This window comes from Trachypithecus francoisi, unplaced genomic scaffold, assembly GCF_009764315.1.
Source record: "Trachypithecus francoisi isolate TF-2019V2 unplaced genomic scaffold, Tfra_2.0 Lachesis_group1, whole genome shotgun sequence".
Taxonomy (NCBI): domain Eukaryota; kingdom Metazoa; phylum Chordata; class Mammalia; order Primates; family Cercopithecidae; genus Trachypithecus; species Trachypithecus francoisi.
The window spans coordinates 149,920,203-150,163,995 of record NW_022681454.1 but is presented as its reverse complement, the minus strand read 5'-3'; the positions used below and the strand labels follow the sequence as shown (position 1 = coordinate 150,163,995).

The window sequence follows — 243,793 nt, the reverse complement described above, 5'->3', positions numbered from 1 at the left end:
GTTAAGTGGTGACTATCTGAGGCCAGTGGCGCTGGGGTAAAAAAATTTACCAAGACAGTTGTAGGTAAAGAAAGGCAGAATCATTAGAGAAAGTATGAAAATACGTTGCAAGGGAGCAATGGGCAGAATCAGCAGAAAAGTAGCTGACTGTAAGGAAACAGAGGCTTGCTGGCGATTTTATAGACTAGTGCTTATGCTGTGTACGGAAGAGGGCTTTGTGCAGTACTGATGTTACAGTCCCAGGTTTTCCTTAGCCCCTGCCTCTGAAGCGACAATGCAAAAGCCTGCCCTGGGACAGTAACAAATTGACCCAAACAGGTCTTACCTTGGGAAAAATGAGTGCTAAATGTATATAAAAAAGCATGGGTCACTTAAGCTGCATCTGTATCCTAAGTGTCACTGAGAGCTGCCGTGACAGTTCTCTGAGATTCCTGCTGTGCACTGCAGTCTTGATCAACCAAACCTGGGAATGACCACCACCAAGGAAAGGAGACACATTCTACTGCCTCTGGTTCCTTTGCCTTTTCAGTACAAATATCTCAAATTTCAGATAACCTTCTGATGCCCCTTCCTTGACATTCTGAAAAGTATGACTTATAGTAGCAGCTTATTTATTTAGAGTTGGAGTCTCGCTCTTTTGCCCAGCCTGGAGTGAAGTGGCATGATCTTGGCTCACTGCAACCTCCGACCCCCAGGTTCAAGCGATTCTCCTGCCTCAGCCTCCTGAGTAGCTGGGATTATAGGCGCCTGCTACCACGCTCAGCTGATTTTTGTATTTTTGGTAGAGATGGGGTTTTACCATGTTGGCCAGGTTGGTCTCGATCTCCTGACCTCAGGCGACCCACCCGCCTTGGCCTCCCAAAGTGCTAGGATTACAGGTGTGAGCCACCATGCCTGGCAGAAGGAGCTTGTAAAGGAAATAGGAAAACAAAGTCAAGTCACTTGGAAGAGACTGAGGAAAAAGTCTACAATGTAGGAAAACAAGTTGGAGAATGCAAAACCAAGAGAGGAGAAAATTTTAAGAGAAAAACTTTAGACAAATTAAATGAGTTCCACTCTGCAACTTGGCCAGGGAGGTTTTGTTGTTGTTTGTTTTGTTTTTTTGAGACAGGGTTTCACTCTGTCACCCAGGCTGGAGCACAGTGGCACAATCATGGTTCACTGCAATCTAGAACTCCAGGGCTCAAGGGATTCTCGTGCCTTGCCCTCCCAAGTAGTTGGGCCTACAGAAGTGCATAACTATGCCTGGTTAATTTTTTTTTTTTTAATTTTCCATAGAGATAGTGTCTCCCTATGTTGCCTAGGCTGGTCTAGAAGTCCTGGATTCAAGCAATCCTCCTGCCTTAGCCTCCCAAAGTATTGGGATTACAGGTGTGAACCATGCCTAGCCATCAGGAAGTTTTTATAGACAGAAAAGGGAAGTGAGTTACAGAAATAGCTTGACTGATTACAGCTCCTTGTTTGAATTATTTGGCTATTGTCGGCAGCCTGCGGGCTGAAGCTCAGCTACTTGTGATTGGCTGAGAATTGGGGGTTTGTTATACTCCATGCCTGGTTTTCAGTTTGTTTGTGTACCAAGTTAGGTTGCAGTTCCTTACAATTCCTTAGGTAGGAACTCAAAGTATGGAGACAGCCTCAAGCCAATGGCCTCCTGCTTATTTAACAATTTTAAGGAAGAGATAGTCAACATTATCAACCTGTCAGTCACAACATAGCTTCTGAGTTAGAAATGGCAATGCAATCATGTCATTTGTGTAGGGTATCATTCTCAATGGGATGACATCAAAACGGATTCCTGGGAGACAAAAAGATCTTAGATGGTTTGTGCTCCAGTGGTTTGTGGCTCTCGGTGCATAAACATGTACAGTATTATCTTTGGCATTAAAATTTCATGGGACTGGGGATGGCATTGTGAACAGGGACAAAACATCTAACAAGGTTCTTTATGGGGATGGTAATGAGAAAAAAGGTTGAGAAAGACTGGTGTCTAGTGAGTATATAATTTATCATCTGAACTGAGACACTTCTGAGAATGGAAGGGAATGCTGTTCCTATTTACGCTAGGACACAGACATAAAGAGGATTGTCCCCATCAGCTATGCGATAACTTGAAACTTCCATTATACTTTATTAACCCTTCTCCGTGGCTCTTTAATTTTCCCTGTTTTATAGTTATTGTTCTAATCTTTCCATCTGGAATGTAAACTGCTTAAGAACAGGCACAGTAACATACTCTTTATAATTGTGCCTCATCACTAATTTCTTCTGGAGAAATTCTGTGGTCTCGCCATATCAGACTATTTGTTATTCCCTGAACAACTCATGCTCTGGTGCCCTCTTGTAGCACAAGCCTGGGGGGGGTCTGAGTTCCAGGGTGTGACTCCAGGTGCCTGTGAGCGTCTACACTGACTCAGCAAGTATCCCTATGGCCAAGACAGTGTAACATTAAGTAGCAAATAAAAAACACTGTGACTGGTGGAGACACCACAGAAGAAAGGAAAATGTTTTTTTCATACTTCTTGAACAAGAGGCCTTGCATTTTCATTTTGCACCAGGCTCTATAAATTATGTAGCTAGCTCTATATGTATTCACTTATTTGTCTCATCCCAGTAAAATAAAAGTCCGTGAGAAGAGGAGCTTTTTTGTTTACTGCTATTCCCTAGTGAGACTAGCATAGTACCTGAACATTCTACACTCAGTAAATACATGCTAATGAATAAAGCAGTTTATGGTATTGCAAGTATCTGGTCTGTTTCTCCAAGCAGGCTGTAAGCTCTGCGAGGGTACAGGCTTCAGTATTCATCCTGGTATCCCACCCACCTAGCCAAAAGGCTGGTGGACCAAAGGTGCTTAGACATTTGTTTGATCAGTGACTTTAACAGTGAAAAACAGAAGGGTGAGAACATCAGATGTCCACTTGCCCTTCCAGTCTCCTTAGGCAAAACTGAACTCGTTCTCTCCTCTGGAAAGGGATGCATCTGGCTTCATGTGAAATGTGCTCCTGGAGGACAATCTCAGATATGCTGAACTAAAACATGGGGCAAGTGGCTTATGGAGGGACCCACACTCTCTGATTCTGAAAACCTCCAAGGAGCCCATGATGGTGGCCTGCTTGGGTAAAAGAAAAAACGAATGAAGCATGGAAGTAGAATTCAATAATATTAATATTTACAGTTCATTGTCAGCAGTGTCACTTTTTATCTTTTTTTAAAAGAGACAGTCTGTTACTATGTTGCCCAGGCTGGTCTTAAACTTCTGGGCTCAAGTGATTCTCCCACCTCAGCCTCCCAAGTAGCTGCAACTCCAGGCTCTGCCGCCATACCTAGCTCCATGTTAGGTATTTCTAATTTCTGTTGTTTCATCTCTCCTTCCAAGACTGACTTATGTAACCTCTTTCAGAGTTTCCATCTATGCTGGATTTTTTTTAACCCTCAAGAAAACAAAACAAATTTTTTTTTTTTTTGAGGCGGAGTCTCGCTCTGTCGCCCGGACTGGAGTGCAGTGGCCGGATCTCAGCTCACTGCAAGCTCCGCCTCCCGGGTTTACGCCATTCTCCTGCCTCAGCCTCCCGAGTAGCTGGGACTACAGGCGCCCGCCACCTCGCCCGGCTAGTTTTTGTATTTTTAGTAGAGACGGGGTTTCACCGTGTTAGCCAGGATGGTCTCGATCTCCTGACCTTGTGATCCGCCCGTCTCGGCCTCCCAAAGTGATGGGATTACAGGCTTGAGCCACCGCGCCCGGCCACAAAACAAATTTTTATTGTGTTCCGTCATTGTTCACAATCACGCCTGTAATCCCAGCACTTTGGGAAGCCAAGGCGGGGGATTGCTTGAGCTCAGGAGTTCAGACCATCCTGGGCAAAGTGGTGACCGCATCTCTACAAAAATGTTAAAAATCAGCCAGGCGTGTTGGTGAGTGCCTGTCGTCCCAGCTACTTGGGAGGCTGAGGTGGAAGGACTGCTTGAGCCAGGGAGGTCGAGGCTGCAGGAAGCCATGATCACACCACTACACTCTAGCCTGGGCAACAGAGCCAGACACTGTCTCAAAAAAAAAAAAAAGTAGTCAGGCTTTTCTATATCTATAACTTTCTTAATGTACATGTTCTACATATGCATCAGGATTTTCCAAATTCCTACTTAAGATACATCCTAAATACTAATGGATTATTAATGTCATAGCCAGCAAAAATTTTCTTCAGTTTTTCCTCACTAGTATAAATAGTCTGGTTGCAGTATTGCTATCTTCTACAGATTCCAGGACGTTCTTCAGTTTCCCTTCAGGTAGAGAATATATTAAATAAATATTCACTTTGCAAATGGAGAAATATTAAATAAATAAATATTCACTCTGCAAATGGAGAAAACAAGCTTTATTATAATGATTTGAGATTTTGTGCATGGTAAAGAGATACACATGAATCTTGTTTCTCCTATGTTTCAAGACAGAATTAATTGAAAGTTTCATTGTAGACTAAAGCATCCAAAATACTGTGGTACGTATGTAGCTATGAACATACAAACACTTTGATGCACAGCGTTCATTCTTTTCTTTAAATAGGCAGTCAACATTTGGATTCATAAAAGAACAAATGACGAGAATATATCAGTATCAATGTTAGAGAGTGCAAGACTTAGTGTTCTATACACAAAACATATGAAACAGACCTATAAAGATGGAATGTACAAAATCTAAAAAGAAAACAAAGCAAAAAAAAAAAACCCTTCATATTCATACATAGGCTTGAAAGTCTATAGAACTGAGAATGATATAAAGAATTCTATTACAAGAATACACTCCATTGATGACAGAACATTCCCATGTCATAAAGCAAAAGCATTGAGTTTAAGGCTGTGTTGCTTTCAAAAGTTAATGGAAGTGCTGTACATTCATTGGAACAACATAGCCAATTTATTAATCTATTCTAGAATATTAATAGCTTTCATACATTCTCCACGAACAGACCACACAATCACTGCCACACAATTCATCTTTAGAAAGTTTTTAAGATAGCATCATGATTTGTAGCTTACTGTCATTGAGAACAAAACAAATAATTCTTTATTTATACCAAACAAATCTTTGATGGGCACTTAGTTTCCTTTATGGCAATACTAGATTTCTAGTTATCAAAAATATTAAAGTAATTATAAAGTTTAAAACCCTGCAACATTTACAGAAACCAACAGTATTACCACTTTTGCTTTTAAGCTAAATTAGATAATGTTTGCATGAAATAGCTTTAATTTTATCCTACCTGGAGATGTCTTGTTTTTAAATTATTAAATTATCAAACTAAAAATACTCCTCCCTTTTCGGAAGCTAGTGAATAGAGAGGATACTATAGAGTTTACAAAAAGATTTTTCCCATTTGAAGTAATCTGCAGATTACCTAATGTTTATTTACTACTTCCTCGAATTAACTAAGTAGGTATTACCAAAGCATTTCTGTTAACCCTTCAGTGCTAAGGATTCATAGATACTTGCAGTGTCCTGCTATTCCAGTTAACTCCGTGTTAGGACATACCCTGTATATTTAGTAGTGGAAGCAAGTGTGTTCTAGCTGCATGGATCTGGAGTATTTATTTGCCTCAAATCTAGTCACAGTAAATTAAAATAAGGAAACTTAGGGACTTGTTTAGTTCTGGAGACTAAAGTTTGATCAAAATACTAAGTACCATTAAAAAAAATGGCAAACAGTCATAAAGGACTTGTAGTCATGTATTTCTGGATGGTCAAGTGACTCTCTGGCTCCCCATGTCCAGCAAGGGGGGGTGGGGGGTCTGTACTGGGAGGAAATACATCGTCACTGACCTTGAAATCCCAACTGGCAATATTTTGCCTTACGTGCCCAGGGGAAATTTGAATGAGTAATTTTTCAGTGCTACTTATCATGAATGTATGACAGGTTCTATACACTTGACAAAGAGAAATCAAACAATAATGGTAGCCCAGAAAAAAGCCACTTATTTTAATATCCTTCTCAGTTTACCAGAAACCACTTTCCATAGAATGTGACAAAATTTCACTTACATTTTGTCTACTTGTATCATATCAGCAGCACTTTCCCCCAAAAATATGCTTACCAAGAAATACAGTAAATGCACATATGTATCCAAGTGTGAAATGTTATCTATACTTTAATATATATAATCACATATTTTTTGGAAAAAATATAGTGTTTCCTGGAGTGCCCATAGCATGTGTTTTAGCAACACATAGTGGAGCAGGTCTGATTCAAATTATTCTTTCATTCCAGTTTGTGCCAATATTGACATATAAAAAAAATTAGCTTTGTATTCAGTCTACTATTAAGATATCCAGCCTGATAGGATATGATACGATGGCTAGTTAGATTGTAAGTTAATTTCTAAGTTCACAAATATAATTTAAATGTCGTGTAAAAAACCTGTTTAAATCAACTAGTTTTAAGATCAACAGCCTGGGACAGAAAGAATCTAAATAGAAAGCCATTTTTTACTTGTGAAAATAAACTAAAATTAATGTAACCAATTTAAAAAGTTTATTTTAAACAATCTAGACAAGAGTCTAGCCTGTCTTTTGTGAAGAATGTTAGTACACGGCAAAATGAAATTCCCACCCCAGAATGTCAGCTCTGAGGGGGCAGAGATTTTTACCTGTTTTGTCCATCACGGTATTTCCAGCGCCTAAAAGAGTACTTGGTACCTTGTAGGTACTCAGTAAATATGAATGTTTAAATTCAAAGATGTATCTCACTGATGTTAGGAAACAGTGTCTTCATTTAACATTCTAAAAAATTATTGAATTTTATAGCTTTATCACAGACAGGCTCAAATATTTTTTAAAACTCTACCTAACAACAAAAAAAAATTAAACCTAAATGTAAATCTTCCTGGAAAAACCTTTTTTCAGAGGCTGATTTGGGCATAATAAATTTAATAGGCAATTTGAAGTAGCTAGATTTCCCTTCTAAATTTTAAGAAGTCCTATATAGAGAATGACTGAATTATAAATTAATAAGCAATAAACATCACATTCATATAATTATACATAGGGGAAATGTTTTCTTATAGTACAGTTCTAAGGTGCTTTCAGTGAAGAAGACCCCAAGTCACCATCAAAAATGTCAAACATGACATCCTATTTGGTAGAACTGAGTAGAAAATTAAACAGTGGAAATAGACCACAGCTTGTTTTACAGTACCAATGACAGATGCACGATTGACTAAATTTTGTTCTTAACATTTCTCAAAATGCATTTATATTTAAATTAAATGTAACTCAAGTTCAACTTTTCTTTTGACCTGTTGGGTTTTTTTTTTTCTTTTTTCTTTTTTTTTGAAAGCACAGAAGGCCATTTTCTGACTAAAAGTCAGCCACCACCATCATTCCTGGAAAAATGGCAAAAATTAAATCTGCTTTAGAGCTTGCTCCACTAGGACGGCTTTAAACTGCTTAGTAAAGGAATGTGCTGAAGAATGGCTGGACGAAGCTTCTGTCTTTCAGAGTGCTGCCTATTTCAATACACCAAAGATTCAGCTATATATGTGTGTGTGTATATATATATATATAATACATTCTATCTTACCCTAATCATGTATACATAGTCCCTTGACACCTCTACTATTCATTAAACAATGATAAATAACCATAACATGCCCTTATCTGTAATGCTTTCAAGATAACACAACTTTGGTAACACTTGCTTTCTAAGGGGAAACCATTTATCAATCACATGCCTTTGGTTGACACCATCAGTCCTCCAAAGGGCTACTTATGGCTCTCTGTCCTAGGATACTGGTGTCCTACTACATGTGCTGACATTTGCAGGAGGTAAAGCTTTCGCTTTCATGAAGTGGAAGAGGAGAGACACATGTGAAAACATGGTACATAAAACATGACTAACTTTTTTTGATTACATTCCAGTGCAATGATCTGGAGTTAACAGGGCAGTTTGTTTCCCAAAAGGTAGCATTACTTTTGTAATATGCTTTTCAAAGCATTAGAAATTTCAGGTTTCCCTGAAGCTGTACTTTGTTTTCTGATACAAGGTGAGCCAAAAAGAGGTGGTGAAAAGAACACACAAAAAAGGATCTTTGTCTAACCCAGAAAGGTTGAGAAATTTGCACTGATTCTTAAGTACTGAACTCCAGAGGCCTGCTAATCAGAGCTGGGATCATTTTGCAAGACAGCCTTTCTTTTTCTAAAGTAATTTGTATGTAGTTGCTGATAACCAAAAAAATGTCACAAGAGTAATACCTACTGTAAAAGTGAGGTTAGAAGATTCCCTGGGTCTTGTGACCTAGGTTAAATGAAGTATATAACTACAACAGATTTTGTTTTTGTTTTGCTTTTGGAAGTTCTGTGCAAAAGCTACCATTCACAGGATTAACAAATACCTTTACATATGCTAGTTTTTTTTTTTAAGTGTCTGTTTGATTTGCAAAATTAGTTTAGCTACATAAATCCTGTCCCTTAAGCCATAGTTCACAGATGTAAAACTGCAGTTTATAGATTCAGTAGAAGAGTTTTTTTTTAACCCTAAAGGTGAAATACAGAAATTGGATAAGCAGTTTTTAAGGAAATTGTTACATTCAGAAATAACCTTGGAAAGTTCACCAATGATTCCTCCTGGCATAAAAATCCTAGTCATAATCTGGTCCCACACTGAGAAATCCATTCCAGTTTATAGTGCAAGACCTTGGAAGCGGGTATCCAGCTGCCCACCATTACTGTAAGTATCGATAGACTTTGAAACAGTGATTTCCAGAGTCTGCAACCACAACATGACCATCTGAAGTTAGGGCCAGGCCTTGGGGGCCATAGAGTGGGTCAGCAGATGTGTTAATGTAGGACAAAAATGATCCACTCCCATCAAAAACCTGTAAACAAATAGGAAGTCAGAATGTTATAGAAGTTATAGTAATATGCTGAACATGAGTTAGAAAACTCTTGATGCTAGTGTTTTTCCGTTTCTTATTTCTTTTTTTCTTCTTTTTTTTTTGACAGGGTCTCACTCTGTCATCCAGGCTGGTGTGCAGTGGTGTGAAGACAGCTTACTATAACCTCTAATTCGTGGGTTCAAGTGATTCTCCTGATTCAGCCTCCCAAAGTGCTAAGATCAGCCTCCCAAAGTGCTAAGTGCTCCCATTATGCCCAGTATATATGCTTTTATATTTAAAACATTAGCATAAGCCAGGTGCAGTGGCTTACACCTGTAATGCCAGCACTTTGGTAGATGAAGTTGGGAGGATCCCTTGAGGCCAGGAGTTTAAGAACAGCCTGAGCAAACTAGCGAGACCCTGTTTAAAACAGAAAAAAAAAGAAAACAAAACAAAAAAAGGACTTAAGTAATCATCTAGCCATCTATGGATATGTCTTTGTTTATGTCACTATCGTCTCTATAATCCTGCTCTCCACTTACCTTGCTTTCTCTCCTCTCCCCATCTATTTCCAGTTGGTGGAGTAGAATATGCCATTGGCTGCTAGCTTTCACTCGTATTCCTATAGTGGTCACAACAAATATTGGGTGGGAAGGGCCCTAGATGGTGCTTAAAAAATGAATGAACCTTATTGTTCATGTTAAATCTTCACTTATTCCCACTTCCAGTCTCACATCTCCTCCCCCACCTCCCAATTATAAGGGGAAAAAAATCAGCAACTAGATGATGGAAGAATGTTCCTGAGTTATAACAACAATGAGACAGTAGAAATTATTTTTTCCTTTTTAGAAAAGAGTGGGTTATAAGAAGTCAATGGTTCAACATGTGAAGTCATCCCCTGGTATCCCAGGAGATTGATACCAAAATCTTCAGATTCTCAAGTCCTTTATATAAAATAGTATTTGCACCTAACCTATGCACATCTCCCCATATATTTTAAATAATCTCTAGATTATTTCTAATACTTAGAGCAATGTAAATGCTATATAATGTAAATAATATGATGTATTTTTACAATTCGTATTATTTTTAATCACTGTATTTAACAAATTATTTTTCCTGAAATTTTTGATCTGTATTTGGTTGAATTCACAAATGCGGGATTTGTGGGTACAGGGGGATGATCATACATTTGGATGTGAAATCACTTTCTTTTGGTCTGTCAGTTTCTGCTTTGTTATTTTTGTTAAAGTTTTATTTTGAAATAATTACAGATTCATAGGAAGTGGCAAAGATAGTAGAGAAAGGTCCTGGGTACTCTTCACTCAGTTTCCCCCAATGGTCACATCTTCTGTAATTATAGTACCACACAAAACCCAATACATTGACTTTGCGTTGTGTGTGTACAGTTTTACATCATTTTATCATGTGTGTAGATTTACCACTGCAACCAATATACAGAATTATCCCATCAACATAAAGATCTCCCTCTTGCTACATCTTTATGGTCATACTCACTCCCCTTTCCTCACATCTCTAATCCTTGCCAACCACTAATCTGTTTTCCTTCTCTATAATTGTGTTATTTTTTTGAGAATGTTACACAAATAGAATCATATAGTATGTAACCTTCTGAAAATGGCTTTTCTTCACTCAGCATCATGCCCTTGTGGTGCATCCGAGTTGTTGAGTGTATCATTAGTCTGTTCCGTTTTAATGCCAAGTCATATTCCATAGTATAGATACACCAGTTTGTTTAGTCATTAACCTATTGAAAGACATCTGGGTTATTTTCAGTTTTGGGCTATTACAAATAAACCTTCTGTGAATAACAATATGCAGGTTTTTGTGTGGATGTAAGTTTTCATTTCTCTGGGACAAACAACCAGGAGTATAATTTATGGGTTGTATGGTAAGTATATGTTTAGTTTTTAAAGAAACTGCCAAACAATTTTCCAGGCTGACTGTAGTTTTGCATTTCTACCAGCAATGCATGAGAGATCTAGTCTCTCTACATGCTCTCCAGTGTTTGGCATTATTAATATTTTTAATTTTAGCTATCCTTATAAGTGTGCAGTAATATCTCACCATGGTCTTAATTTGTACTTCCCTAATGTCTAGTGATATTGCACATCTTTTTATGTAAACATCCTCTTCAGTAAAATTTCTCTTAATGCCTTTTGCTCATTTTTCTTTTCTTCCTTTTTTTGTTTTTTTGGGTTTCTTTGAGACGAAATTTCATTCTTGTCAGCCAGGCTGGAGTGCAATGGCATGATCATGGCTCACTGCAACCTCTGCCTTCTGGGTTCAAGTGATTCTCCTGCCTCAGCCTCCCAAGTAGCTGGGATTACAGGCACACACCACCACACCCAGTTAATTTTTGTATTTTTAGTAGAGATGCAGTTTTGCCATGTTGGCCAGGAAATGGTCTCAAACTCCTGACCTCAGGTGATCCACCTGCCTTGGCATCCCAAATTGCCGGGATTACAGGTGTGAGCCACAGCACCCGGCCACCTTTTGCTCATTATTCTAATTGGATTGTTTGATTATTTTACTAATGAGTCTTGAGAATCTTTACATGCTAGGTATAATTCCTTTGTCAGAAATTCAGTTGGTAAAGGTTTTCTCTCAGTCTGTTGCCTATCTTTTTATCCTCTTAAAGGGATCTTTCACAGAGCAAAAGCTTTTATTTTTTATGAAATCCAATTTGTTAATTGTTTTTCTTTTATGGATTATAGTTTGGGTATTATGTCTAAAAACTCTTCACGGAGCCCTAGGTCCCAAAGATTTTCTCTTAAATTGTTCTAAAAGTTTATTCTCCTCAAACATTATCTTCTAAAAATGTTATAGTTTTATCCTTTTTTTTTTTTTTTTTTTTTGAGACAAGAGTCTTGCTCTGTCACCCAAACTGGAGTGCAGTGGCCAGATCTCAGCTCACTGCAAGCTCCGCCTTTCGGGTTCGCGCCATTCTCCTGCCTCAGCCTCCCGAGTAGCTGGGACTACAGGCGCCCGCCACCGCACCCAGCTAGTTTTTTTTTTGTATTTTTAGTAGAGACGGGGTCTCACCAGGTTAGCCAGGATGGTCTCGATCTCCTGACCTTGTGATCCGCCCGTCTCGGCCTCCCAAAGTGCTGGGATTACAGGCTTGAGCCACCGCGCCTGGCCAGTTTTATCTTTTACAGTTAAATCTACAGTCCAATTTGAGTCAACTTTTTGTACAAATTAACGTTCATTTTTTTTTCCTCTGTGGTGGTCTTAGTTGTTCCAGTCCCATTTGTTGAAAAGGCCATCATTCCTCATTGAATTGCTTTTGTATCTTTGTCAACATATAATAGGCTGTCCAGCTGTGGGAGTGATTTCTAGATTCTCTATTCTGTCCCACTGATGTATGTGTCTATGCCTCCACCATATTACACAGGCTTGATTATGGTAACTATATAGTAAGTCGTATAGCTTACCCTATGGGTTAGTAAGGGGAGAGTGGTTCCTCTCAATTTATTCTTCTTTTTCAAAATTGTTTTAGCTATTTCCTTTCCCTTGCCATATAAATTTTAAAATAAGATTTATATTTGCAAAAAATCCTGCTGAGATTTTGTGTTAAACCTGTATATTAATTGAAGACAACTGACATCATTGTTGAGTCTTACAATCTATGAACACAGTTGTTTCTCCATTTACTTAGATCTTCTTTGATTTCTTTTGCCAGCATTTTATAGTTTTCAGCATACAAATATTGAATATGTTTTGTTATTATACCTAAGTATATATTTTTTCAGTGATTCTAAATGGTATTGTATTTTTAATTTTGGTTTTCACTGTTTGTTGCTAGTTTATAAAAGCATAATTGATGTTTTTGGTTTTTCTTAAGAGACAGGGTCTTGCTCTGTCACCCAGGCTGTAGTGCAGTAGCACAATCATAGCTCACTGCAGTCTCCAACTCCCAGACTTAAGGAATCCTTCTGCCTCAGCCTCCTGAGTAGCTGAGCCTATAGACATATGCCACTATGTCTGGCTAATCTTTGTATTATTTTTGTAGAGATAGGGGCTTCCTGTGTTGCCCAGGCTAGTCTCAAACTCCTGGCCTCAAGCAATCCTCCCACCTTGGCCTGCCAAAGTGCTGGCGTTACATGCATGAGCCACCATGCCCGACCATAATTGATTTTTGTATGTTGATCTTGTATTCTGCAATCTTGCTGAACTCACCTATTGTAGGAACTTTTTTTGTAGATTATTTGGGATTTTCTATGTAAACATCATGTTATCTGCAAACAGTGAGAGTGCTTAATTTATTCCATTGTAATTTGTAAGCTTTTTATTTCCTTTCTACCTTTGTGCTGGCTAGAACTTCTAGTATTATATCGAACAAGAATGGTGAGACATCCTTGCAGACATCCTTGCTCTACAGGGAATGCATGCAGTCTTTTACTATGAAGTATGGTGTTAGCTATAGGTTTTCATGGATGTTGTTTATCAAGTTGAGAGTCTTTCTTCTTAGTTTTTCTGAGAGTTTTATCATGAATGGGTATTAAATTTTGTTAAATGATTTTTCAGTGTCAATTGATATGATCATTTAGTTTTTCTTCTTTAGAATTTTAATATGGTGGATTATTACATTGACTGATTTTCTTTATTTTTATTTTTTAAAGGGCAGCCTCCCAAGCCAGAGTAGGTCAGAGACTCCCTGATTTTCTAGTACTAAACCAGTCTTGCATTCCTGGGATAAACTCCACTTGGTCATGGAGCGATTTTTACATATTGCTGAATTATATTTGTTAATATATCTTTATGAATTTTTACACACAGGAGAAATATTGGTCTGTAGCTTTCCTTTTTGTACTGACTTTGGTAACAGGGCTTCAAAAGCTGATTGGAAAATGAGTTGGGAAGTATTCTCTTATCTTCTATTTTCTGGAAGAAATTATATACAATTGTTACTAAATTCTTTAAACATCTGGTAGAATTCCATGGTGAAATCATCTCAGTCTAGAGATTTCTTTTTGGTGTTTTAAAATTATGAATTAACTTTTCTTAATAGGTTATAGGGTTATACAAATTATTTCATACTGAAGTTGTGGAGTTGGTATTTTTTGAGAAGTTGTCTATTTCATCTAAGTTGTCAAACTTATGTATGCAGAGTTGTTCACAGAATGCCCTTATTATCCTTTTGATGTCTACAGGACATGTATTAATATTAGTATTTTGTGTCTTTTATTTCCTTTGTCAGTCTTGCTAGAGTTTTGCTGGTTTATTTTTTCAAAGAGCCAGTTCGCTATTTCATGGATTTTCCCTATTGCTTTTCTTTTTTGAATTTCTTTTTTTTTTTTTTTTAATTTTTTGAGACAGAGTCTCCTTCTGTTGCCCAGGCTGGAGTGCAATGACGCAATCTTGGCTCACTGAAGCCTCTGCCTCCTGGGTTCAAGTGATTCTCCTGCTTCGGCCTCCTGAGTAGCTGGGGTTGCAGGCGCCTACCACCACACTCGACAAATTTTTCGTATTTTTAGTACAGTCAGGATTCCACCATGTTGGCCAGGCTTGTCGCAAACTCCTGACCTCAAGTGATCTGCCTGCCTCGGCCTCACAAAGTGCTGGGATTAAAGGCGTGAGCCACAGCGCCCGGTCTTTCATTTCGGCCTTGCTTCCTTCTGCTTGTTTGGGGTTTGCTCTTTTCTTTCTAGCTTCTTGAAGTGGCAGCTTAGATCACTGATTTAAAATGTTTCCTCTTTTCTAATAGAAGTATTTAGCATATTAATTTCCCTCTCAGCATTGTTTTTGCTAAATTCCACAAATTTTGGTATGTTCTATTTGCATTTTCATTCAGTTCAATATATTTTACAATTTTCCTTGAGACTTCCTCTTTGACTCGTGTGTCATTCAGCACAACAGTGTTTTTAAATTCATAAAACAAAACACATGGATTGTAAAACATCATATTAAAATATAGCTATTGAAATATTACTAAATTATGATAGAGCAATATGGGTGTGCTTCTAAAAATTAGCACATTAAATAATAAGAAATAGTAATGGGTCTAATAATTACTGTAATTTTGAAGTAGTGATGAGAATAAGTGACAATTCAAGATTTTTGCAACCGATATGATATGAAAATTTCTGTGATTTTTCTTGGTGACAAAGTGATAGGCATTACTAAAATTACTATGATTGTTGCTTATATTCATGATTAAGGGAAATGATAATTTTCAGCCAGAGGTTCATAAAAATAATAATGTAATATTTTTGTTCAATGGCCCCCTTGAATTCTATCTTCAGACCCTTTGCAGGGTCTGTGGGGTCCAGGTTAAAACCCCGATTTAGAGGGTTTCACTCTGGTAACATTTTTTCTACTCCATCTTGCTGAGTTTGGTCCTTCTGGTGAGAGTATCTATGGTCCTATGTCCTAACCAAAGGAAAAGAGAAGACATTCCAGTTTGGGGGACAGCAAATTCTTCACTTTTAACAAATGCCAAACACTCTAACCATATACATTAGCATGTTGATCTACCTGGATCCTGCTGTTTCCCCAGTCGGCCACAATGATGTTTCCATTTGAATCCACTGCTACACCTGTTGGAGCATTAAACTGCCCATTTCCTTCTCCATTTGAGCCAAACTTCAACATGAATTCTCCTTCCTGATTAAACACCTGTATGAAATATTTTTAAATTATTTTGTTTTACATAGAAATACTTGAATCAACATTATGGATTAAAAAATATCTGTTTGAGCAGGTTATTTATAACAAGACCTATGATTTAAGACATTCTAAAAAAAGGAAATAAAATCTACAAGATAGACTGCATATCATTGTGTTTCCCCAAATTACTGTATAAATCTGATCTATCGTTTGTTAAATGATCACTTTTTTTTGGCTTATATCTGGTTACTAAATCCTTATGTGAAAGATACCTTTATTGTAAATTATCAAATACTATACAAGTTAGTATGATTGGCCAGGCGCGGTAGCTCACGCCTGTAATCCCAGCACTTTGGGAGGCCGAGGCGGGCGGATCACAAGGTCAGGAGATCGAGACCATGGTGAAACCCCGTCTCTACTAAAAATACAAAAAATTAGCCGGGCGCGGTGGCGGGCGCCTGTAGTCCCAGCTACTCAGGAGGCTGAGGCAGGAGAATGGCGTGAACCCGGGAGGTGGAGCTTGCAGTGAGCCGAGATCGCGCCGATGCACTCCAGCCTGGGAGACAGAGAGAGACTCCGCCTCAAAAAAAAAAAAAAAAAAAGTATGAGTAAGAAGCGCTATAATTTTCAATAATATTATTCTTCCCACCTTTAAAGAAATTGCTAAATTTCAAGAATGGGCATTGTATTTATATTTCTAACAGGATGGATGACCATTAAAAGTTGGATCAGAGAGTAGGAGTTTTTTGTTATGCCAGATGCTCAGAATTTATTATCATTTTACGACATCAACATAACTAGAAAGAGTAGGCTGGACTTCATACTTAGAATGGGAGAAATTCATTGCATGTGTGTGTGCACATGTGTGGTAGCAGCAGGTGAGAAATAAGAAAAGGGCTTTTTTATTTATCCTCAGAAGATATTTTAGTTCGAGAGTTTATATGATCCTAAGGGTTTGATGAATAGAAAAGTAGTTTCTATTACTCTATTTTCTATTACTCTTTTATCTCTCAGTAGAGAAAAGGGAAGCTGTTAGAAGAAGGGAGCTCAACAGAACTCTTAAGCAAATTCTCTAAGATCTGATAGGGCCAAGCAGTGGAGTGCTATGGTTAATTACATATTCTTACTAATAAAGTGCTACTAAATATGTATCAATACAGATCACTGATTTTGAAAAAAATGTTAATGTTTAACGATAACACTATAGTAAGCATAATTGTATCTTGATGATTCAGATGATACCTAATGGTTTTGAAATGTCTCCAGGACATTATTTTTTTTTTTTTTTTGAGACGGAGTCTTGCTCTGTCGCCCGGGCTGGAGTGCAGTGGCCGGATCTCAGCTCACTGCAAGCTCCGCCTCCCGGGTTTACGCCATTCTCCTGCCTCAGCCTCCCGAGTAGCTGGGACTACAGGCGCCCGCCACCTCGCCCGGCTAGTTTTTTGTATTTTTAGTAGAGATGGGGTTTCACCGTGTTAGCCAGGATGGTCTCGATCTCCTGACCTCGTGATCCGCCCGTCTCAGCCTCCCAAAGTGCTGGGATTACAGGCTTGAGCCACCGCGCCCGGCTTCCAGGACATTATTTTTAACTTCCATTGTCATGATGCCTAGATGCATAGAAATATTCATTAACAAGTCAGAAAGTATTATGTACAAGGCACTTGGAGAGTAAGGTTTCCTCAAATGTAGAACTGAAAGAGTTCACTATATTTGAGTGTAGATCTTCATTTGGGGATGATCTCAAGACTTTTTAGAGTCACCTGTTGTCATCTCTGATTACAAAAGATCAAAATGACCATTACTTTTAGGCAAGTACCTTGGGAAAGTAGGACACTTCCATCTCTACAGGCAAAACTCACATTACGATAAAAAAGAAAGAGTCATGGCTACTTCCTGAATTAATTACATACTTGCCAAGAAAGCAAGCAACCTCTGTGGTTCTTCAGAAAGGACCAAGGCAAGAACAACCAGCTTTTACTAAGATGCCATGTTTAAATTTTTTTTCTGACTCTTTTTGTGTCCTTTTACATAACACATTCTAGTTTTAAAGACCAATGGGAACATGTTTATGGTGGACACAATTTATTATTCTCTATTTTTTCACTTATTAAGTCCTACAAATAATCTTTTTATCTTTCTTTTCTTTTCTTTTCTTTTTTTTTTGAGATGGAGTCTCATTCTGTCACTCAGGCTGGAATGCAGTGGCGCAATCTTGGCTCACCACAACCTCCACTTCCTGGGTCAAGCAATTCTCCTGCCTCAACCTCCTGAGTAGCTGGGATTACAGGCGCCTGCCACCACGCCCGGCTAATTTTTGTATTTTTAGTAGAGACAAGGTTTCACCCTGTTGGCCAGACTGGTCTCGAACTCCTGACCTCAGGTGAGCTGTCCGCCTTGGCGTCCCAAAGGGCTGGGATTACAGGCGTGAGCTACTGTGCCCGGCCTTATTTATCTTTCTGAGTCAATATGTTTTCCTGGACATAATCCAAATGACTCAAGTGGTTTTGCTTCATTTTGGGATAAGAAGGATGCCAAATCTAGTCTTACTTGTTTTGTGATGAAAAGAAAATATATTCTGCAGATACCTAAGGCACTAACTAGACCCCTTGTTAGCACTGACCTATAGGTATGTTTTTTATACTTATCAACAGAGAAGTGGCCTGAATTCAGAACTGTTTCTAACTGCCCAGCATTACATGGGAAAGAAAAACTCAAGTATTCCATAAAACTTATTTGGCAATAGCTGTCAAAAAGAAGAGAAACAGCAACAACGAAAGGTTATGGTTTTTTAAACAAGAAGAAAATTGAGTTTAATAGCTAAAATAATCTATTTCTACCATACTGAAAACTTGAAGAGTTTTCAGAATCTTAAGAATTATGAATGTTTTGTATTTTCTATTTTTCCCAATTAAAATGCCATTTAATTACTTAAAAATTATTCACATGAAAAATTAAGAGGCAGAAGTATGAGCTTAAATAGTTTTTTTTTTACAGCTTTGCTTTTTACAATAAATATTTAAAGCAATTTTTTTTTAAATCACCTTGATGATAGCCCTTTCCTGATTTCAAAATTCTGCTCATGTCAAATACCAACTCCGCTTGGAAGTCTCCCCTGATAATCTTAATTAAGGAAATCTTCTCTTTTCTTTTGGAAAGTTAGGAAACTTTATATGTGCCTATTTTATGAAACTATTTAGTGCTACCTGCCTTGCATCTCAGTTACTTATATATGTTTTAATTCTTTCTACAGTGTCAGCCAGGACTGGTGAATAGGAGCCGTCCCACATACCAATGCCAGTTGATTCTTAAGAGGTTACCTGGAGCACTGGACAGGAAAGGCTCTGAGATCACAGTTCCGCTTAGTAGGAAAGACCAACTTGATTAATTATGACTGTCTTTCAGTTGGGAGTGGGCAAAACCTATGCAAGCATTTGCTGGCCTTTGTACTGTTAGGATCTCACATGGGTTTTCTTCTTGCTGAATGCCCTGTAGTTATATGAATGATTCCTCTACAAAGTAAGTGAGAGTAGGAAGTATGAGAACAACCTGTGTTATCTTTTGACAGTTGTGCTCATTCTCCAGGATCGTTATAACCCCCCGGGGAGGCAGTCCCCAGCCCAGTTCCTGCTGCCCCTTTGGCTAGTAGAGATACTTCTGTCCTTCTTTGGCTATCAACTTTTTCCACTATCCTATTCCTTTTACCAAGACACTTCCTATGGACAGTAGTGTCGACAGGGAATGCAGATTATCTGCATTTGAGTATAGCGGGGACGTATGCCACTATGTGAGCATCTCTGGAGAGAATATGGCAGGGAGCAGTTTCAGAAAAAAGCAATAGTGGGCACCTTGTTCCCTTATTCTGACCCCATTTCTGTAGCCCACTGTGCGCTACTGTCTGCACAGGGACTTGGCACCTATCGAAAAGGTCCAAGCCCTCTCCATTTACTCAGGTTAAAGGCTTTCCAGGATGCGGAAAGGACATCACAGACAGTACCTTCGGATGTTAAAAATCCTACCCCTTATCTAGCTATCCCAATCATTAGCATTGATAAGTCATTATTTATTTTGGTTGCTCAATCATTGTCTCTAAGTGCAAACTTTACTCACTGGCATCCTCTGCTGTTTCCTTATTATTTTTCCTTTAAAATGACTCACCTTTTGAAATTTAAATGAATGTATTTAAAAGAAAAACTTTATTATGTCTATAAGTACAAAACAGCATCACTTGATGTAAATAAAAGGTAGCACTAAAATAAATGCATAACTTAAAATAAAAATATCTACAGTGCACTGCCTATGGTCACTGATCATACCTTCAGTGGAACAAGCATCACACCTTGAGAAGCTTGATCTAGGATATTACTAAATATTTTCTCATCATTTCAGCAAGTGAGTAATTTGTTTTGAACCATTTTATTATTTCCTGATTTTCTCATAATAAAGTTCAAATCTCTCTCCCCTGGTACCTAGTAAGAAAGATATACTATGGGTCACTGTTTTCTAAAGAACACCAAACGTGTGAAAGCATTCTAAGAAGTATAAAATATATGAATGTATGCTAGGGTTATCCCCCTCCCCATGCCATCTGTTGCTGTAACAGAGCCAAATACCTAATTTTTTTAAACAAAAAGATGCAGAAAATTGAAAAAGTGATTTTAATTTATTGACTAGCCACAAAGTATTAAGCTTCAGAAAGTTCTGCCTCTAAGTTCGATGAATTGCTTTTTAAAATTTAATTTTCAAGTCCTCTTCATTTGCACCAGTTTCAAATTAAGCAACTTATTGCCACCACATTTTGTTCAATTTCCCAACTTTCCAAGGTCTGTAAGTCCAAATTAAAACCGGCATCTTTGAGCAGAAGCAAGGTCTACTCTTTGGTTAACTCCCTTTGGTGCCATATGTAAGTACTGTATTATTTTCTCGCAGATCAATTTCTCCATAAAAGCAGTTAAAAGTTAACAACAACTCATGTGCTTATAGTACCTTGACAGAATGATTATGGAAATCTGTAATAATAATCTCATTATTGCTATTTACAGCTGCAAAATGGGGACCTGCAACAAAGATGGAAAAAAATACGTGATGACTACAACAAAAGTGATTACATATAGCAGTTACTGTAACAATCACACAATATATTAACTTAGTTATTTAAGAAAGTACAAAGAATCACAGACTCAGTCTTTGAAAGATCATTCAGCCAGACCTCCAGCTCCAGATAACATGGATCCTATATTATTCTCTGCTTGTGCCAGTCTATTCTGACTCCTTCCCAATCAGGCTGGGAGTTCTAGCAGCGCTAATGAAGTGGGAGGAGCAGTAAGCATCAGAATTCATTCTCCGTGCCACCATCTGAAAGTCAATCTGCCAGCTTCCTTGAGTATCTGTTAGTCATTTTAGAGCCCTCAGCTCCCACTGAGGAAAGACGTGACAACTCAGCATTGGAAAAGGGACTCCAATATGTAATTTTTTTTTTTTTTTTTTTTTTTTTGAGGCGGAGTCTCGCTCTGTCGCTGGACTGGAGTGCAGTGGCCGGATCTCAGCTCACTGCAAGCTCCATCTCCCAGGTTTACGCATTCTCCTGCCTCAGCTCCCGAGTAGCTGGGACTACAGGCGCCGCCACCTCGCCCGGCTAGTTTTTGTATTTTTAGTAGAGGCGGGGTTTCACCGTGTTAGCCAGGATGGTCTTGATCTCCTGACCTCGTGATCCGCCCGTCTCGGCCTCCAAAGTGCTGGGATTACAGGCTTGAGCCACCGCGCCCGGCCTCCAATATGTAATTTTAAAAAACTTGACCAGCTGGGCATGGTGGCACACGCCTATAGTCCTAGTTACTTGGAGGTCTGAGGCAGGAGGATCACTTGAACCCGGGAGGTTTAGGCTGCAGTAAGCTGAGATCATGCCACTGCACTCCAGCCTGGGTGACAGAGCGAGACCCTGTCTCAAAAACAAAATGAAACGAAACAAAAGAACAGAAAACCCACACTATAATTCTGGGTGACATTCAGAACCTTGGCAGGACTGGAGACAAAGCACAAACAAATATTATGCAAATTAATACTAAGTGCCAAAAGCATCCTTTCAAAAAGAAAATTAATAAGCTATTTTCAGCCTCTTCTTGCAGATGCAAAAACCTAAATAAGCTTGTGACTGCAAAGTGCTACACCAAAGAGATGTAAAACAGACTGCCCTCCTTAAACCTAGCAAATATTCTAGACTCCTGTTCTCTTACAATAACCTAGAAAGGTGAAAAAAAATTCTCATTCAGTGGCTTTTTAAGCAAAGCTACAGCTAGGCTGAAACGTAGCTATTCCCTTGTTTTTCAAATACTTTTATTTTAAAATTTATACCTTATTTAATATGAATATTTCAAAGCTAGACTTCTGAGTTGTGAACTGCCACCAATAAAAACCACACATGGACTACAGCTCAACTTACTGCCTGGTGGGTGGTGGTGACTGAGAAGCAACGAACCATGCTTTTACTTAGATTTTATCCCCAGCATCTTTCCCAAAGCCAGCAAACACATTAGGTATGCGGTGTCTTCAACATGCTCCAACATCATGCAAATGTGAGCAGAAGAAACATAAAAAACGGGGTTTACATATTACCATCGAGTGTACCTGCAAACTGCCTGTCCCCATTTCCTCGGCTACCAAACCTGGTGACTATTTTCCCGTTTGGCTGGAAGATAAACACGCAGCACGCTTTGTTGTCCACAACAATAATGTGCCCATTGCGGTCCACAGAAACTCCTTTCGGTCCCATCAGCTTTCCTGATCCAATTTTTGTCTGTTAGAAACAAGTACAGAAATAGAAGTAGAGTATAGAGTCAAAGTTTAAACCACTCCAGAACATGAAGATAAACACTGTTTTGGTCAACATTTACCTGAAGGTTCAAGCAGGTACACAGCTACTCATACATTACAATGAACTTCTGTCTTGGAAAACTGGCTTTGTCACATCCATTATCTGCTACTGATATCTATAGAAATCCTTGTTCTTTTATTTATTTCTTTTTTTGAGACGAAGTCTCATTCTGTTGCCCAAGCTGGAGCGCAGTGGCACAATCTTGGCTCACTGCAACCTCCACCTCCCGGGTTCAAGCAATTCTCCTGCCTCAGTCTCCTGAGCAGCCAGGACTACAGGGGCACACCACCATGCTCGGCTATTTATTTTTTTGTATTTTTAGTAGAGACAGGGTTTCACTTTGTTGGCCAGGCTGGTCTTGAACTCCTGACCTCGTGATCCACCCACCTCGTCCTTCCAAAGTGCTAGGATTACAGGCATGAGCCCCCATGCCCAGCCCTTAAAATCCTTATTCTTGAAAGAGATCACCACCAAAAATAGTCTAGGATTCCCTAAACTGGGGTCACAGTTCCCTGCTGAAGAGGCAGTGTGGTCTGGTGAAAGATCACTGGATTATGACTCGGAAGACTGATCTACTTCCATTGCTTGATTTAAACACACCTGGAATAGCACAGATGGATTTCATTTCCTCAAACTTCAGATTCCTTATACATTAAAAAATGTCCAAAAAATGACAACTCAACAATCCCCAATGGCATTTTTGGAAGATGTATTAAGTAGAATAAGGTAGGTAAAGGGTTTATTGTAGAGTGTAGCACAGCAAGCAGTCACTGTAGGGAAGCCGTGACTGTCATTGTTATAGATCATAATTAATATCAAAATTGCTCAAGGACTTCATGTCTAAAACACCAAAAGCAATGGCAACAAAAGCCAAAATTGACAAATTGGATGTAATTAAACTTAAGAGCTTCTGCACAGCAAAAGAAACTACCATCAGAGTGAACCGGCAACCTACAGAATGGGAGAAAATTTTTGCAATCTACTCATCTGACAAAGGGCTAACATCCAGAACCTACAAAGAACTTAAACAAATTTACAAGAAAAAAACAACCCCATCAAAAAGTGGGCAAAGGATATGAATAGACATTTCTCAAAAGAAGACATGCATACAGCCAGCAGACACATGAAAAAATGCTCATCATCACTGGCCATCAGAGAACTGCAAATCAAAACCACAGTGAGATACCATCTCACACCAGTTAGAATGGCAATCATTAAAAAGTCAGGAAACAACAGGTGCTGGAGAGGATGTGGAGAAATAGGAACACTTTTACACTGTTGGTGGGATTGTAAACTAGTTCAACCATTATGGAAAACAGTATGGTGATTCTTCAAGGATGTAAAACTATATGACCCAGCCATCCCATTACTGGGTATATACCCAAAGGATTATAAATCATGCTGCTATAAAGACACATGCATACGTATGTTCATTGCGGCACTATTCACAATAGCAAAGACTTGGAATCAACCCAAATGTCCATCAGTGACAGACTGGATTAAGAAAACATGGCACATATACACCATGGAATACTATGCAGCCATAAAAAAGGGTGAGTTTGTGTCCTTTGTAGGGACATGGATGCAGCTGGAAACCATCATTCTCAGCAAACTATCACAAGAACAGAAAACCAAACACCACATGTTCTTACTCATAGGTGGGAATTGAACAATGAGATCACTTGGACTCGGGAAGGGGAACATCACACATCGGGGCCTATCATGGGGTGGGGGAGGGATTGCATTGGGAGTTATACCTGATGTAAATGATGAGTTGATGGGTGCTGACGAGTTGATGGGTGCAGCACACCAACATGGCACAAGTATACAAACCTGCATGTTGTGCACATGTACCCTAGAACTTAAAGTATAATAATAAATAAACAAATAAAAATTGCCAGGCATCTCGCATTGAACTTTATGAGAATTAAGTTCTCTTTGGGCGGGAGTCACATGTGTTTTATTCACCTTTGTGTACTCAGAGGCAACACACTTCTTGGTGCATACTAAATATTCAATGAATATTTGTTGAATACATTAATTTTAAAAGTCTAGCATTATTATAGGGCAATCATGATGATTAAATGGCTCCACTTTTTATCATATTTTAAAATAGGGGAAAAGCATTTGATTTCTATCAATCATATACCGTATTTTAAATTTTATTCCTGTTCCTGAGTAGACTGTGGTGTGTATTTAAATGTCTATTTGCCATGAGATACAGGTCTTGTACCTTTACTTTTCTTTCGATGACTTGAATTTCTAGACTACATATAAAGAAGTGCTTCACTCATTCACTTATTTATTTCCTAATTCTACAAACACTGCCCAAGCACCCACTATTGCCTGACACTGTATTCTAGGCATATGGCAAACAAACACAAATAAGACGTAGCTCCTGCCCTTAAGTATGTCTCAGTCATATTGCAGGGACAAACATGTCTACTATATCTCTTTAAAGAGTCTGGTATTGAGTCTTCATTTTAATATACTTGGGAGAATTCAAATAGGCCATCTAAGAAGGCATGTGAAGTGATAAGTTGATGAGGTCACAGTAGACAAGGAAGGAGAAGGAGAACCTCAGGTGAGGGAACAGCAGGAGGGAATATATGTTAAGTCAGGGAAACTGTAAGAACCACAGTTCTGCCTGGCACCCAGGCTTGACATGTTAGAGGGAAGCTGATCTATGTGTTTTTATGAAAGAACTCTCCGCTGGGCACAGTTGCTCACACATGTAATCCCAGCACTTTGGGAGGCCGCAGTGAGAGGATCACTTGAGGTCAGGAGTTTGAGACCAGTCTGGCCAAGATGGTGAAACCCCATCTCTACTAAAAACACAAAAATTAGCTGGGTGTGGTGGCAGGTGCCTGTAATCCCAGCTACTCAGGAGGCTGAGGCAGGAGAATCACTTGAATCCGGGAGATGAAGGTTGTAGTTAGCTGAGGTTGCGCCACTGCACTCCAGCCTGGGTCTCAAAAACAATAACAACAACAAAAACTCTCAGACATCTTATTAAACAAATTAAGGTAGGGAATGATGAGTGTAGTCTGAATCCACATGTGTTATATGTGTGCATGTATATACATAGACTTCTGGAAGGAAAAGTGAGAAATCAGCGTCTATATCTTAGAAAACCCCAAAAGTTATATTCTTATAGGTTATGCTTTAGCCTTCTTATTTTATCTCTCTATATTAGTGCTGTCTGATAGAAATATAATGTGAACTACATATGTATTTTTAAATTTTCTAGTATTAGGATGGGACTTTTCCATGATGGGGACTTTAGACTTTATATGCTCCTTTTATTCTTCTAAGTTTATAAATGACAGAGATTCAGATTTCATCTCTTTAGAGCAAAGGAACACAGTCACTTAGGAAAGAAACAGTGGTCTTCTTGGCAAGAGAAACTGCTGTGTAAATTTGATTCTGATTCTCCAATCTAGCCCAAAGATCAAAGAGGCTATAACATAATGGTGGGTAAAGAAATAGCATTTGTTCTTTCATGTCTAACTGGAGGGTAAGTCAGCAGAGATCAAAAGGGAGAGAAGGCACTTCCATGATTAAAACAAGAATATTATTACTACTTAACATTATGAACACTTGCAGTTGCTTAGATGACTCAACCAAATAATATCAAATGGATAATTATCTAGAATAAAAAGAGAAAATAAAGGAGTGACAACTAGGGTAGATCTAAAAGAATAACTTAAACATTGAACCAAAATTTCTTTCCACTTCCCTTCATCACTGCTCGTTTAGTTGCACTGGATTCAACCAAGTGAAAGGTAAGAATCCCTGCATTTCCCTGATTGTGTCAACCCTGTCTTAAACAGAATAGTAAACAAACAACAAACACACAAACTATATAAAAATATATATAAAAAATATATAAAATATATATAATATATATAAAATATATATATTATACATATATATATTTTTTGTTTTTGAGACAGAGTTTCACTCTTGTTGCCCAGGCTGGAATGCAATGGTGCGATCTCGGCTGATTGCAACCTCTGCCTCCCGGGTTCAAGCGATTCTCCTGCCTCAGTCTCCCAAGTAGCTGGGATTACAGGCACCCGTCACCATGTTGGCCAGACTGGTTGGTCTTGAACTCCTGATCTCAGGTGATCTGCCCACCTCAGTCTCCCAAAGTGCTGAGATTACAAGTGTGAGTCACTGAGCCTGGCCCAGCAAAAATATTTTAATCCTGCCTTTGGAATGGTTTAATCAGGGTATTTAACTCAACAAATAGGTCCTTAAATTGAACAGGAAAGAGATGAGATATTTTACAGTAAGGTGGCCAGAGGTGTCTCTATTTGTTTGGATAGAAAAGGTTTCTAGATGGGCTGGATGATAGGAGGCAGTGGGGAAGATAGAATAAATTTAGAGGAAGCAGAGAAAAATAAAATTAGGGCTAATAAATTGGTGAATAAAAGAAAGAAAAGGAGATAAGATGTTACATCTCTGGAACTACTAGGAATAAATACAAAGAGTCTATACTGGTGTTAAACGTATGTCTTTCTCAGCACCTGTTTAATTTTACTGAGTCCCACAACAGAAGAAAATAAGTATTTCTGCCTATACCTGTGGATATTCCACTTGGATGAACTCCTGTGAGGGTCTTAAAGTGTTTTCATGTGCTATCCTTTTACCCTTTGGGTTTTGATCAACACCTATCATAGAAAAGGGTATTGCTGAAACTATACCACCTCCACTCCTCCAATCCTCTAGGGGGCATGAGTGTTCTTTAGAGTTTATTCCCATTATTACCCTTAATACTCCAACTCTAAGAACCCAGTTTTTCTAAGAGTGTCTATTACAGATAGACTATTGAACCACTGAACAAAAAATGCTTAGAGAGCCCTTCTTCCTTAGACATAAAACTCCTGTCTCTGTATGTGAACCTATTTTAGTATTAGCTTCTGAATTTACAAAGACAGATCACAGTTTTGCTAGAGTATAAAACAAACAAATGGGTTGCCTCCAAACTATATAAACAGTTTCAAGATATTCAAAATATAAATATTCACATTAAACTTGTCATATTTGGGTATGTCTTACCACATATACAATTATTAAAATGCAAAAAAAAAGGGGGGGGAAGAAGTTAGAGTTACAGAAAGTCAGGAGAGTTTTATGTATATGTGGTCACCATACAGAGCCATTAAATTTCTAGTGGAACCAAAAATTCAAGGGTGATTGAAGAATTACATGCAATATTGCGGAATAAAAAAATGACACCTTTTCAGTCTCCAAAATTGACAAGATGCTGCCTCACACAAAATAGAGGCTCAAATCTGAGAGTTTCACAATTATGTAAGTAACTCATTTAATAAAAACAATGAGGGGACTACAGCAATCTGAAGACTTTAAAAAGGAAAATAGAAATTCTTCCAATAAGAAACCAGTGAGTACACTTTGAGTAATCTTTAGAATTCCAGAATGGATTATGAAAAGCAGCATCTCCAAACTCCTAGACAAGAAAATGATGACCACCAGGTGCCTGTGTGAGGACATGAAGCCCAAACCATAGCTGACCAAACAAGACTTCATTTTTTTGGACAGGGTTACTAGCGGCATGGAAAAGAACATTCATTTCTTATATCTTTATTTTGTATGTGGCACATAAAATCTCATTTAGTCTTTGCTTAAATCCTATGATATAGATCTTTTTTCTTTTGAGACAGGGTCTTACTCTGTCACCCAGGCTGCAGTGCTCTAGTGTAGTCATGGGCGACTGCAGCCTCTAACTTCTGGGCTCAAGCAATCCTCCCACCTCAGCCTCCCAAATGGCTGGGACTACAGGCCTGCGCAACCACACCTGGCTAATATTTTTTTATTTTTTGTAGAGGCAGGGTCTTGCTATGTTTCCCAGACTGGTCTTGAACTCCTGAGCTCAAGCGATCCTTTTGCTTCAATTCCAAAGTGTTGGGATTGCAGGCATGAGCCACCATGCCCAGGTAAGACAGATCTTTTTTAAATCAAAATTTTAAATTCGAGGCTATTGAAGCTCAAGAAAGTTACGATTTGCCGATGGTCAAACAGTAATAAGCTGGGATGGCAATGGGTTGATCTGAGTTAAAACTCATGTTGTCAACAGAAATAGAAGCCTCCAGTAGGCTGGACAGGGAAATATATAAGGCACAGTGCAATTGGCCCTTACAAAGATCTTTGACAAGATGTCTCATAATTTTCTTATGAACAAATGTAGAAAATGGGCAGGCTGATACAATTCTTTGATGACACCTCATAAGAGAGATTTCTGTTATCACCAGAGGGCTCTCTACTCTTTGGTGATTTGGTGAAGACACTGAGTCAAATCTTTATTTGCAAAAAGCTGATGCTGGGAATGATAGCAAATATATCAAACAATGGGATCCCTCAAAGTGTAGCTCCACTTGCCATTTTCTCTGGAAATTCAGCCTTCATTTTCTTTTCTTTCCAGATCCCATATTATACACTTTAATAATATGTTTTCAGATTGTATCAGTGTGTATGACTCATTAGAGACTGACACAAATTGTTTTCTGTCATTTCTTGTGTATGAGTCTTTTTTCCAAAATGAGCCTGTACATTTTTAAAAGGTGGAAACTATTTTTTACAATTCTGTTTCTCCCATATCATCTGTTACAGGCCTGGGAAAGTAAAAAGTACTTCCTAAGTGACAACATGTAGACTAATTTGAGAAATATAAACTGCCTCTTAATAACCCTTTTCAGGCGGGGCGCGGTGGCTCAAGCCTGTAATCCCAGCACTTTGGGAGGCCGAGACGGGCGGATCACGAGGTCAGGAGATCGAGACCATCCTGGCTAACACGGTGGAACCCCGTCTCTACTAAAAAATACAAAAAACTAGCCGGGCGAGGTGGCAGGCGCCTGTAGTCCCAGCTACTCGGAGGCTGAGGCAGGAGAATGGCATAAACCCGGGAGGCGGAGCTTGCAGTGAGCTGAGAACCGGCCACTGCACTCCAGCCCAGGCAACAGAGTGAGACTCCGTCTCAAAAAAAAAAAAAAAAAAAAAATAACGCTTTTCAAAAGCTTGTTGTTTTTCATTGAATTGAGGTAACAGGATCAGTTTCCCTCTAAATCTATGGTTTTAAAGAAAAAAGTGACTGAGCAACCTAATTGCTTTAAAAAACAAAGCCACATTTAGGATATATATGAATAGACTTACGAAATTATCACTGTTACTCTCACTTCACAAACTTAGATGTGCAGATGTCTTTGTGTATAAAGAATTGTTGAATGTTGCATGGCATCTTAAAAAAGAAATACACAATTTCATCTTGTATTTCCTATTCCTCCTCTCCATTGTTTAGTGAACAATTAGTAGTTAATCTTACCTTAAATTTCCCATCGGAGGAGAAGATGCTGACCCATTTATTATCATAATCGGCAATGATTATGTCCCCACTGGGATGTACAGCCACTCCTGTGGGCCGCTGCAGCTGCCCCGGAGAGCGTCCCCGTATGCCAAAACGACTTTTGAACTGGCCGTCATTGGAAAATATCTGTGAAATAAATTACATTCATTGGAATGTGAACTAGCACAGGCATCACTGAGGAAGACATAGGCAAAAACATCTGCCATACATACAGAGATCAGAACATGCAAACTCTATTTGAAGAAAAGTCTACATGCACATAAGCTTTTTTCCTTACACCATATATCTTAAGTCTGAAGTAGGAAAATATGTAACTATATCTATTTTTATCAATATAAGTAGTTAAAGGTATATAATTAGGGGCTATACCTGCACACATTGGTTGTTACTGTCTGCAATTAATATCTTTCCACTTGTAGATGCAGCTACCCCCTGAAGATTTGTAAACTCTCCTTTATTTCTTCCTTTGGTACCTAAAATAAATGATAAAACTGTAAAAATTAAGCACTAAAGGGTTAGATTTCTCCGTTTCAGCAAGAGAATAATTCAGATTTCCATAGGTACCTGAGAATGCATTGTTTTTAAATACACTTTAAAAAAAGGGCACCCTCCCTGCTCAATGACCAAATCCATATGCTATTAAACCTCTCTCCCTGACCAATAGTCTCGGCAAAATCACTTTTTAAAGCAAATGTCAATCTTCTCTTATTAATTTGTAGCTGCATATTTTTAAAAGGTGGAAACTTTTTTATAATTCTGTTTCTCCCATATCATCTGTTACAGGCCTGAGAAAGTAAAAAGTACTTCCTAAGCGACAACATGTAGACTAACTTGAGAAATATAAACTGCCTCTTAATAACTCTTTTCAAAAGCTTGTTGTTTTTCATTGAATTGAGCTAACAGGACCAGTTTCCCTCTAAATCTATGGTTTAAAAAAAAAAAGTGACTGAGCAACCTAATTGCTTTAAAAAAGCCACATTTAGGATATAAACATGTTTAAAATATTCTTAGATCCCACAAAGACATCATAATAAAAACTAATATGGCCTGCCTTTATCTGACATGGCTTTCCCACTTTACCCTATGCCATTGCTATCTGCCAGGTCTGTGCTGCCTTGGGCATGGCATTCTCAGAATGAACATTCTCAGCCCTGCTCACTCTGCCCCTGTCTTCTATCTTTGTGGACTTGGTTTGCATTTGGGGTGTGTGGGGCATTTGGGATGGTTCAGACTCAGTTTGGGTCCTGCCATTCTGGGTTTTAGTGGGAGAAGGGAACCTGGCAAAGGGGCCCTGCCCTGAGGATATGCAACAGGAGAGGGGCCTTATTTTACAGTTTTGCCAAAATTCCACCCTCTCACTCAGCAGCTCTTGGAAGAAACGTGGACACTTGACTTTCAGTACATTTAACAAACCGAAGGCCACAGATGTTATAAAAACAGTAGGCTGATTTTCATATTACAGATTTACTTAGAGATTATTTTCAAAGATTCAATATATCACAGGCTGGATATTCTTCCTGAAATTATAAAAACATATTCTCACAGGGTGCTTTGTAGATTAAATAAGAAAGGCAAAAGGAAATTCATTAATCCAAGAAAATATTTCCACCCATACTAGATACTTTTTTTGATTTGTTTTCTTTTGTTTGTTTGAGACAGGGTCTTGCAACATTGTCCAGGCTGGTCTCAAACTCCTGGGCCTAAGCGATTCTCTGGTGTTAGCTTCTCGAGTAGTTGGAACTATAGGTACATACCACGATAACCACCACACCTGGCCATACTAGACTCTCTTTTAAAAGAATAGATGAGGCAGAGAGAAAAACAGCAAATCATCTACAGGTTGACAGACATCTGGTTTTGTTACAAAGGAAGTTTTTATAATTTATTTCAATAAGATGATGTAAATATTAATGAATGGAAACAATGAATTTTGCTCAAAAATGACCATGAAGAAAGCTAAATGTTTCTTAGTTAGAGAGAGAGAACCATTCTTCACATTTATAATTTCATTTACATTCAAAAGAGCAATTTGGGCTGGGCGCAGTGGCTCATGCCTATAATCCCAGCACTTTGGGAGGCTGAGGTGGATGAATCACCTGAGGTCAGGAGTTTGAGACCAGCCTGGCCAACATGGTGAAACCCCATCTCTACTAAAAATACAAAAATTAACTGGGCATGGTAGTGTGTGCCTGTAATCCTAGCTACTCTGTAGGCTGAGGCAGGAGAATCGCTTAAACATGGGAGGTAGAGGTTGCAGTGAGCCGAGATTATACCACTGCATTCTAGCCTAGATGACAGAGCAAGACTCTGTCTCAAAAAAAAAAAAAAAAAAAAGAAAAGAGCCATTTGCTATTTTGTTTTTCGACATCAATGCAGTGCCTTAGGAAAGGGTAGACAAGGATGCACTGGTGATGGCTAATGTCAAACACCTGCTTAAACACTGTTTGGGACTAGATTTGTCTGAAACAGATTTTTGGGTTTAGGAATTGAAATTGGTGATGGATTAAACTTAGAATAAAATCAACAACAAAACTGCTGGGCAGAATCATCATAGACGAGCTGGTTCTCACCATACTCATGTGGTGGTCAGTTCATTGAATCATGGACCCTATCAAGTTTACTCACTAACTCTGCATCTCATCTACTAGCACCAGCGTGAAAGAAAAATTTGAGATCCAGATACTGTCATATTTTAATCCAAATGTATCCGAAGAAAGGATCTTTGATACTTGATCCACATAGAATCCCAATCCCAATAACATGCATGAATATGGAATCAATGAACATTTAACACATGATACTTTATTTAACTGTCTGTATCCTTCACTACACTGCTTGAGGGCAGGAGCAACATCCGTCCTGTTCACCACCTCACTCTATAACACAGCACAGTGCCTAGCACTTAGTCAATATTAGTCACATCTTTTTCCACTTGAAATGCAAGAAGAGTTCCCAAGGATGAGATTCTCAAGGATGGGGTGATGGTCCTATAATGAGCTAAGATGCCAACTTTGCATGACCTCCCTCCTCATATATTTTAGGGAGGAAAGGTGGTAGTTTGCAGAGGTGGGGCAGGGGAGAGGGGCATAAAATAATATATTTTCAGCTTAGCATCTGGGGACGCTCTCAGATCTCGGTGCTCAGTCCAGCTTCCGTCAAAATGTCTACTGTTCATGAAATCCTGTGCAAGCTCAGCTTGAAGGGTGAACACTCTACACCCCTAAGTGCATATGGGTCAGTCAAAGCCTACACCAACTTTGACACTGAACAGGATGCTTTGAACACTGAAATGGCCATTAAGAGCAAAGGTATGGATGAGATCACCACTGTCAACATTTTGACTAACCACAGCAATGCACAGAGACAGGATATTGCCTTCACCTACCAGAGAAGGACCAAAAAGGAACTTGCATCAGCACTGAAGTCAGCCTTATCTGGCCACCTAGATAGTGGCTTTGGGCCTATTAAAGACACCTGCTCAGTATGACGCTTCTGAGCTAAAAGCTTCCATGAAGGGGCTGGGAACCAACGAGGACCCCCTCATTGAGATCATCTGCTCGAAAACCAACCAGGAGCTGCAGGAAATTAACAGAGTCTAAAGGAAATGCACAAGACTGATCTAGAGAAGGACATTATTTCGGACACATCTGGTGACTTCTGCAAGTCACCAGACGCATTGCCCTAGCAAAGGGTAGAAGAGCAGAGGACGGCTCTGTCATTGATTATGAACTGATTGACCAAAATGCCTGGGATCTCTATGACACGGGGGTGAAGAGGAAAGGAACTGATGTTCCCACGTGGATCACCATCATGACTGAGCAGAGCATGTCCCACCTCCAGAAAGTATTTAATAGGCACAAGAGCTACAGCCCTTATGACATGTTGGAGAGCATCAAGAAAGAGGTTAATGGAGACCTGGAAAATGCTTTCCTGAAGCTGGTCCAGTGTATTCAGAACAAACCCCTGTATTTTGCTGACTGGCTGTACCACTCCATGGAGGGCAAGGGGACTTGAGATAAAGGTACTGATCAGAATCATGGTCTCCCACAATGAGGTGGACATGTTGAAAATTAGGTCTGAATTCAAGAGAAAGTACAATAAGTCCCTGTACTATTACATCCAGCAAGACACTAAGGGTGCTGTACCTGTGTGTTGGAGATGGCTGAAGCTCGACACAGCATGAGCATCCAGAAATGATGCTCCCCATACTTCCAGCTAACAGGTCCAGAAAACCAGCTTGTGACTAACAGTCCCTGTGGCTGTTTTTGTGAGGATAATATTAGCATTGCCCCCAACCTCATTTTAGTTGCCTAAGCAGTGCCTGGCTTTCCTGTCTAGTCTCTCCTGTAAGCCAAAGAAATGAACATTCCCAGGAGTTGGAAGTGAACTCTGTGATGTGAAACACTTTGCCTCCTGTGAACTGTGTTATAAACAGATTAATAAACTGAATCTGTACTTTAGAAACAAGTTAAAAATATAGGGCCGGGTGCGGTGGCTCAAGCCTGTAATCCCAGCACTTTGGGAGGCCGAGACGGGCGGATCACGAGGTCAGGAGTTCGAGACTATCCCGGCTAACATGTGAAACCCCATCTCTACTAAAAAATACAAAAAACTAGCCGGGCGAGGTGGCAGGCGCCTGTAGTCCCAGCTACTCGGGAGGCTGAGGCAGGAGAATGGCGTAAACCCGGGAGGCAGAGCTTGCAGTGAGCTGAGATCTGGCCACTGCAGTCCAGCCAGGCGACAGAGCGAGACTCCGTCTCAAAAAAAAAAAAAAAATATATATATATATATTCCTGTAAAGTCTCTGGATTCATGCTAAGCAATTTTATACATCCATTTTAAATTACACTGTTCTAGAGTAAAGTGAGTGTTTCATTTAACTTCTCATCAACTCATTAAGGTATGGTATATAATGAGTTAAACAATTTGAGACTATTTACCTGTAATTCTTTCACTCCCTCCCACATCATCTGACTTCCCCTTTGTTCAATGACTCTTTTTAGTATAATAGCTGATAAAACCAGCTCATGGCTTCTAGTCAGCAAACTCTTTAACAGTCAAGGAAATATAATCCCTGTGTTTTAAATCATCATCAACAGATGCTCTAAACTATTTCTCTAAACTCATTCAGGATTGTTTCCTAATACAGTATTAGAGTAATGTAATAACTCACAGTGGGCATACAATTAAGTTTTCAAGTATGAGAAGCATCAAATATCTCAACTTTGGAAAACCACAGTAGTTAGAGGGCATTTTCAATGAAGAGGAATCATTGTGCAATTTAAAAGGCAGGGACTTCACTTCTCTAAGCTTCCATTTCTTCAACAGCAAGGATAATTGTATGTTGTCTTAGTAATGTGGCTCTTGGCAGGGCAAGGGCTGGGAGCCTCGGAGGACAGGGGAGCGCTGATTTGTAGCATTTCCCATTTCTACAGTGTAAATGCTTTCATCAAGGCCAATTGCAAGCTACCAACATGAAGTCACTGAATAAGCCAGTATGGCTTGGCTCCAGCATAACAAATACGATACTGTAGAGTTATTGGGAATGGAAAGTATATTATATCTACTAAGAATTGTAAGTAGCACAATGCCTGGTTCAGAAAATGCCTCTTCCTTTCTCCTGCTTCCATTCCCCATCTATTCCTTCCTGAATGACAACATTTATCTTTGACATTTCACTGAAACTCATGATTTGAAGTAACTTCTCTATACTTTTTGCTTCCAAATTGATGTCTCTAGCTCTGACTTCTTTGCTGAGCTCCAAACCTGTACTACAAACTGCCTACCATACACTTCAACCTGGAAGATCAAAACTGAAACATATATGCTCTTCATCTTAGCTTCCTTTTCTTGGTTAATAATGATAATCACAATAGTAGTCAATATTTATTGAGTCCTTACCATGTGCCTGCACTGTTTTAAGCCTTTACTTGCATTATTTTAATCCTCACCATATATGGTATACATTAATATCATTCCCATTTTACAGATAAACTAAGGCACAGAGAGTTCCCCTAAGTCATATGGCTAATAATAGCAGGCTGGGATTCAAGCTGGACAATTAAACTTTGAGATGGAGTCTTGTTCTGTCACCCAGGCTGGAGTGCAATGGCATGATCTCAGCTCACTGCAACCTCTACCTCTTGGGTTCGAGCGATTCTACAATCTCCTGAGTAGCTGGGATTACAGGCACCTGCCACCACACCCGGCTAATTTTTGTGTTTTTAGTAGAGACAGGGTTTCACCATGTTGGTCAGGCTGGTCTCGAACTCCTGACCTCGTGACCCGCCCGCCTCAGCCTCCCAAAGTGCTGGGATTACAGGTGTGAGCAATTAAACTTTTGGTCTCTACTATAGTTTGAATGGGTCCCCCCGAAAAAGTTCCGGTTATTAGAACCTGAATTCCCAATGTGGTAGTGTTGGGAGGTCAGGTTTTTAAGGGGTTATTGGGTTGTGAGGGCAGATCCCTCATGAATAGATCAATAGCATTTGGAGGGGTGAGTTCTCACACGAATGAATTGTTTTAAAAGGGAGCTGAGCTTGCTCTTGTGGTTTCTTTTGCATTTGCTCACTTCTCCTTCCGTTTTTCCACCATATTATGATGTAGTACAAAAGCCCTAGCCAGAAGCTGTCACCATGCCTCTGGACTTCACAGCCTCCAGAACCACGAGCCAAATAAACTTCTTTCCCTTATAAATTAACCAGTCTCAGGTATTCTGTTACAGCAACAGAAAATGGACTGAGACAAGCTCTTTATCTACCATGTTTCTAACTAATTATGTTAACTATTAGTTCCAGACTACAACTATGAATACGCTAACTAGTACTACCTACTTTGCCTCTCTAAAATGTATTGGACACTATTTAGTGCCAGGCATTGTTACAAGCTTTTTTTGCTGTAAATTAATTTAATCCTCAAAACAAAGGAAACTTTGTAACTTTATAAAGGAAACTGAGGCACTGAGAGGCTAAGCAACTTATCAAAAATTGCACAGATAGAAAACTACCAGTGTTGGGGCAGTCTAGCTTCAAAGTTCACAGCCTTAACTATCTACTCTACTGCATCACTTCCCTACAGCACTCAAGTCTAACAGCTAGGAGTTTAAATTGTTCACCAAATTTCTCTCTCTCCTTCCAAAGCATTTTATAAACATACTGTTTTCTCTCTACTCCATCACATCACTCTTAATTCTGGCACTTATAATAGCTCATGTGGACTACTGCAAAAACTTCTTAATCATCTCCCTGCTTCCTGGGAAACATTTCCAATAGATCTCCTATAATGCCTCCAGGTTCTCTGGAAAGTAATTATCTTAGTAAGTCACTACACTACATTACACCATTCAAAGCCTTCTCACCACCTATATAATAACTATGGTTTCCAAACCTTAGCATGCATAGGTATCACTGGAGCTTGCAGAATGCAGATCTTTGGTCCATCTCATGAGATTCTAATTCTGTAAGTGCAGTTTAGAATTCAGAAATTTTAAATTTCCAGGCACCTCAAGGCATTCTCGTGCATGTGGTTTATGGACCACACTTTGAGGAACACAGGTTCAGAGAACAAATTCCCAGCTCCTTATCAAGGAAACAAGCTCATCTCTGCTTGTATCTCATTTCATTTGATGCTCCAAGATAATGGAATCATTTACAGTTCCTCAAACTACTCAGTTTCTCACTTTCATGTCTTTGTACCTGCTTTCCCTTCCTCTATAACACTCTTTTCCTCCTTCCATCTGATAAACTCTTTCTCTTTCAAACCCAGCTTAAATTTAAATGTTATCTCAAGGGGCCAGGCATGGTGGCTTATGCCTGTAATCTCAGCATTTTAGGAGGCCAAGGAGGGCAGATCACTTGAGGCCAGGAGTTCAAGACCAGCCTGGCCAACATGGTGAAACCTCATCTCTACTGAAAATACAAAAATCAGCCAGGTGTGGTGGTACACACCTGTAGCCCCAGCTACTTGGGAGGCTGAGGCAGGAGAGTTACTTGAACCCAGGAGGTGGAGATTGCAGCAAGCTGAGATCATGCCACTGCACTTCAGCCTGGGCAGCAGAGCAAGATTCTGTCTCAAAAAAAAAAAAAAAAAAGAAAGAAAGAAAGAAAAAAGTTATCTCTAGGAACCTTCCTTAACTTCCTTCCACATGCCAGCCTACTCCCCCACCATCCTGACTTCTGTGCCTTGATTTATACTGAAGTCGCTACATCTTTTACAAGTCTGTCCCCTTCTAAACTGCAGCCTCCTCTAGATCCGAGTAAGTATCTCATCATCTTTTATAAGGACGACCTAGTATAGAAGGTGCTCAGACAGCAGTCACATCCAGCTAAGGGGCTGGATAATGAATGGGCAAATATGAAAATCTGAGTTGAAATTACCCCAAAAAATATAAAGGTATTGCCCAGAAAATGATGAATGTCATGAATCTATAAAATTAATACATGTATTTAGGGTTGTTGTATAAACACCAATACATGTTTTATGAAAACGATGTATCTTTAAGCATAAAATCAGTGCTACAAAAAGCTTAGTATGTGTATTACCGGCTGAAAAGCAGAATCACAGTTGCCATCTCACATGTGTATGTGATTGGCTTTGAATGATTTCTGGATTACATGTGGCAGGCTTCAACACATGCACAAAATGATTATTCAATTCATAAATGTTCTATTATCACATACCTAACAGCACAAAGACACAATTGTAGAAGAAAGTTGAACTCTTTTTTTTTTTTTTGAGACGGAGTCTCGCTCTGTCACCCAGGCTGGAGTACACTGGCAAGATCTCAGCTCAGTGCCATCTCCACCTCCTGGGTTCCAGCAATTCTTCTGCTTCAGCCTCCCAGGTAGCTGGGATTACAGGCGCATGCCACCATGCCTGGCTGATTTTTATATATATATATTTTTAGTAGAGATGGGGCTTCACCATGTTGGCCAAGCTGGTCTCAAACTGCTGACCTCAGGTGGTCCGCCCGCCACAGCCTCCCAAAGTGCTAGGATTACAGGCATGAGCCACCACATCCAGCCAAAAGTTGAACTGTTTTAATTATAACATAAACTCTACTGATTTGTAGTCAAAGGTACGAATGTTGAAAAGCCAAGTTCTTAGGCCAGTGCTGTTTGATATTGCCTAGCATCGTCCCATGCGTGTGAATATGTACGAATGATTACCCCTGCAGCTGAATGCATTGTCACCTGATCTGTGTGTTCCTGGGCCTCCAAACCGGAGCCTGACAGTGGTGAGAGGGAAGTTAAATCATAAAGTAGTTCACAACTTTTCCTATTCAAATCAGCAAAGTACTTATGCAAAGCATTCTTTTGGGTACTTTTCGGGAATTATATGTGATTAAAGACAACATCCTTGACCTCAAGGAATTTACCATCTTGGGTAATAAGACCCAAGCATAAGTAATAATAATCAAAGTGGATTCTGATAGAGAAGGTGGTTTTTGAGGCAAGGATAAAATTGGGAAAAGAATTCATGGACAAAGGTGTGTGAGAGCACAGAGGGCATTCAAGCAGCCTGCACTGCTGATTTGTCCAACCTCATTACTTTTCATTCCTTTGAACTTTTTCACGCTATATGGGATGTGTCTTCGAAATAACAATCATGTCCTCTCCTCTTCACCTTCCTGTACCTCTTCACACTGGTCCCTTTGCCTGGGACACCAATTCTGCCTGCCAACCTGGGTAAGTCCTACCCATCATTAAAGTCCTGTTAAATTCCTTCCCATTTCTACAGCTTACCATCACCTATCTCATGCTGTTAGTTGCTCATACATCTACCATCCCAAACTGTCAGCTGAAGAGGGTGACACCTAGAATATGCCTAGAATAATGCCTGGCAGGCACTAGGTGCCCTAGAAATGTTTTTTGAGGTATATTATTGCATAGTGAATGTTGTCTTTTGACTAGATACTGGATTTGAATGTAAAGTTAAAGAGGAATGCAAGAAAAAATCAACAACAACAATGTAGGAATGAATTTAACCAAGGAGGTAAAAGATCTGTACACAGAAAACTATAAGACATTGATGAAAAAAATTGAAGACAACATAAATAAATAAAAAGATGGCTCATATTCATAGATTGGAAGAATATTAACAAAATGCCCATACCCCCAAGTGATCTAAAATGCAACTGCTATCAAAATATCAATGACACTTTTCACAGAAATAGAAAAAGCAATCCTAAAATTCATATGGAACCACAAAAACTCCCAAATAGCCAAAGCAATGTTGAGCCAAAATAATGAAGCTGGAGGCATCATACCATCTTATTTCAAAATCGACTTCAAAGCTATAGTAATCAAAACAGCATGGTACTGGCATAAAAACATAGACCATTGGTACAGAATAGACAGCTCAGAAATAAATCCACACATTTACAGTTGATTTTCAACAAAGATGCCAAGAGCACACAATGAGGAAAGATCAGTCTCTTCAATAAATGGTACTACGAAAACTGGATAGCTACATGCAGAAGAATGAAATCAGACTTTCATCTCACACCACATACAAAAATCAACTCAAACTGGATTAGAGACTTAAACATAACACCTGAAACTGTAAAACCACTAGCAGAAAACATAGGGAAAAACTCCATGACACTGTTCTGGGCAATGATTTTTTGAATATGAATGCAAAAGCACAGGCAACAAAAGCAAAACTGGACACATGGAATTACATCAAACTAAAGAGCTGTACAGCAAAAGATCACCAGAGTGAAGAGACAACATACAGAATGGGAGAATATTACATCTTGATAAGAGGTTAATATCCGAAATACACAAGGAATTCAAACAACTCAATAGAATGAAAAAAAAATAGCCTGATTTTAAAATAGGCAAAGGTTGGCTGGGTGTGGTGGTGCATGCCTATAGTTCCAGCTACTCCAGAGGTTGAGATGGGAGAACTGCTTGAGTCCATTGAGCCCAGAGTTTGAATTCAGCCTGGGCAACAAGGTGAGACCCCATGTCTATTTTTTTTTTTTTTTTTTTTTTGAGATAGAGTCTTGCTCTGTCACTTAGGCTGGAATGCAGTGGCGTGATCTTGGCTCACTGCAACCTCTGCCTCCTGGGTTCAAGCGATTTGCCTACCTCAGCCTCCCGAGTAGCTGGGACTACAGGCGTTTGCCACCACACCTGGCTAATTTTTGTATTTTCAGTAGAGATGAGGTTTCATCATGTTGGCTAGGCTGGCCTCGAACCCCTGCCCTCAGGTGATCCACTCACCTCGACCTCCCAAGGTGCTGGGATTATAGGCATCAGCCACTGAGGCCGGCCTCCATGTCTATTTTTAAAATACAAATAAAATAAAATAAAATAAAATAAAATAAACAACAACAGGCAAAGAACCTGAATAGATATTTATCAAAAGAAGACATACAAATGGCCAACCAGTATATAAAAAATGTAATCTCAGCACTTTGGGAGGCCAAGGTGGGTGGATCACAAGGTCAAGAGATTGAGACCATCCTGGCCAACATGGTGAAACCCTGTCTCTACTAAAACTACAAAAATTAGCTGGGCGTGGTGGTGCATGCCTGTAGTCCCAGCTACTTGGGAAGCTGAGGCAGGAGAATCACTTGAACCTGGGAGGCGGCGCTTACAGCGAGCTGAGATCATGCCACTGCACTCCAGCCTAGCAACAGAGTGAGAATCCATCTCAAAAAAAAAAAAAAAAAGTTGAACATCATTAATCATCAGGAATATGCAAATTAAAACCAAAATGAGATAATACCTCATACCTGTTAGAATGGCTATTACCAAAAACACAAAAGAAAAAATTAGTCAGGTATGGTGGCACATGCCTGTGGTCCCAGCTACTTGGGGGGCTTTATTGGGAGGATCTGGAGGTTGAGGTTGCAGTGAGCCATGATCTCGCCATTGTACTCCAGCTTGGGCAAACAGAATGAGACTCTGTCTCAAAAAACAGATAAAACATATCAAGTGTTGGCAGAGATGTGGAGACAGTGGACTCTGGCACAGGTTGGTGGGAATATAAATTAGTACAGCCATTATGGAAAACAGTATGGAAGTTCTTAAAAAAATTAAAAATACAACTATCATATGAACCAGCAATCCCAGTACTGGGTATATATCTGTTAGAAACAAATGTTTGGTGCCGCAAAGAAATAGCACTCGAACATAAATTTAATTTTCTCAGCAAGGCAATTTTTACTTCTATGGAAGAGTGTGACTTGCTAACGGAGTAATGGCGAGAGCACACCTGGACGAGGGAGGGGAAGGGGTTCTTATTCCTGACGCAGGTAGCCCCTACTGTTGTGTCATTCCCCTATTGGCTGGGGTTGGACCACACAGTCTAAGCTAATTCCGATTGGCTATTTTAAAGAGAGTAGGGGTATGAGCCAGAGTGGTGGGGTGAGTATTTTGGTGGGAAGGACGGTTAGGAACAGGTAACTAAAGGTGACTTAGATCAGAGCAGGTGACAGAGGTGACTCAGGTCAAAGCAGGTGATCGGGATGAGTCAGGACGGAGAAGGTGACCAGGGGAACAGATGTGAACTACCAATTAAAACTGACGGAAAAGGTTGTTTCTGAAACTACGAGGAAGATAAACTTTAAAATGGAGGACAAAGAACTGAACATACTGACATACTGATTCTTTGAAGAGAAATCTAGAACTCACTGTATCTAAAACATCTAAAGAAAATGAAGTCAGGATGTCAAAGAGATATCTGTACCCCCATGTTTCACTGCAGCACTGTTCACAATAGCCAAGATATGGAATCAACTTAAGTGTCCATCAACAAATGAATAAAGAAAATGTGGTATATATATATATATAATGGAATACTATTCAGCTTCAAAAAGAGGAAATCCTGTCATTTGTCACAACATGGGTGAACCTGGAGGACATTATGCCAGGCACAGAAAGACAAACAGTACATGATCTCACTTATATGAGGAATCTAAAATTGTTGAATTCATAGCAACAGACAGTAAAATGGTAGATACCAGAGGCTGGGAAGAGTGGGGGTAAAAGGATTGGAGAGATGTTGATCAAAAGACAGAAAAATTTAGTTTAAAAAGAGGCATAAGTTCAAGAGAACTATTGTAAATCATGGTGACTGTAGTTAATATATTATGGCCAGGATGGTGGCTCACGCCGGTAATCCCAGAACTTTGGCAGGCCGAGATGGGCAGATTGTTTGAGCCCAGGAGTTTGAGACCAGCCTGGGTAACATGCTGAGACCCAATCCCTACAAAAAAACAAAAACAAATATTAGCTGGGCTTGGTGACATGCAACTGTGGTCCCTGCTACTTGGGAGGCTGAGGTGGGAGGATCACCTGAGCCCAGGAGGTAGAGGCTACAATGAGCCATGATCATGCTACTGTAGTCCAGTCTGGCCAACAGAGCAAGGCCCTGTTTCAATAACAAGAAAAAAGAAATTATATACACTTGAAAGCTGCTGAAAGAGTGGATTGTAAGTGTTCTCACTACAAAAAAAATGATAAATATGTGAAGTAATGCATATGTTAGCCTGATTTAGCCATTCAATAAGGTATACATATATCAAAACATCATGTTGTACACCATGAATACATACACGTTTGGAGATTAGGTCTTTGAAGGGGTGATTAAATTAAAATGAGGCTGTTAAAGTGGGGCCCTAATCCAATATGATTGGTGTTCTTATAGGTAGAGGAAGAGACAGTAGGGGCCAAGCCACAAAGGGATGACTATGTGAGGACAAAGAGGCAAGAAGGTGGCCATCTGCAAGGACAGAGGCCTCAGAGGAAACCCACCCTCCCAGCACCAGGATTTTAGACTTCTAACTCAAACAGTTCCAGTTTTTCAGAACCGTGAGAAAATAAATGTGTGTCATTTAAGCCACCCAGACTGTGGAATTTTGTTATGGCAGCTTTAGCAAACTAAGACAGCATCTTTACTTCATTGATAAAGTCAGACATCGTGCTGCATGCCAGGCACTGTTCTAAGTTCTTTACGAATGTTTAACATTTAAACTCCTTTCCAGCAGTGCCAATACATCACTATGGCTGCATTCCTCAATGGGTAGGAGGGGAGAAGATACACCCCCTTGTCCCTGGGGTGGGAGCTGGGGGCTCAAAACCAATATAGTTTGAGCACAGGAAACCCCTGAAAGACATGTCTCTTTCCTCAAGTGGGTATCAGAGATGACGATGATGATGATGACGATGAATAACAAGAGTAAAATCTTAGCTACCATTAATTGAGCTCTTACTGTACACAGGCAACATGCCAGGCGTATTACAAGAATTCTCTCATTTCACCCCCAACAGCAACCTTAAGATTTATATAATATTTCATTCCCTTTGCTTTACAGAGGAGAAAACACTGTTCAAAAAGGGTAAGTCAGTTGCCCAGCTGGTGAGAAGAATCAAGATTCCGACCCAGATCTGCCCAATTCCAGTTCTGAGTCTTTCACTGCACATGGCCTAGGGGAGTAGACTGGGGTCACTTGGTGGGAGGTGTGGTGGGTGGAGGTTTAAATGAGAAAATGAATTTCCTTGTAATGCAAGAGATCAGTGGGGAGCCAGCAAGTTTTTTGAAACGAAAAGGTAGTAGGGATAATCTAAAAGCCTTATCGATTATACATGCAAAAACGATAGCTCTCATTCATTTAGCTCCTCCTACATGTCAAGCATTCAGCTTGGAACTTAGAATAGTTCTGATAAGCAAATATTTTTGCATTTTCATTTCATGGACATAGAAGTTGAAGTTCAGGGAAGCTGAAAGATTTGCCCAAGGCTCAAGTAAGCAGTTGAACCGGAGTGGCAGACCTGGGCACCTCCCAGTCCTGCATCCACCCAAGCTCGTCCACTCTGCTCTAGTAGAGAATCAACAACCCCTGCACCCATATCGCACATCTGGCTGTGAATGTATGAGCGCTTCCATGCTCTGAACAGACAAGTTACATATCATATCATGGTCTTTACCAAGATTCAGCCTAAAGCATTAACATTGAGCAGCTCTGCCCAAGAATGTTCCACAGAGCCTTCATCTCCCAAGATGTTTCCCATGGAAAAAGTTCTATGGTTGGAAGTTTGGATGTGCTGCCTGTTATCTACCCTTCTCCTGCCTAAGAGACTTACAATGCACATCAGCAGATTCTAAAGGTTTTAAGAAGTTCAGAAATTTAAAAAAGTCAACTTCCTTCATTTAGCCTCAGGTTTCCCCAATTTATTTGAACCACAGAATTGTTTTTCTACATGTGCCAGCTAACATACAGTGCAGCACCCTTTCAGAGATACTGCATTATTAGATGGAAGAGGGAGGAAGAGAAGGCTGCTGGAGTTACTTTTTGAAGCTAACTAAAATGCAGACTTTTCTCCTCTTAAGAATTATCAAGCCCTTTGTTGTTTACATTTAGTTGCTTTCTACTGAGAACACAGACAGTTTAAAAAGACAGAGACCACAAATCAGAGGAGGGAAGGGCTATTTGCAATTCCAACTCTCTTGGCTCATCCTGCACCTTCTTGCTTCCACCCCAACCTCGCCCCAACCCCATTCTTTCTCCAAGTTTCCACCCCTCCTCCTCTCCTTCGGGCTGCTCTCCAGCTGCACACAGCTAGAGGTGGTTGCAACTTGCAATGCACACATCCCCTCCCTCCTGCAATGCAGAAGCAGTGACAGGGAGGCATCAGATGCTCTGCCCAGCGTACAGCCTCAGCTCTGGCACAAGAAGACACTCCCAGGGAAGAGGGGCGTTGGTGGTGGGAGTGGGGGTGGGGGAAGGATTGACAACTTTTCCTTTAAGATTTTCAGATTACGGGTGCTATGACTTTTCTATTTCTCTTTTTGCTTATTTTCGGCTTGTAATTTCCTACAATGAATATGCAGCCCTTGTGTTTTAAAGAGGAGGAAGAACAGAAAGGAGGGAGTAGGGAGGAGACTAGAGGCGGAAGAGAAGGAAATATCATCTCTGGAGGAGACTGCATAAGCTCGACTAACAAAGGTATCAAATATTACAGCAGTACATCTCCCAACACCTGCAGGTAGAGTTCCTGGCTGCAGTGTTGCTATTTGCAATGACACGTGCCCAGTTACCCCTTAACCAGTGCCAGCTCAGGCATCAGGCACAGAAGCCCTCTCCTTACCCACTCGAAAGATCAAATCGTCTTCGATGGGATTCTCTTTTCGTTTTCCAGTGCTGTACATGCTTGCGGGTCTTTTCACAGCTTTCTGCTTGACGTGGCCGCTCCCTGGGGACTTCACGCGCCTCTTCACGCCTTCGGTGGTAGGAGACACATCAGCGGATCGGATCACTTTCAGCTTAAACGGGCTGCCTCGGATGTGCTGGTCATAGAGTCTCAGAGACAGGGTAAAGTCCCCTTCCTTCTGGACAGTGTACAAAAACTCATAGGTGCCGTTCTTGTTGTCCAGGATCTCCCCGTCTGCCACGCTCCCGTCCGGGGTGCTCAGTTCGGCGGTGAGGTAGGCGTTGCCGGTTTTGCACAGCTCACCGTCTTTGTCCTTGGTGGTGATGGTGACGGACATGGGCTGCCCGATGATGGTCTGCCGCAGTCCTTCGCCCGTGGCCACCGTCTCTGAGGCGACGGCGTTGGTGGTTAAGATCGTCCCGAGGTTGTGGATGGATTTCTTCAGCCCCTCGGTTTCCACGATGAAATCCAGCTGGTCGTTCTCCCGCGGATGCAAGGGGAAGTCCTGGTCGGCCAGCTCGTTCAGCTTCTCGCTCATCTGCTTCTTCACCAGCAGGACCTCGGTCTCCGTGCCATGGTTGAGGGCCTGCGCTGTGAAGTTGCTGCAGCTCTTAATGCTCTCCTGCCCCTGGAGCAGAGTATCCAGCTGCGACTGGAGGACCTGCGGGAAAACCGGAGGCCTGGTGAGCTGTCCCACAGGGCGGGGCCCAGCCCGGGGCAGTGCCCTCCCCCAGAGAGGAGGAGGCTCTACACCTGCCCACGCAGGTGGCTCTGAGCAAGTGGTGTTTGTCAACCCAGGGAACCCAGTGCTAATGCAACGTCCTAAATTGTATTCCCAGTACCTTCTCGAGGTTTCCCTTCCGCCTTGCCCTCTCTTCCACACATGTATTTCTTGGCTCATGTGTTTTGGAGAGGGGAAAACAGAAAACCAAGAGCATAGCAAACTAATTGCTATGCCTGACATCTGAAATATTCATTATTCGGTATCTTTCCCCAGTGTCCAAAGCTGCCCCATCACCATCTAAAGGAACAGGAAGTAAACAAATGAAAACTCTCCACACCTGAACACCAGAGGTTTTTCATCCCTGTTTTGTGAACAGATATGCAGAGTTAAACAAAGGCTGCAGTCAGGGTTCAATTTGAAGCTGACTAACAGGTTGGTGTGGGTGAGAGAGCAATTAAGAAACTATTTCACGTTATAATTGAGGAATGAAAACAATCCAGTTTAACTCTAAATCCTGAAAGCATTATATTATATTCAACCGTGCCTCTTGTCAAATTATAAACTAGTACTTAAAGTCACAGAGTCATCGAATTTTGCTGAAAATAGGGGAAAAAAATAGCTGGATATTACATTCAGTGAAAACTATAGTTTACTATACAATGATGACACTTAAGGACCCCTTGTTGCTATTAGGAAACAATAAGGTAGTGCCCTTGGATATCATGTCTCTTCTAGGACATCTGTAATGATTCTGGTCTTACTTTGTGTTTGAGGCCATAGTTGACCTCCAGTTCCATAAGCAGCACACTCTTGCGCACATTTAAAGTCTTCTGGAGCTCATCAAAGGTGGAATGAATGTCATCCACAATGCTGGCCTTCTGGTTGGTTAACTGATGAATGATTTCCGAGATGAACTGAAGAGCAGAATCTATTTCTGGGAGCCTGGTGGACAGTCGTTAAAGGTCGTTATTTAACCTCAACCCAGAAATATTCCAAAATCTATCTAAACACTACATTTTGTTTTTTAAAAATGTCTATGCCTTTCATCATCTTTAAAAAACAATAACCAGAGAACAGAATAAGATATGACATAATTACTGCCTTAGAGAGAAGAGACAATCAAAATTGTCAATTTCAATCTACCATCAATTGTCCAATTTTGATAATTAATTAAGGGTATAATGACTTGAAGTTCTCTGAAAAGCCATTCTGGCCAGGTTAATTCTTTGTTGCAGGGGCCGTCTGGTGCATTGTAGGATGTTTAACAGCATCCTGTCCTCTACCAGATGCCAATAGCTCTCCCTGCCCTGCCTCCCATTCCCCAACCCCCTGCCAAAACACACAGTTGTGACACAAAAAATGTCTCCAGGCATTGCTGAATGGCCGAGAGCCACTATTCTAGATAGTTGTGTCTTTTCCCCTAGCCACATAAAACACTATCCATACTCAGTTTCTTGAGAACTTCTCGTAAGTTTCCAAGTTCTTTGAATTACTATAGAACAACCACACTTTTCTCACTGCAGCTATCAGTAGAGAGATTTATTTTGTCTGCTTTCCTGCTGGCTTCTCATTTCCTCTCTTTGGTCTTTCTCATGCACCACTCAGCTACTCTGTTCCTTCATTTCTGTGCCAAAGAAGGAACTTGGAAACAGGAAAACAAGGAAAATTAGCAATCATTGCTCAAGACCATTTTGCAGAGCTCAGATAGAAATGAGCCAATCACAGCCAACAAAATGGCCTGTATGTGTGTCAGGAACAGCAGATAAGGAAAGCTCCTCAGAGAGCCTGGTTTCAGGGATGAATTCCAGAACTCTTCTGAGAGCACTTTCTTTGAGTGTACTTTAATTCATGTAATCATACTTAGGTACTAAAAGAAAAATGCCACTCATGACGTAAGGAGGTTGGAGTTCTACCAACAGGCAGAAGACAACCTTCCACACTCATTAGTTTATGACAACAAATCCATGATAAAATAACTTTTTTACCCACAAAGCCTGATATCTCAAGGGAAATATGAACCTCCTGCTATACCTAGACAAGAGGCCATGAGGCCAGGCCTCAAGTACAGGCAGCCAGTTGGGGGTTTGGGGAAGGGTCCCCCACCTTTTGTTGACAGCATCCAGCTGGACCTGGAGCGAGGCCTTGTGCTGTTCCACCACATCCTTGAGCGGAACTGTGGGGTGCTCTGCATGCTCCCCCTCCGTGCACTCCCGACACATGGCAGTCTCACAGGACTGGCAGTAAAATTCCATCACCTGTGGATGACACAAGAAAAGTTCCTGGTTCTGGGCCACGGGCTGAGGGCTTACTCTACACTAAGCACTTGCCTTGCAGTCTCTCATAATTAAACGAGAGCCACCCCAGAATGTCAGCATTATTAAGTCCAGCTTCACAGGAGAAAAGGAAGGATACATTTTTACGTGACAGGTCTCAGAAGTGGAGCTGACTTCTAAGCTCCTTCTGTAACCATAAAACCAGCTTTTGGGTATCCACTCTAAGGCAGAACAGTATAGGGCTGTGGTGCTCAAACATTTTGATCTCAGGACCCCATTATAATCTTTAAAAATTATTGAGGCCTCTAAAAGAGCTTTTGTGTATGTGGGTTATATTTATAGATATTTCTTATATTAAAAATTGAAACTAGGCTGGGTGCAGTGGCTTATGCCTATAATCCCAGCACTTTGGGAGGCCAAGGCTGGAGGATTACTTGAGGCCAGGAGTTTGAGACCAGCCTGGGAAACATAGCGAGACTCTGTCTCTACAAAAAATTTAAAAATTAGTATTTAATCAAATTTTTAAAAATTAGAACTGATAAAAATTTTAAAGTATTTAATTTATTAAAAGCAGTAATAAGCCCATTAAATGTTAATGTGAATAATGTAATTTATGAAAATAAATATATTGTGAAAAACAAAAACATGTTGTGGGAAGAATGGCATTGTTTTCCATTTTTGTAAATATCTGCAGCGTCTGGCTTAACAGAAGATAGCTGGAGATTTGTATCCACTTCTGCATTGAGTTCGTTGTGATAGCATGTATCACATAGCATGTGGAAAATTCCACTGTACAGTCTTGAGAGAATGAGAGTGAAAAAAGCAAATAATGTCTTCATATGATTATGAATATAGCATTGACCTTGAAGACTGCTTGAAAATGTCTTGGGACCCACAAGAGTTCCTGGACTACACTTTGAGAACTGCTACTATTTGGCTAAGAGACTTATCCAAATAAGAATTCAGGTTTGATCTGTTTGCCTCTTGGCTTCACCACTTATTTAGCTGAATGACCTTGAACAAATTTTCAGCCTCACTGTGTTCAATTTCTGCCTCTGTCAAATGGAGACAGTAATAGTAACTACTTCACAGGGTTACTATGAAGAATAAGTAGGTTAGTATGCACGAAGAATTCAGATGGCACCTGGCTTTGGTACATAATAAGTTCTTAATATGTTGTAGCTGCTGTGGGGATGATGATGATGATGATGACTTACCCTGACAATAATGAACTGTCAGTAACAATATAACATAAAGCCAGAAAGTTAGCTTCCTTGTAGAGGTATTACCCTGTTTTCTCAACTGGAAATAATGTCTTCCAGTTTTCAATTCCCAAAGCACTTTCAGGAGAAACTTTTTCTTGACGTATAACACAACATAGAAAACAGCATAAATCTTAATGCAGCTTGATGGATTTTCACAAAGTGAAGGCAGTCACCAAATTCCTTTTATTTATACTCAATTTATGAAATATAAGCTTTTAAATTCCTAAGCCCAGGAACTCTCCCCTCCAGAGCCTAGATAATACCATACATTTAGTAGGTATTCAACAACACTGCTGAATGAGTGAATGAGAGGAGGCTCTTAGCTATGATTCGGGTGGCATTTGTAAGACCAACCAAGGGATACCTCCTTCCTCATTAAGACTCACTATGTTCCATAGTGCTTTCTGGAGAAGATTCTCCTAGGAATAAAGCACTCGGCTTGCTCACACTACATGTGTTCTGGAAAAAATCTTTTCTGGTGAACCAAATTCAGATAAAAGTCCTTCAAACCATGTCCAAGATAATTTTAAATTTCATATTTATCATAGTTTCAAGTAGGTACATAGTAAGTAAGAGGTTTAGAAAGACACTTTTGTTTTGTCACATAAAGATGTAATTTCATGTACTTTGCTCCTCTGCAGGCCTTTTAGGAATACGCTTGAAACATCAATTGGAAGTTTATTTTATGCATTCTCTGCTCAAAGTTTCTTTTATGCATTTCTCAGCTGGGTGCTGTGGCTCACACCTGTAATCCCAGCACTTTGGAAGGCCAGGGTGGGAGGATCACTTGAGGCCAGGAGTTCGAGACCAGCCAGGGCACCACAGCAAAGCTCTGTCTCTACAAAAAAAATTTAAAAAATTAACTGGACGTGGTGGCATATGCCTGTAGTCCCAGCTACTTGGGAGGCTGAGGTGGGAGGATTGTTTGAGCTTGGGAGTTCGAAGTTGCAGTGAGCTATGATTGTGCCACTGTACTCCAGCCTGGGTATCGGAGGGAGACCCTATTTCAAAAAGGAAAAAAGTATTCACACTTCTCATTAAAACATGTTTCAATAAACAAACTCAAATGAAAATTCAAATATCCCACAGAAAGACTATAATACTGGTCATTTGCACCTTATTTTGGTCCAAGTCTGATACAATCCAGTGGAAAGCACAGCTTATAGAAGCTGTTCAATAATTATTTGCTGAGGGACCATATGAGCTAAGGGGTACTTGCAAGGGATTTCCCCAGCGAGGGAAGACTATACTTTGGGTTGCATTTGGATATTTTACCATATTGCTTGCCTTCATGTGTTCAGGAAATAGAATGATCTACAACTATATGCAGTATCCGCAAACGCTTGGTAACAATATATAAGCCCCATATCATAAATATTTTACTTGTTATTAAAAAAAACCTCTTAATCCAAGAGGTTTCCTGTTTTTCTGGCAGAGGACTTCTGTTCCTTCCTGGCAGAAGGCAGGATAGTTGAGCATTCCCCACCAAATTCTGAGATTTCCTTTGGAAAAATTTCATCCCCTGGCATTTGTGAAACATAATTCCGATGAAGGCTGAGCTTTTTTATTACTTCATGGCTTCAGCCAAAGGTGGTTTACTTTTACCAGACATTTCATCTCTAGATTATATACAACTAGATTAGCATTTACTAATATTTCATCTTCATGGTCAGTGCTCAGGAGGTCTCTTTAAAGTAGGTTGTCACTGCCAATCATATGTACCAGAGGACAGACCAAAAATCGAATGTGAAAAGACTTTTTCCCTCAGGTTATTTAGGGTGTTGGGGCGAATATAAGTATATGAACTGAGGGAATAGGCCACATTAACAGTGCTTAGTCAATCCAGTGGCACTCTTCCCAAACTAATCTAGTCTGGGACTGAGTTCCCACATCTTCACTGGAAGAAGGGAGCATGGCCTCATGTCTGGAATGGGTCTGGACCAAAGGCAAATTTTACTTAGGAATCAGTGTGCACATTGCATTTAGAAGTTGCAAATACTATACCATATTTTTTGCATTTTGTGGTCTGAGTTGAAGTTCCCCAGCAGTGTAAGAAGCGAGATGACAAAGAATACTCATTGGAAGAGAGAAAAGGATGTAAAATAATATAGAGTCACTAAAAATGTAAAAATCCTCAAGACCAGAGTTCATCATGTAAGACAAAAGATCAGCATCCATTACTATTATTATCCTTCTTTTTAATTCATATTTTTAAATGATTGCAGGGAAGTGATGTTACTGAAAACAGCAGCATAAGAAAATCTATGTCACCATCCTGGCGAACACGGTGAAACCCCGTCTCTACTAAAAATACAAAAACTAGCCGGGCGACGTGGCGGGCGCCTGTAGTCCCAGCTACTCGGGAGGCTGAGGCAGGAGAATGGCGTAAACCCGGGAGGCGGAGCTTGCAGTGAGCTGAGATCCGGCCACTGCACTCCAGCCTGGGCGACAGAGCGAGACTCCGCCTCAAAAAAAAAAAAAAAAAAAAGAAAATCTATGTCATGTCACTGGTTGGTAGCTAATCTACTGGAACAGACTTCATTAGCCACATATGACAAAAAATACAAACTTTACAAAATTAGTTCCATTGGATAATAAAAATGGGGAATGAAAAAATATAAAATAATTAGTTTAGAAAAGTCACCAAATAACAACAGCAAAAATCTGTAATAATCATCAGCAAAAAACCCTAGAGAGAGGGAAGACTCTGATTTCCAGAGTCGCCACAATATACTACTTTAAATGTTCAGTTTCCATTGGAAAAAAGTGAAGCACACAAAAAAGGGCAAAGTTCACAAAGAGGAATAAAAGAAATTAATAGGCACTCTCCCTAAAGAAGCCCAGATTGGACTTACTTGACTTTAACTCTTTCATATATGCTCACAGAGCTAATGGAAACCATATATAAAGAACTATAAGAACAATGTCCCACTAAATGGAGGATATTAATAGATAGGAATTACTTTTTTAAAAGCCAAATAGAAATATTGTAGGGTTAAAAAATATAACTGCAATGAAAAATTCACTAGAAAAGTTCCACAGAAAATTCAAGCAGGAAGAAGAAGGTTAACTTGAAGATAGGGCTATTGAGATTATACAGTCTGTGAAGCAAAAAAAAAAGAGGGGGGAAGAAACAGTAACAAAACCTAAGAGACCCGTGGGACACCATCAAGTGTACCAAATATACCTAATGAGAGTCCCAGAGGAGAGGAAGAGAGAAAGGGAAAGAAACAATATTTGCAAAAGTAATGGCTGGAAATTTCCCAAATTTGATAAAAGACACAAATCTACACATCCAAAAAAAACTTAATAAAATCCAAACCGGAAAACTCAAAGAGATCCAAACCAAGAAACAGTATAACCAAAACATAAAAAGACAAAAACAAAGAGAGAATTTTGAAAGCAGCAAGACAGAGGTGACTCATCTTGTACAAGAAATATTCCATAAGCAGTTTTTTTTTCTTTTTTCTGAGATGAGTCTCACTCTGTCACCCAGGCTGGAGTGCGGTGGCTCAATCTCGGTTCACTGCAACCTCTGGCTCCTGAGTTCAAGCCATTCTCCTGTCTCAGCCTCCTGAGTAGCTGGGATCACAGGTGCGCACAACCATCCCCAGCTAATTTTTGTGTTTTTAGTAGAGACAAGATTTCACCATGTTGGCCAGGCTGGTCTCAAACTCCTGACCTCAGGTGATCTGCCTGCCTCAGCCTCCCAAAGTGCTGGGATTACAGGCGTGAGCTACCACGCCCAGCTGCAGATTTTTTAATAGCAGATTTCTCATTAGAAACTATAGAGGCCAGAAATCAATGGGGCAACATATTCAAACTGCTGAAAAAAAATAAGCCTGACAACCAATACTTTTTTATCTGGTGAAACTATCCTTTAAACATGAAGGAAAAATTAATACATTACCAGAAATACAAAAACTGAGTGTCTGTTGCTAGTATACCTTCCCTACAAGTCATGCCAAAGGGATTCCTGCAAGCTGACCTGATTTGATACACTACAAAGTAACTTGGGTCCACATGAAAAAATAAGGAAAGCAGGTAAAGGTAACTACATAGATAAATATAAAGGTCAGTATTAATGCATTTTTGGTTTCTAACTCCTACATGACATAAAATAAAACTGCATGAAACCACATAATCTATAATTACAAATCTATGTAGATGAGCATATAACATATAAATATAAGCTAAAAGAAGCAAGGATTTTACATACTATTGAAATTATGTTGGTATTAATTTGAATTAAATCATTATAAGCTAAAATGTTAACTATAACCCTCAGGGCAAACAATACAGAAAAATAAAAATATGTATAGTAAAATAAATGGGAAGGGAATCAAAATGGTATACCAGAAAATATCTATTAAACATAAAAGAAGGCAGTAATGGAGGAATAGAGGAACAAAAAGATATGCCATACAGAAAAAAAAATAGTAAATGACAAAAGGAAAGAAAGCCTTTCTTTTCAGTAATTAAGTTAACTAATTTAAATGGATTAAACTCTCCAATCGAAAGGTTGATACTGGCAGACTGGATTGAAAACATAATCCAACTATAGGCTCTCTATAAGAGACTAATTTTAGACCCAGAGACTCAAATAGGTTGAAAGTGACAGGATGGGCCAGATGTGGTGGCTCATGTCTGTAATCCCAGTACTTTGGGAGACAGAGGCAGGAGGATTGCTTGAGTCCAGGAGTTCAAGACCAGCTTGAGCAACATAGTGAGAGACCCTGTCTATTAAAAAAACCCACAAAAATTAGCTGAGCATAGCGGCATGTGCCTGTAGTCCTGGCTACTCAGGAGGCTGAGGCAGGAATATCAATTGAACCCAAGAGTATGAGTACAGTGCAGTACATGATCATGCCACTGTACTCCAGCCTGGGAAACAGAGCAAGTCCATCTCTTAAAAAAAAAAAGAGAGAGGCCGGGCGCGGTGGCTCAAGCCTGTAATCCCAGCACTTTGGGAGGCCGAGACGGGCGGATCACGAGGTCAGGAGATCGAGACCATCCTGGCTAACACGGTGAAACCCCGTCTCTACTAAAAAATACAAAAAAAAAACTAGCCGGGCGAGGTGGCGGGCGCCTGTAGTCCCAGCTACTCGGGAGGCTGAGGCAGGAGAATGGCGTAAACCTGGGAGGTGGAGCTTGCAGTGAGCTGAGATCTGGCCACTGCACTCCAGCCTGGGCCACAGAGCGAAACTCCGTCTCAAAAAAAAAAAAAAAAAAGAGAGAGAGAAAGGAAAAGAAAAAAAGAAAGTGAAAGAATGAAAATAATATTTCATGCAAACTGTAACCAAAAAGGAGCTAGAGTGGCTATTCTAATATCAGACAAAATAGACTTAAGACAAAAGTTGGACAGTATATAATTGACAGAAAGGATATTATAAAATTGATAAAACTTTAGTTAGACTGACCAGAGAGAGAGAGCGAGGTGGTGGGGGGCGGGGAGGGGGAGTGCAGCAGGGGTGGTGTGGGAGAAGAGAGAGAGAAGACTCAAATTACAAAAATCAGGAAGGAAAGTGGTGGGGAAACTACTACTGACATCACAGAAATAAAAAGGATTATAACAGAATACTGTGGATAGTTTTATGCCAACACATTGAATAACTTAGACGAAATGCACAAATTCCTAAAAACACACAAACTACCAAAACTGACATGAAGAAATACAAAGTCTGAATAGACCTATAATATGTAAGGAGATTGAATCAATAATCAGGACACTTCCAACACAGAAAAGCCCAAGACCAGACGGTTTCACTGGTGAATTCAACCAAATATTTTAAGAAGAACTAACACCAATCTTTCTTAAACTCTTTAAAAAGAATAGAAGAAGTTGAGGGGTAATACTTCCTAACTCATTCTCTTAGGCCAGTATTTCCCTGATACCAAAGCCAAAGATACCACAGGAAAATTACAGACCAATAACTCCTATAAATATGGATGAAAAAATTCTTAATAAAATGCTAGCAAACTGAATCCAGCTGTATATTAAAAGATTATACATCATGAGCAGGTGGGATTTATCCCAGGAATGCAAGGGTGGATCACCTAGACAAATTACTATATGTAATACATCACATTAATAGAATGAGAGAAAAAAACTCATTATTGTCTCAATTAATGTGGGAAAAGCATTTAACAAAATCCAACATCGTTTCATGCCAAACTAGAAATAGAAGGGAACTTCCTCCTCCTAATAAAGAGCATCTACAAAAAACCCACAGCTAACATCATACTTAATCAAGAACAAGAGGATATTCACTCTCATCACTTCTAGTCAACAATGTACTGAAGGTGCTGACCAGGGCATTTAGGCAAGAAAAAGAAATAAAATGCACCAAAATTGGAAAGGAAGAATTAAGAATTGCTCTGTACAGAGATGACATGATCTTATATACAGAAAATCCTAAAGAATACACACACACACACACACACACACACATTCACACAATTAGAGCTAATAAATGAATTCGGCAAAGTTGCAGGATACAAGATTAACAAACAATAATCAGTTGTATTTCTAAACACTAACAATGAATAATCCAAAAGTGAAATTAAGAAAACAAATCCAAGCTAGGCATGGTGGCTCATGCCTGTATTCCCAGGACTTTGGGAGGCTGAGGCAGAAGGATTGCTTGCCCCAAGACCAGGCTGGCCAATATAGTGAGATCTGTCCCTATTTAAAAAAAAAAAAAAAAATCCATTTACAATATTATCAAAAAGAGTATTACATAGTTGGAAATAAATTTTTTTTTTTTTTTTTGAGACGGAGTCTTGCTCTGTCGCCGGGGCTGGAGTGCAGTGGCCGGATCTCAGCTCACTGCAAGCTCCGCCTCCCGGGTTCACGCCATTCTCCTGCCTCAGCCTCCCGAGTAGCTGGGACTACAGACGCCCGCCACCTCGCCCGGCTATTTTTTTTTTTTTTGTATTTTTTAGTAGAGACGGGGTTTCACCGTGTTCACCAGGATGGTCTTGATCTCCTGACCTCGTGATCCGCCCGTCTCGGCCTCCCAAAGTGCTGGGATTACAGGCTTGAGCCACCACGCCCGGCCAGTTGGAAATAAATTTAACCAAGGAAATGCAAGACTTGAATACTGAAAACTACTAAATAGCCAAAACAATCTTGAAAAAGAACAAAATTGGAGGACTCATAGTTACCAATTTTAAAACTGACTATAATGCTACAGTAATCAAAACAATGTAGTACTGGCATAAGAATAGGCATATAGATCAATGGAATAAAATGGAAAGTACAGAAAGAAGCCCATACATCTACGGTCAATTGATTCTTGACAAGGGTGTCAACACAACTCAACGGGAAAAATAGCATTTTCAACATATTATGCTGAGGTAACTGGAAATTCACATGTACAAGAATGAAATTAAACCCTTCCTTCAAACCGTATACAAAAATGAACTCAAGATACATAAAAGACCTAACTGTAAGCTAAAACTATAAAAATCTTAGAAGGAAACAGGGGTGAATCTTCATAACCTTGAATCAGCAATGGATTCTTAGCTATGACACCAAAAGCACAAGCAACAAAAGAAAAAATAGAGAAATTAGCCTTTGTTAAATTAAAAGTATTTCTGAATCAAAGGACACTAATAAGAAAGTGAAAAGAAATCCCACAAAATGAGAGAAAATATTTGCTAGTCATATCTGATAAGGGTATAATAATCCAGAACATATTAAAAATTCTATAACTCAATAACAAAAAGATAAACAACCCAATTCAAAACTGGGCAAAGGACTTGAATAGACTTTCTCCAAAGAAGATATACAAATGGTCAATTAGCACATGAAAATATGATTAGTATTGTTAATCATTTAGCAAATGTAAATCAAAACCACAAGATACCATTGCATACTCACTAGAATCAAAAAATCAAAAATAATAAGGGTTGGTAAAGATGCTGAGAAATTAGGACACTTATGCTTTGCTAGTGGAAATGTAAATTGGTGCAGCCACTGTGAAAATAGTTGGTGGTTTCTGGCCAGGCATGGTGGCTCATGCCTATCATCCCAGCACTTTGGGAGGCCAAGTTCGGAAGATCACTTGAGACCAGGAATTCGAGACCAGCCTGGCCAACATGGTAGAAACCCCGTTTCTACTAAAAATATGGGCATGGTGATGGGCACCTGTAATCCCAGCTACTCAGAAGGCTGAGGCAGGAGAATCACTTGAACCCAGGAGGCAGAGGTTGGAGTAAACCGAGATCATGTCACTGCACTCCAGCCTGGATGACAGAGTGAGACTCTGTCTCAAAAAAAACAAAACAAACAAACAAACAAAAAAAACAGGCCGGGCGCAATGGCTTACGTCTGTAATCCCAACACTTCAGGAGGCCAAAGTGGGCAGATCACCTGAGGTCAGGAGTTTGAGACCTGCCTGGCCAACATGGTGAAATCCCATCTCTACAGAAAAAAAAAAATACAAGGCCAGGCGTGGTGGCTCATGCCTGTAATCCCAGCACTTTGGGAGGCAGAGGTGGGCAGATAACAAGGTCAGGAGATCAAGACCATCCTGGCTAACATGGTGAAATCCCATCTCTACTAAAAATACAAAAATTAGCCAGGTGTGGTGGCGGGCACCTGTAATCCCAGCTACTCAGGAAGCAGAGGCAGCAGAATGGCATGAACCCAGGAGGCGGAAGTTGCAGTGAGCCGAGATTGTGCCACTGCACTCCAGCCTAGGGGGACAGAGTGAGACTCTGTTTCAAAAAAAAAAAAAAAATACAAAAACTAGCTGGGCATGGTGGCATGCACCCATAATCCCAGCTACTCAGGAGGCTGAGGCAGGAGAATTGCTTGAACCCAGGAGGAGAGGCTGCAGTGAGTTGAGATCACACCACTGCACTCCAGCCTGGGTGGCAGAGCAAGTCTCTGTCTCAAAAAAAAAAAAAAAAAAAGAAATCAAGACCATCCTGGACAAGACGACGAAACCCTGTCTCTACTGAAAATATAAAAAATTCGCAGGGTGTGGTGGCATGCACCTGTAGTTCCAGCTACGCGGGAGACTGAGGCAAGGGAACTGTTTGAACCTGGGAGGTGGAGGTTGAAGTGAGCCGAGATTCCGCCACTGCACTCCAGCCTGGAAAAAGAGCAAGACTCTGTCTTAAAAAAAAAAACAGTTGGTGGTTCCTTAAAAAATTAAACATAGAATTACCATATGGTCCAGCAATTCCGCTTTTAGGTACATACCCAGGACAATTGAAAGCATATGTTTGCACAAAAACATGTACATGAATGTTCACAGCAGCATTATTCATAATAGCCAAAAAGTGGAAACAACTCAAATGTCTATCAACTGATGAATGGATTAGTAACTTATGGTATATCTATATAATGGAATATTATTTAGCCATTAAAAAGAGTACTAAAATACTATAACATGGATGAACTTGAAAACATGCTAATTGATAGAAGCCAGACTCTAAAACTCACATATTGTATGATTCCATTTATATCAAATGTCCATAAGAGGCAAACCCAGAGACAGAATACAGGCTGATGGTTGCTAGGGATTAGTGGGAGGAGGCAGTAGCAGGTGACTGCTTAATGGGCATGGATTTTCTTTTTGGGGTGATGAATATGTTCTGTAATTAAGACAGTGCTGATATTTGCACAACTTTGTGACTATACTAAAAACCACATTAGTTGTACTTTTTTAAATGGTTGAGATCTGGTGCAGTGGCTCACTCCTATAATCCCAGCACTTTGGGAGGTCCAAGCAGGAGAATCCTTTGAGCCTAGGAGTTCGAGACCAGCCTGGGCAACATAGCAAAACCCTATCTCCTTAAAAAAAAAAAAAAAAAAAAAAGTTAGCTAGGTTCGTGGCATGCATCTATAGTCCCAGTTACTCGGGAGGCTGAAGTGGGAGGATCACTTGACTGGGCAATTGAGGCTGCCATGAGCCACGATCATGCCACTGCACTCCAGTCTGGGTGACAGAATAAGACTTTGTCTCTAAAAAAAATTTAAAAAAATAAAAATCATTAAAAACAAAACAAAACAAAAACAAAAGAAAAGGCCAGGCTTGGTGCCTCACACCTGTAATCCCAGCACTCTGGGAAGCTGAGGCAGGCAGACTGCTTGAGCCCAGGAATTTGAGACCAGTCTGGGTGACAGAGTGAGATTCTGTCTCAAAACAAACAAACAAACAAACAAACAAAATGGATGAAATATTAAATTTTATGTGATGTGAATTTTATTTTTTATCTTGTATTTATGTATTTATTCACTTTTGTAGAGACAGGGTCTCACTTTGTTACCCAGGCATGTCTCAAACTCCTGGCCTCAAGTGATCCTCCTGCCTTGGCCTCCCAAAGTGAGCCACCAAGCCCAGCCTGAATTTTACTTCAGAAACGAACAAACAAAAATTGATCACAGCTTTGAAGAGATAGCAGCAGACCTGGGTTATTATTTCTAGTTCAATATCTTAAGTGTGTCTTGGGAAGCCAAGGCCCTGAAATGATTTTGAAGTATCAACAGCTAGTCATTCTCAAAGGCTTGTGCTTGGATTCTGACAGCTTTGGTTCAAGCTGAGAGCTAATTGTGTGGGGCCTGTAATTCTGCTGAGCTCATCCATTTCATCCACCTCCAGTGAGATGATGCTGGTGCGGCCTGGGGTGGGTGGGCAGGCCAAAAGCCAGGATGAGCTTGTCGTTGATGGATAGTTACCGCTTCTGTTCACCAGAAGAGATTGGAGGGATCCTATGCATTCCTAACATGCAAAAAGGAGGGTCAGGGCCTTGCAGCCAACCCTGAGGCTTCTTAAGGGCACTGACAGTTGATCCTGATATGGAAGCGGAAACTTGTTAGTGGAAGTGGAAACTTGTTAGCGGCAGGGCAGTCTTAACAAGGACCTCTCCTTTGCACCTTTGACACCATTGATAGTCAGGTGCCTAAGCACCTGTTAGACCTGTTAAACCAATAACAGGGTTTAATGATCATTTGTGTTCCAGGGACCATGAGGCATGAGCTCAAGTGTCTGCTTTAAGTGCAAAGAACCTGTTAGATCACTGGCCATTATTCTTCTTTTTCTTTTGTATTTGAACAATGCCACCATGGCAGTTTAATTAGAAGACAGATAGTGTCACAGCACTTGAAGTTGATGACAGGCTTTCATTCACCCTTGCTAATCAGCATCAGACTGTGGGGATGGTAGCACCCTGCTTTATTGTTAATGACTTGATTTTATTAACCTTCAGATGCTTGGATTGTTTTTAAAGATCTACTCACAGCAACTAACTGCAGCAATTTATCTGGAACATTGCATGCATTTGGCTTGAATAATGAAGACTTCTGTTTCAAAACAGCAGCAATGAACTTCTACAATCTATAATCAAACAATAGAATTATTTAAGGCACATGCTGCTAATTTTCCAAGCATTCTTGCCCCCTAATGTTGCACATTTAGATTATTTCCAATTTTTGATCTTTATCCTCCGCTCTAGCTATTTCCTTAGAAATATTTCCACTGATGGAATTACTGGATTAAAAAATGAGAGGTTGTGTAAAATACTCATTATATTTTGTCAAATTGACATAAACTTTCTGAAGAGCAATTTACCCTTCCACCCACAGCATATGAAAACGTCTCACCATACATACCCTCAAGAGCACTGGTTACTACCTTTTAAAAAATGTGTAGTTAATTTGAGAAGAATTGATTATTTGTGAAGCTTGACATTTTTCCATATATGATTTTTAGGCATTTATATATCCTCTGTGGATTTTCTGAGTTCTTTGCTCATTTTCTTTTATGATGCTCATATTTTTCTTAATTTGTAAGTGTTTTTACATATTAAGAATTTGCAGGCCGGGCGGGTGGCTCACGCCTGTAATCCCAGCACTTTGGGAGGCCAAGGCAGGCGGATCACGAGGTCAGGAGATTGAGACCATCCTGGCTAACACGGTGAAACCCCGTCTCTACTAAAAATACAAAAACTTAGCCAAGCATTGTGGCGGGCATCTGTAGTCCCAGCTACTCGGGAGGCTGAGGCAGGAGAATGACGTGAACCCAAGAGGTGGAGCTTGCAGTGAGCCAAGATCATGCCACTGCACTCCAGCCTAGGCAACAGAGAGAGACTCTGTCTCAAAAAAAAAAAAGAAAAAAAAAGAATTTTCTGGCGGGCTGGACATAGTGGCTCATGCCTGTAATCCTAGCACTTTTGGGAGGTCCCTTGAGGTGGAAGGATCCCTTGAGGCCAGGAGTTTGCAACCAGCCTGGGCAACATAAGACCTTGTCTCAACAAAAACTTAAAGAATTAGACAGGCATGGTAGCATGCGCCTGTAGTCCCAGCTAGTCTGGAGGCTGAGGCAGTGGTATCACTTGAGCCCTGGAGTTGGAGGTCACAGTGAACCATGATAGATAGTGCCACTGCACTCTAGCCTTGGTGACAAAGTGAGACTCAGCCAAAAAAAAAAGGAATTTGCCGGGGTATTTTATTTAATAATTTTACAGCTAGTGTCATAAATTAAGCTACTAATGATTTTCTTTTTGTTCTATCTTCATTAAGTTTTGGTATCAGGGTTATAAGCATATCACAAATTATCACAAATGAAATGGGAGACCTTTCTAGCTTTTCCTAAAATACAGAAATATATATACTATGTATTTAATAAACAGACTATACTATGTATAGATATTTCTGTTCTTTTCTTTCTTTGTGTATGTTCCATATGTTTATTTTATTACTCTTTTCCTAACTTGAGTTGAATTCTTTTTTGGGGGGTTGTGGGGGTAGAGGCAGGGTCTTGCTTTGTCACCCAAGCAGGAGTACTTTGGCACGATCACAGCTCATTGCTGCCTCGACCTTCTGGGCTCAAGCAATCCTCCTGCCCACCCCCCAACCTTTTTTTTTTTTTTTTTTTTTTTGAGACAGAGTCTCACTCTGTTGCCCATGCTGGAGTGCAGTGGCATGATCTTGGCTCACTGCAATCTCTGCCTCCCAGGTTGAAACAATTCTCCTGCCTCAGCCTCCCGAGTAGCTGTGACTACAGGCATGTGCCACCACACCCAGCTAATTTTTGTATTTTTAGTAGAGACGGGGTTTTAACATGTTGGCCAGGCTGGTCTTAAACTCCTGACCTCAGGTGATCCACCCATCTTGGCCTCCCAAAGTGCTGAGATTACACGTATGAGCCACCGTGCTCGGCCTCATGTTTTGATTTTTTTGGTAGAGATGAGGACTCACTATGTTGCCCAGGCTGGAATTCTTTTTAAAAGGAAAATACTTAAACCTATAAAATTTCCTGGGTAGAGATTTGACCCTGCACATTTGATAGAAAAAGTTTCCACTTCCAATATTTTGTAAATAGTCCAGTTTTCTATTATTTTCTCTGATTAAATAATTACTAACTTTTAAAGGAGATTTGTTTTTTCCCCATAAACATGTGTTACTAACATAATTCTAGTGCATTGTAGGGCAGGAACTTGATTTACACAATGGGAAAATATAGTGATATTTTCTTTGTGACCTAGTATAAGATTAATTTTAGTTGCTGAAGTTCTCACGATCTTAATAGCTTAGCTTAACAGACTTTAGCACATGCCTTTTTATTTGTGGGAGGCAGATTCTTGAGTCAAAGAGTACTCTTTTCTCTGAAATTCACACTCTCTTCTCTGGGCCCATTGATGCTATTCTAGTTCCACCTCTTATCTCTCATCTGGACAATTCAGTAAACTCATAATTGGTTTCCCAGCCTTTAGTGTCTTCCACCCCATTCCTCCAAAATGTCAATAAAGTACCTATCTCCTGTTCGGAAGGCTTTGATGCTTTTGCAATTTAAGAAATTGACATCAAGGCCGGGCGCGGTGGCTCAAGCCTGTAATCCCAGCACTTTGGGAGGCCGAGACGGGCGGATCACGAGGTCAGAAGATCGAGACCATCCTGGCTGACATGGTGAAACCCCGTCTCTACTAAAAATACAAAAAACTAGCCGGGCGAGGTGGCGGGCGCCTGTAGTCCCAGCTACTTGGGAGGCTGAGGCAGGAGAATGGCGTGAACCCAGGAGGCGGAGCTTGCAGTGAGCTGAGATCCAGCCACTGCACTCCAGCCCGGCGACAGAGCGAGACTCCGTCTCAAAAAAAAAAAAAAAAAAAGAAATTGACATCAAACATGTTCTTAATGACATTCACAGCTCATCCCAATCTCTCCCCATCTTTCTTTTCAGGCCCACCTGTGCCTCATCCTCACCTCCCCTGTCTCCATGTTCTAGTTGCTTCCTTGAGCTACAAGCTGTTGCCTGAATTTCATGACATTCTCACTTTACTTATGGAGGTAACATTTATTTATTTTTTCTTAATTTTTGTTTTTGAGACAGGTTGGCAATCATGGCTCACTGCAGCCTCAACATCTGGGCCCACAGGATCCTCCTACCTCAGCCTCTAAGTAGCTGGGACTACAGGTGCACCCCCCTCATGCCCAGCTGATTTTTGTATTTTTGGTAGAGGTGGGGTTTTGCCATGTTGCCCAGCCTGGTCTCAAACTCCTGGGCTCAAGCAATTGGCTTGCCTCAGCCTCCCAAAGTGCTGGAATTACAGGCATGAGCCACCATGTCTGGCCCTTAGAAACATCAGGAGACCTACTATAGGCACTGGCGTAAATTTGGGATGTGAAGGGGCTGTCATGTAGAATGAGAAATAATGACAGTCAGAAATATTAGCTCGGCCGGGCACAGTGGCACACACCTATAATTTCAGCACTTTGGGAAGCCAAGGCAGGTGAATCACTTGAGCCCAGGAATTTGAGACCAGCCTATGCAACATAGTGAAACCCTGTCTCTACAGAAACTACAAAAATTAGCTGGGTGTGGTGGCATGCAGCTGTAGTCCCAGATACTGGGGCAGAGGACGGGACTGAGGTGGGAGCATCGCTTAAGCCAGGAAGATGAGGCTTCAGTGAGCCATGAACGTGTTGCTGCAGCCTGGATGACAGATGGAGACCCCGTCTCAGAAACAAAAACTGAAAAACCCATAAAAAACAAAACAACCTAATGTTTCGAAGACTTTACTCCTCTATCAAGTCACGTCTCCCGAAAGTCTCATTTTAAGGCGCACTCTTACACCTGATAGAAATACCTTCCCAGAACTAGTACTTACAGTGCAAGCTCCAGGCAAAGACAGCCTCAGCATTCACTAAGTACCAGTGTGAGAAGCGGTCATGAGGAAAATACTCAAACTGCTTTCAAAGGCAGCATTTAAAAGTTCTTTTTACAAAATTTACACGATCAATTTCCCTTGGTGTACAATGCATGGAAAACTGATAGTTATTAATAGCCTGGTGTGCTTTCAATTAAATCGTTACAGGTATCCTTCTCTTGTTTTGGCTACCAGAAAGCTGAGGATGCTGTTTCCTCCAGGGCTAGCTTTTACGATATGCCCAGCAAGCTTTGTGACTTAAACTGTTCCAGCCTCAGTTTCTTCATCTATAAAGTGAAAGTAACTAACAACTACGTTGCAGAGGGGGGTTTAAGGAGCCAAATACGGTGTCTGGCAAATTTGTTTAACAAATATGTATTGACTTCTATGTATAAGACACTGCGCTCAGTGCTAGGGGTCTAATGACAGGTCCTTGCCCTCCCCGAGCTCACATTCTAGAGGGAAAGCCAGGACTAATAAGTACACAAATACACAGTTGATGGCAGGCAGACTACAGTGAGCACCAGGGAGGAAAGAAAGAAGGGACATGATGGAGGGCAACCAGCTATAAGAGGCGACATGTGTTAGATGGTACAGGTGGAAAAGACTGCTGTGTGCAGGAGAAATTTGCAGTGAGACTTCAAGGAAGAGAATGAGCTTGCCACATAAAGACGGAACAAAGAGCAACCCAGGCAGAAGGAACAGAACAGCCAGGCCCTGAGGAGGGAAACCATTTGGCAGGTTCTAGGAGGCTGATGAGGCTCCAGCACAGCGTGCAGAGAGAATGCTGGGAGATGAGGTAAATAAACAGTAGTGTGGCTAATAAGAATTGCTTTGCTCTAACGACTGCTTGCTTGTCTTAGTGGTTTTATTATACCTGGGCCTTCTGTTTTAAGCAGTTTCAAATACTTTTGAAGTGACCAATATACAAATGAGCTGAATATAAAGTCATTAATTAAAAAATTTTAAAGTTGATATTTATCAAGATGTTACTATATGATTTACATGACTTGAAAATTTAATTCTTCCAATATTCTATATTGTAAATACTATTATTACTTTTTTTTAACTGATAAGGAAATGAGACACAGAGAGTTTAATAAACTTGCCAAAGCTGGCACAGGGAATAAGTTTAAGGGCAGGATTTGAATTAGGCAGCCTGACTCCAAAGCCAATGTCCTTAGACACTACACAATTCTGCCTCTTCAGGTTACATAGCTATTGTGAATCAGTTACTTGAAGGTACACACAGGTCCTCCTGAGCTTCTAACTGTTATTGTACTCACTAGTAGCAGGAAATATGTTTGGAATTCATAATCTATAATCTACTACCAGGGATTCACATAGCTTCAAATTCTATCTATTAATAAGGAATAAGGTCTCATGTAGCATGAGAAAATATCCCTCCCAAGAAAAATAAAGAACTCTAATTAACATTTTAATAATCATTCGCAACTTGCAGAACTTATCCATTGTTAAATCTGTATCCATAATTTATTACACAGATGTTTATGTAGGTCAAAGTATGCCCAGCTTGCAAATAGCTACTGGTTTGCTCTCCTGGGGATACCAACAATATGTGTGAAGGAGACACAGTGGAGATTGATTTTGTTATTTAAATAGTTCTGGTCAAAGAAAGGGAGCAGGTAAAGTTGTCTGAGGGCTGGTAAAATCTTTTTTAATTACTCGTTTTTCCAGATGGAGTTCTGTTTCAATGTGTAATCTCTGATGTGCCCAAAGCCTCCCCAAGGCCACAGTAGTCATGCTCCCGGGCAGTATCTGCCATCTGACCACTTACATTCCCATCGTGGTTTGGGCAAGAGAGAGGCTTTCCCGCAGCCACAGCAGTGACTGTCTCCAGGATGGAAGACTCCTCAGCGTTGCTGCCTGGAGTTCGCTGCAGCACGTCCATCAGGTTCGTGATGAAGAAATTGTTCTGGAGCGCAGCCACCCCTTTCTCGGGCAGGATGGAGGTCTGGCGGCACACTGGGCAGGAGAGGGTTAAACTGTGGGCGGGAATGTAGTTCTGCAGGCACCTGTTGCAGAAGTAGAGGTGGAGGGACACTTAGCACAGTGCAAAACCACCACTTCTCACAGATACATGTTCTCAGTGACTACACAAGGTATTTGGCAGAAACTCCCATCCCAGTCTCCTTTACTAGAAAAATAATATTTCAGAAACCAACAGGTAAGCTGTACTCACACTAATCAGGCAAATGATTATGCTCAAGGAAAAAAAAAAAATGTCATTGGCCTTTGTAGTGTTTTCCAGAGCCTTGGCACATAAAGTGTGGTCCAGGGATGAGCATCCTCAGCCTCCCTGGGGGATGCATTTGGTAAAAATGCAGAATCTTAGACCCCATCGGACACTGGCTGAGTCAGCTCCCCATGTGATTTGCATACATGTTAAAGTTTGAGAAGCACTGGCTCACAATATCTAGCAGTGGGCTCACAAATGTATGGACTTTGAAAATGGAAGAAACACATCAAATATTTTTGTTAGCAATGAAATTCTTCTTACATACAAAATCATAATGAGATATGAAAAACACATCAAAGTGGAAAGATTTCCTTGAAGCAAGGATGGGACACCCAGAGTCAGAGCCACACCATCTCTTCTCCTTGTCTCTACTCAACAGGTATCAACTTAACTCATTTAGTTAAAGAAGTGTGTCACTAATAATGACTCATTGAATTCAAAGTACTTCCAATGCTGCTCATTGAATTCAAAGTACTTCCAAAGAGCCTATGAGGTCATTACTGTTACGATTCCTTGAGACACATGATGAAACAGACAGAGACAGGCCGGGGTACTTGTCCAAGATACTTAGCTGGCCGGGGGCAGAGTACGAATTCAAACACAGGCAGTTTGGCACCATAATCTTAAGCTTTCAATAATCAGACTGTACAATTTTTCCAGTACCTAGCCAAACAATTCAAAACACACCAACCTAGCCCCATTCCCCTTATTTTGCAGATGAATAGACCTGACATCAAAGACATTCATTGATCTTCTCTATGTCACAGAGTTAGCTAGCCCTGAACCAATACCAGACATGAACAGCTTTTGCTAAGGTCATTAATGACGCCTGAATCCAGCAGATGTTTTTCAATTTCATCTTACTAGATTTCTGGGAAGTATCATTAAGCTTGACTATTGCTCTGCTCACCTTCCTTTTTATTGAAAAATTTCTCTTCCCTTGACTTTATGACGCCACACTCACAAGGTTCTCCTGTCTGCTCTATCTTTTCTGAGTCAGTACAGTTTTGAGTTAATCAAGTTTCCATTCATCATGAGACCTCTTCTCTTTCTGGAATATTATATTCACATCACATGTGTGGCTACAAGCATGAGGCTCCCACAATTATATTTCTTCCCACAGACATCTCCTTTGAGCCCCATTAGCTGACTTCTTGACATCTTTTCTTAGATGTCTTGCAGGTCCTAAAACTCAACATGAACAAAACCAAACCCAAGATCTGCTCCCAGACTGTATCCTCTCCCATTCTTGATGAATAGCACCTCCATCCATTTATTTAAACAAACCAGAAACTAGGAGTCATTCTTAAAACAGTAACTCCCTTACTGTTCTTCATTTTCCATATCCAACCCACCACCAAAGCATGTCAATGCCTACATATCTTTCTAACTTCTCCAGTTCTCTTCATCCCCTGCTATATTACCATCCTTGTACCCTCTAACACTTCTCCACATTGCAACCAGAGTGACCTTCTCAAAATTCAAAGTTAGTCATTTAAATCTCCCTCCCACACCATCTGAGATGAAAGCCCTGCCATGGTTTCCACTTCCACTGCTCTTACAACAAAGACAAAAATACGTACATGGTAACACAGATTACACATCTCATATGGCCTACAACCTGCATATTTTCTGTGTCTTCCCCTCATTTGCTGCATACCAGCCACAGTGGGCTTATTTAAGTTCTTCCCCAGTGTTGAATAACCCTCTCACTGTAGCACCTCTCACTCACGCAACCTCCCACTATAGCACCTTTGCACATACCTCAAATGCTATTCACTCCCCTTTGCTTAATTTTTACTCATCATTGGGGTTTCTGCATGATCATCACTTCTGCAAGGAAGCCTTCCCTGATTAGGGCAAATTCCTCTATTACTCTTTTTTTTTTTTGAGACGGAGTCTCGCTCTGTCGCCCAGGCTGGAGTGCAGTGGCCGGATCTCAGCTCACTGCAAGCTCTGCCTGCTGGGTTCACGCCATTCTCCTGCCTCAGCCTCCTGAGTAGCTGGGACTACAGGCACCCGCCACCTTGCCCGGCTAGTTTTTTTGTATTTTTTTTTAGTAGAGACAGGGTTTCACCAGGTTAGCCAGGATGGTCTCGATCTCCTGACCTCATGATCCACCCGTCTCGGCCTCCCAAAGTGCTGGGATTACAGGCTTAAGCCACTGTGCCTGGCCAAATTCCTCTATTATATTGTTTCCTGTGTACTTCTCGTGTACAGCACCTGTCACTGGTTTAATTTCACATTAGTCTGAGCAATTAGGGGGTTAATGACTGGCTCCTCCACTAGGCTGTGAGTTCCAAAGGGCCAGCAGCTGTGTCTGGCTTTGCTCTCCTTCAAGCCCGTTGATGCTGTTTTGGAAGATGTGGGATAAAAGAGTGACTGTAAGGTGCTCACTGAGTAGCCAGTGTGAATGTCCAGCAGAGGCTGAACATGGGGGTCCTAAAGCTCAATCTCCCGACAGTGAGACAAGCTGTAAAGTTTTGTCTCAGCATAAACAAAAATTTCCCCACCGGGCGCAGTGACTCATTCCTGTAATCCTTGCACTTTGGGAGGCCGACGTGGGCAGATCATGAGGTCAAGAGATCGAGACCATCCTGGCCAACATAGTTAAACCCTGTATCTACTAAAAATACAAAAATTAGCTGGGCATGGTTGCGCATGCCTGTAGTCCCAGCTACTCGAAGGCTGAGGCAGGAGAATCACTTGAACCCAGGAGGTGGAAGTTGCGGTGAGCTGAGATCGTGCCACTGCACTCCGGCCTGGTGACAGAGCAAGACTCTGTCTCAAAAATTTTAAGGAAAGGCCGGGAGCGGTGGCTCAAGCCTGTAATCCCAGCACTTTGGGAGGCCGAGACGGGCGGATCACAAGGTCAGGAGATCGAGACCATCCTGGCTAACACGGTGAAACCCCGTCTCTACTAAAAAATACAAAAAACTAGCCGGGCGAGGTAGTGGGCGCCTGTAGTCCCAGCTACTCGGGAGGCTGAGGCAGGAGAATGGCGTGAATCCGGGAGACGGAGCTTGCAGTGAGCTGAGATCCGGCCACTGCACTCCAGCCCGGGCAACACAGCAAGACTCCGTCTCAAAAAAAAAAAAAAAAAAAAAAAAAAAAAAAAATTTTAAGGAAAGTCGCCAGCACTTTCAACACCTTCAAACAGAAATCTTCTCGGCTGGACGCAGTGGCTCACACCTATAAGCCCAACACTTTGTGAGGCCGAGGCAGTTGGATTGCTTGAGCTCAAGAGTTTGAGACCAGCCTGGGCAACATGGAGAAGCCCTGTCTCTATAGTCAGGCATGGTGGTGTGCACCTGTGGTCCCAACTACTCAAGAAGGTGAGGTGGGAAGATCTCTGGAGCCTGGGAAATTGAGGCTGCAGTGAACTGTGATTCTGCACTGCACTCTAGACTGGCTGACAGAGTGAGATCCTGTCTCAAAATAAATAAATAAATAATTACTAAATAAAATAAAAAATAAAAGAAGAGGAAATCATCTCAACATGCATGAGGCTGGAACAATTTTAACACAGAGCATTCTGTAAGGACTTGCTGTAGCAGGATCTCACAAATCTCCACCACTAGCTATTGGATGGAGAGTGGGAGTAGGTTGGGCTAGAACCCTGAAGAAGATAGCAGGGGCAGACCTAGGGCAGCCAAAGTGTTGCTTCTCACCTGTCAGGGTGAGGAAGTAGGACCCAAACAATAGATAGGCTGGACACTGAATCCTGGGATATGGGGCAATTCTGCCAAGCTCAGACTGAGTGGCTCTGAACGCACTTCTATAGACAGTGTCTGCCAAGCTATGCTGACTGCCGTACGTCAGGAAACCATCTTATCATGTGTGCCCAGGGACACATGAACGATTACCTGGTATTCATGTTTTAGGTGTACCCATTAAGGGGATGGAGGAATCACGCTCTAATTATTTTGGAATATGAATTACTAAGCACTTAAGCCAAAGTATAACATGAATAAAATAAAAAGTGCTCTATATACCACCACTAAAACAAACGAAAACCCATATACACAAGCACACGCACACACACAAAACCCCACACAACCCCAAACAAACAAAAAGCCACAACTGCTAGTAACAAATCTACCTTCTCCTTCCATCCATCACCACCATGAAGGATATGGTTATTCTTTTGCAATTGAACCTTGCAAAGTAAATCAACTCAAAAAATGGTCAGTCAGATAATAAAGACATGTTAAATCAGATATTTGTGTAACCAGCATAGATTTGAAGCCATTTGAAATACTGATTTCCAGTTCTATCATAGGAAGTAAAGTATTTTCAGTATGTATATTAAATAATGATAAAAATGTATTTAACAAAATGCTATAAAACATAATTACCATATTTATTTTTAAGAAAGTTATATAACTTCACTAGGGAAATATTTATAAGTAAGATAAACTAATTACTAACAAACTTATACTTACATGGTAAGTTAAACATGGGGTAAAAGTATATTTTGATAACTGATTAATGCCCCTCTCCAAAAACAAATACTCTATCAAGAAGATAAATAAGGAAGTCTGTTTTCACATATAGCAAATTACATAGTCAGGTAATTTATTTAATATATATATATTTTTTCTTTATCTAAAACATCATAGCGTTCAAATGTGACATTAGTATGTGTCTGAAGAATCTTTGGAAAATAAGCTATACCCTTTGAAGTAACCACTCATATATGCAGATGTTCTATCTGATTTGTTATATGGGAGGAAACAATAGATTTTTTTAATTGACTCTCAAAGACCCTCTATAGGGATCTGCTGTGGACAAAAACTGTTTCACAAAGAACAAAGGGAAGTTTTAAAAGATTTTTCAACTTAACATTCTTATTTAATGCTCCATCTCTTGTGTAAATGAATCAGTAGTTACTAGATTGCTTTCTCTCACTTATAATAGTTTGAAATAAAGTAAATTATTTGCAACTCATGATTCTGTTTTTCAATGTCTGGCAAAGGCACAAGAGATTAGTTTTCTCTCAAAGGTAACTGTAGAATTCTGGGAAAGAATCTTGCAGTAGGTTGTAGGAGGTCAGCCTGTGAAACTCCCTTCTCTAAGCACAAAGGAGGCTTACCTCTCGCAGAAAGTGTGCAGACAGGGGAGAACCTTGGGATTCTTGTACCGTTCCAGGCATATACTGCAAATCAGAAACTGCTTGTCAATCTGGCGCACCACAGGACTTGGGATGTTGGTGCCTTCACTGGCCATCCTAGACCACTGACATGGGGGGCCGGCTGTCTTTGACCCTGCACGCTGCTGCTGTCAGACAGAAAATCAAAACAGAAAAATATATAATGATCTGTAGGTACAAGTCAATTACTGGCTCTTTCACTGTAAGCACTGTGTTATTAATTAAGGTAGAAGTCAACGTCAGTGACCTCAAAATGACCAATAAGCCAACCCTTATTGCTATACGAGTACAGTGGGCTCCCTGTTGTTTGTTTTGTAAATCAATAAAATCCTCACATGTTCGCCACGCAAACAAAACAAATTAAAAGATGGCGTGTTGTACAAAGAGGTATGCTCACTGGGTTTCAAAGCAGTGGTGACTAAGGGGATAAGTACTTTATATAGCTATGTCTGCTTATGCCTTTAGCCATGACTATATTTAAACATATATTTACATTTTATATTCTTATTAAAATTGAATATGTTTTTCCAACTATTGTAGTTGAAGAGGTTGGACTATGTCACTTTGATATAAGGATTATTTTGATCTGAAAGCTATATAGAAAGAACAGACAGAAGAGGACCTCTCTGCCCTTCCCCATCTGCCTAAAAGCAGGGCATAAACTTCTCTTTTGTAAAGGAAATTTCCATTTGTAAAGGTGCCTCTCTCTCCGGAGCCAGGAAAAGAAGTCTCTTAAACACTGAAGACTGCATGGAGATGATCTTGCAAAATGATCTTACTAAACAAACCTTATCTACCATACCTTCCGACAATTTACTGCCCCAGGAGTCCAAACCCCTCTTTCTTTTGTCTAGGCAGTTCTCCACAATATATTGTCCTTTGTCCAAATGGTATGTAAAACCCAAAGAGGAGGTTGTGAAGCCCTTGACAATGTAAAATTAAAAATAGTATCAAAAAAGTATATGCCTTTTTCTCCTGTTAATCTGTCTTTCGTCACTTTAATTTATAGACCCTAGGTACCTACTCTAGGAGGGCAGAATAAAAGTTTTTCCTCCCCTACATGCTATTCATATGCATGGGGGTGATAATTGGAATTTTAATTAAAACTTTGTATATGGTTCAGAGTGTTTTCTTTAGGACTAAAGGTTTATAGATTTGAAACTAAAATATATTTGCTATGGGGCAGGGACAAGGCTAGAGGTGTTCCCTATAATTTAAAAGAAATATCTGTTGGTATTCATGTCTGGGCATTTGAAAGACCTGGTGAAGTTAATTAATTCAGAGAAGGTTTCAAAATGTTAGGGATCATGCCAGGAAAGGAGAATCAGAAGAGGGCAACAGAGAAAGAGAAGACAGCAGAGAGTTTGAGAGCACAAGAGAGGAAAAAGTTACAACACAAAACACAGCTTCTTTTACCACCTTAAAGAATTTCTGGCTTCTACACCAAAGGCATAAACGAAGGCTGAGCTAAAATTTACCTCTTCATCTTCTAAATATTTGGTAAGGCGTCCAGAGCCCTCTAATTTCCTATGGAAATACTCTTTAACAAAAAGAAAATAAAAGAGAGAGAAAGTGAAACTGCCTTTGCAAAAACTATAACTGAGAAAATTACGGCAGTGAAAGAGATCAGACCTAACTGACTCCATCTTGCTTCTAACCTTTAAACTGTCCTTGTTCATTCCTGGGCATAGGTTAAACTAACTTTGGGAAGGAATTGAGTTTATAGTTTGACTCTGAAACAAAATTGATAATAGCCCTTTTCCAAAAAGACCCTTTCTTGCCTGAGGACCAGTCTGCCTTTGTAGGACTAACAAATTAGCTACAAGATTAGAAATTAAGGGCCGGGCGCGGTGGCTCAAGCCTGTAATTCCAGCACTTTGGGAGGCCGAGACGGGCGGATTACGAGGTCAGGAGATCGAGATCATCCTGGCTAACACGGTGAAACCCCGTCTCTACTAAAAATATAAAAAACTAGCCGGGCGAGGTGGCGGGCGCCTGTAGTCCCAGCTACTCGGGAGGCTGAGGCAGGAGAATGGCGTGAACCCGGGAGGCGGAGCTTGCAGTGAGCCGAGATTGCGCCACTGCACTCCAGTCTGGGCGACAGAGCGAGACTCCGCCTCAAAAAAAAAAAAAAAAAAGAAATTAAGGTTTAGGGATCGTGCAGCCTCTGGCTGCAAGAGTCTGAACCTCCCAAAATTGCTCTTCGGGATAACAACACTATTGTAAAACCAAAGATCAGTGCTTGAGATGTTTTGCAGAGCCTGCACTCAGTGGATCAACTGACACCACCCATACCGGTAATCTGGCTCAACCAGCTCTGTGATCCCACCCAGGAACAGAAGACAGCAAGAAGACCCCACTTTGACTCCTCTATGATTCCGTCTCCAACCTGACCAATCAGCACTCCCCACTTTCCCAGCCCCTACCTGCTAAATTATCTTTAAAAACTCTGATCCAACTGGTTTGAGTAATAATAAAACTCTGGTCTCCTGCACAGCTGGCTCTGAGTGAATTACTCTTTCTCCATTGCAATTCCCTGTCTTGATAAATTGGCTCTGTCTAGTCAGCAGGCAAAAGAAAGTTGGGTGGTTACAAAAGAAAGGAAGGGAAGAAAGAAAAGAAAGAAAAAAGGAAGGAAAAGAAAAAGAGAGAGAAAGAAGGAAGGAAGGAAATAAAGGGGAAAAAAGAAAGAAAAGAGTTTTAATATTTAATATGACCCTAGGCAGGAGGTCATACTATTCTTTATTATTTGTTATTATTATTTTTTGAGATGGAGTCTCGCTTTGTCACCCAGGCTGGAGTGCAGTGGTGCGATCTTGGCCCACTGCAAGCTCCGCCTCCCGGGTTCACGCCATTCTCCTGCCTCAGCCTTCCCAGTAGCTGGGACTACAGGCGCCCGCCACCACACCCGGCTAATTTTTTGTATTTTTTAGTAGAGACGGGGTTTCGCTGTGTTAGCTAGGATGATCTCGATCTCCTGACCTCGTGATCCACCCGCCTCAGCCTCCCAAAGTGCTGGGATTACAGGCATGAGGGGTCATACTATTATTCTTATTCTACAGATTAAAAGAAACAAAACAGAGGCTCAGTCAAGAAGTTCACCAGAATGCAAACTCAAGGAGTATATATCTCTAAAAGCCATGGCCTTTTCACTACTTAAACCACAACACTGCCCTTGGACCTTGTGTTTTAAAAAGGCTGCACTACAGAAGCTTGGTTTACATATGACACTTTAACTTGGCCTGGTGCCTGTTTTTAAAGCTTGGAAATACTCCATATTTACAGAAGCAACACTTCTATACTTTCTAAAGAAAACATTCTTTTCCAAATATAAATAATAGTTCTCCTTCCTACCAAGTCACTAAATTTTTAAAAAGCGTATCAACTTTTATCAGGAAAATTCAGCTGCTGGCTGGTCCAAGTGCAGTGGTGTTTACAGATAACTGATCACAACCAGTTACAGATTTTGTTGCTCCTTCTACACCCCCACTGCTTCACTTGACTAGCCTAAAAAAAAAAAAAAAAAAAAAGAAAGCCAAGAAAATTCTGTTTATATATATGAGTATAGTTACAACCACGACACACCCATTTTCCAACTCTGTACCTTTTAGATAAGTTCATTAAAGAGTATGGTTTTAAAAACAGGCTGGGTGCCATCTCTCACGCCTGTAATCCCAGCACTTCGGGAGTTCGGGTGAACAGATCACTTGAGCCCAGGAGTTCAAGAGCAGCTTGGGCAACATGGTGAATCCCCATCTCTACAAAAAAATACAAAAAAAAAGGTTGGGAGCAGTGGCTCACACCTGTAATTCCAGCACTTTGGGAGGCCGAGGCGGGCAGATACCGAGGTCGAGAGATTGAGACTATCCTGGTCAACGTGGTAAAACCCCATCGCTACCAAAAATATAAAAATTAGCTGGGCATGGTGGCACGCACCTGTGGTCCCAGCTACTCAGGAGGCTGAGGCAGGAGAATCACTTGAACCTGGGAGGCGGAGATTGCAGTGAGCAGAGATCGTGCCACTGCACTCCAGCCTGGTGACAGAGCGAGACTCTGTCTCAAAAAAAAAAAAATTAGCCAGGCATGGTAGCACACATATATAGTCCCAGCTGCTCAGGAGGCTGAGGTGGGAGGATTGCTTGAGCTCGGGAGGTCAAGGCTGCAATGAGCCGTTATCATGCCCCTGCACTCCAGCCTGGGTGACAGAATGAGACTCTGACTCAAAATAAAATGATAAAATAAAATAACATATAGAACCTTGTGAAACACCTGCTATACAAGAGTGACACATTCAGACAGAACTCACTGCATAGTTAAACGTGTAGGTATGACATCCAATCAGCCACCATTATCTGCTAGACTTTCCATAGAGTGTTTCTCTAAAGTAGCTCATCTCTCGGGGGCTCAAAATGTTGGGAGCCTGTCTGTTTTCTTAACCACATCCCTATGACATCAGACGAGGGGAGGAATGGACTTGTCTGTCTTAATCAAATCCAAGGCTCAGGGTTTAAATGACTGGCCCAAGGTCATTCAGTAAAATCAATGAATCAGAAAGGTCAGATTTCAAGTTTTCTGCCTTATCTGATAAATCAGTGATGTAAGTTTAACACTTCTCTAGAGAGAGTGTGTGTATGTGTGTAACTAGTAAAAATGGTAAGAGTGCTCACTTTGGCAGCACTAAAATTTGAATGATACAGAAAATATTGTCCCTGAGCAAGAATGGCATGCAGATTTGTGAAGTGTTCCATATTTTCTTTAAAAAGATGTTAAACTTTTCCATTGAAATTAGTTAAAAATAATTTTATTTTGAATAGCTTTTGAAATTTTTCATAGTACCCTTTGAAATAATCAGAGCCATGCTGGGTATTGAAAAAAGCAGAGAGAAAGCATCATACTGAATTTTACTCCTTTTTTTTAAACCTTACAATTTTGGATTTTGGGCAAGAAAAAAATTTGTTTTAATCAAATGATATACATTGACTAAATGAAATTTCTTGAGCCAATATTTTGTGCTCTAAAGCCGAAAATGAAAACATTTCATTCTAACTTTCTGATAATTATTGTAGTGGGTGAGAGCAAGTCTCTGTATTGTAGTATTGTTAATTTGCATGGTAAATTAATTAAGTTTACTCATTAACACTAATTTAAAATCATGACAGTATCACAGATCTGTCACAAGTGACCTGTTGAAGGCATCTGGATTTTTAGAACTCCCAAAATCAACACAAAAGTTTTCCAATCCCCAAAGACCCCCAAATTTGCCAGGATAATATCCTTCCCTGGATACCCACACTAGGAAGAGAATTTGACTGCTCCTAATGGGACTATGTGCTCAGAAGAACTGAGGCACAGAATGAGCTAATAAGCACTGTCGGAAGTCTGAATCAGTCCGAATATGCCATGAGGAATACATTCAATATACAATAGCCTTCAATCAAAGAGTTGGGGCACTACCACAGTTTCTGGTCTCCTTGATTAAAAAAGCAACACATGTTTTATCTAGATGCTTTGCTGGTCTCCTTTCCCCATCTTGCTTTCTAAATTGTCAGAGACCCTTCTTACCCACATAACCAGTGGAAGTCAGTGCACTATAATGAGAGAGATCAGAATATAGAACTGCTCTTCTAAATGCTAGAGAGTTGCAAAACTAACTTCTGAAGGGATCTGTGTGAAAACATGCCTGGGGTGGACTCTGCCTGTAAAGAAGCCCAAATGCTTTTGGATGTAGGAACTAACATCAGACACATTGACAAAAAGCCAGTAGAAAGGAAATTGTAGCAAAGGCAGAAAGAACCACTTTAAAATAATACAAATGGTCAACATTAGTTTGACATTGACCTTAGCAAATAAGAGTCTTCATATTGGAAGACTAGCTGAGGTTCCCTGTCTGTGGAAAACAAACAGCAAGACCCCTTACAAAGAAGCTCACTCCCCTTTGTCCAGCTCAGTGTCACCTGCTCACTCCGACCATTCTGTTCAAAACTGCATCTTGCCACCAGTTACCTAGCACTGCTATCCCCGGTCCTTGGTTGGTTTTTCTCCATAGCACTGGTCACCTCCTGTTACAGATCCCATGTCTGTGTCCCTCCCAAATTCACATGTTGAAGCCCTAACCCCCAATGTGATGGGATCAGGAGGTGAGGCCTTTGGGAGGTGATTAGGTCATCAGGGTAGGGCCCTTATGATGGGATCAGTGCCCCTGTAAGAGGAGATAAGAGGGGGACTGCTTTCCCATTCTGTCCACTCTCTGTCATATGGGCCATCTGCCTATAAAGCCAGAAGAGGGCCTCACTAGAACCCACCATGCTGGCACCCTGATCTCAGATTTCCTAACCTCTAGGACTGTGAAACAATACATCCTTTTTGTTTAAGTCATCCAATCTATGGCATTTTTGTTATAGCAGCTGGAACTAAGCCTTCCAACATACTATGTAATTTATATATTTTTGATATAGTCTCTGCCCTCCCCCTAGAATGTAAGGCCCACAAGGGCACGGATTTGTGTCTCACTATTCACTGCAGTAGTTCCAGCGCCTAGAAGGGTCCTGGTACATAGTAGACATTATTTTTGAATGAATCAAACTAGCAAAATATAACATGGAAACGGACTTATTCACAGCAGCAGCAAAGAGCAGTACTTGCTGAATTCCATGATAAAGAGTATGGTTGTTGCCGGTTATCTGAATGTTTGCACCTGACCTCGGACATTACCTGCTTCCCTGTGTGATAGTCTTTTTTTTTTCTTTTTAAGACAGGATCTCTCTCTGTCACTCAGGCTGCAGTGCAGTGATGTGATCACAGCTCACTGCAACCTCCACCTCCGAGGCTCAAGTGAGAGCCCCATCTCAGCCTCCCAAGTAGCTGCAACCACAAGTGGGCACCACCATGCCCAGCTCATTTTTGTATTTTTTGCAGAGAAGGGGTCCCATTATGTTGCCCAGCTGGTTTTGGACTCTTGGGCTCAAGTGATCCTCTTGCTTCAGCCTCCCAAAGTGCTGGGATTACAGGCGTGAACCACCGTCCCAGCCTCCCATGTGATAGTCTAATGCTCAGCAACATAAGCCATCATCCAGAGGGTAAACATTAGTGACATATTTTAACATGTTCACAGATGCAGAAAAAGAAACAGAACTATTGAGTACATGAAAGCACCTTCACAAAAATTATGACAGTGAGAAAAATCTGGCATACAAAAATTATGACAGTGAAAGGAATCTGACATAGCTGACTCCATCTTCCTTCTAACCTCCATGCTGTCCTTGTTTATTCCCAGATGTAGGCCAAACTAACTTTGGGAGCAATTTAGTTTATAGTTTAACTTTAAAACAGGAAAGATAACAGCCCATTCCTGAAACAAGCCCCTCCTTGCTCAGGATAAAAACCACCTTTATAAAACTAACAAATAAGACCAGGCACGGTGGCTCATGCCTGTAATCCCAGCATTTTGGGAGGCCAAGATGGGCGGATCACGAGGTCAGGAAATCGAGACCATCCTGGCTAACATAGTTGAAACCCCGTCTCTACTAAAAATACAAAAAATTCACTGAGCGTGGTGGCAGGCGCCTGTAGTCCCAGCTACTCAGGAGGCTGAGGCGGGAGGATGGCATGAACCCGGGAGGCGGAGCTTGCATTGAGCAGAGTCACACCACTGCACTCCAGCCTGGGCGACAGAGCAAGACTGTATCTCAAAACAAACAAACAAACAAACAAACAAAAAAACTAACAAATTAGCCACAAGGTTAGAATTACAGTTCAGTCAGGAGCCCTGTAGCCACAGGTTGCAAGATTCCTATCCTCCCCAGTTGCTCCTATAGGTAACATCACTATTATATTGTGCAGGGTCTGGATTTTATTGAATAAATAAATTAAATAAAAAATAAAAAACGCCACTATTGTAAAACCTAAGATTGGTGTTTGAGATATTTTTCAGACCCTGTATTCTGAGGGACCAGCTGGCATCACCCAGATCAGTAAGCTGGCTCCACGAGTTTTGTAATTCCATCAAGAAGTAAAGACAGGCAGAAGACACCTTCAACCTCCTATGATTTCATCCCTGACTCAAGTAATCAACAATTCCCATTCCCTAGCCCCCTGCTCGCCAAACTACCCTTGAAAAACCCTAGCCTTGGAATTTTGGGGAAGTCTGATTTGAGTAATAAAGTCCAGTCTTCCACTTAGTTGGCTCTGCATTTATTAAACTCTTTCTCTGTTGTAATACTGTTGTCTTGATAAATCGGCTGTATCTGTGCACTGGGCAAGAAGAACCACTGGGCAATTACAGACACATATGCATGGAAATAAAAAGCCTAAAACAGTTGGCACATAAATCCCTTATTAATGGGGGCTTGCCAACTAAACACAGCTTGTTGTGGGAAAAGCAATTCAATGATCACATAACAAAATCCTTGGGCATACAAAAATCCGGCTTCAGCATTTCTTCCCTCACATCATCTCTGGTGGTTTTCCTGGCTCACTTTCTCAAATATCCTACAATTTGGTGGAAATTAACCACCGAATGCAAAAGAACTTGATAGGAGAAGCTGAAATGAGAGAAAAATGCCTATGTCCACAATTCTAAGATTTAGACCACATTTCCCATCCCAAATTATACCGTTTAGATCAGAAAACTATCCAGACTCTTTATTGCTGACACCACAGTGAGGAAGAGCAGGAATAAAGAATGGCAGAGAAAAGCCAACGTTAAATCGCTCTTCTTGAGAAGGGGAAGGAGCTGGCAAAATCTTGTCTGCCTGTTCTAGGGAAAGTGGTGGGTAACAGAGGCCAAGATTCTGCTGAAACGTGATTTGTGGGTAAGAGGTCGCATATTTGATTATACATCATCCTACAGGTACTCAATTACATTCCTACAGTGTAATTTTATGGTATTCCTGGGTTATTGCTTCTCTTTGGTGCCACTTTAGTTTGATTTATTAAGATGCCTTTTTCTTTTTCTCTCCCTAAGACAGATTCTCCCTCTGTCTCCCAGGTTGGAATACAGTGGTGTGACCTCGGCTCACCACAACCTCCACCTCCCAGGTTCAAGTGATTCTCCTACCTCAGCCTCCAGCCTAGCTGAGATTACAGGTGTGCCCCACCACACCCTGCTAATTTTTGCATTTTTAGTAGAGACAGGGTTTCACCATATTGGCCAGGCTGGCCTTGAACCACTGGGCCCAAGCAATCCGCCAGCCTTGGCCTCTTAAAATGCTGGGATTACAGGCATGAGTCACTGTGCCGTGCCCAGCCCGGCCCATTTTTTATTGTTCTCATGCAGACATGCAAACATCTGCTTTCCAAGCAATTACAAATCTTCTGGTACATTTATAGAAAGGAAATCCTGAACCATTTGGATTATCTATAAATCACAATATGCTACCCTGTACCTGCCAGAACATGTGGCATAAATTAAAACGATGAAAAAGGTATTTGTAATGTTTAAAATCATGAGCCTATTATCATTTGCCTACAATTGAATTGGATTGTTACTGAGGTCTCAATTAGAAAAAAAGAGGACAATCTTTAGTGAAATTAAAACAGGGTGACACATTTCCAGTTAAATCAAGCCTCTATCCCAGATGGGCCATTTTGTAAATCAGAAGGCTAGATGCATTATCTTTCCTGATGATGATGATGATGATGTGTATGTATGTATGTATGTATGTGTGTGTGTGTGTGTGTGTGTGTGTGTATGTGTGTGTTTTGGAGGAAGGCATTCAAAAGCCATCCCTTTTAACTTTTGTCTTCAGGCAGGGTGTGTCCAAGCTCTCCAAGGTTCTTTTTCTCCTTATTTTCAGAGTCAGATGTATGACAGCTTCCTCAGATGAATTGGTTTTTACCAAATGTAAGCTGATGCTTAAGCTGAGCCCCTGACTTGTCTTTATGATATGTCATGAAGACATATTTCCCCTTATTATTTCCCCTACCTCTTTCTTTAGTATATAAAGAAGGCCATTGCCTCACCTTTGGCAGCAATTGTTAAGATTAAGCTGGGTCTGTGTGGTGGAATGTTAAGTGGTCAGGCTAATAGACATTCATCTCACAGCACTCTGGGACAGTCAAGATGCTTGGGGTCTCCTCTCTCCACATCCATCACTTTGCCAGGTTTCCTCCCTTGCTTTGCTTGGGTACTACAAAAAGAGGTCAAGTATTCTGGGACCACAAAAAAGGTAGAGATCAGCAAGGGAGCTAAGTGCTGGTACCTTTCTAGGGGTTGGAAGAAACTAGCAAGAAGGGAAAGGAGAAAATTATTTCACAACAGAACTAAGAGACACAGCTCTACATAATAGGAACCTCCTTTTTGCTCCTGGTATACAGGAAGCACATTATTTAATTCTGTTGTTGATTAGAATTAAGTACTTAAATTAATAACGTTTAAAAATAATAATAAAAAGCACTTAATGGAAAAATGGAGGCTGTCGAGAATGTGAAGACGGAAGAGGTAAAGTAAAAGGGAATAGAAAGATTTGCATACTAAAAGCAGAAATCTGTTTCCTGCAATGATGCTATTTGAATACTTGGCTCATTATTTTCTCACTTTCTGGTCCAATCTAAAGCTCCAAATTCTATGAGGAAATCTAATCCATTGAATTCAGACCATTTGCACAATAAAAATATTCAGAAAACCCTAATAGCCAACCCCATAATGGAGCAAATTCTACTCTGAACTAAAGCCTTTATATAAGTAATAAAGGGACAGAGATGGCACCAGAGATTAAAGAAAGATTAAATTAAAGATTTTGCACAGGTATGTAAGGAGTAATTCAAGTCACATTTTTTGAAGAAAAAACTACGACAGTAAATAATTTTGCAGCAAATTTTTAAAAATTCAAAAGTATTTCTCTTCTATACATTTCAATAATATATAAAATATTTGGGTAGTCTTAGTTTTATAAGAGAAATAATTAAAAGAGGCAAAAGGGAGTCTTAAAAATTGCTACATATTTGGGATTTCCCCCTACCTAATAAAAAGAGATAAAAGAAAGCCCTAAGTATGTAGAAATTAATGCTTAAGGATACCCAGATAAAGAACATTTTCATTTCTTAGTAAGACAAAGAATGAGTGTCCTAACTTTATTTCACAAGCAACAAAATCCACGAAGCTTTTGTTATAATAAAACAAAATTAAGTCATTGCAGGACTATAGTATTAACTATGGCAAAAAATGTGTATAGATTTTAGTCTCCTTTTAAAAAATGTGTGGGTTATATACATGCATTCGTATATCTTGAAACAGCACGTTCTATCAGAGAAAATTTTTACATTCAGCTGTGTTTTAACCTTTCCAATGCAAATCGCTTGCGTCTTCCTATGAGAAAATTGGACAGAAACACTTAAAGGTTTAGGAAGGGTTACTACTCATGTCTCTGCATCGGAAAGCTGCTTTCTCATACCACAGCACACATGAAACTTCTCATTGTGTGCTGCTCGGGAGGGGCGTGCATTACTTAACATTATAGTGGGTTAGGAACAGTGGGGCTCAAGCCTCTGCCTGAAATAATGAAAGAAACCAGAAAACAGATTCACACTAGGCAGAACTGAATCCTAACACTTAAGAAGTCATTTGAAGAATTCTGCATGAACAAATGGCTCTCCTTACATATATACTGGAGTTTAAAACCTTCTTTTAAAACAAATTTTCATAAGGAATAAAACTGCTATAACATGATCTAAGCTAGAAAAACAATCTTTTAAACACCTCATTCTGAAAGCTATTACATTGAAACTATCTTTTCCATAAGACAAAAATACCATTTTATCTTTTGGTTCAGAAGTCCATTTATTAACATTCAATTTTTAATTTAAAACAAACAGCCTTGCTACTTGCTCTCCTATCCCCCCAAAAGAAGGAATAATGACAGGGTGGGGCATACTTGTAGAAAAAGCTCTGACACAAAAATAACCCCCACTGTTTCAGGAAGCAAACCTAAGGACCAATCCAAAACCCAAGGATTTTTTTTTTTTCCTGTATAATGCTATCATTGAGCTCCACCCAGATTTGACTGTACTTCAAAGGCAGGAAAAAAAATTGTCAGAAAAAAACAAATTATCTCCTACATGTTTGTTTGCTGGCCCTCAATGGCATTCAGAATTCAGAGGGTCGAGTCATGCATTATGAATGAATGGGTTTCCAATGGTAACTGCCAGCCATGGAACTCAACCCCAGGGTTCTTTAATAGAGGACAGAGTGGGGGAGGGTCGCACGTTCTCCTCCACCCTGGGGCAGCGGGGAAGGAATCCTGCAAATTAAATATTTCATCTCCCTGTTTGCACCCAACAGAGAGATGCAGGGGGCAAAATTCTTCTGTTTAAAATAAGTCAAGATACACACTAAAATAAAGACTGGTAAAAATACAAATCTAGTCAGATCACATTAGAACTTGATAAGAAAATCTTGCATGACTTTTTCCCCATACTTGTTAATTTGGTGCCTTTGTTTAAGCAAAGAATGGGTCTCTGTTTTACAGCTACAGAGGATGCAGCATCGCCATGAGAGATGAAGGGAGAAAAAAAGAACCGAGAGAGCAGGAGAAATCAGTTACCCACCTGGCTAAGCACTCTGAACATTTAGGACCTACCCATTTCTGAAGACAAACAGACTAATCAACGAGGCAATCAAATGCTCCCCAAGTCTGTCGCTGCAGCTACGCGGCAATCCAAAAGAACAACGCACGTTTCTGCTAACATCTCAAGCTGGGAAGCACCATGCAAAGAGACTGGTTAAAATTCCCTACCATGCAGTGCAGCCATCATCAAAAGCCCAGCATATCTTCTGCTCTAAGTAGTGATGTGCCAGTTGATGCACAGAACAGAGGAAGAGAAAAATGGAGGAAATGAGAGAAGGCTGGAAAGTCGCAGGAATGTTTCTGGGTCATTAACAAGTGGAAGACCCCCTTCAGTATTCACACCAATCGGTCTTGATCTTACAGGACATCTTTTTCTCACTGAGCGTCTGTTGAAAAGACTGCAGCAAACCAGGCAAGGGATTATGGGATAGGGATGCAGCAGCGAGCTGCAATGAGATTCGTGGGTGGCTTGCTTTCCCTCTGAGTCAGCAGTCAGCTGTTTCCATGCTCTCGTGCTGGGCTCCATCACCAGAAAGTGACTGCAGGATTAACCAGAGGAGAGGCGACCAGTGCAGTCTCCGCGCAACGCAGCCGGGGCAGGTACAGGGAGTGCTACAGATCAGACTGAGGGAGTGCTGGGACGCAAACGGTGAACGCAGTGAGAATAGATTCTAGGAAGAAGGCATATGGCACCTCAAAATGAAAAGTTCACATTTAGAGAAGTGCTTTGTGTGAGTGTGAGAGCACACACTTGCTTGTAAGAAAGAGAGATGATTGATTTTCTTAGATGTCTCAAGTAGCTTGAAACACATAATTTTTAAAAAAATGCAACAAACATACAAACAAACAAACAAACAAAACAGTCCAGTTCCACAAGCCCCTACTAATTTTCCTCCCTTGGTGTTTACCCAGGGCAGGGTCTATAAAATACGGTTCCACAAAGTCAAATCATGCAATGACATTTCTCTGCTTTTTGTGGTTCTAATGATTCAGAGAAAAATCATATGGTACATTTTTTGATTTGGGGATAACCAGACCCTGTTCTTTTTTTGATCACGAAGTTTTCAGTTAAAAGTTGAGAAACTTGACAAATAACATGACTTAATTTCCTGCCAAGTCATGAAACGTAGTTTTAAAAGGTATTAATAATGTAAAAATGATCAGCAAGTAGCTATATAATAGTGATTAGGTCTCCAGATTACAAATAATAGTTTAGAATAAAAAATCTTACATATCAGCATAGAATTCACAACCATTCCTTTTTCTACAACAATAAAGGCAGGGAACAGTATTGCATCCTATTCCTTGCTTAGTTACTAGTGTCAAAGGGATTGCTAATAATGTTTATTTTAAAAAACTGGGCATCTGCATATTTGATTACATTAATATTTATCACATTCTTTCCACACAGTCAAGCATTACAGTGAGCTCTTGAAGGGGCCTCAGCTCTGCAGAGCAGTGATGATTACCTTTGGTGGTAGTAGGAGGAGTGGGATCATAGAGAAAACAGCAAAATTGACAGACCCCAGAAATGCACATACATGCCAATTTTGGCGTGCCATTTTAGGTGATACACAGTTCTCAAAATCCCAGTTAGCACCCTGCTTTAGAAGTTTTGCAGATTTTTTTTAAAACTTCATTGATTGTAATTCATATACCATACAATTCACCCATTTAAAGTGTACAATGTAATGGTTCTTAGTATATTCATAGATGTGGGCAAGTATTACCACAGCCAATTTTGGAACATTTTCATCACCTCAGACAAACAAACAAATATCCAACCCATACCCTTTAGCTATCACTCTCTTCCCTCCCACATCACATCCCCACAGTCCTAAGCAATCACTAATGTACTTTCTGTTGCTAAAGGTTTCCCTGTTCTGGACTGGAATCATGTAATATGTGGTCTTGTGTGGCTTGCTCTTTTCACTTGGCAGAATGTTTTCCAAGCTCATCCATGTGGTAGCAGGTGTCAGTATTTCATTCCTTTGTATGGCTGAACGAGTTTCCATTGCATGAATTTAGCACATTTTGTTCATCTGTTCGTCAGCCGATGGACACTGCGTTGTTTCCACTTTTTGGCCATTATGAACAGTGCTGCTATAAACATTTGTGTACAAGGTTTTGTGTGGACATATGTTCTGCTTTAGAAGTTACAGTTTAATTAGGACCAACTCCTAAAACTAGAAGCAGGCTACCCCCACTGAGTTTTACAATATCTTCTTTCTAAGACAGGCCATCAGACAGGTGTCTGACTTACTATGACGGGAGTCCTTTCTTCTTCTCATTCTGCTACGAAGCCTACCCCAAGGCCAAATTCATTGAATGCTGACCCCTCCCCAACACATTCTTTCTCCTGATCTCTCTCATTCTCTTCTTCCAGTCAACCCAGATTCTTGGGACCTATAACTAGACCAGGTTTCTGTTCTCTGAAGGTGGAGAAGTGGGAGAGATCTTTGGTCTTGTTGCTGGGCTTCTAGTCAGAGGATGTTAACTTACTCATTCAATCATTCATTCCAATGAACACTTGTTGAGTGTTGTGTGTTCCAAGCACTGAATAGGCACTGAGGATATAGAGAAGAATTTAATATTTCTGAGCCCTCAGGGACGTCACAATCTAGTGTGGGAGATGGATTAGTAAGCAGGCAATTGCAATTCAGAGTGATAAATGCTTAACAGCAAGAGAAAGCGAATGCTCTGGGTACCCATAGAAGGGATATGAAGGGCCAGGGAGGTGTGCGGAGCATTTCAGGCACTGAGTGCAGCACAGTCAAAGGCATGAGATGGCTCATGGGACCTGAGAGTAATACCTAAGTATAACTGAAGCCTGGGGTAAAGGTAGAACAAATGCAGGTGATATCTGTTTCTGATCTTTTACCTGGAATTGGGAATATCTCTTCCCTGGAAATAGCATTACATAGGATAGCTGGGTTTCAAATACCCTCACCACCATGGCGTAACTACTATATGGGTTAAATGGGTTTTGGGGGCTCAGAATCTAACAAACACACATAATATTGCTTATTATAGGAAAATGCAGCCTTGTTTTTAGCGTATGTCTTGGCAAATGAAACCAACTGTTTACAAGTTGGGGCTTGGGTAACTGTGGGAGGCCCCCACTGAAGTGCCAAGCATCAGCTCCTTGGCACTTCCTGAAAACAGGTATGTAGATGGTGATAGTGGCGGCTGGTTGTGTTCCTGAGTTGGAGTTTCCCGCATTGCGGTCTCAAGTGGTCGGACTCGGGGGGTCTCAAGGGCAGAGATTATAGCCACTGCACACCTTATTGACTTCTTGGAGCTGTCTTGTCTCTCCCCACTGTTTCCCTCCAGCTGAATGGAGATTAGAGCTACACTGTCATCAGTCAGTCTGACTATGATTTGTGCAGTGGAGAAGTATACAGACAGTGCCTATGCATAAGAAGAGGATGTACGCTACTAAATTGGGATTGGCAGGAGCATGAGAGATAGTGATCCAGTATTTACTGACCTTGTATGATGTGCCAAGTTCAATCCAATGCACTTTATATACAGTCTGCCTATCCCTGCTCCAGAAAATGTATCCCAGAAAGTAAACATCTTACAATGGCATACAAGGTAATTTACAATCCGGCATCTGCTTCCTGATTATTTTCTACCTTCTGTCCTCCCTAGTCACACTCTAGTTCGTAAGAATTCTGTTACTGGAAAGCAGTCCCCATCCAGACCCCAAGAGAGCGTTCTTGGATCTCCAGCAAGAAAGAATTCAGAGCGAGTCCATAGTGCAAAGCAAAAGGAAGTTTATAGAGAAAGTAAAGGAATAAAAGAACGGCTACTCCATAGGCAGAGCAGCCCCAAGGGCTGCTGGTTGCCCATTTATATGGTTATTTCTTGATGATATGCTAAACAAGGAGTGGATTATTCATGCCTCCCCTTTTTCGATCATATAGGGTAACTTCCTGACGTTGCCATGGCATTTGTAAACTGTCACGGCGCTGATGGGAGTGTAACAGTGAGGAGGACCAGAGGTCACTCTCGCGGCCATCTTGGTTTTGGTGGTTTGGGCCAGCTCCTTTACTACAACCTGTTTTATCAGCAAGGTCTGTATGTTGTGCCGACCTCCTCTCTCATCCTATGACTTAGAATGCCTTAACCATCTGGGAATGCAGCCCAGGAGGTTTCAGCTTCATTTTACCTGACTCCTATTCAAGACGGAGTTGCTCTGGTTCAAACACCTCTGACGATTCCACATGTATTTTTTAGCAGTGGCTCTTAGCCAAGGAATGGTACCAACCCCTCCCATGGTGGAGTAGGGTGTGCATTTGGAAATGTGAAGGGGCACTGTGGCTGTTATACCCAGTGCATGTGGGGGCAGGTAACTACTAACATTTAGTGCCTGGGTGTAGGGATGCCAAACCTGCTCCAGTGCATGGGAGAGTACCTTAAAAGTACATCTGTCCCCACAACACTAATGTCAGTAGCATCCCCTTTGAGAAACACTAATCTCTAGGCTCACCTACCACTTGTTCTGCCAGGAACGCTCCCATCCTCTCCTGCCTCCTGCCCCTGGTTAACTTCTCAGATTCCTTTAGAACTCAGCAAAGCTACCACTCACTTTAGGAAGGATTCTCTGACTCTTCCACTGATGCCCAGACCCTCCCATCCACAGTCTGGATTGAGTACCACTCCTGTGTACTACACAGCATTCTTGCTGGAAGCTGTTAAAGGTTCCATCTTTTACCTTTAACTCACTAACCCTTAGTGCAGTGCCTGTCACATACTAGGTGCCCAATAAGTACATAGGGAATGACGAAAGTCCTGTGAATGAACATATGACATAAAGGTGAAAGTTCATTTCAGAACTGAAAAATTAGTTGGATCAGAGACTATTATGGACAGGCAATTCTTCATATCTGCTAGTTTATGATTTAGAAAGTACTTTCACAGGCCGGGAACAGTGGCTTACGCCTGCCAGCACTTTGGGAGGCCGAGGCGGGTGGATCACAAGGTCAGCAGTTCAAGACCAGCCTGGCCAAGACGGCGAAACCCCGTCCCTACTAAAACTACAAAAATCAGCCGGGTGCAGTGGCAGGCACCTGTAATCCCAGCTACTCAGGAGGCTGAGGCAGGAGAATCGCTTGAACCTGGGCAGCAGAGGTTGCAGTGAACCGAGATCATGCCACTGCACTTCAGCCTGGGCAACAGAGTGAGACTCTGTCTCAAAAAAATATATATATATATATTTCTCTCTCTATATATATATAGAAAGTACCTTCATAGATTTTCTCTTTGATCCTCAAAGCTAACCTAGAAACGGGTAGAGCAGGCATTATTATTTTAGTGGAAATTGAGATGTAGAAAGGTAAAGTGACCAGCCCAGAATGGAGTAGCCACAATATAATAGAGGTGAACTAGAGTCCAGGTCTTGTGGCTGGCACCATTCCTCTTTCAGTATGTCACCTGCCCCAGGATGTGAAAGAACAGGAACAGTAATCAGGCACCTCCCGCTAAGTAGAGAGGTGATGTGTTTCGGTGTGGGATAAATATAACGAACTAGCAGAGGCCAACTGAAATCAGGAGCTTATAAACACTGCCTAATGCAATCATCATTTCATTTTCTGTGTCTCTGATTTCAACAAGCTTTATTGGGGTTGGAGGAGGCAGATAGGGAGAGATTAGTCAACAGATACAAAGTTACAGTTAGATAGGAGGAACAAGTTCTAGTGTTCTATTGCACAGTAGAGTGACTACAGTTAACAATAATGCACTGTAGATTTCATTTTTTAATTTGTATTTTTTGAGACAGGGTGTCACTCTGTCGCCCAAGCTGGAGTGCAGTGGCGTGACTGCTGCTCACTGCAGCCTCGACCTCCTGGCCTCAAGCGATCCTCCCACCTTAGTCTCCCCAGTAGCTGGGACTACAGGCATACACCACTATGCTCAGTTAATTTTTTTGTATTTTTTTATGGAGACAGGGTTTTGCCATGCTGCCCAGGCTGGTCTAGAACTCCTGGGCTCAAGTGATATGCCCATCTCAGCTTCCCAAAGTGTTGAAATCACAGGCGTGAGCCACTGTACCCGCCCTGTATATTTCAAAATAGCTAGAAGAGAGAATTTTGAATGTTCTCCCTACAAAGAAAGGTATAAGGTGATGCATATGCTAAGTATCCTGATTTAATTATTACACAATATGCATCCATATTGACACATCACACTGTACCTCATTAACATGTCAAGTAGAAAAAAATTTTAAAGATATAAAGAAAACAAACAAACACAAAAACTTTATGAAAAGTATTGCCCAATGGTTTTATAAAAGAAGATGGTAAGAAGTAATTATTTCCAGCCTTCAGTTCAAGCATGAGCAACTGGAGAGGAAGTATTACTATGATGGATTTCACAGGTTAGCACTCCAGGTGTGGCCCTAAAAGCCGAGCTCCTTCCGGACAGTCCAGACTCTCTGTAGTCAGTTTGATTGAGTGGTTTGGTTTGGACCCCAAGAGGCTGAGCCCCTTCCTCTCTACTGGCAGTAGCCCTGGTGAGGCCTCCTATGTTTAGGGGTTGGGATCATTCATTAGAGGCTGTGGGGGAGGTTTTTAAGAACAGACAGGACTGTCAGGAAGTAATGGTGAATGAAGCAGAAAGGACTTTCTCTTAAGCATCCTTAAAAGAGAAAAGGTGCAAGTTGGCCTTAACCTGTTGGGGTTATGTGGATAGGAGTAGATTTATCGGGAACCAGCTGACCCAGTTCCAATCCAAGAATTCACACCAGAACTGGCCTGGCCTTGGGATGACCCTTTAATGTTATACATTGCACAAATGATTGTGTGCCAGTGGTACACAAGGCACTGGTGACACAAAAATAAATGACATGAACAGAACCTCTCAAAATCACTCCTGGGGACTGAGTTATTCACCTGCAGCTCACATTCGTGCTGACTGGGTCTCAAGGATCAGGGTAGCCCTCTGCAGCCAGGCTGTATTTGCAGTAAAGGTGACCCAGATCAAGCACCCTTCACTCCCTGCCCAGTATGTTTCCCATCAGGGAGCTGCCCCAAACTGAAGACATATCCAGGTGGGATCTGCCCAGCACAGAACAGAGCAAGACCATCACTTTGCTTGCTCCAGGCTCCATCCTTCTATTAAGTACCTCTGAGGTCCTTGTACCTTTCTTGGCACTTTTCTCATATTGACTCATATTGAACATAAATTCATGCCCAGCAACCCTATCCAACAAGGAATTTGGGTTGGTCTGGTATCATTTATTCTTATGGAACTCAGGATGCTTTTTTTTCTAGGTACTTACAAACCATCCCATTAATAATCCTTCTTTAGCATTATTCTTGATAGAGAGTTCTGTAGTTTTGTAGAAAAGACTGACGTAGGCCTAGTGTGGTGGCTCATGCCTGTAATCCCAGCACTTTTGGAGGCCAAGGCAGGCAGATCCCTTGAGGTCAGGCGCTGGAGACCAGCCTTGTCAACATGGTGAAACCCAGTCACTACTAAAAATACATAAATTAGCCAGGCATGGTGGCACGTGCCTGTAGTCCCAGCTTCTCTGGAGGCTGAGGCAGGAGAATCACTTGAACCCAAGAGGCTGAGGTTGTAGTGAGCTGAGATGGGGCCACTGTGCTCCAGTCTGGGTGACAGAGTGAGGCCTTGTCTTGAAAAAAAAAAAAAAGAAAAAAAAAAAGACAAGCAAAACACAAGGCTCTGCTATGCACTGATTATTAAATGCCCAAGTAATAACATGTCTACTCCTTCATTATTCTTTGTCCTGCTCTGACTATAACAGAAAGCAAAGGCAAGCAGACACAAAGCTCTTTTGTTTCGCCCATTGTTAGGCCTGGAGAATTCAAAGTTGACTATGTATCCTGAGTATACCCGGAATATAAGCTCCCAGTGCTAACTATGGGTTCCTGATTGCATCTGTGTCTACACCGATGTGCACATCGGTATCAAGTACTGTTTTTCTCTTAAGCAGAGCTCCATGACCACACTTCTTATTTTAACAATTAAATTCAAGGCCGTGCCAAGTTCCTGCTTGCCTCACCAATTTACCTTGTTTAATTAATGCAGTGGTTTTGACTACAGGGCTGGGATTTAAGAGTCCAGGAGTCTCCGTGGGCGACTGTGCTGGCGGAGGCCCAGCAGAGCCCCCAGGGTAGGGGCGGAAGCAGGGAGGTGGCCCAGACGGACGCGCTGCTAATAATGCCTGTCTCTTCCACACATTCCTTCCTCTCGGTCCCAGACAGTGGATTCCTTTTAGACCAATATGTATTTCAGAGAGAACCTCACAAATGTTCTTCTCTGCTGACCAAATCACCCGACCTCTACGATTCCATCCTACGGTCATAACCACAGACCTGGGGAAATCTCAGACAGCCCCGACCTCACAGGCCAGGCGGAGCCGGCAGCGCTTTCACTCCTCGGGCTCCGCCCCGCGCCCGGGCTCCATGGCAACAGGCCCCGCCCCGAGGCGGGAGCCGAGCTGCTCTCAGGCGGAAGAAAAGCAGGCGGGTCCCCTCCACCCACATGGCGATTGCGCGCTGGTATTCCGAACCTCTGTCTTTCCCCCACCCCCTCTAGGTTTCCATTTCTAACCTTTTTGTCTCACCAGGAAACAGAATCACTCTGTAAAAGAACTGATTCAAGTGGTGGCTGTGTGGGGAAGAGGAGGGAGTCAGGCCCGCGGTGACGGCATTAAAAGCTGGGAGCCCCGGGAATCGCCCCTGCCTGGCCCTCCAGCAACGGGGGTTCTCTCAACTGTGGCCTTTTCCCGTGTCCAGGGTCGACAGCTCTCTGCCTGCCAACCCTGGAGGGTTCTGAGCCGATGCGCCCATGGTGGGGGTGGGACTTTCTCCGGGTAACATGCCTGGGTTTCCATGCTTTAAAACCTGGAGGTGACACTGAAGTAGGAGTTTGGGCACTTTGGCAGAGGGAGCTAATCCAAGGACAGGGGAATCTGACGCCATCCTCAGAAGGCTGCCCCTCCAACTTGTTACCAGAAGAGTATTTTCCTAAGCAGCCTGCCTGACACCACAACTCAGGGTCACTTTCATCCACGATTAGAATTCTACGATGAAAGTCAGAATGCATCTGCGATTAAGGCACGGGCTCTGGAGACACATCTGGATTTGCTTTATCTGCAGGTTGCTCCTTGCCTCTCTGTTAGCTCATTTGTAAAGTGATACCTCCTAATGCCATTGTGATGATTAAATGATCCAGTGTGTCAGTGTCAGCCCCAGGCCTAACACACAGTCTCAGGTGCGGTGGTGGAGAAGAGGATGGGCTCTAGAGCCAAGAATGGGTTTGGATCCTGGCTCTGCCACTTATAAGTTGTATAACCCTGGGTAAGTAATTTAACCTCTATGCCTCAATTACCTCAAGTGTACGGGGGATGACAAGGGTACTGACTACATAGCATTGTTAGGAGAAGGAAATGGTTTTAGTCTATATAAAGGACCTGATCCAGGCCGGGCGCGGTGGCTCACGCCTGTAAAATCAGCACTTTGGGAGGCTGAGACAGGTGGATCACCTGAGGTCAGGAGTTCAAGACTAGCCTGGCCAACATGGTGAAACCCTGTCTCTACTAAAAGTACAAAAACTAGCTGGGCATGGTGGCGGGCGACTGTAATCCCAGCTATTCAGGAGACTGAAGCACAAGAATCCTTGAATCCGGGAGGCGGACGCTCCAGTGAGCCGAGATTGCGTCAGGGCATTCCAGCCTGGGTGACAGAGTGAGACTCCGTCTCAAAACAAACAAACAAACAAACATGATCCAGTGCCTGATGCATCATAAGCAGTCAGAACATAAATTATTATATCATTATTATGGCCACTGCTACATTTATGAGTTCCTTTAGAAATGACTGATAATACACTTTTTTACTCCTGGAGCTGGGCTCATTTAAGGATTCAGTAAGCCTTTGTGGGGTTTTTTTGGACATATGAATAGCTTAATAATACACTACAGGCCGGGCGCGGTGGCTCAAGCCTGTAATCCCAGCACTTTGGGAGGCCGAGACGGGCGGATCACTAGGTCAGGAGATCGAGACCATCCTGGCTAACACGGTGAAACCCCGTCTCTACTAAAAATACAAAAAAAAAAAACTAGCCGGGCGAGGTGGCGGGCGCCTGCAGTCCCAGCTACTCGGGAGTCTGAGGCGGGAGAATAGCGTAAACCTGGGAGGCGGAGCTCGCAGTGAGCTGAGATCCGGCCACTGCACTCCAGCCTGGGCGACAGAGCCAGACTCCGTCTCAAAAAAAAAATTGATACACTACACCTCATCACCCTTTCATAAGCCACATAAAATACATCAATAAATGAGAGTGAGCAGAATCATGCAAAATCAGAAGAGATATGCCTATACAGTTTTTTTTGTTTGTTTTTCTGTTTTTTTTTGAAACAGAGTCTCACTCTGTCTCCCAGGCTGGAGTGCAGTGGCGCTATATTGGCTCACAGCAACCTCAGCCTCCTGGGTTCAAGCAATTCTCCTGCCTCAGCCTCCCAAGTAGCTGGGATTACAGTCGTGTGCCACCATGCCCAGCTAATTCTTTTGTATTTTTAGTGGAGACGGGGTTTTGCCATGTTGGCCAGGCTGATCTCGAACTCCTGACCTCAAATGATCTGCTTGCCTCGGCCTCCCAAAGTGCTGGGATTACATGCGTGAGCAACCGCACCCAGTGCCTGTACACTTTTATCACACCAGGCTGAACACAGCCTCCCTCTGCATCCTTACCCACTTAGCACTGGTGTCTCCCTGCTGGTTTTGACACAGCTGAGAGGCTGCAGTGCTACTTTGTTACTCTTGCTGAGGTCTCACACTAACTCTAGTCCCAGGCCAGTCCCAGGAAGGAAGAGAGTCTGTTCATGCCTACCTGCCACTGGTTCTCATGAGAAAGAAACCTGGACTTTTGTGCTGGTCAGCGGCATGTGGAAATGAGTCCTCACTGGCCAGCATCTCTTCCTTAGAGCCAGCAGCCTTCTTAAAAATATCAGAAGAGAAATGATTCCTTTTGGTCCCCTTCCAGCGTCAGTTTTGCCCTTTGACGTAAGTCATCATCTCTGGACGTGAGAATGGGAGGCCTCACTTCCACGTCCTTCTCCAAATGAATGCACTCTAAACAAATATTGATGCACCTCTCAAGTTGGCATTGCATCTGGACCAGTGCCAGGAAGCCACAAGGCCACCAGAGGCAACAGGGAAGAGCAAGGGTGGAAGAATAGACGCCAAACTGCAGCGGATGGAATGTGCACACGGTCAGGTGAGGTCTGACCTGAGGGTGTTGTGCCTAGACCTGTGAGCCCTGGGTCAGGGTGAGCCCAGTGCCAAGCAGAACCATCCATGACCTCAGAGGGCCAGTGCTGGGCACCCTGACTCTTCCTTGATAATGTCTCTCATCCTCCATTCTTCCTCCCCCTTTCTCCTGCCCTCTTTCCTACTCCCTATCCACTTCATTCAACAGGCTTTTAACTTATCTTCTACTATGTGCTGGGCACTGTGTTAGAAGCCACAGATAGTCACTATCCTTAAGGAACGTATACATTCTCATAAGAGAGACAGATATTAAATCTCAAACTCTAAATTAAACTAAATTAAAGTACTTGAAATGAAAGTTAATTAAGCCTCAGACAATTAACGATTTTTATCTGTGGCCTTTACTTCAGACCCACCAAGGAAATGGCATGGGTGTTGGTGTTCTGTGGTGGACAAGAATCCAGGCTCTGGAATCAGACAAATGTGGGTACAAATCCCACCTCTGATACTGCCCAGCTGTGTGATTTTGGCCAAATTACACCACCTCTCTGACCCTCCTTTTCTTCTTCTGTAAAATGGCAGTGAAAAGAGATACACTTTATAGGGATGTTATGAGGATTAAACAAAATAATGCCCAAAAGATGCTTAGCACATTGCCTGGCACAGAGGAAGACCCACTATATGTGAACTATTGTTGCTGTTTAATTATACAAGCAAAGGGGTCAGCAAACCTTTTCTGTAAAGGGCCAGTATAGCAAACACTTTATGGACTTGTGAGTCAATACAGTATCTGTTACAACTGCCCGATTTTATTGTAGTGTGACAGCAGCCATTAACAGCAGGTAAAGGGGCTGAGTGTGGTACCTCATGCCTGTAATCCCAGCACTTTCAGAGGCTGAGGCAGGCAGATTGCTTGAGCTGAGCAGTTTGAGGCCAGCCTGGGCAACATGGCAAAACCCTATCTCTACAAAAAATACAAAGAAACTAGCTGGGCATGGTGGTGCACACCTGTAGTCCCAACTACTTGGGAGGCTGAGGTGGGAGGATCGCTTGAACCCGGTAGGAGAGGTTGCAGTGACCTGTGATTGCACCACTGCACCACCATCCTGAGCAACAAAGCCAGACCCTGTCTCAAAATAAATAGGTAAATAAACAAACAAATAAATAACAGCTGGTAAATAAATGATTATAACTGTGTTCCAATAAAATTATATTTATAAACACTGAAATTTGAAATAATTTTCTTATGTCACAGAACATTATTTTTCTGTTGGTTTTTCCAAATTATTTAAACATGTAAAAACCATTGTTAGCTCACTGGTTGTACAAAAACAGCCCGTGGGCCAAATTTGGCTCACAGGCCATAGTTTGCCCACCCTTGCTCAAGCTTAACAAAATGGCTGACACACCTTTTGTCGATTTTGCTTCACAGGAAAATCCAGTTGGTGGGTTCATAATATGCTAATTCAGTGTCTGGACATTAAGACACAACCTGGTCTGACTAACAACATTATAAACCAACCCAAGGATAGCAAAAACCTCGTAAATGAAAAATAATACCTACAGTTTACGTGTGCATAAGCCAAGATAAGTAAACAGAACTTACCACTGGCTTGTGCAGAAGGTAAGAAATGGAAAAGACAGTCATTTCCTCAGATGCATGATCACCCTGTGTTCTGCATGCGGAGGCAAGCTGCTCCTGACAGGTGCAAGAACTGACAGTGTGTGTACTTTGCCTGTCAGCGCTGTGCACAGAGACGTGCAGCAAGAAACATCTCAGAGGGTCACAAGCCCCCCAGATTTTACCCACAGAGGATGGGAGAAAAAAGAATGTGTGCTGAATGAAGAAAGCTGGGGAAAATGAGAGAAGGCAGGAGAAACCTCCAGAAACAGGCCAAGTCCCACCAACATGGAAATCAGATCACAAATGATTTAGCTGTAACAGGTATCCCAAGTTATGCCATGTAATTCCTAATTCCATTCTTTCCTTTCCTTCTCCCTTTCCCTCTTAAGTATCTGTGGATAGAAATAGGACATTACATTTTTTGTTTGTTTGTTTGTTTGTTTTGAGATGGAGTCTCACTCTGTAGTTCAGGCGGGAGTACTGTGGCACAATCTTAGCTCACTGCAAGCTCCGCCTCCTGGGTTCACGCCATTCTCCTGCTTCAGCCTCCTGAGTAGCTGGGACTACAGGCGCCCGCCACCACGCCCAGCTACTTTTTTGTATTTTTAGTAGAGACAGGGTTTCACTGTGTTAGCCAGGATGGTCTCGATCACCTGACCTCATGATCCACCCACCTCGGCCTCCCAAAGTGCTGGGATTACAGGTGTGAGCCACCGTGCCCGGCAGAACATTATGTTTTGCTTTCTCCTGCAATGTAGGAATATATTTATTCTCTAGTTCATATCAAATTATTTGCAGGCCAGAAATTCTTTCTCTAATAATATTAAAATGTGTACCTGTTCCAAAGACACTGCAATTAATAAACTTGTTTCCCCTGACCCAGAGGAAATGCAAAGCTGTCTTATAAATCCATTCCAAGAATCAAATTTTTTCTTGTACATTTCTTTTTTTTTTTTTTGAGACGGAGTCTAGCTCTGTCGCCCAGGCTGGAGTGCAGTGGCGTGATCTCCACTCACTGCAAACTCCGCCTCCCGGGCTCACGCCATTCTCCTGCCTCAGCCTCCCATGTAGCTGGGACTATAGGCGCCCAACACCGCACCCGGCTAATTTTTGTGTTTTTAGTAGAGATGGGGTTTCTTTTTTTTTTTGAGGCGGAGTCTCGCTCTGTCGCCCGGACTGGAGTGCAGTGGCCAGATCTCAGCTCACTGCAAGCTCCGCCTCCCGGGTTTACGCAATTCTCCTGCCTCAGCCTCCCGAGTAGCTGGGACTACAGGCGCCGCCACCTCGCCCAGCTAGTTTTTGTATTTTTAGTAGAGACGGGGTTTCACCGTGTTAGCCAGGATGGTCTCCATCTCCTGACCTCGTGATCCGCCCGTCTTGGCCTCCCAAAGTGCTGGGATTACAGGCTTGAGCCACCGCGCCCGGCGAGATGGGGTTTCACCGTGTTAGCCAGGGTGGTCTTGGTCTCCTGACCTCATGATCCACCCATCTCGGCCTCCCAAAGTGCTGGGATTACAGGCGTGAGCCATTTTCTTGTACATCTTTTAAAAAAAAACTATGTGTTGCTGGGTGCAGTAGTACACATCTATAATCTCAGCTACTTTGGAGACTGAGGCAGGAGGATTACTTGAGCCCAGGAGTTCAAGATCAGCCTGGGCAACATAGTGAGACCTCATCTCTAATTAAAAAATGAAGAAGAAGAAGAAGAAAGAAGAAGAAGGAAGAAGGAAGAAAAAAGAAGGAAAAAGGAAGAAAAAAGGAAGAAGGAAGAGAAAAGAAGGAAGAAGAGGAAGGAGAAGACGGAGGAGAAAAAGGAGGAGAAGAGGAAGGAGAAGAGGAAAGAGAAGAGAAAGGAGAAGAAGAAGATGGCAGCGGCATGGTAGCTCATGCCTGTAATCCCAACACTTTGGGAGGCTGAGGCAAGAGGATTGCTTGAGGCCAGGATTTCCAGACTAGCCTGGGCAACATAGGGAAACCCCATTTCTACAAAAAAATTTAAAAATTAGCAGGGAGTGGTGGAGCATGCCTATGGTCCCAGCTACTTGGGAGGCTGGGAGAGGAGGGTCACTTAAGCCTGGGAGGTTGAGGCTGCAGTGAGCAGTGATTATGCCACTGCTCTCTCTCCAGTCTGGGCAACAGAGTGAAACCCTGTCTCAAGGGGGAAAAAAGAAGAAGAAGGAGGGGGGGGAGCAGGAAGGGGAGGAGGAGGAAGAAGGAGAAGAAGAAACCACTTATTATCCATGCCCAGCCATTTTTACTAGATAAAGAATTTGCTTATCCAGCCTGATTGACGTGTTGAACCATCCTCAAGGTCAGATATCACAATAACGCCCTCTGACTTAGTAAGGACTCCTCTGGGAAGAACGTGGCCCAGGTACAGATGTCTCCATCCTTAATAGTTTGAGTCATAGATAACCAGCTGGCTGCCTACCAAGTTGCCACTTGGTTTTAACTACTATCTGTTGAAGAAGGAAAGCAAGTCTATTACTTAGACTTCTTTCAAAAGGAAAAAGTGAGGATCTGGGATCTAGCAAGGATATAACTAACTGCATCCAGTGCTCCCCTTCCCTACCCATGAAGAAGCACAAGCCCACGGTCAGGGAACCTGGCATTGCCTTTTGTCTTCGCCCTGCCACATGGCACGGCACTGGTACTCTTTCAAGGAGTAAAAGTCACCCCATCATATGGATCTTCAGTTTTAAACCCAACAACCTGAATCAAGGGCATAAACGCCATCACTTTCTCTATCACTTTCCAATCATGTGGGGGGCTTCAGTTCAGTTTGGTGGTGCTGATAGGAAACTTGGGGGCTCCACCCTAGCCTCAGGCCTAGCTCCTAGTCCACTTCCCTCCTTGCCTTGGAAGGGCCTCACCACCAGTAATAAAGCAGGAAGGCACAAGACTATCATCCGTTCATGGAATCAGAGGTGTATTTGAAGTTGGAAAGAACCTTAGAGATGACAGAGTCCTGTGGTTTTAAAGCCATGAAATCCTTTCTCTAGAGAGCTGCCCGGGCCCTGGGGCCCCTGCCAACATGCTTACCTTCCACTCATGCTGCCTCCACCCCCGCCCGTCTCTTCAGGACACCTGGTGCTCAGTGGACATATCCAGTTTGATCACCATTGTATAGACAAAGAAACAAAGAGCTGGGGAGGTGATTTGATCCCAGCCCCCACCACGCCTTACAACCAGCAAGTGGCAAAGCCATTTGCAGATCTCAGACCTGACTCCGAGTGCCTGCTGCTCTCCATCTGCCCCAGCGTCCACTCTTTACAGGCAGACCCAGGGAGCTGGAGGTCTGTGCAGCCTGCCTGAGTTTCTTTACAATTTCAGTGGTTCTGTCGAGCCTGTTCCACAACAGTCACAACTGGAAATACAATAAGCAAAGGTCTTGCTAAATGAGACTAGAAAACAATGCTGAGGAACAGCAAATAGCTCTCATGCAGCAGCTGGTCTGCTTGAAGAGTAATGGTTAAGAGTTTATAAATATGCAAACACCACGGTCGGTCGAACAGCAGGAGTTCCCAAGATAGCAGAGAAACAGGAACCTACAACAAAGGATGATGGTACTAAAAGGTTAAAAATCCGCCCATCCACATGGCAAAGGGCAGGGAATAAATAAACCACGACATCCTGTTAGAGGGGGATTCACAGAGAAGGCAGACTCCTGGGAATAGGAAAGAAAAAAAAAAGATACAAGACAAAATAGACCAAGGCTAAGTACCAATTTTGTGTAGTTAAGAATCCGCATATCCTCGGAGTGACCTTGACAATAAAAATCCAACACTAAAATAAACATGTAAGAGCGGAGTTACATCATTAGCAGTTGTACAGACTGTTATGAAGCCTTTTAATCCAGTCACATTGGTGAGCAGGGTGAAGTGATAAAAACGCAGATTTATTCAAAGGACCCACGTGGTTGGCATCAGATGGCCAGTGTGTTCCGGCACTTGGCCTGCCCCCTGTTCCGTAATGGGCCTCGGTAGAATTCCCATTCTATTTTTAAAAAGCTATTAACACATGTTTGTTTGCCCCCAGAAATGGGAAAACCCAATCTTTATTTAAACTTAGACTATAAAATTATTCATTATAAAAACAGGTTTCATTTCCATTTTTCTGTTTACTCTCATGGCCAGTGCTCTCCTAGCAGCATCCTGGGACCTTTATCCGGCATGCATGTGGCCTCTGCCTGCTTTGCTCTCCTCCATTCTCTCTGTACTGTTTCTGGCTTTTCAGGAATCTGTGTACCCGTTTCCTCAGGTCTAAATTCTGAGGTAAGTTCAGAAAAGGAGGCCGCTGCCTTTTAATTCATGGCTAAATAAATGGATCTTCATGAGCAACCAGGCACTCTTAATGCAAGGTTCCTGCTCCTCCTAGCCCCGCTGTTGCTCCTGCTCCCTGGGTTCTCTGCTCAAACGCTCAAATGCTGCCTCCTCTCTCAGGCCTTCCTGACCCTCCTGACTTAAGTGGCTGTGCCCTTTTGTTATGTATCACTCTGCCCCATTTGAATCCTTCATGGCAGTTGTCACAGTTTGTAAGGGAATATTTGTTTGCTTAGTTAGAGATGTCTCACCCACCAACCTGTGACCTCCATCGGGGAGGGAGCAGGACCATCCCCCAACGATGGTGCAGCACAAATGCAGTCTTGGCACATGGCTTCCAACAGTGTGCGACGAGGAAGGACTGAGTGTCCAGCCTGCCTAGACATTAGCCAGAGCTATGTGATCAACGCTGCTCTGGAGAACGCAGCCTCCTAGAACAGGTACTCGTGAAACGCCTCAGAACTACTTGTTATGATCGGACATCAGCTAAAGATCCCTTTGAACTCTTGTAGAAGGGATCTGTTAGGAAAATGGTGTAAGCAAGATCATCTGGACAGTGTAACCTACTTAAGAGTGACACATACTCTATGGGAAAAGTTTGTTGTTGTTGTTTTTTGTTTTTGTTTTTGTTTCTGAGAGGGAGTCTCACTCCGTCACCCAGGCTGGAGTGCAGTGGCGCAATCTTGGCTCACTGCAACCTCCGCCTCCCAGGTTCATGCCATTCTCCTGCCTCAGCCTCCTGAGTAGCTGGGATTACAGCCATGCGCCACTATGCCCAGCTAATTTTTGTATTTTCAGTAGAGAGGGGTTTTACCATGTTGATCAGGCTGGTCTCAAACTCCTGACCTCGTGATCTGCCTGCTTTGGCCTCCCAAAGTGCTGGGATGACAGGCATGAACCACCACACCTGGCCAGGGAAAATATTTTAATACTACTTACTGGAAATATTCTCCTCCAGTCATTGAGGTACGCTTTATAATACATTTACATGGTTATATGGTTATTGGATACATGCAAATACTGGAAGTAATAAAATTAAAACAGCTGTTTAGATATTCTGTAGTTTGCTCTTGCTTTTTCATGTATTGTGAATTCATGAGCTCTTACAATCTGGAGAGCCCTAGAAGCATAGGTAGTAACCTTCTACTAATAATAGAAGCCAGCCGGGCGCGGTGGCTCAAGCCTGTAATCCCAGCACTTTGGGAGGCCGAGATGGGTGGATCACGAGGTCAGGAGATCGAGACCATCCGGGCTAACACGGTGAAACCCCGTCTCTACTAAAAATACAAAAACTAGCCGGGTGAGGTGGCGGCGCCTGTAGTCCCAGCTACTCGGGAGGCTGAGGCAGGAGAATGCCGTAAACCCGGGAGGCGGAGCTTGCAGTGAGCTGAGATCCGGCCACTGCACTCCAGCCTGGGCGACAGAGCGAGACTCCGTCTCAAAAAAAAAAAAAAAAAAAAAATAATAATAATAATAGAAGCCATGTAGGAAAAGACACCATTTACCCTAAACTAAGTCCTTTCACAGTGGCTGAAGGTAGTCTAATTACTAAACATAATTTGGTTTTTGTTTTAAGTAGGAGAAAAATATTTACTGCTTATGCAAATATGTAGTATAAACTATGATACAAAACCTCTTCTTTCCAATTGGGAGTCTGAAAACAATATTGAAAAGAAAACACTACCAAATAAGATATTGTGTCTTACTTTTATTGCCTGGCCTCAGGTATTTGCAGTATTATTAAAAGAAAACATTTTCAAACACAGTCTAACAATTCTTTTGCATAGTTTGGCAGTGATAATCTTTTGTGTTTAAATCAAGTAAGAAATTGTGGGTATGAGTATGATATTCAGCTTTTATTAGGGACCCTACTTACTGCTACAGAAAGTTAGGATGCTGGCCGGGCATGGTGGCTCACGCCTTTAATCCCAGCATTTTGGGAGGCCGAGGCAGGTGGATTGCTTGAGCCCATGAGTTCAAGACTGGCCTGGGCAACATTGCAAAACCCCCCTCTCTACTAAAAATAGAAAAATTAGCTGGGCATGTGGCATGTGCCTGCAGTCCCAACTACTCAGGAGGCTGAGGCAGGAGAACTGCTTGAGCCTGCCTCCCAGGAGGCAAAGGTTGCAGATAACGCCACTGCACTCTAGCCTGGGTGACAGAGCGAGACTCCATCTCACAAAAAAAAAAAAAAGAGAGAAAGTAAGTTAGGATGCTGTCATGCATAGACATTTCATATTGCTCGAAAATGTTGTTTCTTATTAAGACAAAGATGAACAAAGGAGATATTTATATACCTAATAAAAGTTGTTAATTGTTGAAGAGAAAGGAGAACAAGAAAGACAAGAGAGAATAAGAGAGAATGAGAAGAAAACCTGGTGCAGGCCACTTATTTCTAACATTCATATATTCACTCATTTATTCCACTTTCACGCAACGATGATGCAAGCGTTTACCAGACACAAGGCACTTTTATACTAAAGGTAATGTGAAGCAGTATCATGGTGATTGCATTCTTTAACACTTACAAATAGAGGATAACTTTCTCTCTTAGTTAGAAAGAAATAGAAAGAAAATAACAGAACGGCAAAGAGAGAGAGAGCGAGAGAGCACTATCTTTATGATTAAATCTCCAAAACAATTATATCAAAGCCAGAGTTATTTTCTTTCTGTTTTTTTTTTCTTTTTCTTTTTTTCTTTTTCTTTTTTTTTTTTTTTTTTTTTTTTTTTTTTAGACGGAGTCTCGCTCTGTTGCCCAGGCTGGATAGAATGCAGTGGCACGATCTTGGCTCACTGCCAGCTCCGCCTCCTGGGTTCATGCCATTCTCCTACCTCAGCCTCCCGAGTAGCTGGGACTACAGGTACCCGCCACCACGCCCGGCTAATTTTTTGTATTTTTAGTAGAGATGGGGTTTCACCGTGTTAGCCAGTACGGTCTAGATCTTCTGACCTTGTGATCCGCCCACCTCGGCTTCCCAAAGTGCTGGGATTACAGGCGTGAGCCACCGTGCCCGGCCGCCAGAGTTATCTTCTAACTAAGGAGACTGAGCACTAATCCTGTTACGAAGGCCTCATCCACCTCTCACGATCTTATCTAACCCTAATCACCTGCCAAAGGCTCCGTCTCCAAATACCATCACAGTGGAGTGAGGGCTTCAACATATGATTTTGGGGGGATTCATGAACATTCAGTCCGTAATAGTGAGCCCTTAGGTTTCTGTACAAGATAGTCTGTCTCTGTAACCCCATCTCCTGGCCTCTTGCAGTGACTTAAAGCATCCAAACCTCTTCAAGTGCTGGACATGCTGCAATCCCATGACCCAACCACAGGACATTTAAGCACAGCAGGTGTAGTGCATGCAATTGGAGCTGGAATTGCTACATTTCTTGGCTCCAGGCTTGTTGCCTTCTAACAAGTCTTCTTCAAAAGATTTAAAATGCACTCATTCTATGCCTCCAAAAAATGCTGGGTTATTCCAGTTCTCTCTTTTTCTTAAACTGTTATACCTTTATACATGCTTTTCCTCTCCCTGGAGTCCAGTCCTTTCTTCCCTTGCCAGAGATTCATACGTTGCTTCCCAGGGCCAACCTCAAAAGTACTTAGAAGTCAATTTTTGGTCATTGCCAATATATTCTACATGTCTCTCCTGTCTCCAGTAAAGGAATATGTGATTTTTCACAACTGCTAATTCATTACCTTTACCTCCATGAACTTTGCTTAGGTACAAATTGTGAAATGTGTGATGTCATGTGTCATGCTTTATTAATTTGGAGGTTAGTACTTGATGAAACATGTAAACAATTGAGAACTTGCAAATCTGCCCTAAAAATGATGTGTTAATTGGTTTATGGACTTGTTTCTGAGCATTACTTGGAGGGTGGACTCACACACACAGAAACCACTGTCACCATCACCTTCAGGCTCACCCTTACCCAGGGGTTAGACAGGGAGAGGGGCGGAAGGACAAATAAACAAGAAGGCCCAACTTCCTGGGCCTTTTTCCTTGGAGGTAAGAGGTTCAGGTTCAAAGATGAAAGAAACTGAGCTTTGGCTCACCTGGACTCAGAACTGGCTCTTGAGGTCATGCCACTGCCACTCCCCACAATGGCAGGTCACTTACCACACACTCCCACAAAAGCTTTTGAACGACTAGCAAAGGTATAAGTCACAGAGGGAGGGAACTGGAGAACATACTACCAATAGACCTTCTGTTTTTTGAAAAAAAGATACAATTAAGTATTAAGTATTTGTATGACCATTCATAGATGTCCTGATACTATGACTTTGATAAAGTCGAAAGTATGGATGTATGTATACAACTGCCACTCATCTATGCATTTAAGTATTTACATTTTCACATTTCATATATTTTGACTCTTTTTTTTTTTTGAGTCGGAGTTTCGCACTATAGCCTGGGCTGAAATGCAACGGTGCAATCCCAGCTCACTGTAACTTCTGCCTCCTGAGTTCAAGTGGTTTTCCTGTCTCAGCTTCCTGAGTAGTTGGGATTACAGGTGCCCGCCACCACGCTCAGCTAATTTTTTGTATTTTTAGTAGAGACGGAGTTTCACTATGTTGGCCGTACTGGTCTCGAACTCCTGACCTCATGATCCGCCCGCCTTGGCCTCCCAAAGTGCTGGGATTATAGGCGTGAGCCACTGTGCCTGGCCTCTTGACTCTTTTCTTTATTAGTATGCACACTCCTAAGTAACTAAGAGCCATGAACAATAGCATTAAATATATATTAGTACTAAAATTAATATGAATAATCAATCAAAAATGCCTAAAACAATGTGGTTATAATATGGTACTAATATTTACATGTCTAATTGCTAAATGTAGCAACTCCAGCTCCAATTGCATGTAGAAGAAATATATTTAAGAGTCAAAAGACAAGTTAAACCTTAATTTCCCACACCCCAGTCCCCAAAAGTTAAATTAGCCAGCAGAAAGAACAACCAAATCTAGCTGATTTTCAATTCTATTTGTTTCCTCAAACACTTATGAGAAAAGCAATGTAATGTCCTTGATACTGTAAGTTTACAAATATGTTTAAGACATAATCCTCTGGCTGTGCAAGGTGGCTCATGCATATTACATGAGCACTTTGGGAGGCTGAGGCAGGAGGACTGCTTAAGCCCAGGAGTTTGAGACCAGACCTGGGCAACATAGTGAGACCCCCATCTCTACCAAAAATTTAAAAATTAGCCAGGTATGGTGGTATACACCTATAGTCCCAGCTACTGAGGAGGCTGAGGTGGGAGGATCTCTTGAACCCAGGGGGTCGAGGCTGCAGTGAGCTGTGATTGTACCATTGCACTCCAGCCAAGGTGACAAGAGTGAGACCCTGCCTCAAGAGAAAAGAAAAGAAAGTAAAAGAAAAGAAAAGAAAAGAAAAAGACACAATCCCCAGACTCAAAGAATTGCCATTAAAAAAAACAAATAAGAAACTGCTATATAAAGGACAATCTTCTCCACAAGAAAAATCCATAGTGGGTTGCTGTGGGATGCAAAGCCGAATTGAGGACAACTACTACTGTTTGTTTAAAAAAAGTAGATCAGTAAAGGTCTTAGAATTGTCATGTGGTAGCATTTGAGAGGGCTTTAGTGGGTTTGTGGTGCTAAGCAGAAAGAGCCAGCATGGATAGGCATATAAGGAAATGAGGTATGGGGCACAGTGAGGGAGTAAGGAGCCTAGTTTTCCATGGTATGAGGTCCAAGATGAGGATAAGTGGAAGAAAAGGCTAGAACATGAAATAGAAGCCATCTCGGGCATGGCCTTAACTGTATCCATCCATTCCCACGCTGATATGAAGAAATACCCGACACTGGGTAATATATAAAGAAAAAAGGTTTAATTGCCTCACAGTTCTGCAGGACCGGGGAGGCCTCAGTAAACTTACAATCATGGCAGAAGGCACCTCTTCACTGGGTGGCAGGAGAGAGAATGAATGCAAGCAGGAGAAATGCGAGATGCTTACAAAACCATCAGATCTCATGAGAACTCGCTCACAGTCATGAGTACAGCATGGGGGAAACTGCCCCCGTGATTTGATTACTTCCCACCGGGTCCCTCCCACGACACATGGGGATTGTGGGGACTATTAGGTTGGTGCAAAAGTAATTTCGGTTTCCACCATTACTTTCAGTGGCAAAAACGGCAATTACTTTTGCACAAACCTAAAACAATTCAAGATGAGATTTGCGGGGGGACACAGCCAACCATATCACTAACTGCCAAAGTTAGCAGAGTACACTCATCAGAGCATTCTGAGAAGCACAGGCAAGTGACAAAACTCTGCTTTAAGAAGACTAATCTGGCTGCAATTAATAGGATAAATTTCCTGAAAGTGAGAAAGCAGGGTCACCAGTAAGGAAGTTATCACAACCATTTGCTTATTCACTCATTCATGCATGCATTATTTCATCAACATGTAAAGTACCTGCATGACTATATGTCAAGTACCTGCATGTACCGAGGGAACTTTGGATACAGTGACAAACTGTATGTCACATGGAGCCCTCAGGAGACTTAGAATCTAGGGGGAAAGAAGTTATCATAGTTCAGGTGGCCAAGAATTCTGATAGAGGTGAGCACAGGGTGTTGGCAGGGTCCCAGAGGAGGTGACACTTGGGTTGAGCCTTGAGGGAGGAGTAGGGCTCGGTCAAAGGAAGAAGTGTTGAAAAGGTAATCTGATCAGAAGGAATAGCTGGTGCAAAAATGCAAAGCTCTTCAACAACCTGACACATTCAGGTCTGTAAGAAGCTCTAGAAAGAGGTGAATTGAGTCTTTTTTAAAAATAAAAAAGAATCACAGTCATTTATTAACTACTTTGTATGTGCTGGGCACTATTCTATACACACAATAATTCATTTAATTCTCTTAACTTGGCCAGGCACCGTGGCTCACACCTGTAATCCCAGCACTTTGGGAGGCTGAGGCAGGTGGATCACTTAAGTTGAGGAGTTCAAGACCACCCTGGGCAACATGGTGAAACCCCATCTGTACGAAAAATACAAACAATTAGGCAGGCATGGTGGTGCCTGCCTGTAGTCCCAGCTACTTGGGAGGCCGAGGTAGGAGGATTGCTTGAGCTTGGGAGGTCAAGGCTGTAGTGAACCGTGATCATGCCACTGCACTCCAACCTGGGCAACAAAGCAAGACCTTGTCTCAAAAAAACTTATCTTAACTCTATGAAGCAGACAGCGTTTCCCATTTTACAGAGGCACAAACTGACTTTGAGTGCTCCAGAAATTTGCTTCTCAGAGTCACACAGCTGTCACCAATGATTAGTGACTTCAAGCCTACATCTTTCGGACTAGAAAACCAATTTGTATGAAGCCCTGAAGGATGAGAAAGAGTGAGTCATACAACAAAAAAGTGGAACAAGTGTTCGAGGCAGAGGAAACCTGAAGATACCTGTGTGTTAGTGGAGGAAGACCAACTAGAAGCAATTTGGAAGTACCACATATGAAGTACACAGCCAGGGGCAGCAGAGGGGTCTGTGCACTCGAGGGTGGGACAGGGCACTGGGGGCGGGGAGTTAAGAATCGGAGAGAGAAAGTGGCAATGAATTGAGTTCCATTTTGGACATGCTGAGTTGGAGATGCACGTGGAACAACTGCATGGAGATGTCAAATAGCTGCTGAGTTATAGTTCCAGGCTTAGAAGAAAGGTCTGGATATTGAACAAAAATTTGACCTATAGATCTAGGCAGGAAAACAAATAATCGTTATAAGCATTGACTGTTAACCAGGCACAGCACCTAATGCTACCCATGCATTTTCTGTTTAACTCTCTCAACAGCTATACAGAATAGGTAAATTATGAGCCTCATTTTACAGACAATGACTCTAAGCCACAAGGACATTCAGTAGTCTGCCTAGGGTCATAAAGGATCTGTATACTTCTCCATTCAGTTTCCAAACTTTTGTGACTGAGATCCACAGCAGAAATGTATTTTATGTTGTGGTCCAGTATAGACATATATATTTCACTGAAACAAAGGTTGCATGAGATCACGTTTAGCCTGATGCCCTCTGCTATTTCCTATTCTATTTCATTTTTCAGTAGCCTGGCTGCAACTCACTAACTTGATTCACAACCTATTCATGAAGCCCACAGTTTGGGAATCACTGTCCAACACCTTCTTTCCTCCCATCCCTGAATGAGGTGATCGCAGTGCGACTGCAAAGATGAGGAAGATGCAAGCAACATCATAGATGTCAAGGAGAAAACTGCGCTTCTGAGTGGTTGTGAGTCTTGAGCATAAAATGATGAGAATTCATTCTCTTCTGCCAAATCATGCCCCAAGGACATGTCTGTGGAAGCTGGCTCTTCAGCAGTGACTCATTTACACCTGTCAGGAGTATTTATGGGGATTGAAGCCATTATCGCTGCCAAGCTTTCTCACTGTATGGTGCAGGAAAAGATGCAGATACACTTAACTTTGGAAAATTTTAAAGTTGTTAGTTCTAAAATTGCTACGGTATTACACGGGAGCAGGATTTGGGCACATATCCCAAAGCAAAGCAGCCTGGTGCCTGTACTCCCTTGAATGTAATTCCTGCAGACAGTGATTGCAACAGGAAATCATACCTCCGTGGCGGAAGTTACTCAATGCAACATCTCTCTCAGCAGGAAATGGTTTTGTTGGCAGGAGTTTTGGAATTAACCATAAAAAGATATCATAGACTCTGAATGTATGCATCCATCCTTCCTTCTACTTCATAGGAAGAGAGGAAATGTTCCTTGCGACCAAAATTGAAGCATTCTCAGTGGCCCACCTGCCTCCCCACTACCTCCATGCCTCAATCCTTCAACCCTTTCCTCTTTAACACCATCATCTCCTCCTTTCCCATGGGTTTCACCCTTTCTGACTTCAAATGCACGTTGGTTTCCTCTAAAAAAAAAAAACCAAAAAGCCCCTCAGCAAGAAAGAATTTTAAGGGTGATATAGTTGGTCCTGTCTCAACAGTAGTCATGGTTACAGAACTATATGCATTTGTCAAAATTCACAGAATTGAACACCAGAAAGGGTGAATTTGATGGTAAGTAAACAATATCTCAAAAAGAAAACCCCATGACTTTCCAATAAAAGCCCCCCACACCATATTCTAAATTCTGCCACCCTGTAATTATCATCCAACTTCCTTCCTTCCTTTCTTTGGCATTTCTTTTCCCCATGTCCTCATTTTAGCTACACCCAAATCTTCTTCCAGTCATCCCTCTTCTCCTCCCACCTTCTACTGGAAACTCTTTTTCTTCAGCTTTGGAGGTAGAGAACTTTACTATTTCTCTTCTACTTTAAATGCTTCTTATTCTCATTCTTAGCAGTCATCTAACTCCGGGAATTTGCCAAAACATCAAGCCACTGCTCTTCTCCTACATTCACTCACTCAGGGACCACACACACTCTTGTGATTAGATGACTGCTGGTATGCATTTGACTTCCAAATCTATGTCTAGAGAGAGGGCATCTGGCTTAGGTTTCCAGTGGCCCAGGGGACAGCTCCACGCAGTTCTGTCACCACCTCCAATTCAGCACCTGCAGCTCCGAGTCTCCCCCTGCCGCCTTTGCCAGCCACTCTCACTGGAGTGGATGACCTCAACCCTGGAGCTCCTCCCAGGGCCAGAAACTCTGAAGATACCACTCAGCCCGTAAGTCAGGTACCAAGATCAAAGGAGGCAGGAGACATAGGAATGTTCTGTAAACTTATCTTCTAGACACATTACCGTTGCTACTACTTAAATCTTTTCAACTCTTCCTTTGAAATGTTACCGTTGCTACTACTTAAATCTTTTCAACTCTTCCTTTGAAATGTATCTTGATTTTATCTACTTTTCTCTACCCCTGCCAGCTACTGCCTCTAGTTCCCTCCCTTCCCTCCAGCATATTCTGCATGCTGGGGTCAGTCCACTCTCACTAAAACACCTCTTTTCCTCTCACTCTGCTGCTCATAACTCTATTTTTTTTTTTTTTTTTTTGAGACACAGCCTCACTCTCTTGCCAGGCTGGAGTGTAGTGACATGATCTTGGCTCACTGCAACCTCTGCCTCCCGGGTTCAAATGATTCTTTTGCCTCAGCCTCCCAAGTAGCTGGGACTACAGGTGTGTGCCACCATGCCCAGTTAATTTTTGTATTTTTAGTAGAGACGGGGTTTCACCACGTTGGCTAGGCTGGTCTCGATCTCTTGACCTCGTGATCTGCCTGCCTCAGCCTACCAAAGATTACAGGTGTGAGCCACTGCGCCTGGCCACTCATGACTCTTTAAAGGTGCCTGTTAGAATTGAATTGTGTCCCCCTCCCTTCAAAAAGATATGTTGATGTCTCCCAGTACCTCAGATTGTGACTGTATTTGGAAATACTACAGGTTGAGTATCTTTTATCCAAAAATACTTGGGGCCAGAAGTATTTTTGGATTTGGGAATTTTTTCATATTTTGGAATATGTGCAGATACTGACTGGTTGAGCATCCCAAATCCAAAAGACTGAAATCCGAAATGCTCCAATGAGCATTTCCTTTGAGCATCATGTCAGCACCCAAAAGGTTTTTGACTTGGAGCATTTCAGACTTTTGAATTCGGGATGCCAACCTGTACGTGTAGGTCTCTAGGGAGGTAATCAAGTTAAAATGAAGTCATTAGAGTGGGTCCTAATCCAATATGACTGATGTCCTTACAAAAAGGGGGAATTTGGACACAGAGACAGGCATGGAGGGACGATGATGTGAAGACACAGAACACTATTTACAAGCCAAGGGAAGCGTGGGACAGCCGGAAGCTAGGACAGAGGCATGGAGCAGATTCTCCCTCATGCCGCCACCCTTTAGAGCACCTAAGCATCAAGTCTGTATTTCTCCAATAAGCACTGAAGATCCTCTTTGATTCCACTTCCTTGTTCCAGCTCAGTGCCCACGACTTCCTTGCCTAGACCTGCTCAGTCCCTCCTCCCATCAGATGTGTCTGGCTCCTAATCCCTGTTTGGAAAATGACTCTCCACATTTGCTTGGGATGTTCCCAATGCCCATTGTGCCCTTCTTACTTCCCTCTTCCATCTAAACCTTGCACATTCTTTAAGTTCCAACTTTAGTGCCTCTTCTTCAATTATATTGTCCTTGATTTGTTACCTTATTGTGTTCTCTCTCTTTTCTGAACCATCATTGTACTTAATGTCTGTATCATATGAGTTGACACTTGATTGTCTTGTTCACATGATTCCCTAATAGTTTCTTGTGTGATATTCTCGGGTCTAGAGTTAAATTTAAAGCAACCAGTCTCTACTGAAAACCACTTTTCCAGACACCTTCCGAGATTTGTTTTCTCAATATAACAGCCTTTCCTCTAGAGCTTCCCACAATTCTCGTATCCATTTATTGTGCAGATAATTGGATAATTCGATTTATTGTATGGATAATTGGATAATTCAACTGGATTATCATCCAATCAAGTATATTTGAGCGTGTGTTTTAGCAAGAAAGACATCCTAGGTGTGAGTCCTGACTCCCCCTTTACTGGAAAAGTCATTCGACTTCCTGGAAACTTAGTTTCCTCACTTCTGAGATGTTACCTCTCAGGGACATTATAAAGATAAGATGGAATTATTTATGTGACAGTGATTTTTAAGCAGTAAAGCCTTGCTCAAATGAGAGGTTAAATCATTATTATGATCTCAGTGCCAAGTGAGCTCAGCTAGTTACCTGATATGCTGATGAAATTATAGGCTTGAACCAATTGAGCTGGTTCTTCTAGATTTGTGCCACAGGGGTCAATAAATTTCATAACTAATAAAAATTGATAGGATGGATGGAGAAAACTATAAAGCATATCCTGGTGGGTCAACAGGGTTATCTTCATAAATAAAAGACAGATAGCATACTGTCACCTCAATCTGCCTTAAGGCATGCAGTATCCCAGGTTCTCAGAAGAAACTGACAGTCCCCATATTTCCAGCTGTGGTACAATAAATCAATAAGGTAATACATTATGCCTAAGACAAGCATTTGTTTGGTGTGTTTTTTTGTTTTTGTAACTGAATTCTACTGGTTTTAAGACTGAACATGGGCTGGGTGCAGTGACTCATGCCTGTAATGCCAGCACTTTGGGGAGGCTGAGGCAGGCAGATTGCCTGAGCCCAGGAGTTGGAGATCAGCCTGGGCAACATGTGAAAACCCCATCCTATAAAAATAATACAAAAAGTAGCCAGTCATGGTGGCGTGCACCTGCAGTCCCAGATACTCGGGAGGCTGAGATGGGAGGATTGCTTGAGCCCGGGAGGCAAAGGCTGCAGTGAGCCATGATCATACCACTGTACTCTAGCCTGGGCAGCAAAGCAAGACCTTGCTTGTCTCTTAAAAAAAAAAAAAAAATAGTGTGGATGGCAAAACATATTGAGACTGTAAGTACCGTAGCAGTCATCATGTGTAAAATTCAGAAAGCCAGGGCCTAGGCCTCTGGAGACTGAAAGACAGATCTAGGACATGGGCAAGAGGTGTGTGTGCCTCACCTTCTTCTCTTGGGTTAGGCTGTGAACTCCTGTCCCTCTTGGCCCCCGTCAACAGATAGTAGCCGAATTAACTGGCTGAATAAGGAAGATTGAAGACTAAAGTCCTCGCAGAGGTAGAAAGACCCAGCAGTACTTGGTGAATGCATTTATCCAAGGGACTTGAAGGAGAGAAAATGCTTAGTAAAAATATCTAAGCAAAGAAATGTATTTGGTTCTATTGAGATTTAGTTTTAGCATGGTGTATACTGTGTGCAATAAGCCCCAAAGATGCCAAGAATATTTTCCACCACATTACAAATGAAAACCAGCTTCCATGTAGATGGGATTCGGATTTTCAAACCCCGGCAAATCTGTCTGCCTTCTATTACAGAAACTACTTTAACTATTTCAAGCAAATACTTAATAATTATTTCCCCTTCTTGATGTTTAAAGTCTTTTTAAAAAGAAAAATGAATTTGATTTCTAATAGATACTCTTTAAAAATTCAGAATCTCGCTGGGTGCAATGGCTCACGCCTGTAATCCCAGCACTTTGGGAGGCCGAGGCAGGCGGATCACCTGAGGTTAGGAGTTTGAGACAAGCCTAGGCAACATGGCAAAACCCCGTCTCTACTGAAAAATACAAAAATTAGCCAGGCATGGGACCTGTAGTCCCAGCTACTTGGCAGGCTGAGGTAGAACGGCTTAAACCTGGGAGGCGGAGGTTGCAGTGAGCAGAGATCGCACCACTGCACTCCAGCTTGGGTGACAGAGTGAGACTCTGTCTCAAACAAAACAAAACAGGACAAAATGAAACAAAAAAATTCAGAATATTTGTTTAAGCGAAACAATATATGTTTTTACTCTACAAGTGAAACAATGTATGTTTTTACTCTACAAGTAAAATACTTATAGAGGAAATCCCTAAGAAATCAAATTTCTTTGTCCTTTAATGAAATTGTGTTAAAAATGAGTAAAATATATTTTCTTCTCTAGGGTCTATAGCTTAAGTAGAGACTTTACAGTAAATGTCACAAGAAAAAGCAGCACTTTGCACAGGGCCCCACGTACCCTCACTCCCACCTCTCCCATTTCCAGGCTTCCAGATCTTTTCATGTTGTTTTAGTGGGCAGTTTGTGGTCTCTGAGTGGATTTTAGCCTTCAGTCATTGGTTACCTTATATGTGAGGTTACTATATTGAGACATCACTTGTGGGGGGAAAAGGATGAAGGATACTCAAAGGCTAATTGCGACTTGAAGGTAGAAAATAGGGAAAAACAGCAAAAAGACTGCAGTTAGCCTCTGCTCATCCTTCCTCTAAATAAATGGTCACTTGATTATACGTGACTGTGACTGCTGCGTGACCTGGGGCCAAAGACAGCATTTATAATCGAAGGCTCATTTGCTGTACAGAGTATGTGCCACAACAGATGGACAAAGCATTGTTTTTATAAAATGGAAAGCAGCTTTGTAAGAAAGAATTCTGTTTAATGGTGGCAGGAATCTGGAGACCATATTCTGTAACTGTTGAATTGAGTGTTGATTGCTGGCTTCTTTATTGGCTAAGATTGAGAAGCTAAAGATACCCAGTTATTGCCATTCGTTTTCTGCAGCAACCCAGATCCGAACATCCAGAATACCCTCTACGAAACTGTATAGATTAAGTGTCATCTTTTAGTGAGCCACATTTAGTTTTTCTCCCTGGGGTTCCTTTTAAAGCTAATCAGGACAGCTCATCTTAGCCATCAGACCCACACATGGGGTAAAGTGGCTGAGGACCCACAGGTATTTCTGTTCTAGAGGTCTGAGGAAGTACTAAGTATATGACCAGGATTTGGGTGGTGAAGGAAGTGACGTGACAAGGATGATTCTTTTTTTTTTTTTTTTTGAGACGGAGTCTCGCTCTGTCCCCGGGCTGGAGTGCAGTGGCCAGATCTCAGCTCACTGCAAGCTCTGCCTCCCGGGTTTACGCCATTCTCCTGCCTCAGCCTCCGGAGTAGCTGGGACTACAGGCGCCAGCCACCTCGCCCGGCTAGTTTTTTTGTATTTTTTTTAGTAGAGACGAGGTTTCACCGTGTTAGCCAGGATGGTCTCGATCTCCTGACCTCGTGATCCGCCCGTCTCGGCCTCCCAAAGTGCTGGGATTACAGGCTTGAGCCACCGCGCCCGGCCACAAGGATGATTCTTACTTGGAAGGAGAGGGTGTCAGATAAAGCATCCACACCATTGACAAGGGTGTTTATGGATAGAGAGTAGCTGATCCTGTGGCCTTCAGTCCATTTGGGTACCCTTTTATCCACTTTCTGTGGGTGACATCACATTGGTCATACTAAATAAGGGAATATCCAAAATGTTTACCTTGCATAAGAGGTTCACTTTTATAATCTCTTTCTTGGACTAACATGGTAATTATTTTGCCTTCCATAAGCGGAATCCAGTGCATTGGAGGGAACCCTGGACATATGCTGAACAATAAGGAGAGCCAGCTGCCCCATATCTGCAAGGAGATTGTTCACAGCCAATACCAAGGAGAGTACTAAACACTGAGATAGCTTTTGCTGCTGCTAAGGCAAACTATTATAATCTTGAACTACAAAAAGCGGGGGAGGGTGTGGTCAGACAAGTTCCGGCCCTTCTCCTTCACCCACCTATGCCTCTAGTTCACAATTTTAATTCCCAGCAGAATCACAACTAAAGCTGACTACCCAGCTGAAGAGAGACGTGCACCCTCCATTGTGTGCAATAGCCAAGGACATACAGGCAAGCTAACGAGATGCAAATCCCATTCAATGTGGCTAATGCCCTTTTTATCCCTAACCAAAGACCTAGAAAACTCATTCAGTTTGGTGGTTTTCTAATACAGCTTCCACACCATTGTTGAATGTGCAATACTAATTTAAATAAATTGCATGTAGTCAGCAAAAGAGACAGTTCTGTCTTTGTTTAGTCTGAGAGGCTATTTTGGCGATTAAAGAGATCCGATCTCATCCTCTTAATTAAGGCAAAGCTCAAGCCTATCTACTATTTACCCTCAAGCAGCGTTTCTATGATGGGGTATTTTGGCGCTACCCAGGGCCGCTGTTGAATTGTCTGGTAGCTGGGGAGAGGACATTTTAGGAATAGAACCGTGCACTGAACAAGAGTCTTGGGGTTAAGTAGCAAATGCCACTTCACCCAGGTCATGTTGAGAGTCTTTTACCGACACACCTTTCACTGCCAAAGGAAACAAATTTTAGGTTGGGGCCAACTTGATTCTCTCAGAAAGTGTTTGTAACTGAACCACTGCAGAGGGTTCTACCACAGCCAGAGCTGATTTCCTTGCTGAGGAAAGACTTGAGGAACTCAGTGAACAGGAGGGAGAAGGATGCTCACTAATGCCTGAAGGTACCACCAGGACTTGAAAATTCCTTCAAGATTTGCTCTTTGTCTTTCAGGCTATTGTACTTTCCAGATTATAAGCAGGGGGCTCAGAACATAGTATTTGCTCAATAAATCCTTGCTGGCTAAGAGACTGGAGCATGGGCTTGAAAATTATCTTTCCTTTCTTCTACCTGATTGGGCAGAACATTCTAAAAGGAAACTTGTTCTAATCTTTCACATTTTTGGTCTTATATCAGATTTCTCTTTTCAGGAGTCTTAATCTGAGAGACTTTCTATTTTGTTTGCTTCCTGGTCCTCAAAGTCATCATTCATCATCCCCGAAGGTCAGCAATGAGAGTCCTAAAACGCTAGTCCTCATCCTCATGGGAGATAAGTAGGTCAGCAACTCTGTGCCTCTCTTAATATTTTAGGTTGGACCAATGACTACATTAAACTAAAAAAGGCATCCCTCAAACAGCAGACATTCTGAAACCTGAAAAACACTTACACTGAGGAGATTTCATCTCTCAGAACTTCAACTGCCTGCAGCATATTTCTACAAATTGCCCTTGTTCCAGAAGTCAGCATGTCTTAGGTTAGTTTGTTTTACTGCAGTTAAGACAGAAGCAAAACCTGTATCCATAGCTTCTATTTGAGCACTTCTAAACTGTCCTAAATTAATAAAGATGCTGACATATATGGTATTTTTTTTAGACTCAAGAACACATTATAGTCTCTTGGGCCAGCCCTTCTACATGGACGAATTTCATCTACATACACAGTATATTATGAAAAAGGAAAATATTGAAAGTTCTAGGGAGAGGATATTTCTGCTCAAGGATTAAGATGAGATTCAAAGGCAGGACATAGGCCAGGCATGGTGGCTTGCACCTATAATTCCAGCACTTTGGGAGGCCAAAGCAGGAGGATCGCTTGAGGCCAGGAACTCGAGGCCAGCTTGGGCAACATAGTGAGCCACTGTTTCTACAAAAAATGTAAAAATTAGTCGGGTGTGGTGGCACATGCCTGTAGTCCCAGCTACTCGGGAGGCTGAGGTGGGAGAATAGCTTGAGCCCAGGAGTTGGAGGATGCAGTGAACTATGATTATGCCACTGCACTGAAGTTTGGGTGACAGAGTCTCCAAAAAAATTTAAAAAGTAAAACCAAAAACAACCAAAGGCAGGATATGCAAAAATAATATAGTGTTACATAGGAAAGAACCATATTAGTAATACAAAATATTTACCAACAAAAGCTCAGTTTCTGAGATTGAATTTCCACTAAACCCTCCAACCAAACATAAAAGCTGAGTGTCTAGTAAATAGTGGCTCAAGGTCATGAAATTCACTCTCCTTAATTTCCTCTCTACCTATTTATCTCAAAGGTTGCCCTTGCCATTTCTTTTAATTCTTAAATGAAATATTACCCATTTCAAAAGACCTGTCATTTTCTTCCAGAGAAAATAATAAAGATAGACTTTTTCAGACATGCCAACTAACAGGTCAGCCTGAAGGTCTAAAATGTAAAAGTATAAGAAATAATGTTGGTAACAAAGTATGATATTATGCCAGCCTTTGCCTCAAGCCTTTTAAGATAACATTCACAGAATAGCCTCTCAAACAGACATTCTAAGCAGGAAGTCTTTTCTCAAGAAACCAAAAAGGAAAACCATCATTGTTCCTGTCTTCATCATTAGTAGCAGCATCAAAAGCATTTGCCAGGTGCTGACCTGCCAGCACAAACTTTTAGTACCTGTACAAATCAAGCTAAAGCTGTCTTTGGGAATTTATCATCCAAGACATATTTGATATAAACCAAGCAGTGCCATTTTTCATGGAGTGGTGAAAGAAGGAAGAAGTTCTGATAATATTATTGCACCAGGATTTCAGGGCTTTAAGATGTCATTTTCAAAGGTTCCTAGGGCCTTGCTATGTTACCCAGTTGGGTTATCATCATTGAATAGGCCAGATTCTTACCAATCAGCACTAGGAGAGGTAGTGAGTCACTGCTGCTCAGAAAAGACCAAATGAACAGATCATTCCTGACACACAAAGTAACTATCCAACCTCTTTCTAGAGTAGTCAATGGTCAGAAATTGAAAGGATAGAATTCAACCCAAGGACAGACCAAAGAAAAGGTCAGAGCATAAGATGTTAATTCTCATTGAGACTCTCTAACCCATTTATATTTAGTGTCTTATAACAACTTCCTTCCATCTGTATTTAAATTTGAAGTAGAAATCAGGAAGCCATGCAAGTCAGCATTAAAATGATGATGCAAGAAAAATATTCAAGATGTGGGTGTGATGCTTATCTTTGACAGATACAATGGAATTTCTAGTGGAGGATTTAATCGACATAGAATTTTCCAGGAAAATAAAGGCAGGAATTGGAAAAATGTTCTCAGGGAATACTGATAAGGGACAGTCACCTAAACAAACCTTGTCAGTGATGGTATCCTAGATTCCATGATCCAAAGTAGAGTTATGGTGGGTATCTAAATGGGATTATATAGGAAAGGGTAGAAAGAAAAGTGAGGCTGCCAGGAAAATAATGAATTAATAAGGGAAAATGGGATGTGGTATTCTGTACCTACCCCAGAACAGGCCAGATTACCTCACCTAGGAGACATTTCATTATTGTAGATGGCCCTGCCCAACTCAACCCTAAAGGAATCCATATTTACCCTAAGGGAGAAGGGAGGTGGAGTTTATTTTAATTGATCCTTAATTGTTATATGAACCTAAGTTGGAAAGGAAAGGAAATGCAACGTGTATCATAAAGAATTTAATCAAATACTTTCTATCTCTAGTTAAGGGTGAGGTAGTCAAAGCCTTCTGACTCACCCCTGCTCTTTTGTTTCTTGGAGCTGAAGGGCAGGTACCAGTTCTGCCAAAGATGAAATCAAGTGGAAATTTGAGAGGAAAGGTCACGTGGAGCTGGGAAGCAGTGGACCCAGCACAATACCTCCTCCCACCCCCTGGGAAAGGAACCCTCAATACAAGTTGTCAGGCAACAGCCCTTAACTACATTCTAAAAATACTGATGTAAAATTTAATCTCAATTTTTAGAAGATAACAATGAAAAAAGGCATAGATGTGCATACTGCCACAAAAACAACCCCTCACACCCTATGGGGCTAGCCTAGTCTTTGGATGGCTGGAATTCTAAGTGCTCTAAAATTAACTATTTAAAAGTCTTTGAATCTAAAGCTGTCTCTGTTCCATAAATTAAAAGCTAGTGATTTCGCGGGAAAGCGAAGGGGCCTGGTGTAAGGCATCAGTTTCTCCATGGGGTTGGATTACAGGTGGGAACGAACTTGGGGTTCACAGAATGCTTTGGATCTGACAGGCATTCAGTGAGACAACCGTCCTCCACACTCCCAGCTTTTTATCTACTTTGTCAGCGGCATGCAGCTTTCAATGCCGGGCCAAGTAGTCGGTGTATTTCCAGAATAAATACACCAACCAGAAAGAGCCCTGCAAACCCTCAAAAGTCACCATCTCCCTGCTCTAATAAGCCCGAACTGTAGTACAAGCTGGGGCAGAGGATAAAAAAGGAGGCTAAAGGAAGGAAAGTAGTTTTAGGAAAATGACCAAACATGTTTTTAAAGAAAAAGAGGAAGCCGATCTTTTCAAAATTACTACAGTCCTGCTTTCAGATTGCTCAGTATCTTTTTTTCTCAGTGCAAAATGACTTTGAAAGCTATCCTGCATGACGCGGGTGAGTGAGGACAGCAAAGGTCCGCGACTCCCGGGAGAGCTCCGCGGGCAGGGCCTGGGAGCCGCGCCGCGTCCAGGTTCTGCAGCTCAGCGGCCCTGCTGCTGACAGCTCCGCGCCGCGCCGATCCACTGCACCCGCTCCAGGCTGGCAGCCAGCTCCGCAGCGCCCGTCCGGAAACGGACTCTGGGCAGGTTTCCCGCACGCTCGGGCCACCGGACCTTGCCCGGGCGGGAGGGTTCCCAGGGCACAGCCCGAGCCACGACTTACTGCGAGACGGCGACTCGCTTCGCGGGGACAGCGCGCGCTCCGGAGGGGCCTGGGCCTCACCCCTCGGGCCTGGACCTCGCTGCGCCCCCAGCCAGGGCAGAGGTGCGCTAGCTCACAACATCAGGCGGCGGGCGGGCGGTCGACCCAGAACTTCGCACCCGCCCCTCTCCGCCTCCTCTTTCCTCCCCGGCAACCGCGCTTCTGCAGCCCCAGGCGATCTGAAGGTGAAACTGCTTTATCCAAGGCCGTTTTCTGAGCGAGCGGCTCAAGTAGTAAAAACAGACCAGAGGAGGAAAGTCGGCCTCCTGGCTGGACTCTGAAGGGCCTTCACCGGGTGTCCTCGGCTCCAAATGGCTCTCTGGTCGGTCATTTCCATTCTGTGCTCAGGCCCAGAGCAGTGAGACATCTGTTTTCCATCAACCGCGAGGCAGAGGCAAATCCTGGATTAGATGTCGCCCAGCGCTCGCAGCATTCTTAGGCCCGGCACGACAGCTAATCCCCGCACAAAGAGCATGAAAACAAACACGCAAGTTGGTGCCCTGTTCCAGAAAGATTTCCCTGTGCGATGACTAAAGGCTCTTGCAGCCAGCCTCCAGGATGGGCCAATGGCAGCACGGGGGGCAGGAAAAGGGGGTTGGCTCGGTTTTCAGGTCTTCTGAAAACGCATCCTCCTCCCTAGTCCCGTAAACACAAATGCAAACACTGTCCTTTCAGGGGAAGTGAGTTCAGCTTGACGGAGCTGAGAGAGCTGAAATGGGCCAGCGTCCATCATGACAGTTCATTATAAGCAAGCATAGCTCCTGAATGTGAGCGAAGAAAAAAATCTCCGTTTCCTTCAAGTGAATTCTAACAAATGAGCCAAGTATGATACAATCAGTCCTGAAAATGATGAGCCATGACTGTCTCCGTAAAAGAAGTTGGAGTAGGGATCCTTCCTTTCGTCTCCCTTCCTTCCTTCTTTCCTTCCTTCCTCCCTCCCTCCCTCGCTCTTTCCTTCCTTCCTTCCTCGCTCTTTCCTTCCTTTTCTCCCTTCCTTCCTTCCTCGCTCTTTCCTTCCTTTTCTCCCTTCCTTCCTTCCTCGCTCCCTCCTGCCTTCCTTCCTTCCTCCTTCCCTTCCTTCCTCCCTCCCTTCCTTCCTTGCTCTTTCCTTCCTTCCTTCCTTGTTCTTTCCTTCCTTTTCCCCCTCCCTCCCTTCCTCGCTCTTTCCTTCCTTTTCTTCCTTCCTTCCTCGCTCCCTCCCTCCTTCCTTCCTTCCTCTTTCTTTTCCTTCCTCCCTTCCTTCATCAGTCGCAAGGCTGAGAATAGAAAGCTGGAAAAAGCATGAGTCTACTTTCAAGGGTCTTATCTTCTTTGTGGGGCAGGGGGAAGGTGGGGAGGGACGACCTACAATTTCAAAACACTATAAAATGATAGAAATGTATGCCCAGAGAGTTATAGGAACATAGAAGCAGGAAATGAAGAAAAGTCTCCCAGAGGAGGCTGCATTTGTTTGGTTTTTTTGTTTGTTTGTTTTGAGACAGGGTCTCGCTCTGTTGCCCGGACTGGAGTGCAGTGGCACGAACATGGCTCAATGCAGCCTTGACTTCCTGGGTTCAAGCGATCTTCACCCTCAGCCTCCTGAGTAATTGGGATTATAGGCACACCACCACGCTTGGACATTTCATATAAATGAAATCATATAATATGTGTGGGCTTTTGTGTCTGGCTTCTTTCACTCAGCAAAGTTTTTTAAGTTTACTCAGCTATCCACGTGGCATGTGTCAGTCCTTCATGACTTTTTATTGCCAAAGAATGCTATATTACATAAATACACTACATTTTGCTTATCTGTTCAACATTTGATAGACATTTGGATTGTTTCCACTTGTGGCTAGTATAAATAATGCTGCTATGAACATTTGAATGCAAGTTTTTGAGTGGACATGTATTTTCATTTCTCTTGGGTATTTACCTAGGAGTGAAAATGCTGGGTCATACACTAATTCTATGTTTAACGTTTTGAAGAACTGCCAGACTGTTTTCCAAAGCAGTTACAGCATTTTACACTACCACAGGTGATGTATGAGGGTTTCAATTTCTTGGTGGGTGTGAAGTGGTATTTCATTGTAGTTTTGCTTTCCGTTTCCCTAATGACAAATAATGTTAAGTATCTTTTCATGTGCTTGTTGACCATTTGGGTATCTTCTTTGTAGAAATGCCTATTGAAATTTTTGCCCATTTTTAAAAATGTATTGGGGTTAAACAAAATTTACTATTTTATTATATCAAAATGTATATATACTGTGAACAGTACATTTACATTGTTGTACAACCAACATTATTTGCCCATTTTAAATTGTCCTTTTAAACTTGTCTTTTATTGTTGAATTCTCACATTCTGGATGTGAGTTCTTTATGTGATGTATGCTTTGAAAATATTTGTTCTTATTCTATGGGCTGTCCTTTCACTTTCTTGATGGTGTCCTAATAACCTTTAATAAATTCCTTTTACTTTCAGACTAACTACAGTAATGTCTGTTGTCAGAAGCTAAGAACACTCACAGATGCACTGTGTTCTGTTAAATGCCATCCTTTCCTATAACAACCTGTCTCTCATTATATCGTCTATCCAATATTGCCTCAGAACTTTGATTTTTATTTTTTCCTAAAGCTTTTTTTCTCATTCTATCTGAATCCTGCCTACGTTTTATATTTACTGGGCACAGACTCAAAGCATCAGCAGTCACCACTAACACAATTATGAGTAGTTACCAGTGGCTTTCCTCTTTATTTCCCACTTCCACCCAATTCTGGCCCAGAACCCTGCAGTCAAGGGCAATGACCTCCCCATCTCTTGACTCCTTTTACACTGTTCCTCCCTTTCCTCAATTACATTGCCATAGCCACATGGGATCTTATGAGATCAACGTCCTGTTTAATCTTTGGATAATCCTTAGTGCCCAGGATAAGGCGTTGCAAAATCCTGGAAAACAATAAATTGTGTATTAAATGGAAATAAATCTTGTGCTCTATTTCCTTCATTTTATTTTATTTTACTCATTTTATTTATTTTTATTTTTTCCAGACAGGGTCTGGCTCTGTCACCGAAGCTAGAATGCAGTGGCACGACCTCGGCTTACTGCAACCTCTGCCTCCCAAGCTCAAGCCATCCTCCCAAGTAGCTTGGACCAGAGCTTGTGCCACCACACCTGGCTAATTTTTGTATTTTTCAGGAAGACAGGGTCTTACTTTGTTTCCCAGGCTGGTGTTGAACTCCTGAGCTCAAGTGATCCATCCACCTTGGCCTCCCAAAGTTTTGAGTTACAGGTGTAAGCTACCATTCTAGGCCCATTTTTTAAATTCTAAAATAGTATTTATGCAGTCTTTGATTTTAAACTTTTCTCTCAATGACCACATGTGGAAGATGAGGGCCTGAAACTGGGTTTCAGGGCAAATCTATGGTGTTCAATTTAGGAATGAAAGCATGGAATTCTTTTGGGAAATAATTTTTAGAAGTTTGTAAGATGGAGAAAGAAGGTAGGGCTTCACAGATAAAGTTCTCAGGACCCATAAAGGCACTAAATAGTATTATTTGGGGCATCAGAAGTCTACTATTTGGGGCATCAGAAGTTGCAACACTAGAATGAATTCATTTCCTGGTAGATTTTTTTCTGGTGGATGGGGCTTTATGACTGCCACTCCTCAACAGTTGGGTCTGTTTCTTGCATGGCACTCTGAAACTTTGGATTCCAGACTAACTGAAATGCACTTGTTTGGAAATAGCTGGAAAGAGCCGGTTTCATTCTGTCATAAGATCAACCAATGTTTACTGAGCACACACCTTATGTAAAACACTGCCCTGGGCACACAGAGACATGAGATTCGTTTACTATAGTAAGGAGTTGGATGACTAATGGGTGCTATGTTTAAGATAAACACAATGAACTATAATCCAAAACTGAATGGGGGGTCAGGACAAGGACAATCTCCTGTAATCCAAAGCAAAGCAGGGTGTCTTACTCTCCATAATAGAGGCATAAAAAACTGTTTCGAGAATTCAGGGAAGAAAAAATCATCTTTTTTTTTTTTTCTCTTTGAGTAATAGAAAAAGCCTCATGGAGAAGGTAGGGAAGGAGAACTAGGCTTTTGCCTAAAAATTTAGGATTTCTACACCACAATCCTTATTCTTCAGTAACTCCCTTACTAGTTGGGAAGAAAGTCATACATACAAGTGGCTACAACTCAAGACGATATATGAAAAGACTCATTTGGAAGGGTCACAGAAAAATGAGAGAGCACTTCCTAAAGTCCAGGAAATACTATATGGAAAGGGTAGACTTGTAGACTTGACATGAGCCCTAAAAGATGGAAAGAATTTATTAAAATGCATGTGTTTGATAAAAGGCAATTAAATATTCTAGAAAATTTGGAAAACCCATAAAAGTATAAAGAATAAAATAGGTTGGGCAAAGTGGCTCACACCTGAATCCCAGCACTTTGGGAGACCAAGGTGGGAGGGTCACTTGAGCTCAAGAATTGGAGGCCACCCTGGTCAACGTAGAGAGACCCCGTCTCTACAAAAAGAATAAAATAATTAGCTGAGTGTGGTGGTGCATGCCTGTAGTCCCTGCTACTCAGGAGGCTGAGGTGGGTAGATTGCTTGAGCCTAGGAGCAAAAGGCTGCAGTGAGCTTTGACTGCACCACTGCACTCCAGCCTAGGTGACAAAGCAAGACATAAAATAGAAATCATTTACAGATCCACTGCCTACAGATAAATCCATTGCCAGACATACAATATGCTTAATAAATATTTGCAATTGAATAAGTGAATAAATTACATTACCATTTATAGTCTCAATTTTTTCTTGTGCACAACTGCTTTCTACAAAAGTTGTACCAATTTACATTCTCATTAGCAATGCATGAAATTAAGATGCACATATTCACCAGCAGTGTTATTTTTAAAGATTTGTGAATTTGATAGAGAGAAAATAACTTCCTTCTGAAATTTAGATTTATGGGATCATTAGTGATGTTGAACTTTTTACATATCATTAATCATTACTATTTCCTTTAAATTGCCTATTCATGATCTTTGTACATTTTTCTTTGGAGAACGTGGAGAAAATCTGAAATTTTCTCAATCTTGATTCCCCTGTGGCTATGACTATGTGAGCATCCTGTCATGGTAAGTGTGATTTACTTTCTAAAAATACATTCTTATTCTTATTCTCTGTCTCTCCCTGCTCTCCAACATAGCCCCTAAACATCTAACTGCTTCATCTGGTGATCGAAGAAATCATTATTTGTTGCAACACTGGAAGGACATCTTGGTGGTATGAGAATTACTGAGAGGCAGTATGTTCAGACTGTCAAGCATCACTGAGTCACCATGACTCTTTTTTAAGTGCTGGTTTTAGAACTTAACTTTCTCCTATGCTGTAAAATTAAACTTCACAGCAGTTCTTGCACTGACTCCCTCAGCTTCAACTGACCTGTACTTTATTGCCTTTGAAGTGTCTGTTCCTGCTGAGTATGGGGTGGCCTTTTCTTCATCTTCCCCTGTCCAAATCTTGCCCATTCCTGATGAAGTTCAACTGGTACCCATGGATGAGAATGACCTCTTGCTCTGAATCCCGTATACTTTGTATTTCAGTGACAGCACTTCCAGCCTCCTGGGTACTTGGGTTATCTGTACCTGCACCTCATCTCCTTATTACCCTGTATACTCCTTGGGGAGTTTATGTCTCCTTTATGTCTAGGGTCCCATAATTCAATTAGCATAAACTCCAAAACGTTTTATAAATTAAAAAATAAAATCATGCCATTTAACAGAAACATGAGCAGAAAAAAAGAGAGAGCCACTTTGAAAAGAAAAAGCAAAGCTTAATTTTCAGTTGTATTGACTGTGCTCACAGTAAGATGCTGGGGAGAAATGAAAGAAAGTTCATCTAAACAAAGTTCATCTCAATCAAAGAACTCACAGAATCTCATTGCTATGGCCTGAATGTGGGCCCCCAACTTCATATGTTGAAACTTAACTACCAATGTGATAGTATTAAGAGGTGGGGACTTTAGGAAGTGTTTAGTTCATGATGCTCCACTTTCATGAATGGATTAATGCCTTTATAAAAGGACTTGAGGGAACTAGCAAACGCTTTTGTCCTTCCATCCCCTTGGCAATGTAAAGACACTCACAGCACCACCTTTGAATCAGAGAGCAGCCCTCAGCAGACACCAAACCTCCTGGCGCTTTGATCTTGAACTTCCCAGCCTCCAGAACTGAAAAATAAATTTCTATTGTCTATAAATTAGCCAGCCTCAGGTATTTTGTTATAGAGCACAAATGGACTTGGACACTCATCTTGTGAACTTCTGGGGGTAGAAACTAAGGGAAGAATTGAGAAACATGCCTCCTTTTGTCTTATCAAAAGAATGTACAAGCTGCCCTCTTATTCTGCAGCCCTTTAAACCCTCTGCAGGAGAGGAATGGAATCTCATGAAAGTTGCAACCGGAGTCCAGAGACTAAGACAGTGAACTGGGACAAACAATTAATTTTAGATTGAACACAGAGTCAGCCCAGGAAACTAAGTACTAAAATAATATTTAAAAATAGCTGGTAAATTGACAAGGAAATTGCTACTGGCTTCCATTAGAGTAAGAGCATACTTTCTTGTAATGTTTTCTTGAAATGATGATACATTGATCTTCTTGGACTAATCCATTCGCATAGAAAGATGTTCCTTAGTCTCCAGGGATGCTTACTCAATAGAGGCTTCAGGTCACATCACAGAAGCATACACTGCTTCAAACCAAATATTAAGAAAGAGCACATGAGAAAGCCAAGACAGAAAGAGAACAACTGTCTTTGGAGTCTTGGTGATTTTTCTCAGTTGCTTGCCAAAAATCCCACTCATCATAAATCTGCTTATTTTTAATATGTGTCAGGCTTTTGAAGTTTCCAGCTGAAAACCTCACTTGCATCAAGCAACAACAAAAAATATAAAAACAGGCAAAAAAGTTTTTTGAACTGTATTGCTTGAGACTATTGTGACTGAATGTCTGTTTAATTCCCAAATTATAGATGAAAAAACAAACAAATAAAAGGAACCATGAAAGGGTTTCTTTTGAAATCTTTTATCCAACATGTGAAAAAAATATGATAATTGATTTACTTTCTTTTTCTTTATACTAATCATAGATTTCAATGTCTGTCTTTAATTTCCAAAAGGCTATATTCCATATGGAGGGGTTTTATTTAAGAAACCTTTTTTCTTGCAAACCCTCATATGTTGACATTTTTAATAAATATAATTTTAAAACAGAGAAGTTTTAAACAAATCCTAAGGCAACGGCTCAATGAAATATCACAAAGGGATCGTAACAGGGTAAAAACACCATCCAGAACAAGAAATGGGACATTTCCAACACTCCAGATGCTCCCCTCCTTAATGTAGTTTTGAGCTTGATATTTTTTATAGAAATATTATAAATGGCAACAAGTGCTCAGATCAGCCCACAAAAAACAGAAAATGTACTTGGACTCTAGCAAAATGGCACCACATCAACATTTCCATGGGGAAATGCATTTTCAGCTCCAAACAGGGATCCCGGGGGCATGCCCCAGACTCATGATCCTTGAATCCCAAGGGTTCCCCATGTAGGGATTCTTGGTGGGTGGGCCTATGTGGAGGAGAGAAGGAGCTATGTCTGAATCTCAGTAATCAGTTCCCAGTCTACATCAGCTTCAGGGTCTAAACAAGAGAAAGTGGCACTTCAGCCAGGCATATGCCAAGTATATTGACTTAGGAAAAAGATGCCGATTGGGGTTCTAGTGAGGCACTGAAGTGTTTGTTCGAGTTAGTGTGATTTTCAAGTTGCAACTGCCTGTATAATAGACATTCAAGAGAACTAAGAGAGGTTCATTTAGGTAACCAGTGTGGGTGGAGAATGCTAAGTGAGGCTAGTATATAATTGTTACTTCTGTTGCAATGACTGATCGTTGTAGATTTTCTCTTTAACATCTGATTCCAATTAAAAGCAAGCATTCTAATGTTAATAGCTTAACACTGAAAAAAGATCTTATTACAGCTATTTTATTGTGTGTTCCAGTAGTTTCCAAAATTCCCAGAAAACAAAAATCACCTAGTATGCTTGTCAAAACACAGATTTAATGCTCCAACCCAGACCTCCTAAATCAGAACTTACCTAGGGGAGGCCTGATTATTTATGATGATCTAGCTAACAACATCTCTTGGTATTTCTTATCTTCAGGAAAGGACAAGAAATACTGGCTTGGTCTAAGAAATATGAGAGAGGCACGTGTTCAGTTAAAAATGCAATATAAACCTTAATTGCTGTTGTCGTTATTCATAACGATGCAAATGATGTGGAACACTGAGAGGCTGCTTTGGACAAAAGTTTTTCTTAGGTTAAACAGTTCTGGTTCCAAATTTTCTTTATTGTTTCTTTTGTTCCAAGATCCTGAGTTACAAACGGCAATTTTACAGATACCTGATGCTGCCTTCAGCATACTAGATAGTTCCTCTTAAACAAAACTTATTTTTTAAAATGGACAGAACAGAGTTTGACACTCTTAATCTCTTAAATCCAAGCTCTCCTCAACATTCTGCCAGATCTCAGAGGCTATGCCGGTCAGGTTTTACTGCCCAGGGACTTAGAGGGGCATCTCCATTTATCAGTGACTTATCAAACTTTTAGAGTCCTTGATCAATTACACAGTGCTCATGGAAATGCAAATGAGCATGATCAACCAGTGTTATTGAAAAGCACTTTTGTAAGATGTATCAAAAACCTTTAAAATGATTATATCTTATGCTCTAGTAATTTCACTTTAAAAATCTTTCCTGAGGCACTATCAGAGGTGTGGTCACAGATATTGTCCAGACACTATCATAAGAGTACCAGCTCTGGGTTTCAGTGCCAGCCCTTCCACTTTTCTTTTTTTCTTTTTTCCTCACCATGTCTTATGGTGCTAAGCTGCCACTTTCTAACTGTGCAATCTGGAACAAAGTATGTAGCCAACTGCCCTGTGCCTCCTTTCCGTCTTCCGTTAAATGGTAATAATAGTAGGATTGGCCAGGCATGGTGGTTCATGCCTGTAATCCCAGCACTTTGGGAGGCCAAGGCGGGTGGATCACCTGAGGTCAGGAGTTTGAGACCAACCTAGCTAACATGGTGAAACCAGTCTCTACCAAAAATACAAAAATCAGCCAGGCGTGGTGGCACGTGCCTGTGATCCCAGCTACTTGGGAGGCTGAGGCAGGAGAATTGCTTGAACCTGGGAGACAGAGGTTGCAGTGAGCTGAAATCGTGCCACTGCACTCCAGCCTGGGTGACACAGTGAGACTCTGTCTCAATAAATAAATAAATAAACAAATAAATAAAAATAATAGTAGGATTGCTACAAAGATTAAATTAGTTAAGATGCATAAAGAACTTGAAACAGAGCCCATCACATCATTAGCAATTCAACAAACGTTAACTATTATTATCAGTTATTATTGCAAAAACATTCATTGCTGTATGATTTATGACAGAAAAAAATTGAAACAAGTTAAATGAACAGAAATAGAAGCATGAAGACATATTTTTTGCACATTCATACAAAAGAATATAATGTACCCTGGAGGCATCACATAATGATTAAAAACACAGGCTCTGGAAACTGAATGCTGGCGCTTGCCCCTGACCAACTGTGCAGCTTGGGACAATTTTCTCAACCATCGGAGCCTCGGTTTCCTCATGTGAAAATGGAGAAGAACAATAATAGTGGGCTGACTGACTCATACACATAAAGCACTTCGAACAATTCCTGGCACACAGTCATTGCTTCATCTGTTAGTCTCTCCACTTACAGTTAAGCTGGTAGCCTGGCAGACTGGTGATCTCTCATGCACACAAAGCTTCCCAGGCAGTGGCTGTGAAAGTACATGCCCTGGTAGGAGATGAACTGAACACAGCCTAAATTCCCTTTGTATGAATAGACAAAATGACTGATGCAAGCCCAGGCCTGGAGGCTACGTGCACAACCACCAGGCGAAGGAACTAGAAAGAGTTGTTTCACTGGCAGTACCAGAACAGACTGCTTTGATTAAAAGAAAAAAGAAAAGGGAATAAAGAAGACAAGCCCCCAAACAAAACCACCCACCAAAGCCACAGACAAGACTTGGCAAGAGAAAGGAGCTGAAAAGGCTTTCCTAAATCTCCAGCCTGCATCCACCTCTTTTCTTTTTCTTTCTTTCCTTTTTTTGTTTTTCCTAGAGACAGAGTCTTGCTTGGTTGCCCAGGCTGGCGTGCAGTGGTGCGATCACAGCTCACTGCCTCAAACTCCCAGGCGCAAGCAATTCTCTCTCCTCTGCCTCCTGAATAGCTGGGACCACAGGCATGCACCACCACAAGTGCAGTTTTCTAACATGGAAATACTGCATAATGGTGAAGTCTGGGCCTTTAGTATACTCATCATCTGAGTAATGTACATTATACCCAATAGGCAATATTTTATCCTTTATCCTCTTCTATCTTCCCACCTTTTAGAGCCTCCAATGCCTATTATTCCACTCTCTATGTCCACATATACCCATTGTGTATCTCCCACTTATAACTGAGAACATGCAGTTTTTGGCTGTTTCTAACTCATTTCACTTAGGATAATGGCCTCCAAGTTCATCCATGTTGCTACCAAAGGCATGATTTCATTCTTTTTACGGCTGAGTAGTATTCCATGGTGTATATGTATCACACTTTAATCATCATCTGTTGACAGATACTTAGCTTGATGACTTTGCTAAAGGACAGCTTTATTTCTCATAAAGGTTGAAGCCCGCAAAGAGGCCATTCTGACAGGCCAGGAAGTGTAGTCTACTGCCAGAAGCTAGAAGCAGGCACTTCCTCCTCACTCACTTTGAGTTTTTGAAAGACTAAGGGAAAGAGAATAGAGAAGGGATATTTCCATCTCTTGGGGGAAAAGATGTGCAATAACAAACCATCTTGGGAGACAGCCTTCTCACAGATTTAGAAAAGTATATTTAAATTTGGTAAACTTTTTCAAGTATTAAAGTTTGAGTTACAAGCACAAGAGAGGAGAAAACAAATCCAACTAGAATTCAAATGGTCATATAAGAATTTGTAGGCTGGGTGTGGTGGTTCATGCCTGTAATCCAGCACTTTGGGGGGGCCCAGGTGGGCAGATTATTTGGGCCCAGGAGTTCAGAGACTAGCCTAGGCAATGTGGTAAAATCCCATATATACAAAATAATAATAATAAATAACCAGGCATGGTGGTGCATGCCTGTAGTCTCAGGTACTTGGGAGGCTGAGGAGGGAGAATCACCTGTCTGGGAGGCGAAGGCTGCAGTGAGCCATGATTGCACCACTGCACTCCAGCCTGGGCAACAGTGTGCAACCCTGTCTCAAAAAATAAAAAAGAAGGAAGGAAGGAAGGAAGGAAGGAAGGAAGGAAGGAAGGAAGGAAGGAAGGAAAGAAGCAAACAGGCAAGCAAAAACAAACAAACAAATGAACAAGGATACCTTGCTCCTAAAGGTTGGATGTGGTTTCTCTTATCAAGGAGCAGGTTTACAACCAGGCTTAGAAGCCTGGAAGGTATTGAGATGTTTCTCTGACCCAGTAACCCCAATTCCTAGAAAGGACAGGTATCAGCAGTCACTACTCTCTTCTTCTACCCAGCACTGTCCAGAGTTGACCTTAGGTTACCTCACCATCAGCAACTCCTCCTTCCCCAAGGACCCTGCCCCCAAAACCACACCTGGAAGCTTGAGACACCGCCAGGTCTGTGTGCAGATGGCCGCTATGGATTCCTGGTGAGCATGGCTTGTGAAAAAAAAAAGGCAGCCTCATATTGGAAGCCTGTGTTTCCTGAATACCTCTGGACAGTGATGAGGAGGGGTGGGCAGGCTGCCATTGCCCCATCCCCTGTCTCCTCCCAGCCCTCCGGTGACAGCTCAGACAATGGTGCCCCTGGGTTTACTGCATGTGTTGAGTGTGGGAAGGAGCTGCTTTTTTCAGGTCTCGTAACTATCTTTCCTTGTCACAGTTCCAACACGACTTCTGGGGCTTCTAGGGTCACTGCTGCCTTATAGGAGTCTTTTCATTTTCTTTTTGTAATGATCAGCATTAATTAATATTTATGGTGTGCCTCCAGTATGTCCAGAACACACAGAGTATCCAGGAAACACAAGAGCTAGCCTCACTGAAGCTGTATGTAAAGGGGCCACATTTCTAAGAAATCACTGATTGCTGCTGTTTCGTTAAAAATGCTCTCAAGAAAATAGAATCATCCAGTGAAGAACACAAACCAAGAATCCAATATTTTGAGACCTCTAGTTCTTGCCTTTTGGTCCCCAGTGGAATAACCTGCCTGTCAGTGAGCTATTAAAAGGATTTGGCTCCATTTGGCATTCCTGGAAACGCAATTGTTGCCCAGTTGCCTGTGAAACATTTGGGGACCCATGAAAAAGATAGCCTTGCAGATTTCACAGGACTTTTGCTGCAGAAAGAGACTCCTCAGCAACATTTTGCTTGATGTCTCTATATTTAAAATTAACTCACCCAGGCTAGGCACGGTGGCTCACGCCTGAAATCCCATTATTTTGGGAGGTCAAGGCAGGCAGATCACCCGAGGTCAGGAGTTGAGAGCAGCCTGGCCAACGTGGCAAAACCCCATCTCTACTGAAAATACAAAAATTAGCTGAGCGTGGTGGGGGGTGTCTGTAATTCCAGCTACTTGGGAGGCTGAGGCAGTAGAATAGTTTGAACCCAGAAGGTGGAGGTTGCAGTGAGCTGAGATCTCGCCACTGCACTCCAGTCTGGGCGACAGAGTGAGACTCCATCTCAAAAAAAAAAAAAGAAAAAGAAAAATTAAATCACCCAATGTGGCAACTAGGAATATCTTGGAAAACCATGTGGATTTGAAAGTATCTTGAGAAGCACAAATGCTCTTTATGGTGCATGATTCTGTCAGGTTACAGCTTCAAAGTTCAGTTGAAACTCTATTTTACGCTCCTGCAAAGAGTGAGAGAAGCCATATGGAGGAAAATGACCCAGTGAGAACCCCACCCTTGGAAGGTCTCTGGTGGGATATACTTTAGCTACTTACCATATCAAAGAACACACGTAGAAAAGTGCCAGACCAGGTTTAGAGTGAGGCTTTGAGGGCACTACAGATTTAAATGTCTTCCTCCCACACACTCTTTAGGGAATAGATCTCATTTTTCAAGTTAGTAACGTTTGTGAAGTCAGAGACTGACCTTTTGTCTCCCGTGGTTTCTACAGTCAATAGTTTGAGGAATTTCACTAAAGTTCTGTTTGCATAACAGTTGCAAAATGTGAAGTGTACTGTTCCCTCAGTTCCAATTTGTTAAGTATGGTACTTGAAGGCACAGGTGGACAGCGGGCAAATACACCCGGTAGTTAAAGACCTACATATCAGGAAATGCTCCCTTGAAAAGCGGAGCAGGAATGGAGGTGTGATATGGGATCTTGTTCCCAGGAGGTGTCCTTGACGTGAGACCGTGCATATCTAAACAACTCCCATTCCAGTTGAGTTTTCTGATTCACCTTCTACCTTTTATGGGGGTAGGTCCCTTGAACATATCAGTGTGATAAAGCAGCATGCTGATAAGTGTGGGAGGTGGTGTGAGTGTCCCTTGTTTGAAAATTTAAGTAGATGGCTCAAGCCTGTAATCCCAGCACTTTGGGAGGCTGAGACGGGTGGATCATGAGGTCAGGAGATCGAGACTATCCTGGCTAATACGGTGAAACCCCGTCTCTACTAAAAAATACAAAAAACTAGCCGGGCGATGAGGCGGGCGCCTGTAGTCCCAGCTACTCGGGAGGCTGAGACAGGAGAATGGCATGAACCTGGGAGGCGGAGCTTGCAGTGAGCTGAGAGCCGGCCACTGCACTCCAGCCTGGGAGGCAGAGCAAGACTCCGTCTCAAAAAAAAAAAAAGAAAATTTAAGTAGATATAAAACTTCTCAAATGCAAGGGATTATGAATGTAAACCACATTGGTGTTCCATTACTCTAGTTAGGGAGGCTTTGGGTGCACAAAGGTTACCAGACTCCCTGCTCCTTACATGCCTTCAGGGGCCTGCTGACCATTTTTCCTGATTCCATTGTGTTAGATCTTAGGCTGCTGGACCTCAGTTTTCCCAGGGTTTTTCACAAAATGGGCCTGGTGAAGAAATAACTCCAGTCTTGTCAAATCTTAGGAAGAAGGAATTGATGCTAGATCTTCTAAACGAACACATTTCTTCATGTGTGTGTATATGGTTCTCAGTCCCTACCCACTGCTCCAGATGTGCTCCCAGCTCCAGACCTTGCCTTGCAGGCTCACACTTCTGTAATGTATGGAAATTGTAAATGTTCTCTGCTTGGAATCCTCTGGAGCATCATCTAGAAATTTCCATCAGGATGGATGCAGTGTCCCATCTGGGAGGGAAAAGGAACAACCCATGCCAAGCACTATGGAGGGCAGTCTATGTGTTCTAGCTTTCCATTCTCATCATAGCCCGATAAGGCAGACAATATCGTTCCCATTTTCAGATGACGAAAACAAGAACTGGAGAGGGTGAGTGACTTGCCCAAGGTCACTAGCAGTCAACCAGTAGACCTGGGACTTGAGTTCAGCTCTGTTTGACCTATGTTCTGGTCTTGACACATCTATGGGATATTATATTTTTCGTACAATTTACTATGAAAATTTTAGATAAACACAAATTTTAGATAAATGAGTTTCACATTTGTTATTTATTAAATAATAAAACGTATTATAATTTAGATAAAGAAATTTATCTAAAATTGTGTAATTTCTTTCTGTAAGAAATTACACAAATTTCTTCTTGTGTCAAGTAACCAACTTGAATGTATCATTATCTCCTGTGAAAATAAAAAGTGTACTTTTCTTTTGAGACGAGGTCTTGCCCAGGCTGGAGTGCACTGGCACAATCATAGCTCACTGCAGCTTCTACCTCCCAGGCTCGAGTGATCCTACTGCCTCAGCCTCCTGAGTAGCTGAGACCACAGGTGTGTACCACCGTGCCTGGCTAATTTTTTATTTATAGTTTTTAGAGACAAGGTCTTACTATGTTGCCCAGGCTGGTCTTGAACTTTTGGCCTCAAGTGATCCTTCCACCTTGGCCTCCCAAAGTGCTGGCATTATACGTGTGCACCACTGCACCTGGCCAGAAGTGAACTTTTCAAACCATACACAAGACCCATCTATTATTCCTGGATGAGCCTTCAACATGGATAAGCATGATCAATCAGCAAGGAGCTCAAGGGGGATTTCAAACCATGTTTAACTTATGGCTCATGAGTTCCTCTGGGGGAGATTTCCGTCAGATCGAAAGTCATAGATAGAAGCTAGAATGGACTTTGAAGATCATGTCTCAGGACAGAGAGAAAACCTTTTCCAGAGTCACCTGCTGGCCAGTCCTGGATGGAGACCAGAACGCTGATGTCCAGCCTGCCCTTCTTTCCACTGCATTGCATTCTCTTAGCATTTCCTTTCTCCAACGTCACCAGTAAATCAGAGAGACATTTGGTAAACTTAGACGGTATTTAGGACTGTCGTTGGATGCTGGCAGCAGTCATGATAAAATAATTAATATTCACTGAGTATTTGCTGTGCACTGAGTGCTATATAAGGAACTTTGATGTATGACCACATTTAAACCTCACAGTCAAACAGTGAAATGGATTGTCATCCCCATTATTTGGCTGAAGGAATTCAGACTTAGGGAGATTCGGTAACTTGCCCAATAACATACAAGTAAAACAACGAAAGTGAGGTTCGACTCCAGGTTTGTCTGAATCAAAGCTCTTGCTCTTAACTCCTTGTTTTTAAACCTGTGTTCTTTGGCTTCTGCCTGTGTGTGTCATCTGTCCCCCGTTGTCAGTCCCCCATCGGCCACTGCACCACATAGGCCTACCAGTGTGGCTGGCCTTTCCTGGGATTTAGCGAATTTTACAGATAAGGAACCTGGGGCACAGAGAGGTTAGGTAACTTGCACAGAGTTACACAGTGAGTAAGTGACCTGAAGTGTGAATCATGAGGAAGATGTGATATTGTGATTTATAATAAGAAATATATATTTGGCCTTGTCTCTGCTTCCTGGCACATAGTTCTTAAAACCCTTGCAATTGGCTGGGCATGGGGGCATGTACCTGCAATCCCAGCACTTTGGTAGGCTGAGGCAGGAGGATGGGGAGGATCACTTGAGCCCAAGGGGTGGAGGCTGCAGTGAGCCATGAGTGATCGTGCCACTGCACTCCAGCCTGGGTGACAGAGCAAGACCCTGTCTTAAAATTTAAAAAGAAAGACAGAAAGAAAAACCCTTGGAACTTACAAAGTGATAAAGAGTCTTTTTGTATGCTAATGAGATGATTGACGACTGAGGGCTCCCGGATTGCCTCTGGAGGGGGCTGGTTGCCAGGGGAACCAAGCATGTGATTAGAGAGTTGGAACTTTCAGCCCCTTTCTCCCTACTCTACCCATACACACCCCCTGACCCTGTTTCCAGGGAGCAAAGAGGGGCAGGAGGTTGACTCGATCACTGATGGCCAATGGTTTCATCAATCATGCCTTTGTAATGAGGCCTCCATAAAAACCCAAAGGAACGGGTCTGGAGAGCTTCTGGATAGCTGAACACGTGGAGACGCTGGGAGAGTGGTGCTCAGAGAGGGCATGGAAGCTCCAAGACCCTCCCTAGCCATCTCTTCACCTGGCTGTATGTATTCATTTGTCTGTATCCTTTGTAATACTCTTTATAATAAACCGGTAAATGGAATCAAGTGTTTCCCTGAGTTCCGTGAGTCATGTTAACAGAAGACTGACCCCAAGAAGTCAATCTCTGACTTACAGCACAAAGTTAGAAAAAGTTACACAGCTTGTAATCTAGGAAGGATGGTAAGAACTTCTCAGGGATAGCCTGCTGGTCAGAAGCACAGGTGACAACCTTCAGCTTGCAACTGGCCTCTGAGGTCGAGGCAGCCAGGTAGGACTGAGACCTTAAACCTCGGGGCCTGCACTCACTGCAGTTAGTGTCAGAAGAGAGTTACACTGTGGGGCACCTAGTTAGGTGGGAAGGTGAGAATGCACCGACCTGACCAAACGGGATTGGTGAGGCCTGCGGTGGACCTGGAGGGTGAATGATGCACACCTGTCCTTTCCCTTTGGAGCCTCCACCCCACCTGGGAGAGTCAAAAGTTCACTGGCAGAGCTAGAAGGTCCATTCCTTGTCAGGACCTCCACGTGGGGTGACTCATCCCTCTCCAGGGCTCTAGACCACTCCTCACTCCGGGAGACCTTGGCCTCACTTAGAGACCCCCTGTTTTCATACAATGGTTCAAGCATTCATGTTGCTTGGGGTCAAATTCATTTGAAAAATACTCTTTGTATTCTGACTTATTACCTCCAGGAGCCACAAACAGCATGGTAGCTTTAAACAAGGTATACCTAGATAATATATACAAGTTGTGGGAATTTGAAGAGGTGGGGAGACTTTCAAAGCACTAGATGTATTAGAGTCCCATGGTTCACCTTTAGCTTTATCTAAAAATTAAACCTCACCTTTTCATTTTATCAGGCTCCTATCGATAACTAACACAGATCTAAAGTTCACCGACTCCACACCAATGAGGCTCACCAGAAACTTACCTGATCAAAGCTGCCATAGGTGATTCTTTGGTTCAGCAGGAGGAGGAGGAGGAGGAGCAAGACTTTCTAAAGCAATTCCCAGGACTCAAGATGTTGCAGCCCCCTCCCCACCTTGCAGGTAGTAATGACAGCACAACCCCTTCCTTGCCCTCTGCGCACCGAAGGCAAGGCAGTGAGGTGCCTCACTGAGCACCAAACAGGCCAGCCAAGAAGATAAAGCAGGCACCAAAGACCGGTGCCTGAGTGGTTTTCCATCCTCACCCATTCACACCCCAGAAACCAGCAAGTACCCGGACATGTGGCTGGCTGAGCCCACGTCAGACTTCACCCCTGACTCACATGGCATCCCCAGGCTCTCCTGACTTCTCACTTGGGTAGTCAAGGACAAATACTCTATTCGCCTGGGGCTATTCCTTCATTCCACAGCCGCACGGCAGAAGGGACACAGTACCCTTTGAGCACTTTTATGGGGCAGTAAAACTTTACAGCCTCCTGTATGCTCTAAACCGTTCCCACATTTCTGAATAGACCTATTTATAACATGCAAGACTACTATGGTTTGCCCTTTGAAAATACTAGCAGATATTAGGTCCTTTCAAAGGGAGTCGACTGAGTTACATTGGCTAGCAGCTGGCTTACAGAAACCCCGGAGAGGCATCGCTAAGCTCCTGACTGTGACTAGCTATGTTAGGAAATAAAACAGCATTTGAGTCTCACAACATCACTGGAACTGGCCTTATGCTTTGCCACATTCATGTTGCTTTGGTGTCAAATCCAGCTGTGTCTCTCCCACGATTTTTTGCTTCCTTACTCCCTGCCTGCCTGGGCTGACAGAGCTCACTGCGAGCTTTGTCAGCAAATCCCAGTCTTTTCCTTCCATCTTCAGCAGGCAAAAAATTAAAACCAGGAAAAAGTAGCAACTCAATCCCAACTTGTTTCTCCCAGCCCTGGATTAACCAGCTGGCCCAGAAAAAGAATTATCACACACTGAGAAGCGTCCTTACCTGCATTCCATAACGGCCACTCCTGTGCATCGAAGAGGAGAGCCAGCCTCCTCCAATCTGGGGACTCAGCTCCCCGCAGCTCGCAGACAATTGGGCCCATTATAGTCATCAAGCTGCCGAGTTAAAGGGTGGCCCTTACTAAAATATAAACAGCTAGTCAGCACAAGCCAAAGGGGCGGGGCTGCAGTATCAGGGGACAATGAGAGCCAATGAGCAGCCTCTTTGGGCTCTGTTTGCTTAAGATATTGTGTTTCATTCCAAAGTAGGGGAGACGGGAGTAAGGAACACTGAAGAGTAAGGGCTGAGTTCTCATCTTTACAGCCCCCAGTAGGAAAAGCGTCCAAGTTGAAAAGTTTAAATCACTGCCCACAGAAGACCAATTTCAGGAAAGTGTCTGTAGACTGCACATATAATAATATGTATTTTTAAAGCCACAGACATTTATGTTGCATTAGCTATCTGTTGTCTTCCGGGGTTAATAAATGCAGTATCCATGAGGTCAACAGGAGTTTTTCAACCCAAGAACAAATGTCAAGAAAGTTAGTTTGATGACATGCTTATTTTATTGAACATACTATCTGATCAGAAGCACTCACATCATCTACAGAGCAAACGCTTGTTTGATTGGTACATCTTTATTTTATTTATTTATTTATTTATTGAGATGGAGTCTCGCTCTGTCGCCCAGACTGGAGTGCAGTGGCACAATCTCTGCTCACTGCAACCGCAGGCTCCTGGGTTCAAGTGATTCTCCTGCCTCAGCCTCCTGAGTAGCTGGAATTACAGGCACGCACCACCACACCTGGTAAGTTTTTGTATTTTTAGTAGAGATGGGGTTTCGCCATGTTGGCCAGGCTGGTCTTGAACTCCTGGCCTCAAGTGATCCGCCCGCCTTGGCCTCCCAAAGTGCTGGGATTACAGGAGTATGCCACCGCGCCTGGCCTCCTATTTTTTTTTTTTGAGACAGAGTCTTGCTGTGTTGCCCAGTCTGGAGTGCAGGGGTGTGATCTCGGCTCACTGCAAGATTGGTACATCTTTAGGACCCAGAGAAATGGACTTATTGTATGCCCAAGTCAGCAAAATGACTCACATTTGATGTGTCTATGTTCTTCGTGTGTGTGTGTGCGTGTGTGTATGTGTGTAGAGATGGGGGTCTCACTATATCACCCAAGGTGGAGTGCTGTGGCTATTCACAGGCACAATCATTGTGCACTGTAACCTCAAACTCCTGGGCTCAGGTCATCCTCCTGCCTCAGCCTCCCTAGTAGCTGGGATTACAGGTTTGCACCTGTAATCATGCCAGACCATGAGCATTTAATTTGATCAAACATATCAGAAGTTCAGTATATTTGGAAGAAGGCAGGAGAGCCATGGCTTCTTTCTGTCCCCCAAACTTAACTAAATTCCACTTTTTTTTTTTTTTTTTTTTTTTTTGAGACAAAGTCTCGCTCTGTTGCCCAGGCTTGAGTGCAGTGGCACAATCTCTGCTCACTGCAACCTCCATCTCCCAGGTTCAAGTGATTCTTGTGCCTCAGCCTCCTGAGTAGTTGGGACTACAGGTGCGCACCACAACGCCCAGCTAACTTTTGTATTTTTTGTAGAGATGGGGTTTCACCATGTTGACCAGGATGGTCCCAATCTCTTGATCTCGTGATCTGCCCGCCTTGGCCTCCCAAAGTGTTGGGGTTACAGGCGTGAGCCATCACGTCTGGCCTTAAATTCTGCTTTTAAAGCTACTACACCAGCTTCACCTTCCAGTATCCTTTGATAATAACCAAGAACCAGAAAATAAACTGTAGGGCTTTTTTCCTTATATAATTTTTTTTTTTTTTGAGACAGGGTCTCGCTCTGTTGCCCAGGCTGGACTGCAGTGGCATGATCTCAGCTCACTGCAAGCTCTGCCTCCTGAGTTCACGCTATTCTCCTGCCTCAACCTCCCAAGTAGCTGGGACTACAGGTGCACGATGCCATGCCGGGCTAATTTTTTGTAATTTTTTTGTTTTTAGTAGAGACGGGTTTCACTGTGTTAGCCAGGATGGTCTCAATCTCCTGACCTCATGATCCGCCTGCCTTGGCCTCCCAAAGTGCTGGGATTACAGGCATGAGCCACCACGCCAGACCTCCTTATATAATTTCTAAATAATACACTGAAGTAAAAATAAAGTTAAGAGCTGTTTGGTTGATTGTGTGGCATTGCATAAATTATAGGCATACAAACTGTGGAAAGCACAGTCATTACATTTGGAATAGTTTCATCATTTATAAAGTGATATAGTACTTATCAAAATGAACACAGTAGTTGTCAAAATGAATTATCAGAGAAAAATGTTGAAATGTATTTATTTTCCGCAAACTTTTTCTCAAGCCCTTGTGATGTGATTATAAAAATAATAATCCCCAAATGCTATCCTTTCTAGTCTATGTTAGTTTGAAAATGTTTATGATTCTGCCACTGGTGTTTAATTTGTATTAAAGTCAACTTTCTCCAGAACCTTTTCTAAATGATGTATGAGGTTCCTTCTGGCCCTTGTATCCTTCTAATTATTCCAAAAGAGCTGTTACATCCATACTTTCACAGCTTTGACTTTAAGGTACAGGTTACTTTCTTGAAAGAACCTAGTTTTCTTCTAAAGTGTATGAACCCAGAAAATCTGAGACAGCTCTTAGTTAACTTAGAAAGTTTATTTTTCCAAGGTTGAGGACGCGCCCGTGACACAGCCTTCACAAGTATTAGGATCCTGTCATTTTAAAAAGCGTTAGGACACCATGAGCAGCCAAAGGAAAAAAATCGATGAACTGGACTTCATTAAAATTTTAAGTTTTTTTTCTTTCTCTCTTTCTTTCTTTAGAGACAAAGTCCTATTCTGTTACCCAGGCTGGAGTGCAGTGGCCAGATCATAGCTTCATAGATCACTGCAGCTTTGACCTTCCATCCTCAAGCTATCTGCCTGCTTGGGCCTCCCAAAGTGCTGAGATTACAGACATGAACCACAGCACATAGCCAAAATTAAGACCTTTTGTGCTTCAAAGGACATTATCAAGAAAGCAAAAAGACAGTCTATAGAATGGGTGAAAATATTTGCAAATAATATATCTGATAAGGTTCTAGTATGCAGAATATGTTTTTAATACTCCTGCAATTCAACAACAAAAAGACAACTCAACCTAAAGATGGGCAAAGGTCTTAAATAGATATTTCTCCAAGAATAAAACATAAATGTCCAAAAAACACATGAAAAGATGCTCAACATTAGTCATCAGGGAAGCGCAAATCAGAAACACAAAGAGGCTGGGGCGCAGTGGCTCAGGCCTGTAATCCCAGCACGTTCCAAGGTGAGTGGATCATCTAAGGTCAGAAGTTCGAGACCAGCCTGGCCAACATGGCAAAACTCTGCCTCTACTAAAAATACAAAAATTTGCCAGGTGTGGTGGTGCATGCCTGTAATCCCAGCTACTTGGTAGACTGAGGAAGGAGAATTGCTTGAAACCAGGAGGTGGAGGTTGCAGTGAGCTGACATCGTGCCACTGCACTCCATCCAGCCTGGGCAACAGAGCAAGACTATGTCTCAGAAGGAAAAAAAAAAAAAAAAAAAAACCAAATGAGTCCAGGTGTGGTGGCTCACACCTGTAATCCCAGGAATTTGGGAGGCTAAAGTGGGAGGATCACTTGAGCCCAGGAGTTAGAGGTTAGCCTGGGCAACATGGTGAGACCCTGTCTCTATTAAAATATAGTAACTGTAAAGAAAAAAAGAAAAAAACCACAATGAGGTGCCACTTTGCACCTACTAGGATAGCTATATATATATGTATTATATATATAATATATATATATATATATATATATATATATATATATATATATATAATATATATATATTATATATATAATACATATATATAAAGGAAGAAAACGAGTGTTGAGGAGGATGTAGAGAAATGAGAACCCTTGTACATTGCTGGTGGAATGTAAAATGGTTTAGCTGCTGTGGGAAACAGCTCTACAGTTACTCAAAAAGCTAAACATAGAATTATCATATGACCAAGCAATTCTACTTCCGGATAGATACCCAAAACAATTCAAAATAGGGGCTCAAACAAATACTTGTACATCCCATATTCATAGCAGCACTATTCACAAGAGCTAAAGGATGGAAACAGCCCAAATGTCCATCAAAAGATGAATGGATAAACACTTGTGGTGTATATATACAATGGAATATTTTTCAGCCATAAAAAGAAAAGAAGTTCTACAACAAAGATGAATCCCTAAAACATTATGCTAAGTGAAAGAAGCCAGACACAAAAGGTTGCATGTTGTATGATTATGGGCAACATAGGGAGACTCCCTTTTCTAAAACAATTTTTAAAATTAGCTCGCAGGCTGAGCACGGTGCCTCACGCCTGTAATCCCAGCACTATGGGAGGCGGATCACTTGAGGTAAGGAGTTCGAGACCAACCTGGCCAACACGGAGAAACCCCATCTTTACTAAAAATACAAAAATTAGCTGCACGTGGTGGCAGTGCCTGTAATCCCAGCTACTCAGGAGGCTGAGGCAGGAGAATCGCTTGAACCCAGGAGGCGGAGGTTACAGTGAGCCAAGATCATACCACTGCATTCCAGCCTGGGCGACAGAATGAGACTCCACCTCAAAAAAAAAACAAAAATTAGCTGGCCATGGTGGTGCCTGCCTGTAGTCCCAGCTACTCCAGAGGCTGAGGCAGGAGGATCACTTGAGAACAAGAATTTGAGGCTTCAATGAGCTATGATGGTGCCACTACACTTCAACCTGGGCAACAGAGCAAGACCCTGTCTCTAAAAAAATATAATAAAAATAAAAAAAAATAAATAAAAAGAGGATTTATTAAATGAATTCATCCATTATACTTATGCATCACTCAGCATGTATTAAGCTCCAGGCACTGTGAGGCAGGTGGGTGCCAGTAGACCCGCTTACACCCTTTCTACGGAAGGTAAGGAAGAATGCTGTTTTCCAATGCAAATGACAAAAATAATAATAATAACTAAGATTTATTAAGAAGCATTTTAAATGTCAAAAAGTGTAAGTGTGGAACAGGCACAGGCTGGCAGCAAGTCAGAAAGCCACTCTGCAAGCAAACAGATTTTTCTTAGTATTAATAGATATCATTCCTACCCTCTGTAAACTCTGAGTATGTAATGACGTGCAGAGTATGTTTGACATTCTCAATGAGTTTCCTACTTCTTTCAGCATATATTTCATTAAAAATCAATCAATCAAGAAAAGAGATATTCACAAGTTTTTATCTGGGAAGGACTATATTTGAACTCAGTTCATTTGAACATTGGAAGGTTGAAACAGGAAATGAACTGAAAACGAAGAGGAAGAGGAGACTTTGAAAACATGGAAAGAAGACTTTGCCAAAAATTTCATCAAGAAAACACAACTCTGTAGAGCTGAAACTGTCTGACAAAGCTGTTTCACACATCCCCGGGGCCTATTTCTTTCCCGACCCTTATATCACTTAGTATTGGCCTATTGCTGTTATTTAAAATAATAAACAAAATGATTACAGAGGCAGATGTGTGTTCTTTTAAAAGATGGAGAGATGACATCACTGCTTTCTAAATTTCGAACCATTAGATTATGCAATTCAGAAAATTGCTACATGCCCTTTGAGAATGCTCATCATCTAATTAAAATTTTACCCTTGATTCGAAACAGCTACCTCCTAGTCACCCAACTCTTGGCAACCTAAAGCCTCAATTACCCATAAGCAGAGCTTCACCAAACCCTTCTAAAGAGCCGAAGCCCAATTAACTGACTTAGCTCAATACCAAGTACTGCACTCATTATCAAGTCCCTGATTTGCCAACATACAAAACACTTTACCAGGGGAAACATTAAATTGCTTACTGATTTTTTTTTAAAAATGATATACACAAAAAACTATACTCTCATGTCAAGAGATCATATATATATACGGTCAATGGAACTGGATGAAGTCACAACAGAGGCCCTTTGGCTAATACATAGATGAATGCTGTATTAGTCCGTTTTTATGCTGCTGATAAAGACATATCCGAGACTGGGAAGAAAAAGAAGTTTAATTTGACTTACAGTTCCACATGGCTGGGGAGGTCTCGTAATCATGGTGGAGGGCGAAAGGCACGTCTTACATGGTGGCAGCAAGAGAGAATGAGGGGAAGCAAAAGCAGAAACCCTTGATAAACCCATCAGATCTCGTGAGACTTATTCACTATCATGAGAATAGCATGGTAAAGACTAACCCCCATGATTCAATTACCTCCCCCTGGGTCCCTCCCATAATATGTGGGAATCCTGGGAGATACAATTCAAGTTGAGATTTGGATGGGGTCACAGCAAAACCATATCAAATGCTCAGACCTCCTAAGTCTCAGATGATTCTGGAAATCACAAATCTCTAAGCTTAAATTATGTGTTTTAGAATCCTTTAATTTCTTTTTTAAACTAATAAAAAGAATATTGTCATAGTCTATTTGGGCTGTTATAACAAAATGCCATAAGCTGGGTAGCTTATAAACAACCGGAATTTATGTCCTACAGTTCTGGAGGCTGGAAGTCCAAGATTAAAGTGCTGGCAGATTCCACACTGGCAAGGGCCTGTTTTCTCATTAACAGACAGCTATCTTTTTGCTGCCCTCACAGGGTAGAAGGGTCAAAAGAGCTCTCGGGTCTCTCATTTATTTATTTATTTTTTGAGACAGAGTTTCGCTCTTGCTGCCCAGGCTGGAGTACAGTGGTGTGATCTCGGCTCACTAGAACCTCTGCCTCCTGGGTTCAAGCAATTCTCCTGCCTCAGCCTCCTGAGTAGCTGGGATTACAGGCGCCTGCCACCATTCCTGGCTAACTTTTTGTATTTTTAGTAGAGATGGGGTTTCTCCATGTTGGCCAGGCTGATCTTGAACTCCTGACCTCAGGGGTTCAGGACCTCAGGTAATCCACCCGCCTCGGCCTCCCATAGTACTGGGGTTACAGGCATGAGTCACTCGGTCTCTTTTATAAGAGCACTAATCCCATTCATGAGGGTTCTGCACTCATGACCTAATCACCTCCCAAAGGCCCCACTTCCTAAGACCATCACCTTGGGGGCTGGGATTTCAGTGATGGATTAAGGGAGGACGCAAACATTGAGCCCATAGCAGATGCACAGGCAGCATGGCTTGATAAAGAGGGGAGCTAGAGACTCAGCCTTCAGTGACATTGAAGGACTTTGTATATAGAAGGAATGAAAGCTACAGTCTTTCTTGGCTTTGATAAGGCTTTTGATTTTGTTTTGCTTAGCTGTTCCTCAGTGCATTGCAAATTATGGATAAAAATGCTCTTAGGTTAGCTCACAACCGTTAAAGAGGTGAAAAGTTCTAAACTCATTCCATTAAACTTACTAACTATGTGGAAGCTCCATATTTATTATTCTACATGATTTATTCATATTTCTTCGTATTTCTTTTTTTTTTTTTTTTTTTTGAGATGGAGTCTTGCTGTGTGGCCCAGGCTGGAGTGCAGTGGCGCGATCTCGGCTCACTGCAAGCTCCACCTCCCGGGTTCACGCCATTCTCCCGCCTCAGCCTCCGAGTAGCTGGGACTACAGGTGTGCACCACCACGCCCGGCGAATTTTTTGTATTTTTAGTAGAGACGGGGTTTCACCATGTTAGCCAGGATGGTCTCGATCTCCTGACCTCGTGATCCACCCGCCTCAGCCTCCCAAAGTGCTGGGATTACAGGCTTGAGCCACCGCGCCCGGCCCCTTTCTTCGTATTTCTTTGAGAAAGAAAGTGGTGGCAAGGCCTAAAGTCAGTTTCATATGTAGTCACGCAGTGAAGAACCACACATCAACACAGTGTGGACTTCTGTTTTTCCAAACATGCCAATAGGTTTTTTATAAGCCTCCTACAGTTTTTTGCTCTGTCTCCATATGACCAATGGCCCACACATGCAAAAGGATGCCTAAAGTTAGGCTGAAGCCGTGGAACAAAGAACAGTAAATTGGCTTCAATGGTGGATCAAGCAATGGCCTGGAACCCTTTGCTCATCTCCAACCCTTTGAGGTAAACCATGACTAATTTTAACACCACTAAGGTTTTCCATTTGTTGGGAGAGATTGTAAAGGGATTTGCTGAAAACCTAGTTCAGAATTAATCCCAGGAGCCATACAAAGACTTTCTCATACCATCGCCCAAGATCCAAGACTGATGCAACATTTCATCAACAACCCTGATGGAAGAAAATGTACCATTAATTTTGAAGAGGCTACCAGCAGAGCCACCCCTTTGAGAGTGTGGGCTGTGCCTAGTAATAATGGTAATGATATGAATACAGCATTTGTTATGTGCTGGGTACTGTTCTAAAGTATTTACATGTATGGACTCATTTAATCCTCACAACCAACCCCAGGCATAGGAACTCACACTCATTCTGCAGACAGGGAAATGGAAACTTTGTTTACTTTTTTATTTTTTATATTTTTAAGAGACAGGGTCTTGCCTTGTCCCACAGGCTGGAGTACAGTGGTGTGATGATAGCTCACTGCAGCCTTGACATCCTAGACTCAAGCAATCCTCCCGCCTCAACTTCCTGAGTACCTGGAACTACAGGCATGCACCACGGCATCCAGCTTGTGTGTGTGTGTGTGTGTGTGCGTGTGGTAGGAATGAGGTCTTGCCGTGTTGCCCAAGCTGGTCTCAAACTCCTGGGCTCAAGCCACCCTTCTGCTCAGTCTCCCGAAGTGCTGGGATTACAAGTGTGAGCCACCCCGTCCGGCCAATGTTCATTAACTTCTCTAAGTTTCAGTTTTCTGGCCAGGCACAGTGGTGCACGCCTGTAATCCCAGCACTTTAAGAGGCTGAGACAGGCGTATCACTTGAGGCCAGGTGTTCAAGACAAGCCTGGCCAACATGGCAAACCCACAAATTAGCCAGGCATAGTGATGCATGCCTGTTATCCCAGCTACTTGGGAGACTGAGGCATCAGAATTGCTTGAATCTCAGAGGTGGAGGTTGCAGTGAGCTGAGATGGCGCGACTGCACTCCAGCCTGGGCGACAAAGCAAGACTCCATCTCAAAACAAAACAAAACAAAACAACAACAACAACAACACAAGAAGTTAATAAACATGTTCAGCTAGGTAGAAATGGTCAAATACTAAGAGAATAAAATTCTAACAGGATTAGTTCAGAGAATGAAGAACAAACAGCAGAAACAAAATATAGTGGTAGAACTAAGGACAGTAGCAACAAAAATACCTAGTGGCCCTGTACTGATTTCCTGAACTGCCATAACATATTACTATGAGCTTAAAACAACACAAATGTAGGGTTCCTGCTGGAGGCTCTGAAGGAGAATCTGCCTTTTTCCTAGCTTTTGTGGCTGCCAGCAATTCTTTCTTTTTCTTTTTCTTTTTTTCTTTTGAGACTGGGTCTCACTTTGTCTCCCAGGCTGGAGTGTAGTAGTGTGATCTCAGCTCACTGCAACCTCAACCTTGAGGGGATGGCCCCCAAGGCCATGTTTGTGTCACATGATCCTGCTCATGATTAATCCAAGCTAAACCAATAATTTTTCTCAGACTGTTTAGCCATAGATGACTGATGCTCAGATGATCCTCCCACCTCAGCCTCCTGAGTAGCTGGGACCACCCCAGGCACATGCCACCACACCCAGCTAATGTTTGTATTTTTTGTAGAGACGGGGTTTTGCCAGTTTTCCCAGTCTGCTCTCCTGGGCTCAAGCGATCCACCTGCCTCAGCCTCCCAAAGTGCTGGGATTACAGGCCTGAGCCACGGCGCCTAACTGCCAGCAATTCTTAGTGTTCCTTGGCTTGCAGCTGCATCACTCCCGTCTCTGTCTCTGTCTTCACATGGCCTTCCCTCTATGGTGTCTCTCTGTCCTTTTCTGTCTCTCATGAGGACAATCACCAATGGATTTAAGGCCCACCCTAATCCAGGATGATTTTTATCTTGAGATCCTTACCTTAATTACAATGGCAAAGACCCTTATTCTAAATAAGGTCACATTTTGAGGTTCTACATAGACATAGCTTCTGGGGACCAGAATTCAATCCACTTAGAAACCCCAAGAGGTTGCTCTAGAGATGAAGAGGTTTCCTCACACAGGCAAGGGACACAGGAGTAAGTGTGATCAATCTCTAAAGGGAAAATAAGCTAAACAGGAGTTTTTAACCACCACCTCTCATCTCCAACTTAAGGAAAAAACCTAGAAGAAAATAAATTATTTATCAAATCTTAGGAGAAGATGAGAGTTCCCAACTTAAAAACCTTGGGAAAACAGTGTAAATTTTGATGCATGTTGACACTAGTGAACACCTGTGAAACCATCACCACAATGAAGATAGAAATATATTCATCACTCCCAAAACTTCCTTGGACCCCCTTGGTAATCCCTCCCTTCCAGTCCTTCCTGCATCCCCCAGCTTCATCCCCAAGCATCCACTGACCTGTTTTCTGTCACCATCGATTGGTTTGCATTGTCTAAAATTTTATGTAAATGGAATCACACAGGTTATACTTTTTGTTTGGTTTCTTTCATTCCACTTAACCATTTTGAGGTCGAACCATGTTGCATCAACCAAAATGATTAAGTGGAATGAAAATGATTTCATTTTGATTAAGTGGAAGGAAAGAAACCAAAATGTTGTTCATTCTTTTTATTGCTAAGCAGCATTTCTTTATATGCACATACCACAATTGGTTTATCCACTCACTTCTGAAAGAAGTTTTAATCAATGAATACATTTGATAATCTAAGATTAGGGGAGAGATGAGAGAATATGAATGCAAATTTCTGAGAATATGTGTTTCCTCTCTCTTTCCTTCTTCACTCTTTCCCCATCTCACTCTTAAATTACATATACTTAGGCCCGTGTCCACACTTGCTTCCTCAACCCTTATTTTGCATAAGCCATTGGCTGGATGCTGGTTCCTGAATTCCAGGCCGTAGTGAAGGGTCCCGGGGGCCACCAGGGGAAGCCTCATTCAGTTCATCCAGGCTTCTCAGTCTGTCTCTCCTAGTGCCTGTGCTTCTCTCTGTATATCCTGGGGCCTGCACATCCGTGTTCTCACTTGCACATCCTTCTCTCAATTTCTTTTGCCACTTCTGAGTCTCCCAGTTCGTCTCTCCCACACTTGGATTTGATTCACTGCCTCCTCTGCAGCATCTGTGCTCAATTCACCTTACCCAGAAAGCTCTCTGTGGCTGGCCCCAGCCCAAATCTGTCCAATTTTGTGTTTCTGCCAGCTATATTTCGGTTATTTAATTAATAAAGGCAGCATGGTAGTGTTTGAGAGCAGACTCAGAATAGGCCACACACCCAGTGTGATTCATGACTGCACCTATGTTTCCTTATCCACAAAACGGGGACAATAATAGTCCTACCCCATGTGATTGTTGTGAGGATTAAATGAGATATGGTTGTCAATCATTTAGAACAGTGTTTAGCATATAGTAAGCATTATATACATTCTCCATAAAATAAATACATAAAAATATTCAAGTGCTCTTCCTCACCACAAAGAATTCTACTTGCATTCATAGATTTCTTCATTTAAAGATTATTCATTAAGGGCCCCTCTGTGGCAGGCATAAGAGCTGGGGAATAAAGCAGTGAACAAAACATATACAAGTTACATTCTACTAGGGTAGACAGACAATTACAGATAGACAACTAAAACTATAGACCATGTCCAGTAAGTGCTGCCAGGAAAAATAAAACAGCTTTAAAAGAGGATTGGGAATGACTGATGGTGGACTTGGGTGGGCTGGTCTGAACCAGAAAGTCACAATTTTAAATAGGATGGTCAAGAAAAGCCTCACTGAGAAACACTTTCTGTGAGAAGATCTGGATGGGCTCATCAAGTGCTCATCAACTGTCTGGGGAAAGAGCATCTTTGGTAGTGTTTGGAATAGTGGGTACAAAGGCCCAGGGACTCCTGGATCTAGTGCTTAGTGGCTGTTTCAGATCAGCTGACTGTGATGGGCACAATATATTGAACTGTCATTAATTCCATTTGTTCTACTTGCTGTTAGAATCTCTTAATTTTTTTTTGTTTGTTTGGTTGGTTTTTTTTTTTTTTTTGAGATAGGGTCTCACTCTGTCACCCTGGCTGGGGTGCAATGGCATGATCATGGCTCACCGTAAACTTGACCTTCCAGGCTCAGGTGGTCCTCCCACCTCAGCCTCCTGAGTAACTGGGACTACTGGCACCCACCACTACCCCTAGCTAATTTTTGTATTTTTTGTAGAGATGGGTTTTGCCATGTTTCCCAGGCTGGTCTCAAACTCCTGAGCTCAAGTGATCCACCTGCTGTGGCCTCCCAAAGCATTGGGATTACAGGTATGAGCCACCACTCCCAGCCCAGATTCTCTTAACCTTGATGTACATTTTCTCCCCCACTGTTTAGAGATTGATACTTTGATTGTAATGTAGAGACTTGACACTTTTTAGAATACAGATACAATGCTGGTTATAGGGGATTTCAGATGCAACCAGTTGGCCTGTGGCCCTGTGTTTAAACAATCACCGTGGTTCAGGACGCCTGGGGAAGGGTGTGGAGTGAGAAATTGTCTTTGTTGCTCTGGGGTTTCACTAAAAGACTGACCAATTAGATCTGGGCTTGGCAACAAAAAAGGGGACGTGGAGATGGCTGAGGAGCTTCACCGGGAGTAACTGAGATAATAAAAGGGCTGACTGGACAATAAACCCAGAGGGGACATGCTAGGAACTGAGCATGCAACTATGTGGCTTGATGAAGGGAAGCTTCTATGCTCATACCCATTTCTTCTGAGAACAAACTCAGAGAAAACAGGCTTAACTTGCGGCACGATGACTTTAGGGGTGTTTATGAAAAGGAGCTTCTATATACTATAGGAAGGCTTGTTAAACATTGCAGACTGTGTGACTCCCAGTCTCTGAAATTACTGAAATGAAGAAGCTTATGAAAACAAAAATCCTTCCAACCTTGTCATCAGGCTCACTTATTTTCAGAACTATATCATTATGAAGGAAATCTATTGTTTAAAAAATAAATAAGAATTACCAAACAATAGCTTAGAATGCCTCTCCAGAATTGTGCCTAAGGACAAAATGTCTGGGTACATTTTCTGAAAGCACAGCCCGTCTGATTTCCAGTGAATCCCCATACATCTCAGTTATACAGCTATGCATTTCTCACTTAAATATTTTAAGTTTAAAGTAACTGTGTCCCTCATTATTGTATTTTTAAGCATCCACTGGATGATGGCTGTTCAATTTAAAGTGTTATCTCTTTCTCTGGGATTGCCCGGGACACAGGGATGGCCCCCGAGGCTGTGTTTGTGCTATATGAGCCTGCTCGTGATTAATACAAGCTAAGCCAATAATTTTTCTCAGACTGTTTAGCCATAGATGACTGATCTGGAAAAGGGGGGTTGGGGAAAATAAGGGAGGCCCCAACTCAAACTAAGCCCATCATTGGACTTTTTGAACTAAAACTGAGGGAAAAGAAGCAATCCTCTGCTGCTTGACTCCATAAGATATGAGGTCACGAGCTTTAATCATCTGTACTCCTGCCAAGTGAAAAAAGCTAACCGTCAGGAGAAGAGAATAAAGCTAAAAGGCATAGAGAAGCAGAAATAAGAGACAGAGAAAAAGAATAGCATTCCAGGCTGGGCACTGTGGCTCATACCTGTAATCCCAGCACTTTGGGAAGCTGAGGTGGTGGATCACTTGAGGTCAGGAGTTTGAGACCAGCCTGGCCAACATGGTAAAACCCTGTCTCTACTGAAACACAAAAATTGGCTGGGCATAATGGCAGCCGCTTGTAACTCCAGCTACCCGGGACACTGAGGCAAGAGAATTGCGTGAAACCAGGAGGCGGAGGTTGCAGCGAGCCGAAATCGTGCCACTGCATTCCAGCCTGGGTGACAGAGTGAGGCTCCGTCTCAAAAAAAAAAAAAAAAAAAGAATAGCATTCCAGACCCTGGTTGCAGCTGTCCCTAATGTCCAAATGCATCTCTGTGTCTTGTGAGATGCCCTAGTATTCCCCGCAATGACATCCATCTTTTTTCTGAGTTAGTTTGAGTTTTGTTTCTATTTCTTGTCATGAAAAGATGGTTAACGTAGATACGTAGATTCTGGAGTCAGGTCCCACAACTTATATGCTTTGAGATTTTGGGCCACTTAAAAAAAAAATATCTTTAAGCCTCAATTTCTTCATAGGCAAGCTGGTGATAATATTAGCATCCTCCCCTAAGTCCTGTGAAGAACACAGAGATAAATCATAAAATGCACTTAGCACAGTGCCAGACACAAAGTAGGTGCTCATTAAATGTTACTATAATGAGTGGCACTAAAAATCAAGTCATGCCCACCACTCTCTGCTATTCTGTTTGTTTCTGTCTGGCTATTATCTAAGGTACAGCCTTTCTTTCCTGCTGTCATTCCCACATCTCTTACATGTCTTTGGGTACAGAATTCATCTTCTCTACAGTACTTCCTTTCTCGCAAAAAAAAAACAAAAACAAAAACAAAAAAAACCCTTCATTCTTTAATCACTAGCTTTCCTGAGAAACTAACTGTAACTCACCAATGTCAACTGTTTTTCCCAACTCCATCTGCAAGCAGAAAGGAATCTGCTGAGCTTTAAACTTAGATTTTATTACAGGGTTTTATTATATGCCCATCTGTTGTAAACATTTCTTCCTTCCAAGATGGATTTGATTTAAATCAAATCTACATAAATATTAATTTAAATCACTAGTTAGGATAAGTTGAACCCCCACCAAGATATTCATATTGCCTCATACCATCATTCTCTATATCCCACTTCAATTCAAAACTACATCCTTTTGAATCTTGAAATGTCACTTCTAAGGAAATGTCTGTTGTGTATACTTTACAGGAAACAATAGAAATGATAAATCTTCAGTTTGCACATGCTATTCTTACTGATTCATTAAATAAACCTCAAGTGGCTACAGTGCTCCAGGCATTGTTCTGGGTGCTGGACGTACAAGGATTAATCAATGATTAAACAAGACACAGGGTCAGTGTTGTCACAGGGAGGCACGAGCTTGAGAGTTACGGCAGCACAGAGGAAGGGGCCTCCCTCAGTCAAGTTGGCGTGTAGAGTGGAGTAGTGTACAGGGGATACTAGGCAGGAGAATTTCCCAGACACCATAATCCCCATTCGAGTGCCTCACAGCCACATCACAGACAAGTACATGCCGTGATCCAGATGTGACCACAGCAGGTCACCTTCAGCCAGCTCTGTAGTTTCCTAATCAACAAGCCCAGATACCAGTCACCAATTAGAACATGCCAAGACTTTGCTCTCCTAAAATAGGATAGAGACAGTTTAATACCTTTTGGCTTTTAAAGACCTAGCCCATTTCCTCTCCCTTGGATCTCATCTACTAGGGAAACTAGACTCTGTTTGGATTAGATTTCCTGCTTGGCAGCGAAACTTTTCCCCTCATCTCTCAATCATTGGTCTCTCAGTCTTCATTTTATTCTTTATCGAAGTACAAGAAGCCAACAGCATTCTAGTTAGAAATGGCCTCTCCAGGCCGGGTGCGGTGACTCATGCCTGTGATTACAGCATTTTGGAAGGCTGAGGTGGGAGAGTTGCTTGGGCCCAGGAGTTCGAGAGTAGTCTGGACAACAGATCCCCATCTCTATTTGATAAAATTAATTTTTTTAAAAGAAATGACCTGTGCAAAGTCATGGAGATGTAAATGATTATCTACAAACGAAGGGAGTTTGGGGAGTGGTAAGCAGGGACCAGGTTATGAAAGACTGGATATTCTGGTTATAAAATGTGCAGTTTGAGAAATAAAATTAAACTTCTTCTGAAGGTAGTGTTTTAACGCAAAACAGGGTTCCTTATGTGAACACAGGACAGGACAGAAAATGATTTGGATGACTGTTTCCTCACCCCTTCCTTTTTTTTTTTTTTCAGGGACAGGTTCTTGCTATATTGCCCAGGCTGGTCTCAAACTCCTGGCCTCAAGTGATCCTCTCACCTCAGCCTTCCAAAACACTGGGACTATAGGCATAAGCCACTGCGCCCAGCCCCTCGTTCCTTCTAAGGATGGTCAGAGAACCATTCTAACTGCAAAAGAAAGGAGTGAATTCAGAAATGGGTGCCTTGGGGCATGGGCTTATATCCCTCAGGGAATCCCAGGGAAGAACAAGGCTAATAGATTGACTAAGGAGCCACCAGTTTTTTGCTTTTGTTTTTTGGGGGGGTTGTTGTTGTTGTTGTTTTGAAACAGAGTCTCACTCTGTCACCCAGGCTAGAGTGCGTGGTATAGTCTCAGCTCACTGCAGCCTCTACCTCTCAAGCTCAGATGATCCTCCTACCTCAGCCTCCTGAGTAGCTGGTACTACAGGTGTGCGCCACCATGCCTGGCTAACTTCTGTATTTTTTGTAGAGAAGGGGTTTCACCATGTTGCCCAGGCTGGTCTCAAACTCCAGGGTTCAAGCAATCCACCCTCTGAAGACTCCCAAGGTGTTAGGATTATAGGCGAGAGCCACCGTGCCCGGCCCTCACTTTTAGGTTTCTACAAGTATTCTGTGCACTTTAAAATGTTCCTTCCAGTGTTACGATAACAACTCCAACTTCTTATGATTTAGAGCTTCTGTGCTTTTGTCCTAGGAACCTGAAGGGCAGATGTGGGAAAGCTTGGCTGCTTCTTTCTCTTTCTTCTAGATTCTACTTCCTCCTCCTGTAGCCTGTGAGGTGCTCCCAGAGTTGGCCTGTGAAGGGGAGTTAGGAAAAAATAGTCATAGTCTTTGGGTTATATAATAGGACCAGATATAATAGGACGTTGTGCACTCAGGACTTGGTGGACGTCTGAAGCTGGCGTTTGTCTCCAGGAAAGCTTGTGTGGGGCCTTGGAGATGACTCTGCTGTGAATTCCCCTTTGAAATGCCTATGATGCGGCTGCCATTTGTCTGCCTGTCACTGAACCTCAGTGCCAGGTCATCCAGGGGTCTACCTCACCCAGACTTTCCCTTTGTCAGGGCTCAATCCCTCCTCCATGCAGCCCACCTGGGCAAGACTCTATGACAATCTCCTCACTGGACCCTCAGGAGAGGTCTGGTTGGCCCCCTGAAAAACTGCATTCTTGCCCCAACCGCTGGGGGACAGCAGTGGCCCTCAACACAGGCTTCTTCCTCTCTCTCTGCTCTTATCCAGTCCTGCACTCTTCCAACCTGTGGATGAGCATCAAGCTCTCTCAGTATTCCTCTTGATCTCTCCTTTGTCACTTGGTGAGAAGGAAACACCTCTTCCCTCTGCCATGGCCCTGGTGGGTCAGAGAAGCGGACACATTGACAACCTTTCCAAAGATCCAGAGTAACCCTCCAGGTGGGTACATGGGCTTAGGGTTACAAAACAGCTACTGGCTGGCCCCTTAGTAGGTCCTTCACAGTGGACTTACCTTGCTTTGAAAGATGAGAGTAATGGGCATCTACAAATTTGTTTTCATCCTTTGGGGCCCCAGTTTACATTGATAGAAAAAATGTGCTGTTTTAGCATTCTAATTACACATATATAATTTGTGACTGTAATTAAGGTCCTGACAATTCCATGAAAACATTGCCAAAGATTCTGAAATTTAAAATTATCATAGGCATGACCTGGTGATAGATCCTTCGTCAGGGTTATCTTCCTATGGAATTTTCTATTCATAAACAGCATGTTTTACAAGCATGATTTGAATTTTTAACATTGGAGTTTTAAAATAGTTCATGAAACAGCCTTTACTATTTTGTGGCAAGGGGATTCTATTAGAAGCAGTTGCTTTTTCTGGAAAGTCCCACTACATGTAATAGCATCCCTCTGTCTTGGCAACTCTGACAATCTGTGCTCCCTTTAGGCTGGCTTCCCCACACAGGTAGAGCTTGTTTGTTCTCTCATGTTCTCCCTCTGGTCATTTCTTAAGGTCTGGAGGAGCAGGCTTTTTTTGTTATGAAGAGAGACAGGTATCAGGTGAGGGTGTGGCTCAAATTCAGCTAGAGGATATAGAATAATGGCGCAGGCGTGGGAAAGGCTTCCCCTTTCGGGGACTTGGTAGTGGAGACAAGACTTGAAAAGGGGCCCTCAGGTGCCCTTGGCTGGCATCTTAGTCCTGTGTAACTTGAGAAGATTCTGCTCTGGGCTGTCCCTCGAGCCCCAACAAAAATTCCTTCCTTGGAGACAAAGCATGAGAATAAGGCCCTTTCAGCTCCTTTTACAGCTCTTTAAGAGGATGAAAAGGTTCAAAGTTTTAAGTATTTACCTGAGGTTAAGCGCTATTTCCTAGAAAGTCTCTTAAACGCCCTCCGTATTTCTTCCGCTTTATTTTTTTTTTTTTTTGAGACGGAGTCTTGCTCTGTCGCCGGGGCTGGAGTGCAGTGGCCGGATCTCAGCTCACTGCAAGCTCCGCCTCCCGGGTTCACGCCATTCTCCTGCCTCAGCCTCCCGAGTAGCTGGGACTACAGACGCCCGCCACCTCGCCCGGCTAGTTTTTTTTTTTGTATTTTTTAGTAGAGACGGAGTTTCACAGTGTTCGCCAGGATGGTCTCGATCTCCTGACCTCGTGATCCGCCCCCTCGGCCTCCCAAGTGCTGGGATTACAGGCTTGAGCCACCGCGCCCGGCCCCGCTTTATTTTTTAAAGCACAATATTCTAAAGACATTCACATTCCCACCTTTAATCTCTAGTTAAAGTTAGCTTCACCAAATCCCAGAATGTTAGGGCCGAATGTAACCTAAGAGATCATTACGTCACAGATAAGTAAACTGAGACCCAAGGAGGAAAAGTGACCCAGTTCCCAGCACTCAGACCACAGCCTGGCGCTCCCTCGGGCTGCCATGAGGTTTTTCAGCCTGGGCACTGCTGATATTGTGAGACAGATGATTCTTTGTGGTGGGAGTCTGTGCTGTGCATTGCAGGATGTGTACCAGCCTCCCTGGCCTCTACCCACTTGATACCAGTAGCATTTCCCCCACCTTAGTTGTGAGAACCAACAATGTCTCTAGACTTGCCAAATTTTCCCTTGGGGGCAAAATCACCCCTGGTCTAGCAATTTCCTCAGCCCCCTGCCCACAGGACCGGTCAGCAATAATTGTCTGGAAAGTGCACTTTACTTTGTTCACTTCTCCTAATCAGCTGCTAATTGAATCCAGTCTTTCTTATCAAACTCCTCCTCAGGGAGAGAGAAGCCCTGGCAGGTTAACCGGCCCCCAGGAATCATGAAACCATCTTCTGGTTTCTCAGTGCTCCTCATGGAACCTCTCCTGTGTATGTCCTGTCTCCCCAACTCCTTCCTGAGTTCCCCAGCGGTAGAGGCATCTCCTCCCTGATGGGCATAATTTATCCCAGGGTTCCTACTGCTTACGTGGAGGGACAAAGCGGAAACTCAGTAAATGCTACTGGCTGCACAGCTCCTCAGTGAGGCCTGGCTCTTTTCAAACAAAAAGGCACAGCTGCTGAGATCACACATGAAAATATCAGAGCCAACAAAAATGGAATATTCCTCAGAAAATGACAGACTGGCAGTCCCTGCTGGGCTCAAGATCCACTCATCACACCGAGACATGCAGTAGGCTGTGCAGAGTACGATCAAGCCTCTGCTTTATTGAAGTAAGGTTGGAACTGAGTAAATATGGTGTAAAAAGGCCAATGCAGTGAAAATCAAAATATTCCTGAGATTTCCAAATTTATGAACTGAGTGAATAGCTCTCTGACGGGGAGCCTGTCATGTAAGAAGCTAACACTTATTGGGTGATCTACTGGCCAGTAGGGTTTCTTTGTGTGTGTGGAAAGAAAGAATAAACTCTGCTCTTGGGGAACCACAATCGCAGTGAAAACAACTCATTCATTCATTCATTCATTCATTCGCTCACTCATTTGTTTTGGAATTCATTCAATACATACACAGGAAGAATGCGTTAAAGAGAATACAAAGGGCAAATCACAGTGGAACGATGCTGCTGAAAGAACGTCAAGGTTCCTGTTTGGGGAAGTTGTCCTAGAAAATGGTATTTGGAAATGGAATAGGACATAATTTGACTCCAAAAAGAAGAAATGGCAGTCCCCATAGGGAAAATACTGTTGTTGTTTTGAGACAGAGTCTCACTCTGTCACCCAGGCTAGAGTGCAGTGGTATGGTCTGTGGCTGCTCCGGATGGAAATGTGTCTCCAGGCATGAAGGCGACAGCAGGGCCTGTGCTTTCTTTCTGATGAGGTTTCTTGTACCTGAGAGACCCTACTCCACTTCCCAAAGACAGGATAAAAGCAGCAGCATCGATGGTGATTTCCCAGTGAACTCTGAAGACTGAGTTTTCCAATACGCACAGTGGAATATCACTTTAAGGACAATTCCAGGTGAGCAAAACTGAATTCATCCATTCTCACACCTGGTATGAAAAGCCAGGCCACACTGGGGAGAATGGGACTCTGTTCAGAGTGCTCAGAGGACTGACTTCTTGTCACTTAAGCTACCCTTTACCCTACTTGTTATGAACCGAATGTTTGTGTCAACCCTAAATGCATCCATTGAAATCCTAGCCCCCAATGTGGCTGTATTTGGATATAAGGCCTCTAAAGAAGTAATTAAATGAGGTCATAAGGCTGGACCCTGATTCGACAGAATTAGTGTCCTTATAAAAAGAGCCATCAGAGCATGCGCACTCTCTCTCTCTCTCCACGTGTGCACATCAAGGAAAGGCCATGTAAGCACATAGTCAGAAGACAGCTGTCTGCAAGCCAGGAAATGAGCCCTCATCAGGAACCAACCACAGTGATGCCCTGACCTTAGACTTCCAGCCTCCAAAACTGTGAGAAAATAAAATTCTGTTGTTGAAGACACCCAGTCCATGGTATTTTGCTATGGCAGCCCAAGCAGACTAAGACACCCCATCTCCCCCATGAACTAGAATCCCTGCCCAAGGTAAATACCGCTGGTACACCCAGCCCTTCAGGAAGCTCATCCCCATGCAGCTTAGCCTTCCTCCGCTGCAGGCATTACATTCTTGGGTAGTGCTACATGCTTCACCTTGGTCCTCCCATTTAATCCCTACGAGGTAGGCAATATTATATTAATTTCCCAGAGGAGGAAGTCAAAGCTCAGAAAAGTTAAGACACTTACCCAGTTTAAGACTGACCTAAGTAGAGGAGCTAGAACTGGAACACAGGTCTACAAGGAGATTGTCTCCCTTACATCTACAAGGGATCCTAATCTCTGTTCAGTGTGGTCTAGCTTTTCCTTCGGTGGATCTCCTGGGCACTTTCTTACCCTTAGCCAAAGCCCCTGCACTCCAGGTCTCCTCTTTGGCCAAACTTCTTAACCACTGGTACAAACTCAGATGCACTGATCTGATGTCCTGAACCCAGCCCGCCCTCTCATATGAGTTTCAGCCTCTGCTCATCCCTCCACAACCATGGTTGGGGACATTATCTGCTTGCTTCTCAGGTTCAGCCGTGCTCTAGAACCTGGTCCCATAGCACCCTTCCCCCTTTGTCTACAGCCCTCTGGACAATCACACCCCATCCCTTGGGTGTAGCTCAGGTTCCTACACCTGTGCTCAGAGCTGGGGCCTCAGACATACTCCACATCGCTGCTCCAACCCTTGTCACTCTCTTAAAGCAGCTGTTCTCCACCCCTTGGCAGAGGACTTTTTCTTCTACTTCACAATACATGCCTTCAAGGAACATTTGTCATCCAGCTGGGCACTGGGCCTTATCACGGGGAATGTGAAATAATGCAACTGTCAAATCATCAAGGCAGGTACAAGGAGGAGAAGCAGCCCTTGCATCACTGCCCAGTGGTGGTGCAGACCATGACGGCTGTGTGTTCAGAGGAGACAGGCCGCTCTGCACTGGCAGGACAGGAGAGGCCCTCGAGGAAATGGACTATGGCAGGGTCAGTCAGTAGATCACAGGCTTTGAGGCTAACCTCACCAGGCCACACTTCCCATTCATTCATTCATTCATTCATTTATTCATTCTTACATTCATCAAATCTTTAGTATGTTCCACGTGCTATGCTAGATGATACAGCAGTGAACAATCTCCCAGGGGGAATTAGACAATAAATAAGGTCACGGCCTGGGAAAGTGGCTCTGATGGAATAACTGGGATATTGGGATAGAGAGTCCCAGGGAAGAGGCATTTGAGAAGGTGCGTAGAGCATCTTAGGGGAAAGGAACAAGTGCAATAGCCCCCAGGTAGGGAAGCACTTTTAGAGACTAAGGAACAAAAAGGCGGGTGATGGGGCTGGGGGAATCTAAGTAACATTTTAAATAATTTAACCCAAGAATTACATTATTCTGAAACACCTAATAGATTTTAGGAGGAATCCATAAAATCATAAAATGAGCCATTGCATATTTGTGTGCACCCTAAATACTGAAATGAACTCTTGTTGATGGTTCCAATACTGAGTGGTTCCTGCTGCAGGGCAGGCACTCTGCTCACAGCTTTTATTTATATGAATCAGCTCACTTAGCCCTAATAACAATCCCATGGGGTGTGTACTATTTATAAATGAGGAAACTGAGTCACGGGCAACATGTTGCCCAAGGTCACAGAGCTGAGAAGCAGGGTCAGTGGGCGTGAGCCGTTGCAGGTGGACTCCATGGTGGCATTCAGCCGAGACATCACAGACCTCTCAGGACTTTTTCCCAAGGTCCCATCTGTGGGCAATTACATCAAGGAGCCTAGTTGGACCCCAGTCTCTTCACTTGCCGTTTCCAAGCACTACAATAACAAAAAATGCCTAGCATCTGCAGATCCAATGGTATCTGGCTACGGCCTTAGGAGGTGCCCCTCCTTGGTGCTCTTACCCCTTCTGGCTCCACTTCTGGTTCTGATTCTGAACCAAAGAGCTTCTTCATCACCCCCACTTCTTATCTGAGGGCCTCAGTTTCCTCATCTGTAAAATGGGCTGCTTGGGCACTCAGTAGACTGAGATGGGTGGGGAGCCTCATGCACTCTGCTTCTCTTAAAAAATGAAGAAAGCATCAGAGTTGAGGGTGGAGTAAAGCTGTTCATTAGGACCCAGTCACGTCTTTTTCTAGAACACACCCATTTCTAAAAGCAAAGTGCTCCATTGCCAGGCCCTCAGGGTAGGAACCTCTGTCTTCTGACTCCTGTGAGGCACCTGCCCCGGCACGCGGCCCCCTCCTGAGTCATCTGGGGAGACGTGAGCTGGGCCAAGAAAGTGGCAAGGCAGGGAACGGTCAACCAACAGTCCTGAGTAGAGAGGACGCCCTCCACCTGCCCACCTCCAGCCCAGGTGTACAAGGCTGCTGGGATGAGTCTACATGAGACAAGAAGGGCCCTGGAGACTCATTGCTGCCACCTCCCACCTCCCGTGCTCTAAGCGTGTCTAGCCCTATGCCCCATGCATATATCTCATCCCTGGTGCATGAGGGAAGGTTGAACGCCAGAGCTGTCTTCAGCCTGGGAGGTGGCAGCATATGTGGTCATGAGCCTCTCATGGCCTAGAAGGTCTCTGTGTGTCTCCCTGGCCTGTCATCTGGAGAAAGGAGGGCCAGTGAGCCTTCATTCTGCTCAAATGGTGACTCAGCCTGACACAGGACCTGGCCATCACACGGTCGCTGCCTTGTTTATTGGAACCATTCCCCTTTCCTGAAACTATGACCAGGGCCGACAGGGCCTCCAGAACTGTCTTCGTCCCCTGCTTGCCTTTTAAAGGCTTTCTAGAGAGCAGGAGAGCACAGTGGTTAATGCGAAATGCCTGCGCTGAATCCCACCTGTTCCGTGAGATCTGGGCAAGTCATGGAACTGCTATGGGACTCAATTTCGTCATCTGAAAAGATGGATTCAATAATGGTATCCACATCAAAGAGGCATTAGGAGAATACATAAGTTCGTACTTAGAACTGTGCCAGCTCATCCTGTGAGCGTTCGCTCTTTTTATCATTATTATTGGAATTACAAACACTCACCCACCCTGAGGTCCCGCTCCTCAGCCCTTCTCACTTTTCTATGTGCAAGGCGGGCTCACCAACCCCTGCTGGGGCTCTTTGTGACACTTGGGACAAGTGTATAGGCAATCTCTTTGAGGGCAGAGGCTTCCCCAGCACTCAGGACAATGCCTAGCACAAGCAGGCACTTAATAGATATTTATGGTATGAATGGACGGGTGGATGGAGTGCTCTGTGGGATGCCCACAGGAGTTGGCAGAGGAGTGTTAGTACTTTTCCCAAGGGACTCTTAAAACTATTTCTAGGTGGCCAGGCACTGTGGCTCAGGCCTGTAATCCCAGCACTTTGGGAGGCTGAGGCAGGCAGATCCCTTGAGCTCAGGAGTAAGAGACCAGCCTGGCCAACATGGTGAAACATCCGCTCTATCAAAAGTACAAAAATGAGCTGGGCATGGTGGCACACACCTGTGATCTCAGCGACTCCGGAGGCTGAGGCAGGGGAATCGCTTGAACCTGGGAGGTGGAGGTTGCAGTGAGCCAAGATTTCACAGCAAGACTCCGTCTCGAAAAACAAACAAGCAAGCAAAAACATTTGTAGGTAAGATGGCAACCGGGAAAACATGTGTTTCACAGGCTGTGTGCCCTGACAGCTAAGACTCAGGACCAGGGGGCTCAAGGCTTTGTCTCTGACAGGTCCCAATTAGCTGCATGACCCCAGGCTGTCGAGAGCCTTGTTCTTCCTAGCAAAAATACAAACACCTTTATCCTAGGAGTATTGTAAAAATTAACGAGACAGCATGTGAAATGTGCCATGAGTGTCACAAAAGAGAGTCTGACATTACTATACGGCAAAATAATGAAAAATGTACCCAAAATGAGTAGAGTTAATGGGGCTGTTGATTTCTTGAAGACAAATCATTCTGCCCGTTTAGTTAGCGTCAGAGGCCAGGGTGCAGTGTTACCACTTGACTCTTCCAGGAGAAAGCAAATACATTTCATTCACTGCAGGTTGCACATGGAAAGTGAAAATATCTGTTCTCATCTTCTCACCAGCTTACATAAAACTCACTTGAGTACTGAATTCTGAGAATTTGACGTGGTTTAGACGAAAACTCCAGGCCTCCAATGCTTGGCCAGTTAACTGTATAGATTTAGCAATAAAAATCTCACCATGAAAGATCGTCCTCCGTCTGGAGGGGCATCCTTGACACAGCGGCTGGATATCTGCAGAGAGGCTCCTGTTGTGAGCCTCAGGAGGGCCACAATGGCCCGAGGGTCATATACACACAGTGACTGTAGTGTAGCCTTCCCACAAATAAGGTGCTGATTTTCTAAACACCCCTTAAAAAACTCTCAGGTGTCAATACACCTTCCCCCCTTTAGAGTGCAGCTTCCGTTAGCTTTGACATTCAGCCACGTGAAAAAAATCTTGTCATTATGCTTAAACAGTGACTTAAGTGCCCTGTTCTGTGAAATACCCAGAACCCAGAATCCCTGCTCCAGAATAAAGCTAAAGTCTGTGCAGTGCGGGCTTCGAGATCCAAAAGCATGTCTTGGTACAACATTTTCCAAGGGAGGCTATGCAAGAGTGAAGCAAGTAGGTGACAACAGAGGAAAAAAGTTGGGGAAATAAGTCTGGGAGGCTGTGAATTAAATAAACATCTTTTTGCAGGACTTCTCAGAGCTTTTATTTTATTAATAATAAAATAATAATATTTAACATTAAATATTAATTTTAATATCAATAAAATAATTTATCAAATAATTATTTAATTAACATTTATTTATTTTAACATAAATTTATTTTATTTTATTTATTTATTTATTTATTTATTTTATTTTTTTGAGACGGAGTCTGGCTCTGTCTCCCAGGCTGGAGTGTAGTGGCCGGATCTCAGCTCACTGCAAGCTCCGCCTCCCGGGTTTATGCCATTCTCCTGCCTCAGCCTCCGGAGTAGCTGGGACTACAGGCGCCTGCCACTTCGCCCGGCTAGTTTTTTGTATCTTTTAGTAGAGACGGGGGTTTCACCGTGTTAGCCAGGATGGTCTCGATCTCCTGACCTTGTGATCCGCCCGTCTCGGCCTCCCAAAGTGCTGGGATTACAGGCTTGAGCCACCGCGCCCGGCCCATAAATTTATTTTAAGTATTAATAGTAATAAATTAATTTTATTGTTAAATAAGTACTTAACATTCCTTAAATATTTATTTTAAAATAAAATTAATTTATTAATATTAAAATTGCTATTAATAAATTAATGTTAACATTTAATTGATATTAATCAAATATTAATTAATTAATGGCTGGAGTGTAGTGGTGAGATCATGGCTTACTGCAGCTTTGACCTTCACCCTCCTCAGTCTCCCAAGTAGCTAGGACCACAGGTAAGGGCTACCATACCCAGGCTAATTTTTAAATTTTTCGTAGAGATGAGGTATCACTGTGTTGCCCAGGCTGGTCTCAAACTCCTGAGCTCAAGCAATCCTCCTGCCTTGACCTCCCAGTGTTGGAGCTTGAGACCTGACAACTTTCAGGAAACTTCTGGCAGATTCCTTTTACTTGAAGTGAAGTAAATTTTACTCTTGATTAAGCTACTGTCGTGTGTTTTCTGTGACAGTTGCATTAAGTCTTAACTAATACAATAAATAACACATACAATTTTTCTTATTGGGAAATAATTTTAAACTTACAGAAAAGTTGCAGGAATAGTAGGACCTCTCAGTGCCTTTAAAGTATTAATGTGCATTGTGAATCTCTAAGAGAAGGCTATAGGATGGATGAGTCTCAAATTTTTTTGACCAGGACTCATACTGTATTATCCCCTACTTAAAGTCAACATCTCAAGGAACCAGAAACACTGTTTATTAGATAGCAAAGTAAGCTTTTCAACAAAATAGGCATTTTTACCCTCTCTCAACTGCAAAATAAATGTTGCTTCTATTTCACTATAAGTACAGGAGGCAGCCAGAAGGCACTAGGGCCTTTATTCTGACTCAAGGTATTCTCTTCAGTTTTGTTTCTTTGTTTTTTGCGGGGGGCGGGGTGGGGTGTTGAGATGGAGTCTTGCTCTCTGGCCAGGCTGGAGGGCAGTGGCGCGATCTCGGCTCACTGCAGCCCCTGCCTTCTCCTGTCTCAGCCTCCCAAGTAGCTGAGATTATAGGCATGTGCCACCACGCCCAGCAAATTTTTGTATTTTTAGTAGAGACGGGGTTTCACCATGTTGGCCAGGATGGTCTCCATCTCTTGACCTCGTGATCTGCCCACCTGAGCCACACCACGCCTGGCCGGTTTTTAAATTTTATTTTGTTGTTGTTTTTTAATGGTTTGTTTTCTTAGACAAAAGCCACGTGAGGGATTAATCTTCTAGTAACTGGTCATCAACAAGTGAGTCTCCTACAGTCCACAGAGTTTGGCAGCGTGGGGTTGGGGTGCTGGGGGTGCATGCTTGAGACAGCGGAGGTTATGGAACCTACAGCCTGCATATCACCCCCTGTGTTAACTGAGCTGCATCACAAGACAGAGCCAGCCTGAACTCTCAGTGGGGCTCTCGAGTCCCAGATTTTATGGAAGCTGCCAGGAGCCAAACTGGCTTCTGAAGGGGACTTGATTTGGTAGAAACTGCTAATCATGGCCAGCTGCGGTGGCTCACAGCTGTAATCCCCGCACTTTGGGAGACCGAGTTGTGCAGATTGCTTGAGCCCGGGAGTTTGGGAGTGGTCTGGGCAAACTGGTAAAATCCCATCTCTACAAAAATACAAAAATTAGCCAAGCATGGTAGTGTGCACCTGTAGTCCCACCTACTGGTGAGGCTGAGGTGGAAGGATCACTGGAGTCCTGGAGGTGGAGTTTGCAAAGAGACAAGACCACCCCACTGCACTCCAGCCTGGGTGACAGCAAGACTCCATCAAGGAAGATAGGAAAGAAAGAAGAGAGAAAGAGAAAGAGAGAAAGGAAGGAAGGAAAGAAAGAAAGGAGGGAGGGAAGGAGGGAAGGAAGGAAGGAAGGAAGGAAGGAAGAAGGAAGGAAGGAAGGGAGGGAAGGAAGGAAGCTGACACCATCCATTCTCCCTTTCTTTTATTTTCTAGGACTGCTGATTTTTTTTTTTTTTTTTTTTTTGAGAGGGGGTCTTGCTCTGTCGCCCAGGCTGGTGTGCAGTGGCACAATCTCGGCTCACTGCAATCTCTGCCTTCTGGGTTCAAGTGATTCTCCTGCCTCAGCCTCCCAAGTAGCTGGGATTACAGGCGTGTGCCACCATGCCCGGCTAATTAGTGTATTTTTATTAGAGACGGGGTTTCACCATGTTGGCCAGGCTGGTCTCAAACTCCCGATCCACTCGCCTTGGCCTCCCAAAGTGCTAGGATTACAGGCATGAGCCACTGCGCCCAGCTGGACTCCTGTTTTTTAAGTGGGCTTAGGCATACCCAGAAAAAAGACTTCATTTCCTGGTTCCTGTGCTATCTGTGATCATAAGACTATATTTTTGCCAATGGGGTGTACATGAAAATACTGAGTGACAACTTTCAGGGAACCTCGTCTTATGACAAGAGCCAGCAGGATTTTCTTCAAGCCCCATTTTCTTCAAGCCTTTTCCTCCTGCCGGCTGGACTGTGGGAAATGGCTGGTACTTAGCCATGCTAGGTCCTGAGGCAGAAGCCAGTTGCTGGGGATTCTCCAACAACAAGAGATGCGGCTGAGACCTGGCAACTTTATGAAATAGACTGCTCATCTCTGGAAGATTCCTTTTACTTGAAGAGAAGTAAACCTCACTCTTGATTAAGCTATTTTCATGGCTTTTCTGTCACAGCTGAATTAACTCTTAACTAATACAATAAATAGCACGTGGGCTAGGTGAGGTGGCTCACACCTGTAATCCCAGCAATCTGGGAAGCTGAGGCAGGTGGATCTCCTGAGGTCAGGAATTAGAGACCAGCCTGGCCAACATGGCGAAACCCTGTCTCCACTAAAAATTCAAAAATTAGCTGGGTGTGGTGGCACACACCTGTGGTCCCCGCTACTTGGGAGGCTGAGACTTGAGAATCGCTTGAAACTGGGAGGTGGAGGTTGTGGTGAACCGAAATTGTGCCTCTGAACTCCAGACTGAGCAACAGAGTGAGACTCTGTCACAAAAATAAAATAAATAAAAATAAATAATAAGTAGCACATGAAATTTTTCTTATTGGGAAATAATTTTAAACCTATAAAGAAATTGCAAGAATAATGCAGATAACTCTGGTATACTCTTGACTTAGATTTACCAGTTGTTAACATTTTGCCACATTTGCTTTATCATTCCTTTTTTTTTTTTTTTTTTTTTTGAGACAGGATCTCATTCTGTCTCCCAGTCTGGAGTGCAGTAGTTTAACCAGAGCTCCCTACAGCCTCAACAGTTTAGACTCAAACAATCCTCCCACCTCAGCCTCCCTAGTAGCTGGGATTACAAGTGCACGCCCCTGCACTTGGCTAATTTTTTATTTTTGGTAGACATGAGGTCGCACTATGTCGCTCAGGCTGGTCTCAAACTCTGGGGCTCAAGTAATCCACCTGCCTCCGTCTCCCAAAGTGCTAAAATTATAGGTGTAAGTGACTGTGCCTGGCCCTGCTTTATATTCTTAATATCTTTCTCTTCACACACACATATAAAAATTTTAACCATCCTAGAGTGAAGTGCATGCCCTTTACTCTTAAAAAAATGTTTTTTTTTAGAGGTGGAGTCTCACTATGCTGCCCAGGTTGGAGTGCAATGGCTATTCACAGGCACGATCAGGGTGCACTACAGCCTCAAACTCCTGGGCCCCACTGATCCTCTCGCCTCAGCCTCCTAAGTAGATGGGACTACAGGTGCATACCAGAGCACCCAGCTGCCCCTTTACTCTGAAATACTTTTTTTTTTTTTTTTTGAGGCAGAGTCTCGCTCTGTCGCCCAGACTGGAGTGCAGTGGCCGGATCTCAGCTCACTGCAAGCTCCGCCTCCCGGGTTTACGCCATTCTCCTGCCTCAGCCTCCCGAGTAGCTGGGACTACAGGCGCCCGCCACCTCGCCTGGCTAGTTTCTGTATTTTTAGTAGAGACGGGGTTTCAGCCTGTTAGCCAGGATGGTCTCGATCTCTTGACCTCGTGATCCACCCGTCTCGGCCTCCCAAAGTGCTGGGATTACAGGCTTGAGCCACCGTGCCCGGCCTACTCTGAAATACTTTTAATGTGTATTCCCTAAGAGTTCCCACATAACCAGTTATCAAATTCAGGAATTTTCACAATACAGCACTGATACCTAATCTATAGTTCATATTCCAGCTTCACCAATTATCCCAATAATGTCCTTTCCAGTCCAGGATCCAATCAAGATCACACACTTAATTGTCATGTCTCAGACTTCACTTTTTAAGGGAGTATTTTGTAAAAAGAAAGAGGAGAAAACTCCAAATTAAAAAGGCATCATGTTGTTTGCATATGTAGCCTATTGCCACTTTGACCTCCCTACTCTTCAAAATTCACCATCTGCCCTTCTCCTGCTATTCAACTCCACCCAGGCCCTGTCCATGGAAGCTTCCTGAGTGTGTTTTCCTAGATCTGCCATGTACCCCCTCCTCCCGCTGTCTCCCAGTCCTGTTCAGAGAGTCCAGTCACGGTGAAGGCCACCGTCACGGCCGTGTTAGAGTTCTTGCATTGCTCAAGGATAGGGAATATCCGGCTGTGCACGTCACTTCCGATAATTGCTCAAGGAAATCAATACGCCGGAAAAACTGCACCAGTTGACGAAGAGGTGGGAACTTGGATCATCTAAGCCTCCCGAATGGAAGCGGCATTAAACGGTTACTTGTGTTCTGTTCACATACAGTGGCAATCACTATCGTGCCATGTATTTGATAAAGGTGGCTGAGGAGATACGATTTATTCATCCTTGAGAGTTTATTTTCCTCTCACCTGTCCTTATGACAAGAACTAGGCTTTCTTTTTTTTTTTTTTTTTTTTTTGAGACGGAGTCTCGCTCTGTCACCCAAGCTGGAGTGCACTGGCCAGATCTCAGCTCACTGCAAGCTCCGCCTCCCGGGTTCACGCCATTCTCCTGCCTCAAGAACTAGGCTTTCTAATGGCCTTTTATTCATATACTGCAGAGCTGTCTAGCGTCACCGAGCTTATTCTTCAGGCAGCAGTCAATTGCCTGCCTTTATAATAAAGAGAAGCTTAATTTTTTAAACTAATGCAATTCAGTGAGATAAATAATTGGTGAGTATATTGCTGCTGAAATCACCACCCTGCTCTCAGGAAACTGTTCTGGAGGAATCCTGGTGCTGGCAGGCTGGCCGCAACCCTGGGAAAGGGCAGCCTGTCTGATCTGTGGGCGACAAGGCCCTGCTCCTTTGCACATCCGGTGGGGGAAGGGGGCCTGATCAGGAGCCAGAGAAGCCCTCACACTAACAGCAGGTACTGGGAGGTCTGGGAGGTGCTTATGTCCTTCTCTCTCTGTTCACCCTGAGTCTCAGGACTGATTCCTGGATCTGATCCCAGGAGAGGAAAGAAAGAGGGAAGGGATGGAAAGGTCTGGCTTTCCTGGCAAATGGAATGCATCGACCACACTTTCAGGGAGGGCCCCCATTCTTACGCTTCTGGTGTTTCTAAGTCAATGGCACGGCCACATCTTCCAACTGCAGGGCCACTGACTTAGAATCACCAGAAGTGGAAGAAGGAGAAATAAAACCCACAGGCAATGCAAGGGTTTCCACTGAAAATGGTGCTGTCCTTAGGATGACAGCTCTTGGATGCTAGACCTCAGACCTTCGCTGCTGGGTGGTGCTCTGCCATCGGGCACTTCAGGCACCCATGAGGGCTACTCCCACCCAGGGACCTGGGGCTTCTGCTTCTGTCCCTTCTGTAGCAACCTTGAGAACCATACTCCCCACACTATACCTTATCACACAATTAAAACTATTAAACACAAACTACTACTTGAGAATGTGGTGCTTGCATTTCCTTTTTTTTTTAAATGTATTTATTATTATTATTATATTTTGAGACACAGTCTCACTTTGTCACCCAGGATAGACTGCAGTGGCGCAATCTTGGCTCTGCAACCTCTGCCTCCCAGGTTCAAGCAATTCTTCTGCCTCAGCCTCCTGAGTATCTGGGACCATAGGCGTGTGCCACCATGCCTAGCTGATTTTTGTATTTTTAGCAGCGATGGTGTTTCTCCATGTTGGTCAGGCTGGTCTCAAACTCCTGATCTTGGGGATCCACCCGCCTTGGCCTCCCAAAGTGCAGGGATTACAGATATGAGCCACCATGCCTGGTATTATTATTATTATTTTGAGATGGAGTTTTGCTCTCGTCGCCCAGGCTGGAGTGCAATGGCACGATCTGGGCTCACTGCAACCTCCGCCTCCTGGGTTCAAGCGATTCTCCTTGCCTCAGCTTCCCAAGTAGCTGGGACTACAGGCACGTGCCACTACATCCAGCTAATTGTATTTTTAGTAGAGATGGGGTTTTACCATGTTGCCAGGCTGGTCTCAAACTCCTGACCTCATAATCCACTCCCTCAGCCTCCCAAAGTGCCGGGATTACAGGTGTGAATCCACCCCTGTCGGCCTCCCAAAGTGCTGGGATTACAGGTGTGAGCCACTGTGTCTGGTCTATTTTTAATTTAAGAAAATTTAAATAGAGATAGGGGCTCACCATGTTGGCCAGGCTGGTCTCAGACTCTTGGCCTCAGGCAATCTCCAGACCCCAAAGCGTTGGGATTACAGGCGTGAGCCACTCCATGCCTGGCCTTTCTGGGCATTGAATCTGATAGTGCAGACACCAGTGCTCTGCCTTCTGGGCCCTTCCAGCACTCCCTCCTCAACCGCCAAGCCTTGAGTGTGCGATGGCATAACTGCAGGTGAGGGCGATTAGAGACACCTAAACCCAGGCCGAAGAGTGTCACTCTGCACTCCAGCCACATCCCCTTGCCTTTAGCTGGTAAGGAAATTTTTGAAACCTGGTTAAATCAGCGGTGATAACATGACATCAATCATTTTGCACAGGTTAAAATCCATTCTTTTCCCAAGCCCCTGGAGATGTGGCCCCAAGGAACCCCCCTACCTCCCACATTCATGCACTGTGCGTGTTTCTCTGGCTCTAAGTCACCGAGCTCTTTGCTGTCTCTGTCTTGAAGCCTTGTTGTTCCTTCTGCCTGGAACACTGCTCTCCAGATCTTCATTACTGAGGTCTCAAAATGTTACCGCTTCACTCCTTCTCGAACTACCCCCTCTAAAGCCACCTTACCGCTTCACTCCTTCTTGAACTACCCCCTCTAAAGCCACCACTCCCTCAGCTCACTGCAAACTCTGCCTCCTGGGTTCAAGAGATTATCCTGCCTCAGCCTCCCAAGTAGCTGAGATTACAGGCGCCCACCACCACGCCTGGCTAATTTTTGTATTTTTACTGGAGACGGGGTTTCATCATGTTGGTCAGGCTGGTCTGGAACTCCCAACCTCCGCCTTCCTCAGCCTCCCAGATTGCTGGGATTACAGGCGTGAGTCACCACGCCCAGCCTCAATTCTTACTGATTGAAACTTTGCTGTGCTCAGTCTGCGATCTAACCGCAAGGCAGCAGTGAGGCTGGGGAGGGGCGCCTGCCATTGCTGAGGCTTAAGTAGGTAAACAAAGCCGCTGGGAAGCTCCAACTGGGTGGAGCTCACAGCAGCTCAAGGAAACCTGCCTGTCTCTGTAGACTCCACCTCTGGGGACAGGGCACAGTTAACAACAACAACAACAACAACAAAAGCAGCAGGAACCTCTGCAGACGGAAACGACTCTGTCTGACAGCTTTGAAGAGAGCAGTGGATCTCCCAACACAGAGGTTGAGATCTGAGAAGGGACAGACTGCCTGCTCAAGTGGGTCCCTGACCCCTGAGTAGCCTAACTGGGAGACATCCCCCACTAGGGGCAGTCTGACACCCCACATCTCACAGGGTGGAGTCACCTCTGAGAGGAAGCTTCCAAAGTAAGAATCAGACAGGTACACTCGCTGTTCAGCAATATTCTATCTTCTGCAACCTCTGCTGCTGATACCCAGGCAAACAGGGTCTGGAGTGGACCTCAAGCAATCTCCAACAGACCTACAGCTGAGGGTCCTGACTGTCAGAAGGAAAACTATCAAACAGGAAGGACACCTATACCAAAACCTCATCAGTATGTCACCATCATCAAACACCACAGGCAGATAAAACCACAAAGATGGGGAAAAAGCAGGGCAGAAAAGCTGGAAATTCAAAAAATAAGAGCGCATCTCCCCCTGCAAAGGAGCACAGCCCATCGCCAGCAACGGATCAAAGCTGGTCAGAGAATGACTTTGACGAGATGAGAGAAGAAGGCTTCAGTCCATCAAACTTCTCAGAGCTAAAGGAGGAATTACATACCCAGCGCAAAGAAACTAAAAATCTTGAAAAAAGAGTGGAAGAATTGACAGCTAGACTAATTAATGCAGAGAAGGTCATAAACGAAATGACAGAGAGATGAAAACCATGACACGAGAAATACGTGACAAATGCACAAGCTTCAGTAACCGACTCGATCAACTGGAAGAAAGAGTATCAGCGATTGAGGATCAAATGAATGAAATGAAGCGAGAAGAGAAACCAAAAGAAAAAAGAAGAAAAAGAAATGAACAAAGCCTGCAAGAAGTATGGGATTATGTAAAAAGACCAAATCTACATCTGATTGGGGTGCCTGAAAGTGAGGAGGAAAATGGAACCAAGTTGAAAACACTCTTCAGGATATCATCCAGGAGAACTTCCCCAACCTAGTAGGGCACGCCAACATTCAAATTCAGGAAATACAGAGAACGCCACAAAGATACTCCTCCGAAGAGCAACTCCAAGACACATAATTGCCAGATTCACCAAAGTTGAAATGAAGGAAAGAATCTTAAGGGCAGCCAGAGAGAAAGGTCGGGTTACCCACAAAGGGAAGCCCATCAGACTAACAGCAGACTCTTGGCAGAAACTCTACAAGCCAGAAGAGAGTGGGGGCCAATATTCAACATTCTTAAAGAAAAGAATTTTAAACCCGAATTCATATCCAGCCAAACTAAGCTTCATCAGTGAAGGGAGAATAAAATCCTTTACAGATAAGCAATGCTTAGAGATTTTGTCACTACCAGGCCTGCTTTACAAGAGACCCTGAAGGAAGCCCTAAACATGGAAAGGAACAACGGTACCAGCCATTGCAAAAACATGCCAAAATGTAAAGACCATCGAGGCTAGGAAGAAACTGCATCAACTAACGAGCAAAATAACCAGTTAATATCATAATGGCAGGATCAAGTTCACACATAACAATATAACCTTAAATGTTAATGGACTAAATGCTCCAATTAAAAGACACAGACTGGCAAACTGGATAAAGAGTCAAGACCCATCAGTCTGCTGTATTCAGGAGCCATCTCACATGCAGAGACATACATAGGCTCAAAATAAAGGGATGGAGGAAGATCTACCAAGCAAATGGAGAACAAAAAAAGCAGGGGTTGCAATCCTAGTCTCTGATAAAACAGACTTTAAACCATCAAAGATCAAAAGAGACAAAGAAGGCCATTACATAATGGTAAAGGGATCAATTCAACAGGAAGAGCTAACTATCCTAAATATATATGCACCCAATATAGGAGCACCCAGATTCATAAAGCAAGTCCTTAGAGACTACAAAGAGACTTAGACTCCCATACAATAATAATGGGAGACTTCAACACTCCACTGTCAACATTAGACAGATCAAGGAGACAGAAAGTTAACAAGGATATCCAGGAATTGAACTCATCTCTGCACCAAGCGGACCTAATAGACATCTATAGAACTCTCCACCACAAATCAAAGAATATACATTCTTCTCAGCACCACACACTTATTCCAAAATTGACCACATAATTGGAAGTAAAGCACTCCTCAGCAAATGTAAAGAACAGCAATTATAACAAACTGTCTCTCAGACCACAGTGCAATTAAACTAGAACTCAGGACTAAGAAACTCAATCAAAACCGCTCAACTACATGGAAACTGAACAACCTGCTCCTGAATGACTACTGGGTACATAACGAAATGAAGGCAGAAATAAAGATGTTCTTTGAAACCAGTGAGAACAAAGATACAACATACCAGAATCTCTGGACACATTTAAAGCAGTGTGTAGAGGGAAATTTATAGCACTAAATGCCCACAAGAGAAAGCTGGAAAGATCTAAAATTGACACTCTAATATCACAATTAAAAGAACTAGAGAGGCAAGAGCAAACACATTCAAAAGCTAGCAGAAGGCAAGAAATAACTAAGATCAGAGCAGAACTGAAGGAGATAGAGACATAAAAAACCCTCCAAAAAATCAATGAATCCAGGAGTTGTTTTTTGAAAAGATCAACAAAATTGACAGACCGCTAGCAAGACTAATAAAGAAGAAAAGAGAGAAGAATCAAATAGACGCAATAAAAAATGATAAAGGGGATATCACCACCGACCCCACAGAAATACAAACTACCATCAAAGAATACTATAAACACCTCTACGCAAATCAACTAGAAAATCTAGAAGAAATGGATAATTCCTGGACACTTACACTCCTCCAAGACTAAACCAGGAAGAAGTTGAATCCCTGAATAGACAATAGCAGGCTCTGAAATTGAGGCAAATTAATAGCCTACCAACCAAAAAAAGTCCAGGACCAGATGGATTCACAGCTGAATTCTACCAGAGGTACAAGGAGGAGCTGGTACCATTCCTTCTGAAACTATTTCAATCAATAGAAAAAGAGAGAATCCGCCCTAACTCATTTTATGAGGCCAGCATCATCCTGATACCAAGGCCTGGCAGAAGCACAACAAAAAAAGAGAATTTTAGACCAATATCCCTGATGAACATCGATGCAAAAATCCTCAATAAAATACTGGCAAATCGGATTCAGCAGCACATCAAAAAGCTTATCCACCATGATCAAGTGGGCTTCATCCCTGGGATGCAAGGCTGGTTCAACATTCACAAATCAATAAACGTAATCCAGCATATAAACAGAACCAAAGACAGGAACCACATGATTATCTCAATAGATGCAGAAAAGGCTTTTGACAAAATTCAACAGCCCTTCATGCTAAAAACGCTCAATAAATTTGGTATTGATGGAACATACCTCAAAATAATAAGAGCTTATTATGACAAACCCACAGCTAATATCATACTGAATGGGCAAAAACTGGAAAAATTCCCTTTGAAAACTGGCACAAGACAGGGATGCCCTCTCTCACCACTCCTATTCAACATAGTGTTGGAAGTCTGGCTAGGGCAATCAGGCAAGAGAAAGAAATAAGGGTATTCAGTTAGGAAAAGAAGAAGTCAAATTGTCCCTGTTTGCAGATGACATGATTGTATATTTAGAAAACCATTGTCTCAGCCCAAAATCTCCTTAAGCTGATAAGCAACTTCAGCAAAGTCTCAGGATACAAAATCAATGTGCAAAAATCACAAGCATTCTTATACACCAGGAACAGACAAACAGAGAGCCAAATCATGAATGAACTTCCATTCACAATTGCTTCAAAGAGAATAAAATACCTAGGAATCCAACTTACAAGGGATGTAAAGGACCTCTTCAGGAGAACTACAAACCACTGCTCAGTGAAATCAAAGAGGACACAAACAAATGGAAGAAAATACCATGCTCATGGATAGGAAGAATCAATATCGTGAAAATGGCCATACTGCCAAGGTTATTTATAGATTCAATGCCATCCCCATCAAGCTACCAATGAGTTTCTTCACAGAATTGGAAAAAACGGCTTTAAAGTTCATAGGGAACCAAAAAGAGCCCGCATTGCCAAGACAATCCTAAGTCAAAAGGACAAAGCTGGAGGCGTCACGCTACCTGACTTCAAACTATACTACAAGGCTACAGTAACCAAAACAGCATGGTACTGGTACCAAACAGAGATACAGACCAATGGAACAGAACAGAGTCCTCAGAAAAATACCACACATCTACAGCCATCTGATCTTTGACAAACCTGAGAGAAACAAGAAATGGGGAAAGGATTCCCTATTTAATAAATGGTGCTGGGAAAATTGGCTAGCCATAAGTAGAAAGCCGAAACTGGATCTTTTCCTTACCTTATACGAAGATTAATTCAAGATGGATTAGAGACTTAAATGTTAGACCTAATACCATAAAAACCCTAGAAGAAAACCTAGGTAATACCATTCAGGACATAGGCATGGGCAAGGACTTCTTGTCTAAAACACCAAAAGCAACGGCAGCAAAAGCAAAAATGACAAATGGGATCTCATTAAACTAAAGAGCTTCTGCACAGCAAAAGAAACTACCATCAGAGTGAACAGGCAACCTACAGAATGGGAGAAAATTTTTGCAATCTACTCATCTGACAAAGGGCTAATATCCAGAATCTACAAAGAACTCAAACATATACAAGAAAAAACAAACAACCCCATCAAAAAGTGGCCAAAGGATATGAACAGACATTTCTCAAAAGAAGACATTCATACAGCCAACAGACACATGAAAAAATGCTCATCATCACTCGCCATCAGAGAAATGCAAATCAAAACCACAATGAGATACCATCTCACACCAGTTAGAATGGCAATCATTAAAAAGTCAGGAAACAACAGGTGTTGGAGAGGATGTGGAGAAATAGGAACACTTTTACACTGTTGGTGGGATTGTAAACTAGTTCAACCATTATGGAAAACGGTATGGCAATCCTCAAGGATCTAGAACTAGATGTACCATATGACCCAGCCATCCACTACTGGGTATATACCCAAAGGATTATAAATCATGCTGCTATAAAGACACATGCACATGTATGTTTATTGCGGCACTATTCACAATAGCAAAGACTTGGAATCAACCCAAATGTCCATCTGTGACAGACTGGATTAAGAAAATGTGGCACATATACACCATGGAATACTATGCAGCCATAAAAAAGGATGAGTATGTCCTTTGTAGGGACATGGATGCAGCTGGAAACATCATTCTTAGCAAACTATCACAAGAACAGAAAACCAAACACCGCATGTTCTCACTCATAGGTGGGAACTGAACAATGAGATCACTGGGACCCGAGAAGGGGAACATCACACACCGGGGCCTATCATGGGGAGGGGGGAGGGGTGAGGGATTGCACTGGAAGTTATACCTGATATAAATGATGAATTGATGGGTGCTGACGAGTTGATGGGTCCAGCACACCAACATGGCACAAGTATACATATGTAACAAACCTGCACGTTATGCACATGTACCCTAGAACTTAAAGTATAATAAAATAAAAAAGAAAAAAAAAAGAAAAGAAACTTTGCTGTGTTAAAGTGTGCTGGTAGGATTATGAGGGGTGCAGAGCTACATCAGACATGATCAAATATCAAATATTTACAGGATAAGTATCCACAGTAGTTTACTTTTGGCCACCTGGGCATGGAAAATGCTGACCCTCCCCAGATGCTGGATATGCTGATTCAACAAACTCTTGGGACCTGCTGTCCCACAGCCTCGGTCCTAAGGCTGACAACCCATCCTTACTAAAAAAGGAAGGTGGGACTGTGAAGCCTATCTTGGGAAAGCCACTTACTTTTTCTAGATCTCCATTTCCTCATTTATAAAAAGCAGCTAATGGTAGTTATGAGTGTAAAGTAAGATAATAATAGTCTTAGCCTGGTGCCTGCCAAGTTTACTGATCAGGTGTCAGTGGTTATAGCTAATATTATATCTAGTTGGGCAGCCCACCAGTAGCCCTTTGCATGATTAGAAAAAGGTGTTCCTTTCTCAGGGCTGGCATAGCCCTCAACAGGGTGAAGGGCTTGGTGAGTGAAGGGACAGCTGTTTTTACCCCCTGGCTGAGCTCCCTGGCATAGGGGTCAATCTGGACATCACATACCGGCCTCTGAGTAGGTTTCCCAGGCTCACCCTCATCCCCACCAAATTTCCCAAGAGGAGTAAAAGCTCCAGAGCTCGCCTACAATTTAGCATGTGGGTGAATGTGCTCAGCATTCAAAAAGCAGTTGTGTGGTACTAACCAGCTTGTGTTTGGTGGTTGCTGCGGCAGAACTGCAGGATTTTTTTAAAAAGCAACCATGCAGCAGATGCTTTGCAACTAATCTGCTCCCTGCCACCATCCCCAACACTACCCCGCTTACGCTGCCCTGCACCATCGGCCTGAAGCTCACCAGGCTGGGGTCCAGTTAAACGCCATTCCTAGTGTTCAAGGGATACCAGACAATTATATTGATTAGTTTAAAAACATATTCTAATGAACATATTCATATTCACTAAAAAGTGGTGATAGAGATGGTGACTAATTTATCAATGTAGATTAACTTATTTGTTACAATCAGAATGAAAGTTATTTTATAACTGAGGTTGATTAAACCTTGTCTTGTCTCTTACTCTTCATTTTCCTTCTCCTCCACCTCCCTTTCCCCCCTCGTCCTCCTCCTTCTCCTTCTTCTTCAGTTAAAAGGCTAACACTGTTATCCTCAACAATCAGGCCATTCACTTCAGCATGTATTTTGCTATGCAGTGGATTGAAATGTACCATCCACATCCCAGCTGCAGGCGCCATTAATACATCTATGGATGGCCACACAAGCGCACATCTGTTTTTTGGATGCAGATGAAGTTAGAATGTGCCTGATTGTGTAGACAGCCATTGTGGAGAGACACGTGCCTCACTCACACAGAGTGCTGTGCTATAGAGGAAAATGAACATGGTTACATGTCCCATATTTAGGCATGGAAAGATGCCACATGTAGACATTTGGAAATCTTGAAAATTCAAATATATTCCAATTATAGACTATGTGCAAGGCTGGAGAAATATTTCACAAAGTTGGTTCTTTTGTTAATGTTAGAGTGAAGAATCACAGAGAGCTTTCATCAACATTAAAATCTTTACAAATTCTATGGCTTAATATTTTTTCATTTTTTAGTAAAACATCATATAAATACATATACACTCATATATACAATATACACACACATACAGTTGTATACATTTACAAAACTTGATAATTTTGTAACCAGAAAAATGATAGGTCAAAAAATGATACCTCAAATAGGCAAGTGAAATTAAATCAAAAGTCACACACTAAGGTAGATTGTAATAAGCAGAGCATAGTACACATTTTATCTTGGAATAATCTGATAACTAAGCCTACTGTCTCCCAGATAACAAGTGTAGGGAATTGTTAAATAAAGCAAACAGGATAGGTTAAATATGTACATTAAAGCGTGGTGTGGGAGTCTACATTTTCTGAGGCAGGTCAGTCACAGTGAAGACTCTGCCTGAAATATTGGCCCCAAGTGTGTCATGAGTAACAGCCTCTCCTCTTTTCAATATGTATCAAGTTCTTGAAGAGAACAAGATGCCTCCACTGTGGAGGGATTTTTTAAATCAAATGAAGCTCTTAAAGAATTTTGAATAAGTGCTAGGTTAGAGCAGAGAAGAATCAACCCTTTGAGAATGTATTTTAAAGACTATTTTTTTTTTCGAGGTAAGTCTCACTCTGTCGTCCAGGTGGGAGTGCAGTGGTACAATAGCTCACTGTAGCCTCGGCCTCTCAAGCTCAACTGATCCTCCCACCTCAGCCTCCTGAGTATCTGGGACTACAGGCATGTGCCACCATGCCCAGCTATTGATTGATTGATTGATTGATTAGTAGATACAGGGTCTTGCTATGTTGCTCAGACTGGTCTTGAACTCCTGAGCTCAAGTAGTCCCTCCCAAAGTGCTGGGATTACAGGTGTGTGCCACCACACCCAGCCTTTAAGAACTTCTAAAAATGCAATTAAACCAACTACTATATACAAATATACTTTCTAATTTAAGAAACATTATTTTATATCTTTAAGCCTACTCAACCGATTTTCTTTGATTTTCTTTTTTTTTTCAGAAAAACTTTTTTGACACTCCCTTCCCTCCCACCCAACTGGTTTTATTGAGAAAATGAAAAACATTTTGAGTTATTTCCAAAAAATGTTTTTTTTTTTTTTTTTTTTTTTTTTTTTTTTTTTTTTTTGAGACGGAGTCTCGCTCTGCCGCCAGGCTGGAGTGCAGTGGCCGGATCTCAGCTCACTGCAAGCCCCGCCTCCTGGGTTACGCCATTCTCCTGCCTCAGCCTCCCAAGTAGCTGGGACTACAGGAGCCCGCCACGTCGCCCGCTAGTTTTTTGTATTTTTTAGTAGAGACGGGGTTTCACCGTGTTAGCCAGGATGGTCTCGATCTCCTGACCTCGTGATCCGCCCGTCTCGGCCTCCCAAGTGCTGGGATTACAGGCTTGAGCCACCGCGCCCGGCCAAAAAATGTTTTGAGTTATTTCTACAGTGTTAATCCCAGGCAATCATGATTATCTAATATGTATGTTATTAAGATCATTTTCATCTAACTCTGTGGTTCCCAGTGCCTGCCTTTGGTCACTGCCTGTCTTTGGTCACCTTTTTTTCTAGTTCCAAAGCGATAAATGCTCTTTGCAAAAATTTATATAACATCCTACCACAGAGAAATCATTACTTAACAATTTAGCATCATGACAGATGGTTTCCTAGGAAAACATATTATCAAAACAGTACTTATGAAAACAAAACAATTTATGTAATTTATTATTCATTTTGCCTTCTTACCAAGAATATATCATGCATAACTTTCCTTATAGAAATACTTAGTTCTATACACTCATTTGTGTGTGTGTGTGGTTGCATAGCATGCTATTTTATGAATGTAGCACAACGTATTTGACCAATTCCCTAATGTGAGTAAATGAATATAAACAAATGCAAAAAAGAAAAAAAAATCCTTGCACACACACCTTTGCAAATTTTTCCTATTTAAAATGGTTACTTATAAGTAGCTGGCTACATTTTCTCTATTTTTAAAAATCATAGATAAACCAAGAACTAATTAATGGCAAAGAAACTGGCAAATGAGCCTCGCAAGGTACGTGTTTTTATATTTCATGTTATCTAACACTTATGTGTTTTACCATTTCGTGTGCTTCCAAGTCAGAAAGTCTGCAGAAGAGAAATTCTGGGCAGTGGGATTCAGGATCACTTTCAACAACCCCTGGAAGCCTAGGACCACTGGGGGACAGAACCCCATGCCTGTGTCCTTTAAGTTAGGCGCTGTTTGTGAAGGTTTGACCTAAGTCTGCAGCTCTTTTCTCCTGCACTTTTCTCCAGGCAATTGCTTTTCTCCTTCCAGTTACTGTGGAGGGTGTAGGATTCATTGCACCCCCATAGTTTTATACTTGTCCCAGGGGCAAAGGGAATTCAAGAGCTGAGAAAGATCCCATGCTATTTCTAAGTATGGTGGTAAACTGAAAATAAATAACTTGGTAAGACTGCAGGAGTAAAGTCAAACATGAAAACTGAGTAAGACTTCAAAATAAACATTGTTTCTTTGCCATTTTGTTGGACAGTTTTTGATCCTTTTGTAACTTAAAATTTTCATTCAGGACTTCTTTCCATGTTGCAATTTGCCATTGCATCATCCTCAAATCATGGTATGTTTTTCAATGGGTTATTTGTTTAGAGACTTTTTTTTTTTTCCTTTTCTTATTGCCAAATTCCGTGAACAATGAATTACTTCAGTGGGAAACACCATACCCGCGGAAAGATCATGTGTGCAATTGTATTCCTTTGTGCTTTCATTGGTTTGGTTATGTGTTGTCAAAGAAAGCATTCTTACAGTATAAAACCGATAGACTGTGATGAAAAGAAATAAAATCCAAATGTGTTTTTTACCTCTCTGGACATTGTGCTATTCACCTTAATGTGGAGTCACCAACTGCAGGGCTTAGGGAACTTGACCAAGGTCATGCAACTAGTAACTCTCAGAGCCAGGATTTAAACTCAAACATTCTGGCTGTAGGATTCATACTCTTGAGATCACTATATGGCTAATTTTACCACACACACCCTGCCAGCCCTGTGGTTAAGTAAAATGCTGAAAAATTAACAGCCTGTACTCAAGAGGAGAAATTTAATCTGAGGTCTCCAGACAGACCCCTGGGAGGTGGAAGCAAACCAAACTGAAAGCTGGAGATTAAAGTGAAGTCTGTATGCTGAATGGTTAGGTGTTCCAGTTTCTGTTCCATTTCATGCTCCTAGAATGTGGAAGTCACTTTTATCTACCCCAAACAAAAGTATTCTTAGGAGGCTTCTTAGTCTTAGAAGAAACTAAATGGTCCCATTAAAAAAAAATACATCTGGGCATGGTGGCATAAGCCTCTGTAGTCCCACCTACAGGGAGGCAGAGGCAGGAGGATCACATGAGCCCAGGTTGAGGTTGAGGTTGCAATGAGCTATGATTGTGCCACTGCACTCCAGCCTGGGTGACGAAGTGAGACCTCACCTCCAAAAAAAAAGAAAAAGAGAGAGAGAGAAAGAAAAGAAAGAAAAAGAAAGAAAGAAAGAAAGAGAGAGAAAGAAAGAAAGAAGGAAAGAGAGAAAGAAAGAAAGAGAGAGAGAGAAAGAAGGAAGGAAGAGAGGAAGGGAGGAAGGAAGGAAGGAAGGAAAAAATCCTTCCAGCACTGCCTTTGGGGTCACCCAAAGAAAAACCTTGATTACTGCCAGATCATCCTACAAAGGTTACCAAACCCATCAATCACACAAAGACTCCAATCAAGTGTTAGAGAACCTCACTCTTAAATACAAATGGACAGTCAGAGATCACTAGACATTTGTGAAAACAAAAAGTCTGAAACAAATAAACAAAAACAAACAGAAAAAAGGAACTCAGAGGATATAATACAAGGGGTAGAAGAAAAGTTTTTAAAAATTCACTATATTTAATATGTTCAGAGCAAAAGAAGATATTGCATCCATGAAATAAGAACAGGATTAAAAAAAAAAAAAAGAACAAGGAGCGAACCCTTGGAAATTAAAAGTTTGAAAAGAGAAGATTTCAATGGCATTAAAGATAAGAAAATTAGAGGATCAATCTAAGTGGTGCAGTTTCAAGCCAACTGGAGTTCCAGAAGAGAGAGCAGAGAAAATAAAAGGGAAATTAGCAAAGACAAAAATAGAAGACATCTTCCCATAAATGAGAGGCATACATTTCCATATTTAAAAGAGCCAACTGATCAAAATAATTAATAGAAAACTCCCTCAGATCATGGCAAGTCACCATGGAATATGAGAATACACAGTGAGAAAAAATAGTTTACAAGGAAGGAAAAGGAGAGTGAGGATGGCTATGGAGAACCCAGCAGCAATGGTAGAGACTAGAAGGAATACAGGGCATAGTGGCAAGTGGTACAGAATCATGGAGTCACCTACAAAATTCCAAAGAAAAACAATTTTTTACCTGAGGATTCTATATCTAGCCAAACTATGAAACGTCCGGGTAGAATAAATACATTTTGACACTTTGAGAGGCTTAGATGGGAGGATGGCTTGAGCCTGGGAGTTCAAGACCAGCCTGGGCAACACGGTGAGACTCCATCTCTATAAACAAACAAACAAAAATAGCCAGGCGTGGTGGCATGTGTTTGTAGTCACAGTTATTTGGGAGGCTGAGGCGGGAGGATCACTTGAGTCCAGGAGGTCGAGGCTGCAGTGAGCCATGATCATGCCACTACACTCCAGCCTGGGCAACAGAGTGAGACCCTGCCTCAAAATAAATAAGTAAAAATTTAAAAATTAAAAAGCAAGGGGCTCAAAAATTACCTTCCATGTATCCTTTCTGAAGAAACTACGGGAGGATTTATTTCAGAAAAACAGAATTAAACCAAGAAATTTCCTGGGGTTCTAGGAAAAGAGAATCTAATACAGAAGAATTACAAAAGCAAGCCCCAAATAATAGCATCTTGGGGTGGAAATAAAACCAGTCCAAATTGGGGTGGGACTGAAAACTAAGAGAGGAAAATCTCAGAGGGAGTGGAGAAGTGGAATCCATAAAGTGTTGGGAACAAGTATTTCTTGAAGATGTACTATATGCCAAGCAGTAAGCTAAATGACTAAGTGCCAGAATAAAGAGTTAAAACTACAGTCCTTACCCTTGAAAGTTTAGAAATTTGGCAAGAATGCTGACAACAAATAGCTTTTCCTTAAAGTAAGCTGGCCAAGTTGGTCCCACGCAGAGAGAATGTACACATGAATTTCATTTAGGAGGTTTATGCTTAATCATAATCAGAGTCCAGCCAAATTTGCTTAAGCACTCATTTTTTTCTAGTGGATGGAAGTTTCCAGGGAACTATTGCAACTTTTTGTTCCCTAATAAGTTAGCCTCAGAGGACAATTGTACATTGATTTGCTCTTGATCCATGGAGCAATCATTACTAATGCTTTTGTGTAGTCTTAGACATAATTGACCACCTTGGAATACTGCCCAATATTCAGTCATCTAGGAAATTTGTTGGACCTGCCTTGTAGCTGTTGGCCTGTGAGAACCAAATGACACAAAGAAAACTAATAAGTGTACTAGCATTGTCTGTGAGAGTTCTTTGAGCACGAACCACTCACTAAGCAGGGAACTCCAAGGGGAGCGGAATATTCCCAAGGATTTTGCTGTGCGTCATGTCGTATGCAGAGTATATCAGGAAGAGCAATGGCTTTAAAGTCAGACAGATATGACTCTAACTCCTACACCCACTTCTTAATAGCGACTTTGCAGAATGTACTCAATCTCTCTAAGCTTCAGTTTTCTCATCTCTAAAATGAGGACGATAATACCTTTTCACAGGATTCCTGTTAAGGCTGAATGGGATCATGCACAAACAGTGACAAGAATGATGCCTACCGTATAGCACGTATGTTCAATTCATGGAGGTTCTTTCTAGCACAAAGCTTTGGTGTATCTTTGATTCATCTCTGTGCTTGTAAAAGCAGTAGGGGCTGGTTATAAACATTTGCTTGCAAAGTGTTTCTGTATACATACAGTCTCCATCTCAAAATTTAGTATTGCATTTTTAGAACAAATGAGCTATTTTAGTTTAAAGTACAACAAAATCTTTGTTCCTCAGAATACTAGAAAATGAGCAGTAAATGGATGTCCGAAAGGCTGGCCAATGAAGAGTTAATCACATTGGCAAGATGAGCATGCCTAGTCTTCCTCTACCTCCCAGGGAAACATAAAAATGCAATTGAAAGAACAGAAATTGAAGTCATTATTGTTCGTGAGCCAGAGAGCTAGCTCCCAACCCTCCCCTCCCCTTTTTAAAAATGAAGCCTGGCCAGATATGGTGACTCACGCCTGTAACTGCAGCACTTTGGGACGCTAAAGCAGGAGGATCAGATCACTTGGGCCCAGGAGTTTGAGATCAGCCCCGGGCAACATACAGAGACCCTTGTCTCTACAAAAAAATAAAAATAAATTTTAAAAATTAGCCAGGTGTGGTGGTGCATGCCTGTAGTCCCAGCTACTTGGGAGGCTGAGATAGAAGGATCGCTTGAGCCTGAGAGGTTGAGGCTGCTGTGAGCCATGATCACACTACTGTACTCCAGCCGGGGCAACAGGGTGGGACCTTGTCTCAAAACAAACAAACAAACATCCCTTGAAGCTTAGATGACCAGCATGGTGGCTCATGCCTATAATCCCAGCACTTTGGGAGGCTGAAGTGGGAGGATGCCTTGAGGCCAGGAGTTCAAGATCAGCCTGGACAACATAGTGAGACCCGATCTCTTTAAAATGAGGGCTAGAAAACTCTAAAAATCCCAGTAGTAGCTCACAAGACTTATTTGTTTCCTTTGGAGAAGCTAATGAGATTGGTGATTTTTGCTAGCCTGTCTCAAAAGCGCTTATTTCTAGAACCTTGAAGCTTTGTTGTAGCTTTTTTTCTGATTCATCTTTGTGCTTGTAAAAGCAGTAGAAAAGTGTTAGATAACACAGCTTACGCTACTCAATTATAATGCTTAACAAAGACTAACTCAAGGGAATTAAGGAAAGAGGAGAGGGAAAACAGAGGAAATTTTCAGAGAAATATTTCACTTAGAAGGTCATAAAAAGATGGTTCGAAACTGCAGTGTAAATATTGTAACTGACTCATATTCTAAAAATTGCACTAAAGAGTTTTGGGAAGTTGTAAAATAGAGATATAACAATGGAAACATTACTCATCACCAAACCAAAAAGCATAGTAAAGTTGTAACTCTTACTTAAAATAGCTAAAAATAATGGGTTGTGGGAAAATGTTCAAGAATAATATACTAATGGAAATGAAAATAGATGATCCTATGTATTTGATAAATATTTTCAAGTACTGAATTTTTTCAAAGTTTATTTCTTGTGGCATCAACAAGTAGGCATAGCTTATTACATGATTAAACTCAGAGCTACTGTTAGCTCTTCAGAAAGGCTGGAGATAATGCAATGCTGACCATAGACCGCATGGTTTACTGACAAACCATCTTGGGAGACAGTCTTCTTACAGATTTAGAAAAGTATATTCAAATTTTGATGAATCTTTTCTAGTATTAAAGTTTGAGTTACAAGCACAAGAGAGAAGGAAAAAAATCTAAGCAGAGATTCAAATGGTCATATAAGAATTTTTAGGCTGGTGTAGTGGCTCATGCCTGTAATCCCAGCACCTTGGGAGACTGAGGCTGGAGGATCACTTGAGCCCAGGAGTTCAAGACCAGCATGAGCAACATGGCGAGACTCTGTCTCTTCAAAAAATAATGTTAAAAAATTAGCCGGGTGTGGTAGTACACACTTGTGGTCCCAGCTACTTGGGAGGCTGAGGCGGGAGAATCACTTGAGCCCAGAACCAGACAGCAGTGACCCATGATCATGTCACCGCACTCTAGTCTGAACGACAGAGTGAGATACTGTCTCTACAAAAAAAAAAAAAAAAAAAAGATTTTGTAAAAATTCAATGAACTTTTAATATAAAGTGGTAAAAAAAGCTTTCACTTCCTAGAGCCGAGACAGGATGGCTTCATATGGTCTTCAGAACAAGTTCAAAGTCCTCATTCTGATATTGAAGCAAGATAGAGTTCCATTTTATGTCTTTGTCCTGAAAACAATACTCATCACAGATTAATCATCTGTATGCAATGAACAGTGCCAGACACCTTTATATCAATTTTCTTTAATCCTTAGGACAATCTGCAATGGCTGGGTTGTTCATTTACAGATAAGAAAACCGAGACATTGCATCTTAAGCAAATTGCTCAAGGTCACATGCCTTTGAAATACAAACCCCAACCATTGGTCTCCAAGAAGAAAGCCTGTCTTCTTTCTCCCCATATCAAGTGAGTTGCCAAATCCATGCTCATGCAGCCTTTTGAGCCACTGCTCAAGCTGTTTGCCTTTAGGTGAAAAGTATTTCCACCTTCTCTGCTTCCCTTTCCAGTTCTAGAGCCAGCACTCATAACCTGATTGTGTCCAAGAATATCAGGTTCCCCTCTTCTAGCCTTGATGTAGAACAGGCTATCTACACCACTTGTCCCAGCACTTGATTAGCCAGTCTAGCACTCCACCTGACACTGTCTTTGCTTTATCTTTTATCTGTTTTTTTTTAATTGTGTAAATATTTCTTCTAAACATGATGGCAAGAGCTAATTTTTAAAAATTGTCACATGCTTCCTTTTCTTTTTTTATTCTCAGTAGGAACAAGAGTAATTATTTAACAGATTTAAAGTTTCCTGCATTTTTGTTGCCCATTATATATCACTATACCTTAGGAGGAGAATTTATTTTTTGATTTGCCACTATACAATGATGAAAATAATCTACTTTAAGTAAAATTTCCAATGAAATTGTTTTTACAAACCAATTATAGTTCATAGGACTGCATAATTGAGCTTCACTATTACTCTTATTAATTTAATATAACAAGAATTATTGATTAGGACAGGGATGAATTGAATAGTTGTATTTTAGCCAACAGTATCAAATTTCCCTTTCATTGATTTTTCTGCTACCACCACCACAAGGTTCAAAGCAACAGATAGGGGTTTTACCTTTTCTCTCTGTCCCTGGACACACTTAAGTAGATCTTCTGTTAAGTAGTAAATTTGTCAGAAAGAAAGAGCCAACAGGAAAGCTCTAGAATAGAGAGGCAACCGGACAAACTACCTCAAGAAAAAACACAAACTGATGGTGTAAACCCTGGCTGACAAGCTCATTGGCCAAAATTCTCTATAGGGAACCTATCATTATCAAGCCAGAAATAGGCAGAGCCTGACATTCCAGGTGCCAATGCAAAGCAGTGGATGGTATTTAACCCTGGACAGGGCAGGAATACTGATCCCCAAGGTTGGTCCCATGCCTGAAAGGAGCATGTAGGAAGAACCCTGTGTGCAGCCCATTTTGGGGCACACCTGTGAGGCTGCTTAGTGGCTCGAAGTGAGGCACTGTGAGACTGTTACATGGGCCTCAGAGCACCCCACTATGCATCCCCTGGTCCTCGGGATCTGGTCTAGCTGGGGGCAGAGGCTAATGTGGTGGAATGTGCTAATCTATGATTCCAGGAAAAGAATCAACCACTTTTTTCAGGCAGTCACCAAGAGAGAGGGACAGAGATGATGCCAGGGTAGAGCATCTCAGCCCCAGCCTATGGTTTTGGCAGCTCAATATTGGGGCTGATGTGGCTTCTGCTCCTCCAAGAAACATATTTCTGCGTTTGACAACCAGAATCCAGCCAAACACCTGGATCTTACTTCCTTTCCTTTTCCTTGGGCCATTTACACATTCTAACTTCAAAAACTCCCCTTCCCTTCTCACTGATAGTGAAATCTTTGGACCACAAGTCAAAGATTTGACTTTGGAGAACCAAGAGGCTGGCAAAAGAACTGGAGACAGCATGGCCATGGCTTTGGGATTTTTTTTTTGGTGACCTTTGGAGAGGTACCTGACACTTGCTCATAGTCACTCTGGTTTTGCCTGCTTAGCCTGTGGGAACTGAAAACAGGCAGCTGCTTAAGGATGCTGATTTCATTTATATACAGCGCAACCTTGCTAAACAATGCTGTTTTGAACAAAGCTGGCTTCTGTGTATCAGCGCTGGAGTAAGTGCCCATCTTCTCTGCACCACATCTCTGCCACCTTGCACACACAGGTCTCTGTGCCACCCTGGAAGGTTCTCAGTGCCTCATGATTGGGAAGGAAGAGAGGTGTCACCCTGGTCTTCACACTACACCAGGGTGGACAGGCAGGGGCGGGGAATCCTAGAGAGGTAGGTGATCTGCCTTCCTGTTACTTCACCAACTGGCCCCACCATACAAAGTACAACAGCCCTAACCCACAGGGGAGAGGCAGGGAGAATCCAGACAACTCTCAGTGCTAGTTCGCCTGGATTTGTTTTACCTCTGGTCAAGATATTCTTGCCTGTGCAGAGAGGTGTAGAGTGCTCCTCTTTGGTGATGGAGACATACTATATATACTCCATGGCTTGTGTGGCTTAGAGAAGGCTAGAGGGAAATTCAAGAGATGAGTGAACTGGGAATTTTGGAATCTCATTTGTAAGAGTCATGCTTCAACACTGGTGCTGCTTATAAGCTTATATGTATGGTCAATCCATATTCCTCCCCTCCCCTGCAAAAGATGGAGCACCAGGAGGCAGCTTCAGGACACTTCCCAGGCCTCCTGAACCCCATTCACCCCATCTCCACCACCAGTGGAGGGAGCAAGGGAGCTGTGAGTGGCAGATGTTGGGGAGGTGGAAAGCGTGGTTAAGAATGGTTAGAATTATCACTATCTCAGAATCTCCAGGGGGCAGCCTCATTAATTTACAGCCAGGGGAAGATTAGGGAACTAGAAACGTTCCTTTATTCAAACAATCCAGAGAGATCTATGGAGGGGTAGACACCCGGCCAGGAAGACATGACATGCCTCTAGAAAGACTGAGGCTAAGAGATGTGTCTTCAGGTTAAAAGAAAGCATCAAATCATACAACTGAAGCTAGAGGAGGCCCTGGGAGAGCTCCCACTCACACCTGTTACCTACAAAGAAGGCAAAAGTCTGATTGTGGTTGCCTATCTGGACGGGGACCAGCTTTGGCTGGGGTGTTTTGCTTAGCAAGCACGAAACATTTTTAAATGTTTTACCCTTAATTAGTTGCCAACCTCTAAAGATCTGGAGATGTCATATTCACAAATTTAAAAACCAAAAATTCCAGCTTCCCTTGGCAAATCAGAAGATCTGGCGAAGCTGGCTGACATTGAGCGTGGCTCACAAGTAAACCAAGTGAACCCCAGCAGGTCCTGGCCCTCCTCGGACATCTATGCTCCCTGCCTGGCCCTGCAGTGGTAGACTTTGTCCTCTTAGGCATGGACCAATGTTTCGCTACCTAGTGTTTTGCCTAGGGAGCTCCTAGAACATATCCATACCTGAGCTCAGACCAGTTAAGTCAGAATCTTGGAGTCTGCGGAAGGTTCCAGGCTTGGGGGGGAGGGGGGGTGTTTAAGTCCCCAGGTGATTCTAGCCTGCAGCTGGGGTAAAGAATAGCTGGTCTGGGGCCATGAAAGGCAGATGATAAATTGTTCTCTTTTAGACGCTTCTTGGTGGTTAATTTTACTTTTTCGCCATTTTGTAAGTTTTTCGTTATATCCGACCAAAATCTGATTTTCTCTTACTCCATCCTTCTCAGCCCCTCACACATTTGACAGTAACGAAGTCGCCACTCCACCTTCTCTCCCTGAAACAGCCTGGGTTCTTTCAGTCTCTCCTCTTTCTGCCGCATTATTTGATTTCCCCATTCTGAACCCCTTTCCTCCAATTTCTGCATATTCTTTTTAAAGTACAGTGGACAAAATTAGGAACAATATCCTAACCATTATTTTACTAGAGTAGAATTCAGTAGAAGTATTTATTTCTAGTTTCGATATGTCATATGTAATATTTCAGAATCACATTTATTTCTTTTAACATTTCTACTTAATCATCAAATCATCATCTGGTTTTTATTAGCAAGAAACTCATGTGCAAAAATCTGAGAAACCCCACTCCAAGATGGAAAACCAAAATTTGGGGCAAATTGTTTCTTTTTCTTTTTCTTTTTTGAGACAGAATCTCGTCCTGTCGCCCAGGCTGGAGTGCAATGGTGTGATCTCAGCTCACTGCAACCTCTGCCTCCTGGGTTCAAACAACTCTCCTGCCTCGGCCTCCCTAGTAGTTGGGATTACAGGAGCCCACCATCACACTCAGCTATTTTTTGTATTTTTAGTAGAGATGGAGTTTCACCATGTTGGCCAGGCTGGTCCTGAACTCTTGACCTCAGGTGATCCGCCTGCCTTGGTCTCCCAAAGTGCTGGGATTACAGGCGTGAGCCACCGTGCCCGGCCAATTTGGGGCAAATTTAAGCACCAAATGTCAAGCATTATTTTCAAGGCAGACAGACATCAATCTTTCCCCAGGGCCATGACCTGATAAATAAAATTAAAGAGACCATATGTGTCCATATGCACACCATATGTGTACAAGCAATTGGTTAGTGTATTTTTAGGCAAATTCTAAGCTATACTGATTACTACTTTTCTGAGGATTGTTATATTTTAATTTTTCCCTTTGTAGTCTTTCTGTCTTTCCTACTTGCTCTCATTAAGCCAATCCTCAAATGTCAGGTTAAAAGAAACGCTGCTTGGTGGGAGATGAATTGGAAGACATGCAGAAATCATAGCCTATCTGTTAGGCTAGGAGTTAGATATTACTTTGATGGATAGATATCACCCTGTTACACCCATTATATGGATGAGGAAAGGGAGACCTGGAAAGTTTAAGTAGCTTCTTCACCGTTCATTGCTCACACTCCCAACGCAGGGTCCTGGCTCTGGTAAGCCCCTCTGGGGAAGGTGAGGTCTTCCATTGGCCATCAGCCCCTGACCGTGGAGGCCAGACACCACATCAAGAAACCTGAGCCTCAGAGACTGCAGTAGACTTCAGATGCCATAAGAGAAGAGCCTGCCTCTGTATCACATATTTGGACCTGCGTCAAATCAACACAGAAATGCACTTGAAACATTAAACAGGACGTTCTGAAACCACGTGACTATGTGAAACGCTCCTCGGAACCTTTAGGGAAGGGCCAAGGTTCTTTAAGAAATATGTAAACCACAGAGACACCCTTGCATGATGCCAGCTCTGTAAAATTAAAACCTTGTCTGGAATTAAATATAAAACTGAATTGAACTTCAAGATTCCTTTTAGCAATAGATAGTAAGGGGGGGGGAACCCACACCCACTCACACTCATATTTTGGGGAGGAAGGAGGGAACTGAAGTCTTGTCACTTCATGTCTGCCCTGCTAAGCACATTGTGCTAAGAGAAGGAAGAAACGAGTTCTGGGCGCGGCGAGACACTGAGGCCCACAAGGCTCTGAAATCCCAAAGGCGCTGAGATCTCAAAGGAACCCGGACGCGCCCCCTCCGGGGCCCGGACTCAGGAGCGATGCGCGCTGCTCCCTGAGACGCCGCCACGCCCGTGTCCCTGCAGGACCAGCCGCAGCCGCCACTGCGCAGCGCACAAAGGTCCCCACGGGCTGGAACACTGGCCTCATCTCGTTGTTTCGAGCCAACCGTAAAACGCGCCTTCTCTCCATTTTCAAAAAGGGCCGGAAAGATCAGGGGCGGGGCGGGGCGGGGCGGGGCTGCCTGCCCTGGCTGCCTAGGCCCAAGGTTCTTTCCTTTGTGTGTGGATCCCCAAAGCACAGGGCTGTTCCAAGCCCGATGCTGGCAACCCGGCACTCATGCCCGCGTCTGCAGCCTTCAGGCTGTCGCCTCCTCGCCAGCGCGCACCACCTCCAGACGAGGTGTGGCGACGCGCTTCTCGGGGCCCTTCCGCAGCCCCGCCGCACGCGCGCCCGCCTCTCCTATCCCTGCCTTTCAGTCCCCACCACCGGTCTGGAAGCTTTAAGCGCCCAGCCGCCTGCCAGCAGCGCGGGGGCCGCAGATACTCACGTTTCCAGTTGTGTCCCGAAGCGCGCACTGCCCCCGCCACTGTAATTAGAAGGACGGGAAAGCGCTCTGAGAGCTGCCTTTCAGGCAGCAAGAGGTGACAAGCAGGCGACCAGCTGAAAGCCCCTCATTTTCTGCAAGTTCACTCAAAATGCTCCTCAGTGCCGCCAGCGCAGCTGCCAAGTTTAATAACTGTGTCAGACAGCCCACCCCTCCCCCACAAGGAGCCACAAAGATGACAGGCGGGGGACTAAATCCGCATGCCCAGCCGCAGTCACCCGGCCTCAGCCCCAGCGACGCCGCCGCTGGAATGACTGTGCAGGGAACGACCAGGAAAAGGTGTAAATGCCAGCCCTGACCTAGGAATTCTCCACAAACCTCTTTCTTCACTCCGAGCAGAAATCGGATCCTTTTCCCAACAGAATTTCTGAAACAAAACAAGAGGCAGACGCCTTTCCAGGTAACCCAACCTGCATTTCAAATGCAAAAGGCGCTTTCGCAGCAACACTCATCCCTATTTCTACTGGATTTCTGGGTATCGATGGGATATTCTGCGCACCATGCAAAGCGTAAGAAGCTCATTCAACTGCTCTGCTCCCGTTTCAGTTGCGCGCACCAACGCTTGTGTCTGTCCCCAGGACCCTGGCCAACAGAACCTTACTGTCTGAGGGGGCTCCTTGGGAGTTCCTCGTTGATTTGGACCATTTCCAAAGCACGGGCAGCTCCTCGAAAGCGACTCAATCTTGTCAAGCTGGAAGGAATCAGTGGTTCTGTTTTGCAAGTGGAATATTAAAGTACTCCACTGAAATTAGTATTTTATAGCATATATATATTTATGTGTGAGAGACTGATCCCGAGCTCACGGCAGCCCGGCAGCCTCGTCCCAGACCCCTAGTGCCCCGGCTCCGCCCAGAGAGCCCTTCCCCGCTAGGGCCAGCCAGCCGCACCTGCCTCTGCGGGGGATGGTTTCCCTGGAAACTCCGGAGAGCAGGTTCTCCCTTCAGACACGCGGTTCCCTTGACAACTGCGATTTAGCACTAGGCCTTCTAAGAGGAATGTCCATGAATGCCTGTTTTAAATCACAGATTCAAAGAGATTCACGAGGGTGGTTGGGCAGGAATAAGATGTCTGTGATTTGGGGGAATGGAAGAGGGGCCGCGCGAGCCTGAGTGGGATCAGTGGCTATCGCAGGCGAGAGACTGCGTCGCTCACCCTTCCCTACCAGTGAGTTAATACCTGGGTTTAGAATGAATACATTCTCTTCGGCTTATTTCCTTTTCTCTATTTATTTTCCTTAAGATACTATTTAAACAGTTATTTTGCACCGACAGAGCACTGGCTAGCTCCAGGTAGGAGTGAGGAGAAGCCCATAAAGATGTGTGAAACAGAGGGGAGACTTCGTGGGAATAATACCTGGCCATAGATGATCTCGTGCACAGAAATTCAAGAACTGTTTCAAATACAATCTTGCATCATCAGGCCATGATGGTTATGAAATTTCACTCATGATTTCGGCTGGTTCCTATGGAGAAAAGAGGAAGTGTAGATGAGACTATGCATATTTATGAAATATTTAAATGTCCACATGCCACCTGGTTCCTTTTGTTTTGGTTTTGTTGTTGTTGTTTGTTTGTTGAGACACAGCTTCACTCTGTTGCCCAGGCTGGAGTGCAGGGGCGCCATCTTTGCTCACTGCAACCTCTGCCTTCTGGGTTCAGGTGATTCTCCAGTCTCAGCTTCCTGAGTAGCTGAGCAATACACGTGTGAGCCACCACACCCGGCTAATTTTTGTATTTTCAGTAGAGATAGGGTTTCACCATTTTGGCCAGGCTGGTCTCGAACTCCTGGCCTCAAGTGATCTGCCCACTTTGGCCTCCTCAAGTACAGCTATTACAGGTGTGAGTCACTGCCTGACCTCTATCTTGTTACTTTTGGTCACAGACATATCATACTAATCACACCACAAATAGATGCTAAAAGGTAAAATGAAACAAGTGAACGAGCTTACATCCGAGGCATAAGAAGATTGTATAAAAAAATTACACATGCCTCATACTGGTTTCTCCTATGATCAGTTATATATTCCGTATTTGAGCTATTAAAAGTTAAAAATCAGTGGCATGTTTGAATTAATGAGATTTTACTATACACATTATGATAATATGATTATGTTAATCTCTGAGTTGAGACTGAAATATGTACATACAAATGCATCCTTTTAAAAAGTCATAAATTCATTTCTGAAAAGTTTAACATGCATCCAATTTTCACAAAGCAAGTGATATTTCCATATTCTAGGGAAGTGGTTTATGTAAAATAAAACACACAATAAAATTTCTTCATAAAGCAGAAAAACCTGTTTTTTAAGAAAAATCATGCCTGTAATCCCAGCACTTTGGGAGGCTGAGGCAGGCAGATCACGAGGTCAGGAGATCAAGACCATGCTGGTCAACATGGTGAAACCCCATCTCTACCGTCTCTACTACAATATAAAAAAAAAAAAAAAATTAGCCAGGTGTGGTTATACGCGCATGTAGTCCCAGCTACTCGGGAGACTGAGGCAGGGGAATTGCTTGAATCTGGGAGGCAGAGATTGCAGTGAGATGACATTGTGCCACTGCACTCCAGCCTGGCAACAGAGCGAGACTCCATCTCAAAAAAAAAAAAAAAAGAAAAGAAAAAGAAAAATCATCTAATTTCTGTTTTTTTTTTTTTTTTTTTTTTTTGAGACGGAGTCTTGCTCTGCCACCCAGGCTGGAGTACAGTGGCCGGATCTCAGCTCACTGCAAGCTCCGCCTCCCGGGTTTACGCCATTCTCCTGCCTCAGCCTCCCGAGTAGCTGGGACTACAGGCGCCCGCCTCGTCGCCCGGCTAGTTTTTTGTATTTTTAAGTAGAGACAGGGTTTCACCGTATTAGCCAGGATGGTCTCGATCTCCTGACCTCGTGATCCGCCCGTCTCGGCCTCCCAAAGTGCTGGGATTACAGGCTTGAGCCACCGCGCCCGGCCTAATTTCTGTTTTTAAATTTCATTTATTTATTTATTCATTTATTATTTTGAGATAGAGTCTCACTCTGTCACCCAGGCTGGAGTGCAATGGTACGATTCTGGCTCACTGCAACCTCTGCCTCCCAGGTTCAAGCCATTCTCCTGCCTCAGCCTCTCGAGCAGCTGGGACTACAGGTGCTCACCACCAAGCCTGACTAATTTTTGTATTTTTAGAAGAGTCGGAGTTTCACCATGTTGGCCAGGCTGATCTCGAACTCCTGACCTCAGGTGATCCACCCATCTCAGCCTCCCAAAGTGCTGAGATTACAGACGTGAGCCTGTGCCTAGCCTAATTTCTGTTATGAAAATTCACATGCTGTATCCTGAATCTGCTTTGAAGCACAAATTTTGTAAACATGTGACCCAGATGTTTATTTGCAAATGGAGATCTCTAAAACAGAAATATATATTCCCAGCAATATAATATACATCCATACATAGGCATCTCCTAATACATGTTTGAGAAAACGAAAAATTCTTAACAGATCATCTTCACTTTTAACAAAAATTAACAGTGAACATTGTAGAAGGCAGTTAAAAGATACTAAGAATGCAGTCACTGAAAAATGTCTTCCTAAAGGATAATTAAGAGCAGGACAATTATATTCAGAATATTATATTAGCTGATAATATTAAGTGAGATTCAGAACAGTAGATAGTTATGATTCCAGTCTTTTTCAAAATTATATGTGTGTATACTTATGACTATGATGATTTGAGGGAATTCTTGGCTTTATACTTACCAATTTTTTTTTCTTTTTCTTTCCTTGTTTTCTTTTTTCTTTTTTTCTCTTACTCTGCCCCCCAGGTTGGAGTGCAGTGGTACAAACATGGCTCACTGAAGCCTTGATCTCCTGGCCTCAAGTAATCCTGCCTCAGCCTTTCTGAGTAGCTGGGACTATAGGCGTGTACCACCATGCTTAACTAATTTAAAAAATATATTTTTTGTAGAGACAGGGTCTTGCCATATTGCCCAGGCTGGTCTTGAACTCCTGGCCTCAATCAATCCTCCTGTCTTGACCCCTATATTTTCCATGACAAACATTTCCATGGAGAGCAGTGTGGTAGAGTGGTTAAGATGGTAGATTCAAAGTCAGAGGCCAGGTGCAGTGGCTCAGGCTTGTAATCCCAGCACTTTGCAGGGCTGAGGTGGGAGGATTGCTTGAAACCAGAAGGTTGAGACCATCCTGGGCAACATAGGGAGATACTGTCCTACCAAAAATAAACAATTAGCTGGGTGTGGTGGTGGGTGCCCGTAGTTCCAGCTACTCGAGATACTGAGATGGGAGAATCCCTTGAGCCTAAGCGATTGAGGCTGCAATGAGCTTTGACTGCATCACTGCATTCCAGCCTAAGTGGCAGAATGAGACCCTCTCTAAAAAACAAACAACCCCCCCAAAGGCAGATAGATCTGGCTTTAAATCTCAGCTGCTACTTCCTGTGTGCTCTCATTTGAAAAATGGGAGTAATAACAGCATGTTACTCAGCATGGTTGGAGGGACTAAGTGAGATAATACCTGAAGAATACTCAGCACAGGACCTGGCACATGGAAGAATGTGTTCATTATAGCAAATGTGTTTATCCTAATTTGTAGGCTATTTTTTTTCCCAGGATTTTAGTTCTACATTGGACATTTTTGACCTTTCAATTAGACCTTTTTCTTCTTCTCCTTCTCCTTCGTCTTCTTCTTCGTCTTTCTTCTTCTTCTGGCAGGATCTCACTGTGTTGCCCAGGCTAGCGTGCAGTGGTGAGATCATAGCTCACAGCAGCCTCCACCTCCTGGCCTCAAGTGATCCTCGCACCTCGGCCTCTTGAGTAGCTGGGACCACAGGCACATGCCCCTACTCCCAACTAATTTTTAAAATTTTTAATAGAGAAGAGGTCTTGCTATGTTGCCCAAGTGAGTCTCGAATGCCTGAGCTCAAGAAATTGTCTCACCTTGGCCTCCCAAAGTGCCCAGCCCACTAGTATTAATATTTTATAAATGCAACATTGCTCATATTTGTCCACAGTTTTTATCTATATTTCTCACCATTCCTTTTTGCTTCTCAGAATGTCCTTCTGGGATCATTCTCATTTTCCTTGAAGTACGTCCCTAGGAAGATTCATAGTGTTTTGTTACTGAATTATCTCAGTTTTGGTTTCATAATGTCTTCATTTTGGTTTTGTTCTTGATATACAGTTTCACTTGACATTATTTTGGGGTTCATGGTTATTTCCTTTTTTCTTTTTCTTTTTCTTTTTTTTTTTTTTTTGAGACAGAGTCTCACTCATTGCTCAGGCTGGAATGAATGCAATGTTTTGATTATGGCTCACTGCAGTCCCGATCTCTTGGGCTCAAGTGATCCTCCCACCTCAGCCTCCAGAGTAGCTGTGACTGTGGGTGCAGGCCACATGCCTGGCTAATTTTTTGTATTTTTTTGTAGAAACGGGGTTTCACCAAGTTGCCCATGCTGGTCTCAAACTCCTGGCCTCAAGCAATCCACCCGCCTTGGCCTCCTAAAGTGCTGGGGTTACAGATGTGAGCCACCATGCCCAGTCTCATGGTTATTTTCAAGTAATACTTTGAAAATGTAATTCCGCTGTCTTACAGCTTCACTGTTGCTATTGAGGAATCAGCTGCCATCTAATTTTTCCTTTTTTTTTCTAGTTAATCTGCCAGTGTTAGGTGTTTTGCTTCATGTTATGCTTGTATTCCATTATATTATTTTTACAAAATATCGGACACACTTATTTAATATTCCATACCAATCACTCTAGTCTTCAGTCTCTGCAGGTTTAACGCAGCAGCTTTTTGTCTCAGCTGACACTCATGATGTCTTATTTTCCTGTTTATTTAGTGGTTTTTAAATGTGGTGAATTCTCGTACCTGGAAGCTTTATCCTGTGGAAACTGTGTTAAAGCGCAATACCCTGGGAGGTGAATTAGGAAGATCGGGACACTTCCCACATGAACCCACTTTAAAATAAAATTTATGTTTAAAGTTTTCAAGTCCAGTAGCACGTGTAAATTTCAGGCTCACACACTTGTGAGTTGGAGCACATGGTTGGGCAATTCTGAGCATTTCTCCGTACTTCACCCAGAGCCAAGCCTAAGATAGGTAACATGGTCTTACGCAGGTACATTTTTCCCTCGTATAATCATTGTGTTTCTTTTCAGGGGTTCTGGCTTCAGTTTGGGCATCTCTTATCTGGCCTCCAGCCCTGCTCCAGCCCCAGGCCTTTTATCTCCTTCCCTTGTTATGTGGCTCATTCAAATTCAAACCGTAAGCCATGGAGGGTTGGCAGACATTCTCCACCCCCACCCACAAAAAGGCCTGCTCTACCCTGTTTACCTCGTGCAATCAAGCTTTCTTACAGTTCAGCCTTCTTCTTTTTTTTTGTTTGGAGATGGAGTCTTTCTCAGTAGACCAGGCTGGAGTGCAGTGACGCAATCTCAGCTCACTGCAACCTCCGCCTCCCAGGTTCAAGCAATTCTCCTGCCTCAGCCTCTGGAGTAGCTAGGATTACAGGTGCATGCCACCATGCCTAGCTACTTTTTGTATTTTAGTAGAGACGGGGTTTCACTAGACTGGCCAGGCTGGTCTCAAACTCCTGACCTCAGGTGATCCGCCCACCTCGGCCTCCCAAAGTGCTGGGATTACAGACGTGAGCCACTGCGCCCGGCGGTTCTGTTGGTGAGTTAATAATACAAATTGTGGTATATCCAATTGGTAGAATACTGCTTACCAAGAGAAAGGCACAGATTCCTGACATGCATCACAAGAAGAAATCTCGGAAGCACCGTGTTACGTGACAGAAGACTACATATGATTCTTTTATTAACTTTACCATCAGCCCAGCAGAGCTTTGAAATATTAAGACAAATAATCCAACTTAAAAAGTGGGCTAGGCCAGGCACGGTGGCTCACGCCTGTAATCCCACGTTTTGGGAGGCCAAGGCAGGCAGATCACGAGGTCAGGAGATTGAGACCATCCTGGCTAACATGTTGAAATCCCATCTCTACTAAAAATACAAAAAAAAAAAAAAAAATTAGCTGGGGGTGCTGGCAGGCACCTGTAGTCCCAGCTACTCGGGAGGCTGAGGCAGGAGAATGGCGTGAACCCAGGAAGAGCAGCTTGCAGTGAGCCAATATCGCGCCACTGCACTCCACGCTGGGCGACAGTGACAGACTCCGTCTCAAAAAAAAAAAAAAAAGTGGGCTACAGATTTGGACAGACATTTTACTAAAGAATGAACAGGCATGGTGGCTCATGCCTATAATCCTAGTGCCTTGGGAGGCTAAGTCAGGATAATTGCTTGAGCCCAGGAGTTTGAGACTAGCTTGGGCAACATAGTAAGACTGTCTCTACAAATATAAAAAATAAAATTAGCTGGGCCTTGTGGTGCACGGCTGTAGTCCCAGCTACTAGGGAGGCTGAGATGGGAAGATCTCTTGAGTCCAGGAGTTCAAGGCTGCAGTGAGCTATGATCATGCCACTACACTTTAGCCTGAGCAACAGAGCAAGACCTTGTCTAAAAAAAAAAAAAAAAAAAAAAGATATACAGGGATAGCAAATAAGCATGTGAAAAGATGCCTAACACTATTAGTCATTAGGGAAATGCAAATTAAAATCACAGTGAAATGCCACTCCATGAGAATGGTTAAAAATCAGAAAGACTGACAATATCAAGTATTGTCAAGAATGTGGAGCAACTGGAACTCTCCTACATTGCTGGTAGAAATGTAAAATCGTGTAGCTGCTTTTGGAAACAAGTTAGCAGGTTTCTTATGAAGTTAAACATACACATACCATATGTATTAGTTTTCTATCGTTGTAACAAATCATCACAAACAGTGGCTTAAAACTACATTTATTTGTTAGCTCATAGTTCTCATAGTTCTGTAGGTCAGCAGGCTTGAACATTGTGGCGGGTTTTCTGCTCACAGTATCACAGGATGGACATGAAGGTGTTGACTGGGCTGAATTCTCTTCTGGAGGCTCTAGGACGAAATCCACCTCCAAGTTCATTCAGGCTGTTGGCAGAATTCAGTTCCTTGCAGTTGCAGGGCTGCAGTCACCATTTTCCTATTTTTTTTTTTTTGGTTTTGGTTTTTTGAGACAGAGTTTCACTCCTGTTGCCCAGGCTGGAGTACAATGGCACGATCTTGGCTCACCACAACTTCCACCTTCTGGGTTCAAGTGATTCTCCTGCCTCAGCCTCCCAAGTAGCTGGGATTACAGACATGCGCCACTATGCCTGGCTAATTTTGTATTTTTAGTAGAGATGGGGTTTCTCCATGTTGGTCAGGCTGGTCTCGAACTCCCGACCTCAGCTGATCCTCCCACTTTGGCCTCCCAAAGTGCTGGGACTATAGGCGTGAGCCACCACACCTGGCCTGCAGTCATCATTTTCTTGCAGTCATCATTTTAAAGTGCAGTGGCGCGATATCGACTCACTGCATTTTAAAACCCTTTTAAATGCTGTCAGCTGGGCCCTCTCTCAGCTGTTAAGGCCACCCACATTCCTTCTTAGGGGAGCCCTTCATCTTCAAGCCAGTACGGACTTGTATCCCCCCGGTGCTTCAAATCTCTCTGACTTTCTTTTTTGCTTACCAGCATTTAAAGGGCTCAGATAATCTCCCTTTACCCTGTAAGATTATCATGGGAGTGATAGCTTAAGTTTTATAATCATAAATTTCACCCATAATCAAAGGGGTAGTGATTATCAAAGGACTAGGTCACTAGGAGTCATTTTTAGAGCTCTGCTTACCATACCCAGTCATTCCACTCCTAGGTATCTACCTAAGAGAAGTAAAAATATATGTCTACCCAAAGACTTGTAGGTGAATATTTATATCAACTTTATTCATAATAGCTATAAACCAGAATGAACTCAAATGTCCATCAATTGGTGAATGAATAAAACAAATCGTGGTATATCCAATCGGTAGAATACTACTTACCAAGAGAAAGGCACAGACTCCTGACATACATCACAAGAAGAAATCTCGGAAGCACCGTGTTACGTGACAGAAGACTACATATGATTTAATTTACAGGAAGTTTTAGAAAAAGCAAAACAGGAAGCAGATCAGTGGATGCCAGGGGTCAGAAGGTAGTGGGAAGGGACTGGCCGTAAAGGGGCACAAGGCAACTTCAGGGGTGATGGACATGCCATGTCATGATGTGGTGGCAGTGACAGGACTCTATATATTTGTCAATACTCATTGAATTGTACAGTTAAAATCAGTGAATTTCATTATATGTAAATTTTAACAACAAAATTGGCAAAATAATATTTTTAAAATATTTTATTCAGCAGTTTAAGATGCTCTATATTGGGAGTTTCTCTACACATTTAATTCACAAAATTCATGTGAGACTTTCTTAACATGCCTAAATATGTCTATGTTTTAACTGATAGCACTTACTGTAGGTGGGCTTGCACAGGTATTTGATGATTACCCAGCTCCCTTGCACTAGACTGTAAACCCAAGTGGACAGGCCATGCATGTCTGTGCTCACCATTGTACCCTGTACCTGGCACAGACCGGGCCTTTAAGAACTATTTGTTGAAGAAATGCATAACCCCTCCCCCAGAGCAAACTGAACACTGGAAAATCTGATTATACATCTTTCCTCCAGCTGATCTCTGATTACCTTCGATTTCATTACTAAAATCTTTTCTGAGCCACAAATGAAAGTGGGAGAGTTAGAAATCTTTGACTTAACCCCATTACATTATGGAAACCACTTATCCTGGCTGCCGTTATCTGGGCTGAATGCCCAGTGTGCACTCAGAGTGTCACCATATGGGCTGAGAGGGAGGACGTTCAGCAGCCAAGGGCTGCGTCTGTGGGCTGCTGTGTCTGACCCCGCTCATCTCCTTCCATTTCCAGTCTTCCTTTGTCGCCACAGACTCAGCACCCTATTTCATCTCAAGGTTTAAATTCAAGGTTTTCCTTTTAATGCATACATAATTCGTCTAAGCATTAAAAAACAGTATTAGTCAGAGGGCAATGTGATTGGAATCAGGTGAGAAATCAATGGAAGCCAAAGAATGCAGAGGCTTTTGGGTTGGAGCCAACAGCCCCCTCGGAGAGGAAGGAGGCCAGGAAGGCACCAGACATTTCTCTGTTTAAGGAACGAATTAGATCATCCATTCATTTGACCTTGGTCTTCAGTTACTTATTTGTTAATGCCATACCCTCCTCCTTTCCAGCTCAGAACCAAGGTGCAAAAATGCCAAGTGCCAAAATCCTTCCTGGTTATTGTGATTGATCAGCAGAAAAAAAACCCAAAAAATAACAACAAAACACACACACACACACACACACACACCCCAGGCATTTCTCTTGTCTTTGTTCTTAATATAGAAATCTGTAAGCACAAATTGTGTAAATTTGGTGGCTTCTCTTAAAATGTGATGTAGTACACATTGGCTATTTGATACCCTGCATCTATATTCTCTCCTGGCTACAAAAACACAGATTTCCAGAGTGAATTTGGCTTGAGTGGGACTGAACCATCCCGAAGTGCCTGGAGTGGTTTCTGGCTGGCTTAAACCAATGGGCACACCCACCATGCCCCCAAGTCAAATGGACTGGTTTGGAGACTGGCACTACCAAATCAGAGGCAACAAGCCAGGAGAAGACATTTGCTGGGGCTTTTGGGAAAAGTAAACCTATTTTATAGTAGCTCTGAAAAAGAGACCATCCCTTTTACCCGAATGGTGAATTTTGGAGCAGCCTTTTTCCAGTAATGGAGATCCTGGAGCTGCCTCTGGGGCCACCTGGTGGAATCTGTGGATAAAGCCAACACCATATAAAGCAGATCGAGGACAGAAGGCAGGCTGTTGGTGACTTTTTTGAGATGTTGGATCAAATGTCACCTGAAATTATTATCTTTAGAGTTTTAGTTACCATTAAGTCAATAAACTATCTTTATCTTATAAGCCAGCCGGGTTTCAATTTCCTTTTGTATTTTGTGCAAATCACTTTCATTTGTAATTTTTTTCTTTCTTTTTTTTGAGACAAAGTCTTACTCTGTTACCCAGGCTGGAGTGCAGTGGCACCATCTCAGCTCACTACAACCTCTGCATCCCAGGTTCAAGCAATTCTCGTGTCTCAGTCACAGAGTAGTGGGGACTACAGGTGTGTGTCACCACACCAGGCTAGTTTTTGTTTTTAGTAGGGACCGGGTTTCAACATGTTGGCCAGGCTGGTCGGGAACTTTTGGCCTCAGATGATCCACCCTCCTCAGCCTCCCAAAGTCCTGGGATTACAGGCATGAGCCCCTGTGCCCGGCCCCTCATTTGTAATTTAAAAAAATGTGATGTTTAGTCCTGTAAGATCCCCAGATTAAAAGTGGAGTATCATTTAGACAGCACCTAAGGATCCTACTTTTTCATGGATCTGTTACAAAAATCTTACAACTGTTTTTCAAGCTTTCAGACTTCTAACATCTGTTCATCAAGATGACTACTGCCCATGTCTGACACTTGGTCATTCTCGTTGACCTGGTCTTCAAAAGGCTTTTCTACGGCTATGCAATATTGAACACGTGTTCAAATTCTTGAAGAAAAAGCCCTAGAGGCCGGGCGCGGTGGCTCAAGCTTGTAATCCCAGCACTTTGGGAGGCCGAGACGGGCGGATCACGAGGTCAGGAGATCGAGACCATCCTGGCTAATACGGTGAAACCCCGTCTCTACTAAAAAATACAAAAAACTAGCCGGGCGACGAGGCGGGCGCCTGTAGTCCCAGCTACTCGGGAGGCTGAGACAGGAGAATGGCGTGAACCCGGGAGGCGGAGCTTGCAGTGAGCTGAGAGCCGGCCACTGCACTCCAGCCTGGGCGGCAGAGCAAGACTCCGTCTCAAAAAAAAAAAAAAAAAGAAAAAGCCCTAGAAAGGCCAAGGAGAAAAACTGGAAAACAAAGGAAAAGAGATCATTATTGCTACTAGGTCTGACTCACTTGAGAAGGCTGGGTCCTCAAAATGCATACAGTAATTCTGAAGAACATCAATAACATAAAAATGGTATCATATCTGTAATCAAAGACAGATAATTAAGGTCTGATTTGCTCTTTACCTTACATTTCTCACTAGTGATTTGAACATGAAGAAAGCTAGCATGAACCATTGAGCAAAAGTTCATTTTTTCTATCTTGTTATCTCAAATAATAATAATGGACATTTAATGAGTACTTACTATATGTGAGGCACTGTCATATGCATTACCTCATTTAATCATCAAATAATAATCCTGTGAAGTTGCAACTCCATTTTATAGATGAGAAGACTAAGGTTCAGGCAGGTTAAATAATATGTGACCCAAACCTAGGTCTCAAACTAAAGTCTTTGTTCTTCCTTTATTTATTTATTTATTTATTTACTTACTTACTTACTGAGACAGAGTTGGCTCTGTTGCCCAGGCTAGAGTGCAGTGGCACAATCTCAGCTCACTGCAACCTCTGCCTCCCAGGTTCAAGTGATTCTCCTGCCTCAGCCTCTTGAGTAGCTGGGATTCCAGGTGTGCACCACCACACCAGGCTAATTTTTGTAGTTTTAGTAGAGACCAGGTTTCGCCATGTTGCCCAGGCTGGTCTTGAACTCCTGACCTCAAGTGATCTGCCTGCCTTGGCCTCTCAAAGTGCTAGGGTTACAGGTGTGAGCCACCATGGCTGGCCAAGTCTGTTCTTAACCAGTTCTCCATACTCTTCTCAAGTCAAACTTGTCTACCACAGTTGAAATCATTCCAGTATTTCATCCAAACAACAGCCATGCATTACTACCTTACCCTAATCCAACCTGAGATCATGAAAGCTCTTTCCTATAACTGAACCACCTTCCACCTGCCCTGAAATTCCTGCCACTCTTTGCCTCTGGGGGCTGACACAGAGGAGGAGAGAACTCCTTGCAAAGGTGGAAAGTTGTGGGTTTGGAGATTCACACTTTGCTTTCCCACCCATCAGTTAAAATCTTAGGCACCCTCAGTCAGAAATCTCCCTTTCGCAGACCAAAGCGGGCAGCTCCTTTAGAGAAGCATAGAGCCCTTCCACCTCCTCTCCACTTCTGTGGCTGCCTGGCAGCTGCTGGCTGCACGCCTGTGCACAGGGCTCCATTGTTTTCCCTGTGCACTTGTCTCATGCTTTCTCTTAAAATGTTGCCCCTTCTCATTCTTGAAGCACAAAAGCACACAGGATGGGTCTAACATATTGTCAACAATTTTTCTTTTGAAATAGAAAGAAAGAGGCTGGGATGGTGGCTCACACCTATAATCCAAGCACTTTGGGAGGCCAAGGTGGGCGGATCACCTGAGATCAGGAGTTCGAGACTAGCCTGGCCAACATAGCAAAACCCTGTCTCTACTAAAAACACAAAAATTAGCCAGCCATGGTGGCACATGCCTGTAATTCCAGCTACTCAGGAGGCTGAGGCGGAAGAATCACTTGAACCCAGAAGGCAGAGGTTTCAGTGAATTGAGATGTATCACTGCACTCCAGTCTGAACTACAGTGCAAGGCTCTGTCAAAAAAAAAAAGAAAGAAAGGGAAGAGGGAGAGAGGGAGGGAGGGAAGAAGGAAGGAAGGAAGGAAAGAGGAAGGAAGGAAGGAAGGAAGGAGAAAGAAAGAGAGAGGAAGGAAGGAAGGAAGGAAGGAGGAAGGAAGGAAGGAGAAAGAAAGAGGAAGGAAGGAAGGAAGGAAGGAGAAAGAAAGAGAGAGGAAGGAAGGAAGGGAGGAAGGGAGGAGAAAGAAAGAGGAAGGAAGGAAGGAAGGAAGGAAGGAAGGAAGGAAGGAAAGAAAAGTATTTGAACAGCAGTGTGGTCTGTCACTGGCTGGCTGGTTCCGCAAGGGGAACTGGGATTTTTGCAAGCACCTACCCAGCTCCTCTATTGATGTCTTTCATTTCAGCTGCCCCACATTCTAGTAGGCAGGTATCTTATTCCCATTTTACAGATGGGGAGACGGGGGACTTGCCCAGGGTCGCAGAGCAGTGGTGGGGCCACACTTTGAACCAAATTGTGTGGTTCTGATGCTTAGGCTCTCACACTGCACCACTCAGGGGAAAGCCAGGACAGTGGGCTGGGGGCAGCTGGGCCTTCAGGTTGAGAATGAGAAGCGCTGCCATACCAAAGGCCGCCAGGATTGCTAATCGAAGCAGGAATTAAGGCCCCAGGTGGCACCTAATAAAAGGCTGAGGAGAGCATGGCCTTAGAGTCAGGAGCAACAGGGAGGCCAGGCACAGTGGCTCATGCCTATAATTCCAGGACTTTGGGAGGCTGAGGTGGGAGGATAGCTTGAGCCCAGGAGTTTGAGACCAGCCTGGGCAACATAGGGAAACCCTGTCTTTAAAAAAAAAAAATGAAAAACTAGCTGGATGTGGTGGCATACACCTGTGGTCCTAGCTACTCAGGAGGCTGAGCTGGGAGGATCATGAGCCAAGATTGCACCACTGCACTCCGGGCTGGGTGACCCTATCTCAAAGAAAAGAAAACAAAAGAAAAAAAGATCATCAGGGAAGTGGGGAAGGGACAAGGGATAAGGAGTGTGGCAAAGGGCCAGAAGCAAAAACCCAATTTTTGTTCCCTTTATCCTGCCCAAAGTAGCCACAGCTTTAACGGGGAGTATGGGCAGCAGGGGCCTGGTGAGGGGCTGTCGCAACCTGGGGGACTGAGGTCACAGTCTCACTGTTGCTCAGAACTCCACTGTAGCTTCTTTCCACTCAGCAGGGCCTTCCCCTGAATTCCTGTTAAACCTCAATCTTTCCTGGTCATATGAACATTCATTATGTGGTTTTATGACATTTTGTCATCCTCTCTTCCTGTCTCCAACAACCTCAACAAAAACGTGCCTTTCTGAATATGGATGGTGGTGATGGTCGCACAACAATGTGAATGTATTTAGTGCCATGGAATCGTATGCTTAAGAATGGTGAAGATGGTAAGTGTTATGTATATTTTACCACCATTAAAAAATGTGATGAAAAACGTGCATATCCAAACTTTTCACTGACTTATACTTAGATACTGTGACTTTATGGCCACACTGAAACATTCTAGAGCCTTGTACCAAATGTTCCCCACCCATTTCATCCCCCACTTCAGCTTCATTCACACTTCTACAAGCTGAGGCCAGTCTGGACTGGGCAAGAGAGGTCAGGTGGGTGGGCATGGCAGGGAGAGGGTTTGTATTAGTCAGGGTCCTCTAGAGGGACAGAACTAATAGGATAGATGTATACATAAAAGAGAGTTTATTAAGGAGTATTGACTCACACAATCACAAGGTCCCACACTATGCCATCTGCAAGCTGAGGAGCAAGGAAGTCAGTCCGAGTCCCAAAACCTCAGAAGTAGGGAGCCTGACAGTGCAGCCTTCAGTCTGTGGCCAAAGGCCCAAGAGCCCCGGCAAACCACGGGTGTAAGCCCAAGAGTCCAAAAGAACTTGGAGTCTGATGTTCGAGGGCAGGAAGCACCCAGCACGGGAGAAACATGAAGGCTGGAAGACTCAGCCTGTCTATTCCTTCCACGTTTTTCTGCCTGCTTTTATCCTAGACATGCTGACAGCTGATTAGATGATGCCCACCCACACTGAGGGTGGGTCTGCCTCTCCCACTCCACTGACTCAAATGTTCATCTCCTTTGGCAACACCCTCACGGACACACCCAGCATCAATACTTTGCATCCTTCAATCCGATCATGTTAACACTCAATATTAACTATCACAAGGTATTTGCCGTCAAAACATAGCAGTGGTCCCTGCTCCTCTTGGCCTGGTGAAGCCTTGGTGCCAGTATCTGCAATTTTATACCAATATAAATCAAGGTATGCATAGAATTCACTGACCTGAGAAGGCACAGTGCATGCGAAGGTAGAGCTTTCGGCAGCACTGGCATTTCTAAGGCAGGTACTGGGCATAAAATCTCTTCCTGCAGGTACTAGAAACAAAATGTGTTCTCCAACACACGGTACAGGAGAGGCCCCAGGGCATGGAAACTTCTGGGGGTGGAGGCGGGGATGGCTTTCTGATGTTTTATAGTGTCTAGTTTCTTCCTTGATTTCAGCAAGCATAACAAAGTTCTCTGTTCCTATGGCCTATATTAGCATTTGCTGGTTTGTAAAATTCAGAAATTGACTCAAAATAGGAAGCGTATTAAAGTGCTACAGGTATGACTCTATGTTATATGACAAAGGAGTGGGGAGAAACTTAGTTATTAAAACATGGTAATAACAGCTAACATTACTGAGTGTTTTTCTGTACCAGGCACTGGGCTGATTGTTTTTCATGTTGTAGGTTACGTAATCATCCCGGCCCTATGTGGCAGGCTGGTGGCACCGATGAGGAAGTTGTGGCACAAAGCAATGATTTAGCTTACTCCAGATCCCAGGGGACAATAGATGGCAAAGCCATCGCAGGCAGCCTCATATCAGAGCCCCTCATGCTTTCTGTTACATAAAAGCACAGTGGAACCTGCTGTTTTTGAGGTTATTGATGAATCCTTTTTTAAAAAAGAGAAACATGAAGTACTGAAGACAATTAATTGTACCATAAATCTTTCCATTTTGTTTATTCAGATTTTCATTTACCAGATTTTATTTTTATTTTCTCATATTTTAAGTGTAACACACTTTCATATAGTTCACTCAAGATATTTTGAGGCAAATTTAACATTGCATTGTCAAAGCAATGTTCACAATTCAGCGATTGTTATGCCCTGCAGCAACTAAGAGAGAAATGAACATTTCTACTACCAATGGCTTTTGTTTAAAAGAAGAAAAGGGGCACTTAACTCTCTAAGGCATAGAAGGCTTCTGTCATTTTAGATAAGCCGCCAGCCACCAACCAGAACCCACAGGCCAGGGGTGGGTATTCCCATTCAGATAAGGACTGCGTGTGACCAAGGCAGGAAATAAAACCCAAACAGCAGTTGGTGGGGGATAAAGATGTTGATGCCAATGAGGTCCTTGGGTGCTTTCTCCTTTTCAACCAATGCCAGCCTGAGCTGTCTCCCAGGAACGCCAGACTCCCTGATGTGTGTGGTTGGTGATTCTTGGCTCACACTGGATCGGGGTTGTTCAGGGCTGGTGGAATCCAGTGCCCAACCCCTGGAACCTGAGAAGCAGATTTCTCCCTCAGGAGGCTCCTGGGCTGCTTTGGCTTGAGAAACAGCTGCTAATTCTGGTAATTCCTGGCCTCGCTCTCCTTTTTTGGAAGGGTGGGGACAGGGTCTTGCTCTGTCACCCAGGCTGGATGGAGTACAGTGGCACAATCATAGCTCACTGCAGCCTTGAACTCCTGTGCTCAAGGGATCCTCCTTCCTTGGCCTCCCAAATACCTGGGACTACAAGTCCCCACCACCATGTCCAGTTTTTGTTTGTTTGTTTACTTTTGTAGAGATGGGGTCTTGCTGTGTTGCCCAGGCTAGGCTCCAACTCGGGCCTCAAGCGATCCTCCCACCTCTGCCAGTTGAAACGCTGTGATTACAGGCATGAGCCACTGTGCTGAGCCATGCTTTTGTTTTTCACCTTCCCACATAGCATCCTCCGCCCTTTCTCCTACAGTGCTACTTCTCAATAACTCAGACTGAAGGATCCTTGGTGTTAAACACCTGCCAGGCATCTATCGCTGCCACTGAATAATAATAATAATAATAATAATAATAATAAAACCCCACCTCTTTTAGAAAGCTCAATAAAGTAATGGGGGGAACCATCCTCTTGAGATCTTCCCTTCCCTCTTTCTCCTGTTGAAACATTAAAAAAAAATAGAGAGCTCCCCTAAGACATATTAAATACAATTTAATTTGGAAAGATTCCATCTGTCAGATGCCCAGCAATTCTTTCACTGTAATTTGGCAAGTTCGATGCCAAGTTAACACCGCCCTCCGTCTAGCAGTCTCCTGAAGACTGTGAGTCATCTGCAATTCTGCATCCTCGGCCTGGGGGAGGAGTGAGAAGCCTGCCAGGAGAGGCAGTACTTGGAGAGTGTGACTTCTGAAGCTTCCAGGCCTTCATTTATGGTTTTCAGATATGGTCCAACTCAATAGAGAGGGGCGTTACCTGCTTTTGTTATTCTGCAGTTCCTGACACGGCTCAGATGTAAGGTTATCTGTCCCACCATGGCTGACATGGGACCAGGCACTGGACGCAGAAGGAGTTGGGTTCCAGGGAACCGACTCCTGATGGTACTTTAATGGCCACTGCAGATGTATCTTCTGGCACCTGGCTGATAATCTCCCATGAGTAATCTAATGTCTCTCCCTTTCTTGCACAGCTCAGACTTTCCTATTCTGTCTGCATGAAAAATGCAAGTGGGTCATTTTCTCCAAAACACAACTTGACTTCCATCGCTGTTAAAATCCCCATGCTCCTCCCAGCCAGGTGCAGCCAGGGGCGGAGCCTGTGGACTTCTCAGGGGAATGACATTAGCTAGTCAGCGCCCCCTGTGAAGTGCCGGGAGTATTATCGGCTGCAGCTGCTTCACGCGTGGGGCCATTTCCCGAGTGCCTCTCTATCGGCAAAGACGCGGTCCTGCCTGCAGAAAGTCTCATTACAATTCCGGAAACACTCACTTGGCATCTCCCTTCTGGAGTATCTGCTTCAAAACCATTCTATCTGGGATTTATGCCGTAATAATTGTCCTAGTCAGCTTTTTCTACTTTTCACTTTTGAAAAATCATAATGAGGGTGACACATGTGAAATCCCACAGTATTTTCCAACTAGTACATACGGCGAGGGAAAGAGGATGAAAACCCTCACAGGTGTCTACCACAGGACCAAGAGCTTTGCTTTATCAATTATGTGAAAGTGCATCAAGAAAATAGCTGTGTGTCTATGTATGCAAGTATATATCCATGTACTTACACATAAAACAATATTATTATTAAAAGGTAACTACAGGCAGGCGCGGTGGCTCACGCCTATAATCCCCACACTTTGGGAGGCCGAGGCGGCAGATCACGAGATCAGGAGATCAAGACCACTCTGGCTAACACGGTGAAACCCTGTCTCTACTAAAAATACAAAAATTAACCAGGCGTGGTAGTGGGCGCCTGTAGTCCCAGCTACTCGGGAGGCTGAGGCAGGAGCATTGCTTGAACCCGGGAGGCGGAGGTTGCAGTGAGCGGAGATCGTGCCACTGCACTCCAGCCTGAGTGACAGAGCGAGACTCTATCTCAAAAAAAAAAAAAAAAAAAAAGTTACTACAATAAAATACATTTTAATAAGCAAAAAAATCACCCACTATTCCTTCAGTGATGCAACAATGGTCTTTCTTTTCTTTCTTTCCTTCCTTCCTTCCTTCCTTCCTTCCTTCCTTCTTTCCTTCCTTCCTTTCTTTCTTTCTTTATCTCTCTCTCTCTTTCTCTCTTTCTTTCTTTCTTGAGACACGGTCTTACTCTGTTGCCCAGGCTGGAGTGCAGTGGCATGATTATAGCTTACTGTAGCCTCAGACTCCTAGGCTCAAGTGATCCTTTTGCCTCAGCCTCCTGAGTACCTAGGACTACAGGAGTGTGCCAGTACACTCAACTAATTTCTTTTTTTTTTTTGACAGAGCCTTGCTCTATCACCCAGGTTGGAGTGCAGTGGTATGATCTTGGCTCACTGCAAGCTCCGCCTCCAAGGTTCACGCCATTTTCCTGCCTCAGCCTCCCGAGTAGCTGGGACTACAGGCACCCACCACCACGCCCAGCTAATTTTTTGTATTTTTTAGTAGAGACGGGGTTTCATCATGTTAGCCAGGATGGTCTTGATCTTCTGACCTCATGATCCACCCATCTCGGCCTCCCACACCCAACTAATTTTTAAGCTTTTTGTAGACATGGAGTCTCACCATGTTGTCCAGGCTGGTCTTGAACTCCTGGGCTCAGGCAATCCTCCTGCCTGAGCCTCCCAAAGTGCTGGGATTACAGGAGTAAGTAAAAATTATATGCATAATGGTGTATTCCATTTCCACCTTTGCCAAATACATACATTTTGCATGTTGGATCACAGAACACATGCAGTTTTATTTTCTGACATAGGAATTACAATTGACAGTTGTGGTTTTTTTTGCACCTGCTCTCACAGTATATCATCTAATCTGCATTTCTATTCTAGCAATGATTTCCATGCACCACAATTAATATTTGTGCACCAATCTGCCCTTTTCCTGGAGGAGAGAGAAAGTGTCATATTTATCTTTATGTTCCTAGTGTGCAGCATAGTGTCTGCACACAGTAGGTCTGTGTTCTTAGTGTGCAGCATGGTGTCTGGTACACAGTAGGCACTTGATAAATGCCTGTTGAATGAGTGATTAGAAGTACAGTGTAATCAGTCAAGATAAGTCTTGCCTGGAGTTTTTGCTGTTTTAGGGGCTGTTTGTACAGAGTCCAGAGTCCATGGGAGCCTTGACATTTAGCACATGGGATTAGAGGGGAGAGCCTGAAATTTGCAAGAAGCATTCCTGTAGTAAGTTCTCAGTGAGACAGAATCTAGCAGCAGGACACTGGGTAGATGTGCAAAGGCATAGGGCGAGAAGAGCCACAGCTTGATGTGGAGTGGCTCAGGCCTTGAGTGGACCCGCTGAGTCACAGGCCTTGAGGATTGCTGATTGCCTAATGAGATTTCAAAGTACCCAGAGCTCCCATCACATTAAGATCTAGTTTGCCAGAGCAATAAAGAACATACACTTTGGCCAGTTGCAGTGGCTCACGCTTGTAATCCCAACACTTTGGGAGGCCGAGGTGGGTGGATCACCTGTGGTCAGGAGTTCAAGACCAGCCTGACCAATATGGTGAAACCCTGTCTCTACTAAAATTACAAAAATTAGTCGGGCATGGTGGCATGCACCTGTAGTCCCAGCTACTCAGGAAGCTGAGGCAGGAGAATCGCTGAAACCTGGGAGGCAGAGGTTGCAGTGAGCCAAGATCGTGCCACTGCACTCCAGCCTGGGTGACAGAGCGAGACTTTGTCAAAAAAAAAAAGAACATACACTTTTTGAGGTAACTAATGATCCTTGATATGATTAATAACCCCAACCTTAATCTGCATGATTCAAATAGAACAGGTTCAAAGCAAATAGCAAAATTAAAGGCAAATTGAATTTTCATTGTCAAGGAAGTGGTCTGAGAAGGATTCTGGAAAGACAGCAGTCTTTTAATCATACCAATTCCCCCATAAAACCAGAAGAGCAACCAAGCAGCAAAACCAAAAACCCACAGACCTTTATAATGAAACTGGAAGTTAAGCTGTCCTCACAAATCCCAAACTCCAAACAACAAAGAGCAAACCACCAACACCTACACGGCCTGCATGGTCATCAGTATCGGTGCAGTGGAAAGGTGAGGGAGGCAGTGGGACACCAGCACAGGAGACCCCCGAGGCAGTCATCAGGTATTCCCTGGAAAGCAAGACGAGCCGTTTGAGAAGAGCAGCCGAAACTAGAAGGGCGTTGCCCGGTCCCATGGTGGGTGCATGTGAGAAGCCCCTGGTAGCTCAGAGGAGGCCAGAGCTGTCTAACCCTGATGAGCTCTCTAACCAGTCCAGCCAGGGCACCCTTCAGGCACAGAACTCCACACTGAGGACAAATTGTGGGAGCACAGTCAAAACAGATCAGGAGGTGGGCTGCTCAGACAGGAAAAGACAAGGTCCAGATAAAGGTGGTGGAGGGGAACAGCGTCAGGAAATCTCAGAAAGCAAGTTACACACATACATACACACACACACACACACATTGAAAAACCAGAGGGTGCTCTGTGAAGACAGAAAATCCACCTGCCTCCTTCTAAAGTTAAGGATAACTGATTTTGCTTACAAATGAATAGTAGGAAAATAAAGCCAAATTCCATAGAAAACTCATATGAAAAAAAAAGAATAAATGCAGAATAACAATACTACAGACATCGAAAGCACACCAGGAAAAAAAATCTATAGAAAAGATCACAACTATAACTTTCTCTTTGAAAATGAGCTAAGAGAAGTTAAGAAAATTATATGACTGAACAGACATTTCTCCAAAGAAAACATACAAATGGCCAATAAGCACATAAACATATATTCACCATCATTAGCCACCAGGGAAATGCGTGTCAAAACCACAATGAAAAACCACTTGAGTAGGCCAGGCACTGTGGCTCATGCCTATAATCCCAGCACTTTGGGAAGCCGAGGCGGGCGGATCAGGAGATCGAGACCTTCCTGACCAACATGGTGAAACCCCATCTCTACTAAAAATACAAAAATTAGCAGAATGTGGTGTCGCATGCCTGTAGTCCCAGCTACTCAGGAAGCTGAGGCAGGAGAATTGCTTGAACCCAGGAGGCGGGGGCTGCAGTGAGCCGAGATCACACCACTGCACTCCAGCCTGCATGACAGAACGAGACTTTGTCTCAAAAAACAACAACAACAAAAGAAAAACCACTTGAACACTCAGTAGGATGGCTATAATAAAAGACAGATAATAACAAGTGTTGACAAGAATGTGGAGAAATAGAAAGCTTCATACACTGCTGGTGGGAATTTAAAATGGTTCAGAAACTCTGGAAAACAGCTTGGCAGTGCCTCACAAAATTAAACATAGAGGACCATATGACCCAGCATTTCTACTCCCAGGTTTATACCCAAGAGAATTGAAAATATGTCTACACAAAAACTTGTACATGAGGCTGGGCATGGTGGCTCATGCCTGTAATCCCAGCACTTTGGGAAGCTGAGGCAGGAGGATCACTTGAGCCCAGGAGTTTGAGACCAGCCTGGGCAACATGGCAAGATCCCATCCCTAAAAAAATTCAAAAAAATTAGCCGGGCGTGGTGGTGTTCACCTGTAGTCCCAGATACTTGGGAGGCTGCGGTGGGAGGATTGCTTGAACCTGGGAGGTGGAGGTTGCAGTGAGCTGTGATTGTGCCACTGCACTCCAGCCTGGGCAACAGAGGAAAGCTCTGTCTCAAAAAGAAACAAACAGATAACGTGTACATGAATATTGATAGCAGTGTCATTAATAAAAGCTGAAAAGTGGAAATAATCCTAATGTACATCAACTAATGAATGGGCAGACAAATATTATGTCATACATGGAGTATTATTTAGCCATAAAAGGTAATAAAGTATTGATACATGTCATAACATGGATGAACCTTAAAAACATTGCGCTAAATGGCCAGACACAAAAGACTGTATCTTGTATGATTTTATGTATATGAAATGTCTGAATAGACAAATCTATAAAGACAGAAAGTGGATTAGTGGTTGCCTTGGGAGCAGGGAAAGACATAGGTAGTGACTGCTAATTTCTAGTTTTTTCTGAGTTCTATCACCACAGTTTTGAATTTGTCTGATTCTGATTTGTGTTATTTTATCTTTTGTAATTGTCTTCCCTTAAATAAGAGCTTTTGAGAAAAAAATTTACATAGCATACAGTCCACCTATTTAAGGTGTATAATTCAATGGTTTTTGGTATATTCACAGAGTTATGTCAAAAGGACTCCGAATCCAATCTGAAGAGGTGCCACTGGTCAAATAAGGAACAATTTGAGCATCAAGAAGCATAATGAATCCATTGCTTGAAATCATGAAATATTTTTTAAATTTATGAGTTTACAAGGATATAAATAAATCTCGTTGGTCACCTTCAGAGGGCGATAAGGAACTGTTATGATTAACTGTTACGTATAACAAATTCCCCCCAAGATGAAGCAGTGTAAACAACCATTCTATCACGCGTATGGATTCGGTATTTCAGGACTTCAGACAGGACCTGGTGGAACTGGCTCCGTGACACCTGGGACCTCAACTGGAAAGACCAAATGGCTGGAACCGGAGTCATCTAGAGGCCACTTCACTTGCACATTTGGGTCTGGGTTGGGATGACTGAAGCCTGCGCTCAGTTGGGCTGCTAACCAGAGTGCCCATATGCAGCCTTTCTCAGGCGGTGTTCTCAGCGGAGCTGGATTTCTCACAGGGCAGCCACAGGCTCCATGAGCATGTGTCCGAGGAAACAAAACAGAAGCTGTGTGGCCATTTTTTTTTTTTTTTTTTTTTTTGAGACAGAGTCTTGCTCTGTCACCCAGGCTGGAGTGCAGTGGCGCAATCTTGGCTCACTGCAATCTGTGCCTCCTGGGTTCAAGCGATTCTTCTGCCTCAGCCTCCTGAGTAGCTGGGATTACAGGTGTCCACCACCATGCCCGGCTAATTTTTGTATTTTTAGTAAAGACGGGGTTTCACTATGTTGGCCAGGCTGGTCTCAAATTCCTGACCTCAGGCGATCTGCCCGCCTCGGCCTCCCAAAGTGCTGGGATTACAGGCAGGAGTCACTGCACCTGGCACAAATTGTCATTTTTAATGCTCTCCCATGCCCCCCAGATTCAACAAGCAGGATGTAGACCCCATCTCTTGCATGCAAAAGCGCTGCAGAATTTGCAGTCAAGTTTTAGAATCACCACAGGAACACATTCACTTTAAAAACTGGGTGATTAAAGCAAAGAAAATCAAGTTTTTTTCGATTTGAACTGTACCACAGAAAAATCAAATACAGGATGAAGGGCAGAAATGGTTACTAAAAGTATTTTAACTAAAGGATGAAAAATAAATGGTGACATTAGAATATCGTCATTTTGCAGACCACATAAATTTAGCCACTGAGCTGATGAAAGGACACAGCACTACCTGGAAGCTTGCCAACGAGACTGAACCTGAATCTAGGGATGGAACAGGAGTCTGACGCAGACTCTGGCCCCAGCTTCCAAGTTGCAAGAAAGACAGAGGAACATGTTGAATTGCACCATAAGCTTGCAGTCACCTCAGAGCCAGACTCTGAGATTTTCTTTTTTTTTTTGGTTGAGATGGAGTCTCGCTCTGTCGCCCAGGCTGGAGTGCAGTGGCCGGATCTCAGCTCACTGCAAGCTCCGCCTCCCGGGTTTACACCATTCTCCTGCCTCAGCCTCCTGAGTAGCTGGGACTACAGGCGCCCGCCACCTCGCCCGGCTAGTTTTTTATATTTTTAGTAGAGACGGGGTTTCACCGTGTTAGCCAGGATGGTCTCGATCTCCTGACCTCGTGATCCACCCGTCTTGGCCTCCCAAAGTGCTGGGATTACAGGCTTGAACCACCGTGCCCGGCCAGACTCTGAGATTTTCCACACATCAAATACCCCAGGTTCTTCAGCAGGCAAACTGCAAGGAATGGAGAGAAGCCTATATATTATAATAAACTTAAAAGACATAAAGTAGAAAAATTGGGGGGAGGTGCAGACTAAACTGAAGTGTCTAGTCATTCATATTTGGGTCCTAAAACCACAAAGAAACAAGAAAGTCACTACAGTAAAAGGGCAATGGTTCCTTTCTGGGGGAGGGAGGGAGTTGAGGCTGGAACAGCACAGTGGAGGGTTCCGGGTTGACTGGATCTTTTGGTTATATGGGCGTTCACCTTATTATGACTCATTAAGTTCTACTTTCATTTTGGAAGGTTTCTATATGTTTTATTTTACAATAAAAAGTAAAAAAAAAACAAAGAGGAGCAGAGAAATACAGAAAGAAAGTGATTTTGATGATGGTGGTGGTGATTGTGGCAGTGGTAGTGATGGTGGTGATGGTGGTGGTGATGGTGGTGGTGGGAGTGGTGGTAGTGGTGATGATGGTGGTGGTGGTAACGGTGGTGGTAGTGATATGGTAATGGTGGGGGTGGTGATGGTGGTGGTGGTGATGGTGCTGGTGGTAATGGTGGTGGTAGTGATATGGTGGGGATGGTGATGGTGGTGATGGTAGTGGTGGTCGTAATGGTGGTGGTAGTGACACGGTGGTGATGGTGATGGTGGTGAAAGTGAGATGGTGGTGAAGGTGGTGGTGGTGATGGTGGTGGTAGTGATGATGGTGGTGGTGGTGATGGTGACGGTGGTGGTGGTGATGGTGATGGTGGTGGTGGTGATGGCGGTGGTGATGGTGGTGATGGTGATGGTGGTGGTGGTGACGGTGGTGATGGTGGTGGTGATGGTGGTGGTGGTGGTGATGGTGGTGGTGTGGTGATGGTGATGGTGGTGGTGGTGGTGATGGTGGTGGTGATGGTGGTGATGGTGGTGGTGGTAGTGGTATGATGGTGGTGGTGATGGTTGTGATGATGGTGGTGGTGATGGTGGTGGTGGTGATGGTGGTGGTGACAATGGTGGTGGTTGTGGTGATGGTGATGGTGGTGATGGTGATGTGGTGGTGGTGATGGTGGTGGTGACAATGGTGGTGGTTGTGGTGATGGTGATGGTGGTGGTGGTGATGGTGGTGGTGGTGGTGGTGACGATGGTAGTGGTTGTTGGTGATGGTGGTGGTGGTGGCAGTGGTGATGGTGATGGTGGTGGTGGTGATGGTGGTGATGATGGTGGTGGTAGTGGTATGATGGTGGTGGTGATGATGGTGGTGATGGTGGTGATGGTGATGGTGGTGGTGATGGTGGTGATGGTGGTGGTGATGGTGGTGATGGTGATGGTGGTGGTGGTGGTGGTGGTGATGGTGGTTGTGATGATGGTGATGATGGTGGTGATGGTGGTGGTGATGGTGGTGATGGTGGTGGTGGTGGTGGTGATAGTGGTGGTGACAATGGTGGTGGTTGTGATGGTGGTGGTGGTGGTGATGGTGGTGGTGATGATGGTGGTGGTCATGGTGATAGTAGTAGTGATGGTATGGTGGTGGGCATAATGGTGGCAGTGGTGGTGATGGTGGTAGTGGTGGCGGTGATGGTGGTGGCTAACATTTACTGAACACTTATTAAATGCAAGGCACTGTGCCCAGCACCTACCACTGCTTAGCTCATTTAATGAGCCGACCATTATCTGCCTTTTTCATATAGTGAGACTGAGATTTATAAACATTAAGTAATCTTCCCAAGGTATTATGTTACTGAGTGATAGACCTGAAATTTGCTGATGATCCACAAACTGAACAGTCCCACAAGTGAGGTTAAGGGAATGGCAAAGCCATGGTAATTCTATTCTCTTCTCTGCTGAGTGAAAATAAAAGTAAATACAGAGTATTTTGCTCTGTAATCTTAAGTCTGGAGAGACTGAAATAAATGTTTCACTTTTGATAAACAGCACCTTAGGGGAGTAGAGAATATTGCTCTAAGCACTTTGTGATACATTACTGATTTGATTTGGGATTTACATAGAATACCTTATCTTCATGTAGTGATTTTAAAGATCCAGTTATCTTTACTGAAAACAAATGTCCTCACACCTTTGCTATTTATCTTGTTTCTACTCTTTTAAAAGGAAGGCTTTGTTTGTTTGTTTTTTAGGGATGGGGTCTCGCTCTGTTGCCCAAGCTGGGGTGCAGGGGCGTGTTCACAGTGCCCGGCAGCCTGGAACTCCCGGGCTTAAAGGACTCTCCCATTTCAGCCTCCTGAGTAGCTGGGACTAGAGAAATGGCCACTATGCCTCGCTAATTTTTGTAGTTTTTGTACAGACAGGCTCTCTCTATGTTGCCCAGGCTGGTCTGGAACTCCTGGGCTCAAGCGATCCTTCTGCCTCAGCCTCCCAAAGTGCTTGGATTACATTTGAGAGCCATTGCGCCAGGCCAGGAGGCCGTTTAAATCATAGAAATTCAAAAATAATTCAAATAGTGAAAGAAAATAAATCGTTAGATTTTTAAAATGAAATTGTGGCTATAAAAGAAAGTCATACCTTTTCAAGAAACACAATTAAAAGAATAGATTCTCTGGTCTCTCCAAATCACACTGAAAGTACCAAAGCAAGCTGTTTTATCTTCTAACGTAAAAGCAGGCCCTTTGAATGCAGGGAACATGTCATAATTTCTTTTGTGTTCTCTCCCAAGAACATTCAAATTCAGGGCCCGCTTGACAACCAGACCAACGCTTACAGAATTTGCAATTAGTGAATTGTCCAGAAGAGGGCGCGCATTGCCCAGGTTACTCAAAGGCGCCGCCAGACCCGGCCGAAGCTGGGTAGCTAAGAACAAAACATGCATATTCCCCTCGGAGGACAGAACAAAAGGGTAGATTTTAAAAAGCAAAAGAAACTCAACATTTAACGCTGCCTCCCATAATCTCCACAAACAGCCTACAACTCAGTTACAACTGGTCACAGGCAGGCTGAATATTACATTGAAAAAAACTGGAAAGCTGCCGTTTTTAAAACAGATACTGTTTGCTTGGTGTAATTCCATCCGAGTAATACCTATTTATTCAACAGTCAGTTCTGCCTGAGTTGTGTTTTCCCATTATTAGATGCAGGTGGGCATCGCTGAATCCAAAACCAGTACACGGTAGAGACAAAAGTATAGATGCTCCATTTTGTAAGATCGTGGTGGGGCACTGCATTCCCCCAAATAATGCCTCGTGTTCTCACCCCTCACTTTGTTTGCTCTCATTACCAGGGAAAAACGCATCTCATTCACTTGAATAGCTCCACGCAAATGATAATTTTTTTTCTTTTTTCTTTCTGAGACAGTCTTGCTCTGTAGCCCAGGCTGGAGTACAGTGGTGCCACCTCGGCTCACTGCAACCTCCCTCTCCCGGGTTCAGGTGATTCTCCTGCCTCAGCCTCCCAAGTAGCTGAGATTACAAGCGCACACCACCACACCCAGCTAAGTGTTTGTATTTTTAGAAGAGACGGGGTTGCTCCATATTGGCCAGGATGGTCTCAAACTCCTGACCTCCAGTGATCTGCCCACCTTGCCCTCCCAAAGTGCTGGGATTACAGGCGTGAGCCATGGCGCCCGGCCTGATAATGCCTTTAAAACTTAGTTACAGCTACTTTCATGGTCAGCTTTTAAGAAAGCAGTAAATATTCCTCAGCAAAGGCAAAGATAGCAGTATCTCAGAGCAGGCAACTCAAAGCAAACACACAAAAGGAAAACCCAGCCCCCCTGTTTACTTACGGGTCTTTAAGCTCCTAATATTGACATGAGTTTATGAGGTCTCCTGTGCATTTTCTTTTCTACAGCAAACAACAGGGTTTTTAACCTATAAAGAGGTAGATCTGGCTGCCCTAGAAAGGTGGGTTAACTGTCTCCCAACAGAGGCGAGTGAACGGTGCTGAAGAGCAACAGGCAAGAAGTCTTAGGAAAATAAGCTCCTCTGCGTGAGCGATAGTGATGCATTAGCAAATTTGGGGCAAAGACCCAGAACGGGAGACAATCAGCCGTCAGATTCAAGTTTGAGAAGCATTTGCTACAGCTTTTTCTTAGGGTCTGTTTGAAAGTATTACATTTAACTTCAGCATGCCTTTCCAAAAGGTATATTTAGAAGCAATTAGGTTAAAAGCTTTGAGCTCCTTGGAGTTTATCTATACAGATATCTATTGGCCTAGGGGACCTTAAGGTATTGAATTAAATGAGTCTCCCCAGTCTTTTTGTTGAGACAGGATCTAGCTCTGTCGCCCAGGCTGGAGTGCAGTGGTACATGACCATGGTTCATTGCAGCTTCGAATTTCTGGGTTCCAGTGATCCTCCTACTTCAGCCTCCCCAATAGCTGGGACTACAAATGCCAGCTACCATGCCCAGCTAATTTTTAAATTTTTTGTAGAGATGGGGGTTTTGCCATGTTGCTGAGACTAGTATCAAACTCCTGGGCTCCAGTGAACTTCCCACCTCGGCCTCCCAAAGCGTTGGGATTACAAGTGCGAGTCACCACCCCTGGCCAAGTCTCCTTTTAAGATGCAAGAGCCTCATATATAAAGAAAGCAGCTAGACTTGCAAGCTTTAAAAGAATGCAAGCTTTAAGGCATTTGGAAAAGATCAGGTGCACCTCGGTATGAAGGCTACTAAGGAGATGGGAGCTGGGGCAGATTGCTCAGATAAGAGCCCTGTGAAGGTGTGAGACAGGACTCAGGTGCTTCTCTGCCTGCCCACACCCAGGAGGGTCTCCACGAGCAGAATCAGGGGGCAGGCAAATGAGGGAGCCCTCCCCAGCATGCCTTCCCCACACCTGCTGCCTGGCTCGCTGAGCTATCTTGACTGCCTACCATTTGGCTTAGGAAACCAGACTGAGGCCTAGGCAGCCTGCTACCACCCTCTGCAGACTCAAGCCCTATTCAGCCCAAGCGCACCCTTCCCTCTGATCACATCTTCCCTTGGTGCCATTTTTAACTTCAATTCCAGTTTCTTCCTGCTCATTTTCTAGTGTGGGAGTTTTGATCCTGGGGCCTAAAGGATGGACCCTTGAGGGTGCTGAAGTGCTCTAAAGTCACGTGCAAATTGTGTTGTTATTAATATGTTGCCTTTTCCTGAGAGGTGACCCTTTACTTTCACCAGGTTCTCAAAGGAATTTACAGCCACCAAAAGGCCATAGAAACCAATCCCAGGGGATGATGAATGAACCGAGGTTGGAGACATTGCACTGGGTCAGCGATAAGCCACAGCTGTCAAGTCGTAATAGCTGGAAGAGTCTAAGGAGCTCACTGGGTCAGGTGCAGTGGCTCACGCCTCTAATTCCCATCTCTTTGGGAGGCTGAGACAGGCAGATCACCTGAGGCCAGGAGTTCGATACCAGCCTGGCCATCATGGTAGAAAACCTGTCTCTACTAAACTACTAAAACTACAAAAATTAGTTGAGTGTGGTGGCGGGCACCTGTAATCCCAGCTGCTCGGGAGGCTAAGGTGGGTGGATTGCTTGAGCCCAGGACGTGGAGGCTGCAGTGAGTCAAGATCGCCTCACTGCACTCTAGCCTGGGTGACAGAGCAAGACTCCGTCTTAAAAAAAAAAAAAAAAAAAGCTTGCCAGATCCCTCCCCAGCATTTAGATGACATATAGGGACCTTGGAGATCACCTAGTCCAACCCCTTTATTGTATAAATAAGGAAACTGAGTCTCAAAGTCACACAGGGCAGGTGTCAGGCCCAGCATCTGAATCTCCTCTCAACCCTGCTTCCCGTAATATCACTCATGAGGGTCAAGTTCTTCTAGCTTTGACCCTGAAAATGGTGGGAAGATGTTGCAGGAGAGAGATGAGTCGCATATCTTCAGAGCTGTTGTAGAGCAGACTTTATAGAATTCAGATAAGCAGCATAGCATATCGTTAGGAGTGTGGAGTCTGGAACCTGAGTTTGCATGTTGACTCTGCCTCTTACTACGTGACTTTAGGGAAGCTATCTCGCCCTGTGCGCTCAGTTTCCTTAGTGTAGAGAGGGAGTGAGAGTAGCAGGCACCCCGCAAGACTACTGTGAGGATTACGTGTGTGCACTCACAGTCACTCAATACATACAGAGCCGAGAATAAGGTCTGACATATACTAAGCACTCATCCTTCTCCCCAGCCTCATCTATTAGTATATTTTAACAAGCACTTGCTGTATTCAAAGCATTGTGCCAGACACCAAGGATATAAAGAAAAAAGATTCCGTTTAGTCCCTCCAGTCAGGAGCAGGTGTTGAGGAGCCATAGTTAATCAAAATACATTGTGACATGAGCCTCAAGAGTGGTCAGCCCCATGCCCTTGGTAACTGGAGACGCACTGATTAACATTCAGTCTCTTAAATTTTCCCTGAGACTCAAAATGCAAACCTACACAGATAAAACATAGTATGCTCTCTGGATCTACCTACCAAGGCACTCTGGAGCGACTTGAGGGTATCCGATGTGCCAGCACACAGACATCACTTATCTGGCAACCCCAAGGACAGGGCTAACAGGTGTTGCCAAGTGACAGATTGGGAGTGGAGATAAGAGGGAAGTTGGGGCTAAAGGTATGGGGCTGGGAAGTGGCTGCCTGAAGACTAAATATAGCAAAAGTGGCCAGGAGAGCCTGGGATCTAATTATGCCCAGAGTTTGTGGGCTCACAGAAGCAAAGACACAGAGAAGCAGAGACGGATTAAGACATGAGTCGCCTGGGCTCATTTACTCCACACTGGCTGTGTGTCCTGTGTCCCTTTTTGCAAGCAACGGCTAGAGCCCCAAGCTCACCAACCCTAAGGGTTAAATGCAAAGCTCCCTGCATTAGTGAAGGGTCTCCAGAGAAACAGAACCAATCGAATTCATACATAGATATATAAAGAGAGATTGATTTTCAGGAATTGGTCCATGCTGTTGTGGGGGCTGGCAAGCCTGAAATTTGTAGGGCAGGCCAGCAGGCCAGAAGCTCAGACAGGACCTGATGTTGCAGTCCTGAGTCCAAAGGCTGGAAAGTCGGGCAGAATTTCCATGTTACCATATTGAGGAACAATGCCTTCCTCCCTGGGTGAGCCTAGTCTTTAACCTGTTCAATGTGCAGTGGGTGAGACTGCTATGACCTTTACATCCACATTATGGTATGGAGTGATGTGCTTTACTCAAAGTCTACTGGTTTAAGTGTTAATCACATCTAAACACGACCTTCACAGCAACAGTGAGACTGGTGTTTGACCAAACGACTGGGCTGGCCTAATCGAGCTGACACATAAAATTTACCATCTGATTCCATTATGGACCAAAGACTGTGTAAGGGCACATGAAGTCAGGAGGGGAGGGAGAGGCTTTTATGTTTAAAACCATAGCATATCTGAACCTTGTCTTCCGAACTCTCGGTTCACCTGTCACCTCCCCTAGAAGGTGCCTTCTGATCACTGCTGTGAGTGACACACCCCTCTTCTGTGAACCTGTGCACCCACTGCCTGCCTCTGTGACCCTGTTAGTGCTGTGCTATAACTGTGTGTTCATTCTTCCAACTCTTTCATCCTTGCAATCTGGCCTAGCTTTAATTGCACCTACTGTGCACAGTTAGTACTTAGGACATGTGTATTTGGTGATGACATTTCTGCTTTTGGAATTCCACCTGAGCCTTTATGCCAATTAAAAAAAGGACCTCAAGTTGCCTGACAAACCTTGATGCCAAGAGAGCCCAGCATCGGAGGTGGCAGACGGCCTGTATATTTGTGTTAACATTGAACTTATGGAAACACATGGCCCAGTAGTGAGTACTACTCCTCTATGTAATGTGCTCATAGAAACCTATATTTTTCTTACTCACAATCACATAGCAGCCATGAGTCACCTTCTCAGGAGTGGGAGTTCAAATTAAGGATCTAGATAAGGAACGTTCTAGACCCAGTCCTCTTGGCCTATTTTGCCTTTCTTCCCTCACCAATAAGTATTGATTAGGGGTTGACCGTGTGCTAGGGTCATGGTTCCAGCACTCAAGAATTCATGGCCCAGGGCTCAAGATTTCACTTATATCTTAATTTTAAAAGGCCAGATTCATCTGATATTTTGCAATAAGGAAAGGTAGTAGATCTTAGGTTAAAAATGACCTAATCTTTAAATCTGACACCAAGTCAAAGCTTTGGGCACTGTGAGACTCTGGATCACTTCAAATTTCGTTCCATTTTTTTTCTCTAGCAGAATATGATATTGAAGAGTACCCCAAATGAGGCTGTAATTTCTGACCCTGTAACTACTGCAAACTTAGAAAAACCAAAGGCAGCTGAAAAAAAATGTTCTTTACTCCCTCTTTCTCCGGCCCAAACTTCAAAACTGAACTTGGAAAACCAGAGGGGAAATAAAGGCTTCCTCTGTAATTATCACAAAATTAGCATACTGTATAATTTTTAAATTGTTAATTTTATAAGACTGGATCTTACTCTGTTGCCCAGGCTGGAGTGCAGTGGTGCCATTGTGGCTCACTGCCGCCTCAGCCTCCCAAAACTTTGGGATTACAAGTGTGAACCACCGTGCCCAGCCTTATTTTCTTTTCTTAGAGGCAGGATCTCTCTCTGTTGCCCAAGATGGAATGCAGTGGTGCAATCATAGCTCACTGTAGCCTCAAACTCCTGGGCTCAAGAGATCCTCTCACCTCAGCCTCTTGAGTAACTGGGACTACAGGTGTGTGCCACCATGCCCAGCTAATTTTTATTTTATTTTATTTTTTATAGAAATGAGGTCCTCTGTGTTGCCCAGGCTGGTCTTGAACTCGTGGGCTTAAGTGATCCTACCACCTTAGCCTTCTGAGTAGCTGGGACTATAGACATAAGCCACTGCATCTGGCTAATTATTTTTATTTAGAGATGGGGTCTCGCTATGTTGTCCAGGCTTGGTCTCCAACTCTGGCCTCCAGTGATCCTCCTGCCTCCGCATCCAAAACTGCTGGGATTGCAGGCATGAACCACTACACCTAGCCAGCACATTGTGGCATTGTAGATTACAGACCAGAAAAGACATTTGTCCAGAATGATGCCTTACAAAACCAAATACATCTCAAGATCCAAAAAGTCAGCCAGTAGCATTTTGTATTAATAAGCCCATCTGTGCAAAGACCCCGCTGAGGCATCCCTCTTCTGCTGGCCGGGTGCCAAAGAAGCGTTGGAGGCGAGTGTTTCTTGACACTGGCTTTATTCCATATGGTGAAATGAAGACATTAACCAGGAGGTTTCCACCTCCATTCTGCTGTTTTCATTCCTATGTATGGCTCAGGAAAACACAGCCCACATGCTGCATACAATATGCACTATATAGGAAATAAACTAGATGACAGACAGATTTTCTTAAGTAAGGTGCAATATGAAAACATCTAGATATTTCAAGAGCATTCTAGCTCTAGGTATTAGATTTATCTGAATTTTTAAGTCAACAGGATTTGGACAGCAGTTTTGACAACATGACAGACTGAGCTAAGATGACCACTTCCCACTGGTGTGCTGGTAAACGCTTAACAACCAGCTGTTCCAAAATAATGCTATGTGTGTGTGTGTGTGTGTATCATACATTTTATTGATATAAAGGATGTATATAACATACAATTTACAAATAATAATTCAATACATTTTTTATTGTAAATTCTGTACAGTCAATTGATTCTCACAGAATATTTTGTTGAGTTTTGCAGAACATTTATTGTAGCCAACCTATGTTGCAATTTAACCATGATTTGACAAATAGAGCTGCATTGTAATCTGTTAACTCTTTTCCCAATAAGCTTATTGTTATAAAATCTAGTATGTGATCTGTTAAACTATTTCTATGCTTATGTAAATTATATTCATTAAGCTGAAGCCTCTTTAAGCTTCAGCACTAGATATGACATACTTTTAACTTTAATCTGAATTATTGACATTTTCTCATCACTTTCTTAATTCTAGACTAGGGTTGACAAACTATGGCCAGTGGGCCAAATCAGGCTCAGAGACTGTTTTGGAACTAAAGTTTGTTGGCACACAGCTGCACCCCTTTATTTACCAATGGTTTGTGATGGCTTTTGCATGACAAGGGCAGAGTTGAGTAGTTATAACAGAAACTGTATGGACCACAAAACCTAAAATATTTACTATCTGGCCCTTTACAGAATAAATTTGTCAACCCTTAATCTAGTTGATCACCAAAACAATAAATCAAGCCCTGATCCACTGTGTTAGCAGGAAATACTCTCATCATGGCCAATTTCAAGTTACCAGTATGAACTCCAGTCAGGGAGAGGTGTTCCGTAGAACACCATTATACACACAGATACAAAACATGCTAATAACCTTCAGAGCAGAGAGAACAGAAAAATACAGTACAAAAATTTGGAGTGACAAGTTTTGAGTTCTTTTTACCTTCATTGTTATGATAATTTATTGATTTTTGAGTTTATACAATTTAATTTTTAATAATGGCTGTGTTCAGCAACTGCCTCCTTGTGGAGACAAAAGTGACTCCATCTTGGATGCTAATGTGCCATCTTGACTTCTGATTAGCCCCAGTCCTGTGAATGGCTCCTGATTCCTACTTTATTTACTGTCCTTAGCATAAGGACATGCAACCTTGATGTTATCACACAAATTATAGGCTGTGATGCACATAGCATTCTTGTCTGTTTTGAAGGGTTGCCTTTAATTGTCTCGCTGGAGCATGCATACCCTTTCCCTATAGTACATAAGCCCTCAGTCTGGGGAGGAACAGTGTGGGAATCCACCTGTCTTGTGGCCGCCCAAGACCACGCTTCTGTCTCTAAGTTCTCCAATAAAACAAACTGAATTTGTCTGCCTTGTTCTTTGGTTTCTTGGCTCTGTCAGCATTTGAGGACCACTTTGCAAATGCAGCCCTTTCGTCGAACACTCATAACATTCCTAAATATTTAACAGTTGGTTACTATGAACTGATACTGGCCAATCCCAGTACACCACCACCACCTCCCAGAAAAAAATCCATGGCAATGCTGGTTAAACTATAACATGAATTCATAACATTCATATCTGCGCACATAAGATGTGTGACACTGTGATCTAACAACAAACACATATTTGGTCTTTGTAATATGATTCCTGGCTCAGAGCCCCTAAAACCCCTGTAATTTCCTGAGCATGAGTGGTGAGAGGAGCGTGTTTTGTTACTTATAATAAGTCCCTTTCAACCACACCTTATTATGCTGATAAGGTGACTCTCAGTGAGGTCCCAGATGGCTTCTGGATGGGGGCTGGTGTCAGAGGAAACAATCATAGGATTAGAGGGTTGGAACTTTCAGCCGTACTGGAGAGGAGAGGGACTGAAGATTGAGTCAGTCACCAATGGCCGATGATTTAATCAATCATGCCTATGTAATAAATAGAACCTCCAATAAAAACCCCTACATAGAGGGGTTCAGAGAGTTCCCGGGTTGATCAATACATGCATGTGCCAGGAGAGTGACGCACCCCAACTCCAGGGGCAAAGTTACAGACCGGGAGAAGATGTTTGCAATTTGTGTAACTAGTGGAACATTTGACTCCAGAAAAATTTAAAATCCTGCAATTCAATAAAAATAAGAACAAAGAAATTAACGATTAACAGAAGAGAAAATGTGTATGGCTATTAAAAATGAAAAACAGGCGGGGTGCAGGAGCTCACGCCTATAATCCCAGCACTTTTGGAGACCTAGGCAGGCAGATTGTTTGAGCCTAGGAGTTTGCAACCAGCCTGGGCAACATAGTGAGACCCTCTTCTCTAAAAAAAATACAAAAATTAGCCAGACGTGGTAGCAGGTGCCTGTAATCTCAGCTGCCCGGGAAGCTGAGGTGGGAGAGTTACAGGAAAGGGGTCCTAATCCAGACCCCAAGTGAGGGTTCCTGGATGTCATGCAAGAAAGAATTCAGGGTGAGTAAAGTGAAAGCAAGTTTATTAGAAAGGAAAGGAATAAAAGAATGGCTACTCCATAGACAGAGCAGCCCCGAGGGCTGCTGGTGGCCCATTTTATGATTATTTCTTGATGATATACTAAACAAGGAGTGGATTATTCATACCTCCCCTTTGCACACCATATCGGGTAAGTTCCTGACGTTGCCATGGCATTTGTAAACTGTCATGGTGCTGGTGAATGTGTAGCAGTGAAGACGACCAGAGGTCACTCTCGTGGCCATCTTAGTTTTGGTGGGTTTTAGGCGGCTTCTTTACTGCAAACTGTTTTATCAGCAAGACTTTTATGACCCGTATCTTGTGCCTACCTCCTATCTCATCTTATGACTTAGAATGCCTTAACCATCTGCGAATGCAGCTCAGTAGGTCTCAGCCTCATTTTACCCAGCTCCTATTCAAGAAAGAGTTGCTCTGGTTCAAATGCCTCTGACAGGAGGATCACCTGAGCCTGGGGAGTTGAGGCTGCAGCGATCTGAGATCACACTACTGCATGTTAGTCAGGAGGGACAGAGTGAAACCCTGTCTCAAATTTTTTTTTTTTAAAAAAAGGAAAAATATGTTCTACCTCATTAGTAATCAAGGAAATGCAAATCAGTATAACCATGAGATGGCATTTCATCCCTATCAAACAGGCAAAAATGTTAAAAACCTAAAACCAAGCACAGTATTGGCAAGGATGCGGGTAAATGTGGAGCCTCATTCAGCTCTGGTGGGAATATAAATGGTGCCATCACGTGGGAGAGCAATTTGTCATCTAAACAGCAAACATGGAAAATGGAAAGTGCTAATCAATAGGAAACTGGTTAAATAAATCGTGGTGATATTCATATATTGGAATGTCATACATCAGATAAAGTGAACAGAATAGATGTACATGTATCAATATAGATGGATTTGAAAATACTGCAAAATAGGTATAAAAGGCACATGATGGATATATAAACTACATATGTGTCTATAAAAACACCGAGCAGCAGTATATATTTTGAAAGTATAAAACCATTGGTAAAAGGTACATACCACTTTCAGGCTCATCACTTCTGGAGAGAAAGGAAGGGAAGGAGATAAATGGGTTGGAAGTGAGGACTTCAACTATTTCTATAAAGATTTAGATTTATTGAAAAATGTTAAAATGTGCTCAAGGTTGGAGGTTGAAATATGGGCATCTGTTTTGTTTTTGTTTTTCAGTGCTTTTTGTATATGTGTTTGAAGTCTTTTTTTTTTGAGACTGAGTCTCGCTCTGTCGCTCAGGCTGGAGTGCAGTGGCCGGATCTCAGCTCACTGCAAGCTCCGCCTCCCAGGTTTATGCCATTCTCCTGCCTCAGCCTCCCGAGTAGCCGGGACTGCAGGCGCCTGTCACCTCGCCCGGCTAGTTTTTTTGTATTTTTAGTAGAGACGGAGTTTCACCATGGTATCGATCTCCTGACCTCGTGATCCGCCCGCCTCAGCCTTCCAAAGTGCTGCCATTAGGAGCGTGAGCCACCACGCCCGGCCTGAAGTCTTTTTTTTTTAAGAGTGTCTAGGAAGTGGTCGGGGCTAATTCCAACCACTTCATAAATTGTAGGAAATTGGAACTAGAAGACCCTTCAACTCCCTTATCTTAGAAGACAGAAGGCAGTAGGGCTAATGTTTATATCTATCTATCTATCTATCTATCTATCTATATCTAATGCAATTTATAGATGGAAAATTTCCTGTTTATTTTCTGGCATACAGTTTGCACACAGTAGGCAGTCATTCGAATACTTGTGAAATGGAGGCTGGGGGCAGGGGTGGCTCATGCCTGTAATCCTAGCACTTTGGGAGACCAAGAGAGGCAGATAACGTGAGTCCAGGAGTTCAAGACCAGCCTGGGCAACATAGCCGAGACCTTGTCTCTATAAAAAAATACAAAAATTAGCCAGGTGTGGTGGCATGCACTTGTGGTCCCAGCTACTCAGGAGGCTAAGGTGGGAGGATTGCTGACGTCTGGGAGGTGGAGGTTGCAGTGAGCTGAGATACTGCCACTGCATTCCATCCTGGGTGACACAATGAAACCCTGTCTCAAAAAACCAAACAAAAACAAACTTGTGTAACAGATAAGCACCCCCAAAAGTGTCCACGTGCTGCCTATTGCATTCATTTGCTCATCACTTACTTTGCAGGTGCATAGACTGAGGCCTGTGGCTTCAAATCATGTCACTGCTCTGATGCCTGTGTCTACTCTGGGCTAGTGGTTTTTAAATTAGAGTGTCATCTGGGAACTTAATAAAACTGCAATTTCCTTGGTTCTGCTGCCAAAGACACTGATTTGGTGGATGGAGATGGGGTGGAGGCAAGTGGGGGAGGTGAGCGATTTGGGAGGTGGCGATGGAGTTATTTTAATGTGCACTTCAGGTGTCGCTAATGTGCCGGCCTGCAGATTGCCCTCTGAGAACAACTGCTTCAGCATCTTGGCCACCTGCACTAAATACTTGCCTTGGTTTTTTCTTCTAAAAAGAAAGAAAGAAAGAAAGAGAGAGAGAGAGAGAGAAAGAGAGAAAGAGAGAAAGAGAGAAAGAAAGAAACCAGGGGAAAAAGGAGGCCTGGCTTACTGCTGGTGAACATGAAACCTCAGAAACCAGGGCAAGGTTCATCACCCAGCCTCATGGAAAAAAATACCAGCCTAGTCGCCAAAATGAAAGTAGATTACCTCTGTGGCTAGAAACAGAAGCGGCAAGTTTCCACTGCAAGTGCCAGGGGTGGTAGAGAAATGGTAAGGCAGTCTTGAAAGAAAGAGGAGTCGAGTCCTTCTCGCCATTATCACCCAAGCACCCATCTTGATGGACAGAGGGAGAAAACAAGGAGGAACCCAGCTGAGAAAGTCCCTGACTGATTAACAACTGTGTACTGATGACTAGTCACTTCCTAATATTTGCAAAGTGCTTGCAGCCTCTCTGATAAAAAGGGGACAAAATGTGGACAACATATTCATAGTTATGACATCAAAGAAGAGGCCCAGCAGGAACATGAAGATGGCCGCTGACATGCCACATGCAGAACTTGCTAGCAGGACAGACAGACAGGACAGACTGGTGGCCAGAACTTTGGAATGGCATAATTAAACATTGTGCCACCCTACCTCCCTCCCCTGCTCCAGCCATGTTCTCTGCCTACAGCCCCAGCGTCTATAACAGTCAACACATCCAGTGTTGTCTTGCTGAGCAACAAGGAGACCTGCAGACCCTCAGGATGAGCACCATGGGCGGCGGTCATCTCTGCAGCCACCCAGAGTGATGCTTGATGAGTCTTAGGGGTGCAGTCAAAATGGCCCATTGCCTTTCCCCACTCCTGGGAAGCCAGGGCACAGGCACTGACTCTAGTGGAGCAGTCAGGGACAGGGACAATGATGGCAGCAGACAGTGACCATGTTCAGAGTCTGGTGTGCACAGGCTCTAGGTATGGTTTTGGTTGAGGCTGACCTCAGGGTTCCCTTTAGTCCCGCAGTTTTTCAGTCTTCCCAGTGGCCCTACAAGCTACCCAGTACTGTTTCAGTCCATTTCTTCTACTTGTATCAGTCAGAGCTTGGTGTCCATTGTTTATGTCTAAGAGCTCCAGCTGACTCACCAACACCTCAGAGGAGGGAAGAGTTCCAGGAAAAGCAAACTACCCACTTAAAAAAAAATCCCCGCAGCTTCAGAGATGATAACACCAGGAGCTTCAAAGCCTTGTTCGTTATTGGGGTGAATGGGCATCAGAGCTCTCTATACTTTTGAGAAGTGGCACATGCCTTTTGGCACAGCATTTCCTGGTCTATGAATTTATCTCCAGAGACAGTCCCACTAGGACTATGCTAGCTGTTGGGCATGACTGCAAGTGAGACAGTGGCACCATTTTCTGAGGACTGATGGAGGGAACCAGTTGGGTGGTGGGGAGGCGGTGGGGGAGATCAAGGGTGACACTTAGGAAACGTTAAATTTCAGATGCCCCTGAAACACCTAAAGAAGGCACCAAGGAAGTATATGGAGAGCTTAAGGGTCTAGATTCAGATGAAAAAATAAATTTGGAATTCATCAGCAAATGGATGGTGTTTAAAGTTATGAATGAAAAAGATATTGATAGAGAAGAATGAGAGGTTGTATCTAGAGGTCAGGGAGAGGGGGACCTAGTGAGGAAGGCTGATTAGAAGTGTCTGGTGGGATAAGAGAAAAATCTGTTTGCTGTATCATGGGCAATGAGAGAGGAGAGTGGTCAAAGAAGAGGGCATGGGCAGCTGTGTTTCACCTTGCAGCCTTCTTCTCTGTCAATTTCTTTTTTCTAGGTGTTTTTATAAATAGACAAAGTTGGGTTTGACAGCATGGAGCTTATCACTGCCTTTGACAAACACAGAGGTCACTGATGCCCTTGACAAAAGGAGTTTTGGGGGAGTGGAGAAGCCGGAAGCCAGACTGGAAGAGACTGAAAAGTAGGTGAAGAAGCAGAAGGAAGGGTGGGTGGAGCTGAGATGTTAGCGTGCAGACCTCTTGTGGGAGAAGTTTTGCTATGAAGCAGGATGGGGAATGCAAGAGAACAGTGAGAGTCTGTCGAGCCACAGACTTTTCTCCAAATGATGAGAGTTTCCAGCATGTCTTTGTGTGTGAGTGGGAATGATTCAGTGGAGAGGAGATCGAGGGTGCAGGAGGAGATAACTGGAGGAAGGAAGTCCTCCTTCATTCAACCAACACCAAGAGCTTCCCATGCCAGGCATCATCTGGGTGTGAGCCACAGAATACCAAGTGTCCTGGGCAAGGCTGTCTCTCTCAAAAGCACCTGTGCTGGAGTGAGTTCAGGTGGGAGAGCAGGGTGCTTGGGGTGTGACAAGACAAATGTAGCTGTGAGCCTACCTGTGCATTTGGAGATGAGAAGAGAATTGTGCTCCCCTCTGATATGTGTATTTACTCAGCTCCATGTGGGGCAGGCCATGCATTCACCACGGGAGATGTGAAGAGAGAGACGCCGCCGGGGAAAGTAAACTCACAATGGAAATGGACAGGGTAGCTAAGCAGTGCCCATTGGAGGTTTGTGGCCATGAACTTAAAGTGAAACCAGGCAGCCCAATGGTGTAATTCTTTTCCTGTCATAGTCAACTGTGCACCCAGGTCAATACAAGAATCAGCCAAGGTTGAGGTTCTGCAGGATAAGTATGACTTAGAGAAGAGAGAAGCAAGGGGTTGAGGAATTCTGCCAGGGAGAGGTTGTAATGAGGCATCTTGCAGTCTGAGCTGAGTAAAGAGGGCAGCAATGAGGGAAGGAATGACAGAAAAGGCACAGGCAGGGACATCAGTGAATGAGACCCCTTGGGCTAGAGTGCTAGAGCACAAGAGAGCTGGGAAGATGTCTGAAATTGGTAATTTAACGGTGGCTGAGATGCTTACCACAACAAGGTCATGTGTGACCATGAGACTGGAGGGGCTCAGGTGGGAAACAGGATAAGGTACTGAGTTCAGTTGAATGGTGGGCTCCAAAAAGATATGTCAGGGTCTTGGAACTTGTGACCCTGTGACTATAACCTTATTTGGAGAAAGAGTCTTTGCAGATACAATTCAGTTAAAGATCTACGGGTGAGATCATCCTGGATTAACCACATGGGCCCTAAATCCGGTAAGTGTCCTTGTAATAGAAAGAAGGGGAGACAGACACACAGACACAGGAGAAGACCAAGGGAAGAGACTGGAGTTATACAATCACAGGCCAAGGAACCACCAGAAACTGGAAGAGGTCAGGAAGCATTCGCCCTAAGCCTCCAGAGCACTGTGGCCCGGTCCGTACCTTGATTTTGGATTTCCTATCTCTAGATCTGTGAGAGAATCAATTTCTGTTATGCTGAGCCACCAGTTTGAAGCAATTTGTTTCAGCAGCCCTAGAAAACTGCTACTGGGACTCAGAAGCTCTGATGATGATTGTCTCCTCCGCATGGATGTAAAAATCGGGGAATGTGGAGGAGAAGGTAGTGAGGGAGAACTAGAGTTTTTAATGAATGGGATAATCAGAGGTTGGTAAGGACCATGATGAGGAAAGGCAGGATGTGGTGGAGCTAGATGGCACAGCTTCACATAAGCTGCAGGTTCTAGAGGAAAAAGAAAGAGATGTAATTTGGAAATGGCAGTAGGGGTGGGGGCTCCAAGGTGAGCAGGGTCCCAGGGGACAGTTGGCCTTCAGTCTGCACAGACACTAGGGACACGCAAGGAAGAGGCTGAAGATGTGGGAGCGTGCGGACGACAGCAGGGCTGGATGTGGTGAGAAGGGGCTATGCTCCACGGGGTGGGGGTATGGAGAGAGCAGAGTGGAGCAGGGTGTGGGGACAGCTGGCCGGAAGCTATAGGACCTCTCCTGGGACCCCACAAGTAGGCGTGTGAGGCTTGTGCATCCAGTTCTTCTGTCCTGGGAGGGCTGTGGGCCATGTGTAGGGGCTGCGCTTCCTGGCACGAAGCTTGATTGTTGGCCCTTGAAAGCTACTCCCTCTGACAGCTGAGGACGCATTTGGGGCCGCCACAGGCTTTCCGAGCACACCTGCATGCAGCTGCCTTTACAGCTTCTGATACGGCCCTAAGGGCAGAGGTAAACTAAAGCTTTGGAGCTTGTTTGTCTAGATTGATGTCCAGATTATATCTCAGGATTTATATTAATGCATGTCTAACAATAAGCAATCTGTTAAATAAATTATGATACATTCATATGATGGAAGGCTATACAACGATTACAAATTATGTGGTTGAAAAACACGGGAAAATGCTCACAACAGATAGTGTCTTGGTCTGTTTGGGCAGCTGCCATGACACCGTGCCATAAACAAGGTGGCTTATAAACAATAGAAATTTATTTTTAACAGTTTTGGAAGGGGTGGGGGCCAAGATTAAGGTGTTGGCTGATTCAGTGTCTAGTGAGGACCTTTTTCCTGGTTCACAGGTGACACCTTCTCCCTGTGTCCTCACCTGGTGGAAGGGGCCAGGTGCTCTCCAGGACCTCCTCTCGAGGGGCACTAAACACATGCTTGAGAGCTCTGTGCTCATGACCTAATCACCGCCCAGTAGCACCCCTCTTAATACCACCACCTTGGGGGTTATGTTTCAACACATGGATGTGGTGGGGACACAAACATTCTAACTATAGCAGGTAGTTAAGTGCAAAAAACCTACAAGATGATCCCAAACCAGCTAACTAATGAACAAACGTTTATCCATAGGCATACTTACACCTGGAAATAGACTATATATGAAAAGAACAACAGTCCCGTGTGGATATGAGTAAGGGAAATCTGTGTGTTCTTCCTACTTTACTGTATTTTCTAAAAGGATGATGAATGTCTGTCACTTTTATGATCCGAAGAAAAAAAGGAAGAAAATTGGTCCTAACATGCTTCTTAAATACTTGTTCCCCCTCTCTCTGAGGAGAATATTTGCAGAGATTCTCATGGTTGCCTCTGGCTCCTAGTAGGTGTGAGACCCCATCCCCCTTCAGCTCAGCCTTCTCATCTCCCAGCTCCCTTCCCACCCCTGCGCTCTGCCCTGCTCAAGGCAGGTGATTCTCCAGCGTGAGCCCTAACTGTCCTCCCAACACCGAATCCGAGGATCTGGGCTTGAAATGACTGTGTGCTCATCTGGCCAAGCCTGGGTCAGAGAATCTTTTCTACAATGTCCTAGGTGAGTGACCTCCTGGACAAGGTCTGTTGCTTTTTGGGTGTGACATCCACCATGTGTGCAGCTTTTTTTCTTCTTCTAAGACTTCGGGGCTTCACCTGGTACCTTTGAGGGTGTCCAGGGCACTCAGCCATCATTCCTCTGGCTGCTCCTTGGTGGGTGGCGCGGTGAACCACTGGGCCCTCCCCTCCCGCCCAGCACCCCCTACTCCTCTCCAGCTCCCCCATCTCCTCCTGATCCCTGGCCTCAGATGCCCTTTCTGGCACTTCCCGTGTTCTTGGGACTCAGCTGGTATTAACTTGTTTTGCTCCCTTGTGTTCATCCTTAGTCTCTGACTCCTTCTGCTCCATCCTACCCCCACAGGATGCCCCAGCCTCTCTTGGACCCCTTGGGACTGTCTATTTCACCTCCTCCCTGATTGGTCTTTGGAATCAGGGAGATGAACAGGGAAGATTTGGACAGACAACTTCTTATGTTGCTCCAGGAATTTGCATTCAGTTCAAACTGACCTACCTTAAAAACTGTTAAAATCTTAATTAGTTTCAAGCCATTTATAAATATGTTTGCATGTTATCTCTACTTTTTTTAACTTTTATTTTGGGTTCGGGGTATATGCGTAGGTTTGTTACATAGCTAAACTTATGTCACAGGGGTTTATTGTACAGATTATTTTGTCACCCAGATACTAAGAGTAGTACCCAATAGCTGTTTTTTCTGCTCCTCTCCCTTCACGCAATAGCTGTTTTTTCTGCTCCTCTCCCTTCTCTCACCCTCCACCCTCAAGTAGGCCCCAGTGTCTGTTGTTCCCCTCTTTGGGTCCATGTGTTCTCATCATTTAACTCCCACTTATAAGTGAGAACGTGTAGTATTTGGTTTTCTGTTCTTGCGTTAGTTTGCTAAGGATAATGGATTCCAGCTCCATCTATGTTCCTGCAAAGAATACGATCTCATTCTTTGTTATGGCTGCATAGTATGCCATGGTGTATATGTATCACATTTTCTTTATCCAGCCTATCATTGATAGACATTTAGGTTGATTCCGTGTCTTTTTTATTTGTGAGTAGTGCTGCAATGAACATTCACATGCATGTGTCTTTAAGGAAGAATGATTTATGTTTCTCTGGGTGTATACCCAGTAATGAGATTGCTGACTGAACAGTAGTTCTGTTTTTAGCTTTCTGAGGAATCGCCACACTGCTTTACACAAAGGCTGAACTAATTTACATTCCCACCAACAACGTATAAGTATTCCCTTTTCTCTGCAACCTTGCCATCATGTGTTATTTTTTGACCTTTTAATAATAGCCATTCTGACTTGTGTAAGATAGCATCTTATTGTGGTCTTGATTTGCATTTCTCTAATGATCAGTGAAGTTGAACTTTGTTTTATATGCTTGTTGGCCATATGTATGTCTTCTTTTGAAAAGTGTCACGTCCTTTGCCCACTTTTTCTCTCTGTCTCTCTCTTTTTTTGACAGTCTGACTCTGTTGCCCAGGCTGGAGTGCAGTGGTGTGATCTTGGCTCACTTCAACCTTCACCTCCCAGGTTCAAGAAATTCTCATGCCTCAGCCTCCCAAGTAGCTGGTATTACAGGTGTGTGCCACCACACCTGGCTACTTTTTGTTTTTTGTTTTGTTTTGTTTTTTGTTGTTAGTAGAGATGGGGTTTCACCATGCTGACTAGGCTGGTCTCGAACTGGCCTCAAGTGATTTACCTGGCCTCCCAAAGTGCTGGGATTACAGGCATGAGCCACTGTGCCCGGCTTCCTTTGCCTACTTTTCAATGTTTTTTTTCTTGTAAGTTTAAGTTCCTTATAGATCCTGGATATTAGACTTTTGTCAGATACATAGTTTGCAAATATTTTCTCCCATTCTGTAGGTTGTCTCTTTATTCTGTTGATAGTTCCTTTTGTTGTATAGAAGCTCTTAAGTTTAATTAAAGCCCATTTGTCAATTTTTGCTTTTGTTGTGATTGCTTTTGGCCTCTTCATCGTGAAATCTTTGCCCATTCCTACATGCAGAATGGTATTGCCTAGGTTGTCTTCCAGGATTTTTAAGTTTTGGGTTTTACATTTAAGCCTTTTATCCATCTTGAGATGATTTTTGTATATGGTGTAAGAAATCTGCATATGTCTAGTTAGTTATCCCAGCACCTTTTATTGAATAAGGAATACTTTCCCTATTGCTTGTTTTTGTTAGCTTTGTCAAAGATCAGATACTTGTAGGTATGCGACCTTATTTCTGGGCTCTCTGTTCCACTCCATTGATCTATGTATCTGTCTTTGTACCTGTACCATGCTGTTTTGGTTACTGTATCCATGTAGCACAGTTTGAAGTCAAGTAGCGTGATGCCTCCAGCTTTATTTCTTTTGTTTGGGATTGCCTTGGCTATTTGGGCTCTTTTTTGGTTTCACATGAATTTTAAAATAGTTTTTTTCTAGTTCTGTGAAGAATGTCCTTGGTAGTTTGACAGGAATAGCATTGAATCTGTAAATTGCTTTGGGCAGTATGGCCATTTTAATAATATTGATTCTCCCTATCCATGAGCATGGAATGTTTTCCATTTGTTTGTGTTATCTCTGATTTCTCTGAGTGGTGTTTTGTAATTCTCATTGTAGAGATCTTTCACCTCCCTGGTTAGCTGTAATCCTGGGTATTTTATTCTTTCTGTGGCAATTGTGAATGGGATAGTGTTCCTGATTTGGCTCTTGGCTTGTCTGTTGTTGTGTATAGGTGTGTTAGTAATTTTTGCACATTGGTTTTGTATCCTGAAACTTTGCTGAAGTTGTTCATCAGCTTAGGAAGCTTTTGGGAATGCTCAGACATCCAGGATCATCATGGCGGTGGGAGGCAGGACTAGATTGCAGCTTTGACTTGGATGGACAGATCAGCATGAGGAGGCTCGCATCGTGAATTTTAGCTCCAGAAGAACTGCAGGAATAAACCAGGAATCTCGAGAGGACCCACAGACCCTCTGGAGGAAGCAGACTGCTCCTGCAGGACCCAGGAGGCACTCTAAATACTGTGAGTGCCCAAACTGTGGAAGTGGGAAAGGGAGATCCTCCTCTCCTGAACACACACTCCCACTGGGGAAATTGCAGGTCTAGTTTGCAGAAGATTCCGACCTTACCTGGAGCTGAGTCATCTTAGAGAGCCGAGTGAAATACAGGGGTGGAGGAAGCAGTGGGAAAGGCCCTGGGAGCTCGCTGGGTCCCAGGCAGGCCATTCCTGCCTAGCACCACAGGGATCCTTTGGGTGGGTGGCCAGCA

General features: G+C 42.9%; 1 protein-coding gene and 2 pseudogenes across 6 annotated transcripts; 2 read left to right on the top strand and 1 right to left on the bottom strand.

Annotated features, from left to right (window-relative positions):
• Positions 1-4,355: 4,355 nt before the first annotated feature.
• TRIM2 (tripartite motif containing 2) lies at positions 4,356-141,163 on the bottom strand. Of its 5 annotated transcripts, none has more exons than XM_033215510.1 (12): positions 141,017-141,163; positions 72,690-72,874; positions 67,133-67,370; positions 48,741-48,892; positions 47,399-47,579; positions 45,851-46,574; positions 30,120-30,223; positions 29,709-29,876; positions 22,117-22,285; positions 20,479-20,549; positions 15,364-15,504; positions 4,356-8,862 (listed from the first exon to the last, which is right to left on the bottom strand). In XM_033215510.1, exons 1-12 carry the CDS (start codon positions 141,044-141,046, stop codon positions 8,710-8,712), a joined length of 2,316 nt encoding a protein of 771 aa, XP_033071401.1. In that variant the 5' UTR covers positions 141,047-141,163; the 3' UTR covers positions 4,356-8,709. The 5 variants fall into 5 exon arrangements, with proteins under 5 accessions (XP_033071401.1, XP_033071402.1, XP_033071405.1 ...); XM_033215511.1 differs by having other exon boundaries at positions 72,690-72,871; positions 141,017-141,148; XM_033215514.1 differs by lacking the exon at positions 141,017-141,163 and adding an exon at positions 122,331-123,125 and having other exon boundaries at positions 72,690-72,871.
• Positions 32,859-33,890, top strand: LOC117086036 (annotated as a pseudogene). Its single transcript, XR_004438186.1, has one exon. The product of XR_004438186.1 is annotated as an annexin A2-like (transcript).
• On the top strand, positions 77,406-77,500 carry LOC117086481 (annotated as a pseudogene).
• Positions 141,164-243,793: the final 102,630 nt, after the last annotated feature.

Bases quoted from the DNA above. Each gene is read 5' to 3' on its own strand.
- TRIM2 (XM_033215510.1), bottom strand. From the start codon at position 141,046: ATGCACAGGAGTGGCCGTTATGGAATGCAG. The intron at 30,224-45,850 runs GTAAGGAGAGGG...CATTTATTTTAG, and splicing joins CGATTTGATCTTTCGAGTGG to GTACCAAAGGAAGAAATAAA. The intron at 20,550-22,116 runs GTACACTCGATG...TCTTTGTTGCAG, and splicing joins TGGGGACAGGCAGTTTGCAG to GTCCCCATTTTGCAGCTGTA.